The 288358-nt window shown below is 41.5% G+C and overlaps 1 protein-coding gene and 1 non-coding gene across 4 annotated transcripts; one reads left to right on the forward strand and one right to left on the reverse strand.

Annotated features, from left to right (window-relative positions):
• Window positions 1–97527: 97527 nt before the first annotated feature.
• On the forward strand, window positions 97528–233214 carry Usp6nl (USP6 N-terminal like). Of its 3 annotated transcripts, XM_027405161.2 has the most exons (15): window positions 97528–97566; window positions 110892–110983; window positions 168471–168538; window positions 172098–172180; window positions 178598–178637; window positions 188640–188720; window positions 195080–195187; window positions 201026–201135; window positions 203285–203333; window positions 204097–204217; window positions 207486–207580; window positions 208132–208197; window positions 208292–208391; window positions 210835–210987; window positions 227146–233214. In XM_027405161.2, the coding sequence occupies exons 2-15, from the start codon at window positions 110980–110982 to the stop codon at window positions 228531–228533; spliced, it is 2466 nt and encodes an 821-aa protein (XP_027260962.1). In that variant the 5' UTR covers window positions 97528–97566; window positions 110892–110979; the 3' UTR covers window positions 228534–233214. The 3 variants fall into 3 exon arrangements, with proteins under 3 accessions (XP_027260962.1, XP_035298723.1, XP_035298724.1); XM_035442832.1 differs by lacking the exons at window positions 97528–97566; window positions 110892–110983 and adding an exon at window positions 153101–153244; XM_035442833.1 differs by lacking the exons at window positions 97528–97566; window positions 110892–110983; window positions 168471–168538; ... (2 more) ...; window positions 188640–188720; window positions 195080–195187 and adding an exon at window positions 196736–197292.
• Window positions 138231–138342, reverse strand: LOC113834651. Its single transcript, XR_003483358.1, has one exon. It is a non-coding gene; the product is annotated as a U6 spliceosomal RNA (small nuclear RNA).
• Window positions 233215–288358: the final 55144 nt, after the last annotated feature.

Below are 288358 nucleotides of genomic sequence, written 5' to 3' on the forward strand. Positions count from 1 at the left end.
CCTTGCCAGGTTCTTTGCTTGGGATCCCTGAAAAGGTTTTCTCAGGCCACTATTGTCAGATGAAAGTTTTGGTACCACCCATTCAGCTACTGGAACACAGAGGCCCTGCCATAAGAGTCTTTTCATTTTCTAAAACTAATTGAACTACCCCCACCCTAAATTGGGACTCAGTTTTGAGGGGTTGGGTGGGGGTGTAGCTCAGTGGATAGAGTGTTTGCCCAATGTGCATGAAGCCCTAAATTCAGGCTTCAGGACCCTGTAAACTGGCCTGTTGACACATACCTACAATCTCAGCAAAGGTGAGATGGAGGCCAGAGGGTAAGAACCTCAAAGTCATCCTTGGCTACACAGTGAGAGTAAGGCTAGTGCTGCATGAAAAGGAAAAGAAAGGAAAAACCCCAGTAGGGATTTTTCTGCAACTCAGATCTTAATCCTTTTAAAGATCCACATATCCTTTCTCCGTCACATCCAGTAGCAGCTGTGTAACACATGCCATGACTTTCACCAAAGTTCCTAATGAGTCTCAAAGAAGTTTAGAAAGTTAAGGAGAGCCTTGGAGTTCCCCAGCCTTACTCCACACACACACACCCCTGAGCCTTTCACCTGGATGTGGCTGGAGTTAAGTGGATTCTTGGCAGCACGTGTGTGGAGGCTGGTGTGTGAGTCTCTCTGCACCTGGGTTATGGTGACTATACACGCAGCCTCCTTTCAGCAATATTAGTGTGTTCAATGGGGCCAGAGTTCATTCCCACCATGCAGTGGGGCACAGTTCATTCCCACCATGTACCTCGTGCAAGTTTCAATCCCATCTCCACAAAGGAGTGCTGGGAATATAGATTCAAGCCACCACATCTGGCTTAGAAAAAAAAAAAAAAAGTGTGTTTCAAGGATCAAACTCAAGTCACCAGGCTTGCAAGGCAAATGCTTTTTTTATCTTCTGAGCCAACTCACTGGCCTTTTATTTTCTTTTGAGACATGGGCTCATTCTATAGCGCAGGCTGATCTTGAGCTCAATATGCTCCTGTCTCAACCTTCTGAGTGCTAAGATTGCAGGAACTGGCCATGTTCCCAGCCGTCTTCTGTACAGGATGATTCTACAGCAGAGTGGGTTCTGGAAATGCAGGCATCTCACCGTGAAAGAGTTCTTGGGGGAATTCATACAATCAAGGGAAGAACTCCAGCAACTGGAGGCTTGGGCATGCCCCAAGCAACGGATGTCTCTTCAAGTCAGTGAACAGGATTTGGAGGGCTTATGGAACTTTTGTGTGAGAAACCAAACAAAATATATGATGATGTTAATGGTGAGTCAATGCCAGAGATGCCTCTATGCAAAATGAAAACAAAATCCAAACCCAAGCAAACAAAATGAGCAGCAAATGTGTCTTGTGCATCCTAGGAGCGCTAATGTGGATGAGAAAGTGGGTCACTGAGGGAGACCCAGGTGGAACTGTCTGTCTAGAGATCACCTGTGATATTCCTGAAGGTCTCTCTGGACATACCAACATACCCCCTGCCATCCCACGGCATCCTCTGCCTTCCCTTCTTGAGACCTTGGAACCCCTCTGCCTGTTTCCTTCGCCCTGTAGAAAAGCGGGGAGAAGAGGGACTGGTGGGCACAGGACTTCAAAGGACTCTGCTCAGGTGTCACAGGGCGCTGCCACACTTCCCACATAGTGTCTCACCATCAACAACTTTTCTTTGTTCTGGACATACCTGCATGACCAAGTCCTACCTGCATGTCACCCTAGGCTTTCTGTTGTCCTCTGCTCTCCAGGACAAGACCTCTACCTACTGATCTGCCACTTTTTTCATCTCTGAATAACCAGGATGGGGATGAAGGAGAGTCACTGGATTAGCGAGCATATATCGAGCGCCAACGACGTACCAGCCATTGTTCTGTCTGGGCTATGGCAAGCCCCAAACCTGCTGTGTGTAGAGCACTTCGCTGTTTAGTGGCACTTGGTTTCTTTAGTGGCATTTGGTGGTGAGGTTGGGGGTTCCTCTGTGTAACAGCCCTGACTGTCCTAGAACTGGCTCTGTGGACCAGGCTGGTCTTAAACTCACAGAAATCTGAGTGCCGCTGCCTTCCAAGGGTTGAGATTAAAGGCATGTGCCACCACACCTAGCTCTTTCTCCATTTTTAATGTAAAAAGTAAATATGGGGGCAGAGAAAATGGCTCAGAGGTTATAGACATAATTTTAAAAGCAATAAAAATAAAGCAAAACTTGTGAGCTGTTGAGATGGCTTAGAGGGTAAAGGTACTTGCTGCTAAGACAGAAGACATGAGTTCAAGCTTTGGGACCCACATAGTAGAAGCAGAGAAACACCCTTGCAAGTTGTCCTCTGACCTTTATACTTGTGCTATGGCATGTGTGTTTGTGGACACACACACACACACACACACAAACACACACACACACACACACACACACAGAGAGAGAGAGAGAGAGAGAGAGAGAGAGAGAGAGAGAGAGAGAGAGAGCAAACATAAGAAACAATAGCAAAATCCCAAGGAAACTTGCCAGCGTAGCCAGTATTTGAGAGTACAGTTCAGTGATGTTAAATATATAATATTGTTCTGTAACCAATTGTGCTGGCTAGTTTATGTCAACTTGACACAAGCTAGAGTCATTTGGGAAGAGGGTACTTTAGTTGAGAAAATGTTCCCACTAGATTGGCCTATGACCAGTTATTTTCTTGATTGATTGATGTGGGAAGGCCCAGCTCACTGGGCAATGGCACCCTAGGTTCTATAGGAGAGCTGGCTGAGCAGCCATGAAGAGCGAGGCAGTGAGAGCTCCTCTGTGGCCTCTGCCTCCAATCCAACACTGACTTCCCTAGATGATGAACTGCAAGCTGTAAGCTTAAATAAACCCTTACCTCTCTGAGTTATTTTTGGCTACAGCATTTTAACACAGCAATAGACACTCTAAAAAACTCCAGTCTCGACAAATCTGTCACCTTGCCAAACTGTAACTCTGCACTCACTATACAGCAAATTCCATTCTATCCTCTTCTTCCAGCTGCTGGTGATCCACCATTCTACCTCTGTTTCAATGAATAAGATGGCTTTTGACACCTCAGAGAAGTGGGATCCTTCATGTCGTCTTCTTTGTGACCGGCTTCTTTCAGTATCACATCCTCGAGGTCCATCCATGTGGTGGCCTGTGAGCCTAGTCTCCTGGGCTGCCATGGTGACCTTACAAGTTGGCTTTGAGTCACAGTTTCCAGGTAGGAAAACTGAGGCTTAGAAGGATAAAACGATTGCCCAAGATTATATAATGGGCCGAATTATGCACCCTCAGTTCTCCCCACCCCCATTGCCTATAAATGTGACCTTATTTGAACATAGGGTTTTTGTGTACATAATTAAGTTACGTACCTGGACATGAGGCCACCCTGTGTTAAGAGTGATCTCTAAACACAGAAACTAATGTCTTTCCCTGGGACATCTGGGTAGGATAGTCACAAAAACAAGAACCACGGAGATCTATAGTTACTTTCCTAGAAAGCCTTGGGGTTCCACTCAGTGTTGCATGAACTTGTCCTGTGCCCCTCTGGCTTCTCTATCTTACTTTCTTTCTCTGACACACTCGGATGGACTGGTCAGCATTGATCACGTTTGTCCTTTCCTCATTGTGCCTCCAAACATTACTCCTATCTGTCTCCACACTCAGTGGCAGGTAGCCATTGACCTCCAAAGGTCAAGGAGCTCTTTCTTTGATGAAATGGACTATTCTCTTCTTCTTCTCTTGAAGCTGGTTGTTCTTGCATCTTCCCCTGCCCCTGCCTTCATGAGCATATTTGGATCTGTGTCATTGTCCATTTGGCTACAGAGCCATGTCTGCTTTTCTCCAGCTGCTACTCCTAGTGCAGGCAAAGTCATGTGTGGCAGCAGAGACCGCACAGCTCCACATTGCTGCACGCAGTGCCCTGAGGAGTCTCCTTAATCTTTTAGGGCCCTCAACTCAGATAAAACTAGACCTCGGCCTTGACACAGAAAACTATTTCAGGATGAGCCAGTAATAAGCAGACTTGGTTTATTAAGAATAGAAAGAAAGGTGCCTGGGGAAAGAGTAAGGCACACCCGAGGCCATGGGTATGGACTTCTCAAAGGAGAGTTGCTCTAAGTGTCCTTTCGGTGTCTGTGTATAGGATTTTTGGAAGCTTCTGGAACTTCATTTGTGTAGCAGGTTTCTCCGGGACCCTCTCTTCCTCTGTCTCTAGTCCCCTTTCTAGTAATTGAGATGGCAGGGTGGCCCTGGAGATGTCTTGGGTGGGATCCCAAGGATAAGGAAAAGCCAGGAGTCACTAGTGTTGCTCAGGGTTTTCTGGTGAGATTCCTAGAAAGTTGCAGTTTTATGGCTGGGAAGAAGGAAAGGCCTTAAGCAAATGTTCATTGTGTTGCAATTCTTGATTCTCATCTGGAGAGAGGCCTTAGCAGCTACTATCCTTCTCATGTGTAGATTTTTCTCTTCCTTTCTGTTCTGTCTCAACAGTGACAAGCCATGTACAGGCTAAGTGCAGCTGGAGTGCCTGCCCTTGGCAGCCCTTTAGCTCTGATCTCCCAGGGGACACCTATTGTTTTTGGTTCCATCTGGCCCCTGTGTTGTTCCTCCTAGTGCAGGCTAGCCCAGCACTGGCCCTCTGCTCCATTCTACTCAACTTCTATAGAGGACTCTCCCTGGCAGTGACTAAGTGCCCTTACAGTGTCTCTTCATGAGCTCTTTTATTTCCTCAAGTGGCTGTTGTCATTTGAAATGTCTGCCCTTCTCCCCTGTGCTGATTGAGGGTCAGGCTCTGTGTTGGCCTTGAACAATTCAGGGTTGAGGCTAATTTCACTTGATGTAGGAAAAAAGCTAAGCGAAGCAAACAAAAGGTCGAGAAGCGCTTGACAACCCCTCTTCCTGGCCCTAGGGACCCACTGACGACACTTCTGACTTTGAGTCGGAGATTCTACAGCTCTGAGAGGGATGGCAATGGCTGTGAGCTTTATTTTCTTGGGTGGTTGTGCGAACAGTGCTAGTTCTGACTCCAGAGTTAGTCTCTGAGACGGGGCAGGGAGCACAGCTCTGTTTCTCCAATCCACTTCCCTTGGTTTTTAGCAGTATATGGCTAGGCTGATGCAGCATTTTACAAAGTGAGTCCTTAGGGTACGGGCCAACCTAGTTTCTCAGATTATTATTGTTCCTCAATAAAAGTGTTCCTTGAGTCAAGGAATCTGAGAAGTGTTTTGGGCCTGGTGAGATGACTTGGTGGGTGGAGGCCCTCCCTGTCAAGTTTGAGGACCTGATTTGATCCCTGGGCCCACATGGTAGAAGGAGAGAGCCTCGTCTTGCAGGTTGTTCTCTGACTGCCATATAGGAGCATGTAAACATGCTCATGCATGTGCACGTGCACACTTGCACACACACACACGATGATTAACTAAATTTAATTTTGAAAATTAAAATAAAACAGTGTCCAGCCAGGTATGGTGATGTTTCTAATGTTTGGGAGGTGGAGGCAGAGAATCAAGGTTCAAAATCATGCTCAGCAACATAGGGGGTTCAAGACTAGCCTGGGCCACAGAGACACTACCACAAAACAGAACACCAAGCCCCAAACCCCAAGCCAAAACCAACCATATCAAACCCAAACAACAACAAAATCAAAATAGCATTGATTAGGTTCTTCATTGCATAACTTCTTGGATAACTGAGTCATGAAACTGAGGGCCATGTGTGTGGTCACCTGAGGTGCTGGGGACGGAAGCCTGGGAAAGAGCCTTGCCTGCAAGTAGTTACTAGTCTGTAGCAAACAGACTTCACACAAGGGGCTACCCACTAAGTCTACCTTTCCAGTGCTACAAAGAGGAAAGGTGAACTCCAGGGAGAGTCGGTTTGCCACCAGGCTCTATCTGGTCTGGCACTTCAGCAATGACTTCCTGGGGAAATAATGTCCACATTAAGACTTGAAGGAGAAGCTGTTTTCTGGGGGACAGGGGTGTGAGTGGGAAGCATCTCAGGCAGGACTGAGCACACACAGTAGCTCGGAATGGGAAAGTGTTCCAAGGCTCTGTGGGACTTTGAAAACCAAAGAGAGCAGAGAACCCCTTCCTCACTCCACCCCACACCCCCACCCAGATTCTGGCTGGTTTAGGGACTAGTGTTGGCTGTGGTGGCAGAGAAAATTCTATCAGGGATTCTGGAGACCAGGGCTATAGTGGTAATGCTGTCATTAATTTATGAAGAGCAGGCTCACTCTATTTAGCCTTGCTTTTGTTGTCAATAAAATCTGGAATAAAGAGCAAGACTGTGGAAAGTCTTTCAAGCTATGCTTATTTTATTTCTATTTTATTGACTAGGGCTCGTGTGTCCCAGGTTGGCTTCAAACTCACTGTGTAGCTGAGGATGACTTTACTTTATGCCTCCAACCCCTGAGAGCTAGATTTACAGGTCTCCACCATCTGTGTGTGTGTGTGTGTGTGTGTGTGTGTGTGTGTGTGTGTGTATGTGTGTGTGTATGTGTATGTGTGTGTGTGTGTGTGTGTGTGTACACACACACACACATATTGGGTTGGTTTTCTAGTTCTTGGTATATAGAGGAAGAAAATAACATTAATCATCAGTGAGAATATTTTTAAGCAGGAAGGGATATTAATAAAATAAAAAATGCAATAAATTTATCATTAATTTTAAGTAAATAATAGTGATAACTCAGCTCCATGAAGGATGATGTGGGAAGGTGCAGTATGGTTGCCACCCCAAAGCTTTGGGAGACCTCTGTGGCTTAGGTATGGCTTGAGTGGTCCCACAAAGCCTCATGTGTTGAATTTATTCCCTGTTGTAGAATATTAGGGTAAAAACTTAATCCCAATATAGTGTTCTGAGTTGGAGTTCATGGGTGGTGATCAGGATTAATAAGGCCATCAGGGTGAGGCTCCATGATTAGTGATCGTGGCTTTACAAGGAGACAAGCAAGAAGGAGCATACACTTAGATACTATCAGTCTCTTTATCTAATGCCCTCTTCCATCTTGGGACACTGTCAGCAAGGCTGTCTTAGTCACTGCTCTATCGCTGTGAGGAGACACCATGAGTATGGCAGCTTTTATAACAGAAAGCATTTAACTAGGGGATTGTTTACAGTTTCAGAGGCTTAGTCCATTATCATCATGGCAGGAGCATCCAGACAGGCAAGGTGCTAGAGAAGCAGTTGAAAGCTACATTTTGTTCCACAGGCAGAGAGAGAGAGAGAGAGAGAGAGAGAGAGAGAGAGAGAGAGAGAGAGAGAGACTCTGGGCCTTTGAACTCATGGGCTTTTGAAACCTCAAATCACACCCCCAGTGACACACTTCCTCCAACAAGGCCACACCTCCTATCATTTTCAAATAGTGCCATTCCCTGATGACTAAGCTTTCAAGTATATGAGCCTATGGGGGCCATTCTCATTCAGAATACCACAAAGGATATAATCAGATGTACCTTCAGACTTGAAACAGAATCATGAACTGAAATAAATCACCTTTAAAAAAAATAAGTCAACCAGACTTGCCCAGCATGGTGGCACAAATCTTTAATCCCAGCAAGAGGCAGAGACAGGAGGATCTCTGTGAGTTTGAGGCCAGCCTGGTCCACATAGCGACTTGTAGGCCAGCAAGGCTATATAGCTAGACCCTGTCCCCAATAAACAATAGTTATCTCCCCTCAGATATTTTGCTACAGCAACAGAAAACAAAACTAAACTAAACTAACACATCGACCTATGTAAGAGGCCCTGTGCTCAATAGGACTTTATGTCAACCCATATTTATTGACAGCTCTATTTGAGGGGCTCAGTAAAGAAAACACAGAAATGGCTGCTCCATGATTGGGGGGGTGGCTTATTGGACATAAAAAAGAGAGAGAACATTCAGAGGCATCTGGAAGAGTCTGAAATAGAGAGAAAGAAGTAAACTGGACTTGGCCAGCACTAGGGCATGGAAAAATCAGTAATGTTATGAGGGAGATAAGTAGGGAGGTGCAGCAGGCCTGGGAGTTTAGGGGAGAAGGTAAGATGGGCCAGGATGCTAGTGTAGGGCTTTGAAATGTATCATTGATAATTGTGGCTAGGGACTGTAGGAGTCTGGAGGCCAGTATGGACTTTGATAAGCAATCTCTGGTATAAGTCAATGGAGAGCTATTGGTCCTCAGCCAGAGGCAAGGGAAATAACTCCTTTTGGAGGAGTCTGTTTCACAAGTTCCTGAGAAATGCTGGCTTTTATCTAACTGCCAGAAATCCTTCCATAGTCCATCTTGAGCTAAGCCAAGGCTGTCATTTCTGGACATATGCTCTTCCTTAGACCTAACAACAGCCATTATTTGTTAAGTATTATGGGGAAACAGACCTCTGAATACAGCACCCACACTTCCATCACCATCTCCTCCCTTTCCTCCTCCTCCTCCTCCTTTCTTTTTGAGAGGGTCTGACTGTGTGACACTGGCAGTCCTGGAACTCATTATGTAGACCAGGCTGGCCTCAAACTCACAGAGATCCACTTGCCTCTGCCTCCTGAGTGCTGGGATTAAAGGTGTGCATCACTACTCTTTTCTTTCAGGACAGTGACACAGATGAAGGGTCTCACAGACACTGAGGAGTCCAGGGAGTTGTTGGGAATCAGTTGCATTGCTTCCTCTCAGCCTACTCCTGTCTTGGTAAGAGTGAAACCCAACAGCAGTGGCATGGAGCAGCCTTACATCTCGGGAACCCAGCAGACCTCACTGAAGCACAGGCACCTTGCAGAGGAGCATGTATTGTATAAGGTAACACACTTGCTCAATGCGCCAACAAAGATGCCTGGTTTTAAACTTCTGTCTCAGAAGAAAGATGTCCTGTGGCATCAGCTGGTAAATTAGGATGAATAACAAGCAAAACCGTTGTGTTCTACGATCTTGATTTCTTCTTTTCTCTTTCTCTTTTTTTCTTTTTTGATAGTTAACCTCTCTCCCATTGTGGGATATTTGTGCACCGTGTGAAGATGTATTACTGTGATTGGTATAATAAAAAGCTGAATGACCAATAGTTAGGCAGGAGGTATAGGTGGGATTCTGAGGAAAGAAAGGAAGAGGAGGAGAATCTGGGTACACAGGAGAAGCCAGGAGACACGAGAGGAAACAGGAGATACAAGATGAAAGAAAGGTAAAAAGGCCACATGGCAAAATATAGATTGAAAACAGCAAGTTAATTTAAGTTATAAGAGCTAGTGGGATAAGCCTAAACTAAGGCCAAGCTTTCATAATTAATAAGAACTCTCTGTGATTATTTGTGAGCTGGCGGTCCATAGAAAAAGTCCTACTACACCCTCTCTCTTTTTTCAGGCCCTTGGGCCAGATCCTTTTGTCCCATTTCTCCTTCTCCAACTCACCTTTGTTGAGTTGTTGTTGTTATTCTCAGATTATGTCACTTGAGGATTTTAGCATGGTGATGCATGCCTGCAATCCAGGTATTTTAGAGGCAGAGGCAAAAGGAAGCTATCCTGATTGACATAGTGAGTTGCAACACAGCCAGGATTATATAGTAAGACTCTGCCATAAGCAAACAAAGAAACAAAACAAAACAAAATGCTAAAAAAGAATTTAGGAGGAGGTATTGAGTGCCTGTCTGACCTGGCTCCACCGTAGATGCATACGCAGTGAGAAACCTTCTCTCAGGCTGTTGTGTCCAGTCAGTGTAATGCTGTTGCAAAGCACCACAAATGAAATTCATCACTGCAAATCTGGAGGACAAAAGGTCAAGGTCAAGATTGGCAGGGTTGCCAGGCAGTGGTGGCACAAGCCTTTAATCCCAGTACTTGGGAGGCAGAGGCAGGTAGATCTCTGTGAGTTTGAGACCAGCCTGGTCTACAAGAGCAAGTTCCAGGACAGGCTCCAAAGCTACACAGAGAAACCCTGTCTCAAAAAACCAAAACCAAACAAACAAAAAGATTGTCAGGGCTGAGGGGAAGATTCTGTTCTAAGCCTTTCTCTTCTCCCTGGCTTGTACACACTCATCTTGTCCTCATGTCCCCGTCTTTCTTCCACACCTGATAATCTTAGAAGGGCCTTCTCATGAGACTGCATATCAATTTGAATAACTCTTTGTAAACATGGGTGCATTCTTAGCCAATGGGATAGGACTTTGGCTTGTGGATTTGTACAGACACAACCCAACATGTAATAGTGTAATAAGTGTCTTAGTTAAGGTTCCTATTGCTGTGAAGAGACACTATGACCATGGCAGTTCTTACAAAGGAAAACATTTAATTAGGAATGGCTTACAGTAGAGGATTAATCCATTATGATAATGGCTTGGAGCATGGTAATGTTCAGTCAGACATGATGCTGGCTACATCTTGATCAAAAGGAAACAGAAAGTGGACTAATTGTCACACTGAGGGAAGCTTGGGCTAAGGCACCGCAAAGTGACATACTTTTCCTAAGGAGGCCACACCTACTTCAACAAGGCCATACCTCCTAATAGTGCCACTCCCTTTGGAAATATGGGGGGAAATTACATTTAAACTACCACAGGAAGATTATTTTTTTTTAAATGGAGGTATTTGTGATATTTTGTTAGTTAGATACCTGAGTGTTCTGGGGTAGAGCCAGGACTCTGTCTTTTTTTTTTTTTTTTGGATTTGGTATTCAACCCAAAACCACAAATGTCCTAAGCAAATGACCTAGACCCCATATCCTTTATTTATTTCTTACTTTGTGTGTATATGTACATGTCCAGTCTGTATATGTGGTGGGGCAAGACAGTGCAGAGGTTCCTCCATCTTGTATTCTTGCTGAGGCCATTTGAGGTTTAACTAGAATTTGAGCTCCTTGATGGAGAATATGATGGAAAATTACCCAACTCTATTCTGGGAACCCAAGGTCAAGTACCCTGGTGAACTTAGCTTCTGTTAAGCTGCCTGCTTGTCCAAATTTCCCCCCTGCAGCTGCCAAGCAAGATACCAGGATGTGGTTTTACTCTTCAAAGCCCCTTACTGGCCTGGCATTGGTGGCACATGCCTTTAATCCCAGCACTCGGGAGGCAGGGGCAGGTGAATCTCTGTGAGTTTGAGGCCAGCCTGGTTTACAGAGTGAGTTCCAGGACAGCCGCCAAAGCCACAGAGAAACCTTGTCTCAAACCCCCCCCCCCCAAAAAAAGCCCCTTACCCTAAATACTCCGAGCTACACGTATGTCTTGAGTACCTGAGTGTAATCCCAGAGGGCTGGAATAAAGACGTTCAATTGGCTGTAGACTGTAGATAAAAATGGGAAGGGGAGATGATTTACCTGTCAAGTGCAAGGACCAAAGTTTGGATCCCCAGCACCCATGTAAATGGGTGGATATCGTGGTCTGCCCGTGATCCTGGAGGGTAGAGACAGAGTTTCCTGGGAACAAGCTGGAAACTAGACTAGTTGAACTGAAAAGTGAGAGTCTGCCTCAATATATAAGGTGGAGAACAACTGAGGAGGACTCCTGACGTCCACGTCTGGTTTCTACGTTCACACATACATACATGTGCATTCATACACATCTGAATATACACACCCACCTACCCCCCCACACACATACATACAACACAAATACATATGAAGTTTAAAAAAAGATCAAAAAAGAAAAAAGGAGATTCTGTGCTCAAAGCTCCAGGAGCTGCCTGTCCTAAATTGAAGAGAGTAAGCCTTGCCTTTCAACTCAGCCTCTCAGTACTGGCCCTGGAGGTCTGCTAGGCCTGTTGTGAAAGCCCAGGTCAGAGACCCTTTGATGACTTCCTGCTTCAAAGAAAGCAATCCACCCTGCCTACAAACTAGGAAAACGGTTGTGTAGCCAATCAGTCTACTCCTCCCCAGGGTGTAATAGCCACAGGCACTGTCTGGAGCCAGATTGCCTGGCCTCAGGAACACCCACCATAACCTCTCACTACATCATCTTTGGGGAGTTGTTTAGCTGTACTGTGCCTCAGATTCCTCCTCCCTTCCCCCTTTTCTTCATCCCTCATAGAATTAAATGACTACATCACCTCAAAGCTGTGCCCAACATGGAGCCTCCTGCCTCCACATGTTGGGTCACGCCATCTCAGTTTTATTGTATTTCTCCTTTATTTGTTCTCTCCAGTTCCAATTTTCTTCCTCTCCACACTGCCTCTTCCTGCACTTTTAGTCAGTGTTCCTCCATTTTCAGACATATGTGAGTGCAGATGGTACCCGATTTACACTGGTTCAGCTTCTGATTTTTCAACCTTACGAGATGGGAAAATCCCTTCATGTAAAGTTTTGGGTTTCATTTTCAATATAGTAATCAATATGTTGCTTAAAATAGCCAGGCATAGTGACATATACTCTTAATCCCAGCACTTGGGAAGCAGAAGAAGGTGGATATTTGTGAATTCAAGGCCAGCCTGGTCTATATAGTGAGACTCCATCTAAAAGAAAAAAGAAGATTATTAATATTAATAATAATAAGAAGAAGAGAGAAAGTTGCATGTGATTGTCAACACTTTAGTATGAAATAGGCTTATATAAGATGACTTGCCCTACAGGAAGCTAACATGAGAGTTCTGAGTGCAGTTAATGAGGCCTATGCTATGATGTTCCATAGATATAAATGTTGTGGTAGTTTAAAAGAAAATGTCTCCCAAAGGGAGTGGCATTTTTAGGAGGAATGGCTTTGTTGGAGTAGGTGTGGTCTTGGAGGAAGTGTGTCACTGTGGAGGAGGGCTTTGAGGTCTCTTATATGCTCAAGTCACGCCCAGTGACACACTCCACTTCCTGTTGCCTGCATATCAACACGTAGCCCTTACCATGTCTGCCTTCATGCTGCCATGCTCTCTGCCATGATGATTCAGGGTTTAACTTTTGAAAATGTAAGCTACCACAATGAAATCTTTTCCCTTATAAGAGTTGCCATGGTCATGGTGTCTCTTCACAGCACTAGAAACCCTAACTAAGACAGTTGTACATAGCACATTTTTTCCTTAAGATATTTTTAGTCTGCCATTTGTTTTGTGTATGTGTGTGTGTGTGTGGGGGGGCTGCTAATGGCCTCATAGGCAGAGGAGCATCCAAATATCACTGCCATTGTTTTATGTTTGCTGAAAGTTTATGAAGATATATTATGTTACATGTCTTGTATCTATGTTTGTTATTGGCTTTTGTCATTAAGCCTCTGTAATCAGCCTGGTCCATTCCACTGTGTGTCAATACCACGTCTTAATGACCTATTAATTCCCCTGCTAATGGGTAGTCAGGTGACTCCTAACTCTTAAGTGCCCAGCACTGTGCTGCTCTATAGTGAGCATCCTTTACAGGCTCCCAACACATGTATGAAGTTTTTCTGTGCAGCCAGCTATTGCCTCTCCCACTGTCATCCTACAACATTTTGTAACTTGGCAGTGCTGTCCCAGCAGCTAGCTGTGGAGGTAAGATCTGAAGTCACAATTCAGTCTCGTGTTGTTTCCACAAAACATCACCTTATCACATGCAGCCAATGGAATGGGAGTAGCTCTGTAGAACATGTGCTGTCTCCCTCCATCCATTGATTCCCATTTGGTGCAGGGATCAGGCACATGTGTGTTAAGAGGATCTTTATGGATGCCACCCAAGAGGCATCAACTGCACTGTAGCAAGCGGCCATGTAAGTATGCAATCATTTAATACAAATAAATGTTGTGTAATGACAATAAAATAAGGACGAGGAGCAGATGGTCTGGGCTTCCTGGCAGAGAAGGGTGTGGGAAGCCTCATGGAGGGGTTTAGGTCACCGTGGTGATTCCTGATGCTAAAAATTCAAATACTGAGAACTTCGGAAGACCTCCTGTGGTCCAGAAGAATAGTCTTGAAGGAGGCAGCTGATACAAAACCAAAGCTGGGAACCTGACACAAAACGCTAAGTAGAGTGGTGAGATATTATTTATGATTTATTAAAACTTGCTTGAGGAGTCTGAAAGCAAAGACAGCCTTAAGCTATAGAGATCAGACAGTGGTGACACACACCTTTAATCCCAGCAACCAAAAGCTACGAAGTGGTGGTATACACCTTTAATCTTAGGACCCAGGATTAAGAGATAGACTGATCTCTGTGAGTCCAAGCCCACCCAGATCTACACAAGATTGATCCAATCCTAAAGACAAACAGCTCAGACAAAGATGATCTCAGCGCCTGGGATCTCACTTTAATCCCAGCACTAGGGGGTTATAAAAGATAGGAGCAGAGTCTTCAGTAGTCAGTATCAGGGATTCATTCTCCGGTCACATTGAGGACAGGAAGACATTGAAGTCTCTGGATTCTCCAGCCATGCTGAGGAGAAGTTACAGTCTGAGGTTTGATGGAGCCAGGGGCTCATTTCATTCTGAGGTAGCATAAGAGCTAGTGACCAGCTGCTTTGCTTTTCTGATCTTAAGCTTGAAGCTTGAACACCAACATCAGTCTCTGAGTCTTTTATTTTTTGTGCTATGAAGTAGTGTGCTGTTTACTGATAGTTTAGTGTGGGGTCAGATGGTTTGGTGTTTAAGAAGAACCTGGTTCAAATCAAATGGAGCTTCATTCTTGCAGAAACTAGAAAACGAATACAAGGCAATAGAACAGTCTCACACTGGAGGACAGAAACAGTTTATGAAAGGACCAAGTCTAGGGTAGGGACCAATAGTCTGAAGAGGGGAGAGAATGATGGTGAGGCCTGTGCAAAGGCTTATTTTTGGCTGCATCATTGTGCAACTCTCCAGGGCTAGGGTTGGGCAGTGCCACCCATTCAGAATATATAATACCATCCAGGGACCTTTCCCCAGCTAGCTAAGAGCTGAGAACTGTGGGCCTGCCAGACGCCAGCTTGTTGCATTAGCTCTGGGGTGTGTGAACTTTGGTGCATCAGGCTGTGTCTGCAGTTGATGAAAAAGCAGACAGAAACCCAAGATCCAGGGCCAGTCAGGAGAAGACCCTAGCCTTTCATCTCCTATTGTGATGATGCCAGCAAACAGCTTCCACAAGAATACTAGGGACCAGCCTGGAGCTTTCTGTTTCCTTCAAACTCACCCACCCAGCCTAAGCTTTCTGTTTCTTTCAAATTCACCCACCCAGACTTGGCCTTTCAGATGGGTGGGCCTGATGCCCATGGCTAGAAGGAAGCTCAGGCATCGCCAGTTTGTTCTTACCTATCAGTCAGCTCAATTGTATTGGTTACTTTTCTCTATGTGACCAAATGCCTGACAAGAAGCAAGTGAATGGAGGAAGGGTTAGCTCTGGCTCACACTTTTAAGGAAGGAAAGTCCATCTTGGCAGAAAAGGTTAGTGGCAGGAGCAGAAGGCAGTTGAACACATTGCACTGGCAGTTGGCACACAGTTGAACACTGGTGCTCAGCTTGCTTTCTCCTTCTGGGTCAGTCCAGGACCCCGCCCATGGAATGATGTCACCCACATTTAGGGCAGGTTTTCCTGTCTCCATCAATCATCTAGAAAGTCTTCCACTGACATACCCAAAGGTTTGTCTCTTAGCTGATTACAGATCCTGTCAAGTTGCCAGTCAACATTAATCATCACAGCTGCCATAACAAAGTACCGAAAACAGGCGCCTTAAACAGCAGAAATGCTTCCCAAGACTCTGGAAGCTGCAAGTCCTAGAGCCAGGCACCAGCAGGCTTGTTCTCTGAGGCTGTCCTTGGCTTACAGGTGACCTCCTTTTCACTGTGTCCTTACACATCTTTCCTTTGTGGGCATCCCCTACTCTTATAAAAAAAAAAAACCAAAAACAAAACAAAAACACCATCCTTATTGAATTAGGGTGCATCCTAATGGGCCTCATTTTATCACTTTTTAAAATACACACAGTTTTAATGAATATTTTAAATACTCTGGAAACTTTGTTAACTTCAGTGAGATCCAATTCTGGTCATAGTAGTTTTTCTCTCTTTAGCCCTCTCCCTTCACTCCCACTTTGCATTTTTGTGGCTTCTGGCCATTTTAGAATGCATCTCCTTCTTGCAACTTAGACTTGAAGATGAAGCCCCATCTGCTGCTTTGGCTTGGTGTCTCCTGGGACACAACTGACACTTCTAGGCAAGCAAGGACTTCCAGGAGGTGAGGGATGAAGCCACATGGTTCATGCTGCATCCAGCCCCTCCTCTGGGAGTGTTTGTTTGCGGTACCAGGCTTAACTCCAGGTCACCTAATCCCCTATCAACTCTTTGCCAGAGTTCCTAGGGTCAAGGGCATGTGATTAAAGTACATTTAGCTTTGCAGGTCAGTGGTCCTAGTTATTACATCTGGTCCCCAACTCACATGTGACCTTGGTCAGTTCACCTCCCTGAACTTCTTCTCCACCAGCAAACTGGAACAATTTAGCTATTTGGGAAGTTAATTTAAGGATTAAATTAAGAAATTGCTACATGTGGTGATGCACACAGCCCCTAACAGACACCAACTACTCAGGAACCTGAAGAAGATTGTAAGTCTGAGGCAGAGCCTTCTCAAAAGAGAAAAGAAAGTTTTTTGGTTTTATTTTGTTTAGGTTTTTGATTTTTCAAGACTGGGTTTCTCTGTAGCTTTGGAGCCTGTCCTGGAACTCTGTCTGTAGACCAGGCTGACCTTGAATTCACAGAGATCCATCTGTCCCTGCCTCCTGAGTGCTGGAATTAAAGGCATGAGCCACCACTGCCTGGCAAAACAAAAATTTCTTTTTCAAGACAAGATCTCACTGTGTAGCCCTGGCTGTCCTGGAACTCACTCTGTAGACCAGGCTGGCCTCAAACTAACAGAGATTTACATGCCTCTGTCTCCCAAGTGCTTGGATTAAAGGGTTCAAAAGAAAAATTTTGAAAGGCTGGGAAAAGCCAGACATTGTGGCTCAAGTCTACAGGAGGTTCAGAAGTTCAAGGTCATTCTTGTCTACATAGTGAATTCTAGGTCAATCTGCGCCATGTCTATCTAAAAATGGCTGGAGATATAGCTAAGCAGTGGTGTGCTCTCATAGCATAAGGCCCCACCACAAAAATATATACACCACACACACAGAGACACAGACACAAACACACAGAGACAGACACACATACAAAGATATACACACAGATACAGATACACAACAAACATACTGACACACCTATACAGAAACAGAGACACACAGATGCAGACACACACACCATACACACACAGAGACATACACAGAGATACACAAACACAGTACACACACACACACACAGAGAGAGAGAGAGAGAGAGAGAGAGAGAGAGAGAGAGAGAGACAGACATACATACATACATACATACATACAGACAGACAGACAGACAGACATGCAGAGCCATTTCTCTGCTCAACTTCCTTTCTGGATATTTTATATTTTATTTTATGTCCCTACCACAGTTTCCCTCCCTCCTCTCCTCCTGTTCCCTTCCCTGACCCTCCATCTATCCTTCCCCCCAATTCACTCCTCCACATAGAAATATTAAAATTTTAGAAGAATACCCCATCCTGGCTATATTTAGTATTTGTTTTCGTGGGACATAAGGAGCTCGGTTGATACAGGAGTTGGGAGGAAAGAGCAACATTCCCCTCTCACCCAACAGCAAGGTGTAACAAGAGCTCCCACTCCACCGGGAGAGGCCATATTAGAAATTCTGGGGTGGGCTAGGAAAATGTAACCCTTGCTCCTTGTGTAACTTTTCTGAAGATTAGTGGTTATCTTTGGGGCATGTGTCTGTGCCAAACACTGGTTTTAACCTTCCCTATGTGTTGGGAAAACCTAAGAGACTGGAAAAAAAAAAAAAAAAGACTGTTCTTGGGCTAGTCTTCTTTTGTTTCAGAGAGAGATCTGGAAATCACAGTTTAAGAATGAACCCTGGGGGCTGGAGAGATGACTCAGTATCAACAACACTGACTGTTCCTCTTCCAGAGGACCTGAGTTCAAGTCCTAGCAACCACATGGTGGCTTACGACCATCTATAATGAAATCTGGTGCCCTCTTCCATCATGTGGGCATATGTGCAGACAGAACACTGTATACATAATAAATAAATAAATAAATAAATAAATAAACAAGCATATAAGTAAATAAACCATGGCTGGGCGGTGGTGGTACATGCCTTTAATCCCAGCACTCAGGAGGCAGAGGCAGGCAGATCTCTGTGAGTTCAAGGCCAGCCTGGTCTACAGAGCGAGTGCCAGGACAGGCTCCAAAGCTATACAGAAAAACCCCTCCCCAAAAATAAGTCATCCAGTAAACACTTACTGAGTGCCTGCTTCACGTTAGACATAGTTAGTTCTTGGCTTTTAGATGAGAGCAGATACAGTACCTGTTTTTATAATGCCTCTATAAAGTCTATAGAAAGATACTCAATAAATAAAAACAAGTTGATTATATACCTTGTTAAATGCTTTCCAAATGAGGGCCTGGGAAGAGTTAGATGGGAGAAGTCACAGAGTAGGGTGGGGATGTGGTGTTAGGATTTTACATAGGGTAATCAGAGAGGCTGCATCTATAGGAAATTTGAGCAGACTTTAGGCAGTGAGGGTCAAACACGTAGTTATCTAGAGGAATAGTGCTTCAGGGAGAGGGAATGGCCAGTGCAAAGGCCCTGAGGTGAGCACGTAGCTCACAGAGTTGAGCAAGGCAAAGAGACCACTGTGGATCAAGCAGAGTGAGCTGGGAAAGTAATAAAAGGTGAACAAAATCAGATCTATAAAAGGGGTGCCAATTGCATAAGACCTCAAGGTCAGAGACTAAATTTTGTATTTATATTGAGAATTCGTGGGAAGGTATGAGATGTGAGAAGAAGATTCAATCTACATTTTCAGTAGGGGTTTTTGTTGTTGTTGTTGAGTGTGGGAGTATGAGGGCAGAGGCCAAGAGACTGGTCAAGTTACCTTGCACATTATGTCAAGTGACAAAAGCCAGACACAAAGGACAGATACATGCTGGACAGTTCCACCCATACAAGGTTCTCAGGGCAGGTAAATTCATAGGGACAGAATGTAAAGGGGCAGTTACTGGGAACTAGGGGAGAGGAGGATGTGAGGTCATGTTCAGTGGACACAGGTTCTGTCTGGGAAGGTGGGAGAAGCTCTGGGAATCACCATGATTGTATAACACTGTCAATGCCCCTAATGCTCCTGAACGCTCCATTTTTAAAAATGGTTAAAGTGGGGCCAGGGAGGTGGCTTCAGGACCTGAGCTCAGATCATCAGAACCCACACAAAGCCAGATGTGGTAGTATTCCTAGTGCTTCTCCTGTGAGATAAAGGGCAGAGATATGAGAAGAAAGTTCATGAGCAGCCAATCTGACATAGGAAATGGCCAACGAGCCCCTACCTCAAACAAGGTGGAAGGCAGAGACCAGTGCTTGAGGTCATCTATTTCCTGACCTCCACAGCTGCCATGTGGCTTGTATATACCTGCACCCCCCCACAAAGATGTTTTAAAAATAAGATGGTAAATTTTATTATTTATGTTTTCCACAGTTAAATAAAAAAAATAAGCAAGAGGTCAATGAAGTACTCCAGGTAAGGCATTGGAGGCTTGGACCAGAAGCTGCTGGTGGCAGATGTGACAGATGTGGTCAGGTGACATCTAGTTGGAGGTAGGGTATAGAAGTGAGCTGTTCAGTCTGGCCCTGCATCCTTCTCTAAAAGGAGAAGGATGAAGGATCCTTCCTGAGAAAAGTAAGGTAGGAGCAGAGCAGATTTCATGGCAAGAGGTAAGGGGTTTGGTTTGAACATAGTGAGCTGTGACGTCTATCAGACACCAGAATGGACAGGTCAAGTTCAAGTTGGATGACTGAAACTTGCATGCAGACTGACTGGACACGCTAATAAATATCCAAGACACAGACATGGTTTTCCACATGAGAGGAACTCTGAAGACAAAACCCCTGGAACCTCAGAGGAGGGCATCGAAAGGACAGGAGGATGAGCTGGGAGAGAAAGGAGGACCCAGAGAGGATGGTGAATGGAAGTCAGACTTGGAAAGTACTTCTGGTAGACCAGATAGGATGAAGGTTGAGAAGTGACCACTGCTTTGGCAACAGGGGGGCTGGCAGGGAAGAGGTGGGGGCAGAGCCAACAGACTGGGTTGTAAAAACCATCGAGGAACAGTCTCCACGTAAGAGTAGAGGAGTGTGCTGACACCCGCACTGGGCTGTTCTTTCCAGGCAGGATTAGGCACTGGAGTAGGTGAGTCAGCAGAGAATAAACGTGTTTCTTGTCCAACAAAGACTGTACTTTAAACCCATCTTCAACCATTGGTTTTTTTTATATTAAAAATATTTTTCTTCTACTAGAATTTGAACTCTAATTTTTTTACAGTTTCAATTTTTTAAAAACTTACATGTATGTGTGTCGATGTGAGTATATGCCAAGTGTGTGTAGAGGCTAGGAGAGGGTATCAGATCCCCTGAGCCTGGAGTGACAATGGTTATGAGCCACCTGGCGCAGATGCTGAGAACTGACCTTGAATCCTCTGGAAGAGCAGGAGGTGGTCTGTACTGCTGAGTCATCTAATAATCTCTCCAGCCCCCTTCCCCACACCCCCACCTGTTTCTTTTGACTTTGTTGTTCCTGTTGGTGTGAAATATGACCTAACTGAAGCACAGGGTGGCCTGAAGTCTACATCCTCCCGCTTCAGCCTCCCAGGTTCTGCAACTGTCACCATACTCATTGTTACACTATGAATTGTGTCCCCTCCAAATCTGTTTGTGGAAGTATTATCTCCCGGTCCTTCAGACTCTGACTGTGTTTGGAGACAGGACCTTTAAAAGGGGGTGGTTAATGAAAAAGGAGGTGGGATTATAACGCACCACACTTCCTTCCGGCCACGCCCTGTGGGATGTGCATTTTGATCTCATCTGGGAGCATCCTTACTCTGACCAGCTCTCAAAGACTGCAGTGCTCTGAGTAAAAGTCCCTATTATTTACAGCAGAGTTGAGGTGATAGGGTAGAGAGGCGTGTGGCGTGGAGTGTGTCTCTGCCTCTCTTGCCCTTGGGAAGTGGGGGATCCAGGTTGTACTTCCCCCTCTGCAATGTCCCCCAACAACCCCCCTCCCCCTTCCCAGGATCACACAAGGAGAGCAAAAGCTCCCCGATGCTGACAGGTGGAGGAGGAGTTCCAGCTTGTTATAGCAACGTCAGCAGCTGTGAATCAGGGGAGGAGTCTTCCCATGGTGTATGGGGGGAGTGGAGGGGGGAGGTGTGCCAAATTGCCACCTTCCACCATTCCGCCAGTCTCCTGCTCCAGATGACAAAGTTCTTGGCTGTGATCCAGATACTTCCTTGGCTTTTCATGTTCATCCCAGTAAGGAATGCTTCAAAGCCAGGGAGCCCTGTGACCTTAGCTTTAAATCACCCAGAGGCATCTGGTGTGGCAGGGGCCTTCCCTGGAAAGTGTGAGGCATGCATCCCAGAGGAGGGGACGGGCTCACTGCATGGACTCCAGAATCTTAGAGCATGGAGAATTTAAGGTAATGATGTTTTAAAGATAGTGTAAAATTGTAACCTGGGAACTTCTGAAGACCTTGCAGGAGGCTCCCTCCCTCCCTTAAGATATGAGAAGTTAGCAGTCTGGGGGTGGGGGAAGGAGGGAGCTGTTTTCAGTGGGGTAGCTGTTTGTAAGTTGTTCACACCCATGCTCATGAAAGTCATCCGATTAAACTCGATAGTTTACCAAGCTAGACTTGGGTACAATTTTTTTTGGTCTATCATTGGTGCCCTTTCTGGAATAAATAGGCATTTATTCACCTCTCCCTAGGAAAAGTGACACCATGCTAGATATATGTGTCCATAGACTCTGGGGATAATTTTCAGAGTCTTAGTCCTAAATGTTCAAGTTGGTAGCTACTATGATGAGAAAATATCCTCTTCCTGGAACAGGAGCAAAAGAGAGCGGTCACCATCCATTATGAAGGAAGATCTGGAAGGAGTTCAAGGCAGGAACCTGGAGGCAGGCATGGAAGCAGAAGCCATGGAGGAATGCGGCTTGTTTTTCATGATTCCTTCAGCTTGCTTTTTCACACAACCTGAGACCAACAGTGTAGGGGTGGTGCCACCCACTGTGGGCTGGGCCCTCCCACAACAAACAAGAAAGTGCCCTACAGGTTTGCCTACAGGCTAATCTGATGGAGGCATTTTTTAAATTGAGGCCCTCTCTTCCCAAATTACCCTAGTTTGTGTTTCAAGTTGACAGAAAACTAACCTGTAAAGCCGGCCCCCTGAGCTGGAATCTAGTATGCTCCAAGTGAAGGCAGTGGGCAGGCAAAACTGGTTCTTCCAGCAAGGATGGAGATGAAGTCACTAGCGAGCCATCCCTCATATGTCTTAATACTATATGAGTCCAGAATGCTTGCAAGATAATGAGGAAGAGGGTTACATGGTCCAGCCTGACTTCCACAGAGGACTGCCCAGATGCTTGTTTCTCTCAGACCTGTTTTTAGATCTTCTATTGAGCAAGGCCTTCTTTCTACTGGGCGCCAGAGTCCCCCCATCACCCAATCTAGAACACCACTGAGGCTACATTAGAGGGACTAGCCATCCCTGGGTTAAAGCCAGGCCAAAGAGCTGAAAGGGAGGCTTGCAGCTGCAACAATGAGCAATGGTTTATCTTGAACAACTGGTCTGTCCCAAAGCACATGGTCTGTTCTTGTGTGTGGCTCGGGTTGGTGACACCCCCTCTCCTTTGTCTAGTAACCTCCTTTTCCTCCCAATATCTAAGATTCTATCTGGAGCCCATTCCTTTTCCTGAAGTTTTGCCATCATACAGGAACATTTGGCGAGGAGCCAGCACACTCAGCCGTAGTCTAGTCCTACATCTCAGCAAATGGTGACCACACACTTCCTCGGGTCAAAGCTTCAGGAGCTCACAGGCTGGCCTAGGGCCAGTGGAGGAAGGACAGGGTAAGCTAGGACCCAGAGAGAGGACCCCAGAGAGGCTGAAGTCACTTGGTCTATGGTACAGTGCTGGAGAGGGCCAACATTTACCAGGCATGGAAAAGAAGGTGACCAGAAACAAGGACCCATAAAGACTCTATGTTCTGCCTCCTGGATCTATGCTAAACTCAGACTTTTCCTTAAATATAAGATTGCAAAAAAGGTTTTATTTACGTGTAGAATCACAGATATTCCAATCCACAGAAGGAGAGAGTAGAATGGTGGTCACTGGATAAACGGCATAAAGTTTCTGCTGTATAACAAAAGTAGTTCTAGAAACATCTCACAGCCCGGTGTTGGAGCTAACTGTACAGTGGTCTCCCTATATTTGCAGGAGATACCTTCTAAGCACACCCCCCCCCCACAGTGAATACATGGAAACACAGTATCAGATCCTATGTAGGCATTCTCATATGCACACAAACCTCTGATAAAGTTTCATTTATAAACTAGCCACAGTAAGATTTAATAACAATACAATAAAACAGTTATGACAGAACACTATAAAATGGTTATTGAAATATTACGAATTATTTATTTCTAAAATTTTCCATTTAATATTCTCAGACAACAGTTGGACACAGGCATCTGAAACCTGGGAAAGAAATAAAAGTGGCAGGTGGGGCAAAGCAGTGTGTACTGTGTTATATATTTACATTTTTCTTTTTTGTTTGTTTGTTTGTTTGTTTTGAGATAGGGTTTCTCTGTGTAGACTTAGCTGTCCTGGAACTAGCTCTTGTAGACCAGGCTGGCCTTGAACTCACAGAGACCCGCCTGCCTCTGCCTCCCGAGTTAAAGGCATGTGCCACCACCACCTGGCTATATATTTACATTTTTCTAAGATGCAGAGATACTAAGGACCTTTCACGCGCACGCTTCTGTAAGCACACACACACACTTCTGTAAGCACATCAATAAATCATAAGAAAGGGTTGAGAAGAAATTTTGGAAAGTGACAGATATGCTTGTAAACTTGGTGGTGGTGATGTCATAGTGCATATTATCTCCACATGTGTTGTGATATAATGATCTAAACATTAAGTAATGCAGGTTTTTTTAAAGGATATATTTATTCTCATTTCCTGTATATATGTGAGTGCTTGTATATATATTGTACACCAAAATGCATGCCTGGTACCTACAGAGGTCAGAAGAGGGTGACTGATCTGAAATTGGAGTTACTGGGAGCTGAGCCTAGGTCCTCTGCAAGAGCAGCAAGTGCTCTTAACTGTTGAGCCTTCTCTCCAGGCCCAAATATGTAGTAGTAAAAGTACCAATCATTGCCACTTGTGGTGATGCACACTGGTAGGATTTGCCTTAGGAGGCAGAAGTAGGAGGATCACAAGTTCGAGGGCAGCCTGAGCTGCACATTTTAAAGCTGGGTGGTGGTGGCTCACTCCTTTAATCCCTGCATGAGGCAAGTGGATCTCTGTGAGTTCGAGGCCAGCCTGATCTACTGAGTTCCAGGACAGGCTCCAAAGCTATAGAGAAACCCTGCTCGAAAAAACAAACAAAACAAAACAAAAAAGTGCCAATCATTCCTCAATAACATGGGTTAAACCAGATGGGAAGCCATGGTGACCCCCAACCCCTGCTTTTCAACTTTTCTGTGCCCAAAGAGGAAGGCACCAGGAACACACACACACACACACACACACACACACACACACACACACACACACACACTTTGTGCCCTGTAGAGGCTGTATGTTGACCAGACAGAGTTAGGTTTGCTCTCATGTTGTTTCCGGGACTGTATTGTTTTCTTTATTTTTAAGATGTTTGAAGTCCTTTAATGAGTTGGTATTTATATTTCGTGCCAAATAAGCACTCATTATTATCTACAGCTACAAAAGCATGTGGTGTTTTCTGTGTTTAAGCAGCTAGTTTCAGAATCCCATAATAGCCTGTTTTACACTAGACAAGAGCCGAAAAAGTTGTATGGAAATCAGGTTTCTGACAACTTAGTCCTGTTTCAATCACTGGAAGAGAGACCAAAAGGAAGGAAACTTCTGATGAATTTTTTTTCACTTTGTTTTTGGCGAAACGAAACCATTCATGTACCACAATGAATAGACTTGCCTCCCTTTTAGACCGTTCAAATTTTATAAATTGAGATTTTGTGTTGGCATCTTTTTAGAATCAGGATGCTTAACTGCTTGCTTGCCTGCCTGGCATCCTTACATTGCTTTCTGGTCTCTCTTCCTTTCATTCTTTTCCTTGGCCACTTTTAAGTGGACCGTGACTCACATAACTCATCAAATGCATCAGAAGCAGACCGGACTTTCAGGGATGGTCCCAAGAAACCTGGGCCTGGCTGTCATCCCAGCTGTGGGGGAAGCCACCTGTTTCCTCAACCAGCTCAACTGGCAGAGGTAATTACAGTGGGAGCAGAGGGCCCTGCTCTGAGCAGCAGGTGGGGGCAGTGAGAACAGGTCCAGCCGCCTTTTGTTTCAGCCCAGGACACATGAAATGACTTCTGTTCACAAGAGTGCTTACAAACCACTTCCCTAGGGGGGTCTTTAAAAATAGCAACTGTAAACACATAGTCACTGCCCCGGAGTAGAAGAAGTAGTACAGAAGGAAAGGACTTCCCCCATGCCTGGCCCACACCCTGGAACTTCCCAGAGAGATTCTGAGGATTCGAGGATAGCAAGGGCCTGGAAGTCCAGAGCCAGACTGAGATTTAGTTAGGATTTCGAGGAGTGAAGCACAAGCCAGATGGAATGTGACCTTCTCCTGTCCCCTCCCAGAAGAACAGTCAGAACTTGGGTTTGACATGGGCCTCCAGTGCCCAGAAGAACAAAGGGCTGTTGACCTGGAGGCTCCATATGTAAGACCTCCTTGAGGTCTCCCAGCCCAGTCCTCCTGTGGACCAAGACGGCCCCAGGAGCGTATTTGACACCACAATGAAGTCATGATGAAGCAGGCCTGCAATGAAATGGTAGATTCTTTCCTTTCTTGCTCTAAGCATGCCGTGGGATGAAAAAGGTGTTCTCTTTTCTTAGCCTTGTGCAGAGAGGGTGTCCTTCATGGGGGAGTTCTAGAAGATGAGGAAGTTTCTAGATTTTCACACAAAGGGTAATGTGAAGGAGGAAATACCCTCCCATTGTGGAGGAGAGGACATTCAGGGTCCTGAAATCTCACATTGCCTATCTTTAGTCCCCGCCCCGCAACCCACTCCATTTTAGACACTGTCCTCCTATCTTCCAAGTTCTTGCCTCCATGTTTCCAGGGTCCAATGAGAAAACCAGGGACCCATCAGGCAGCAGAGAATTCACAGTTGGAGCACTGAGGCTCCCATCGTTCTGGAGGCGGATGCCATTTCTGCTTCCCTGTACATTGCCATCTGCTTATTCATTTACCAAACAGACACCTACTGAAATGACGACTTCGTACAACACAGACTGTGCCTGGGAGGGGTGACAGCCATATCCTTGCCTGTGTGTGTGTGTGTGTGTGTGTGTATGTGTGTGTGTGTGTGTGTGTGTGTGTGTGAGAGAGAGAGAGAGAGAGAGAGAGAGAGAGAGAGAGAGAGAGAGAGAGAGAATGTACCATTATAACATTGTTTTAGAAGCAGGGTCCTATGGCATGATCTCAGATAATCACCCCACCACACATATGCACACACACACACACACACACACACACACAGCCTCCGTCCCTCTATTAGACAGTTAGGTAAAATGGTAGGTCATCATCAATATAAAGTACCTGCTGAAAGGCAGCCGCTGCTAAAGGACACTGGGTAATTAGAGTGGCATGTGGAGCATTGTGGGCCAATGGTTCTTTGAGGATTTGTTTTCAACTACACCATCATAGAGCTATATCTGCACCTTGACATCTAGGCCCAGCACTCTAGACCTCTTTGGGATTTCTCAGTAGCAGAGATTGGGGACACTTACCAGATTAGTCCAGTTTCCTTACAGTGGGGAGGGGCGCACAGCCTTGCTGTGGTTGGCTCTATCCTGGGGACAACACTGTTTTCATCTGGGCTGTGACTTACATATTAATAACGCTGTTTCCTGCTGTCCTCAATCAGGGTAGGTTAGACATCCCCTGCGGCTGCCTGTCCTACATGTAAGCGCTTTCTTTCTCATTCTCTACAGCATTTCAAGCTTAAACATCACCCTCTGTGAAGAATCTAAATGGTTTGAGACTGTGCAGAGCTAGACAGAGGATGGTAAGTAGCAGTTACATTACTTTCTCAGAAAAACCTGCATAAGGATTTGCCCCGAATATATATATATATATATATCAGTCTCTTTGGAAGACTGACCCTTTAAATGAGGCTGTACTGGTTTTAAAACAAGATCAAATTTAACGTTCAAGTGCCCATTCTGTCACCCAGGAGGCAAAGTCACAGAGCCATGAATTAAGCTATTTAACCTTGAAGTCATGGAGAGCCTGTGTCTGAGAGATGGCTTTTTGTCTTTAAAATGTTCAAAAAAGAAAAGTCACCCCCAGCTTCGTGACTTTCCTGTGAGGACAGATTTTCCCTTGGTTTCATAGGCTAGAGTTGAGGATGAAGAAGGGCAGAACTCTTTAGAACTGGGTCTCCCGTGTGTGGCATCTTTATCCAGGCCCTTTGCTTTGGTTTTCCTGATGTTGAAATTCCCACTGTAGCTAGTAAATCATGTTCAGTGTGTGCCATCCTTAACCAGTGGGATGTGGTAACAAAATGTCTCAAAGTCATACACAGTGACTGCTCTCGCGTTTCTTCTCTTCATTCTTTACTCTCCCTGCTGTCTATCTTTAGGGAGTGTGGACTCATGAGGATAACAGGCCCATAAATAGGCAAATATAGAGCAATGGAACCAGAGAACACAGGGAGACCAAGGTTCTACATGAAACCTTAGACCCCTCACATGGGCCATTGCCTCAACATAGCATTGTCTGTGGCTGGGCATAAGTATCACCGAATCTAGACTTAGTATTAAGAAAATGCTTGTTTTCAAGAAATGTATATGACATACCCTGATATTGATTTTGTCAGTAATAAAGGTGATACCCAGTTAGTTTTCTCTGGACTTAGGATTTTGATAGAGAAGGGTGCTATTTGGGGACCATGCTGGATTCCAATGTGGACAGTTAATTTAGCCCTCAACCCTGAAAATGAAAAGAAAATGGATGGTAGGAATGTGCTATGTATCAAAAATGATGGGCTATGAGGCTGGAGTGTGTCAGGTGAGCTTTGCTGGCACAGGGAGCTGAGTAGAGTAGTGGGAAGGAATGAGAGTGTTTGAAGACTTAGTTAGGGTTCCTATTACTGTGATGAAACACCATGGCCAAAAGCAAGTTGGGGAGGAAAGGGTTTCTTTGGCTTACACTGCCATATCACTGCTCATTATCAAAGGAAGCCAAGTCAGGTACTCAAACAGGGCAGGAATCGGGAGGCAGAAGCTGATGCAGAGGCCATGGAGGGGTGCTGCTTACTGGCTTGTCTCCCCCATTGGCTTGCCCAGTCAGCTTTCTTGTATAACCCAGGACGATTAGCCCAGGGATGATACCACCCACCCAGGGCTGGGCCCTTCTCCATCAATCACTAACTAGTTAAGAAAATACCCTGCAGCTGGATTTTATGGAAGTATTTTCTCAACTGAACTTCACTCCTTGTAGGTAATTCTAGCTTGTGTCAAGTTGACATAAAACTATTCAGCACAAATACTGTTGGACATAGATCCTTCTAGAACACTGAATAAGGGAAGCTAGACCGAGAAGAAGCTAGATAAGTGGCCAGATTAGTTGATGCAGGGTTTGTATGTTGTGGCAAAGAACTTGGCACCGATGGTAAAGGCTGTGGGCCGTCAAGAAGATCTTAAGCAGAACAGCAATGACCTTACTCTTTTAGGAGGCATTATTACGAATACAAGAGAGATGCCTCTAGAAATGGACCATAAGAACAGATAAAGCTCACATAGGAGACTCTTGGCCTTAGTCCAGATGGGAGATCAGGGCCCCTGTGCTGGGATATAACAATGATTATACAGAGAAATAGTCTGATAGGCAGTATCACCTGGAGATCCAGTCCTCGGAATTTACTGGTAAATGGATGCAAGGGTTGGGAGAAAGGGTAGAACTGAAAAGGACTCCCAAGTTCTTGTTCAGTGATTAGACGGTGAAGGTACCATTTGCAGAGATGGCAGAGTGGGAGCAGGAAGTAAAGAAAATTCAGATGTCCTGAGACTTCTCTACAGCAGCGTCAGGTAAGCAGCTGGATACCAGGCCTGGTACTCAGAGGGTATTGAACAATGCACGTGATCAAATCCACTTGTCTGTCTCATCTACCTGGACAAGTCATTAGCTAGTGTAAGTAGTTACTTTTGGGTCTGCACCACCAGATGTAAACGAGGGGAGAAAGTTTATTTTGGCTCATGCTTTCAGTTAATGATGGAAGAAGAAGCCCTGGAATGTACCAGAGCCTCACGACGTGATGGCAAACCAGGAAGCACTGCAGCCAGGGTAAAACCAGAGGCAGGTATAACTTTCGGAGACCTGCATCTGGTGACCTCCTTCTGCCAGGTATGCCTCTTGTCCCAAAAGTTCCACAATGGCCTCAGACAGCACCACTTGCTGGAGACCAGGAGTTCAATGAAAATTGTAAAAACTAGAGGCCACTAGTGAGACTTCCTTATTATTGCTATTGTTGCTGTTATTTCTCAGGGTTTAGGATTAAATGATCCAGACCCCCTTTGGAAAATTCTACATAGATGGGTTAGAGGGATGGCCCAGGAATTGAGAACACTTAATGCTCTTTGTTGAAGACCTGAGTCCAGTTCCTAGCACCCATATCAAGTGGCTCACAATGCCCTGTCACTTCAACTCAAGGAGCTCTAATGCCCTCTCCTGGCCTCCATGGGCACCTGCCCTCATAGCCACCTACCATGCACACACAAGCCTACCCCTAATTAAAAATAAAATAATATAAAAATTCTGCCTAGAAAAAAATTATGAAGAATTATTTCATGACTTCATTTTGAAGAGATTCTCATCATTTCAGGGTAATTTTTCCTCTTCATACAGTAGCTGGTTGTCAATCATTTTCTTGGGGCGAAGAATGCAGAAGACTTTTTATTCACTTCAATGGATGTCTTTTAGAAAGGAAAAAAGACTCTTTAATTAATGTGTTTATGGGACACAATAGCTTTTTAAAGACTCCAGTCCCTTCCTAACATCCACAGCTGTGCTTCAGAGCCCAATTCCTCACCCAGCCAAAGGGCCCCCCAGGGATCCACTATTCATCCAACCTCTGCCTCTCAGACTCTGCACAATGGAGCCACTTCCCTGCAATGCTCCTGCCTGCAGAATCTCATTCATCGGCCTGAAAGGGGCTGAGATATTTCAAGCTCATTTCAGGAATGTTTCATAATAAGAACTGGGGGAAAGAACATAATCTCATTTTAAAAGATTTCCTTCCTCTGCGCTGCTGATAGAATCAAACAATTGGGCATCCCATCTGTCCCGTAACCCGTCCAGATTGTGTGATGTGGTTTTGAAGTTATTTGAGTTCCTTTGTTCCAAGACACCTCTGGGGGGACTCTTTCCCTCCGTGGTATACACACACTCTGCCATTTGATGCTTGGATTTGCAATTCCAGGAACAAAATAATGAGCCAGCACTGCAGGAAAATGTCACTCTGTTTCAGCAATCGGGGCCTACGACTGGAGAGTGAAGGTGATTGTTAAATGGCAAAATGGATTTAAAGGAATATTTTTTAAGGTAATAGGAAAAGAGGACTGGCAAGATGCCTCAGTCAGTGAAGTGTTTGCCATACAAACATGAGGATCTAAGTTTAGTTCCCAGAGCTTACAAAAAAAAAAAAAAAAAAAAAAAAAAAAAAAAAAAAAACTAGGTACAGTGGTGTGTGCTTGTATTCCCAACGCTGGGCAGGAGGAGACAGGAAGATCCTGTTTGTGGAGGTGTACATCTTTAATCTCAGCACTCAGGAGGCAAAAGCAGACAGATTTCTGGAGTCCAAGGCCAGCCAGGGCTACATAATACAACCTTGTCTAAAGAAAACAACAATAAAAAAGGATGAATAAACACCCCTTAACAAACAAACAAAAAACCAAATGTACCCTGCATATACACACTTACACCCTGCATATACACGTGTACCCTGCACATACATTCACACACACTGTTTAATAGGAGAATACACACATATTAAGAAATTTAAAATATTAATAAAAATCTACATAAGGCTGTCTGTCCGTGTAATGTGCTAACACACCTGTCATGTCCCCTCCGGGCCATGTGTCTGCTCCAGTCTGCTTATGAGACTGATTTCCTGGTGTCATCTCAGTCCCAGATGGAGGGGACAGCAAGCTATCACAGATCACCTGGATGGTCTTTCCTGGTTTCTATTGTGCCCAGAACTTCTCTCCACAGTGCAGTTCAAGGGTTAGCAAAACTTTTAGAAATGGTCAAAGAGTAAATAAATTCTAGAACTTCGTGGAGCTCAGTAGTAGAGCCTTGTATGTGTGAGAAAAGCTCTGATTTGAACCCCAGCACCTTAAAAAATAAGTAAATATAAAATATGTTTTTTAATTTAGATTCTTTTTTTCTTCCTTTGGGTTCTGGAATTAAACCCAGAGCCTCGGGCATGCTAGGCATTTGTTGCCATCGAGCCCTAGAGTTTGTTGATGTCTTTTAATAACAACTAGATTCTGTCATATAGCATAAAAGCTCCTACCCATAACATGCTAGCAAGTGGGATGATTGTAACCCAGCCAAAGTGTTTATAGACATTGAAATCTGAATTGCAAATAATACTCACATATCACCAATTTTTTATTTTTAGAAAAATCATTAAAAAATTAAGTAACATCCTTATGCCATGTGTTGTAGAAGACTAGACAATAGGCAGGTCAGGTGTGGCTCATGGACTGTTGTTTGCCAACTCTTTTCTAGTTTGCGGGTTTTGTATGAATCTTACTCCTGGTGACTAGGGCTAGGGTCATGTGGCTTTCTCTCTGTTATCCTGGTCAAAATCCCTTGTCAACTAGCCACCATCACTGACACAGCATTTCAGAGAGGGCCGTGAGAGGGTGGGTTCCTCTATTTGTGGCTTGTTATGCTAAAGTATGACCTGCAGAAGATGGCAATATTTTCAGGATGAAACACAGAAATAAACCAACCACATGCCTGTCAAGAAAGCCAAACCCTGAACAAAAAGCTGGGGTTCCCTACTTCAGTTATAAAAATCACAATTTCACCTCACATAGCTAAGATAACATTTGCTCTAATTAAGGTGGCAAGGTGATTATGGTTGGAAAATTCTGCCTGTCATGGTCTTTAAAAGTCTGTGCACAGCTGGGTGATAACGACTGACTAAGAACTGGGCCAGACAACATCGTGGTTTGGATCTTCTTACTTTTACCCATCTTCCACCTTCTGAGCATCTTCCTTATGGTGAAAATGAAGGCATACAGCTCTGTCTGTAAGTTAAAGTGTGCTAATGTCAGCCCTTTGGTATGTCTGATTATCTTTCACTTGGCAGATTTTGTATTAAGATTGTCCTTGAACATTGAGGTCTCCCTGAACCCCAAGAAGAATGAAGCTGGATTCTGCCCCCAGGGGCACATCCTGGCTCTGTGTCTGCAGGCTTTTCAGAAGCCTCCCTCCTCTTTCCTGTCTGCATCGCTCTGTCTTTCTCCCACTCAAAGACTTAGCCAGTTTCCATCAGAGGTCTGAATGGATATTTCTGGCCTTTCTCTGTGGCATACTCATTTCTCTTTACAAGAATCTTGATTGTTAGCTGTCATTGCCAGCTTAATGTATCTGGAGTCACCTAGGACACACCTCTGGGTGTGTCAGTGAAGGCATTTCCAGAGAACTTAACTGAAGACTCACACTGGATGTGGGTGACACCACCCCGGGGGGCTGAGGTCCCAGACTGAATAAAAGACAAAAAAGGAGAAGGCCAACTGAGCACCAGCATCCATCTCTCTCTGATTCCTGATCTTTGACAAAATGTGACCAGTTACCTCATGCACCTGCCACTAATGACTTTCTACCAGGTTGGATTGCATCCTCAGAACCAGGGGCCAAAAGAAACCTTTCCCTCTTGAGGATGAAACTTGTCAAGTATTTGTTCACAGCAGTGGATACTGATGTGTGAAATCAACTGGAGAAAAAGGTTCCAACATGGAACTAAAGACTTTGGTCACACAAGCCATCAATTAGTTAGCAAATGCCTCCAGTACAGGGGATGGAATCCAGGGTCTTGTACATGGTAAACATTTGCTTTACTACTGAGCTATATACCCAACCCCCAACGAGGTATCTGAAGAGTCTCCCTGGAAACCTGCCCTATAGCAGGTGCTGGAGAAGTATACTGCTTCCTGTCTGTTTCCTGTCTTCTTCCTGTCTGTTTCCTGTCTTCTTCCTGTCTATTTCCTATCTTCTTCCTTTCTGTTTCCTGTCTATTTCCTGTCTGCTTCCTGGCTACCTGTCATTTGCACTTCACGATACAATGTTGTAGCTGACATGAGGAGTATCAGGAAGAAAAGGAAGAAACCACCTGGGAACCTTGGTGTTTGCTGTTCTTTGCTGAGGCATGAAAGGAATGAAGGGTCCACACTGAGGTTACAAAAGAGTACAACACCCACAGGACTTGTCTCTGTATAAGTTCTCTCTCTATAGCTGCCTGGAATGCTGTTCCCCCAGATACCATGGACAACTCCCTTACCTCCAATCACCTCCTCTGCCATGAAGCCTCCCTGACCTGGCTCTTTAAAATTGCAGGCCCCACCCCACCTGGAGCACTCCCTGCTTTGCTCCCATCCTTCCTTGTTCTTTGGCAAATAGACTTGCCATCTTCCAATAAATACAGTATAAATATATTGACTTACTTTGCATATGCATTTCTTGCTCTAGCCCTGCCAAAGCACTAGAATGTAAATTCTGTGAAGGTTATGTCTTCATTCATTGATGTATCCTAAGTGCCTGAAGTTCTCTAGATGCATGTTCTGTGACTGTGTGACTTGCTCACATGTTTTTGGTGAATTGACCTTTGTTCACTTTTGTGGTTTGAATGTGAGATGTCCCTCACATTTACAAGTGTTTGAGTCCTTGGTTTCCCAGTGTTGCTGTGCTGTTTGGGGAAGTTTTGGAACCTTGGGAGCACTGTGCTGGCTGTCAGGTGTAGACCCCTGGGGATGAACCTCTGAGGATTCTAACATAGGCCTGCTTCCAGTCCCCTTCTCTGTTTCCAAGCCTCCAGCCATGCTCTGCCACTGTGAACTCCACCATGACAAACTCAAATCCCCTGAAACTGTGAGCTAACATCCTTTCTCTCTTCAGTTGCCTCTGTCCGGTCTCGGCAGTGAGAAAAGTGACCAGTGCACACACATTCGCCAGCATCCTCCTACCCATAGATGGTCTTTACCAGCTTAAAGCAGGCAATTCTTGTTTTTCCCTGTGATTCCTGGTTCGTAAGGAGCTGGCCTGGAATCACTGAGGGGGGGTCTTTCGTCACACACTCTCTACCACCCCTGCATCTGCAGGAATTTGGATGAGTGTGTTTCTTCTGACTACAGCTGCTAAAGATAGGGAATGGATGGATGGAAGTGAGATTTTGGATGGGACTTGAATAGGTGAAGTTAGGCAAATGAAAGTGACACTGACAAATGTCCCTCAAAGAATGCCCCATAGGTAGAGGAAACAAGATGTTAGGGACTAGGCTAGCCCATGGGACAAGGGAACAAAGGTGAAACAGGCAGGAGGGGCAGGATCCTGAAAACCAGGAAAGCCTGGCAGAGGAGTGTTGGTTTTTTTGTGGTAAGACACAGCAGGGGAGTGGCCTGATAGAAGGTGTGTTTTAGAAGAGTTTCCTGATTGCTCTAAACAGACCTCACTGCGCAGTGGGGCCTTCTAGGGATTTGAGCATCAGCTGGTGAGGTCTGGATGGGTTAGCAAAGGAACACGTCAAATCTTGAAAGAATCAACACAAGTTTTCCCAATGTTTCATTAGGAAAAACTCCAAATAGAGAGAAATATGTGACAGTATATTGTTATCTCTGTGTATGACCCAGAATCAGCAACAGAAACAATAAAATTTTACTTGGGATTGTTTTACTTCCAAGAACCTCAGTGATTGATCATAATAGATAAAACACATACACATACACACATGCACACACACATGCACTTGTACACATACACATGCACACAGTAACACACCTGTACACACCCTGTACACACACACACACACACACACACACACACACACACACACACTTTCAATTGTTACAATGATATCTGGGATTAAGTATTTGATCACCTTTTTCTTAACATAATTTCATAGGACCAAGACTGTAATCCCATGTGACCCTCTGCAGAAGTCACCATTCATTAAATTAATGACAAAAAGGAAGGTGCTGCCTGGCTCAGGACATCTGTGATTGTAATCACTGACAGCAAGTTATTTTAAACATTCGTGTTGGTTGGGTTGAGATGAAAAAAAATGTTGTTTTATCTCTCTCCAAAGAAAATAAAAGCTTAACATGTGGTTAATATTTGATGCTGACCGTTGTTTGCAGATGAAGGGCTTGTCTAGCCTTCCCTTGTTAGCCTCTCAGCTGGAAAAACAAAAAGGCAGAAGATGTAGTGTGAAAGAAGCGCTCCCGAGGAAACGACACCCCCTGACACCCAGTCCTTTCGGATTTCCACATTGCTTCCTGTCCCCAGACATCAGCTTTGCTTTTGTTTGTTTGTTCTTCAGTCTGACCTGGTGTTACTTTCTGTGTCTGTCACTTCTCAGGTCCAGGGTGATGGCAGTTTCTCACCATCCTTGTCACTCACAGAGTCTCTCACAAGGGACTTGTTAAAATTCCAGTTCAGTAAATTCAAACCATTCCAAAGCCTCTGTTTTAAAATCCTGGATGCCAACAACTCATCGCAGTTAAACCATGAAGAAATGAAGTGTCTTGTATTTGCTGTATAATGAACGCCACCTCCACACTGGACCGGGGCCAAGACAGACCTGACATTGAGTCACTACTCTAGTATAGATGATCACATGCCAGCAAGATTCCATTCACTCCAAGAAATGTGTCATTTTCCAAATGAACTTACATAAATAATACAGTAGTTCCAGAATAGCTTGTGTGTTCTTCATCCAGAGGCTGTGGGTATAAGGTGGAGGGATGCTGTAGTTGGACTTTTTGGTCGGGCCCATCAGCTCCCCAGTAATGACATGGAGGTTTACTATTAAGCACGAAAGCTAATAGCTTAGACTTGTTTCTACCTAGCTCTTATAACTTAACCCATATCTTTTCCTCTATGTTCTTTTACATGACTCGGTTACCTTCACTCTCTACTGCCCATGCTGCCTCCTCTGGCATCCGACCTTTCTTATTTACAGCATCCTCTGTGCCTGGAAATCCTACCTAGCTATTGGCCGTTCAGCTTTTCATTACACCAACCTGAGTGACACATCTTCACAGTGTACAAAAAGATTATTTTACAGAGATGGGACCCATGTGACAGGAGTTCATTCTGGACGTGGAGACCAGGAGGGAGAGCACTTTCATCCAGTTCCTTGGGGGAAGGTTTTATCCCTCCCAACACACAATTCTTCAGTCAGTCCCAAGTGTAGTATTTGTCTGATGTCATGTTTCTTTTTTTCTTCATTCTCTTCAGATTCATTTTTAATTGCACAAGTGAGACATGAATGTGTTCTTGTCATGAAAGTAATTAATTCTATGGATGAAGGAAAAAAGCATATTAATTCTAGCTGTAGTATTAAGAGGTGGGCCTGTAGGAGGTTAAGTCACAAGGGTGGGTTCATTTAGAGACCTTATAAAAGCACAAAGTGGCTTAATTTCCTTTTCTTCTACTGTGTGAGGACCTGGGCTTTGTCCCTTTTGGAAGGTGCCGCCTTGGAAGCAGAGACTGGGCTTCTTACTAGACATCATACCTGGCATCTCCATCTTGAACTTCCCAGCCTAAGAGAAACGGGCTGTGAGAAGTACAGCCCATTGTTTATGAATTCTTAGCCTGTGAGGTTTTGGGAGTAGATGGGAGGAAAGCAATCCTGCAATCACTAACCCATTACCTTCCCCTTCAGGTAACCCTGTGATTACACCGCAGCAGCTCTAAATCTGTCCAGGTTTTCTCAAATGCATTTGCATGATCACATTTACACAGTCTTCTAGCCATGCATTTACATCAACAGCAATGCTTTCCCGGCAGCTTCCAATTAACTGTGTCTTAGCAGCCTCCCCATAAAGCTGTCCGTGTGTTCTTTCCTACACAAATCTTTATGGACCCGCCCTTGCTACATTGTTTTTCAGATATGCCAGAATCTCATCATTATTCTTTTAAAAAAATTTAAGTTTATAAGTATTTGTCTGCATGCATGTCTGTGTACTGCATGCATGTCTGGTGCTCACAGGCCAGAGAGGGCTTCGGGTCCCCTGGAACCGGAGTTACTGAGGATGGTTAGTCACCATGTGAGTGCTAGGGATCAAACCTGGGTCATTTTCAAAAGCAGCAAGTGCTCTTAACTGCTGTCCTCCCTTAGTAATGTATAGAACAGTTGACTATTTGAGGTGGCTGAAAGGGAATTGCTTAGATTTAGGACTAACCCCCTTCCACTATGAGCAAGACTCACTGAAAGAGACCCCTCTCCCATGACCTACTGCCTCCAACTAGGCCCTACCTCCAACCGTCTCCTACTAAGGCTGTTAAATTCTGACTTTATCAGTGGCTGGATCCATTGCTGAAATCGCAGCCTTCATCTCTGATCACTTTCAGGAAGCCTGTTGGCCGAAACCAAGCCCCTGGCACAGCAGCCTTTGGAGGAAAACACTTTCAAGCCAGTCTAGAATAGAGTCCTCTGTGCATGTATCACAATTTAAAATTTCTGATTAGATAATCCCCACATTCCTGCCATGTCTGACAGGCTCTGAGGAAACCCAGGTAGGTTAGACAGTGGTTAAGTACTTTCTCCGATTTGTGGCCGTGACTTTCTCTGTGCTATGTCTTTTCCATATGGAAGAGGGTTGTCACTTTTGTGATTCTTTGTAATGAAAGAATGTTCTTTGCTTGGAAGACTAGATGACTCTGGGTTAGGTTTAATGACTGGTAAATCCCTAATGAGGTGTGATTCTAAATGTAAGCCAGAAGACAGCAAAGACTCCAGAGCCCCTGTTTACATAGCTTCCTGGGTGTTTTTTCTTTAATTGTGTGTATCATGTCATATATTATATTACATTACATTATATTATATATGAGTGCTCTGCCAGAGTGTATGCCTGCATGCCAGAAAAGAACATCAGATCCCATTATAAATGGTTGTGAGTCACAATGTGCTTGCTGTGAATTGAACTCAGGACCTCTGGAAGAGTAGTCAGTGCTCTTAACCACTGAGCCATCTCTCCTGCCCCTTCCTGGATGTTTTTATTTACCGCTGGCCCTACCAAGGCCTCCACCACAATGTGGATTTAAACATATGTTAGTTCTTCTTGTGCCCCATGATCCCATGATGCTCTCCTCCACTGAGCACACATTTCTTCTTTTCTTGTGTATGTGTTACATGTGCACATATATTGCTCTTGGCCTTATTCCCTTGAGATAAAGTCTCTCACTAAACAAGAAGCTCGGTGTTTTGACTAGACTACCTGGCCAGTGAGTTCTTAGGATGTGCTTGACTCTACCCCCCAGGCCAGGGTTGCAGGTCTGTATAACTACATCCAGCCTTCTTTATGTGGGTACTAGGGATTTGAACTCACGTCCTCATGTTTGCACAGCAAGTGTTCTGATCCACTGAGCATCAACCCCTGAATGCATTTCTTTTTAGCCTTTCTCGAATCCTTTGCTTCCCTGCTCTCACCAACCTCAATCCTGCCAGGTCATCTAGTACTCTGAGCACTGCAGAAGACTACAGAAATCCCTCGAAGCTGGAGGCAGAGATGGGGGTGGCAATCACAGCTGCTCTCTGTCTCCTTCCAGAAAGGCTACCTCTGTTTCACTGTACTCTGTGGGACACACCCTAGCCATTGCTCAGCTTCCTCCCACTCCAACCTCCCTGTTTATCTCCCATAACCTCGCCTCTGCCTATCTTCTAAGCTGCACGTGCCAGCTCTGCCTACCAGGAGATTGAGCCCATGTTTTCAAGGAGGCTTCTGGTGGTGAGAGGGCCGTTTCTGCAATGCAGCCTGAGTGAGCATCCCTAGAAAAGGCAATGGCCACTTATGCCAGATGTGCTCTCGAGGCTCCCACCCCTGGGATGTCCTGAATAATCCTGGCTGAATAATCCACTGTGTACTCACACTCACTGGGATGTTTATGTTCCCACAGCTGGTTTTGGTTCTGAACCTGTTTGGCCGGGCAATTGCCATCTACCTTACATGGTAAGGTCTTTAATGCCAGAGAAAGGGGCGAGGGGAAGAGACGCCACCATCGTTCTGTGGGGCTCTCATTGTATAGTGATTAGCCTAGAGCCATAAGCAATTAGATACCTAGTAGATGCACCTGGCAGTGAAATTCGACAGGAAATTATTCTAATTATGCATTTCTTGGGCTTCCTTGCATTTGTTCCTTGAATTTGGTGGAATTGGTACTGGGGTGTGATTGGTACTTACTTTAAATTTCCTTCAGCAATTCAATTTCTAATTTTCACCTACCCAGTTCCTTCGGGTCTGATCTCTAGTGCATCTCTGAAATGAGAATCAGAACCAAGTGAATTCCCACGCCTATCGCAGAGCAAACGTGAGTGAGGTCACCTTGTACTTGGCACTGAGACATTACAGGACTACCTGGGAGCCTTGTCGTCTACACCAGGAAGAACATTAGGGTCAGGGACTCATTCCCCAGCCTAGGCATTGCCAGCCTCTTTATATAATGAAGGCACATTGCTTGATGTTAGGCCATCCCTCCCTGCCACAATCTTTCCCTTTCTTTCCTCCCCCCTCTTCCTCTTCCTTTTATTCTCATTCTTTTCCTTCCCCCTCTCCTCTCTTTGATGTGTGTGGCTTTGTGTATATGTGTGGTATGTGTGTTATATGTGTACATATATGACCCAGTCATTTTGGTTGCCTTCCCTTTTTGTACCTTTGCCCTCTTGGCTGCTCCACCTTCTACCCTCTCTCCCCTCTTTTCCTGTCCCCATCTCCCAACATGGCCCAACTCAGTCTGGTCATGTGCACTCTGGACTCTTCAAGGTGTCCCTGCCTCTGGCTGTGCTCTCCCACATATCTATAATAAACTTTCTTCTCCACCTTACCTAGGAGCAGTCATGTCCTTTCCTTTCCTTTTTATTTATTTTGTCATTCAGTCTTCACCCCACAGTGTTGGGGTATCAGGAATACACAGCCATGCCTGGCTTCTACAAGGGTGCTGGGGATTTGAACTTGGGTCCTTTTGTTTTCACAGAAAACACCTTTATTCACTAAGACATTTCCCTAGCCCCAGGCTTTTCTTTTAGACAGTTATATGGTTTATAGTTCCTTTTGTTGTTGTTGAACTTCTTTTTAAAAAAATGTTCAAAGCTGAGAAGTAATTTCTGGTAGCCTTGTGCTCTTTCCCATAGCTCTTAAAAGACACGATCAGAAAGTGTCACCTGATAATTGCTTTGGGAGTATTTGAAAAGAATTGAGTTAGGGACAGAGACATAGGCTGGAATCCTGGCCAGAGCCAGTGCCTCATTTTGCGACTCTCAGACACTAGAGAAGGTCAGACAGCGGTTTTTCCCTGTTCAAGATTAAGAATTCTAAGACAGGACTCACAATGATGGTGGTGACCCTAGGCGACCTGGAAGAAAAACAATGTAAAATGGGGAAGTAAGTTTAAAGGATTTGCCCCAGGACACATAGCTGAGCCTTAAAAAGATTTTGTCTCACTGGCTGCAGCCCTAGCAGAGAGGAAGTTGAGGGAGCCAGCTCCAACACAATGCTCTTGCAAGCTGCCTAAAGTCTCTCAGAAGGAGCATTCTTTCCCCCTTGTGCTGGGAGATTCCAGTTTCTTCCTGGTTCTGTCCATCCATAGCAGCATTAGTGTGAGCTTCCACCAGTGCCTCAGACAGGCAGAGCCCGGCTGTTGATGGCAGCCCAGCCTCCTGTGTGTTCCTGTGGCTGTGAGCATCAAATCACAATGGTGGACTGAAGGATCCTGCTTGAGCTCTGGGAACAATGCTGACCAGGAACTCTGAGGAAGGGTGAGAGAGAATAGTATAGGGTAAGGAATAGGTAGAGACATGAGGGGGTGTGTGTGGGTGGAGTGGGGGGGGGTGTTAAGGAAATGAAGAGGCCAGGAGAAAGGTGGGCTCCTTGTCCCATTTTACTTTTATTTTAGAACAATTTTCCTGTGGCTTTATCTGTCTCTGCCACCCCCACCCCAAGGCTTCCACCATGTTTTCTAGTGTTCCAACTTTTTCTTCCGGTGTGTTCAAGTTCCTGGATGGCTTTGCCTTTTGTCTGTTTTCCATCTTAGCGGCCCCCCTCCCTCACTGGTTCCTACCATTTCTAGAACATACTTTAGTCTCAGTACGCTTCTTAGGACTTGAGTAAAAAGCTTTGTTTTTACAAGAACATTTCTTCTGCTTCTCTCAGAAGTCCTTGTGTCCAATTTTGTTGTACCTTTTCACCTACTACTTATTTCTTTCTACATGTTCCCATTTACACAGAGTTGGTCTATGTGTGGCAGTTTTACTGAGATATAATTTACTGTGCAAAAAACTCATCCATTTAAAGTGTACATTTCCGTGGGCTTTACTATCTTCCCCAGGTTGTATAACTATCACACAGTCAAAGTTGGAACATTTCACATCCTTCCAGAACATCCTGTGCCTATTAGCAGCCATCTCCGTCCACTTCCAACTCCTGGCAACTGCCAAAGCATTTTTTCTGTGTGTACCAGATCTAGGGATATGTTTTGAATAAACGGAGTCTGATAACATGCAGTCTTTGCCTCTGGCTTCTTTATAACTCAGTCTGTTTTTACTGTTCCTTGGTGTGGTAGCAACCTGTGATGAAAAGAAAGCTAAAATCATATTGAAGATCTCCAGACACACCTTGGAAAAGACAAGTTAAACACCAGCATTCAGCAGGAGTCCAGCTTAGAAAGTTTTTTCCTTGAAAATCTTAGTGCTCCCAACACCCTCTCTCTTCCTGTCCTCACTCCTGCCCACCCCCACCCTCACCTCCGCCCCATGTAGTGCCCTGCTTGGCCACTGTGCCCGTTAGGTTGTTTCTATGCTTGGATATTTCAGTTCTATTCTTGGTGGAGAAGGGAAGACAGAGGAAAATGATTTAGTTATTGCAATTTAAATGAGCTCAAATGAAAAATCAAGAGGCAAGAGCTAGACTGAATTGGGTTTTTCAAGTAGAAAAGACGTTATCAAGTCAGAAGATGAAAAAGGCCCAAGACATTGATAGGAGAGAGTTTGAAGCTAATTGACATTGAAGCCGGATGACCTAACAAGATTAAAGATGAGCCTGCATGCTCAGGAGCTGAGAGTCAATTTTGGTAGAGATTGCATGGTAGACGAATCAAAGGAATTTTGGATTGCCTTCATTGTCCCGGCAGCAATCAGAAACCTCTGGAATGCCTATGGTACAATGCTCTACTGTAACCCAGATTATGATGTAGCAACAGAAACAGCTGGCTGGGTTGAAAGTCAAGGATTATATGCCCCTGGCAATAATACAAAGCATGAGCCAAGAAGTGGGAAACTTTGTCCATTGTAAAATTAGCTCTAGAAGTATATTAATAGTTATAAATCCATTAAAGTTAAATATGAATCCTGTGATTAATGTAAGTCATTAACACAGAACCAAAAAGAAAGGCCACCTTAAAGCCCCAGGGTAGCTGACATTAGGCCAAGCTATGTTGAAGTTGACTGGAAAGACAGAAAAAAAGGCTATACAGACAGGCTGGTTGCTGCTGTGAATTCTGAGCTCTCCAGATGCAAAAGTTCACGCCAGACAGTTCTCATCTGCCCCAACCTCTGTCAAGGAGTAGGGTTGGCTGTGCCCCTGGGGATCTCCATATCAACTGCTTTTCTTTACCATCTTTGTAACTCCTAAGATCTGAACCTCCTTTCCGTGTGGTTGTCTAGAAACATACGAAGCAGTTAACCAGAATGTTCTACTTAGAAGTAATCTATTTATTCAAATATTGAATGCTCCAGGGGATTGAGCTGGGTCACAGTGATGACTATAATTGTCATGGCCCTGCTCTTGGGAACAGACATGGTGGGTATTTTTTTCTAATTGAGGAAGTATTTGTGGCACCTTCAAAGGTATTTGGGAGTCTTCATTTCTTCTCTCCTTGCTATGGGGGAAAAAGATACAGCTGTCACAAGCTGGGGGCGGGGGAGTGTAACGATAAATATTTCTGCCAAAAGCCGCTGAGCCCCACCGCCACGTGTGAGCTTTTCGCCAGCCGCCCGCCTGAGTTAGGGCCCAAATGAATACACAAAAACTTGTATTAGGTACAATGCTGCTTGGCCAATGAGTAGGATTCCTCATCTGCTAGCTCAGTCTTAATTATCATAAATCTATATATGTTATAAGACTTATCTTATCAGACGCCTTATTGGCGTGCCTCCTTGCCAGTGGATCACATCCTGCCACTGGAGGAGGAAGGGGAAAAAAGGACCCTTTCTGTTTCTCCTTCGCTTAAATATGAGTCTCCTTGCTATGTCATTTCCTGTCTGGATCATCACTTCTCTACTACATTTCCCAGAATCCTCTTTGACTCCTAGTCGTGCCTAACTTGCCATTTCATTGGCCAAACAGTATTTTATTTAACAGTCAATAAGATAAACATACATAGTACATTCCCCATCGGGGGGATGTCCTTATGTATGCTGTGAATATATGTTTCTTTCATTGGTTGAAGAATAAAGCTATTTTGGCCAATGGATAGGCAGGATGTAGCCAGACAGGAAGTATAGGTGGGGCTACCAAACTAGGAGAATTCTGGGAAGAGGAACAGAGAGAGTGAGTCACCAGAGAGATGCCATGTAGCTGTTGAGGAAGCAACAGACCTGTGCATCACCAGTAAGCCAACACCATGTGGAGATACACAGATTAATAGAAATGGGTTAATAATTAAGAGAGAGCTAGCCAATAAAAAACCTGAGCCATCAGTAAGTTTATAATTAATATAAGCCTCCATGTGTTTATTTGGGAATACATAGCTTTGGGACCAGGTGGGACAGAAAGTTCCTTCCACAGCAAGAACCTTAAGGAAAGATTTATCTTGGCTCATGGTTTCAGGGGATCATAGTTCATTATGGGGGGGGGGGAACTCAAGGGAAAGCAGAGTAGCTCTGTCCATAGCTGGGGGCATGAGGCAGCAGCTTGTCTTGGTGGCTGCAGACCAGAAGCAGAAGTAACACACTGGACCCAGGGACAGGTGTAATATTCAAGGCCTGCTTCTAGCAACTTCCAAATCCTACCTCTTAAAGACTCCAGGGCCTTTAAAATAGTGTGGCAAGCTGAGGACCAAGTGTAGAAAACCCAAGTGGAGTCTGTGTGGGCTATTTCAGGTTCAAACCCTAGTACCCTGCTGAATTGGCAACCGATGAGTGAGACTATCCTTTTTTTATGATTTTTTAAAAAGGAATTCTCAATCCCCCCCTCTTTTTTTTTTTTTTTTAATTGCAAAGTGCTTCCAGCCACTTTGCCATTTTTCTGGATCAGGCTGAAATGTCTCATCAAACTGAGATGGTGTGACAGCTCTTTAAAAGGGTTTTTCTTTTCTTAATTTTATTCTGGCAAAATAGACATAATGTAAAATTACTATTATAACCACCTTTAAGTTTACAGTTCAGTGTAAACAATAATATACTTATAATTGGGCAACCATAGCCACCATCTATTTCCAGAAGAGTTTCCTCCTCAAACTGAAACCATGTGCCCATCAAACTAAACTCCTGCTTTTTTGCAGCCCCTCACCATCTCTGACAATTACATTCTGTCTGTACTGGTAGATTTATTCTGAGTAGCTCATATAAGTGGGATCATATTCTATTTGTCTTTTGTGGCTAACTTCTAAGACTTAGCATAGTATCTTTTTTGTTGTCTTGGAAACAAACTCTTACTACATAGCCTAGTTGGCTTCAAGCTGGCAGCAGTACCCCTGCGTCTGCCTCGTCAGTTATGGCTGGGCACCACCACCGTTCCCAGCTCACTTTAGCATAGTACCTTCAAGGTTAATCCAGGTTGAACCATGTGTTAGGAAGTTATGTTTATGCTCCTCTATGTTTTTTTTTTCCTTTGAAAATTTCATATGTATAAAGTGTATCTTAGTTGAATCCATATCACATTCTCCTCACCAGCATTCTCTGGACCTCCTAACACATCTCCCTTCCAACTTCACATCTTTTAATTTTTTTAAAAAAACTTGATACGTGTATTCACAGGGATGTGGGACTATCCACTGGACATACGGAACCAACCAGTAGCCACCACCCCAAAGTGGTTTTCTTTCCCCCAGCAGCCACCAAGTGCCATAGCTCCTCAGGTAGGAGTGTGGCCTTGGGAGCCCTCCTCCTTGTTTTTTTTTTAGATGAAATTTTAACTATCTTTATCTTCTGCAGATCTTGCTCAGGTAGCCATAGCTACTGTGAGTTCATGTGAGCAACAGTCATGCCATGGCCATAAGACAGCACTTCACAACCTTCTCCTTATGCTCTCCTCACACATTCTTTTTCATGATGTTCCCTGAGCCTTTTGGGGTGTGGGGATTAATATGGATGTCCCATCTATTGATGAGCACTCACAGTCACTATTTTTAGCATATTGAATTGCTATGAGTTTCTCTTTGAACCACTGCCCGCTGCCAAAAGCTGCTTCTCTAACCAAGACAGAGAGCAGCAAAAATCTGGTGCCCCACACCCTGATGGTTGGGTTTCTGAGGTGTGGTTTTCATGGCTGTGTGGACTGTTTTGTTTTCTAATTTAAGTACACCCAAGGTCTGTTCCCCACTCTGTTGTCATGGTCCCTTGCAGAAAAATGCATGGTACACTCACCATGGGCATTGGGCATAACTTAATGGAGAGACTATTTGCAAAGATATGGACAAGGAAGGAAGAAAAGGAAGGAAGGAAGGAAGGAAGGAAGGAAGAAAGGAAGGAAGGGAAACCAGAGAGGAGAACCCAGAGGATTACAACACCCTTGTTCAGTCTTAGGTTGAAAATGTGTGGTGAACCACAAGTAGGACTTAGGCTGGAATCTGGACTTCATGTTAGATGAAGTCATTCTGTCGATGTTGGGTTCCTCGGGTACCGTGCAGGTATTGGTTATGGTTTGGGCTATGAATGGAGGAGAACTTGTTCTTAGACATTCTCACACGTAGTTTGAAACCTTGTTTTGAATGGAGGTGGGAACGGTAGGTGAGAGGGAGACCCAGGTTGAGCTAGAATAGCTCATGTAGCAGAATGTTAGCCCCTGGAATGGAACAGGGAGTCCAGCTCTTTCTGTGGTCTTGTTAGGGGAGCTTTTAATGAAAAGTTAGAGGAAGGAAGTGTTCCTGGATAGTGTCTTCTTACATCAAGGAGGAACACCAGGCTGATAGTCCCTCTGGCTGATTGGCAGCCTCCTTAAAGCAGTGAGAGTGGCACCTGGCACTTCAGCCGTGCCAGGTTAGCCGTGTGTCCTGGCTATCATGGAAAACCTAGCATACAGTGCCATAACAGATTGAAGCCTGTTCCTGGTTGGCTTAATAAGATCTGTGACTAGGACTTAGGATTCACCTAGCCCTGAAAAGGCAGGTCAAGCCTGGATGACATCTTTAGGTCTTCTTTGAAAAAAAAGAATGGAGAAAATACAACCCTTTCTGTGATGCAGTAGGCAGGAGTCAAGGCATTGTATTAGAGCTGCATCCCACTATTTCATGGGCTATCTCTATTCTGTTTCCTAGGTCAATTTGAAAACACGATCTTTTTTCATATGTGGGCTGTTACAAATGTATCTGGTGTTTGTAGTTCTGTTACAGTGTATTATGTGAACTTTGTGGATTTGTTTGTTTTCATAACAATAATGTATCTCTTGGCTGTAGGAGGGAGGGAGAGAGGAAGGGAGGAAAGAGGAGTGTGTGGGAGTGGAGGTGGGAGACGGTCTCTGCCGTGCTGAGTTCTGATAGGAGAGAGTTTCTTTTTGGATAGTTGCAGTGAGACATGATTGCATATCTTAAACTCGTTCCAATTGTATCTCTTAGGTTTGGGTGCAGGAGGACACACTGATGTCATAATGTGCTTTGGAGCACTGCACATTAATGGCATAAAGTCAAGAACATCAGCCTAATGGATAACAGGAAAATTCCTGGAAGTCATTCCTATTCTAGGACATCTAGGAACAGCCATGTGCAGGGGGATTGTAAACAACAGGATGCATCCCACTCAACCCATGAAGGCCTCCCTAACTCAATAGACTCTTAGTTAAAACCCAGTGTGCCACAGCCACTCCAGTGTTTCATGTGTGTGGTCAAGAAGGATGGAGAGAAAACGAGAGCAGAAAGGGAGGTCGGAGTCAACTTCAATGGAAACATCTAACGCTAACAAGTCCAAGAGTCAGTAGTGGTGGGTCAGGCTGTGATCTGTGAACTCAGCGAGCAGAGAGGGAAGGACTTCTGTAAATTTGAGGCTATCCTAGTCTACACAGCAAGATGTGTGCCAACCAGAGCTACACAGTGAAAAGACCCTGCCTCAAAAAGCTAGGGAAAGGAGGGGGGCAGGATGAAAGAGGAGGAAAAAGCAAGAAGAAATAGAGGAAGGAAAGGCTGTGACCCATGAACACGAAGTTGAGATGACCCTTACGGCTTTGTTTCTAGTCAGCTCAGGTAGGGAAGGGGCAGGGTTTGGATTCTTTATGCTCCAGGGAACTCTGCCCCTGGGCTATGTCAGATGGGGTGACCATTGGACAGTTGGAAACATGGTTGTCAATAGATGATGATGTACAGGTGTTGGAGCCATTCAACACAGGAGCATTTAAATTGCCTTTGCTAAGGTAACCCAGTCACAAAAAGACAAACATGGTATGCACTCACTCACATATGGATTTTAGACATAGAGTAAAGGATTACCAGCCTATAGTCCACACCACCAGGGAAGCTAGGCAACAAGGAGGACTCTAACAGAGACATACATGGTCCCCTGGAGAAGGGGAAAGGGACAAGCTCTTCTGTGCAAATTGGGAGCATGGGGGGAGGGGAGAGGGAGCTAGGAGAATGGCAAGGGGAGAAGAGGAGAGGTGAGGAGAATAAGGATAAGGGAGCAGGAAGGTTGTGTAGGGGGATGAATAGAGGAGAGCAAAAAATAAGAGATATCATCAAAGAGGGAGCCAGTATAGGTTTAAAGCAAAATCAGGCAGTAGGGAAATGTCCAGAGATCTACAAGCATGACACCAATTAACCATCTAAGCAACAGTGGAGATGCTACCTTAAAAGCCCTCCCCTGATAACGTGATTGATGACTAACTTATATACCATCCTAGAGCCTTCATCCAGTAGCTGATGGAAGTAGAAGCAGACACTGAACTGAATTGTAATCCAGTTGCAGAGAAGGAGGAGTGATGAGCAAGACCACCAGTGGGGTCAAGACCAGGCTGGTGAAACCCACAGAAACAGCTGACCTGAACAAAGGAGAGCTCTTGGTCCCCAGACTGATCACTAGGAAACCATCATGGAACTGATCTAGACCCCATAAATGTGGGTGTCAGTGAGGAGGCCTTGTAAATCTATGGGGCCTCTTGTAGTAGATCAATATTTATCCCTAGCATAGGAATGGACTTTGGGAGCCCATTTCACATAGAGGAATACTCCCTCAGCCTAGACACACAGGGGAGGGTCTAGGCCCTATCCCAAAGAATATGACAGACTCTAAAGACCTCCCCCCCATGGAAGGCCTCGCTCTCCCTGGGGAGCAGAAATGGTATTGGATAGGTAGGATGTTAGTGGGGAGCAGGGGAGGAGGCGAGGGAGAGGGACTGGGGATTGACATGTAAAACAATCTTGCTTCTAATTCAAATAAAAAAAATTAAAAAAAAGAAATTGCCTTTGCTAAAACACATTGACTCCTGTCTTGGGCTCATAGGTAACTAAAAACAGGATGGAAGCCTAGCATCGCTGTCTTTGTATGTGTCTGTCCCCTTTCCTGTGGCTGAAGGCACAGAGATACGTGATCTCCCTATACCTGCTGTCACTTTGGATTCCAGAAATGGTAAGCCCCCTTTGGAAGGCCCTCTTCATCTAGATGAGTACAGTTACCCATGAAAGTGAGACTACAGGGTGGAACAGACGTAGCTATCCTGTGGGAATTAGATCTGTCCCCTCGAGCCATGACAAGGACTTCTTAGAGCACCTTGCAGAACCGGAACCCAGATAGAGGACAAGGACCACACATTGACCAGGCAGGACTTGTCCATTTAAAACTAAAGCTCATGTTAGTATCCTGAAACAGACTTAGGGTCACTAGACCCCTTTACTTATTCCTTTCATAAATGTGGCCACACTGAATAACTCTCACCTATCTACTTTTCACCATTACGTCTCTCTTAATCGGTGTATTGAGGATGGATGGCTGAGCCTTGCTTTTAGAGGCTACCAGAGCTCCAGCTTCCTGAAAAACTCAGTTGTAATTTCACAATAACCAAAGCTAAGTGGATAGATGAATCCCTGTAAATGAAAGTGCCCAAAGGAAGAAAAAGGCCTGAGGTCAGAACGCTGGGCAGTGCGTGTATTTAGTTGTGATGAGATGCCTTCCAAGCTTTGGCTCAAGGAGTCCATTAGAGTTAGAAAATGAAGGCTGTGAGTGAAGAATGAGTCTAGATTGCCAGGGGTCCTTGCCATTTAAAACAGAAATATTTCTATTTATTCCGAGTGTGTGAAAGAGCACCTGTGAGTGCGTGCCATGGTGCCCTTGAGGGATCAGGGGACAGTCTTGTCTGTTATTCCATACCTTCTTCCTTATTTGTTGTCAGGTGTGGCATACCTCAGGCTAGCTGCCCTGTGAAATCATTGGATTCCTCTGTCCCCACCTCCTATTTGGTCATAAGAGTACGGGGACTACAGATACACTTGACCATGCCCAGTTTTATGTGCATTCTGGGGAACAAGGTTAGTTCCTCATGCCTTCACCGCAAGCCCTATCCCCACCAAGCCACCTACCCAGCCCACAACAGGGAGTTTCTGATAATGCATGTGTTTAAATATTTAAAACCAGACACACAGTTATTGCCACTTTATACAATTAAAAAATGAAAACGTCTTCAGTACTGGCAGAGACCTCAACACTCATAACATTAAAATTAGCATTCAGTGCAACAGATGGTATTGTTTTGCTGGAATGAAATCATTACTGTGGGAGTTAACGGTAGAGAAACCCATTTATACGGAGCAGCTCTCACATCTTGGTTTGGTTATGTTGATTTCACGCATAATGTCCATCTTAATCTCTGTTGATATTTTTCTTTTTTGGCAGAGTTGATTTTTTTATGTTTCCCGTCTGTCGTTTAACAAGAGGGAGTCTAATATGCATCCCAAATATGGTGGCAAGACATTTAAAAATATCCTCTAAAAAAGGTTCATTCACTGATGTTTTGCTGTGCTACCATTAACAACCCGTGGGAGGCTGGTGTGTGTCCGCGTCCGCACCCCAGGAGTCTTACATTACATCCACTTGCTGTATAAAATGGAACCAAATGCTGACACATGCTCTTTTGAGATTCCAATGCTATACCACCAGGTGTATTTTCATGGCTCACTTCTCTCACCATTGTTTCCGAGGCTTTGCAAGATCTTCATTTTGTAAAATTTCAAATGGCCCATAAATTTGTAAGAATACAAAGCAAATGACTAAAAATCTATAATGAATAAAACTGTGTGCCAGAGGAGAGAGGAGGTAAAGGAGAGCTAGACCAGCTTACCTTTCCTTTGTTCAAAGTAAGGTGTCAGAACTATGTAAAGAAGTTCTCCCCATGCTGGGAAGATGGCTCAGTGGGTAAGAGTGGTTGCTATGCAAGCATGAAGACCTGAGTTCAAATCTCCAGCACACAAGTAAGAAGGTAGGTGTGGCCATGAATTCCTCTAACCCCAACATTGTAGGGGATAAAGAGAGAAGAGTATAGTGGCTTACTGGCTGCCAGCTTAGCTCCAGATTCAGTGAGAGACCCCGTCTCAAGGGAATAAGGTGGAGAGTGATAGAGCAGGTCACTTGATGTCCTCATCTGGCCTCCACATGCAGACATGGGCACACAGATACTCTCGTGTACATGCACATCACACCCAAATACTACATCTCACACACACACACACACACACACACACACACACACACACACACATACATGCAGGCATGCACGCACCTTCCTGTTTACACCAAACTCCTTACCTGAGGAAGGGTGGGCCATAGGGAAGAAAGAGCACAGGCTAGAATCACACAGCTCTGAGTTTGACTGATGCTTTTATCAGCCTTGACATTGGAAATTTACTTCATCAGTTAGTTTTCTCATCTGTCTCACAAAGACATATGTGACAGTGATGAAATGAGGTCATGTAGCAAAAATGCCCATTGCACCGGGCGTTGGTGGCGCACACCTTTAATCCCAGCACTCAGGAGGAAGAGGCAGGCGGATCTCCGTGAGTTTGAGGCTAGCCTGGTCTCCAGAGTGAGTGCCAGGATAGGCTCCAAAGCTACACAGAGAAACCCTGTCTTGAAAAAAAAGAAAAAAGAAAAATGCCCATTGCTGTGCCTGGTACACAGTTGGTGACAGTAAGAGCAGTTGTGCTCAGTTGTAGAAGTTTAGCAGGACTGGAAATAAATAATGCAGCTAGAACCCTTAGGAGAATAGGACAGTAGGGCTGAGAGCAGGGTGAGAGGAAGGATGGGCTGAACTGGACAGGGCTGCCTGTCAGACAACATGCAGCATGTTACTTACTGTTGATAAATAGTTGGCATACAGTTTGACCCTAAACAGTATTTGTGTTAAGTTCACTTGCCTGTCCTCAGGTGGTCAAAGCAAACGGACCCCCCCCCCACTGTTACTCATCATCGCATCTCTTTTTGTAAGTTTGTGATCAGTTTGGAGTCTTTGGTCCACTGTCAACATAGCTCTTTCCTTCTTTTCTCCTCCTCTAGAAGACTCTGGACATCTTGTTCCTATTTCAATATTTTTTGTTTTTTTCCTTTAGTAAAAGAACTGTTATCTGTTCTTTCCATTTGTTTGTTGTTAGCTGCAGAATTCAGTCTTAACCATGTAGGACTTAATCAACTAAGCACACACAAGAAAGTATAGATAATTAATTAAATCATTCTAATTTAATCTTTGGAGAAATAGGAAAAACAGTAGTACTAGACTGAGTCCTAACAACATTGGAAAAATAGTTGACCATGTGTTTTTAAGCTACAAGCTTGTTTGATTCAGCATGAGAAAATGCTGAAATTCTGAGGTATAGGTCAAAAAAAAAAAAAATCAACCGTTAAATAGACAGTTGCTGTTAGCATATCATTTCCTTTTCCCCAGGGAGCTCAGATAAAGCTCTCTGAAGTTGTTCTCTGGAGATTATCTATGAATGCATTCACTGTGGTCATATGACTGCAAAGGGGGCGTCTGACCAAAGCCCCTTCCCTCACTTTAATATAGCATAGTTCTTTCTCAAGAAAAATAGCTGAAGGTATCTGTGGGCTATTGCTGCCATCACAGTGGTTGTGGGGTCTAATAGGTGGCTTCCAAGATGGCCATCAATGAGTCTTGCTTGCTGGTGTTTAATCTCAAGCAATCCCTCCCATGGTATGCCAGGGTTGTGGCCAATAAGATACAGAAGGGGCCAAGGCATGCCATCCTGCGATAAGGTTCTGAATGGCATCACAGTTTCTATTCCTCTCAGTCCACCTACTTCTCTGTGGAAAACCTTATCAAGAGCAGATATGAGGCCCATGTGGTGAAGACCTGTACCTTCTTGCCTACTGATCATGCCATCAAGTGAGCTTGGAAGCACTTCCTCTCAGTCCAGCCAAACTTCAGATACCTGCAGGCACCTATAATTCTTGTTTATTTCTTTTGGCTTATTGAGGGTCTCACTATGTAATCTTGGCTAGCCTAGAACTCACCATGTAGTGAGTTGGCTGGCCTCCAAGTCAGAGGGATCCACCTGCCTCTGCCTCCTGAGTGCTGTTATTAAAGGCCTCTGTCACCATGCCTAGCTCATCTCTAATTCTTAACAATGGATTCATTATTTTCGTTAAATTTTAGTGTGTGTGTGTGTGTGTGTGTGTGTGTGTGTGTGTGTGTGTGTGTCTTTGTGTGTCTGTGTTGGCTCCTGAGTGTCAACATGACAATGTGGAGGTGAATGTGGAAGTTGTCCAGTTTTGGGGAGCTGGTTCTTACCTTCCACCAAGTTTTTGTGTTGGTCTCTTTTGTTTCCGCCACACGGTGTACTCTCCATAGCATCTGGCATTTGAGTATCTAGGCCACTGTGTCCTATGTTGCTGAAGGAGTACTGAGATTACAGTCACTCTGCATCTAACTTTTTATCTTTTTAACATGAGTTCCAGGGCTTGGACTCAGGCCATCAGGCTTATGCCACAAGTGTTTTTACCCTCTGACCTATGTCACCAGCCCAACATGGGATCCCTATGGGTAATAGCTATGTTAATAGAAATGTGACTTTTTTCCCCTCTATATCACTGTATTGGTTGAATTTTTACTAATAAGCATTGTTTATAGTATTCTGAATTATTACATTCAGCAACATTAATAATACCTATATTCTCTTGGTGACGATGAAGTTGCCCTGATCTTACCTAACTTACAAAGGCGGGATTAATTGACACTTGGCTCCTGTCACTGGTTTGAGAAGAATAAAGAAAGGTTAAGAAGTGAGGTTTGGATACTGTGTGAGCTGGCAACAGCAAGACAGAAGCGGAGAAGTGGGCATGGAGTCTGATTTATGCTTGGACCCCAGTCTCTCATTCTGGTGAGCTCTGCACTCCAGAAACAAAGCCCCAGAGGCTGACCTGGGAACTTGAGAATCAGCTCAAGATGCACAAGACCTCAAATTACATCAACATGTCTTTGCTTTGAGTTTTTTATAAACAATACTCGCTTAAGCTTGGTAGAGCCTAAGAGACTCATATTTCACCATATCCCATACACGTCTCACTCAGGGCAGGAAATGGACATTCAGTGAACGGCTGTAAGGTCACAGTCCAACCAAGGACGGGGAAACCTTCCTGCTTTTTTTCTTTTGTGTGGAATTAAATTGCTGGAAAGAAGCCGAGGAAATTACGTGTCTAACCTCCTGTTTCTGACTGAATAATCCTTACATCATTGATCGTGATTAATCAAATTGTTTTGGATCTTAGATACCATGGATTTATCTATTTATTTCTCAGCCAACTAATTTTAATGTTTTTCACATTTCCACTAGAAGTGGAAAATTCATGCCTTTACGTGAATTACAAATGTATTATAGGTTTTATTAAAATGAGTGAAGAAATGCCCTCTGTGTCATTTAGCTGACAGTTACTTTGGCTTGTGTTATATGAATGCTTCTATTAAGCATTATTTTATTTTAACACATTTATCACTTTATAGCACTGAAAAGAACAAATCCAAGGGCTTGTGTATGCTAGGTAAGCCCTGTACTGCTTAGCTATATCCCTGGATCCTTGTGTTAATTTTTTATTAAGAAATTTGTAATCAACCAAAGCAAGGCACAGACTAAATCTTTTGTTTTCCTTTTGTCTGGGGGACAAACCTCGCTAAGTCTTAGTTCCCATCTGAAGGTTGTATATTTACACCTTATACTTTTTCTATCTATATCACTGGTGGCCAGATGAAGCTGACCTTGGTGGAACCCAAGCTAATCCTAGCTATTGAAAACAGAGGCCTATAAAGTAGGGTAAAGGACCTAGTGGTGCTTCAGATTCTCCAGGGAATATGTGAGCCAGGTATTTTAGCCAAACCCTTTTCTAGGTCCTCAACTTCCATTTCCTTCTTTCATTTATTTTTGTCTTTTTCAAGACAGGGTTTCTCTGTATATCTCTGCTGTTCTGGAACTCACTCTGTAGACCATGCTGGCCCCAAACTCAGAGAGTCACTTGCCTCTGCCTCCCAAGTGTTGGGATTAAGGATGTGTGTCACCACCACCTGCCCTTTCTTTCCTTTCCTTCGTAAAAATCTTAGTTTTTTCAGTCAAGGTCTTAAGTAGCTAAGGCTAACCTTGAATTCAGTATACAGCAGCCAAGAATGACCTTGAACTTCTAATCCACTTGCTTCTACCTTCCAAGTGCTTGGATGTAGTCGGATTTTTCTGGTCAGAAAAAAAGTTATTGGGCTTCCCAATAATGACATAGAAACTTATTATTAATTTTGAAATCTTGGTCTATAGCTTAGGTTTGTTTCTAATTAGCTCTTATAACTTAAATTAACACATTTCTATTAATTTACTTTCTGCCTCATGACTTTGATACCTCATCTCCATATTGCCCGTCCTGCTTGCTCTGCATCTCTGCCTTCTTCTTCCCAGCATCCTCTCTGCCCAGAAAACCCTGCTTACCTATTGGCTATTTGGCTTTTTATTAAACCAATCATTGTGGCATATCTTCACAGTGTACATAAAGATTATTCCACAATACTAGGATTATTGGTGTGTGCCACTGTGCACTATTTACGTGATGCTGAGGATGAAACCCAAGGCTATTCTTCCAGGAAACGCTCTACCAAGTGAGCTACACCCCCCAACCCTCAGTTTCCATTTCTCATCGTGTGCTAATTGCCTTTCTTTCCAAAAGAAAGATATACCTCACAGCACTCAGTTGCATTATTCTGAAGCATGAAAACCCTTCGAGGCTTCGAAGGGGCAGTTGATAATATTCAAATTGATTCTGAGAAATAACCTTCCCCACTGACCAAATAGCAGCCCTCTGCCAGCCAAATGGTTTTCAGCTCTTTGTGCCCAACAAAACCAAAGTAGAGCCTTCCTGGGCTGTCAGCTGTTAAAATCTTCAAATAATGTATGAGTCTAAATCACTACATGACTTTTGGCATGAGTCACAAAGAGGCTAAAAAAATTAGAGCCATTTCCATAAAATAAGCAAACAAAAAATCCCGTATTTACCATCCATTTGTTTATATGAATAAAGCTTCTCAGAACTCCCGTGCGTGTGTAAATGTGAAAATAGGATCAAAACTGATTAGGAGTCCTGTTTCATTCAGCAACAAGAACATATTTATCAATAGTTAACTAAAACCACAGGAGGGAGAATGAGAATCTATCCATTGTCTGTCTGCTATGTACATTTATATAGCTCTATCAATTAGAAGTACATTTCCCATAAAAATTTGATTTTAAACTCTTTAAAAATTTATTTTATTTTATTATGTGTATGTGTGTGCCTCTGTGTGGGTATGTACACACACATGCAGGTACCCGTGGAGGCCAGAAGAGGGCATGACATTCCTTGAAGCTGGAGATGAGTTGCCTGATGTAGAATCTGGTAACCAAACTTGGGTCCTCTAAACGAGCAGCATTCACTCTTAACCCTTGAGCCATCTCTCTAGTCTCCAAATTTTATTTTTAATGTCAAAACTATAGTGACAGAAAACACATTTGTGCCTGCCTTGGATAAGGGACCAGGCTTGGGAATTTCCTGGAGAGATATGTGGATTTTTTTTTAATATTTTGATCTTGTTTATGGTGTTGTATAAATGGATATAAATGGTGACTCAACAATACACAACCAGATAGGGTTAGGGTATATTTATTAGGGAATATGCCTTACTCACAGAACAACCTAGCTAGCTGGCTGGGAACAAAGTAAATAGGACAAGCCTATAAGGCAGGGAAAAGAGAGCATACCATGTGTGTTCTCTAACCTTTAAACCTCTCCTACGTCACCCTGACATCACTTTGACCACACCTAATGAGTGTGGCTGGGCACAACTGTAGCCAGCCCCTCGGAGGTGTGGTTACTGTGTCCCCCTACAGTGTTGGTTCCATAATTGAGTATAATTACCAAATTCACTAACATGTATAATTAAAATGGGAAGATTTTCTTGGATATAAATTACACTCAATAAGACTGAGGGGGAGCTATGTTTAACAATGATGCATCTGATTTATAATATTTGCAAATATAATATTCAGTCCATTGTATATTAATGATTATTTTAACATAACACAATCCCAAAGAAGTCTTTAATACTTAGAGGCTAATAGCTTTGAATGAGAACAATTTTTTTATGTGTGTTCATGTTTATCTGTATGTGTGTGCTCAAATGTGTACAGATACCTATGTATGTATGCACATGAATGAGGCTATAGGACAACTTCAGGTGTTGTCTTTCAGGCACCATGCGTTCTTTTTTTTTTAATTTTGAGGCTGGGTCTCTCACTGTCCTGGAGCTGGCCACAAGGCTAGGCTGGTTGGTTAGCAACCCAGAGGGAATCCACCAGTCTTAGCCTCCCCAAGAGCTGATATTATAAGCACACACTACCATGCCTGGATTTTTCCCATGGGTTCTGGGGATCGAACATCAAGGCAAGCACTGCAGTGATATCTTGTTTGTACAGATAAAGCATGCCTGAAGATCAGAGGGTGGAGCTTGCCACTAGCTAACAGACAGACAGGAAGTGAGATGACTGGGTGGAGAAAGGATTATAGGCGGGAGGAAACAGGAACTTGCTCTCTTTTTTCAACTGGGAGTTGGTGAGGTAAGGTGTGACTGTGGCTTGCTTCTTCATCTCTCTGATCTTTGGACATGCTTTATTTGTTCAAACAAGATATCACCACAAAGCACTTTGCTAATTGAATTTATTTCCTCAGCTCTGGAAAGAGAAAATTTTAATTAGTACCCCCCCCACCAGAGAAGGTAATGATCAATAAAAGTCTGTAAAGTATAATATATGGGTAGTATGGCTAAATTCTATCTGAAAGGAAATAAGATATGAGAGAGGGAAAGAAGCCATATGCAATCCCAGCTGTCAAACAAGAGCTGCTGAAGTATTTTTAAACATAGAAGGGAGTAGGCTATAACAAATCACTTTTTAAAAGAAGTTTCCTATCGCTTTAAAAGAATGATATTATCGTGGTTGTATTTTAAGACATTCATGCTTATAATAGCCTGAACATTGCCTTCTCTGAAACTGTTTGGACTTGCGAGAAGGTTTTAAGGTTTCCATTTAAACATGTCAAATATGTCTCAAAATTATTTTAGAACAAAACTGATGGCTGGAGAGAGGATGCAGTTGGAAATGACTGCTCCCCATGAATCCAAGGCCCTGAAACCGATGTAAATATTTGGTTGGCAGCACCTGTAATCCCAGCCCTGGAGAGGTGGCAGCAGGAGGATCTTCAGGCCTTATTGGTCAGACAGTCTCCTCAATCAATGAGCTCTAGGTTTATCGACAGACGTTGTCTCAAAAAGTAAGATATAGAGTGATTGAAGGAGACACTCATCATTGACCGCTGTCTTCCACGTGCACACATGATCACATGTACACATATTCACACACATGTACACACATGGGGGGGGAGGGGACAAGTTAGGCATCTGAAGATCCCAAAGGGTGAGAAAGAATGACCAAGAGCACGTAACAAAGCTGAGAAAGGGCATGAAACTCAGAGGAGAGCCTTGCACGGAGGAGAACTTGTATGGCACAGAGAGTTCCAGAAAGGCAAGGAAGAGCCACAAACTTTTACTCATGAGTGAATGCCTTGGTGGGAGAAGTTGGCATCTTTCCCTAGCCCAAACAGAATTTCCTTGGAGAACAAGAATTCCCTTGCTTCCTGGGAGCTTAAAAAAGACTAAGTTGTTTGGAGCAGAGGAGAACCTCCTGTGAGTTTGTTTAAAACTGGGTGCACACTAGGTAGGGAGGGTGTCCTCCAGGACGGGGAACATGATCTGAGGCTGGTGGCAGGGGCAGTGTCTATTTAAGGAAGCAGTATTTTTCCTAGTTCAGGTAGTGCCAGGCTTACTGCATGGTAGTAAATGAACCTACCTGCAAGGCAGTGGACCTACCTGCTTCTAAGTGAAGACTGTGACTTGACAAGAACCAAGTTACTCCAGACCTAATGAGCCTGAGACTCTACCTACAGTGTTCTGTGCAGTCTAAAATCATCTTGACCCTTGCACAATCCAGAATCTGAAAGAGAAAACCCCCAAATGGCCGAGATTGGATTTTTCTCTACTCAGCAAAGCCTAGGTCCCCCATCTCAGCAGATGATGAATTTTTCGGGAAACATAAAAATGTACCATTTCTTTAAACGTGTGCCACTGCAGGATAAAAGGCACCCTGTGAGAATGACAATTGTTGGGTTGAACATGCCAGGTGGGAAGTCATCGATGGTTGTGGTAGGGTGTGGAGCATGATGTAGATTATATGGAATGAGGAACGAGTGGGAGATGAGGAAGTGGAGGAGGAAATACATGTAGATTGCTGCTCCAAGAAGCCAGGCTGCAAACAATGTGTAGACGAAAGGTGTATAAAGAGGAGAGCCTTCAGCCGGGGCAGCATGCATCATTGATAACTGTTGGCCTGGCTTCTCTGAGCAGCATTTGACATTGTTTTTGTATGTATGTGTACATCTATGTATACATTTACTGTTTGTGTGCACTTATATGAATGTTTGTATTTGTGTACTTACAGGTGTGCGGAGGCCAGAGGTCATCCTTGGGTATCATTCCCCAGGTGCCGTCCAGCTTGTGTTTTGAGGCAGCATCTCTCATAGGCCCAGGGCTCACTGATTAGGCTAGGCTAGCTGACCAGCAAGCTCCAGCAATCTGCCAGTATCTTCCTAACAAGTGCAGGGATCACTAGCACTGGATTCTGGGGGGGTCAACTCAGGTCCCTGTGCCTGCATGTCATATACTTTTGTGACTGAACTATCTTCCTAGCCCCTTTTCTTCATATTTATCAAAGTAATCTTGAAGTAAGACAAGCTTCTACCACAAACCCCTAAATCTCTGGCTTAGCACCACAGGAAAAAGCTATATTTTTCAATAGTCATGTTCTCAAGTTCATTCCACCCCTGTGTTCTACACTAAGCCTCCAACGTTGCTTTAGACAGACAAAGAACATTTAGGACTTCCTGTGGGAGGTTTGTCTGGGCTGGGACTAGACATTGCATGTATCTCTTCTGCCCACTGTGAGGGGAGAAGTACTCCACATAAATGCAAGGGACTGGAAATGTGTCTCAGCCATGTGCTGAAGGTGGGCAGGAGATGGGTGTGATGAGTGTATCCCAGCCTCTGCCACCTTATTCTACCTGTCCATTACTGTGACTCTGTTACCCGGTACCTTTGCCTCCTGGGGTCGCACCATCAATTTAGACTGGGCAGTATTTCTGTTCAACTTCCTGCTCTAATTTACTTCCTTCCTGAAATGTTCACATCTCAGTTCCTGTAGAAACAGCAGGGAATTGTTCCTGCTTGTAAAACAAGTCCAACAGCCATCTGCTACCTCCCTCCCCCATCCTACATGCACAATTTGAGAAATATCAGGAAGGAGGGCTGAGGGATTGGTGGCATTCCAGATGGCAGAGGGTCAGTCTCCCATGACACAATTTTCTTCTTGACGCTACCTTTGGGTGCTCCACTGTGATGACACCACCCCTGGTCTGTGGGACTTTCCCACTTGTAACACACACCCAGTGTAAACAAAACACGTTTCACACAGCAAGATAAAAGGTAGTCTTTATTGCATTCAAAAGGAGAACAAATGGAAATTAACAGCGGCATTATGTCAAAGCCAGAGGCCACAGGATGTTGGGTTTGGCCTGGCTTAAGACACTTCTCAAGTCTGAGATCTGACTCTTGGTCTCAGTGTTAGATTAGCTGTGCTTGCTGTTGAATCATTGCACAGACTTGGGTGCTGGAGTTTTGAGAGTGTGCGTATGGCTCTAGGCCTGGTATGCCCCTCTAGGAGTATGTCTGATCATAATGGCTTCAAGACTAACCATCTTTCTTGTTTTGGCCAGCACCACCATTGGACTCAGTGTGTGCTTTAGTCCTCCTCAGCCCATTTCCGGTCACTATTTTTTTGTTTGGTTAGTTTCATTTTTGAGACAAGGGTTCCTGTAGTCCAGGCTAGCCTTGAACTTGCTATGTAGCTAACGATGGATGACTTGATTCTTTAATCATCCTGCCTCCACCTCCAGGCTTACATTACCACATTTTGGTTTATGTAGTGCTAGGAATCGAGCCTTTGTGAATGCTAGACAAGCACTGGGGAGCCAGGTTATATCGTGGGGACATGATTCGTCAAAGTTGGCCCAATGAATAGGACCCAGAGAGAAGATGATAGGTACTGGGCTGTATATAGTTCAGAGGTGAAAGAGCATGCAGGAGGGGTGGAAAGTTTGAGAGAGGGCTGGTATTTGTGCAATTTTGTGTGATGCAGTATGCTGAAATATAGGTTGCACATGTACTCGTATATGTATGTGCACACATGCACATTTTTACATACTTGTCCTTTTAAAGAATAAGGTAAAAAAAGTGTTATGCTAGAAGCCTTTTTCTCAGCATTACTGAAGCCAAAACAGAGTTATGGAATCTCATTGAGAGACTTGATCTTAGTTTAAGCAAGACAACAATACTAACATTAATTTGAATTAGAAAATGATCAAGATGTGAAGTTTTCCTCAAATAAAAATACCTTTCAATTATATGAAAAAAGTAATAACTGGTCTAAACATACATAGGCCTTAATCTGTGAATATAATCATAAAGTACATCCCCACTGAAGAGTCCCCCAAGCAATATGGGAAAATCAAGGAAGTGCCATGTGAACTTTGTTTTGTTTTTCACAACAGGGTTTCTGTGTGTAGCTTTGTAGACCAGGCTAACCTCGAAATCACAGAGTGCCTCCTGAGTGATAGGACTAAATGCGTGCTCCACCACCACCCGTTGCCATGTGAACTTTGAAGGCATTAGTTTGTATGTAAGAGTTGACAATGGAAAACAAACTGGTCCATCTCTCCCCTCCATGCGTTTGCTCTTGGGCTGGGAAAGGGCATCAGCCATCTTTGTAGATTTCTTTCTGTTTAATTTTTTCCCTCCTCCCCTATAACTCTGATTAAGCTATAAGCTATGGACACCATGTATTGGCTTTTTTCCGTAATGGCTAAGTATCCTGAGTCTCCCTTCTAAAATCGTTACAGAAAATTCTCAGTTCTGCCCTTCATTGCCATCTCCAACTGGAAATAAGAAAGCCTCCGAAACCGCTATTTATGAAGAATAGAGAGAATCTCCCAGTTTGTTGCTGCCATATGGGCTCATTCTTTTTTCTTTACTACCCATTTTCTTTTCTTCCAGCCTCTCTTCACTGTATTCTTCTGTTTCCATCATGAATGTTACCATTTAAGTTCCATTCAAGTTCACAAGAGTTAAATTTTCTATAGTATTTATATGTTGATCATAACAGTTGAAAGCCGTCATGCAGTATTATTATTCTCCTCCTTCTATTCCAGCTCCCTTGTAGATGTTGAGTAAGCATCTAACCTGGGCACTGCAAATCTCATTATGACGCTTTAAATTGGAAACAACTAAAGTAAAGAACTAGAGATGCTGAGGGTTTCTGAGTGGTGGTGACATCCAGTTTGGGGATAACAGTGGCACCAGTAGCAGCCATCAGAAGCTGTGATTAGATATTATAAACAAGATCATGTGTGCTGTGGTACACTCATTCACTGAAAAATATATGGATTTTGGTGGTATTTTTTTTTAAATTTGCATTTCCATTGTACTTATTGGCCATTTGTCGATAGTCTCAGAGAAACATCCATTTTAGTCCTTTTTTCTTTCTTTCTTTTTTTTTTTTTTTTTTTTTTTTTGGTTTTTCGAGACAGGGTTTCTCTGTATTGCTTTGGAGCCTGTCCTGGAACTCGCTCTTTAGACCAGGCTGGCCTCGAACTCACAGAGATCCACCTGCCTCTGCCTCCTGAGTGCTGGGATTAAAGGCATGTGCCGCCAACACCCAGGTCCTTTGCTCACTTTTAATAATATTTTTTATAATAGTGAATTGTAAGAATTACGTTGTTAATTTCTGTTTTCTGAGACACAGCAGATGGAAACCATGGTGTCCTCCCAGGAGAGCCCCACATTCCTGAGGCCCACATTGGGCCACTTCTTAGAACTTCATTATTTCTTAAGGATTTGTCTTCTATTATAGTGTAACTTGGTTTAAATTATAGTTACTCAAGTTGAGATTTGGGATATACACCAATTACCCCACCCCCACCCCCGAAATAATTTGGGTAAGTCAATGTGTTCAGGTCACTATTTCATTTTGTACCTTTCCTTTTAATATATTTCTTGGGTAACTCACGAAATAGAAAACCCACTCTTTTAAACAAACAGGCCAGTGGTTGTCAGCATATTCACAAATGTACAACTACCATCACTATTCATGCCTGCATATTTCATTACTTTGAAAAGAAGCCTCTTATAGATAGAACACATTTTCTTCCCCCCTTTCCCTCACTCCCTTCAGTCACTTTTATTTTCTGTCCCCATGGATTTGTGTACTCTGGATATTTCACATAGATAAAGCCATATAGTTTGAGGTCTTTGGGTTTGGCTGTTTTTAGATAGTATAGCTCCTTGAGTTCATCCACATCATAACAAGAACCAGAACGTCACATCCTCTTATGACTGAACAACATTCCTTTGTATGAACATACCAATTTTTTTTCTTGGTCTATTGGTTGATATTTATTTGCGTTCTTTTCAGCCATTGGACATAGAGGACCCTGCTGCTATGAATATTAATGGTATAAGATTTTGTACGACGATGTCTTCTTGTTTCTCTTGTGTGTATGTCCTGGTCTGGAACAGCTGGGTGAGATGGCAGCTCTGTGATGAACTTTTTGAAAATATGCCAGACTGTTTTCCAAGGCAACAGGTGCTATTTTACATCCCCTTCAATAACACACAAAGGCTCCAGCCCCTCTACATTCTTGCTAACATTGATTATTTTCTGTGTTTAAAAACTTATTTTGGGTCTGGTGAGATAGATCACTAGGTAAAGGCACTTTCTGCCAAGCCCAACTACTTGAGTCCAAATCCTGAGGCACAAAGTGGAAGGAGAGACCTGATTCCCACAGGTGGTCTTCTGATCTCTACATGTGTACTGTGGGGTGTGTGTGTGTGTGTGTGTGTGTGTGTGTGTGTGTGTGTGTGTGTGTGTGTAAAACACTTAAATTTTTTTTAATTTTATTTCCTTTGTGTCTACTGGCCATTTTCTATTTTCTTGGAGAAATGTCCATTTTAGATCTTGGGTCACTTTTAATGGTATTTAATTTTTTATCCTAATGAATTAAAAAATTCTTTTTGTTAATTTTTATTTTTTGAGACACAGTCTTAGGTAGCTCAGACTGCCCTCGAGTTCACTATGTGCCCAAGGATGAACTTGAATTCTCAGTCCTCCTGCTCCTACCTCCCAAGTGCAGGGATGGTAGGCATGTGTGACCTCACATGGCCATATCTGCTTATAATGTTGTTCTGTCTTTGTTTGTTTTGAGACTGCTTCTCTGTGTAGCTTTAGAGCCTACACTGGAACTAGTTCTTGTAGACCAGGCTGGTCTCAAACTCACAGAGATCTGCCTGCCTCTACCTCCAAAGTGCTGGGATTAAAGGCCTGTTCCACCACCACTGGCCTGTCTTGTTTTTACTTGCTGGTCTTCTCTCTATTGAAAATAGTATAGTGACACTACCAACTATTGCTGAATTAATCTTTTTTCTCGAATGAATTTTGGGATTCTGTTCTTTTGTTCAAATTACATTTATTATTACTGTATTTTCTTAAAATGTAAAAGAAACAATACTTTTATTATTCTCATTACAAAATATCTTTCTTTGTTCCTCCTAATGATTTTGTGTGAAAGTTCATTTTTGTCAGCTGTTAGTATAGTCGTTCAAGGTCTCACGTGATTAACTCTTCCCTTTACCTTCAATCTGGTGGTATGTTTTAATCTCAAGAGTCTGTCTTACAGACCATAAATGGCTGGATTGTGTTTTTTTCCCCCATCTTATTAATTGTTGTTGCCTTTTAATTGGAATACTAATTCATTTACATCTAGTATACTTACTGGTTATGTAAAGTTTATACCTTTTGATTTTTGTAAAGTTTTGTAACTTTACAAAACTTTTTGTAAAGTTTTGATTTTTATTTCTATTGCTTACTGAATTCCTGGTCATGTCTCTGTCATTGCCTTCTATTGTGTTAAGTAACTATTTTCCACAGCGCACTTTTATTTTCCTTGCTATTTATTTTTTAATATAGTTTTGTTTTTACTGAAAAAATTGCATACAATATATTCTGATCACAGTTTCCCCTCCCACCCCTCCCTCCATACCCTCCACAACTCCCTACCTATCAATATTCATGGCTTCTTTCTCTCTCTCTAGAAAATAAACTGGCAAAAACAAAAATAGACTAAACAAAGAAAAGAAGCACAAGAAACACACACACACACCATAAAAATACAAAATTGGAAATCATAATATACAAACAAAAGACCAGTAAGTTTTTTAAAATGCCCAAACAAAGCAATATTCCACCCCCAAAATCTTCCCAAACAACATTGAGTTCATTTGTGTTGGCCATCCACAGCTGGGCATGGGGTCTGCCCTTACGTGTGGTTTGTGTAATCAGTAAGACTCCATTAGAGAAAACTATTTTTGCCTTTGTAAGAAGTTGTCATTTAGAGACAGCTTCTTGATTAGGGATGAGAGCTCGTGTCTACTTGCCCTTTCAGTACTGGGATCCCATCTGGCTTGGATCTGCCATAGTCTCTCTGAGTTTATATGTTCATCAGTCCTGTCGTGTCTAGAGGACCCCATTTCCTTGGTGCCTTCCATCCTTCTAGCTCTTCCCATCTTTCCACTTCCCTTTCCACATAGCTCCCTGAGCTCTGAGGGGAAGGGTTTAATGGAGACATCCCATTTAGGACAGAGTGTTCAAGATCTTCCACACTGCACATTGTCCAGACATGGGTCTCTATATTTGTTCCCATCTGTTGCAGGAGAAAGCTTTTTTTTGGTGATGGCTGAGCAAGTCCATCTATGAGTATAGCAGGATGTCATTAGGAGTCATTCTATTGCTATGTTCCTTTAGCAGAACAATAGTATTTGGTTTTCCCCCAGTTCCCTGGCCTAGCTAATCTTAGGTTCTGGACCACCTGAATTGTCTCAGGCATGGTTCCATCTTATGGAGTGCTCTATTCTTAATTGTCTCTATCATTGCTTTCTATTGTGTTAAGTTGATATTTTCTGTGCATGATTTTCTTTTCCTTGCTATTGCTTAAACAAAATTTTTAATTATTTTCTTACTGCTTGCCTTGAAGATTAAAATTGCATTTTAATTTATAACAATGTAGTTCAGATTAATAACAAATTAATTCTAATAGTATACAAAATCTTTTCTTTTTTGTATGTATAGCCTTTCTCCTTCCTTTGTGTTACTATAATCAGATAAAGTACATTTTAATTTATTGCATTCATGTATCAACACAGACTCAAATTGTTGTTTATGCAGTGGAACTTAAAACCAGCAAGAAGAAACAAGAACTAGAAACAAAAATACATTTGTATCACCTACATATTTACCCATATAATTTTTTTGTAAGCTATGCTTCATGTGGATTTAAATGACTAGTATCCTTTTTTTCAGCTTTTTTTTTTTTTGGTTGTGTGTGATATGTATATTTCATGTTGTACATATATGCACTTAAAAGTGGAGGCTGGAGACAGATTGAAGTATCTTCCTCAATTGTCACCCACTTAATTTACAGAGGCAAAATTTTTCACTGAACCTGGAGCTTGGAGATTTAATTAACCTAACTGGCTAACGTGCCCCAGGGATAGCCTGTTTCCACGTCAGACCACCATGTCTGTAAGGTTTTTATGTGAGTGCTGGGAATCTAAAAAATTCAGGCCTCATGTTTGTGCAGCAAACATTCTAGCCACTGAGCCGTCTCCTCAGCCCCACCTCAGTTTTTCTTTAGTGTTTTTAGAGCAGGTCAATTACAGACAAACTCACTTCTTGCTTATGTAGAAATGTCTTGATTTCTGTTGGATTTTGAAGTATGGTTTTCTGGATATAGTATGCTTTGTGTATACTCTTCTGGTTGATACCTTATTGCTTTCTGGGCTCATGATTCTGGATGAGAAGGCAGGTGATGATCAGTTGAGGATCTTTAGATGTGGAACTGGAGTTCATCCTAACTAAGGTTTTGGGTGAATAACTTCTTCAATCAGTAAATGAGTGGCTTCTATCATATTTGAACAGTTTGGGCCATTATTTCTTTAAATGCCTTTTGTCTTCCATGTTTTGTGTATTATTAAAGTTTTTTCAAATTTTGTGAATTGTTTGGTAGAGTGGCACCAGCAAATGACAATACTGTCTAAGAGAAGGTCAACGTCGTGCCAGTTCCTGCCTCTGGATTCTGATTGAGAGAAGGAACCCTTTTGGGGATAATTATATTGCTATTCTTCATGGAATGGATTTTCTGAATGAATAGACATGGCTGATCCCTTCGGTGCAGTGAGAAATGTCCTGGAAACCAGCCCCACCTCTGGATGGTTTCGGGCAAACCCATGGTGCGTTTTCTTGATTGATGATTGATGTAGGAAGGCCAGTTCACTGTGGGCAGTGCCACCCCTGGGCTTGTGGTCCTGGGTGCTATAAGAAACCAGCTAAGATGCCGGGCGTTGGTGGCACATGCCTTTAATCCTAGCACTTGGGAGGCAGAGTCCGGCAGATCTCTGTGAGTTCAAGGCCAGCCTGGTCTCCAGAGCGAGTGCCAGGATAGGCTCCAAAGCTACACAGAGAAATCCTGTCTCGAAAAACCAAAAAAAGAAAAGAAACCAGCTAAGAAAGCCATGAGGAGCAAGCCAGTAAGTAGCGTTCCTCTGTGGCCTCTGCATCACTTCTTGACTCCAGGCTTCTGCCCTGTTTGAATTCTTGACCTGACTACCCTCAGTATTAGAATGATGTGGAACTGGAAGCTTAAATAAATCCTTTCCTCCAAAGTTGCTTTTGGTCACAGTGTTTTATCACAACAATAGAAAACCTAAGACAGCATACAAGTGAAATATTTACTGATAACGAAAGATATTTATTTAAAAATAATTCTTAGCCAGACTGTGGTGGCACACACCTTTAGTCCCAGCACTCTGGAAACAGAGGCAGGTGGATCTATGTGAGTTCGAGACCAGCCTGGTCTACAAGAGATAGTTCCAGAAACCCTGTCTCAAAAAGCCAAAATAAATAAATAGTTCTTTTGTATACATGTTTTAAATGTATTAAAAATGAACACAATAAATATTGCATGCTAGTGAGATCGATGTGTTTGTTTACATTTATATGAAGAATTAAATCTTTTTGGGCATGGGAGAACATGTCTCTAATCCAAGCACTTTGAGGTGGAGGCAGGTGGATCTCTGTGAGTTTGAGGTCAGCCTGGTCTACATGGTGAGTTCTAGGCTAGCAGAGAGCTACAAAAAGAGAAAGGAAGGGAAGAAAGAAGGCAGGAAGAAAAAAGTAAGCAGGTATCAAATTTTGACTGAATATTTGGTACTATGAGTGTGCTTGATAGCTTTATGTCAACTTGACACTAACTTTTAATTATAGTCATCTGAAAAAGGGAACCTCAGTTAAGAAAATGCCTCCATTAGATCATGCTGTAAGGCAAACAAACCTTAGAGCATTTTCTTACTTAGTGATTGATAGGGGAAAGCCCAGTCCATTGTGGGTGATCCATTCTTGGTCTGGTGATCCTGGGTTCTATAAGAAAGCAGACTGAGCAAGCTGTGGTGAGCAAGTCAGTAAGCAGCTCCCCTCAATGGCCTCTGCATAGCCTTCTTCCGGGTTCCTGCCCAGTTTGAGTTTCTGTCTTGACTTCCTTTAATTATACACAGTGATAAGGAGGTGTAAGCCAAGTAACTCTTTCCTCCCCAACTTGCTTTGGTCATGGTGTTCATCTCAGCAATAGTAACCTCAACTAAGACAGAGGTCATAGAGCATCTTCAGCACTTGCAGAGTTGATCGAGATTGCTATTTTTATAATCATCAATTCTGAGAATGCTGCTTTACATAAATACAGCAATCATTGGAAATTCTGTTCTAATTCCATGTCAAAATTCATGCAATGATTTTTTTTAATGAAACTCAAGTCAGCAACTGAGACAACTTTTAAAATCAGTTTTGCACAATATGATCCAAAGATACTATTTGATACTTATAGACTTTGTATGGTAAAAACACTGCAATTTATAACTAAGATCATAACTGAATTAGAGCTAAGACATTTCAGGAAGCATTGTTAGTGGAATGTGGGCACAGTACAAAGTGTGCCTGTGATGTGTTCAGAACCCAGGCAACACTGAACTCAGAGGATGCAATACAGGCAAGAGCTGTCACAAATGCCTCACAATCATTTTGTGTTTTTATCTTGAATTAAATTTTGGTCATCTCACATTCAAAAGCCTCTTACTGTTGCCAAATTTTTACAACCTCCACATTCAGGTACGCAGTGCCTTATGGGTCACAGTTTATGAAGAACTCGGGAGTACTTAGTTCCTAAATCAGCCATTCTTGGAATCTAGGACAAGCCTGAGAAACATAGCATTTAACATATGGGCTGGGATTAATTGTTAAGTTTCAACCATTAAACCATTAAAATAAATTTTAATTTATTTTAATTAAATAATTAAATTAAATAATTAAACAATTTAATTATTTAATTTAAAAAAAAGAAAAAGGAAAAGAAAGGAAAACATGACTGTTCCTAGGTTTGGGTGGAGGAGAAGGTTTATTGTAGATACATGGGAGAGTATAGGTAGAGGCAGGGACATCTGGAAGAGTCCAGAGTGGACATGACCCTGAGCCAAGCCTTGTGGGAAGAGAGGGAGGGGAAGAGAGGGGAAGTCAGATGCAGTAGCCAGAAGGCCCTAAGATACAATGAGAATAGGCAACCAAAATGGTTGGATTGTATAGGAAAGGGCAGCCCAACACTCTGGGCTGGAGAGTTCAGGGTAGGGGACAGGGTATGCCAGCCATACCCTATAACAGGTAGAGGCTGAGGGATGCTGGGAGAACCTGGTGGCCAGGTCCACTTTGGTATGTTAAATAGGCACCTCAAATCTCCCAGGTTTGAGACTTAACATCTCAGCCTTTTTGATGATAATAAATGAATGATAAGGAGTGATGTAATCATCTATGACTACTTCCTATTAACATTGTCATTGTTGGGGCCCCCAAAAGCTAGAATGTTGGCCAAGTCTGGGAAGAGCAAGCTGTTTCATTTGCTGTCCAGGCTCTTCAAGACTATTTGGAGCTAGGGATGTGCAGGCAGCAGTTGGAGCAGTTTGCAGTCTTTAATTGATTAGAAATCTACTGGAAGAAGCGCATGTGCGCGAGCATACACACACACACACACACACACACACAGACACACACACAGACACACACACACACACACACACACTAGGTGCAGAAGATAAAAGCTCAGGGGTTCAGGGGGGAATTTTTCTCTTAGGTGTACATTTGAAACTTTCAGGCCCGTGGGCCTGGTAGTTGGGGGAGGGGAGTCCCAAGACTAGAGAAAAGGGCAGAGATCCCACCCTCGGGAATAAGCAGGCAGGTGGGGAAACAGGATGTTGCTTGTCAGTACTTATCTGGAGTTCCTTTGACCTGTGCGAGGTGGATCCCAGTGGATTTCCTAAAGCTTACAAGAATTACTTTTACGTTTATATAAAAAAGAGTTGGGTTTTAGCTATGTTAGCATTACCACTGTTTATAATCAGTACTGAAATCTGCATTGTAGAAAGAGCAGTAGGCTCACACCTTTGAGTCATAGTAGAAGCTTGGGAACCCAAAAATGGTTCTGGTTAAAAGTGTTAACACTCTTTCCTCCATCCAGAAGCCTGGGTATATATAGATTAGCCAGGTGTTTTTAGCACAGTGAGAAGCCCTTTTGAGTCTATACTTAGAAAAATAACCAAAGGGAATTTAAAATCTTGAGCTTGTGATTATGATAATAGTATTCAGTGTTTACCAGAGCTAGATTAATAGCTTATCAGAACTCCATTGATTAATGTTAAAAATTCTGAACTTTTGAAGTCTAAGTATAACAATAGCATAGTGAGGGAAAGAAATCTGAAGCTTTTTAAATTTTTTATATACCCTAGATCACCTCTCACCCCCATTATTTACCAGGAGACACAGGTCAGGTGGTTGATTACAGACAGCAGTCATTGTAAAGCAAGTTACTTTATATAAAGGAATAGTAAAAAGTTACTTTGAAACCTGTTTTGTGAGTTTATCTCTTTTTGGGGGAGTCTGGTAGTAAGGTAAATTGTGTCTAGACCTAGTAGTAGCTCCAGGAAAGGGAGGCCTGTGGCCTGATTTTTACATATGAAGAGAACAGAGAAGGCAGCTGAAGCCTTGGTTGCTGCTGTTGACAAAGTTATCACAAACCTAGTCATTAACACCATCAGAGACCTGAGAAGCATGAATTTTACCTGCCTAAACCAAGCAGCTTCCAAATCTATTAGAAATGACAGTGACTTAACAGCTATACCTGGACAATCACCTGAGTTTCTTCCTGGTTGTTGGGGGAAGAGGTGCCAGGGCAGCATCAGTCTTTGGCTGCCAGGCCCAGGAGATCTGACAGATTTTCTGTGGAGTAGGAACTTGGAGGTGGGTAGGACTGGCCTACCTTGTCTACGCAAAACTGGGCAATTAACTCAGTAGTATCCTGCCTGTCCACAGTAGGAACAGGGTCCTGGCAGTAGGAGATGTGAAAGGCACTTTTTCCCCCCCAGTGGCTAGCTTTGTCACATTTAGAGCAAGTACCAAGTAGAGTTCTTCTGTGCCCTATCATCTTTTTCAGATGAGATCCCAGGGGTGCGGCAAGGGGTGCAAGCATGCCTCTCTATCACAAAAAGCCTCTTTTATTAAACATTTTAAATGCCATATTCAACAAATCTCTGAAGAGTTTGAGTTTGAGAACCATCTATCTATTAAGTATACCTTATTTAGTTACTTGCTTTAGGCTTAACTTTGAAACATATACATGAGGCTAAATATATACTGTTCTTGTAATTAATTACATTAGTACTTAGCATGACTTCAAGGATAGTTCTGAGCACATTAAAGAATTTGATCATTTATAAGGTGACTGACTATTAACTTGTATTTCTTAATTATCCTTAATAGTTTACAGTAAGCTAGTAGCTTTCATAAGACTAGGACTTTACATTCCATTTTCCATCCTTGTTAAGTTTAGCCTTAAAAATAACAATTTTTGAATGAAGCTCTTCTAGTTGTTGTGCCCGAGTCACAAGGATCCCCAAAGAGACCAAGGAGACAGACCACCAATGCAAATGCAAAAGGTTTATTAATACTTTTTATCCTACTGAGGGAAGGACCCCATCTAGCAAGCTGACGGCAGCAGCCTCCAGAGGGTATGAAGTTCCCTAGGTTTTAAAAACAAAAGTTACAGGATTACATCAGTAGATACGGGCTGTTTTCTGATTGGTTGACATTTGGGAACAATCAAGAAAATGTCTCAAAGTCATATTTTGGCAAGAAATACCTGTGTACCAGGTATTCTCATTGGTCAGTGCTGAGAGGGAACATTCTGTGGTTTCTATGGCTTTGTCTTGTTACTTGCAGGTGGCCTGTTGTACATAGATACCAATAGTTTTTAGAAAGGTATCCCAGAGACTATAGGGGAGGTTTTGGTCTCCCTGGAGTTTCTTTTGTGGCCAAACAGTTCCCAGGAACCAAGTATCTAGGAGGCTGTGGGGAGGGAGAGGGGTCTGGAGTTTCTTTATGTTTAGTTTTGGCCTTAGGCTCTGGGAGGCCAGAGGATCTGGAGTTTCCTTGTGTCAGAGGCCTATATGTCTTTTCTGTAGCCTGTCATGGCTGCTAAAGCAGAGGGCTGAGTGAGGGTCTGGTCCCTTTATTCCTAGCAGTGAAGCCTTTGAGTTTAGTTTACCTCTTTCACTAGTATCAAAATAAAACTTTTTAATCATAGGTACAGTCCATAGAAAGACTGACAACTTTACTGATCCTTTTATAGTGCATCATTATGGAATATTGCAGAGTTTTGTATGGCTTAGTTTATCCAAGTAGCTAAAACAAAGTGAGCAAAGACAAAGAAGCTAGTCAAATATTACTCTGAGCCTGAGTAGACCTTAGGAATTTGTAAATCTTGATGAAAGACAAAGAACATAGACAAATATTGCTGTGAACCTTCTTAGACCTTAGGAGTTTATAAATCTTGATTAATCAAAAATACTTTACTTATCAAGCATATGTTGTTACTTATCTAAATTTTCTAGCACTGGTGTTAACAATTAGCAAAGACATACATAGTTAGACATACATCTTAAATCAGCTTTTGTTAATCTGAGTAGACCTTTATAACCTTAAATTTTTTATCACCATAGAGTATATTGCAAGCCAGAGTTGAATCACATATATAGTATGTTGTAGCAAATATAACCTTAAATTTTAATCATCAAATGAAAATCCATTCCAATCCAAAATATTTGAGACTTGTTGTTTCCTTATTCTAAAAGGAGATACAATGATAAACAGAGAGTTCATTAGGACTAATAAAACTAAAGTTTTATAATTGTTGCACCATGCTATATGGTCATCTGAAGATGGTGAAGTCGAATGGCATGTGCCTTTTAAGCTTAGTAAAGAAGGCTGTCAGTCATGTGGCTGCTTATGTCTTAAAGATAATCAGCTAAGACAGAAGAGAGTCACCTTGTTGCTATTTAAAACATGTTTTTCTAAGCAAGAGTTGAATCAAAGTTACATATGCAGTATATTCTAGATAAGAGCTGAATTACATATATAGAATATTTTAGCACCTATTTCTATGTATAGGTTTTAATTACAAGCCTTTTATAATAAATTTAAAGCCAATTTTATAGGATTTTCCAGATCCTTTAACCATACACAATGGATTTACAAATCAATTCTGAGGTAATGACTGTTTACACAATAGTCTTAAAAGATTTCTTGAGAGCAAAGCACAGAGAAGTCATACAGATAAAAGATTTAAAAGTGGAAAGTTATAAAACCTTAGCGATAGATTTTTGGGATCATTTGCTTGTGGTAGCAGAAGTTGTTAACTATCTTCGAGAATTGGGAACTTAAGTGTGCTAGCTTTGGCCATTGAGCTATACTGAGGCCAAACCTTTTTCAGTAAGACAGCAAGACTTTATGAAAACCTCTGAGTCTGAGAAAGGAATTAAGTCCATGGAGAAAAAGAGGAAAGGTCACAAAATTAAAAAAACAAAACAAAACACAACAGAAAACCTCACAGCGAGGGTTAGGCAGCTAAGAGACAGAGAACGGTGTAGCCATAGGGACAATGAGGAACCAGCAAGAACTCCACTCAAGGGAGGATTCCAATATCACAGAGTCTCAGGGCACAGAGATGCTGTGGGATGTTGCAGGCAGCTAAGTGACTGGGGTATTGCTGTGATAGGCTTGACCTTGCTTTTGTCTGAAGGAATATGGACCTTAGGACTGTGGATTAGAAAAGCAGTTGAACTCTCTATGTGCTGCTTAATGGGCCATCTAGTAGGAACATGGAAGACAGTGGTGCTAAGAGTTATTTGAATTGTGGGGGACTGGATCAGGAGGGTTTAGAGGAGAAGAATGTTAGTATGTGGCCTAGAGACTGGTCTTGTGATATTTTGGCGAAGAATGTGGCTGCATTTTGTCTTTGTCCTAAGAGTCTGCCTGCTGGAGGCTAAAGTGAAGAGTTTTGGGTTAATTCTATTGACAGGAAATGTTAAAACAGCCTAGTATAGACCTGTCATGTGGTTACTAGTGTTAACTCTTACGAAGATTTATAATGAAAAGGAGCAAGCTGAACAAATAAAAATACAAGATGTACAGATTAAGAAAAGGAACACCAGGAAGTAGACTAGAGCTAAATCCTGTGTTCAAGGAGATAAACAGATTAAGAAATCAAATAAAGGGAGTGGTAACTTCAGGGCAGGATCCCACCCAATTAAGTTTCCAACTTGTGAAAAGGAGTTAAAGAAAAGCTTAGAGCCAGGTGTGATGGTGCACACCTTTAATCCCCACATTCAGAGGCTGAGGCTAAAGGATTTCTAAATTTGAGGCCAGTCTGGTCTATAGAGCAAGTTCAAGGACAGGCAAGCTTAGGCAGTAAGTAACAACCAAAACCAGAAACCTGGTGAAAATGTAATTGAATTGAGGAAGCCATGTTCCAGCCCCAGCAAGCAGTAGAACTTGGCAGCTTTGGCCACGTGGTTCTGGCTTTAGAGTTAAGGGAAGAAATGGGTTATGGAATTTGCCTCTATGCCTAAGGAGAGCTACTCGGCCTAGGCATGTGTCAGAGGTGTCACTGAATGGATGCCTAGAGAAGCTATTTCATGAAGCTGTGAAGTTGAAGCCTGGATTGCCTTGGAGAACCCAAGATGATAGAGATACCAAAGTCATGGGATACCTGTCAAGAAAAGCTGCTAACAGGGAATGGAACCAGCCCAAGAGAAACATGTGTGCTGCAGTAAACAAAGCTGAAAGGAACTGAAGATCTGAAGAGCGTTTTGACATCAGACATGGAGATGCAGAGTTAGGAGTTCACCCAGCTAGTTTTGGTCTTGCTTTGGTGCAATATTTATTCACTAAGCTCCCTTCCCTGAATTTGGAATGGTAATGTATATCTTGTGCCATTATATGTTGGAAGTATGTGATCTGCTTTTGGATTTTGATTTTTACAGGTGATTACAGTTAAATTGCATGAATCTCAGAAGAGACTTTTAAACATTGTTGAGAATGTGATAGAATATGGGGACTTCTGAATTTGGACTAAATGAATTTGTTTTTGCAGTGTTTTGTTTTGTTTTGTTTTGTTTTGTTGAGATAGGGTTTCTCTGTATAACAGCTCTGGCTATCCTAGAACTCATTTTATAGACCAGGCTAGCCTCAAACTCACAGAGATCTGCCTGCCTCTGCTTCCTGAACACTGGGACTAAAGGTATGCACTACCATTGCCCAGCAGACTAAATGCATTTTTGCATTATGATATAGCTATAAGCCTTTGGGGGCCAGGGAGTAGAATGTGGTGGTTTGAAAGAAAATATTCCCCAAAGTGAGTGACAGTATTGGGAGGTGTGGCTTTATTGGAGTAGTATGGCCTTGTTGGAGGAAGTTTGTCACTGTGGAGGCAGGTTTGAAGTCTTATATATGCTCAAGCTTCATTCAGTGTGATACTTAGTCCACTTCCTGTTGCTTTCTAATCAAGATGTAGCCAGCACCATGCCTGCTGACATGCCACCATGCTCCCTGTGGTGGTCATAGGGTCTCTTCACAGCAAAAGAAACCCTAACTAAGGCAGATGGTAAGATAAGGTGGAGGGAAGAAGTGGCTGAAGAGGCAGACTCTCGAAAAAATTTGGGTGGTGGCAAAAGCCAGCAGAAACAAACGATCTATATGTACCTTAGGAGAGTCATATCAGCAGCTTGGCTCAGAGTGGCTGAGTCCCTTGGAAGGGAACTCATTTAATCCACTCTTGAGTTTCAACATCAGATGAATAAAAAGAAGAAACAAAAAGGAAAAGGAAAGGAAAACATGACTGCCCCTAGGTATAGTGGAGCAGAAGGTTTATTGTAGATACATGGGAGAGTATAGGTAGAGGCAGGGACATATGGGAGAGTCCAGAGTGGACATGACCCTTTGTCAGGCCATGTGGGGAGAGGGGAAGGAGGAAAGAGGGAGGGGGGATCACATGCAGCAGCTAGGAGGACCAAAGATACAAAGAGAATGGGCAACCCAAATGGTTGGATTATATAGGGAAAGGTAGCCTAGCCCCCTGGGCTGGAGAGTTCAAGGTAGGGACAGGATATGCCAGCTATACCTGTTAGAGGCCAACTCCCCCATTTTTGCCTTCACTATTGATTTTAATATGAGTTAAATAATTTACTTCATCTGCTAAAAAATAACAACAAAAACAAGAGCCCCCATTCCTCTTATTATTCAGCCCCTGTACCTGTTCCAGAATCTTGATGCTTGTACTTGTATTTCTTAGGTGTAATAAGATTGATGTTCCTATTGTATAGACTAGTTTTTTTTTGTTTTTGTTTTTGTTTTTTCAAACCAACAGACCACAAAGACAGGTTGACTTGATAAGGTTTTCCAAAACTGGCCAGTACCAATGCCGTCAAAAACTTTGACAATGTATTTATGCTAAATACTAACAGCAAAAACTTTTGGTTTTTGTTTAAGCTTTGCTTGCTTGCAAAAGTATTAAAGACCTATATAAGATTCTCTCTGCTGCAGCTGCAGGACGCTCACATTCACCTACTCCTGAGGAGGGCACTGTAAGTTAAGACTGGTTGTGACTAAATTTTACCCTGCAATATCTGTTGTTTAGCACCTCATCGCAATACCCTGTAACAGGTAGGGACTGAGGGATGCAGGGAGAACCTAGATCCCAGGTCTACTTATATATGTTAAATTGTCACTGCAGTCTTTTGTCCAGGGTTTGAAACTTAACATTAATAATCTGCCATGGAGATGGAGATAGAGAAAAGTGAGAAAAATCAGAAGAGTTAGTGTATTTGCCTTAATACATTAATTTAAAAAATCTTAGGTCTACCTTACCCATTTGTAAGCATACAGCTAACAGTGTTAAATGCAATCATATTGTTATGATTGTTATGTAACAATAATTGTTATTGTAAACAATCTTCACAACTTTTCCATCTTGCCAACTAAAAGTCTATACCTGTTAAACCATAAGCCTACCTTTAAACAATAGCTCTACCTCTGAATAATAACCCCACCTCTAAACAATACCCCCTGTCTCTATATAATAGTCCCTCACCTCTGAACATTAACCCCACTTCTGAACAATAATAACCCCTGCCTCTAAATAATAGCCTCACCTCTGAACAATAGCCCCACCTCTGAACTCTAATCCCACCTCTAAATTATAACCCCACCTCTGAGCTAAAATCCTACCTGTAGTCCCCAGTACTCTATAACTTCTGTTTCTATCAATCTGGCAACTACAGATACCTCATCTAACAGGATTATGAAGTGTTTGTCCTGTGATTGGCTTTTTTTCACTGAGTACATATGCTCAAAGATCATCCATGATGTAGCACAATCAAGCAACAAATACTTTTAGGAATGAAACTTTTTTTTTTTATGTGGAGCTGGGAGTATTGCTTGATGATGGAATTGGCATTGCAAAAGTAAATAAAGAAATGAATAGATATCTATGTGAAAGTTAGAATCATTGAGAAAACTTGCATAGAGGCATCTTGGTGATTCATTAATAAAACATAAATCAAACAATGAGTATTGCTGTAATACCTTTGATTGCCTTAGTTTCTCCTACTCATTTATTAAGTTTCAAAAGGCAATATCCCCCGGTGTCACAGATACAGCACAGACATTCAGATTTATGAGAAAGGCACATCAAAATTATATATAAGCATCAATTCTATAAGTTAGGATTTGGTTTAAAAATCCAACAGTCATAAGAAACAAGATAAAATGGTATTTTTTTCCTCAGGTGTTACTGAAACCAAGGCAAAGCCATCTGGTACAGTGTGGTGCCACTGCTGTAAATGTCCTGCCTTGCTTGTGTTTCTGCTTTCATAAGCTGAGAGCTCCTGGAGAGGTGGCATGCTTGCACCAGGGCTCCCTGGGGTGTCTGTTTTTCTGGTTCAGAGGGAGAAAGGCCAGAGTAAACAAGAAGCTTGAATCTATGCTTCATTTGTATTCCATTGGTTATTCCTCTGTAACGATGGTTGGAAACTGTATTCTTTTGTCTGGACATGATGCTGATGTCACTATAATGTCCCAGGAAGGAAAAAAAAGGATGATGAATGCAGGCAACTAGCAGCCTTTGACTCAGACCAATGAGTTCTTGACTAATATCCAATGAGAGTTTGCTTTTACCTGTGGATATAGTTTACCTATGGATATTTCTCTAATCGATGTGAAAAGAGTGGAAGTCCCTACATTTTGAACTTCCTACTTGTGAGTATCCTAGCCCTAAAGAACGTCATTATAGTTATTTATTTTTTTCATTTTTGAGAATCTCATACATTTATCCAATGAAAGATAATGGTATTTGTCCTCTGTTTTCCTCTCCAGCTCACTAGAATGTCCCCACCCAGCTTCATATCTACCCATTAAGTCCAGTTATGTGCACAGAGATGGGGCCATCCATTAGAACATGGGACTCTACCAGTGGACACACTCTCTGTAGAATGATTTTTTTTCCTTCTTCAGAATCTATCTGCTGCCAACAGCTCCTCAGTAAGAATGGGGCCTGGAGGTCTTCTACTCCACCCGTGCCACAACGTTGGCTGGCTTGATTTTGTGTAGGTTTCATAACACTGCTATATGCTCATGATTGCAATAGCATGTCATGTCTGGAAGACAGCGTTTCACAGCACTCCTCCCCATCTTTCAGCTCTTCCATTTCCTTCCTGCCTTCCCTTCTGCAGTGTTCCCTGAGCCTCACTGGTGATGGTGTTAATTTAGGTGTTCTGTGTAGGGCTAGACATCCAATGGCTTAGTCTTAGCATTTTGCCCGGCTGTGCATCTCTGGCTTGACTGCTGTCCATGGCAGAGAGAAGCTGCTGAGAGCAGCCAGGCCTTCTTTTGAATAACAGGAAACTCTGATTAGTGATTCATAAGGATCTCTTTGTCTTTTGGAATTAGAAGTCGTCTCTGGTCTCTCTCACTGAATGGACCATGCCACGTTGATTGTGCAGTCACATGGTGACAGTGAAGGACAGTCCAAGGCAAAGACTCACTATGTGTGATAACTTCTGGGTCTCCCCTGAAACAGGAAACTGTTTTCCAGTTTAGCATTAAGAGCTAGGTTTCAGAAGCCATAAGAGTGGGACTTCTTTCTCAATTTGCCATACAGGTATGAAGCTGTAGTTGGGCAGTGGTGGGGCACACTTTTATTCCCAACACTTGGAAGCAGAAGCAGGTGGATCTCTGTGAGTTCAAGGCTGGCCTGGTCTACAAAATGAGTTCCAGGACAGCTGGGGCTGTTACACAGAGAAACCCTGTCTCATAAAAACCAAAAATAAATGAGTAAATAAAAATAAACAAGTATGAAGTTGTCTTGGGATGAGCTCCTAGGCAACAGAGAAAAATAAACACGGCATTTTTCGTGGAGCTGGGGTGAAAGTGGGAAGGAAGCAGCATGGGTGCTGCCAGGAATCCCTCGGCATGAGAGTTTTGGCATTATAAGTGAGGGAATAGAAAGGGCCTGTGGGTGCTGAGAGAAAGTACTTAGCAAAATGAAAACCATGATTGCTGGTAATCTGTTCATGAATTCTTTATCTTATGATTCTGGTAATGATAAATTATCAGACAAATCTAAGAGGATGGACCTTAAAACAATAAACTTGCCTTTTCCAAAAAATCAATGCCATAAGAGAAAGGCTAAGGAAACATCCCAGGCTTAAGAATGCTGAAGAAACAACCACTAAATTCATTGCATTGTTATGGATTGATTCTTGGAAGGATATTTTGTTTATCAGGCCTTATTAAAAGCCAAGCATGCCGGGTGTTGGTGGCACATGCCTTTAATCCCAGCACTTGGGAGGCAGAGGCAGGTGGATTTCAGTTAGTTCGAGGCCAGCCTGGCACAGAGCAAGTGCCAGGATAGGCTCCAAAATTACACAGAGAAACCCTGTCTGGAAAAACCGAAAAAAAAAAAATCTGGGCTGGAGAGATGGCTCAGAGGTTAAGAACACCGGTTGCTATTCCAGAGGTCCTGAGTTCAATTCCCAGCAACCACATGGTGGCTCACAACCATCCGTTATGAGACCTGGTGCCCTCTTCTGGTGTGCAGACATACATGGAAGCAGAATGTTGTATACATAATAAATAAATAAAATCTTAAAAAAAAAAAAAGCCAAGCACAGTGATACATGCCTGTAATCCCAGCAGCTGGGAAGTTGAGACAGGAGGATTATGAGTTGGAGGTCATCTGGAGCTTCATAGTAAGACCTGGTCTCAAAACAAAACAATACACCTTACTGGGACAGAGGATTTGAATATGAGCTGCTTATTCAACTGAATATTAAGTTTCTTGATTTTGTTATTTTGGTAATAGGCCCGTGGCTATGTCCAAGCATGTGTAACTATTTGTGTGTTAGTAAAGGGATATAAAGTTCCTCACAAATGGTTCAGGACATCCTAGGCACATAAATTATTGCTAGATCAAATGTCTGGTATACATAAAGCCCAGGATTCTATCCCCAACATCACAAGAAAAAGAAAGAGTTCATGAGCTAAGGATGTATGTCATTTAGTAGAGTGCTTGCCTAGCATGCACAAAGCCCTGAGCTTGGTCCCAGCACCACATAAACTGGGCATGATGGTTCACTCCTATAATCCTAGCATTTAGAAGGTGGAGACAGTAAGATAAGACATTTAAGGCCACCCTCAGTTACACTGCAAGTTCAAGGCTAGCCTGGGATAACATGAGATCCTGTTTAAAACCTTCAATGCCTCCCACCAGAATCCCAGAAAACAAAGCAGAGAGAGAGAGAAAGGGGGGAGGTAATGTGTTAAAATGTTAACACTGCTGAATTTGGGTAAAAAAAGAAATCTATAGGAATTCTTTGTAGTTTTTCCCCTGTAAATTTTCTGTGTTTGAAGTTATATCAAAATAAAATGTTTGTGGGGAGAAAAGAAAAGAAAATGATGACGGGGCATAGTTGTGAGCAAAGTACAATAGTATACATGTATAGAAACATCATGATGAACCCCATTGTGTTGTACACTAAATTTAAAAAGTTTAAGGAAATATTATTTTTCATTTTTTTTTTCAGGACAGAGTTTCTCTGTGTAGCTTTGTAGTCTGTCTTGGAACTCAATCTGTAGACCAGGCTGGCCTCGAACTCACAGAGACCTACCTGGCTCTGCCTCTCAACTGCTGGGATTAAAGACATACGCCACCACCTGGCCAAAGAAATATCTTTAGAGGAGGTTTACTGCATGCCAGATATTGCTCTGAGTCAGACAACAAAGATTTTTCAATGTTAACAAAATTTCTCATCTTTGTGGGGTTTTCTTCTAGTAGTGGGAACGACAACAATAACAACAATGACAACAAAAAACTAAGGAAGTAAAATAAATTGGAAGGTGAGAAGAGAAAATGGGTGGGGGCAGAGGGGGGTGACACACAGAGGTTGAAGGGAAATTCTAGAATGAGTCCTTGGTGGTTTTAAACAGGTGATAGGCTAGGCATGTCTCCTCAGCCTCTCCTGTCCAGACATGGTGAAGAGCTGTGTGTGGATTCTAACCAACTCCACGCTGGGGACCACCCCATTTTACCTTCCACGTTTTCATCTCAGACAGACCTCTCTGAATGGCAAGGCAGAGGCCCCTCAGTGCCTAGACTTGTATAGGTCAATGGTGCAGTTAATTACCTGCCCCTCTAAGGTTAACCTTTGACCAGTGAGAGGGTCCAGAGCTGATAGATGCATGCTTTCTCCTTTTACCTTCCACCTGCCTGTGTCTGGAGGAGGGGCTTGAACATCTCAGCTGCTGTGGTGACAGTCATGCTTCTCTGTGATGGCTTCCCAACATCCCTGCTCATCTCTTCTGTCCTGTCTATTCTGAGTCCCAGTAATGTTCTCATAATGACAGATCCTGCTTTCTGGGTAAACTTAAGCTGAGAGAATGGGCAGTCCGAGGCTCACTGAGATCTCTGAGTGGAAACTTATTTGGTGAGTTAAGTTCTGTTATTACCACCTCTTTTGTTGTTGTTGAAGAAACACATTCTTGGAGGAGATGATGGAACTTGTCCAGGATGGTCCATCACTCAAGGAACTGGTTGGTCTGACTCCTGCTTATTCTTTGCACCTTTGAATTTCCTGTCTGCTCTTGCCTACTTCATTTATTGATGCTATTTTAATTAGTTAGTTGATTAATCATGTGTATGTGTGGACATACATACATGCAGGTGTGCTGCATTGTGTATGTGTGTCAAGGTTGGAGGACAACCTGTGGGAGTTAGTTTCCTCCTTCCATCATATGGGTCTCTGGGGTTGCCCAGGATGCCAGACTTGACCTTTACTCACTAAGTCACTGTCATTTCAAGACAAGATCTTGCTCTGTAGCAGCCTGGCCTCAAACCCAAAATCCTCTTCCTTCCTCTGAGCGCTGGGATATAGGCAGGTACCACATGCTTGACTGTTAATGTCATTAGGTTTTCTTTTCAGGTTACTTATTTTATTTTAAGTGTGTGAGTGTCTTGCCTGCCTGGTGTACCATGTGTGTGCCTGTTGTCCACAGAAGTCAGAAGAGGGTGTCAGATCCCCTGGTACTGGAATTGTGGATAGTTGTGAGCTACCATGTGGGTGCTGGGAACCCAATCCAGGTCCTCTACAAAAGCAGCAAGTTCTCTTAATCACTGAACCATCTCTCCAGCCTCCTTAATGTCATTTTAAAAGTTTCAAGTATGTCAACAGGAACTTAGGAATGGTGTGTGTGTGTTTGGGAAAATTAATAATGATACCATGATACTAATGACTATAAGAATCCTGTTATAGCCGGGTGTTGGTGGCTCACGCCTTTAATCCCAGCACTCAGGAGGCAGAGGCAGGCGGATCTCTGTGAGTTCAAGGCCAGCCTGGTCTCCAAAGCAAGTGCCAGGATAGGCTCCAAAGCTACACAGAGAAACCCTGTCTCGAAAAACCAAAAAAAAAAAAAAAAAAAAAAAAAAAAAAAAAAAGAATCCTGTTATAGTTAGGTTCTGCTATGCTAACAATCAATCCCCCATTTTTAAAAAAAAAAATATTTATTTATTTATTTATTTATTTATTTATTTATTAGTTCAAATTAGGAACAAGCTTGTTTCACATGTCAATCCCTTCTCCCTCTCCCTCACCTCAACCTCCTCCCCTTCCCCCACCTACCCCCCACTCCATCCACCCTCCACTCTCCAGGAAGGGTAGGGCACTCAACGGGGGCTCCCCAAAGTCCACCACATCATCCTGGGCTGGGCCTAGGCCCTTCCCCATGTGTCCAGGGCAAGAGTGCATCCCTTCACGTGGGATGTGCTCTCAAAGTCCCTTCTTATACCAGGGAAAAATACCAATCCACTACCAGGGGCCCCCTGAAGTGCAGAGGCCTCCTCATTGACATCCATGTTCAGGGGTCTGGATCAGTCCTGTACTGGCCTCCCAGACAGCATCTGGGGTCGATGTGCTCCCCCTTGTTCAGGCCAGCTGTTTCTGTGGGTTTCACCAGGCTGGTACCGACCCCTTCGATCTTCATTCCTCCTTCTCTGCAATAAGTTCTAGAGTTCAGTTCAGTGTATATCTGTACAATCCCCAAATTTTAACAGCAGAAGAGGATTCGACTTTCTTTATGTTATACTTTAGAATAGTCATTGCAAAATGACATGAGAGACATGTCACCGTTTGAAGCATGGCTGACTGTTGTGACAGAGAGAATACTCTGGATAGTTTCACACCACCATTCCGTGTTTGTTCTGCATAAGAATTCACAACAGAGCAGACAAGATAACACCCCAACCCAAGGTGGCTAGCAAGCAGTCCCACCATCTGTGAACAAGGCAGAAAATCAGAAGTATTTGTAGAGCAGTACTGCCAACCACAGAAAAGTCCAAGGGGAAATGAAACTCAGATGACAGATGTGAGTTCTCCATGCCCAGCACCTTGTCCTCCACCAGATTCTTCTCTTAGACATGAGGAGGACAGGAACTCTTAGGTTTGGGTGTGTATAAGCACACACTTTTAATTTGAATCTTCTGTTTATTTAAAAATAGATGGGACTGGAGAGATGGCTCAGAGGTTAAGAGCACTGGCTGCTCTTCCAGAGGTCCCGAGTCAATTCCCAGCAACCACAAGGTGACCCACAAACATCTCTAATGAGATCTAATGCCCTCTTCTGGTGTTCAGGCAAAACATGCAGACAGAAGACTATATACACAATAAATAAATCTTCAAAAACCAAAACCACCACCTCCAACAACAACAAACAAAAACAAAACAAATGTGGTTCAGTTGATTGATCACCATATAAACTAGGCAGGTGACACATGCCTGGAATCCTAGCACTTAGGAAGTGGATGAAAAGAGATAAGAAATTAAAGGTAATCCTTGGCTACATGGTGAGTTTAAGGCCAGGCTGGGTTATACAAAGAACCCTATTATACAAAATAAAAATAAAACTATAGAACACATATTTTGCTAAAGATGACTTCTCAGATTACATTCTTTTTTAAAGGATAACAATAATGCCAAGACAAAAACACAGGCTTCAACACTGCTAGAATAATTGTTATTTTCAATCTTCAGCACAGTTGTGTTTCTAATACATCCTCGTTACTCTGAAGACACCATGCATTATCTATATAGAATCAAGACATGAGGGGTTGCCAATAGTCTTAGCTATATTAGTCACTATTTTAAGTTGGTCTACCAGGGCAAATTTCATTATAGTCCTTATCTTGATACAATAGAAGTAAAAAGAGAGGTTTATAGCAATTAGTTCCTTTGCTCTAGATTCTGAAAAGGCTGATCTTGAACTCTTCTTTGGAAAGGGTATTTATGCTATTCCTTGGGAAATGGCTTGATGTGGGTGTCACACATATATCTGAAATTAGCCAGCCTTCATGGCATCTTTTCAGCTTATTGGCAGTAATGTCATATTGGAATTTACTGAAGCGAGCTGATGACACCGATTTCTCCTTCCTTGCCAGCATAGCCTGCCACCACACAAATCAAATGGCTCAGATCTTCGTTATTGCCCCTCAGTGCCCCTCCTTTTCTCCTCCTTTGAAATGGATGATTTCAAAGATTGTCTTGGTATTTCCCAGGTAGCAGAGTTAAACAGGTGATATCTAATTACCATGGCTACCTTTTATTTTTCTACCTTGAAATGCTCCTACTTCATCTTGGACACTATGAGTCTCCCATAAATTCCACAGAATAATATAAGTGACACATAATACACACCAGTGATTCTCTGCAGTGTCTTCTTGCCAGATGGCAAATACATGAACTTGTGTCACGAAACCTGGGAAGAATGCACAAGAAAAGAGGCAGTTGTCTACGTGTTTCTTGGAGATCAGTAGACTAGCTGATAATAAAAGATAACCAGCCAAAGTCTTCCTAGACTTTCTCTGAATTTAATTGTTACTTACTCAGCCCACCGGTAATTTATTGACAGCTTTCCGTGGGCTTTATTTTGAACCTCCAACTGGGCAGGTAAAAGATAGATTTAAATAATAGGAAATGCCTGCTGTTGACAGGGAGAAACACAGCTTTGAACTTTTTGTATTGTTAATTTTGTTATGGTAAGAATCTTGTACATTAAAATTATCCTCAATAGATTTTGTTTATTGTTGTTGCTGTCTTTTTGTTTGTTTTGAGATGGGATGTCACTATGTACCCAGCTAGCCTTGAACTTGAGCACCTTCTGCTTCAGTCTCCCAAGAGCCCCAGCTCCTGAGCCCTGGCTTTCAGATAGGCTAAGTCCTGGCTCATGTGTACTGAGTAGTAGGCCTGGTTGAAAGTCAAAATGGAAGGTAGGGGAGGGAAAGATTGTAAGTTACATTTATCTACTCTGTGTGTGTGGAAGGATAGCTTGCAAGAGTCGGTTCTTTCCTTCTATTGAATGTCTCAAGGATCAAAATCAATTCTTCAGGCTTGGCAGCAAGAAAATTTACCCACTGAGGTATCTGGCTAGACCAACTCTCTCTCTCCCTCCCTTCCTCCTGCTCCCCCCTCCCCCATGATGATAGCCCCAGAAAATTAGGCACATCAGGATTGGCAGCAAGTACTTTTACTTTTGGAGCTATCTTGCCAGCCTCTGCTTTAAATTTTTTTTTTTTTTTTTTTTTTTTTTTTTTTTTTTTTTTTTGAGACAGGGTTTCTCTGTGGCTTTGGAGGCTGTCCTGGAACTAGCTCTTGTAGACCAGGCTGGTCTTGAACTCACAGAGATCTGCTTGCCTCTGCCTCCCGAGTGCTGGGTCTAGGACAAGGTCAGACAAGCACGTGTTCGGCCGTTATGGCTGCCGAAAGGGGAGCTGGTTCCTTCAATTTAAGTTATAAAAGCTAATGGGACAAGCCCAAGCTAAAGCCAAGCTTTCATGATTAATAATAAGTCTCCGTGTCATTATTTGTGAGCTAGTGGCCAAATGGAAAGTCCCACTACACAGCCCAGAATTTGACAATTTCCAAAGCAGATAAGACATCAGACTCTGATTGTATGTCATAGTTCTCCATCACCCTAAAAGTTCCACAATAGTGACAGTTTTACTGTTTTATTCATGTTGAATAAACAGCTTCCACCCATACAGTATGACACAGATGAACACTCATGAAGTATTCAATAAACATGTGTTGATTAAATGAGCGATGAATATAGCTTATTAAATATCAAGATTCAGCATTTAGTGTATTAAAAATAATACCTCACCACTTTTAGAGCAATTTTATTTTTCCCAGAGAGTAAGTCATATTCTTTTTCTATCTATTGCCTAGTGAACTAAATCTAAACTCCTTACTCAGGCGTTTGAAGTGTTCCATGACATGCTCTCAAGTTACCCTCATAGGATCCCTAATTTCATCTGACACCAGTGGTCAGTTAAAATGGATTTTAATCTCTATTTTTATAAAAATGGACCTTGACACTCTTCTGCCATGTGACCGGGTAATCCCATCTCTTTTATTAAGACCTTGTCAATGACCTTGAGGAACATTATGCTGGCTCCTTAATACCCTTCTCTCTCTCTCTCTCTCTCTCTCTCTCTCTCTCTCTCTCTCTCTCATTTGCCCAGTTTACCTTTTGAGAACCAAATGTCTCCCATGTGGAAGAAGCCCAACTCCAACTGTCAGGACATGAAGAAGAGATCCATTAACATAAACTTCCATTGTTCCCATTGCTAGCCATGCAGGGATGGAGTTCATTTCAGACCAGAGCCCAGACAGGCAACCCTCTGCTAGGAGTTGACTCTGGAAATGGTCAGCAGCCATCCTGGGTGGGTGGAGAGGACAAATGCAGAGAAAGAAGCTGCTGCAGAATCAGAACCCATAAAGCACTCTGGGGTTGCGCACCATCCGTCTTTCTTACTTAGATGCATTTGTGTGCTTTTGTTATTGCTTACAATTCTATTGCCTTGCACCTCCGTGTCTGGCCTCAGCACTTTCTCCCAGTACTTCCTGTATACTTCCTGCTTGTCCATAGGAATAATGTATGATGTGAATAAATATGCATATAGATTGCGGTAGGATCCACTATAGTGATTCATTCGTATTCTTGGCTAACCAAATTCATTTATTAAAGAAACAGTGTCAAGAGTGGGCAAATTCTTGTACTTATAAAGTCAATCTTGGTCATTGGATTTACCTTATTTTTATAGAAATTATATAGTTTAAAATTTATACTAATACAAGGGCCCAAACCACAAAACTTTAAAGAGAAAACACAGAAATATTCATTGTTTTGGATCTGGCAATAGACAAATAAAAGAGATGGTAAAAATACAAAAAAAGAAAAAATTAGCCTGGTGGTGGTGGCACATGCCTTTAATCCTAGCAGAGGCAGGGGGAATCTCTGAGTTTGAGACCAGCCTGGTCTACAAGAGCTAGTTCCAGGATGGCCTCCAAAGCCACAGAGAAACCTGTCTTGGAAAAAAACAAAATCAGATAAATTGGATATCAGAAAAAAATTTTAAAATGTTCATCAAAGGATATTATCAATAAAATGAAATAGTAAACTGTTGAATAGGATAAAACATTTGCAAATCATATATGTGATAAGATGATCTATAAAGAGTGTTTATAACTCAATAAAAATTTAAATGACCCAATTAAAAAAAATGATCAAATGACCTGAATAGACAGTTTTCCAAAGAAATTATGCAGAGCACTAATATGCACATGAAAGATAATCACATTATTTGTTATTAGAGAAATGCAAATCAAACCACAAGATACCACTTCGTGCTCACAGGGATGGCTATAATCATGAAAACAGAAAATAACAAGTGTTTATGGAGAATGTGGAGAAATTGGAACCCTTGTGCACAGTTGGTGGGAACGTAAGCCATTGTAAAAACAGTTTGGTGCCTCCTTAAAAAGTACCTCCTTAAACATAGAATTACAATAGGACCAGCAATTCACTCCTAAGCACATTCCTGAAATAATGAAAAATAATTACTCAAGCAAATACATACAGCAATTTTCATTATAGCCCAAAGGTGGAAAAACCCAAATGGTCAGCCATACTAACCAATTGTGATATGTATAATTATCCACCTAAAGGAAATATCAATGCACACAATAAACAAAGTGGTATTAACTCCAAAGACATGTTAGTGAAAGAAATGATAGACACAAGGTCCCATATGATAAGACTGCATTTATATAGAATATTTCAGGATCTGTCTATAGAAATAAAGTAGATTAGTGGGTGCCAGGGCCTACGTTTGAGTGGGAAATGAGAATACAGGTTTAAGGAACATAGAGTACAGGGTTTCTTTTGGGGTAATGAAAGCATTTGGGAATTGGAGGAAGTAGCTATACAATATCATGGGTGCACTAAACACTACTGTGAAGTTCATTTGAAATAGTTGATTTTGTGTCACGTGAATTTCAGCTCAGTGACAGTAACAATATTGTTTGTGACCGAGTTAGCATGAGGAAAGCATAGTGACATAACTCAACACTCGGCTTCTGAGCGGTTTCCAAAACTGCATTACTAAATATCCTGACCCTTTGCTAAAGTAGTACATTGGCAGTGGCAGAAAGGGTGTTACATGGAACATAGGGTATGGCCTACTGAGGTAGGGAAGATGGGCAAGGCTTTAAACACCATTACCCCTCATAGTGACAAGTTCAGTTTTTCATAGATTGTGGTGGTTTGAATAGGTATGGGCCCCATAGACTCCTGTGTTTGAACACTTGGCCCATAGGGAGTGACATTATTAGGAGGTGTGGCCTTGTTGGAGGAAGTGTGAGGTCTCATATGCTCATGCTATGCCCAGTCTCCTGCTACCTTTGGATCAAGATGTAGAACTCCAGCTCCTTCTCTAGCACCATGTCTGCCTGCATGCCGATATTTCTCACCATAATGGTATGGACTAAACCTCTAAAATTGTAAGCCACACCAATGCTTCCTTTATAAGAGTTGCTGTGGTCATGGTGTCCCTTCGCAGCAAGAGGAACTCTAAGACATGGATCATGATTTCACTTTAGTCCTGCTGAACGCATCAGCTATGGAGTCTTGATTAGTGATAGGATATTTGCTGTTAGTTCAATCAGCATTTCTTTTTCTTTCTTTCTTTCTTTCTTTCTTTCTTTCTTTCTTTCTTTCTTTCTTTCTTTCTCTTTTTTTGGTTTTTTGAGACAGGGTTTTTCTGTGTAGCTTTGGAGCCTATCCTGGCACTTGCTCTGGAGACCAGGCTGGCTTCAAACTCACAGAGATCCGTCTGCCTCTGCCTCCTGAGTGCTGGGATTAAAGGTGTGTGCCACCAATGCCTGGCTTCAACCAGCATTTCTAACACATAGTAATCTCCCTTTTCAGCAAAGGGGATAGGCATCAGACTCAAAGCCTTTCTTACTAACTAGTTTTAATATTATTTTATTTTCAGTGTGTTCATTTTTATTTTTATCCTCTACTTATGTGACATAACATTTGTGTCTTACTGTTTTGATTTGCATTTTACTTTAGATATTTGTTCAAATTTTTCTCTGTGAATTTATTTACATAGGAATGAGTCAACTTAAAGGAAAACAATTAGAAAGTGGTAAAACAAAAAGAATGAGAATTATTTTTTGAGAGGGAGTTATTTGATCTTGGAATATTAGATGGAATATGTAATAGCAAAACATTTTTTCATTCGACACACACACTCATCGACTGGCATCTGAACTTCCCTTTAGCCATCCACTCTCGGTGTGGAATCTAGAGCCCTGAGTCTCTATCCATGCAGCTGCAGACACGTCAAGAAGCACCTCCCTCCAGACCTTTTACAGAAAATTCTATAGTGGGGCTGAAGATTGGGTATGTGCTTGCTTAGCATATGAGGGCCCAGGTTTGCACCCTAGCACTATAAGAAACAAACCAACTACTGTATCGATAGAAACTGTTTCACTCAGTGACTATGATGGCTGTTGGGTGAATCAGAAAGTCTGGGCTCCCAGGAGCTGTGATACCCTGTGTTCCTCAGCAGTACAGTTCTGATGGTATAGGGCCCCTCTGGAATCCGAGGGCTTTGTTTCTACAACAGCTGGCACGAGGGGTTTGGTAGATGTACATTTTTTGAAATGAAACTAGCTAGACCCCAGCACACATGCACACATGCACACATCCCTGACAGTAATGAGCTGCTGAATTGCAGGGCAGACATGGCATGGGCAGTGGTAACATGGGCAGCGATGGTCTGCCATTTGCTTCCATTTCTGATCTGTTGCAGTAGCTTCCTAAGAGGATCCACAGCTTATGTGGAATTTCAGGAAAGTTTTGGCCTTTCTTATCCTTCATCCTTCTACATTCCAAAGACTTCAGATGCTTCTTTTTTCTCTATATCGAGTGTCATTCTGCTGTTAATAACCTTGAGGAATTTCATTTTTTCCTGACTAAATCCTCATTGAAATATTATTTCCCTTAAATTTAGAGAAAAAAAAAAACCCTTGTATTTGAATAGTCTTATGATAATTGCGTTCACTACTATTTACTAGGCTAAGCATTTTGCATGCATGATCTTATTTAGCTCTGTAAAGGTCCTATGAACAGCTTCTATCACTATCCTCATTTTTCCAGAGGAGCTAGATGAAGCCCAGGGTCACACAGCCATGCCGTGTCTCAGAGCTGGCAAGCATCCGAGCTTCAGGATTTGATTCCAGGATTCTGACTCCAAAGACTGTGGTTAAACACACTAACATTTTGCAGCAAGATGAAAACCCACATTAAGATAAAAATATGTATAAATAGCCAGGCATAGTATGGTTAGAATCCCAGCATTGAGGAACCCAAGGCAGAAGAATAGCTTTGGAGTCTGAGGACATCTTGGGCTACAGAAGGAGTTCAAGGCCAACCTGGACTACATAGCTAGCTTCTGCCTTGAAACCAAAACCAAAGCTCCAACCAACACCATCCCCAAAGAAAAACCATGAACAGTTTAAGGAAAGTTCAGTTGTCACCATTTAGCTGCCAAACATATATAAAAAATATTGTGATTTGTGGATCTCAAAATTACAGGTTAAGAATTATGAACCTGTAATTTTCATAGTGTACTAGCAAACAGAAAAAAAAGCAAGGCAGATAAAAAAGTCATTTTTTTTCATCTCTAGCTTCATTTTCAAGAGTCTTGAGTCTGGCTGCTTGAGACCCTTATGTCTTTTCCTTTTTAGTCAGAGCAGGTTGTCAAGGACTTATTTCATGTCTGAGTCAAATGTAATTGAAAGCACTGTGTATTTACTTTGATCAAGGTCATTTTGTTGCTTTACAGAGTCCAATAATGTATCATCCCACCTCAAAGCAGAGAACCAGACAAAATTAGAAACTTTTCAATAAAAGAAGGTGCCCTTGAATTCCCCAGAATCCACAGTTGTTTACCCCATTTTCATAGCCTGACCTATGTCCATGGCACTTCTGCTAACTTTGATGATACCATTTTGTTATTAACACTGCAGGTGAAATATGGCTAAATAGGATACATATATGTATATGTATATATATTGTGTATGTGTGTGTGTGTGTACACTTACAGGTACATGTGTGTGTGGGTCTCCTTCACGGTGTGGGAGTGTGTGTGCTTATGGGTGCATGTATGGGGGAACTCCTGCACAGTGAGTGTGTGTGCTTATGGGTACATGTGCGTGGGGACTCATGCACAGTATGTAAATGTGCTTGTAGGTGCTTGTGGCAGCTAGGGGGTGGGATGGGGGGTATTCCTGCACAGTGTGTGAGTGTGTGGAGGCCAGAGGTTAACCTGGGATGTCGTTCCTCAGGAGCTGTTCACCTTGCTTTTGTTGGAGACCGGGTCTCAAGTTGTCCTCGAGCTCCCCGATCCGGCTAAGCTGGCTGATCAGAAAGCCCCAGGGATCTGCCAGTCCTCACCTCCCCAGTACTAAGAGTGTGCCACTATGCCTGACTTTTTCACATAGATTCTGGGCATTGAACTTGGGTTTTCACACTTGTGTAGAAAGCACTTTTCTGACTGAGCCATTCATTCTTAATTAATTTATTGGGATTTTCCTGCAGGTTTGAGACAAATGACATTAAACTCCATTGCTAAAGATAGCAATTTATTACTGTTCTACGGTTCTTCATGCTGCCTGGGCTCACAAGGTAGGTCACCACTTATGGTTTCTCAGGGTGTTGTTCAGCTGGGACTCCAGATGTGCAATGGCCAGATGTCTCTCTCATGAGGTCAGCAGTTGAGGTTGGCTGCTTTTGGCAGCGGGCTCAGGTGAGGCTGACTATCTAGTATACCCTGTGCAAGCTGCCTGGGTTTCTTACCTGTATTTGAATTTCTCAGTATTTGAATTCTGAGAGAAAGTACACTAAGTTTTTCACAGACCCAGGTAAAAAACCTCAAGGTTTCCTCTGTTCTTACCTTAGAAATTGCTCTGCTTCTTTTCCATCAAAACTCTTTTTGGGAGACAGAAGTGAGTCACAGGGCCATTGCAGATATAAAAGGAGTGTCACTAACAGTGTGTGAGTATTGGTAGGCATGGTTCATTGGGAGGTTTCCTGGGAAAACCTGGGTGTTAGTGGGGGGCAGGGGAGGAGGGGAGGGAGAGGGAACAGGGATTGACATGTAAAACAATCTTGTTTCTAATTTAAATAAAAAAATATGCAATAAAAATAATGGCGTAGCAAGCCAGGTGTGGTAGCACACACCTTTAGTCCCACCACTTGGGAGGCAGAGGCAGGCAGAGCTCTGTGAGTTCCAGGACAGCCAGAGCTTCACAGGGAAACCCTGACTCAAAAACTAAAACCAAAACCAAAACCAAAACATAATAATGATAAGGTGATGGAAGAGAATGAGAGGTGATGGAAGGGAAGCTGAACCATGGTAGATGGAAGGTCAGCAGACACAAAGTTTTCCAGAGCTATGACATAATGACACATCTGAAAAATGATCCAGACTCATTACAGATTTCTGGCAGACCATGTTAACTGTCTTACTGATTGGGAACAGGATGGCTGTAAGCACAGAGAAGAGGAGATAGTGACAGACAACTTCAGCAGTTGAAAACAGTCATTCCTAAACTTTTTTTGAGTCACAGATCTGTTTGAGCTTGTGAAGACATTAGAAAAGTCTCTATACATAAAATTGGGTATTGATACACCTTTGCGCCCTTTCCTTCTAACATTCTTTCCTTACTCCCCCTTTCTTCCCTCTTCATTCTTTCTAGTTTTATTCAGAGGGAACTGACTCTGACCAGAGAGCAAACTAGACCAAAGAACAGCATAGGATGGAAGACTGGGAGACAAGACAAGTCCCCCAATCTCATGGCAGTATGTTCTTAAGATAGGAGGTCTCCCAAATCTCTTAGAACACCAGCAGTAAGACCATCCCAGATCACTGTAACAAACTATGTGCAACTTCTTACATACAATTTTATTATTCATAATCCATTCAAGGAATCTTCAGTTTGGCTCTGCCATCAATACTTTCTCTTTGAAACTGAAGGACCCCTCCCCCCTTTTTAAAAGGAAAATAATATGAACCATTTGGATGTGGCTTTTTCATTGGCATTTGGTCCATGGACATTGACTGATCTGCTTTATTTATTATTTATTTATTTTCACCACGATGAATCACATATACTGGTATTAGAACTGACTTTTCTAGTCAACAGAACATTTCTAGGAAATTTCAGAAATTACTGTAGGTGTACTGAGATGAATCATGCTAGGCTTCCTAGAGCCTTCACCTCACCTCTTGCTTAGTGAGCTGTTTATTCTCATTCCAAAAGGTAAGTGGAGCATATAGCCATGGATTCACATTGCATAGTGTCAGTTTACAGGAGACGCTAGGAACAGCTCCCTTTCATCCATATTTTTGAAGATGAAAGTAAAGGTTGGATATTTTTTTTGAAAATTTCCCCATGTTGTATATTTTCACCAAAAATTGTACTCTTTTTTGGGGGGTAGGGGGGCTGGAGACAGGATTTCTCTGTGGCTTTGGTGGCTGTCCCGGAGATAACTCTTGTAGACCAGGCTGGTCTCGTACTCACAGAGACACCTGCCTCTGCCTCCTGAGTGCTGGGACTAAAGGCATGCGCCACCACCACCCGGCTACAAATTGTACTCTTGACCCTAGTTATTATGGTATCTTGTGGGGAAATTTAAACATATACTTTTACCTTGGCAGTATTGTTAAGTATTGTCATTAGTATAACATAACTTGCAAAAATGAAATGCAAATGTCATTCTCCATTCTTCTCCCATTATGTGATAAGGAAGATAGTTTTAAATGTTTGGCATTTGTGAAATATTTTCATTGGAGATACAAACTATTCCTCTTTTTACTTTACTTTTTTTGGTGTTTTATTGACAGCAAACTTTTATCCTTCCCCAGTTGAAGGACATCTTGGTATCTATCTTGTCAGAGTGACAATAATCATGGAGTGAATATAATCTAAATATACGTTTTTAGAGCAGGAGGTGGTAAACTACTACCCCAAGGCTCACATACTCCTATATATTATGTAGGTTTTTCAGTGAAATGCAGCCACCCTTGTTATTGAATATATTTCTAAATACTTATAATAGTACAGAGTCAGAGTGCTAAGTCTGAAGTTGGGCCAATAGTGCTGACAATTAAGTCCAGAATACAGTATTATTATACTATACACACAAAACAATGTGAAATTTCTACTTCAGCTTGTGAAATAAGCTTGTCTACAGGGGTGTTACTCCAACTCATTGGTGTTTTTGTATTTGCTGTGATATTTCTGAATAAGTTCTCTTGGTCCTCTATGGGGTTCCCAAGGTATCTTAAAGAGAAGGTCCTTTAATTCACTAAGCATCTTTTGGAGGACCTCAGCAATCTGCAGGGTACAATGGAAGTGGTAGGTCTTGTCACAAATGGAGAGGCTTTAGAGATTTGCTAATGTGAGAATTCTATACCTCTTGGAGAAATATTGGGGTGCTGAAAAAATTTCCATGTCTTTCCCACTTCTGACCTGATTTTCATCAAACCAGTTGTTCCATTTTGTACATACCAGAATAAACAAAACAAAACAACCAAAAGTAGTAGCTGGGAGCCTGGTTTAAATGAAGACCCAAATGAAAGAGTACATTTTTATTATCTTATTGTCTTTAAAATGGGATGCAACTCAAAGTTCGAGCGTGTACTCCCAGGTTTCACTCACAGCCCCGCCTCCCCAGCACTTTAAGGTGGTTAAAAGGACAACATTTGAGAGACAGGAGGGCCTTAGAGGCCATCCAAGATCCAGTGTCTTCACAGGTGTTCAAGTCTGCATGCCGAGGAAGGGACTGCCACTCAGCTTCCCCCTTCCTTCCCTTCTTGTCCTTAATTGCACACAGCTTGCAGTCATGAGTGTCAGGTTTCACCAGCTAGGGAAAGAGAGAGTACAACAGTGCAGAGTTGCCAGCTTTAGTAATTCTAGTTCCTGGAAACCAGCACAGAAGCCTTTTAGTTATTCGCACACCCAAACTTTTGTAGCTTCCATTGAATAAATCATTTAACTGTCAGCAAATTATAGTGTTGGGAATAGTTTGCATCATCTCTTTTTCACAGCAGCTTTTAATGGAAGACTCTGGAGATTAAAACGCCTGACAATTTCCAGGACACAAAAAAGAAAGCTGACCTAGAGAAAGATGGGACAGAGATGAAGACTGAACACGTCTTAGGCAGCAAAAGGCTCACACACGTTGGCCTATTAAAGTTGTGCTGATCTGAACACTTGGCATAAATGCCTGAAAATTGACTGTGTGACCTTGTGTCAGTAACAACGCCTCTCTATTGACAGATCATCATTGTGCACACAAGCATTCGCTTGTGCAGAGAAGGAACTCCGTGAAGCAGGTACGGTTACTACCCGACTTCACGGATGAAGATGCGAGTTGAAGAGAAAACCCAGTGCAGTGGGCAGGGGTGGGAAGCAGTTGGGCCCCAGATGCAAAATGCGCCCCCGGCTCTGTTGCCTGCTCCCAGGTGTCAGACACCGCATTGGTCCAAGGCCATCTGGACCAACGTAGTGTTCTGTAGCAATCCCGGGGCGGTGTCCGGTCCACGGACCTCGCTTCCTGCAGAGGGGCTGGGGGGCTCGCCCTTGCCTGCAGCCCGGCGGGAGCGCGCCCGGCGGGAGCGCGGGAGCAGCGCACGTGCCGCCGGGAAGGCAGGGGCAGCTTGCCCGCGCCAAGATGGCGGCGGCCGCCGCGGCCGCAGCGGCGACTGTTGGCGGCCGGTGAAGCGGGCGGGGCCGGCGGCGCGGAGGCGGGGTCCCGGGCGAGCCGCCCTGGGGAAGGCGGGGGCCGTTTCCATAGCGGCGGCGGCAGGAGGTGTCGCGCCGGGGAACTTCCTGGTTCCCGGGCTCGGCTTTGCCGGGAGCCTCCTGGAAGGGAAACAATGGGGCGGAGGGCACTGCGGTAGCCGCCGCCACCGCGCCAGACCCGCTCGTCCTCCCGCGACTGGCCGCCGCCGGGACCGCCCTGAGGTAACTTCCTTTTCTCCTGTGTCGCTGCTAGAGGGGCTGGAGGGGTCTAAGGCGAGGGGACCGGGATGGAATTGGCCCCGGGCAGCCGGACGCCGCCATTCCCGGCCCCGGGCAGAGGGCACGCGGCGGCGGTGCGGCCTGGACCGAGCCGGCTCACCGAGAGCCCGCGCGCCCCGCCGCGCGCGTCCGGGGTGGGGGGTCTGCCGTGTGATTGGCAGGCGGGCGAGCGCGGGCCCGGGGCCGGCAAGGGTTCCAGCGCTGCGTGCAGCCCCCCCCCCCGGGGGGGGAGGCCGAACCCTTTGGCCGCCATCCTCCTCCCCCCTGGTGCAAGTTTCGGTCCCTAGGGAGACGTGTCTCCCTCGCAAGTTTCAGTTGCGTCCTTCGGGAGCGCGAGTGGGCAGGACCCAGGCAAACTTCGTTCTCTGAAACGACTGCCTGGATGCCGCAAGAACTTTGTTAGGAGCAGCCTCTGGGAGGATGGGCTTGAGGGAGGGATCTGGAAAGCCTGGAAATCTGTGCACCCCTGCAAAGTTTTACAGGATAGTTGGGAGCTCCGGGAGCACGGTAGTTCGCAGGTGTTTTTTTAGTGCCCGCAAATGAGAGAAGTCTGACTCTATGGTGGGACGTTCATAAAAGTTGAACTTTGGATATCTCTGGGCTCTATCTAGCTTCCCTCTGTTTAATCAACAGATGCTTTATTTTTAAAGTTAGCTGACATCACATTTTCGAATAAAGTGTGCGTTAGTAAATTCTCCTCATTCATCTTCCCTACCCCATATGAATTTTTTTTACAAGACTCTAATATGCTTTGTGCCTTATGGATTGGAAAGGCTCGGTGAATCGGGCCAATACCTAGTCTTCAGGAATAATGTGACATGAATGTAAGTAGTAAGGACACTGCCTAAGTATGCTTATTGGAAGAATTCAGTCGTGGATCAGCTTGCCTGCCTTCCTTCCTTCGTTCCTTCGTTCCTTCCTTCGTTCCATCCATCCATCCATCCATCCATCCATCCATCCATCCATCCATGAGACAGTTAATGTTTCACAGCTTAGAAAAGTTTTGCAGGACTTTTGAGATCACCTCTGGCTAATTCTCTTCCCATCTTGAATCTCTGGAAAGTTTTTGTTAGGGTGTTGGAGTGGGCACTAGGGTAGAGTTTAAATTCTTTCCCCCATTCTTTAAGTTATCTTGGTAATCAATAAACGGGCACAGGATAAACAGTGTCTCATTGCTTCGATCCCTAAGACCCCACAGTTAACAAAGTATTTTCTTGTTTGTAGTAATTTTATAAGAGAAATTGTAAGCACTCCTAAAGGTGGATGGTTGGTCCAAGTTTGTACTCTCCACAGTCCATTAAGCTGTAAGTCAAAAGGGAAAAGGAAATTATATTGGTAACAGTGTAAATTAACTTCTGAGGGAAATACACAGCCCTAATTGCAAAGGTCTTTAGTTAAAGAATCAGTGAGTTTTCACAGAACTGTTTAAGAAGCATCATCCTTTGCCAGACTTTCAGAGTTTGGGTCCTGAGCCTTGGTGCTGGCTGCTACTTAACCTTTTAACTAGACTGTATGGCTCTGGGTTGTGCTTGGTTCTGCTGAGTATAATCCATTACACCCTTCCCTTTAAAATATTAAGATTTATTATTTTATGTGTATGAGTGTTTTTCCTGCATTTATGTGTGTGCATCACATGTGTGTCTGTTGCTGTTGGGGGTCAGAAGAGGGTGTGAGAGCCCCTGGACCTGGAGTTATGGATGGTTGTGAGCCATCCTGGGTGCTGAGAGTCAAACCTGGATCCTCTGGAAAATCAGCAAGTGTTCCTAACCACTGAGCAATCTCTCCTGCCCTCCATCCCTCCCTTACCAGTGTTTTGTTATGCAGGTAACCCTCAGTGAGGACAGCTGGTCTGGTTAAACAAGTCAGTAAGGAGAAGTGTCAGGCTGAGTGTTGGGTGTAAATTGACTGATCATCTTGAAGCATTGTACAGGAACCAGCAGATCCAGTCTGGGTCTCCAGTGCCAGGCAGTTTGCACTGGCCTATCTTTGCCATCATGTCAAATTATTGTGACTGTAGCCAGTAAAGATGGGTGAATTAGAATGCCAGGGAGTTCAACCTTGTAGTAAATTGAGAACAAAATTGGTGAAAAGTTAAGGAATGTTAAGGAAGTTCAGAAGTCAGCCAAAGAATTTAGAATACTAAAACCGAGAATTACTACTTCAGGTAGAGAGAATGAGACATTTTCTGGATTTTGAGTTTAATTCTACCTTAACCATCCATGTTTTGTAACTAGTACAATTCAGACTAATTACCACAGACTCACAGTTTGTCACTTCAGTGTAATTTGTGAAAAGCATTTTTCCATTTACAGATGTGATCTAATTATATATTAGAGAATCATTTTCCCCTCTAAAAGGTTTCTGCCTTATTTACAGTCAACGTAAGAATCGCAATTTGAAGAGCGTCTGACCTGTAGCACACTTCCATGTAGCATACAGGGATTAGAGGGTGTGGGCATTAGAGTCACAGAGAGGATTCTCCACTAGCTAGTGTCATTTACAGGCTCTACCACCTCATGATTTAGTTTTAAAAAACATTTCTCTGTAACATTAGGATGCTTTGAGGGTGAGGAAAGAGAGTGTATGAGTCAGGGGGATGGATGGGGTGGTTACACGAGAATGTTTGCTGCCTATCAGCTAGTTCCCTGCATGGCCTGTGTGTTGTTGTTGGTGGCTTGGTTTTGTTTCATAGTCATCACAGAAAGTGAGTCATGATCCTCATGGTCACACAAGACCTGGAAAAGACTGTCCATTGAAGTGTCTGCTTTTAGGACACTTGGGCTACATGTTAGTTTCTTTTTTGGGGGGGTGGGGGTGGGAGGCGGGTTTCGAGGCAGGGTTTCTCTGTGGTTTTGGAGGCTGTCCTGGAGTAGCTCTTGTAGACCAGGCAGGTCTCAAATTCACAGAGATCCGCCTGCCTCTGTCTCTGGGACTAAAAGCGTGTGCTACCCCCCCCCCCCCCCCCCCCCGCTGTTAGTTTCTATAGCTGTAAAATTTGAATTAAATGCTAAAGTAACTTTCAATTTCCTCATAGACATGATTGTAAGGATCCTAATTCTGTTTTCATCATCTTAGATTACATTATTAAAAATGCCCTACTCACCACAAAAGTTTAGGATCTACACTATAATAAAATGTCTAGTAAGTATTCAGGTTGTTTCGTTTGCTTGTAGTAAGATCAAGATAGACTCTGGAGTTTTGTGTTTCCTTATGTGGTTTGGCCCTAAAGAGATGATTTAGTTATCTTAAAACAGAGGTCCAGATTGCACCTGTGTCTTCCCGACATTGATAGGAGTATAGCAGAAGTTACACCCCCCCCAAGTTTTCCTCCCACTGTATCAACAAATGAATAATAATAATAATAAATGCTAGAGTATTGTGTAGACTGTCATTTTAAAATGGTTCAGTATATAGTTTTACAGTTAGCCATATTACCTGGGGTGACATATTCATGTTTTATTATGGCATGCAGTATTTATACAGCCATTTGCTCTAGACACTCCTTGCCTTGGTTTTACTTTGGTTTTCAGGCAGTTTAATTTATTAGTATATGTGTAGAAAGATGAGACAAGGTGAAATAAAAAACTTGAAACTAAGTCACAAAAGAAAAAAAGTTAAGTAGGTGTGGAGATTCGTTTTAGAAGTTTGTCTTACCTGGGTAATTTATTTTTATAACTTTTTTCTAGGTTTTTTTTTTTTTAAATGGCATCTCCATTTTTCTTTTTTGTTTCAGTTTGGGATTATAAATTTTACTAGTCTCAGTGTTTACTTAATTTTGACATTTTTTATTATTTTGTATGTGGGTGTTAGCACACATGCAGGAGATGGAGGGGCACATGATTGAATGTGGAGGTGTGTCCATGCCAGAGGTCAACCTTCTGCATTGTTCATTAGGAACCACTTACCTTGTTTTTTTTTTTGAGAGTGACTCTGACCCGGCCTTGATAGTTAGGCTGGGTTGGCTGGCCAGTGAGCCCAGGCATCCTCCTGTCTCCCTACTCCCTAGTTTATGCTTGGGTTTAGTTTACTTCCAAGTTGTTCTTAATTTTTAGGATTTGGTTTTTTGAGTTTTTAGTTGAAATCAAGGGGATGGTTTACTTGATATTTTTCATACTATGACATTTTGCCTTCTTAGTGTTCAGGGCTGCCTAAGTGCAATGTAAAATCTCAGGCACCTGTTTTGATCAGGCAACAATTTCCTAGAAAAAAGAAGCCTGAGGGTGCTATGCTCTCCATTTTGGATCCTTAATCTCTTCTGCACTGTGATTGCTCTCTCCTTAGTATCTTGTCAGTTCTTAGATATATCCTTTTAAAAAGTTATATAGTGTACATACTACAATGTGCACTAGTCTTAAATTCGTGTCATGAAGATTTTTATAATATAATTAACTGTGTAATTAACTCAGTTCAATCTATAGAGTATTTATGGTGCCCCAGAGGTTTATTACAATTGTTTCCAATCAGTACCCTCTTCCTGTCTTGTATCTAGCTAGGTCTTAATTTTCTATCACCCATAGGTTAGTTTTGCATCTTTTAGTTTTTCATAGAAATAATGTCATGTAACAGATAGTGTTTGGTGTTTAGTTTCTTTTTTTTTTTTTTTGCGGTGGGGCAGGGTTTCTCTGTGTAGCTTTGGAGCCTATCCTGGCACTCACTCTGTAGATCAGGCCGGCCTTGAATTCACAGAGATCCGCCTGCCTCTGCCTCCCAAGTGCTGGGATTAAAGGCATTTGCCACCAATGCCCGGTTTAAAGTTGTTCTTTTTTATTTTTGTTTTTTTGTCTTTGTTTTTCGAGACAGGGTTTCTCTGTATTGTTTTGGAGCCTGTCCTGGAGTGTTTGGTTTCTTTCATTCAGCATTGTATTGTGTAAGTGAGTTTCATTTATGCTGTTGTGTGTAGCTGTTTCTTTTTATTGTCCGGTATTTGTTTTAGTTACTCTGGCTACCTAAAAAATTGTTCAGGAGTGTAGATTAAAACAGTGGGGTTATTTGGTTTCTTCACAGATCTGCAATTTGGGCAATGCTTATGTCTGCTTTACTCAGTTTTAGGTCGGGCTGCTTGAAGGCCAGGCCTAGTGTTGTGTGAAGGATTGCTTCTCTGAGAGTTGGTGATAGGACACTTAGATGCAGCCTTGCAGTATGGCTTGAGGTTGCTCACATGAGCTGTTTGGCAGAATTCCAAGAAAAAGAGCGAATTAGAGAGGTTGGGGGTTGAGCCACACAGAAGCTATATTGTCCTTGTCACTTAGACTTGGCACTTCTGTACTTTTAATGCCCATTGTGCATTAATTACTACTTGAGGCAGTTGTAAAATGCCCGTCTTGTAAAGGGCTCGTTTCTTGACTCGGAGAGACAAGATTCTAAAAAATCCTGCAGGATCATACTGCAGTAACTATTATCAGAAAATACAGATTGCCACATTGGTGGTTTAACCCATGACTACTTCTTAGTTTATCCATTCTACTTTTAATAGGCATTTGGGTTGTCCTCAGTTACTGGCTGCTATAATACAGCTGCTGTGAACATTCTTACTTGTGTAGTTTGTTGGATAGATGAACTCCTTCCTTTTGTCTTTCCCTAGGAATGGAACTGTTGACCAATAGGTAGACATATAGTTAGCTTTAGTAGTTACTTAGCAAACATTTGTCTATATTCTTGGTATTCTTAATGTCTTAAAACTACACAGAGTGTATATTGTTTGGTCAGTTCTTTGTCTTCTAGTGAGACAGATGGTCTGGATCAACCATTGTGGAAATGCAGTTCCTTCTTTCTTCTTTCCTTTTTGTGCATGTGTTTGTGTGTATAGTGTGCATGCCTGAATGTATGTAGAGTGTCATGTGTATAGGCACACCTGTGTAGGTACACACGTGAAGACCCAAGCCCGATATCAGGAGTCTTCTATCACTCTTTACCTTACTCCCTGAGGCAGCGTCTCAACTGAAGCAGGTAGAGTTTGCTATTTCTGCTAGTGTCAAGCTCACCACCATGCTTCAGGGATGCCTTGCCATGCCTACTTAGCAGTTACATGGGTTCTGAAGACCCTGAATTCATCTCTCTTGCCTGACAAAAGCACTATTTTTCTTTTTAGCACCGAGTGATCTCCCCAGCCCATGAAGCTTTCATATGTAATACCCAGCTAGATGCTTAGCTATTGGAAAATTAGGAATTATATAGAAGGGTGTGATTGGGGAGTACTAGGGCAGTTTTCAACACAGCATTTTGTTATGTATTCAAAGATTATGTACATTAATTGCTGAAGAGAGTGTTTTAGACTTATTTTTAGAAATTTCTTTTTTTTTTTTTTTTTTTTTTTTTTTTTTTGGTTTTTCGAGACAGGGTTCCTCTGTGGCTTTGGAGGCTGTCCTGGAACTAGCTCTTGTAGACCAGGCTGGTCTCGAACGCAGAGATTGCTGCCTCTGCCTCCCGAGTGCTGGGATTAAAGGCGTGCGTCACCAACGCCCGGCTTTAGAAATTTCTTTTTAAAGACATTGAAAATGGTCCCCTTAACAATGTATATCACGTTTTGTTGGTGGTCAGTGCTTTAGTATCGGTTTGAATCCTAAGCTCATTTCCCAGGCTTACTTGGGGTTTATTTTTCTGACTAGTAACAAAAACCCTTCTTTCCAAGGTTAATTGTCATCGTTGAGGATTGCCAGAAGAACACCATCTAGACTCTCAAACTTATGGTTACATTTGACTACATTGCCATTTTAACAGTCACTTTGACATTTTTCCCCCCAGGGGTCAATTGAATCTGTGCCTACCCCCCTTTAATGGAACATTTTAGACTACTTTGTATTAGTTCATACCTCATTTACTGTGATAGTTGATTTGTTGATTCTGCTTATGCTGAAGAAATTAGAATCTTTTGAAGCTTCTCATTTAATTAGAATTAGTTTAAAATTCATAAATAACACGTTACAAATAGAACTTCAATATTGTGTTTCAACTTCCTTATTTTATGAGACCAAAAATGAATCAGGACTATTAATGCACACATCAACTTTATATTTAGTTTACCAGGACATCTTTCATACTGGATCCCATGATATTCCTGGGTGCCAGTCAGCCTGGAAAACTTAGCTCTGGCTTTGCACACACAGGCCCAGGGAGGCCAAGTGGACTTCTTGTTGCAGTAGTTTCCTTGAGTGGCCTTACAGACCATCATCATCTTGCTGATTTCTAGTCTCATCCACACTGCCCTACAGATCTGTGTGTTTGCATCCGTTGCCTTGTAAGTTTACTTATTTTTACTTAATACAGTGTCTGGAATAAACTGACGCCCTTGACTTCCAGTTTCTGTTGGTACTTTTCTTCTGAATTTATTCTGTTTTAGGATGGCTGGAGTCAAATTTGTCTTTTTGTTTTCTAAACTAGTTGGGCAGTTTTCTATATTGTAGAGTTGAGTTAATATTTATTGAAAGAACAGATAAGTGTATTATGGTGGTTAGAATCTAACTGATCACAAATTCCTTGGATATAGGTCTTAGAATTATGTCTGCTTTTAAATCTCTTCCATCATGGTGTCTGCGTTAGTGCTCATTATATGGCAACCTGGAATTTTAATGGACATTTCAAATGTTATCAGGCTTCTGAAAAGAAAAGATAACTGTGTTCTTCATTTTGGCTTTTATTTGTGGAGCTTAGCCACTATGTACAGTTCTGATACAATGACATATCAAGTGTATATGGCAAATATAACATTATAAGCTGCCCTTGAAAGCCCCTGCCTCTCTGTACCTGTTAGAAATAAGGAAGATTTAGAAATGGCACTTACTTTCTGAAATGCCTGTTGACCTTGTAAACAAAGCCACTAGAATTTGATAAGCCCACCTGGAAACCTAACTTAAATTCTAAACGAGGAAAGGAAATTTGACCTTATCCTTATCTTATGCATCATTAACATACACGTGTAAACAAACTGCTGAAACCAACTGGTTCATTCTTCGGCTCCTCTCATTCTTTGATCTCATTAGTGGGAAACAGTTTGTTGATTTAGTGAGCAGAATAAACAGTCCTCTTTTCACTGTGGCAGTGACAGATTCGCTGGACTTTTCTCCTGCTGGAAAAGATTATAGGCTGTGGGAATTCACCATTGTGTTTTATAGGTATACATTGCTCTAGAGTATTGCTTATGGAAAGTCCAAGAATTATGTAATCACAAGGGTGAGATATGTCTCAATGAATAATGACTGTAGTATTAATTGGAGTTATTTCTTCATCTAGAATAAGAAGATATTACCTGGGAATCTTCCCTGGCATACATAGTAGAACTAATGAACTGTGCCTGAATTAAGAAAGGAAGGTACTAGAATTATTATAATATTAGCTTTGCAAGGGGTAGCATTTTGCTCATAGCTTTGTTGGCTAGGCCAAGAATACTGCCTGGCTCCTGGGAGTTGCTTAGGAAGGGTTTATTGAATGCCTAATAAGTTTATATGTTGTTTGTTTTTAAATTAAAAAAAAATCTCACCATCCATCCATCCATCCATCCATCCATCCATCCATCCATCTATTGAGACAGTGTCTTATGTAACCTTGCTTGCCCTGGAACTTGCTCTGTGGAACAGGCTGGTCTCAGTTAGAGATCTTCCTGTCTCTGTCTCCTGAGTGCTAGGTTAAAGGTATATGCCACCATGCCGGCTTATGTCATGTATTTTACATTTCAAAACTGAACAGTAGTCACAAGTCTTGGCTTGTGAACTTAGAAGAAGTACATTTGAATTGGATGAAGCTTAATTTCTGATATTCCTGTCTTGATTCTTTGAAGAAGATGTGTAAAGGCCATTACAGTGTTCATTCATTTCTTGTCCTTAAATTGCCAGATGAGAGACTATAAATGATGAACAAACCAGTTAGTTATTTATTATTGGACATTTAAGTTTAAAATTTTGTGATAATTAATGCTTCAATGAAGGAATTTTTCTTAAGCATTTTGTGTGTGTGTGGGGGGGGAAGAGAGATGACTTTTCAACAAATAGTAATTTAGAAAAACGAGCTACTAGCAAAGGACTATGCAGGGTTACACAGCTGTGAAAGTGACCGAGGCGCTCCAGGGGTTGGACAGCAGAACTGATGCAGCTCTTTGGGTAGCCAGCTGTTCTTCTGTACATGGCTAATATCTAATCAGATCTTTCCACATAAATAAAACACCCCACAAACACCCACCTTGCAGTTTGTAGTAGAGCTGCCCTTCACTTGGATTTTTGTCTTTTACTCCTAAGGAATGAGTGAGTCACTACAACTGTTTCTGTCTCTTAATTACTGTTTAGAAATTGTAACTGCATTTAACACCTTATACATGTAGCTAGCTACATGTTTATGTGTTTAAAGTTCCTGTGCTTTTGGGAAGTTTTTGTTTTTTATATTAGAATACTGTAAAATGCTAGATTCATAAAAGACATTACCTATTGCATAAAGACTAACACAGTGACATCTGTTCAGTTCCCTCTCTCAGTTTAAGTGACATTACCAGTCTGCTCCTGAATGACTATGTCCTATCCCAGCCCACTGCTGGCTTGAAGAACCATCAACCTCATTACCCTTACTTCTCTTTATAGTATATTAGGTATGCAAATATATCTAAATAATATATTGTTAATTATGTATTATATAACATTATACAAATGATTTCATGGATCCTTGATATCACTTTTACAATATAGTAGACATGGCTGTGTATCAGTAATACTTTTGAGATTCTTCTTTTGATTGATATGTATGCTTTTATTTCACTGTTTTGTAATGCTAAGTGATAAACATGATGTAATTAATTCTTCTGTAGGAATTTTGTATTTTGTTTCTTTTGCTATTACAAGCAGTATTGTAATAGCAATAGAAGTTCCCCTTCTCCTTCTCTCTCTCTTATAGTCAGACCAAATTGTTAGGAAATTTCTCTTTTTTTCCTTTTTCTGGTATGAGGCTGGGAATTATATGTGCCAGGCAAGAGCTCCACTATCTTTTCTGATTACATCCTAACACAAACATGGCATAGATATTATAGCCACATCTCTCTATTTTAGTCAGTACTTGCCAACTCTACATTTTTTATGTCTTAATTTCCAGCTTCTATGTGCTTTATTTATTTAGATTTGTTTCCTATGATAAGTATGTGCCTAGGTTTTTGAATACAGTATTTTTAACTTGAGACTTCAGTGGGTTTTTTTGTTTTTGTTTTTGTCATCCCCTGTGCTTCCCGTCCATCAAAGTTTCTCTGTGTAGTCCTGGCTGTCCTGGAACTGGCTCTGTAGACCAGGCTGGCCTTGAACTCAGAGATCTACCTGCCTCTGCCTCCTGAGTGCTGGGATTAAAGGCATACATCACCACCACCTCCCAGTTTAGTTAATTTGTTTTTAAAGTTAATGTCTTAAGATTTATTTTATTTTTACTGTGCATCTGTGTATGTGCATATATGTGTACATGTGAATGTCAGCATCCACAGAAGATCTGGACTTACAGGAATTTGTGAACTACCTGGCTTAGGTTCTGGGAATCACACCTGGGTCTTCTGCAGAAGCAGTATTTGCTCTATGGTGCTTAGCTATCTCTCTTACCCCTAAACTCAGTGTCTTTATTCTCTGACTTAGTCATCTTTGGCTATAGTAATGTAATTACTACGAAATTTCAGTGGCTGACAGCAGGGAGCCATAGGTCTGCAACTTTGGCTGAGTTTAGCTGGGTTTGGTCATAAGTTGTGAGCTGTCAATAGTTATGTGTCATTTTGGAGCCAGCAGCCTCCTTGGGTGTACATTTCTCATGCTGCTGTGCGGTCCAAGAGAATGTAGGCAAACTTGGTGCTGTACAGCTTCCAGGTAGGTATAGTCAGTTCTGCCCCTTTCCAGGAAGGCATATTGCTACACCTCCAAAGCCAATACATGAAAAGTAAAATAAATGCTGGATTTTTCAGAAATACTGCAAAATACTTAGTGTGTGAAATTGTGTATTTTGAGACATTACTCTTCTCTAGGGAAAGGTAATTAGTTGAGGTGAAAGGACCCTGAATGTTTTATCTTGCATGCTTATGAGCCACTTAGTTGCTCAAAGAAAAAAAAAAAAAAAAAAAGACTACTTACCTAATTTGGAAGTAGGTGGGGGTTGGGGCTGGGGAGCAGATCTCTGTTTTGAAGCTGTGATTAGCATAAAGAACCTTGATGAGGTGACCTCACTGTGTCATTCATAAGCTTTGGAGCCTGTCCTGGAACGCGCTCTGTAGACCACATTTCTAAGAGTTGCTCCGTGGGTCTGTCCATTAAATTCTTGTCTAATACACGCTTTGTATGTTTGTAAACTAAAACTTGTGTGCGTTTGTTACCTCATACGGTTGTACATCCAATGTTTGTAAGTTTTATTATCCTGACTTAAAAATATTATTATTTTTTATTATGTGTAGGCGTATATGTTTGCATGTAGGTATGTGCAGGTGGCTGAGAAGGCCAGGTAGAGGCATTGTGGCATTGCGTTATCACTTGGAGCTGGAGTTACAGACAGCTATGAGCCATCTGATGTGGGTCATGGTAACCGAACTGTGTTCCTCAGGAAGAGCAGTAGTTTTTCTTAACTGCAGAGCCCCTATCCTAATGTTTTAAAGATAGTATTTATAGTGCTGAGAAAATTCTTTGTTTCTTAAATACTAGATTTTTATTCAGCTTCTTATGGTATGGCAGGAAGAGGCCATTACATCCTATAGGATACTTTGAAATTACCATTTAGAAAACTTAACATTAAAAATGTCTGTAAACATAAGCCCCTGGGCCAAGAGTAGTTGCTCCAAGTATGAATGCATATGGACTCTCGGTGCACTGGAGGATGTTTTATCTACTTGGTGTTTTTGTGACATTTGGCTGCCTTTCCCTGTTGTCATTCAGCATGTTCTACCTTAGTTTCCAAGGAGGGAAATCAAATCCAATAAATGTCATGCAGTACCATCAAGAAGTGTATTTATTGTGAGAAACTTTGAAAGTGTACCTGAAGCTAAAGTGGGATTATATGTGATTGTAGATTTGCACGCTACTCATTTCCTTGGGATAACTGGGTTATCTGGAAATGCTAATCACTGGCTCATGCACAGATGAAGGAGAAAGCCTGTGGGCTGGGGTCAGATGACAGGATGGCAGAGCTATGATTATATACCGCTGCTAACTACAGCATGTGGTTCGTGCACATGCTGATGCAATTTCTACATTGTGTAAATGTGTGCAGTACAGTATATGGGTATAGCAAACTGAATCTATAAAAGTGTAACCCTAACTCTGATTCAAAGCCGAGGGGTTACAGCTTTGTTGTTTTCTTGAGTGATTTAGAAAATCAAGTGTCACTTTCATGATTGCAGGAAGTAGTTTACTGGTTTATGAAGGAAGTTATGCAAGTATGCATTTTGTATTGAATTGCAGAGCTGTAAAATTATGTATTAGATTTAGGAGGGTATTAATGCATCCATGTTTTTGTTTAAATATACCACTAGTACTATGCATCATCTAAAAATGTGCTAATAAATTGAGGAAGATTTTATAATGCAAATCTTAGTCAAGGGTCAAGTGTGTTTTAGTATTGATACCCACACAAATGCAAAACAATGCTTTATATTACACTTAAGTGAAGAGAACCAAAGTCTTAAAAATTTCAATTTATTTACCAGATATATTTTAAAAAACTCATAAAGAATGCCTTGAAAAAGATATGTGCTGTGCATATTTAAATAAATGTGAACTCATATTATGTTTATACTGAGTAAATGGAAATCAATAGAGAAAGTTTATAGCACTAACTTTTGTGGTCATTATTTGAGGCTTACATAAATACTTTGTATGCAACAAAATAGACTTAGCAGGCATGATATGGTTTATTTACCTTAGGAAGAACCCTCTTCTTCTTGACTTCATTTGTTCAGAATGGAGAAGGAATAACTTTAGTTCTGAAGATAAAGACTAAAGATAACAAGTTTTATTTTTTTATGGCAGTTGTCTTCTATATACTAAAATTCCCTTCTACATACTAAGCTCCTGTATGACTGTTGTCTTTTACATACTAGGCTTCTGCATGGTACTTGCCTTCTTCAAGGTACTTGTTTGAGAGAATCTTGTAGGTACTTGTTTTAGAAAGAGGAACCTGTGAATTGGATGGTGATTAGTAGTAATGTTTTATATTTAAAAGAGAATGACTGGGTTCCATAGATAGTAGAAAAAGCTGAATTAAAGTTATTCTCATTTCCCTTTTGAAAACTTTAACCATTGACCTTTAGAAAATCTGATTTCTTTCTTTTTTGTTTCCAGAACAGGATATGTATTCCTCTGAGAAACACTGGACAGTAGATTTTGCTTTAATACTGGATTGGGACAACACACAGAGACTTTTCCAGTCATGAGTAAGTGCCCTGCTTGGTTTAATTTCTGCTGCCTTGGGAGCATTTGTAGTATTTACCCCCAAAAGAAGAAACTATTACTATTATGTCACTTCCTGAGAGAATAATTTGATTCTCTCCAGTGCTGTGGCCTTTCTGTCTGAAAGGCACAAGAGACACCTTTTGATGTTTGGTTTATGCTAAGAGGTTAGATGTGATGAAGGAATCTAGCCCTAGCTTATTAGCTGACCGATTCTACCACTTCAGAGCTATTGACTTTCTATTTTCTACTGGGAAGTGATTCTAGAAGTATGATAGAGAATATTGGAGCTGACCATAACTAGGAGAGGTTTTATTGTATAAAATTTCATCCTTGGTCAACATGGTAAAACCACAGTGCTTTTAATGGAGCAAAAAAACAAGGATATCTTAGAAGATTTGAAAAAAAAAATATCTTCTCAGTTTTAAGGGGACAGTATATGTCATGTTTTCTGTTCACTTCTGCCTGTGAGCAGAACTGGGTTTTATTGTCGTTAACTGCTTACTTTTAGAGTGGGAAGAAAGAATTGGGGTTTTATTATAAATAGGGTCTTAAATCGCTGTTGGAAGTATAGACTTTCTGATTATGGAAACTCTGGATATTATGGATAGTATGAGCATTTCCTTATTGGAATGTTAATTTACACTTCTTTGTGTGTTATTTACATTGGTTGTGTTTACCTTAATATGGATTAAGGCAGTTTTTCTCTCTCTTTTTTGTTTGTTTGTTTGTTTGTTTTTTCGAGACAAGGTTTCTCTGGGCTTTGGAGGCTGTTCTGGAACTAGCTTTTGTAGACCAGGTGGTCTCAAACTCACAGAAATCCACCTGCCTCTACCTCCCGAGTGCTAGGACTAAAGGCATGTGCCACCACTGCCTGGCCCTCTCATTTTTTTTTAAAGTTTATTTTTATAGTGAAATATTTAAATCTTTCTAATAAAGATAATTTCGGAAAGTCACCTTTGATTTTTAAAACATGTGCTGTGTCTTCTTTTGGTTGGGGTACTTTGAATAAACAGGATCAGTTGCTAGAGGTATTCTGGTCCATATGAGGAAGAAGCTACCTGTGGTAATTCAGTTCCATTCATGAACTTTTGTATGAAGTTGTCTCATAGAAACCCTAGCTCCAGTGAAGATGGTCACGAGTTCATGAAAATTAGGATGGAAAATTGAACTCTTTGTAGTTTTAGAGTTCTGTTAGCATCACTGTTGTTACATGAGTTTCTGAGGACAGGTAACTTGTATTTTCATTTTCTAATCTCACTGTTTTGTACGTGTAGAAGTCAGATCTTTGTAAGCTTGAAGGTAGAGGTGGAATGGGGGCCTGATAGGTGGCAGGTGGTATTGTAACATGTTTTGTTTTAACATTTCGATGGTTAATATTTTATTTAAAATTGGTTCTCTTTTTAAATGTCTATTAGCTTTTCTCTTTTGCTTATTCTACAGTGGTTTTTTGTTTCTGTTTTTAAACATGCACCAATGTCTCTAAAGATCTCTTAGAGGTTAATTTGGAGTCCTTTTCAGATCATTCAATACTTTTTCAGTGAGCAGTGAGCTTTTGATTATTGATATTGCTGCTTTGTTCATCATTCTCTGTAACTTAGCAGAAACACTCTAATGGACTTTATGTTTTCTTTTGATGTCCCTGCAGTCTAGTAGATATGTCGTTGTCTCTGCCCAGCTTTAGAATTCACAGATCAGAACTGGGTCTGTGTTAGTGGACCAGAGCCTCAGACTCGTGGTGACAGTAGAAATGTCAGTTTCAGTGCTGGTATTAGGTCAGCATTCTCCTTGAGACTATGGCTTCAGCACAGTTGGCAGAAGCCTTTCTGCATTTTGCCGTGAGGAAAAGCTCCACGCAGGTCCAGATTTGAATTTGAAGAGCCTGGATGTTGACCCTGCTCATATTTACAGCTTCCCTAAGATACAGCTTCCTGCCACCTTTCCTGCCCTGGGGCAGTGTAGCTTCACTTGTCAGTCTCATAGATGTGCTAACATGATTTGGAGCACAGCTGTGTCATTTTAGTGCTTTGTCTTATTTCATTTGTTAAAAATATTTGTTTCTGTGTGTCTTTTGTGAGAAGCAGAGGCCCAAAGAATGAAGAATGTCACTGGGGTTTCACTGCCAGTGTTAGCATAAAGTCAGACTCTATATTTCACATTTGAGGTTATTTTAAAAGTCAGCCTTTGGTTACCAACCTAGTTCCTACTGTCCCTCTTTCATTCCCTGTACCCCTTCACTTGCCAGGCGAGCCTGTTGCACTTGTAGCGTGTTCAGTGAACTTTAAGGTTCATCTGCTTGTTGCTTTCTTTCTCTGATCTGTATGCTCTTTGAGGGCAAACACTTTTTTTGGCATTTAAGTACTAAATAAATATTACAGATATTTGTGTCTTTAGTGTGTGGTAGCTCTTCTGTGTGTTATTTTTTAGATGAAATTTGAGGAGTTCTTCCAAGAGGACTGACCGAAGATGGTGGTAGATGGAACGGTATGAAAAAGTAAGGTTGAGGGGCTGGAGAGATGGCTCAGTGGTTAAGAGCAGTGGCTGTTCTTCATGAGGACCCGGGTTCTACTCCCATCACCCACATGGCGGCTCACAACTGTCTGTAACTCCAGTTCCAGGGGATCTGGTATCTTTACACCATTGCACATAAAATAAAGTTAAAGTATTTAAAAAAAAAAAAAAGAAAAGAAAAAGTAAGGTTGACCCCACAGAGGTGCACTGAGTGGCCGAATAGTCTAGCATAGAGATAGATGGGAATGGACATTGGGAAAGAAATGTCTGGAGGTGAGAAGTCAGACTCCTAGTCCTTCATATAGGACTTATGGTGTTAAAGATTTTAGTTATGGGAGTGACTAAAGATTTCATTCTGAGCTGGGCATTGGTGGCGAACGCCTTTAATCCCAGCCTAGTCTACAGAGCAAGTGCCAGGATAGACTCTAAAGCTACACAGAGAAACCCTGTCTCGAAAAACAAAAACAAAAACAAACAAAAAAAAGATTTCATTCTGGAGAAATTACTCAGAAACATACATGCTTTTATTGTAAATTTAAAAAGTTGGTTACCTAGTATTTGTTTTTGCTAACTTGTTCTTAGACTTTGGTTCATCTCAAACTTTCTTTGGATCAGACTGGGTTACATTTCCTTTTCTTGACAATTTGATGATATTATGTAGAAAAAGAAGTTGTTCTTGAATAGACCACCACAGTAAAGATAGTGTAAGGAGTGTTACAGTGGTCATGTGCTGTGTTTTTAGAGAACTCTAAATCTCAGAAAGTAGAACTCAAATGTAACAGAAATTCTTGTTTTGAAGGAAAAAATCCACGTGGTTTGTAGTTAAAGTGATTTAACTTATCTGTCATTAAATCTATATGGAGTTTCTAAACCTAGATGTGGGTGAGGATCATTGATTATTCTTTATTAATGATTTTTAATATTTATGTAGCTACCAGAGGAAAGATTGGATATTTAGATGTTTGAGTAGCTTTACCTGACAGGTTCTCCAGCTCATGTCATGGAACACTTAGAACATAGTACTTTTGAACAACACATGGGATAAGTGGATGAAGGTTGGAGTCAACTGACCTCGATATTGCAGGTCTGGGCATCATGTGTTTCCAGCAAGGGATGGATTTATCTACCTTCCTTGGCTTAGTCCTGAAATAGCAGTTGGGATGCCCAAGCCCTTAGGACTTAAGAATTTGTTGACTGCTTTGTTTTTCAGCTCTCTTTCTTGCCAATATGTATTCTAGCAAATTCTGAGATAAATGCTTGTGCTGCTATTATGATATTGTGAATTTCATTGTGGGTTGTTGACTTGATTAGTCAACAAAAAGGTCTTGATTTTTAGCACTTAAATTGTTACTGCTTTTTGTATTTGCATTTTGTAGTTTGCATTTGTTCAGTTTGTTTATTTTATCATGTAAAGCCAAAAATGAAATAAGAGAAGTGGGTATGTTAGATTATTAATAGCTATTATAGCAAAGAAAGTTCCTGTACATGGAAGTGTTTAGTGATTATATTGATGGGTATGTTTAAAACAAAACAGAGCAAAAAGTAAAAGAAATTAAGTTATACTTAATTTTCTTTTTCAAAGCTTCATGTTGAAACCCTGTTTTCTCTATTTTTAGATTTTTAATCTCTACTGTATTTTATTTCACTTTTGTCAGGAAAGTTTTCTTTGAAATTAATGACATGTGTTTTGTAAGTTGTATGACTGTCAATTCTCTTCTGACTGGGTCAATCAGGAGTGTGTGTGTTGCATATGATTGATCCTGCCCTTTGGCCTATATAATGGCATGCATTTTTTGTGGGGGAAGGTGGGTGGTGGTGGTGGTGGTGGTGTTTCAAGACAGGGTTTCTCTGTGTAACTTTGGAGTCTGTCCTGGTACTCTCTCTGTAGACCAGGCTGACCTCCCAAGTTCTGGAATTAAAGGCGTACGCCACTACTGCCTGACCTGATGCGTTCTTTTTTCCTAAGGTCATTTTTGCATAGGAAACATCTCTCATTCAGTTGAGGAAAAGAAATGGGCCTGATATTTGGTGTAGTGTAATGTGTGTTCTAGTAGATAATGTTATAAATGGAGTAGGTCGATGAGTCCCTCAGTGATAACTTAGGGATCTGTACTCTTGGTTATGGAAAAATTGGCAGTAATAGATAATTCCCTAAATATTGGTTAACAATTCTGCCTAGAACAATAGTCTATCTAGAAATAGGATAATTACATACTTCAGAAATAGTCTGGGAAGCTAGAAGAAAATTTAAGTTGAATTGTATTTTTTTACTGGTGCATCTGTCTTATCACTGAGCCAACATCTTAATTGTTGTTGCAGCGATTCTTAATATAAGAGATGAATCTGTAGATGTTTGGGGCTTTGCACATGGCAGTGAACAGGGGGAGTCCTGGCATTTTGTGGCAGGGGAAAGTAGGGTGTGCTACAGCTCCTGTGGAGAACAATGTCTCCTACCCAAACTGACTGCAGTAAACCAAGGTAGTGGCAGTGATGAGGAAGGAAGTGTGTGCTGCTGGCTTCTGAATTAAATGCACTTCGTTGTGTGACTCCACCCACTGATTATGGAATGCACTTGGTTTTTAGCTAATTTATCTTCTGGCTGTAGGAAAGTGAATATCTCTTAATTTGATACTGTCATGGAATAAATAGAGCCAAATGCAGTTTCATACAGTATATTCAGCTGTGATATTTTAAAGTTTTTAGGAGATAGTTTAATTTTTTGTTCTACTTTTGATACTTTTACCTAACTTAAAAGAAAAATTATAAAAATAGTGTCCCAAATTCCCATAGACTTGGCTAGGGTTTACTAGTAGTTTATATTCTCCTCCTCCCGATTTTCCTGTTCTTCTCTTTCCCTCTTCTCTCCTAAGTCAAAGAGGATTCTGGGAAATGTAGTAGAGAAGTGGTGTTCCAGGCAGGAAGTGACATAGCAAGGAGACTCATATTTAAGAAGAGGAAAAAGTGTCACTCTCTTTTCCCGTTCCTGCTCCAGCAGCGGGATGTGATTCACCAGTAAGGAGGGACGCCAATAAGGCGTCCGATAAGATAAGTCTTATAAAATATATAGGTTTATGATAATTAAGACTGAGCTAACAGATGAGAATCCTAGTCATTGGCCAAGCAGCATTGTACCTAATATAAGTTTCTGTGTATTCATTTGGGCCCTAACTCAGGCGGGCAGCTGGCGTAAAGCTCACACGTGGCCGTGGGGCTCAGGCGACTTTTGATTTATCGTAACACACACGCACTTGATTTTTACCAAATATTTCCTGCTTTTGTATTTACTAGACCATAACACAGGTAACCAGAGAAGACTTCAAACAAGACATTACGTACACTTGTCAACCTTTACTAATATATAACATCAATTCCATTTCCCTTCCATCCTTTCGTATTCTGAAGCATGGCTATTTTTAAAAGACATTATGGCTCCAAATGTTCCATAATTTGATATAAATCTTAGTAAGTATTAAATATCTGACCATAATCTTTTACATTCTCTTAACATTTAATACCTAAATACCTGGTACAACTGCAAAGTTCATGAATGAATGGTAACCCATTAGAGCAGTGGTTCTCAACCTTCTTAATGCTGTGATCCTTTAATAGTTTCTCATGTTGTAGTGACCCCCAACAATGAAATTATTTTTGTTGCTACTTCATAACTATAATTTTCCTACTGTTATAAATTATAATGTAAATATATGATATGCAGGATATCTGATATGTGACCCCTGTGAAAGGGCCATATGACCCCCAAAGAGGCTGTGGCTCACAGGTTGAAATCTGCTGCACTAGAGGTTTGGTTTCCCTTGACTTCCTAATTTCTGAGCCATAGTCATTATACAAGGACACACACACACTAAACAGACAGATGATATATACTCAAAGAACAAACCCCACTAATTTGCATTTCAATGCTTGAAGTGAGAGTGGAACCCTGGAATACGAACTAGGAGATCTGCTCATTCTATTTCTGACCTGTTCTAACCTCCAGCTTACACACAGGCTACAAAAAATTTCCCTCAAAGGAATTTATTCTCTCCCTGACTCTCAAAAATATATATATGTGTGTGTGTGTGTGTGTGTGTGTGTGTGTGTGTGTGTGTGTGTGTGTGTGAAAATACAAAATACCATTTTATATCAATTTGGAAAAGATGGACAGAGGCTAGAGGCTAGGAAACAATCAATAAGATAAACATACACAGAAGTATTTCCCCATCATCTCTTTTCTGCCTAAATAAAAAGAAGGGTAGCTTATCTTTTATAATAACTGAAGAAAATTATAGCCATAACTATCTGTCTTTAACTCTATCAAAGACCATAGAAGGATAATATATAAACTTTAGAATTGACAGAGGCATCTCGCTACCTGGACAGTCACCCAGAGTTCCTCTGTAACGTTGGGACATCCATCTTCAGCCCATAGGCCACAGTGTGTCTGGCACACTTCTCCATTTCAACAGGAACCCTTCAGTACTGTCTTGTTTTGTAAGTTCAGCAGTCACTTTCTTGTGGGTCCTGTATGTCCGTCCAGTTTATACAGCAACAAACAGTCCAGGCAAGAGCAGTTTCTTACCCAAATGGCTAGTCTTGCCATTTTGAAAGCAAACTCCATAACGAGTTTCTTCGATGCTCATCCTCCTTTCTGACGTAATTGGTGTGCCAGGAGCAGTTGTTTCTCACTGCCAAGAAAAACCCTAAACCATTTAAATGCCATATTTCTGTAGGTCTTTGAAAGGTTTGAAGAATACCTAACCATCTCAAATACATCTCTGTAAATCTAGAAAACCTAACTAACCTAATTATAAATTCTGACTATTAAAGGTAAAAGATCTGTATAAACACAATACCTAAACAAGAGGAGACATATACATGTCACAAAATTGACCTTAAAGTTGTATCAGTAAATGAAAATCTATACCAATGTATTCATTCCTATATCCTATTCGCCTTTTCTTTCTTTAAAAATGACTATGCTCATTATCATTTATAACTAACCCCATTTAAATGAAAACAAACATTTATAAACAATATTTGGTAATATGGGTAATTTTTTAAACTGCTTCCTGCTGATTGGGGGCGATGTTCATACCATGGGGACATGATAAAACATAGAAACCTGACCAAATCCTTGTTTTTGTAGTCTGTAAGGCTGTATCGTCTTAGCTTCAGGGGGTCTTGCTTGATCAAACCATATTAGTCTGGAAGGAATCAACAGCTTTTGATTTTCTGTGGAAATATAAGTAAAACCTTGATTTCTAAGTAGCCTGTCCTTAGACTTAAATTTTAAAGTCAAAGCATTTTTAAAATGTATAAGTTGGATTAATTTAGCAGCATTTATAATCAAATTTATTTTAGCAGCAGTAATTCTTTCCTCGGCAATCAAACAATTTAAAGACAACAATATGGCATAGAGTATCCAGATTCTCTGTGTATTTTTTTATCTTTATGTGGCTTTTTTATTACTTTATTTTTACTTTCTTTTGTATCTTTTTCCCCAAGACAGGGTTTCTCTGTGGAAATCCGCTGCCTCTGCCTCCTTTAGCAAATCCTACCGGTGTGCCCCATCACAACCGGCTAATCTATTTTTTTCTGTTATTTTTTCTCTCACAAGCCTACATATTTTTTTTAATATAGTGTAAACCTTTAGAGGTTTTTCTTTATCTGGAATTGTCTTTATCATCTTGGGAGTGTCGAGTCTAAACCCCAGAAGCACCGGGATGGCTCGAGCATATGGAAGCTGCTCTGATGCCTCTTAGCGGCCCGACAGGGCAGGCTGTGGCGGCAGGTTTACCTCTTTCTCTGGAAACCTTGGAGCATGGGGTCATCCTGCTCCTGACACCAAACGGATGTGGATGACGTTTCAGTGTAAACTTAGAATAGCAGACCCTGTGTGTTATCTTCAGTGCTAGCTTTACGTTGTCTTTCTGTGATATGTGTGAGGTCTTCTGGGTCAGGTCTGGATGTTTCTCTAAAGGGATTATCCTGTCTGAGTTGGGGGTGGGGGCACTCTGTCAGGAAGCTGAGAAGGGAGCTGCTTCATGGTCTCTAGATTTCCATCTTGTTAAACTCTGTTGTTTTTTAACTGACTAAACAAGACTCAAATGTCTTGCATAAAGAATTTATTGCTCTGCTTTACTGAGTGTCTCATTTGCTTTTATTACAAAGATAGGGAAAAAGTAACAAATATTTCTAGAACATGAGGTGACCTTGTAAAGAGACAATATTTGCCTTATATTTAGATCCTACTAGGTTTTATTCACTAGAATTGCTATTTTGAATTATGTTAACGATAATCTCAGGATACTATTGGATAAGTTCTCTCTTCTATGATATAGTTATGTTAATATAATTTCCTTATAACAATAAAACAGTTATATAGATTAATCTGTAAATTAAGGTTGCATCACTACTCTCTCATAACCTAGTAGTATCTCTTTGTCCCTTTGAATTGTCTTTAGTTGAAAATAGAGTGAATAAACATGAAGACTAATTCCCAAGTAAGATTTAGAAAGTTATTTTACTATAAAGTTTCAGGTACTTAATCAGGTATAGGTACACCTGTAAAAGTTTAATAATTATAAGGCATAGCAAAACCTAGAAAATTCTTTTGGGTATTAAAAAAATAAGCAATTCAAGTGTATGAAGTTGATAACATTGAGATACATTATACTATAACTTTGCTTAAAATATTTTGAGTCATGATGTTTGAATTTTTAGCATAAACTTTAAGGATGAGAATTAGGATTTTATGTAAGTAAAGATTATATTTTTATTTTAGTGTCTGTAATGAGTGAGGGTCTACATTATATTGCTGCTGTGTTGGTCTTTAGACTACAGCTGAGAACAGGAGATGTAAACTTGGATTTTTAGTGCACAGAACTAGGAGGGAAGACAGATATTACACTTGAAGTTGGGATTGTTAATAGAAAGAAGGAAACAAAAGTGTCTGTAAGAGCAAGGGTCCTGTGCTCAGGGAGGCCAGGAGGACCACGTGGGAATCTTACTCATCTTCAGACCTGATGAAAGCAAGAAGAGGGAGCAGTGTGTGAAGCTCTTCTGTTAGAGACAGGATAAGATTAGGAAATGTCGGAAAGTTCAGCTTTGGTAGAAATAGGTTGATTAGAAGAGATGGGGTGCAAATTTCTTCTAGGTAAATGCTCCACTTGAGTCTCACTTTGCACTTTTTGTTTGTTTGAGAGAGTCTTGGTGCATAACTGGGCAGCCTAGAGTTTACTGTGTAGATCAGCCTAACCTCTAGCCTGTTGAGATCCTCCTGTCTCTGCCCCCTGACTGACAAAATTACAGTTGTGGACCATCATGCTCTCAGTCCATTCATACTTTTTGTTTTTAAGATGTATTTTATGATTTCCTTATCTTTATATGTGTGTTTGTGTCTGTGTATCTGTATGTGCTCATATGTATGGTGGGTGTTGGTGGTACTGGGAGAGAATGTCATGCCTGGACACTGGTCTTCTGGAAAAGCAGTGTTATAGTTAGCATTCTATTGCTGTGAAGAGCAATAGACCATGACCACAGACAGCACCTTTTATAAAGGAAAGCATTTAAATGGAACTTGCTTATAGTTTCAGAGGTTTAGTCCATTGTTATGACAACAGGGAACATGTCAGCATGCAGGCAGACATGGTGCTGGAGAAGTAGCTGAGTGTTCTACATCCTGATCTGCAGGTAGCAGGGAGAGAGAGACTCTGGGTTTGGAATGGGCTTTTTGACCTCCTAATCCTTTCAAATAGAGCTACTCTCTGGGGACCATTATCATTCAAACCACCACAAGTAGTAAGCAAGTGCTCTTACCTTGGAACCATCTCTCCAGTCCCTGCCCTTCATTTTTATTTATTTATTTTTTTTGAAACTCATCAGAAGTAGTCTATTTTCTCTATCTTCTTCAACCTACTTCTACATCATTTAAGAGTATGACAGTAATACTAAAATAAATATTGGGAGTGGGAAATGTCATTTGTAAGCCCATTGTGTTAAAGAAACCACTTCTCATTTTCAAATAATCTGATACTGTTGGAAGTAGTATATATTTTGTGTTACCTCATTCATAGTGTTACCTGTTAAGAATGCTGTGGGTTGTTTCCTTTCTCTGTTGTATTAATATGCCATGGTGATTATAGATTTTATGTTAGGGAAATGATTGCTAGAGACAATTGTAGTGAGATATCTACCCTGCCCACACCTGTTGCACTGACCACAACTAAATGGTGGTCACAGGTGGGGATGTGGAGGGATGGAGAGGCTAGGTTTGGGGTGCCAGACCACAGCTCTCTCTCTCTTGGTCTCAGAGAGCAGCCTGGGTGTGGATCCTCCGAGCAGGAACTTGTGGGTCATCGGTTTCTGATGTAAGTGACTTCTCCCCGAATAAATTTAACCTATTTTTTAACAAAGTCCCATGTATCTTTATCTGTGCTGCTACAGACACTTCTATGTATACTGTGTATACACACACATCATGGAGGTTATGGAAGTAGTTGTTAGAGTAACATAGTTTATATATATGTGTGTGTATGTGAATATTTGATCTGAACTGTGATGTTATGTTGAATTATTTATTTTAAGGTTATAAACATACCTAAATGCTTTCTAATAAAAAGGAATTTTCCACATGCAACCATTTCCAGATATTTTACCTTCATATATTCTTGTTTTCTTTTATTTGATTTTTTTTTCTTGGAATGGAAACCTATGAAAATTGTTGGCAAATTTTTGATAATATTTTGTATATGTGTATGTTTTTTAATTTCCGAGATAAGCTAGGGTCTTTTGAATGCTAGGCAAGCACTCCACCACTAAGCAGCAATGTCCTCCGTGTCACAGCATCGGTTTTTATTTTTAAAAGATTCATTCTATTTTTATTTGTGTGAGTCTGTGTGTGTGAATGTGTGTATGAAGGCATGGGATCCCCTGGAGGTAGAGTTCTAGGTGCTTGTGAGCCACTGGGAACTGAACTCCTGCCCTCTGCAAGACTAGTGTGCACACTTACCCACAGAGCCATCACTTCAACCCCCAGTGTTCATTTTTAAGTGAATTAATTATTTGAGCATACAGTGCTACGGATTTAAGATGCAGAAAAAGATGTAGAGAAATATAATAACTACCATGTTGTATTTCATATGTCAAGTTTATATAGATTGGTTTTTGAAATTTTAGGACAGAATAACCTGTCTTTCCTCTAAAAATTCAATGGAATGATAAAGAAACAAAGTATATAAACTAATTTGCTAGTTCAAAAGAGGGTGTTACCTAGAAATGGGTTTATAATTTGATTTTCAAAAGTCTTTTTCTATTTGTGGATCATTTGTCATCCTGAGTATTTATAGATTATTTTTGTCACAAGAAATTTAGCCTCTCACATTCTTTTCCTTGGGGGGGAGGGTAAAATGACAGTAGCTTAATTCTAAAGTGCATTTCCAGGAAAGTAAAAAATATTTTGAAAATGGGTTAAAAAAACAACATCTGAACTCTTGCCAAGAATAAAAGATGCTGGGTTGTTATTCATAAGATCAAAAGAGTTTATATGTGGAGCACAGTGCCAGCGTCCTTGTCTGTGATTTCTGCATAGAGATGATATTTAGAAAGAATGTGTATCACACTACCACATTTTTGTAAAATCAATAGCAAGGAGTACCTGGAGTTGTTAAATGATGCTTATCTCTATATGGTGGACATGAGAAGTTGTTTCTTTTATTGGTCCTTGTTTCATTCTTGTTTTTCTGCACTGGAACATGACATTATTTTTACTAATAACAAAACTCCTAGAGGTACATATTGACACAAAGAAGATTAGTGAGACCTGTGAAGTTAGTGTATAATTACTTAAGATTCTGCGCTATTATTTACAGCATTGTTTGCTGTGCATACAGAATTACAATTTCTCTTCTGTAGTACACTGATTTTCTTGAACATCTTCATACTTAGGGTCAAGCAAGATGCCCCAGTGAAAATTTGTTAATGATTTTAGTAAATGAACGAAAGAAACAATTCATAAGAGACCAGATCCAGTCTTGTTCTTTTTCTGTTTTGTTTTTCTTTTGATGAGTGAGAAGCTAGAGAAAGACTTCTTTCCTATGTCTAGCTAATTTTCATTCTACCTTTCACCATTAATCAGTTCCTGATTTTGATCTTTCACCTGAAATGTTTTGGCCCAGTATTTTCACCTGGAAAAAGTAGGTGGATAAAGTCGGGCTGTCTGCTGGGGGCAGAGTAGATAGTGACTTTGTTTCTAGTCATTGCATCTCTCTCTTCTTGTCTCATTCTTGGGATTTGGATATGGTGGTGAGAAGAAGGAAGTCAACATTTTGGAGGTTACCAAAAGTTATTGTTTTGGGGGACGGTAATGTGTAACAACAGTACAAATGTAGGAAGCAGGATCAGAATTTCTGAGTTAACAGCTAAGAGTGCCTCTGTTGCAGAAAGCAGCATCTCACAGTTTCTGCAGGTAGCAAGGGTAACTATAGCATCTTTTCTGTCTTCCAAGCCCTAATAGATCTTTAGCATATAGAGACAATTATTATTATTATTATTATGTTACTACTGCCCATTTCCTCTCCTGGCTCCTACCATGTCTTCCCCAACACATCTCCCAATTTCATGTCTTTTTCTTTTAATCATTATGATGCAGTTAGTGCTGCCCTTATATGCATGGGCCTGAGACCATTTACTGAAGCATGATATACCTGTCAATGACCACATCCTCAAAGAAGAATGATCTCTCTCCCCCAGCAGCTATCAACTTCCAGTAGCTTTTCAGTAAGGCACAATGCCTAGAGATTATCTAGCCATCTGTGCTGGGATTTTGGCTGGCTTGATGGTATACAAGTCTTGTGCAGATAAACCATAGCTACTGTGATAGTGTGTGATAGTTAATGACATGTCCAGAAGACAGCATTTTATAGTACTCCTCCTTGTCCTCCACCTTTTAACTTCTTTCTGCTTCCTCTTCTATGATGTTACCTGGGCTTTGGGTGAGTAGGTGGGGCATAACACAAATGCTTCATTTAGTGCTGAGCACTTACTCTTGTGTTCTTAGCACTTTGACCAGTTATGTATCTCTCCACTGATAGCTGTCCACTACAGAATGAAGCTTCTCTGGCCAAGGTTCAGTGAAGCCTACATCTGTGGATATAAACCAGTATTTAGAAGGCAATTTGACAGCATGGCCATTTAGCAAAATAACAATAGCAAGTTTTACTCAGGGCCTATGGCCTCCCAGTCATGAGCTTTTGACCAGGATTAAAGTACCAGGCATGAAATTTATTTCTGTGCAGCAGACCTCAAGTCCGGTTCCCACCCCCAGAAAGAAAGAAAGAAAGAAAGAAAGAAAGAAAGAAAGAAAGAAAGAAAGAAAGAAAGAAAAAGAAGCTGTAAGTTACTCTGTGACAGAAGTGCCACCATTAGACCAGTGGATACATCTTACCTTCGAGGTGAGTATTGCATCAGCATGTAGGGTCTAGTGATGGCTAAGACTATGTATATATATTTCTTAAGAAGATGGTGAATTTTTTTTTAAAAGAAAACAAATGTGTTTCCCTCTTTTAAAAGAAATAATAGTGAAATAATAAATTATATTTACTATAAAAATATAGCAAAAAGAATGTAAACATTTCTATATAATGCTATTATTTAGGAACCCTCTTCTCATGTTAAGGTGGTCTCTTAGTTAGGGTTTCTATTGCTGTGAAGAGACAACATGACCATGACAACTTTTTTAGAGGAAAACATTTAATTGGAGCTGGTTACAATTCAGAGCTTTAGTCCATTACTGTTATGGTAGGAAGCACGGTGACATGCCGGCAGACATGGTGTTGGAGAGGTAGTTGAAAGTTCTACATCTGGATTGGCAGGTAGCAGAAAGAGAAAGTGACACTGGGTCTGGCTTGAGCATCTGAAACATCGAGGCCCACTCCCAGTGACATACTTCCTTCAACAAGGCCACACCTTCTAAACTATACCACTCCCTGTGGGGCTTTGGAGGCCATTTTTATTCAAACCGAGGTTTTGTTGTAGCATTGCAAAGTTAACACAACCCATATCCTTCAGCCATGCCAAACTATACTGAGGTAATAAGAACTCTAACAAGGAGGGTCACCAGTTCAAGGCCAACCTAGGCTATGTAGTGAAACCCTACCTCAAACAAACAAAAACAACAAAACACACTCAGTGGTTCAAACAACAGAGACCCATTTTCCACAAGTGCAGTGTCTTGAAGATCAGCTGAAGGTTTTGGGTCACATCAGCATTGTCCTCAAGTAGGATGTTGCTGGGAAGTTGCTAGACCCGGTGGCTAAAGGAGAACAGAGAGAAAGTGACTTTTTTTTTTTTTTTTTTTTTTTCAAGACAGGGTTTCTTTGTGTAGCCTTGGCTGTCCTGGAACTCCCTCTGTAGACCAGATAGCCTCGAACCCACAGAGATGGCCTGCCTGCCTCCTGAATGCTGGGATTAAAGGCTTGCTGGGCCACCACTGCCCAGCTGAGAAAGTGAACTTTTAATATTGAGGTTTTCAACCTTTCTAATGCTGTGATCCTGTAATACAGTTCCTCTTGTTATGGTGACCCCCCCAACCATAAAATTATTTCTGTTCTGACTTTATAACTGTAATTATGCTACTGCTATGAATTGTAAATACCTATGTTTTCAGATGGTCTTTGGTGGTGACCCCTGTTGAAAGGTCATTTGACTCCCAAAAGGGTCATGACCCACAGGTTGAGAACCACTGACTCAGTAAAAATTATGGGTACCATTTTGATGGTTTTCTTTTTTTACTCTCTCTGTAGTGGAATCCTTGTGTTTTGTACCTTCTGTGCTTACTTATCCCGGTATAGTTAGCATTTCCCATGACATTCTTCTAGGATAGAGACCCTTAGTTTTTCAAATGCCTTGGTAGTATGTTTTGATGGTGATTTTCATTTTCAAATCAAAACTAATCCAGTAAGATGGCATAATGCAACTGAAATTTATGGAAAATGAATTCTATATTCCTTTCATCAAACATAATGTTTATTGAGAGAATAGTGTACCATCTCTCTCTTCATTACTGTGGAAGGAAGAATGTTGGAAGAGAGCAAACTTTTCAGGGCTAGCATGTTGCTTAGTGGTAAAGTACTTGCTTCTTGGCCCTGGTTTGATCTCTGAGAGGGAGGGAGGGAAAGTTAGTTACTATTCAGCTTTTCTAGAAGAGACGTGTGCTAGGTATTTAATGCCTATTACCTGTTCAAAACTGCCCTAGGAAATGGGGCAAGGATAGAAGGAATGGAGTTTGATTTGTTTCTATTCAGTCTTCAAAGAGATTTACTAAAAAGGCCACAGTTTTGGTTTGAGATGTTTTAACCTGTCTGAGTGTGTCAACCTCCCACTCACTCCCATTTCCTACTCACCTCCCTGCTGGGGACCCAGCCTAGGGCCTTGTGCTAGGCAACAGTCTACCACTGAGGTATATCTGCAACCCCTGAAATTTCATTTACTAACACAAACGCGCACACTAAAGCTAGCAAGTAGTTGAGCTAGTTACTGTGCTCTGCCCTTTCTTTACAAGTATTGCCTGCTGTCATAGGTTTGTAGTGTACTATTCTCTCTGTGTTATGAGTGATACATATGCACATGCTGAAGCTTTTTTTCCTAGCAGAGCTGATAATTTTGCCCTGAACCCTAAAGCTATACATTTTTACAGAGAAGTCACATTGGCCGAGAAAGCAAGATTTTACTTTTCTGTTAACCATGTGGATTCATCATGTACCTCAGTTGAAAACTGGGAAAACAAATAAGTCATTAACTGTCTATTTGAAGGCAAAGGGACTACTTCTGATTCTCTCCGGGATCTATTATTTTACGATGTTAAAAATATCAGCATAATGAATAGGAAAGAAAGAAAAATAGGAATGTTGGTGATTCAACAAAAGGGAATAGATTTCTGTGGGGATCACTGTAATAAATATAACGCTTAGCAAGGTCAGTCCAAATGCCTCTCCTTTAGTTACTGTAGGTTCACTTTCAGAAGGGCTGCTGTGAGATAAATGGAATGTCAAACACAGGTATTAAGTATTCATTGAGCATTGCTGCAGTTATGCTGTTGAAGCCATTACATGGCAGAAGCAACAATTTTGCTTGTTTTGAATTCTCTGGCCCATGTCTCTGTGTTGAGACCAATGAATTTGTGGACTCCTTGGGGGAATTTCGTGTGTATGTGAACTTAGACTTATATTCTTGTACTGAGAAGTCAGGTGTGTGTGAGGAGGAAGGGAGGAGAGGAGGAAAGAGAGGAAGGAGGGGAGAGGAATTTACAGGCTATTTTTGAGGCACTATATCTTTTATGCAAATCTGGGAGGTTGGAGTTAACAAGATAGATTTTTATTTTTATCACATTTTCTGATTCAAATATAAGGTTTTTGAGAAATTGGAAGACGGTATTAAAGCTTTCGGCAGTACAGGGTATTTTGGTTTTACTTAAAAATTTGCACATAGCATCTGTGATATCATTTGAGATGGGTTTTCTTGTGGTGGCTTTTGTGCGGAGTGTTTTTTGCTGTGCTTAGTGATTTATAGATTACTCAGTTTGGTGCATAAGTAGTGTGTGCTTTGCACGGTAACACAGTTTGGACTGTGAGGATGGCCTTTTCACATGGGCTGGAGTCCTCCTCAGGAAGATAGAGCTGGCTCTGTCATTGTTTTCTGTTAACTGCTCCCGAGCGTCATTGTATCTAGGCAAATCATTTATTTCTCTGAAGTTGAACTGTGTTCGTGCTTGAGCATTCAGAGAGCAGAAATGCTTTAAGCTCTTGATGATGAAACCTGTTAGATCTCTAGTGGAAGCAGCTGGAGCCTTTGGCTTGTTAACTAGCGATGATTCAAGTCTTGCAGATTGTAAAGGAGCTGGTGACACCATCAAGGCAGAAGGCAGCCACCTCGAAGGAAGGTAGGAGCATCTGCAGAGTGAACCTCGGGAGCACTTGAAGGCACTTAGAGGCTTTGATAAGTATTGATCTAAAGAACAGCTATAAGCATTCTGTTTTCATGTGTGCATTTACCTTCCTGCATTATTACAGTGTCTGAAAAGGACCAGGTAGTACAGCATGGTTGTTAACATGCTGGTTATTCCTATTTTAAGCCCCAAATGAGAAGCATCTTATTTTATTAAAAGGTACAGAAACCAAGAGGGAGTTATTGTACTCTGTTTTCACATTGCAATGATCCTCTTGCAGTAGGGATTTTGGTGGTAGGCAAATAATTGCTATAATCCTCTTAATCTTAAAATATAATCACTGCAGAATTAGAAGTAAGTAAGCTAGAAGTCTGCTTGTAATAGGGCAGAAGGTGTTTCTTATTTCTGTGAATAGCTGATAAATAATGGCAATAAGTAAGAACTTGACCAGTGAGTTTGTCTTTCTTAGTGAACAGTCACTTTTTCCTGTTTAAAATTGTATGTTTCATTAGCATTGTTTATATTGAAACTAGTCATGAATTTGGAGTATATGTCTGAGTAATATTGAAATACAGTAAACATACTTAAATTTCCAAATCTGACTTACCTGTCTTAAAATGAGGGAATGCAAATATGTTTAGAAGACATACATGCATTTTTTTTTTCTTTTTGAATGTTTGAAATAGTAAACCTCTAACGTGATAACTAGGGATGGATTTTCAGCATCCACAGGCCATCAGCTAAGGTGATGACTGGTGCTTTCACTCCTTAGTCTCTGGGTAAAATGTGGCAGCTAATAAATGTATGTGCCAGCCTACGAACATGTGAGCTTGCAGTGCTTCACTTGTATGTGTTGTGTAGTATAGCATTCTAGTTTTACAGACTCGGGTAATGCCGGTGTACCTCAGATGATGCTAAATGCAGATTTAAAAATATTTGTTTTAGCATGGTATGGTAACATTTGAACATAAAACATGAGATTCCAAATATCCTGAGTAAACAGATTTGAATCGGTGGTGTAAAGTGATACTGTGACAGGCAGCTTAATCATATACAAAACAGTAGGACTGAAAAAATAACATGGAAATTGTCTTTTTACTTATTTTATGGTAGAACATGGTATTTAAATGATCAAACAAAGTTGCATCTCAGACAGCAGAGGAGCAGTCATCATTTGCCTTTGGACAGTGATGTGTTATTTGTTTAGGGTAATTTGTAATTATTTACCTCATTTTCTGCTTTCTTTTCTCTTCTTCCCCTTCTGAAGTATACTACATTCCCCTCTAAGTGGTAGGATTTTAATAAGTAAGCACTAAAAAATTCTTACTACATTTACTATTTCAGAAGAACATAATTAATGTACTTTCAATCTGTTTGAAAATGTCAGATTCATAATTTGACCTTTACAGTCAGAATTTTTTATTGAGATGCTTTTCCTAGTTTTTATATTTTTAATTATAGTTACTTGGGATGTACCTATGGCAGAAGATAATACAGGTTTTCTTTTTAAAAATTTTTATAATTTTTGTTTTATTATTTTTTGTGTGTAAGTATTTTGCCTGCATGTATCTCTGTGTACCATATGTGTACCTGGTGCCTGAGGAGATGGTGAGGCTCCATGTGGTTACTGGAAATCAAACCCAAGTCCTTTGCTAGAACAAGTGCTTTTAACCATGGAGCCAGCTCTCCACCCCAATACTGTTTTCCTTGCCTTTGAAAGTATGTCTTTGTAGCTTTTAAGTGCCAGCTTTTATATGAGTGTAGAAAGGATATTGCTGGGGGTTGGAGAGATGGTTCAGAGGTTAAGAGCACCGGCTACTCTTCCAAAGGACCTGAGTTCAATTCCCAGCAATCACATGGTGGCTCACGACTATCTATAATGACATCTGGTGCCCTTTTGTGTGTTCTCTCTTCTGGTGTGGAGGCAGAATATTATATACATAATAAATAAATAAATCTTAAAAAAGGAAAGAACATTGCCAAAAGATATGGCATATTAGGGTGATGGTATGTCTTTTGCTCTCAGATTTTAAATTTGTTTCAGGTACGATTTTCTAACTGGGAAAATGAAAGAAGTTTATGAAAACATTTTCTTCTGAGAAGAAGACCTTTTCTAACTGTGTTAATTGTGTCATTAACATTCATAATATTGTTACTTTGCAAAATACAGTTGTATTGTCATTTTGAAGGAAATGGTTATTTTTAAAGACTTATTTCGATTATTTTTAAGTGTGTGTGTGTGTGGCTGTGGCTGTGGCTGTGGCTGTGCATGGGTTTGTGCACATGAGTGGTTGTAAGGTGCGGTGGAGGCAAGAAAAGGGTATCAGATCACCTAGAACTGGAGTTACAAGACAGATGTGAGCTGCTGGATGTGGGTGCTGGGATGTGAATTTGGGTCCTCTATAAGAGCAGTATACATATTTAACCAGCTCTCTAGCCAACCAGTTTCTAAATAATGGCAATCCCCTTAAGAAAAGCATCGTCATGTAGAGAAATGGTCTTCAACCTTCCTAATGCTGCGACCCTTTAATGCAGTTCCTCATGTTGTGCTGACCACCGCCAACCATAAAATTATTTTCATTGCCTCTTCTTAGTTGTAATTTTGCTACTGTTATAAATTATAAGTATCTGATATGCAACCCCGTGAAAGGCTTGTTGGAACCCCAAAGGGGTTGCAACCCCATAGGTTGTGAATCAGTGGTGTGGCTAACTGTATAAAACACCAGTAATAAGAATTTAAAGCACAGTAGAGAGATGACTGTGTGCTTGTGTGTTTAAAAAAAAGTTTAAAGTAACACTTCTTTTAATGTCATATAAACGTGGGTGATATGGAGCAAATGTAGCATTTTAAAATTGTGTTTACATTAACATTAGCAAATAAGATAGAAAAATGGATTTGTAATGATGTTGTACTAGAATATCAAAGTTGAAGATGAAATAATTATGGTAAATGGCTTATGAAGTTTTCAGAGTTAGTTTTCTTTGGTACAGGATTGTAAACAAACTTGTAGGATCCTAGGGAGTGGCTTAGATTACTTTAGGCAAAGAGGAGAGTTTTGCAATTCATTGTCTAGTGAGCTTGCCATTGTTAGGATGGTCTTGTCTGAGAGATCTTTAAGTCAGAGTAACCTAATGGGCAGTGTGTTCTGACACACAGCCTTCAGGGATAGAGGTAAAACAGTATACAGCCTTGTGAAATGGAGATGGAAGGGCTGAGCAATATTTTGTTCAACAGTAAATAAAGCATCACAGTTTCCTCTGAAGTTGCCTTAGCCTATGTCTGTGTCTAGGGCTACGCTCATGAAAACTAGTACTTGCTGTTAAGCAGACTGAATAGTCAAACCCACAGTCTCTTCGTGTGCATTAAACATAAAGGTGACTGACTGCTGGGACTGTGGTTGTCCAGGCGGCTGCTTTCTCTTTAAAAAACCTTATGATTATTTGGTTAAACATTTTTGAGAATAGTACATTAAACAGAGGTATGCTAAATGTGATTGAATCTGAATGATTCAGACTCTTCATTTTCTTCCCAAAGAACATGTATATGAAATTTTAACGTAATAATTTGCAGAACTTTTATAAGGAAGCAAGGCAGAATGTAGTAGTTACTCTATGATCTCTGCTTCAGTTCCTGCCTTGAGTTCCTGAACTGAGTTCCTACTTTGGCTTCTTTTAATGATGGACTCTAAGCCAAATAAACCTTTTCCCCCAAGTTGCATTTGGTTAGTGTTTTATCACAGCAACAGAAAACAAAATAGGACATGGGCTAAATATATTTATCTATGCAAACATCAGTTCTTTGTGATGAAAACTTTGTTGATGCAAAAACCCCACAGCTTTCACCTTAAAGAGAATAGGAGATAGTTTATTCTGAAGCCGTATTGAGTAACCATGGGAGAACACACTTACCACACATTCCATGTTTTAAGGTGGACATAGTTTCATGAAGTTTTATAGTTTTACAGAACAAAGAAAGTCATAAATCAAGGCAGTTAAAAATACTTGGTGGGTATATCAAAGAGGTGGGGCAAGTTTTTCTGTAAGTCCCCAATGCTATCTGATGACATCCTTAGCTTTTGTAAGCCAGTTTCTGCCAGAATTTCCGGGAAAATGTGCCTTTTGAGATGTGTTGTACTGCTTTGCCATAGCTTTCTTTTACCTGGAATGTGAATGTAAGTCCTCTAGTAGCAATAGCCATAATGTAACCACAAGGACAAAAATAGTACAATACAAGGGAAATACAGAAGTTGGAACTTCTGTGGCACCAGTGACATTGAGACACATGTATCAACCCTGACTTTTATTGTCAGATAAATCCTAAGTGGTAAATCCACTGTGATAAAGATTTAAAACGAAGTAAAAAAGTATCACTTAGATATATAGTCTTTTAATGTACAGCTTTATTTTTGTGACACTGACATTTTTAGTAAGGGAAAACACAAATAGGACCATTGCATTGTAGGGGTGGGGTTATTAGTAACCTGTGACCTTGTTTTCCTGTCATGACTTTATGCAAGTATGTGAATGTCTGTTTCCCAAGACTTCATACAGCTCTTAATATTTTTTTGTTTGTTTTTATAGTAACCTTTTGGGCAATGGTGGCAATTCCTAATGCTCTTTTGACTGTTTAATTTTTTTGCATACACACAGATGCATATGCAGTGAAATAAATATTTCCTAGTAGTCTTAGAAAGTCTGGTGTATCTATGAATCACTTTTGGGGATTTTCACAGTTTACTGCTAAGTTGATACATAGTTATGTGAGAGATTGCTAATCAGGAAAGGCAATATTGGAGGTTTATTTAAGAGCACAAACTCCAGACAGACAAATGGGGACTCTCAATCTTGGGTTTGTTCACACACTGGCTATATGCATTGAATTCAGAACAGTAGGGGTGACACTGGTGACTACTTGATAAGAATGTTGTGAGCTCTGAATGGGATACAATACATGGGCTTGATACCTGGTAAGGATGATGTGTGAATTGCTGTTAGCATTTTGCTGAGCTTGGTATTACTGTTTCACTGTTGTGTATATTGTGCCCTCAATCTCTTAGGTGTCGGATTGGTGTTTATGTCATGGACAATATGCACAGCCTTGCGGTCAGTGGTTAGATGCAGTACAGTGATCTTTATGAATTTCTGTGACAGCACCTGTGGTGGTTTGGATAGGAATGACTCCCATAGACTCATATTTCAATGGTTAGGGAGTGACATTAAGTGTGGCCTGTTGGAGGAAGTGTGTCACTGGGGTGTGCTCTGGTGTTTCAAATGCCTAAGCCAGGACCAGGGGCTCTCTTCTTCCTACTGCCTGCGGATCCAGATGTAGAACTCTTAGCTACCTCTCCAGCACATTGTCTGCCTATGTGCCACCATACTTCCTGCAGTGACAATAATGGACTAAACCTGTAAGCCGGCACCAGTTAAATGCTTTCCTTTATAAGAGTTGCCGTGGTCATGGTGTCTCTTCACAGCAATAGAACACTGCCTAAGAAAGTGCCCATTCACTTGTATTTTGAAAACTCAAGGCAAAATGATTTGTCTTTAAATTTAGAAATGTAACATTTGAAGTAAGAGTTATGTGTATTTTCAGGCAAAGTTAATTGATAAATTTTTTTTTTATCAAGACTGTATTCAGAAAATATATTTAGTTCAGATTATATGACCTTTTCTTTTCCTAAAAAAAAAAAAGTTATCTCTGGGTAAAAGAGCCCTTTTATTAGCTCTTTGGTTCATGTGTCATATTGTCGACATGGTAGAGAGAGCTTTTGAAGGAGGACAGCATTTGAAATAAAGGAGTAAGTTTTCAGTCAGTCACAGCTTGAAACTCTTAACTTATTGAAAGGTTACCTTTGAATTGATTACATGCTTAAAACTTGAGAGTGCTGGACTGACTACCTGAAAGACTTCCCCTCTCTCTAGAGGTCAATAGCAGCAGTGCTGAGTAGTGATGAGAATTTTCCATGTGGCAGTTACTAGCCACACGTGGTTATTTGAATAATTAAAATTAAATAAAACAAACTATGTCAACTCCTCAGTTATATTTGCATGAAGTAAGTGTTCAGTAGCCACAGTGAAGTTAGATGGCAGTGCATGGATTCTATTTCCAGCTGCTTGCCTGGGTTTGCCTTTGAGTTTAGTATTTACTAGATCACGTGCTCTTGGGCAGGTTACTCAGTTTTTTGGTATGCCTTAATTTCTTCATAGTGTAAGGGGGCAGATGTTCTTTTCTTTCTTTGTTTGCTTGCTTATTTATTTATTTATTTATTTATTTATTTATTTGAGGTGGGGTTTCACTGTGTAGCCCTTGGCTGTCCTGGAACTCACTCTGTAGACCAGGCTGGACTGTAACTCACAGAGATCTGCCTGCTCTGCCTCCTGATTGCTAGGATTAAAGGTGTGGACTACCGCTGCCACCACCCAGCAGGACACATGTTCTTATAAGGTAGTTAATTGTGGGGAGACTGAGTCAATATTTGTAAAGTACTTAGACCAGCTCCTGGCAAGTGGTGAAAACATGTTTGTTAAATAAACAAGTGTTTATTAAGTAATCAACATTCAGATTTTTTTGTATTTTATATATTGTTTGGTAATCTTTCCATTCTTTCTCTATTTTCTGTTGACTTTTAATTTATTAATTTATTTCTCATATTCCAATCCCAGGTCCCCCTCCCTCCTCTTTTCTCCCTCCCCCCACTTTCCCCTGCTCCTCAGAGAGGGTAACATCTTCCCTAGGAAGTCCACTAAGTCTGTCCCAGCATCTCATTGAGGCAGGACCAAGGCACCTCTCCACCCCTCACACCCCTGTGTCTAGGTTGAGCAAGGTATCTCTCCATATAGAATGGGCTCCACTAAGTCAGTTTGTGCATTAGTGTTAGGTCTTGGACCCACTGCCAGTGGCCTCATATATTGCCCCAGCCACACCATTGTCACCTGTATTCAGGGAGTCTTGTTCCATCTTATTCTGGTTCCCCGTTTGTCAGACTGGAGTAAGTGATTTCTTACTAGCTTGGGTCAGCTGATTCTGTGGGTTCCCCCATTATGGTCTTGACTTCTTTGTTCATACTGATAAGTGTATTTTTTATTTTGACATTTTTTCTGCCCACCCTATAAGCAGTTATTGTGCACATCCAGGCTTCTGGACAGAGCAGTGCCTGTGTCAGCCTGCACCTTGCAGTTGCTGACTTTCTACCATCCTCATCTAGTCTGTTACTCCTGTTTCAGCTCACACTGCCTTTGTTTAAAACTATTTAATGCTGATGACTTCCCTCTTTAGACAGTGTGTAAACTCCCTTAGAATGTGCATCTCACTTATGCATGTAGTAATGTTCAAGGTGTGTTTGTTGAATAGAAGAACCATTTGGTTTTGAAAACTAGCTAGTATTTCTATTAATATCAAAACTCTATTTGTTTAAGTACTCTCTGAAGTGACAGGAACCCCAAACCCATTCCACCATCTGTGAGGCAGTCTGAAATGTGCTCCGAGAGTGTCTGCTTCTGTCCACGTGTCTCTGTGGAGAGGACCAAGATCATTTTCTGTTTACCACCCTTCACTAGTCTGCAATACTGTGACATGAAAATCACTGCTGTCAGCACCTCTGGATGACACTTTAAAACAGGATTCTGGGCCTGGTGTCTCAATTCTTTAAATTATCTCCTGTGTTTGTCCTGATTGTACTCAAACACTTATCACACAGGAAAACATAGTCTATATCAAAAAAGAAAGAATGCCATGTAATGTGGCAAGCAAGGTTTGATTTAGGGTTGTTGAATCCACGTGGGGAAAGAAAACCCCATACAACTAACTTGTAGGCTGATGTTTGCTTGTGGTGTGTGATACCACACATCCACTTATTAGTATGACAGTACACAACAGTGTTGATAGTTGCATTGAGATAACTTGTATGATTGTGTGTGCTACCTTACATTATGCTGGTAAAGAATGGATTGTTACAAAACTGCAGATACACATCAGTGTATGGCTTTTCATATGAAGACACTGAGACACTGAAGGTATCTGTGCTCTTTTGGGTTTTGTCAGGGTGGATGGAGTAGGAAATAACTGGGCATGGAAGAGCAGAGATACCCATATCAATTTGGGATAATTTAGAGTAGCTTTTTGAACATATGTCTATACACTACCTTATAGCATGTATATATTATATATATATATATATATATATATATATATATATATTTTGAGTACTGTTTTTTACTTAGCCATGACCTTGAGTTTTGGAGAAAGTTAATCTGAAGAATGCAGTGGTTCATACCGGATCTTGCCTGGTGTTCACTTTCCTATAGTTTACCATTTGTGGTGAATGCACATACAAATAACAGATAATTGGTAGATGTAATCAGTTGCCTAAGTACTGAGAGCATTCAATTCTTGGTATTACTTTATTACTGAAACAGACTGCCCAGTAGATATTATGGACATTCTCCAGAGAGTAATTTGGGTTGCAGTGAATTATTTTATTTAGATTGGTGCTTGGAATTAAATGTTTGTTTGTACCACTATCATAATATAATTTAAATGTCATTTAAACGTGCTGAAGCGTCTTCATTCAAGTAACTTGTGACTCTTTGAAAATGGGCTGCTTGAGTATTGTTTTTCTCCTGTTTGGCAGACACCAGATGCAGTGATTAATAAAGGTCATTATGCTACTTAGTCATAGAGAGCTTTAATGATGATTACCTGAACATCTGCTGGCTTCACTGACTTTACCAGAAACATTAACAAATTATACATGCTGGATCTCAAAAGTATGGCTCAGACTAATGAAAGTATTCCTTTAGAATGTTTGAATATTCCTTGAAGTTTTAAATAATTTTGTGAAGGCCCTTATCTTTCTGTAAAGTGCACAATCCAAAATGTCAATGAAGCAGTGTTTTGGAGTGGTGGTTCTGATAGCCCCCATTTCCTGCTTCTGGTTTCTCTCTTGTTGACTGGGTGTGTCTGAGTACATACTCGGTGTGCAGCTATGTTCTTCTGTATGTCGATTACCACGAGAAACCTGAATTTGGAAATGGGAGGTTTGGGATATGACTGAAGAAAGAAAAGGAAGTGTAACCGGGTCCCTTGCACAGCAGTTCTGTTTGTGGACTGAGACAACCAAGTGCACATTGGACAGATGCAGCAACTGGGCTAGAGAAGAAGTGAACATGGCTGCTAACTCCTGGGAAGATGCTTGCTTGGTGTCAGAAGTATGAGAATGATGTGTAGTGTTAAAATTACATATAGATGGTGAATGGCTCAGACTGTATAGGTAGTTGGACTCAGTAGGACACTTATAGTGGCTTTGAGGAACCAATTCTTTTTACATTCAGTCTTTGCCCTCTTGAGTGTGGGCTAGCTGCTGTGTTTGTGTCCTTAGGTCCAAAAGTCATCAGAAGGAAAAAGAAAAACAAAAAAAAATCTAGAGTGGATGATACGTGCGTAAGGAAAGCCACTGCTTTCTCCTAAACCACCAACCATCACCACGTGACCCCTATTGCAAGCTGTTAGGGAAACTGCTTTTTTAAAAAAACCTTGTAGCATTTTTATTATAACGATTTGGGTTCTTATTAGCAGAAAAATTATGCGAATATTTGATAGGAACCTGAAATGTTTAACAGTTCAGATACATACTAATGAAATGTCATTTGCCTGACACTGGCCCACCATGTGGATTCTGGGGACTGAGTTCAGGTCTTCAGGCTTGGTTGCAAGCCTGATGAGCCATTTAACTGGCTCCAATGTGATTTCTTTATTTTATTTTTATTTTTATTTTCTTCTTTTCAATGTGGAACACTTTATGAGTTTACATGTCATCCTTGGGCAGGAGCTATGCTAATTTAAATTTTCTCTGTATCATCCCAATTTTAGTAATGTGATGCCAAAGTGATCACCAATATGACTTTAAAAATATTATTTTTATTATTTTTAATTATGTAGGTGTGTGTCTTCATGTAGGTATGTACATAGGAGTTGAGTGCACGTGCCTGAAAAGGCTGGAGGCGTCAGGTACCCAAAGCTGCTGTAGTTACAGCTGGTTATAAGCTGCCTGATGTGGTGCTGGGATCCAAACTTGGTCATTTGGAAGAACAGCAAGTACTCCTAACTGCTGAGCATGCTCTCCAGTCCCGTGATTATTATTATTTTTTTAATGCATGAAGCACAGCTTTTTAAAAAAGTATTTTTTTGTCTTATATGTATGAGTGTTTTATGTATGTCTGTGCATTACATGTGTGCTTATTGCCTAAAGAGGTCAGAAGAGGCCTTTGGATCCCTGGAACTGGAGTTGCTGATGATTGTGGGCTCCCATGTAGGTACTAGGACTTGGACTTAGGTTCTCTGAAAGAGCAGCCAGTGCTCTTACCCACGGAGCCATCTCCAGCCCCTATTTTAAGAATTCTTGATGAAATTACTTGAAATTTTATTTTAGCTTCTTATCATATAGAGTATAATATTTTTCCTAGACTATAATCAAAGTAGATTTAGTTTAAGTGGTTTTTATTTTTTCTTGTTTTTTTGAGACAGGGTTTCGCTGTGTAACAGTCCTGGCTGTCCTGGAACTAGCTCTGTAGACCAGGCTGGCCTCGAACTCACTAAGATTCACCTGTCTCTGCCTCCCAAGTGCTGGAAGTAAAGGTGTGCACCAACACTGCCTGGCAGTTTTTATTTCTTTTTATACTTAATTTTTTCTGACTTTTAAAGAATTTATTGTTTTTAATTATGTGTATGTCTCTGTGTGGGTATATATACTTAAGTGCAGTTGCCCAAGGAGGTCAGAGGTATCAGATCCCAGTAGAGCTGGAGTTACAGGTGACTGTGAGCTGGCCATTGTAACGTGGTTGCTGGGAACTGAACTCGGGTTCATTGGAAGAACAACAGCAAAGGCTGAGCCATCTCTCCAGCCACTGTTTTCTGACTATTTAGGCAAGTAGTTATTTTCCCTACCTTATTTTAGTATGTGTGTGCCCCATCTTTAATTTTCTGTGTCTAGTCTTTAACTTGGAATGAAAGCAACCATCAACTTGCTCTTGCTTGTAAAAGTCATTTTGAATGAAAATAAATAAATTTGTTTTGAGAGACTTGTTTTTGAATAATGACCTTTATTACTATTTGGAAACATGCTTTTTACTTTTTAGAAACCTTTCCCCCTTCCTTCTTTGTTGGTTTCCAGGTCTCTGCTTTGTTGTTATTTGAGACAGAGGCAGAGGCAGAGGCAGAGGCAGGCGGATCTCTGTGAGTTCCAGGCCAGCCTGGTCTCCAGAGCGAGTGCCAGGATAGGCTCCAAAGCTATACAGAAACCCTGTCTCAAAAAACCAAAAGAAAACAACAACAACAACAACAACAAAAAACCCCCAGATTTCTTCTTTGCCCTTTAAGTTGAAAGTTTTCCTTCAAAGTGCCTGGAGTTCTTAATTAATATTAACAGTAGTTGATATTTGTTTTGTCCTTTGAGTTTTTTATTACTTCTTCAAAAACTGCATCTCCATTGTCTTCCATTTCTGGAGTTCTACTAGTAAGTATATGAAACTATTTCCTTGAGTTTTAAATGTCACCCATGCCCTTGTATTCCTTTCCTTTTTCTCTTCTAATCTATATTGGAAGATTTGTCTAAAGAGTTGATGTTCTCTTCAGTTGTATCTAATTTGGTGTCAAATTGAGTTTTTAATTTCAGTGATTGTATTGAATCTGATTCTTGAAAAAAAAATAACTCACCGGTTGTTGCCCCCCTCCCATTTCCTTTCTCCCTTTTTTCTCATTCCCTTCCTCCTCCCTTGATTGACAGATATCATGGATTTGTGTTATTCTGTGAGCAATCTAATACTAATTTCTAGAGTTGAGTAATGAGTGGATGAAGGTGTAGTCTCTTGATATGGGTTTTATGAGTGAATAATCTGTTATTTCTGGTATTCGTGTCCAAATCACATTTCCTTTAGTTTCATACAAGGAGAAATTCAAGTTAGTTAGAGAAATGTTATTCTAAAGTCTTGGATTCAAGTGTTGGTTGTTATTGGCAAGCTATGTATGACAACACAACATGATCTCGGCAGGTTATACTTGGCAATTGTTGTACCTTTATTTTGAATTCAACAAATGTTTGAATTCCATGGTCAGAATATGGTTGTGGGCTTACATAATAGTGAGACAAAAAAAAAAAATGCAAGGGATGATTGAAAGGAATACAAAGAAATTAGTGAGAAATTTTGTGTACAGGTGTGAAGGGGAAAATTGTTAAAATGATGCTAAACTTTTGAGTTTAAATCTTGGGATGCTAATGCTACTGGTGGAATAGGTAAATGAGGAGGGTGTTTGGCATTTATGAATTTTCTGCATGTAAATTGTGCTACCCCAAATATAAAAAGAGTTTGCTCAATCTTATTCTCATCCAAAAAAGTATTAGTTGACTTCACCAAGCCTGTGGTACAGCCAGTTATATGAGATGTAAAATTTCATAGCACCCCATCCACAGGTGGTATTGTAAGGATTAGTCTTTAAATCATATAGTTGTGATACATGTGCCAAAACTTTGACCATGCTAAGGAAGGAATTCAGCTCACAGCCTCATTGCTGCCTTGTTTGAAGAGGGTTAGGACTGACATCACAGGATTTATGGTAGTGTCTCTTTACAGTATTGAGTCATACATTTGTGGCTGACTCATTCTGACTCACTCATTTAAATTAACTGTCATTCAAAAACTCTTTCATTCTGTTTTTTTTTTTTTTGCTAGGTTCTAGGTTTTATTTCTCCCCAGTGAATAGAATCATTGTAGCAAGTTGCACATTGCTGAACATAGTCTTTGTTTTTTTTTTTTTAATTGATGTATATATGCCATGCTTCTAAGTACATTAAAAGCCTTTACACATAGTGTCTTGCATTTTGCTCTTTAGTCATGGCAGGAAGTGTCTAGTGAGAGCTAGTAGTGTGTGAGAATAGTGCGACAACAGACTCCTGTTAGTCTCAAGTGAGACAAGAGACTCATTAATTGAATGAACAAGTAAGCAATGCATTATTTAGTAAAAATGTACATCCCTTACATAAGGAATGTACTAAGTTTAATTGCAGCTAAATTAGTGTCTATTCTAGGAAGTACAGTCAGGCTGAGTATCTCAGTTTAGTAAAATAATCATGCTGGAACAGCTATTTCAAAGAAAATTTGATTCCATACAATTTCAGGAAAGGAATGTGATGGGATCTAAGTTAAGATCCTGGGTCCATAAACCTAACATAGTCTGTTGTAGAGAGCAGTGACTTTGTTAGGCTACTGATTGACACTTAACATGAAGTTAATTGGCTAGGACTTGGCATCAGAGGGTCCAGGATCTGACCCCTTAGGAGCTATGTACTGTTGGACCATTAACTTTCAAATCTGTTTTTGCATGCTTGCTGTGGTATCTGTGTCACAGGTTGTGATTAGTGATTCTGTAGCTTTATAGAGCACCAATTAGGTGTCAGGGTACTGTTCCAGGCACTGGTTAGACTAGCAAATAAAATGTTGCACACCAAGCAGTGAGTGTAGAAGAGGAGGCTGAAAACAAGCAGCATACAAACCAAGTGATGGTGACGTCAGACATTTCCTCAAGGAAGTGGCTGTTAGGTTGAAAAGTGGTATGAGTCAGCCATAGTGAATTTCATAAGGAACAGAAGGCAACTGGCTCCTAGGCATGAAGTGAAATCCCCTTATGGACTGTCACTTAAGTAACATCTTGAGGAAGCAAATGGCCTCCAAAGTCCATGCCACAAGCCGTGCAGTGGAAAACAGGTCCTGGTTAGAAGGATGTGGGCTGCACACAGCTGGCCAGTGAGTACTTTCTGTACTTATTGCTCATCCTTATTTAGTTCTTTGCATTTATACCAATCTAGAAGTGGTAGATTAGAAGATAAATTCTTGAAAATATGAAGTTTGGGCATAATAAAGCAAAATTTAAAATGCTCAGTGATTGTCAGAGGGTTTTTTTTTTTTCAGGTTGATTGCTGTATAATTTATATAAAATAAGATCCATCCATTTGAAGTACAGCTTGATGAATTTTGGTAATTTTACATAGTTGCATAATCACTGTCACTTCCTGATTCAGAAAAATTCTATCAAGAAGCCTAAACATTCTTTATTTCTTGTGCAGTGTGCTTTGACAGCCTCAGGCAACCACTGCTGAACTTTCTGACATCGTAATTCTGTGTTCTCTAGAATTTCCTATAAATGGGGTTACACAGTATGAGGTCTTCCGGTTTGAAATTGGTGTCAATCTATGCTATCAGTAGTTCTCTCTTTTTTTTTTTTTTTTTGTTAAGCAGCATTCCAAAGTATGAACTGACCACCATTTGCTGACCTGTTCACCAGCTGACATTTAGATTGTTCCTGGTTTTGGACTGTGTGAATGGTCACACAATCTTTATAAATAAGTGTTTTCATTTCTTTGGAATAAGTACTTGGCAGTGAAATGCTGGGTAGTGTGGCATAGTTTATCTTTAACATTTACAATTCCTCTCTTTAATGTGTCTGCATCATTTTGTCTTCTCAACACTATTGTCTGAGAGTTCTAGATGCTCCTCATTGTTTTTGCCACCTGGTCCTGTCATTCCTTTGACTTCATTTATAGTAGTATCTCATTGTAGTTTGATTTGCCTCCCTCTGATGATGAGTGATACAGTCTTTGAATATTTCTTGGCTGTTCAAGTATCTTCTTTTGTGATGTGTCCATTCAAATACATTTTTGCCTATCAAAAAAACCAACCTGTTATCTTTTTATATATGGAGTAGAATTTTTCTTACATATTCTGAGTAGAAATAAGCTCTTTATCAGATGGCATATGTCTTACAAATGTCTTCTAGTGTTTGGTTTGACTTTCATTTTTAAATAGTATTTCTAACAGAATAGGAGTTTTAATATTTTAGAAAGATTTATTTATATCTCCTGTCTAGCTGGGAACAAAACCTAGGTCCTCTGCAAGAGCAGTAAGCACTCACAGAGCCACCTCTTTTTGAAGTTTTTAATTTTGATGTTATCTGTCTTTGCTAATTTTCTGTTATAGTTTGTGCTTATTTTAGTTAAAAAAAAATTGCCTATCCCAGTGCTATGAAGATACAAGTTTGGTAATTTTTGTTCTTATATATAGATCTGTTATTTATTGCAAGTTAATCCTTGTGTACTGTGAAAAGTAATGGCCAAGTTATTTTTCCCTAATAGAATAACCTGTTTATTCCAGAACCATTTGTTTAAATGATTGTCATTTCCCTGTTGAATTACTCATGAAACCTTTGGGCCTATGAAATCTTGTTACCATTTATAGCCATTTTTTTTTTCAATAAGAATTTGAGCCTGACAACAGAGCTTAATTATACATGTATAAATAAATCCATTTTGTTTTCTCACTTTAAGTATGTATGTTAGGAGATTATGGGGACAATGAAAGGAACTGCTTTTCAAGGACAATTCCAGCTACCAAGTTATTTGTTAGTAAGGTAAAAATGATGGCAATGGTAACATCCTATAGTTATATTTACAAGGGAAGAAGAGTTTTTGTGCCAATGGTGGTATATGATTATCTTTAGGAAAGTGCATTAGAGTTATAGTAGAGTAAATTGGGGCTGGATTATACATACTCATAGGCTAGAAGAATCAGAAGAGAATCTACAACCAGTACTTTTTCTGTGAGAAGAAAAAGATCAAGGAATATACACAAAATAAAGTGGTTTTGGGAGCTCTTCCAGTTTGCATTTTAAAAGGTGTTATTGAAAGGTGGAAGAGAAAGATTATAACCAGTAAGAAGTGAGAAAATAAAAAGAGCTAGGGAGATAGCTCAGGACTGGAGTTTAGTTCCCAGAACCCACATAAAAAGCTATATGTGATGATATTCATGATCCCAGCACTAGGGAGGTGGAGAGAAGCTGATCTCTGGGGCTTGCTAGCTTTGTGAGCCCAAGACCTAAGTGAGAAACCCCCCCCCTCTCTTTCTCTCTCTTTCTCTCCCCTCCCCCTCCCCACACACAAAACAAAAACAAACAAACAAACAAACAAACAAAAAACCAAGCCCAAGACTGCTAGGCTGCAAAGTAACTCAGTGTGGGTAAGACATTGCCAAGCCAAAAACCCAGGTTTGGTCCCCAAAACTTGCATGGTAGGAGAGAGCCAATACACAGGCTATGGTACATGTGCAACCTCCCCACAGACTTGAATACCACAAATAAATGATTAATATCTCGGAAAAATTTAAACATATTTTTAGAAAGTTTTATCATTCCTTTATTAAAAGAAAATAACCTTATGAAATTTTTCAGGTATAATAAACATGCACTAACTAAAATAGCCATTTGTAACAATAAGTCTTTCTGCCAAAGCCACCCGAGTTCCTCCCGACACTTTAGGGCCCCAAATAACACACAGTTTATAACACCAGACTATATTAGTTTCAAATGCTGCTTGGCCAGTCTCAATTCTGACACCATTCTGTAACAATAAGTCTTTACTCTATCCGCTGCCTGTGCCCAGCCACCTGTTACAACCTCCAAAAGAACACACAGAGTCTTATAAGGTACAATGCTGCTGGCCAATGATCAGGATTTCTTATCTGCTAGCTCAGTATTATTATCAACCATAATCATAAGACTTATCTTATGGAAGATGCTAGTGGCGAGTGTCCTGTCTTCCTGGGCTCACATGGCAGCTCCAGAGCAGAGAACCGGAGGAAGAGGAAGAGCAAGAGCAAGAGAAAAGAGACGACTTCCTGTTTGTCCCTGCTTATCTGAGTCTGCCTGCTATGCCACTTCCTGCTTGTATCACAAGACTTCTTTTTACTACATTTTCCAGAATCCTCGACTCCTAGTCCCGCCTAACTTGCTGCCTCATTGGCCAAACAGTACTTTATTCAACAATCAATAAGATAAACATACACAGAAGGACATTCCCCATCAGCCATTTTTCTGTTTTTTTTTTTCAAATACATACGTACCTACATATATACATAGAATAGGCAGCCTAAGAACTGTTGATGATATTTGGAGTGTTAGGGTATTTAATAAAGTACTTTATGTACCTGCTATAATCTAGAAGAAGAAATGGTGGTGGAGAAAATGTCATGTAAGGACTTATAATTAATTGATAGACCATGTTTAATTTATTGTTTTCAGTCAGAGTCAAGGTATTAGATAGTGTGTCTTAGGGTTTTAGATTATTCAACATTTTTTTGGTGACTAGGATGAAAATGTAATTGCATTTATGAAGCGAATGGAAAAAGTATAGTTGATAAAATATGCATATGAAATTTAGATTTACACAGATCTTTGTAGGCTAGAATCATGGACCACGATGAAAACAAAAAAGTATTTAATTAACATACGACTTTAATCTCAGCACTCAAGAGGCAGGCAGATCTCTGTGAGTTCGAGACCAGCCAGGTTTACAGAGCAAGTTCTAGGACAGGCTCCAAAGCTACAGAGAAACCCTGTCTCGAAAAACAACAACAACAACAACAACAACAACAACAACAACAACAACAAAACAAACAAAAAAGGGGGATACCATATCAAGTTCTGAGATGGAGAAAATTGTTAAGAGACCTGAGAAATTTTAATTAAGTCAGTGCTGATATGTACACAATTACCTTGCCAGCCAAGAACTGGAAGGCATGGTGATGCTTGAAGATTGAGGAAAGTCTTGGTGCTGATCTCACTTGAGCCTCTTTTTGGGTATCACACTGAATTTGGAGAGTTAAGTACTAAATGTCATGTGTTGAGTGGTGTGAGAACATGTCAGTGGTTTGTATTTATAGGACTGTCATGTGAAAAAGCCTAATTTTGTTTTGAACAAAAAGGGAGACATTTCTAAACTGGAATGGGCTGACCTGTAAGCTTGTGAGATTTTTATCTCTGGAATCATGAGAGGAGAAACTGAGTGATCTTGTGAGAGATCTTCTAGGGATATCATTCATGTGAGGTTGAGTTTTAAAGTCCAGTCCTTTAAACATTAAAGAATAAAATAAAAACAAAAAGTTTACTTTTTGCTTACTTAGGTAACTCCATAGTTAATTTTATCAGTCAATCATGACTTTGGTAATAAGTACCTTATATTTACACAGCACTTAAAAACTTTCAGATGCTTCCATGAGTCTGACTGAATGTGAGCTTCACAGGAATTTTATGAGCTGGGCAAGATTATTATTTTATAATTAATAGGCAGCTGTAGCTTAATGAGTGTGGATTCTGGATTCCAACTGTCTGTTCAGATCCTGCTCTGCCACCTGCTGTGTGAAACAGGTGGAAACTTGAGAGTGTGTCCTTTCCCTCATGTGCAACTTAATAATAATTGTGACTACAGTGTAGGATTGTTGAGTTAACATGTGACAGAATGCTTGAAAATGTGTTCAGAGTAGTATAACATGCTTTAAGTGGTACCTGGCACACACTCCACAGTAAATTTTCGTTTGTCTGACATCTTTTTGCTTACAATTGAAGAGACTCAAGCTCTGGCACGCTATGACTTGCCCAGGCTGACATCAGTGAGCCGCTGAGAAGTTACTTAGAGTGCTGTTGAACTGGACAAAAGCAAATTAAAAATGAAGTAAAATTTTTGGTAGCTGGATTAATTTTCTGGAACAGAATTGGTTTGATAAATGAAACAGACTGTTGTGAAACTCTTGACTTTAGACTTTAGGAGAGCTGAAGTTTTCAAATGTTTCCTGATATCCATGCATTCCATACATAATTCCACAGGAAAGCCCTTTCTGCAGCATGTTGTAATAGAAGATAACCACACTTCCCAGAAGATTATAGTGCTTGATAGCTTTAAAAGGAAGCAATTTCAGTTTCTGTTGGCATTCCTGTACACTCTAAGTATGAGAGCAGCCTGAGCTGCTGGTTTCTGGAGCAAATTGGCCAGACGGCAGGCATGGCCTGTTAGAAAAGTCAATGACTACTTAATAGTTCTCAAGTAAGAATTGGTTGGTATTATGTAGTGACCTAGCTGTCCCCCATAGATTGTATTGTGTGTTTTGAGAATAGCCCCTGTTCGTTGCCTGTTGTTGCTGATAAAGTCTTGTGGCAAATTCTTTTCATAGGGAAAGGCACATTTGTTGCTTGTAAGCATCTTGAGGCCTGGCATCTTGCCTTCTACATGGGGAGTTTGTGAAATTATCAACTATGGATCATTATTTTATAAACTGAAGAACCCCACTAGATTGACTCTATTAAAATAGTAATATAGAGGCTATGGAGACGGTGCAAGTGATGAAATGCTTGCTGTGCAACCACGAGGACTTGAGTTCAGATCCCCAAGGAACAGAATTAGGAAGACAGACAGCAAGACACTACTTTGACAGCCATTCTAGTCAAACTGGTGAGCTCCAGGTTCAGCTGGAGACCTTATTTCAAAAAAAAAAAAAAAAATAAAAAAAAATAAAGTAATAGGTGACTGAAGAAGACAACAAATGTTGATTTCTGGCCTCCACAGACATGTAATCACATGGTTATGAATACACACACACACACACACACACACACACACACACACACACACACTAAAAAATTAAAAATAGTTAAAGTAATACACTATTAACAAGGATGCTAACAATTTGTTTGTAAGCAAGTTTGTTAAAGCCTTTTCTGTGTACTAATCCCTCATTCTTGAAAAGCAGTGTTTTTGGCAGGACTATGGTTGGTCGGCAAGATCAATACCTTGTGCAAAGCCGTTTAAAGGAAGAATCTTTGCAAAGCTCTAAAGGCACTTACAAAAACAAAGGTAAAATTCCTGAAGACATCTATTTTAGAACAATTCAGATGTGTTTCAGGTAGGTAGATTGACCAGAGTCTTTACCGTGTGATCCATTTCTTGGCTTATATTTAGGTTTGAAATATTAGTGCCAGCCCTTGATTGCATAGTGTATGGTTTTGTCAGCATTTGTGTGACCTTTAAATCCTTCCATTTTGTTCATCACTGAGGTGATCAAGTTTGTTTCTCTGGGCCTTCTCTTCTGTTCACATATTGAGAAGATGTGACGTAGACACTTAACCTCATTTCCCTGCTCTGTTGTTCATTGCATGCACACTCCTTCCTGGATGGCCTGGTGGAAGAAGTATTGCTTGGTTTTCTTTTGATCACAGGAGAAAAGTAGTAGCCATGGCCTTGGTCATTGTGTCTATCTCTTCATTTGCATCATTGCTTCTTTTAGAGCAGCAAAGAAAACGAGAAGGTGGAAGGAGGCATGTATGTGTCAGAAAGCTGACCCACCCTTGTACCCAAGTCTCTTCCCACACAGTCCAGTTCATTGTGTGGACAAGCTGTGTTAAATCTTCAGCATTTTTCCCAAGAAGTTTTCTTTCAATTAAAAAGTGTTTTGTGTCTTGCTTAGGTGGTAAATACAGATGATTAAACAATTAGAGGTGCACCAAAGGCGACTGAGTGAAATGTAGGTGCTCCTCCATTCAGCTACCTGGCAGCAGTTCTTGGGACAACCCCTGTGTCTTTATGCAAATCTCTAACCCCTGGCATTTCTGGCCATTTTTTCAGAACTCGGCTTTGTGGGCTTCCCCCCTCAACTACATACTTAAAATATTTCTTGGAGATGAATCCAAATAAGTATATGTAATTATATTTTATTTTTCGTTTAAAGACAAGGTCTCATTCTGTAGACCAAGCTGGTCTTGAACTCACAGTAATCAGCCTGCCTCTCTTTTCTGAGTGCTGGCATTAAAGGCATGTACCTAGCTGGTATGTGTGATTTTTGCTTCAAGATTTAAAAATATTTTTATTCTATCCATCTGTCTGTCCATCCATCAGTGTGTATGTAAGTGTGTATGCATGCCCTGGGCAACTTGTGTAAGTTCTTTCTACCATGTATAATCATTGAGCTATTTTACCAGCCCCTGCATCATGGTGTTGTCTGCCCGCCCCCCAGACAGGGTTTCTCTGTGTAGCTTTGGAGCCTATCCTGGCACTTGCTCTGGAGACCAGGCTGGCCTCAAACTCACAGAGATCCACCTGCCTCTGCCTCCTGAGTGCGGGGATTAAGGCGTGCGCCACCAATGCCCGGCTGTGTTTTTGTTTTTTAAGATTTATTTATTTATTATGTATACAGTGTTCTGACAGCATGTGTCCCTGAAGGCCAGAAGAGGGCGCCAGATCTCACTATGGATGGTTGTGAGCCACCATGTGGTTGCTGGGAATTAAACTCAGGACCTCTGAAAGAGTGATCGGTGCTCTTAACTGCTGAGCCATCCTTCATGTTTTTTAGTAGCTGGATTGATAGTTATTTATATCATTCCTAGTTTTTATTGCTGTATTGTCAAGTTGGTTATGTTCATTAAAAAATAATTTAGATGGCTGTTACACATGGATTGTTACTTTGGGTAGTTTCCTCAATGAGTTGGAGACACTATTGCCTGAGTCCCCAACTCCTTTTCTTTATTTGTGGCACTGCTGACTAAACCTAGGGCTTCTTGCAGGCTAGAGAAGTGCTCTACCATGGAGCTACATACATACTCATTTGGGTTTTTTTTTTTTTTTTAATTTTTGATTTTGCAATAGGGCCTTACTACATTGTTCAGACAGGTCTTGAACTTGTGGCCTTCCTGCCTCAGCCCCCATATAGTTTTAAAATTAATCGTGTTTCTATGTATGCAAGGATGAGCAACAGATAATGTAGGCATACTATGAAGTCTGGCTTTTTCATGGGTTCTGGGGATCCAAACTCAGATCTTTATGCTTGTTTAGCAAATGATTTTCCACTGAGTCACCTCTCCAGATTGAGTAGTTTTTTTTTTTTTAATTTTTATTATTTATCTTTTGAGTCACCCAGGCTGGTCTCCAACTCTCAGCTCTCCTGCCTTAGCTTTTCCAGTGCTTGGGTTATAGGCCTTTGTCTCAGTTGGGCTGTCTATTACTGTGATAAACTCCATGACCAAAACTCATTTCAGCTCACAGCCTGTAGTCCATCATGTGGGAGGTGAGAGCAGGAGCTATAGGCAGTAACTGATAATGCTGTTTATTGTCTTGCTCCTCATTCTTGCTCAGCCCGCTTTCTTATAACACCAAGGGCTACCAGCCCAGAGGTGGCATAACCCATAGTGAGCTGGGCCCTCTCTCATCATTCATCAATCCAGAAGGTACACCACAGTTTTGTCTACAAGCCCATCTGGTAGGGACATTTTCTCAACTAATATTCCCTCTTCCCCAATGTCTCTAGATGTGTCAACTAGACATAAAAACTAGCCAGCACAGATTGACATTATACCTTGTTTGATAGTATGTGCTTGTATGTGCACAAACATTTTTGGGTGCACAGGCTGTGAGGTTTATGTACAGGTGCATGCATATGGAAGCCAACAGTCAATGTCAGATACCTTACTTAATTGCTGTCGACCTGTCCACCTTATTTTCTTGAGGCAGGGCCTTTTGTGAACCTAGAGCCCATTGGTATAGAGCAGTGGCCAGCAAACTCCAAAAGATCCTCCTGTTTTCCCTTCCTAGCACTGTCGTTATACACATTCTCCCTAAGTCTTCACAGTGGTTTCTTTCTTTTTTCTTATTTTTTTCTTGTTTCTTTTTCTTTCATTTTGGTTCTGTTTGACCCAGGGCCTGGCATATGCTAGTCAAGCACTATATCTTTAAGCTGTATCCCCATCCCTCTTATTTTCTTGTGTATACTTAAATTCTGTTCCAAGGGATGATTAGCCAGTTGTGGTGGAATGTTGTGATAAAAGAGGGTGAAGGAAAATGCACAGAGTATGAGTAACTAACTTGTCTTTCTGGGCCAGCATTAAGGTGGCCATAAGTGAAACAGCTGGGTTAGTTGCAAAGGACTCTGCATTTTCGTTGTTGACTCTCTTGTTCAAGTGATGAGTTCCTGCTATTATTATAACTTTTGTCACATGTTGTAGTGAGGTGACTTTGCTGTTAACATATTAGGGGGGCAATATTTGCAGTCTTAGTTTCTTCAGGAGACCTATCTTTTGGAGAAACTGTTTTTAGTCCATATTTATATTGTGGTAGTTAGATGAAGTAGCAATTAATGGTGCTCGTAATTTTTGAACTAATAAGTAATGTATTGGGAGTTTAATCCCGCTTATTTTTCCAAGAGAAGGGTATTCTTCATCTGCTTTTCATTTGCTTATGTGACTGGCTACTAGTTATTGTCAGTGGAAATTTTAGGTATCCATAGGGATAGGGTAGAATTATTTTGATTACTGTAGCTGTTTTTTTTTTTTTAAGTTGTTTTATAGCTATCTGGCTCAAGTCTCATAAGAACATTTAGAAAGTTTAGCTTTCTATTTAGCACAGTTGTTAAAAAGCTTGAAATGTGTTTGTAAAATTTTTAAGAATTAATTACAATGTTAATGTGATTTTTTAAAATATTTCACTTTTTCGTGTGTGTATGCTTGTGTGCATGTATGTATGCATACAGGAGAGAGGGAGGGAGGGAGACAGAGAGAGAGAGGGAGAGGGAGGGAGGGAGGGAGAGAAAGAGAAGAGGGCAGATGTTAGTGTCCCGTATCTTCTTCTGTCACTCTCGCTGTTTTTTTGGTTTGGTTTGGTTTGTTTTTTTTTGAGACAGTGAGACAAATCTCTCTCACTAAACTTGGGATTGCTGATTTGGCTAGAATGGTCGACCAACGAGCTCTAGGGGTTCTCCTGTCTCTGTTCCTGGCCCCAAGCACTGGGTTCAGATGTAATCTATTCTGCCCAACTTTTACATGCATAGCAAGCCAAGCACTTCACCTCCTGAGTCATCTCTCCAGCCCTGTATTTCTAAATTCTTTGTATTTCTAAAAACATGCTTTGTAATGTCTCTTAGAAATTCAGGAAAGTGAAGTGCCATAGAAACTAGAACTGCACACTTTTGCTTTTCTCAGAAGTTTTGTTAGTTTACATTAGCATTCTTGTATATTTTGCTACAGTCTGTACTGTTCATGTTGTCATTTTGTTTCATTTTACATAGTGTGTTGATGATTTATTGTTAGCTGCTAGAGAAACCAGGTTCCCTACAAAAAATTTCAAACAGAAATCTGGGGAGATACATGGCTTATGACCTCTGAGACACATCTGGAGAGGTTAGGCAGTGTTGCCTTAGTAAATCCCTCAAGTCAAACTTCCTTCAGTGGACTGAGAGATAGGAGTACTTGCTCTTTCTGTACATCCTGCCTTTAGGAATCACTGCACAGTTGGAACTGATAAAATGTAAGATCTTCAAATACCAAGTGAGCCTCAAAGACCTTGTGTCTGAATAGTTAGCCACCGAAGAAAAGGAATGACCTGAATTGAGAAAAACACTGCAAAGGGAGTAAAAGAATGAAGAGAAGCTACACAACTGAGGCAGTAAGTTTTAAGGCACATGTCACACAGAGTTAAGATGTCAAGTAACAGATTGTCTGCTCCCAGATCTTCTCACCTCCCAGCCCAAGCCAGTTCTTCCTCTGCTCCTGGAGCAGCATAGCCCATTCTCTCCAAGCATCTGCCACAGGTGTCTAGAGCTTTGTCCTTCCCTGCTGCTGTGGATCTTCTCAGGCTTTGTCCTTCCCTGTTGGTGTGGACCTCCTCTGGGTGTCTGGGCAGACTTCGTCCCACTATATGGCCCAAACATGGGTGGCATAAGTTCCTTGAGTAAGCTTACAACTAGATAAATTGTGGCTCTTTTAATAATTATTTTTCAAAATTTGTCTCAGGATAAAGCACTGGCAACTTTACTTCCCACCCTGCTGGTAACCAACAAAAATGCCAAGAATAGGGCCTGTGAGATGATGCCTCAGTTGGGGAAGGTGCTTGCTACCAAGCCTGATGGTCCACGTTCAATCCCAGGACTTTCATGGTAGAAGGTGAGAACTGGTTCCCACAAGTTATTCTCTGATGTCCTTGCTGGCATACTGATGAGCGGGCACACACACACACCAGATTTGTTACTTATTGAAGATTCAGTATTATGTATACTGTACAACATAATACAGTTGTATGGGTTTTCACCAGACAGTTAGAAAGTAATTATATTTTAGTAGTCATTAAGAGTTTGCCTATGTCAACTCTGGCTTTATTTATGTGTTTATGTGTGTGGGTACACAAGTATGAGAGTGTAGTTCATGTCTGTACCTGTGTGTATGGAAGCCGTAGGTATTCTTGAGTGCGTTCTTCAGGAGTCATCCACCTTGGTGCTTAGATAATCCCTCACTGGGACCTGGGATTTAGTGATTCTGATAACCTGGCTGGCCAGCAAACTCCAGGATCTGCCTGTCACCATAACTCCAGTGCTGAGATGATTACAAGCACACACCACACACTGGCAATTTCATGTGGGTGCTAAGGATCAAACTCGGGTTTTCACACTTGCTTAGGGTAGGTACTTTACCAACTGAGCCATTCCCCCAGACCCCTGCTCTAAATTATTCAGATTGATATTCAAAATGATATCCAAGTTGAGTTTGTATAAGTTTTAGTAAGCGGGTGTTATCTAGCTTACTAATGAAGCAGCTGTGCCTTCATTGAATCAGGAAAACAATAAATTCTTGCTCTATCCCTTAAACTTCTTAGATGGTATTGAGTTTGCTTCATGAAACTGTGTTTGTTGGGAAATTCTAAAATCTTTGTACAATATTTATATATCATAAATCGCCAGTGGTAGGTTTGTTAAAAATTCTTTGCTTAAAAGAATATATGTGTGTATAAATTTGCAAATGGGCTATTGAAAGGGGTTTGAACAAAATAAGTGTGGGACTGAATTCTATTAGCTGGAGTATAAATTAGAGAAAGAATATTGGGTATAAAGGCCCTTTATGGGGAACTACTTTTTCCTGCCCAGCAACTTGCAATTGGTAACTAGTAAAATATTTTAAAAATAAAGCTTTATTGTACTTAGTGGTATCTGAAATAATACCAGACTGCTTCAGTTTAACTTTGGAAAAACTTGCATACTTGTTTATAATAAGCAGATTCTACAAAAGTTCATTTTGTATCTTTAAAACGCTATGGCACTTTATAATAATAGTGAAGCAAAACTTCAGAAACTTAGACCTCAGTGTATTGGAATCAGCAGTGTTGAGGAATCATTACAACTTTCCCTCTTATTGGAGGAGGAGGGTAGTTGGTGGTAGAAACATAACCATGTTGATTTGAGGCCACGGAAACCAGCCAGCCCACTTCCTGATTACTGTGTGTTCTTTTCTTGGTAGCATATCATTTATTAATTGGGAAGTAGACAAACATGTTCTCATTTTTAATTTTGTGGTGCTGTGCTTTTGGTGCCTTCTAGATGTGTGTTGAACTTGAGGCTCCCAGGCTAACATAGCTTAAGACAGTAGCTTTACTTCCAAGTTTCACTTTTCTTGTGTGAAATGTACACATGTTCAATGTAACTGGCAGTGGGGCTGTCTGAGTGTTGAGCATGGTGGAGCTGTGTGAAGCTCTGCCCATGTGTGAGCTGATCCTAGGAACTGTTCTGCCCTTCAGGCCTTGCTTTTCTGTGCAGCCTTATTTTGTTTCCCCTCATTGTCTCATTGACTCCAGGGTATTTCCTTGCCTCTTGCCCTTATTTAATGCTATGTTGAGCTTATGCTGACAAGTTTTCTTGTCATTTTGTTTATAGATCACGTGACAGGTTTAGAAAACCTTGAAGCCTTATTGTTTGGTCTGAATGTCACTCCAGAACTTAAAAGCTGTATGATCTTTGCAGGCTGATTAACCTAATAATGTTCCTGTCTGTTTAATGACCAGCAATGATACCTATTTCATGGTTTTGATATGAACAGATTAAGTGAGATAACACAGAGTTTAGACTATAGAGTAAATGCTGTCTATTATTTGAGGCCAGGCCTTTCATTGCTAACTTAATTCATCTGGTCCCCTGATGAGTGCCTAGTTCATTTGTATATCATGATTGGTACTTGTTATGTAAAGTACACCTTATTTAGTATACCAGCCACCAAACACAGCAACAGTATTAGCATAATAGTAGTAATTGAATGGAAGGAATACCATTTCATATTAAACACACATATACATATTGAAATGTTTATATGTAAGGTTGCTTAGTATTATTGAGTTGTGTTTAAAATAGCTATCTGTGTGTTATGAGAATTTTGAGATACCATGTTGAGTTTAGGGCACTTTAAATTTTATTTTGTTTGTATGGGTGTTTTAATTGCAAATATGTGAGTGCAAACATGTATGTGCTGTGCCCCCGGAAGGCCAGAAGAAGTCATTGGACTCCCTAGAACTGGAATAACGGGCAGTTGTGATCTGCTGTGTGGATGCTGGAAGTAAAATCCTGGTCCTCTGCTTGAACAGACAGTGCTCTTGACTGCTGAGCCATCACTCCAGTCCCTAGGGCACTTTAAAAAAAAGTAATTGGGTGACATTTTCTTGAGACAAGAATACTTTGTTCATTCTGTGCCATTGATTGGGTCGTTCTTATCAGACTTTTGGCTTTGATGGCATTCTGCGCCATCACTTAGACACTTCAAAGCATGGCAATGCAGTTCTTTCTTCATACTTAGTTGTAGTAGGCAATTTGTATCCATTTTGGTACAGTTTGGTTTTTATATACCATTTTTAAAAAAATAGAAGAGAGAGTATTTGGTTGAAAATAAACAAGTTGTCCAAACTGACTTGAATTGTGTGATATTGGAGTAAGCCGTCTATGACTCACCTTTCATTCCTTTTGTCTTTTATCTAGGTGGTGGTACATGCCTTTAATCCCAGAGAGGCGGAGACAGAAAGAGCTTGAGTTCAAGGACAGCCTGGGCTATAGCAATGACTTAGGTCAGCTAGGCCATGTTGTGAGAGTTGGCTCAAACAACATCAGCAACATCTTGCAAACAAAATCTGCTTCAATTACATTATTTATTAATACATACAGGGTCAAATTCAGTGCGTGCATTTATTGTAGTGGCTATAACTGTACATGCTTTCTTTCTTAATGGCCTGGGAAGAGCTGTAAAAAGAGAGTAAATGAAATAGATTCAATGGCATCTTCTCATAATTGTGAAAGTGGTTGATTCAGTGTCAAACAAAAGCATAGTGTTTTAGGAGTGTTTGCTTTATACATTAGGTGATTATTTGTCAAGTTTTGTAACTTTTTGTTATTTTCTGTGTTTATCCTAAAACCCATAACTTGAAAATAATAGAACGGCATAATCACTATCACAAGGAATAGTATGTGTAAGTTCTTGCATTCTTTAGACACTGTTAGTCTCCATTTTGCATAAATGACTGACAGTTTGGTGAGATTTGAATCCAGAATACACCTGTAAGGACTGATAGACAAAAAAAGCATGGTAGCACATTCCTTTTCCCGGACTGCTGTCTTTGGGACTGTGAACAGAGCCAGCAGTACAGTCCTGGGTCCAATTCTGAAGTGGGGTATGTGGACCTGAGGAAGCTAACTACCCAGCGGCACTAAGGATGAGACAGGGAACACCAGATCATCTCAGGAGGGCTTCCAGCAGATACCGAAAAGCCACAGTTTATTGAAGAGTCCACTTAAATAGTTCTCCAAGGGCAAGGGCAATAATACCAGAAGGCATCTATTATCATGTATAGAGCTGATATCAAGTAATTCTTTTAATTCAAGAGTCACCTAAACAGTCTCTAGGCACAGGTGCAGCACATTCAGGGCCTAGGTCTGTTTTAATGCAAACTAGGAGACATTCTCCACTGAGGCCATGCCATCTGGCTCAGTTTAGCCCGCATCTGCAAGACAGAGGGGATTCAGGCTCCTGGGAAATGGAGCCGATGTTTGGACCCCAAGAAACTTTATTATCAATAATTTTGGTCCCTAACAGTTCCTATAATCCTAGCATTCAGGAGACTGAGGCAAGACAATCAAGTTTAAGATTGGTTTCTAAGGAAAGTGTTGTAAGGACCGGTGACAGGAGGAGGAGCTGTAATAAGATTGCCATGGCATACTTGGGCAAAGTTGCAAGGTGGTTAGAACATGACATTGAAGTAGACAGTCTGGATTTCAGTCCTGCTCTGTAGCTTAATACCTGTATAACTTGAATTGCTTAACCTCTCCATTCCAGTTTCCCCATGTGAAAATAGACTTAGTCATAACCTAACGTAGTAGGTTGTTGTTATAGGGAGTGAGGTTATGCATGTTAATGACTAGCACAGTATCTGTCAGGTTGTTATATCTCAGTAAACAGCTTCTGGAACATCCACAAATAAGGAGTTGTTGCAAACTACTGTTGTGCCATCTATTAAGACAATCATCTTGTTGGAAAAACAGTTAAGGTATAATCTTGAGTTTGTTAGCAGCAGTAGGCGAGGCAAAGTGAGCGAAGTGACTCACATCTTGTCTTGGTTGGAAGTATCATAAACATCTTCTGCTGGCAATGTGTCATTTAACCCTGCCCCCAGTTAGCAATTATATTTCTCATCAGTAGTAATGATGTTTAAATATTATTACATCATTTTGTTTCCCTTTTCTCTGTGAATCATTGTACAAAGTGGAGGAGTTCCTATTCTGATTTTTGTCAGTTGTGATTCAGTTTTGTCTTCAGAAGTAAGCCACAGAATATCCTCCACTGGCTGACTGAAAGACATGGCATTGGGTTTGCAAAAGGCTCCTTCACTCTGCTTCACTTGGATGAACTTATTCACTGGGTGATGAACACGGCCAGGCAAGTCCCAAGCCTTCCTATGGGGGTGGTACCTTCCTGAATTAGGGAGGAGAGCAGAGCAGAGACAGCAGATGCCTGGAGACAGAGGTCAAGATACAAAGTAGGAGCAGGCCAGCCTTGCTCTGATGCTTCTTTTGGATGCTTGACTTTAAACATCCTTTTGTTTCCTGGAAGGTGGAGAGGGGAGTGCAGGAGAAGTTTCTAGGTGTTGTCATGGCTGAAGGCTTTCCATTGGACCTAAAGGTTTATGGGCGCCCTGGAAAACATGGAGCCTTGTAGTAGAAAGAGTGAGATTGAGAAGTCCTGTGTGGGAGCAAGACAGAGGGGAGGAGGCACGGAGGAAGCAGGTGGAGTCTAAATGCAACCGCAGGCACCCATCATTCCCAGGTGCCCTGCTTTGTGAAGGACTTGTAAATAATCAGAAGTGCCAATTTAAAGAAACAGATGTGTTCTGTTTGTGTCTAAACATTAGAGTCCATAAAAATGTAAATGCCAGCTACAAACAGAATTTTAAAATAGAGTAAAATGTAAGAGAAAGCAGAAATACATTTTTTGTAGTGGAAAATATGTACGAGACATTTATAGATTCCAAAGTGACCAACAAACAGGATAATACTGTATTTTCTTCATGGGGATTATAGTTGTAGTAGAAGAGACACGTAAACTAATGTCAGTAAAATTCTGTCATTATATGGAAATCTGGAGACCAAAAGCACTAGCCAGTTATCTTTAGGAAAACGGGCAGGGTAAAGCAGTTGCCTACAGGGAGGTTTTGATGTAGTTCAAGTGGGAAAGAAAGATTTTCTCTTATAATGAGTCCTTGTCAGCAATTGCTTTTTAGGACTTTAAGAATTTACTTTGTTTCTTTCTAGATATTGGGAAGCAAGTATAGAAGCATTTTCAGGAATTGTTAAAACTGTAACTTATTTTATAGAAGTGTTGAATATCTACCTGACACTAGGTGCTTTTTGTTTAAGGTCATGGGCATTTACCCTGTTCTCACTCATCTTAAGCATGTGTGCTTACAAACAACTCGTTTGTTATAGACTGTTGATCTTTTTATTCCTACCACTTAGAGCTTTGTGGGGACTGGGTAAGGCTGTCTAAGGTGGCAGATGAGGGCCAATTGGAAGGAAATTGAGCAATAATGTGACAATATCAAAGAAGCTGAAGCTGCAGCCCAGTTGCTGCCCTTAGAGCCCCTGCTGTGCTGTGCTGGGCTGGGCTGTGCTGGGCTGGGCTGTGCTGTGCTGTGCTGGGCTGGGCTGGGCTGGGCTGGGCTGCTGGGTTGCTATTGGGGAAGGAGGGAAAACAGTGGCCCCCAAGCCTCCACCATCTGCTTGCCTTTAGTATTTGAACTCCTAATAGAAGTTGGTTTGAAGATACGTATTTTGTGAATTTAATGAAAAACGTTTTAAACAATTTAAAGCATGACATAATGGGAATGTTGGTAATAATTCTGACAGTAATGTAAGGAATATTTTGAATGCAATGGTAAGGCATTCGCTGATAATTGAAATATAATATTAAAGCATTTAGGCATATTTCTTTGGTATGTTTTTATTATGAGATATTGCATGTATAATGCAGAGGGACATGAAATGAATTCGGAAACATGTAACTGTTGGGGAGGATGTCTGGTTGTTTCTGAGGACTTTAGGTTTTACTAGTCCTTTCATATATCATCATTCCCTGGCTTTTTTGCCCCTCCCATGGTTACTTGTACTATTTTTATAATTGCAACTTTGATTAGAATCTTTTGTTGTTGTTCCAAAGTGAACATGAGAGAGAAGGTGGAAAGCCAAGTGATTTTTTTTTTCTAAGATTAATGTATGAGTTGAGGAAGAAAGGAGGAGATAAGAGTTTTCTTGAAGTTGCACATTTTTGGAGGACATTTGTATAATGTGTAGTTAACAATTCAGATGCATGGAAGTGGGAACTGCATTGATGTGGGTGATCTGGTAATGAAAGGGAGTAAAGGGCAGGACGACACACACTGAGCCTGTGCTTCTTGGAGGGTTCCCTGCTGGTGCCCTTGCTGGGGAGAGACCTGAATGTTGTTTCAGAGGAAGCCATCTCCAGAGTGCAGCCATGGGTGCCCACACTCAATTCATTTTGCACTGAACCACCAGTCAAAGTTGGTGATCCCTCAGGGTCTTTTGTCTTGATTTGTTTGCAGTTGTACATCAAATGTAATCTATTTAGTTCTGCTTGAGCATTCTAGCTTTGGATTTAGAGCACAGCCAACTAAATGCTGAAGTTTTGAGCACTGGGTGACTGTATTAAGGTCTTAGCATTTAAACATTAAAAAAAAAACAGTTTTTAAGGTTTGTTCACTTTTATTTTATGTGTGTGTGTGTATGTGTTTCTGTGTGTCTGTGTGTGTCTGTCTTTCTGTCTCTCTGTCTCTCTCTGTATGTGCCCCATGTGTGTACCTGTTGCCTGCCAAGATCAGTAGATGGTACTTAATCCCCTGGAACTGGAGTTACGTTTGATTGTGATCTCCCATGTGGGTGGCTGGGAACTGAACTCAAGTCCACTGCAAGAGTCCCCAATCTATTTTTGGTACAGCATGGTTCATGATCCAATCAGAAAATGATCACAAGTAGTTAAAACCATTACTTACAAAAACTGTTGATTTTGGTAGAAAGATGGAGGAGCTCTCAGAATTAAAAAAAAAAAAAGCCCTTATTTACATTATTTTAGGGGGAAAAAAAGAGAACATCATATTGAATTGAAAAATCAAAGTTCTCAGGCAGTGAAGCACAAAGCAGCTCCAGGCCAGGCCATTCTATTTCTCTTAGGTTTAGGGTCCTGATGGTGACTCTGTGCACCTTTGGATTTAATAAGATAACACACACTGTTTCCCTTCCCGTGGCAGCCACTGTAGTCTGCTTACTAGTAGTTTTTCCTCCTCAATTTTCAACTTGCCTTTTGTCATCATTGCTCATTGATTCATTCTTTCAGCTACTCGTAGTTCAGATTCCCAAGGGAGGACTAGTTAACTAAATTACGTGAACACATTAAGATTCTTCACAGCTGTGAAAACGTTGAACTAGAGTTACTGGTGTACTGGAGTCAGCCTGAACTCATTGTTCAGTGTTACCATGTTGATAGCTTGGCCACCATAGTGGTACTGTTTGCAACAGGGAAATTAGCAGACGGCCCTGTTACTTCTCTTCCCCTTATTGGTTATTAAACCCTGTTGGTACACTACCTGGTAGGTTTATAGATTATAGATAGGCACTACCACCAGTGTGTACTAGTAGTTGGGAAGAGACAAGTGTAACCTTTTTAGAGAATGCTTCTGGTTTATTTTAGCAGAAAAGGGAACATACAATATATGGGGGTGAGTTGGTGATTCAGCAGTGAAAACTTCTTGTTGCTCTTCCGTGTTCAGCTCCTAGCACTCACATTGGGCAGCTCACAACCATAACTTTAGGTCCAGGGGATCTGACATTATCTTTGGCTTCTTTGAGTATGTGTTCACATAAATTAAAAGAAAATTATGTTTACAAAACATGCACATTTATATATATATATTAGAGAAAATTTTGGTGTCAGTAGTTGTGTGTAGCAGTTGTATGTAGGAAAGGGGCTTCAGTTTGGAGTAGATTGTGTATGTGTACACATCAAGGTGTATTTTGGATGCCTACAATGTATTTCAAATATTAATAGGCAATTCAGTTTTATGTAGTCACAATAATGGCAGGATCTTTAACTTCTCAGATGTGGTGAATTATGTAAAGGAAATATCCTAATATTGCAGGTGTCAAGGTCATATGAGTTAACTTTCTCATGTGCCATCAAGGTCAATGCCATGGCCCTTTATATTTTATTTCATATATGGACTTTTTGTACTATTTGCCTGTTTGGAGGGTTCTAGTAGTCTGCCACTCTCTTTTTGGTGCTCTGATGCAAATTTTACAGTATCACACTTGAGGTTATTTGGATGGGATGCACTTCATGAAAGCATCCTGTATTCCATATTTTAATGTAGCTTGCTCTCTGGGCAGCTAGGTATTTGGCATAGGGAAATTTCTGATGCCTCTTGTGATTTTTTTGGATTCTGTGTTTTCTTCTGTTTTTGATTCTGTAGAAAGAAAATTGTAAAGGTAAGGAGTGTTTTGTTTAGGATTATTAAAACTAGTGCCAAGATTATCACTACAGATTAGAGAATCTAGATCAAACTCAGTTCCAAATATAGTAAGGATTTATATTGACTAATGAGTGATGGAGGCGGGGCAGTGTCGGTGGCTAGAAAATGACTAAGTTGAAAATATAACAGGATTCTTCCTGAAGGTAGGCCAGGATGGTCAGCTGTGTAGGTGAGGGGAATCTGTGCCAAACTGAGTTTGCAAACATTCTTTTTACAGTTAGGCTGGGGAGGCTGAGACCAGGATGAAGACCAGGGCCAAGGGTCAAGGCTTCATGGAAGAGGAAGTTCAAAGTCTTGACCTCAGTTTTACAGAAAGCATGCCAGTGGCTTTTGTTATTTTGCTTTGTTCTGTTTTGTATTGTTTTTCTGTATTCTCGATTTTTTTTTTTTTTTTTTTTCGAGACAGGGTTTCTCTGTGTAGCTTTGGAGCCTATCCTGGCACTCACTCTGGAAACCAGGCTGGCCTCGAACTCACAGAGATCCACCTGCCTCTGCCTCCGGAGTGCTGGAATTAAAGGCATGCGCCACCAACGCCTGGCTCAAATTTCTTTAGAAAAAAATATTATAGAGGTAGCAAACTTTGAATCCTTGTATATTTATGTTGCTAAAACAAATTGCCACATGGCTCAAACAGTGCAGATTTATTCTAGAGTTCTAGAAGCCAGAAGCCTGAAAGCCATTTACTGGTCAGTATGGTTAATTCCTTCTGGAACCTCCAGGGGAGACTAGGGTTCCCTTCATCTTCATCTTCATCTTCATCTTCATCTTCTGGGGCTGTTCTCTTCAACCACGACTTCCACTATTGGCCATCTTTCTTCCTGTTATTCTGGATTCTTGTGACCAAGTTGGACCTCCCTGCACAGTTAGAGTTAGTCTCCTCAAGATCTCTAGTTCATCCGTGTGCAGACCCTTTCTCCACAGTGCTTTCATTGGCTCTAGGGATTAAGCTGTGAACCTCAGTTGTTTGATGGGAAAACATTCTTCAACTTATCTCAGCTTGTTGCTTTGTAATATCTAGAAGCATATTTATTTTTCCCATTTGTGTTATAAAATTCCAAGGTAATGATAGTTTTTCTCAGAACTTTGACAATTGTGCCTCATTACCTTCTAGCTGATTAAGTTGCTTGATGCCAGTCTGATTCTCATTCCATAGTGTGTGACTTAACTTCTTCCTTTTTTCTGTCCTTTTTAGATCTTTTGTTGTGGAATAGTATCACTGCCCTAAATGGAGCATAAACTTAATTCATGTCTATCTAGTTCAGGGTACAGTTCCTGGGCACACAAAAAAAGTAACAGTACTGTTAATTTATGCAAAATGGTTTTCAAATTACAGGTCTCTGCCCATTTAAAGAAACAACGACAGCAAGGAAAAAGTAGATAAAAGAGAATAAAAGTTTTATTACAAATATGTGGTTTATTAAAAATGTTTGGAACAGGGGCTCTCAAGATGACTCAGTGGATAAAGGTACTTGCCCTCATCCAGGTTCAACTGGATGACCTAAATTCAATCCCTGGAATCCACATGATGGAAGAAGAGCCCTAATTCTTACAAGTTATTCTCTGGCCCCCACACTGGTGCTGCTGTGATGTATATATCCTCCCCCCCCCAAAAAAAGTATAATACACTTTAATTCCTTTTTAGACGTTCTGTTCCCAGGAGCACTGTCATAATATGTATTTATAGTATGAATCAGGGCCTGGGATTTTCACATTAAAATATGCCAAGATATAGAGTGGACTTGAGAAGTATTTCTTCATAGGTTTATGTTTAAATAATTTGGTCTATGACAACTTTTGTTGAAAGTACTAAGAATGTGGCTAATCTGAAGTGTGAGAGTGGCATGAGAAGTTGCTTGTGTAAAGCCCCTGTTTGCTGGGAGATGGAATGCTGGGTGTAGGCTGCCGTGGCTTCTAGTTGGGATTCAGCCTGAAAGACATGTTTTTCCTCCCAACAAATCTCATCTTTGTTTGAGTATCCGTAGTCCATGTAACCACAGAGAGGCCTTTTCCCATTTGGAAAAAGAAAGAATGCATTTTAAGCGTCCTTTCTTGTGCTTGTTTCACAGTTAAGTAGAGCCCCACCCCCTCCTGTTTCTGTCAGTTGCAGAATGTCTGAGGTAGCACCTGCTACTCTCACATACAATGAAACCTTGGAGTAGATCAGTTTTCTATGAGGACTGAAAAAGCTGTCCCCTTCCAAGGCCAGCCTGATTATCTCAGCAAGGGTAAAGTACTTTTAAAGTTGATACTGTTTTCTATACTTCTTACCTCTCCAGGCATTCACAAGGAAAAGGTAGTCTGCTGTCAGTGTTGTTTTATGGGATTGAATTTGAAATTTAGTAATGTTGTAATGTGTGTTTTTAAAGAATGTAGTTCAAATGGATACTTATTCTTTAAAAGTTTGGGGGGATTTGAGACATAAAATGTCAATTTTTAAAATGCTTCTGAAGATACCATAGTTGTCATTTTTTTTCATAAATTTGTACCAAGAGATATTTCCCCATATACTAGAGTAATAAAAGTTTTACATACTTATACAGGCACAGGGTGTTTTTGTGATCAAAGCTTTGGTCCAAACTCTTTATTCACAATGGAAGTTTTAAATAAGCAATCGAGTGTATGCCATGAGCTCATCAATGGAGACAGAGCAGGAAACACAATTTCAACAGAGTGATCCTTGTGCTACAGGTGGCTACCTCTCAGTGTGAATTAGTAATGTCTGAAAATTCAGCAGTAGAAAAACTAGTATTTCATTTTAGTCTCTCTCTCTCTCTCCCTCTCCCTCTCTCCCTCTCCCTCTCTCTCTCTCTCTCTCTCTCTCTCTCTCTCTCTCTCTCTCTCTCTCTCAAGACAGGGTTTCTCTGTGTAGCTTTGGAGCCTATCCTGGACTTGCTCTGGAGACCAGGCTGACCTCGAACTCACAGAGATCCACCTGCCTCTGCCTCTGGAGTTCTGGGATTAAAGGCGTGCGCCATCAACACCCAGCTTGGAAGGAAATGTTTAGCATCTCTGATAGCACTCCTGGGGCTCAGAGGACTTGACTTTAATTTCTGTGCCCTCACTTTCTTCCCTTCAGTAGAGGTCTGAGTTTATTGTGTCAAAGCTGAGTGTCAGAGTCAGAGGAGAAATGGGATGATATGTGTGTGCCTATATCAGACTTCTCTTCGTGTTAGTTTGTTGTAACATATGTGTTTGATTACTATATAGCATCATTCTATTTACTTACTATTTGCACTTGCACTGAAGGAGAGCTTATTAACATTTTGTATTCTGAGAAATGTGAAAATGTTTTTTGGTTTTTTTCCCAGAGAACTTTAACCAAATGTACACTTCCCATTATTATAATAACTTGTGCTTATTTACTGACCTAAATAAATTCCCAGAGGTAGAATGTGTCTCTTAGTAAGATTTCTGACACATACTATCCAATTACTTTTCAGAATTTATACATTTATATGTTTAGTCTTAGTGTCCTGAACTGCAAATGACTTCTGGCTTTTGTCAGTATTATCAGCACTTTTGCTGTTGTTGAATCTAAGTGGATGCAAAGTGATATTTTAAAACTCTATTTCTGTAATAATTGAGGCTGATCCCCCCCATATTTTAGTTTTTGTTGTAAATTGAGATTGTGTGTCTTTAGATTTATTTTATGTGTCTGAGTGTTTTGCATGCATGTATGTATGTGTGCCATGTGCATGCCTGATGCCCAAGGTGGTCAGAAGAGGGGGTTGGATCTCCTGGAACTGGAGTTACAGATGGTTTTGTGTGCAGCATGAGTGCAGCATGTGTGTTCTGGGAACCAAACCTAGGTCCTTTGCAAGAGCAACATGCTTCTGGGCCATCTCTCTAACCACATAAGTTTAGATTTTATTTTTGTTAGAGCTGTGCACCAATGTAACAGTGTACCAGTGTATAATATTCCCTTTGGAAACAATTGACTTGCCTTCTCAGTTGGAATGACCACTCTGCATCACCTAGACTGATTTCATTCTCTGTTTACTTCCCTGTGCTAAGTGATATGCCATAATACTGCTGCTTCCCACTTCTTCAGTTTCCAGTGTTAGCTTTGTTTTCCTACTCTGGTGAGTGCCCTGGACTCACCTCTGCCACACACGGCCCTTCATTCTTCCCTATCTTTAACTTCACTCCCACCTATGTCTCCCCATGAATTCCTGTTTCCAAGGTGCATTAGTCAGTTGTCCTATCACTGAGAAAATGCCGCTGATAAACAACTTCAAAGGGACATTTATTTTGGCTTACCGTTTTTTAAATCTCAGTTTGTGATTGGTTCGATGGCTACACTGTTGTTGACTTATGGCAACATCATGGTTGAAGGATATGTTAGAGCAAAGAGAGAAAGAGCAAGAAGAAGGGTCCTGGGACAAGATAGACAATTTAAAAGCATGTGCAGTGGCCTATGAGTAGGCCCCACCTCCTAAAAACAATGAGTTCACATTGAGCTGTGAACTCATCAGAACTAATCTTTGGGTGAGGTTAATGTCCTCCTGATCCATTCACTTCTTAGTGGTTCACTCAACCAGGAACCAAGCTTTCACACGTGTTTGAAGTACAATTCATATTAAAACCATAGTGATTGACCTTTAGGGGAGGGGTTTCAAGAGTCCTTAAGTTGTCATAGCAATAGGATTTTAGGGGAAAATGGATATGTATGTTCTATCTGTCATCTTTTTTGTGTGTGTGCTTTGAATTGTTTTTGTGAAATAGTGGTTAAAGTTGAGGATTATACAATTAGGATTGTCTGGTTTTGATTTTGAGCTTTTAATTTTTACTGGCTTCGTGGCATTGGGCAATCTGTTTGATATTGCTAAGCCTCATGTATGATTGCTTATGATTGGCACAGGGTTAATAATGATACTTGTCTTATAGTGCTGTGAGAATTTGTAGCAAGGCCTGTTAAAGAGCTCCACGCAGTGTCTTGCTATCTGCTAGCACTCAAAGCACAGCTATAGCTGCTGTCTTACTGTTGCTCTTGTGAATTTCTTGTTCTTGATGCTTGCCCAGGCTCTTTATTTAAACAATGTTGTCTTTTATCCTTGATTGTCAAACCTTTTACACAATCTATCTATCTGTCTATCATGTATCCACCTATCTGTTCCTGTGATGAAACAGATCAAAACCAGTTTGTGGATGACAGTGTTTATTTCCATGTCACTGTTTGTGTCACTGAGGGAAGTAAGGGCAGGAACTGAAGTAGAGACCACAGGAGAAGTGCTGCTTACTGGCTTGCTCTCTGGCTAGTTCAGCTTGCTCTTTTATACAACCCAGGCCCAGAGGTAAAATTTCCTACAATGGCTGGCCCCTCCCATACCAATCATTAATTAAGAAAATGCCCACAGATAGCAAACTGATCAGCTGGAGACTATTTCTCAATTGAGAGCCCCTCTTCAGGGTATCTCTAATTTATGTCAAATTAACAAAACAAAATACCAAGTCAGCATAGTCCTCTAGTTGTTTTTGGGTCAGAATGTTTTATCACAGCAATAGATAACTTACACATTTTATTTTTAAGCAAACATAAAATAATGTTCTCTATGGCTCTTCGTAACCGTAGTGCTACTGGTCCTTTCTCTCCCTCTCCCCCTGCCTTGCCTTGGCTCGATGCTTACTTCCCAGTGAAATCCTTCCCCCCTTTTATCTGAAAACTTAAGAGCTTTCCATTTCAGTTTCTATTCCTATTTCTATGAAATTTTAAATTTAGAGTTGATTTTTAAGTGCTGTATTAGTTACTTTTCCTTGTCACTGTGGGCAAATACACCTAACACAAACAGTGTGAGGAGAGACATGTTTATTTTGGCTTTTGGGTTCTAGGGAATGGCTAGGAAGGCAGGGTGGCAGGAACATGTCGCAGGGCCTACACAAATGGTGCTAAACCAGCAAGCAGAGAGAGGGGCTATGCTGGGCTCTGTTGTCATCTGCCAGTCAAGGTTTTGTATCCTAAAGGGTCTAGTTTCCCAAAACAGTACCACCACCTCAAGACCAGATACTGAAACATGGAGGGGGTGGGGTGGGGGGCATCTCATTGAAATTAAGACCACAGCAGGGTCGTAGATTTGTGATCTTGTGACGTGTTTGCTTTGAGTTTATACATAGTATTTAAGTGATAGAATGGTTAGTATTCTAAAACTGCACCTAACTCATTTTGATTTTATTACTTTTTCATTGTAGGCAATATTGCTTTTATGTTTTATTAGTCTTATGACTAACTTTATTATTCTCAGGATAACAGCCCATCTAAATTTGATCTCTCCACAGATACGGACCAGGATGTAGCACTCAAACTTGCTCAGGAACGAGCTGAAATAGTTGCTAAATATGACAGAGTAAGTATCTATATTTATTCTTTGAGTAGGTTTTTATTAAAAAATCCATATAAATAGAAAAGGGCTTGCTTTTTGGACAGCTGAAATAACAAGGAGTTTGTTTCCTTTGTGAGAACATTGAGTTCAACTCCTTTTTCCTCTGTTTCTGTGAATTCTCTCTCTCCTTTTTGCCTTCCTTCCCTTTAGCTGTTTTCCCAGACTTGTCTGGCCAGCTGGCCGGCCACTATACTTATACACTGGCTGTTTCCTCATGCAGTTCTTGTCTCCTGTCCTCTGGAGACCCCACTGCCCACTCCTTTCACATCTCAGACCCGTCCTTCTTGAATGCCTGTCACCCGCTGGCACTCTCTGTTTCATCCTAACACTACTTACATCAGTGTGAGATATATTTTGCTTGTTGTCTGCTCTTCCTTTTATACTCTGTGGGGTCAGGGTTTATTTTGTTTGATTTATTCCTGTAAGCTAAATACCTGGAACAATTTTTTACTTATGGCAGCTATTAAATACTTGAGAGAGTGGATATGTACAATTAAATTTTCTTATAGAATAGTTTTTATATGTACTCTATGAATTTGTTGTGAATCTCAGATTCTTGTATTTATGTTTCCTATAAATTTAAACTAGCACTTGACCTGATTGTCAGAATGAAATCTATTTTTTCATTTTCTGATATATTTTAATTCTTTGAGAATTTCATACATGTATACAATGTGTTTTTATCATATTCATTCCTATTCCTCTAACTTCTCCCACTCAGCACCTCTTATTCCTATGCCCAACTTCCTTCCTTCCTTCCTTCCTTCCTTCCTTCCTTCCTTCCTTCCTTCCTTCCTTCCTTCCCTCCCTCCCTCCCTCACCGAATCCAATTTGTGTTGCCCATATACACATGGCTGTGCACCCATCTAGTGGAACATGCTCAGCCTACCAGGGACCACACCTCTTAGGAAACTGGCTCTTTCTTTCCTGGCATCTGTCACCTGTCAGTAGCTCCTTAGCTCAGGATGGAGGCTTGTGATCCACTCCCTCTCCATGCTGGAATGTTGATTGGCTGAATGTTATGCAGACAGCCACAACTGCTGTGGACTCTTGAGTACACTTTTTTATCCTGTTCCTCCTTGACCTCTGGCTCTAACAGCCTTTTGGCCCCTTCTTCCGCAATGTTCATGTACCTTGGAGGAGAACAGGTGTGATATAGATAGCTGATTGACGCTTGAGCATCCCTCAAACACTTACCGGCTGCATTTTGACCAATAATGAGTTTGTGCATTGGTAGCTGAACAGAAGGAAGCTTCTCTGATGAGAACTGAAGCTGCACTCATCTGTGGGTATAGAGAGATATGGATGTAGAAGGCAGTTTGATACTGTGTCTTTTAGTAAAGTAATGGTATTAGGTTTACCCCTGGGGCACATGAACTGCCCCAGCTGTGGGTCTTAGTCAGATTTGCTTTATCAGACATGTGTTTCTTTCTGTGAAGTGGGCCTGAAATACAATTAGAAAGTAGTTGATCACCCTTGTCTTGATTATCTTAATTGGCCAACTTGACACAGTCCAGAATTACCGGCGAGAAGCCTTAATTGAGGAATGGTATAATCAGGTTCAGGTTGGTCTGTGAGGGATTATTCAATTGTTAATTGATATAGGAGTGTCCATCCCATTGTGGGTGGTACCATTCCTCAGGTGGTGGTCCTAGGCCATATAAAAATAGTTAAACCAGAAATCGAGTCAGTAGCCAGCTTTCTTTCATAATTCATGCCTTGAGTTCCTACCCTCACCCACCTTCAGTGATGCTTGTGTCCTGCAGATGTAAGCTAGGACTTCCCATAACACTCCTGCCACTATTGCATTCATGGGCACATATTGCCAGGCTGGTCGTCATTGTAGCTTTCAGAGTTACAGCTGGATCGGACTGCTGATCTCATTTCCTTCTCTAGCCTACATAGCACTTCCTGTTTCTAAGAAAGCTAGCCAACAGGGAGATGTTTATAAAACAGCAGATTTCTTTATGGCCCTTATAGACATCCTGAGTGTTGGTTGTCCCCTCCTCTCTGTTTTACCCTCCTATCCCCTTTCCCACTTAAACCTTCCTCCTCCCCTTTCTCCTTTTGTATCACCTTATCATGAATCTTTCTTGGTTTCGATGTAAAAGATTATCAACAATTTGTTATCAATAATTTCTCCTTATTTGTCTCTTTTAATGGATCATAACATTTATTTGTAGGTGCCATGTTCTACATCTGCATCACTTGAACTTGTGTATCTTCTTTTTAATATATATTTTGTGAGGTTAATAGGAACATGAAATTATAAATAACTGCCTGGCCTGTGCCCTTCCTTCAGGGAAGCACTCAGGCCGTATTCAGTCTTGTTCCCAGAGTTCCCAATGCATTGGCTAGTTGTCATTATCATCCATGAAAAACCTAGATAACTAGTTAACTTTGTAGCTAATGTAGAATAAGCAAGTAGTACTGTTTATTCATACCTGCAGTCACCTCTCCCCACTACCCATCTGCTCACCCATATGTAGTTATCCCAAGGTAGAACCTGGGAACACTTTTCATAATCTAGGAGCAGACATTTTAAAATACACCTAAAGGGAAGTGTCTACAAGTCTAAAATTTGAATACATTGTATTTGGGGGTCCTAAAATCATCACTATGAGTAAGTGATACCAAGAGTATTTAGAATGGTGAACTGAGGAAAGAATTGTGGGAACACCAGCAGTTAAGAGTTACCTATGAAAGCAATCATCAGAGAGTTGGGGTGCATGAAGAGAACTGCAAGGGATCAGCAGGGGACAGTGCTATGCAAGTGGGGAGGATAGAGAGCACAAGAGCCATTGCCAAGTAGTCCTTAAATGTTCAGTACTGCAGACAAGTCGGCCTCTCTCTCTCTCTCTCTCTCTCTCTCTCTCTCTCTCTCTCTCTTCCCTCCTTCCCTCCTCCTCCTCTTCCTCCTCCCCCTCCTCCTTCTTCTTCCTCCTCCTCCTCCTCTTCCCCCCTCCTCCTCCTTCTTCCTTCCTTTCTTGTTGTTTGGAGAGAGGGTCTTGCTATGAGGTTCTACCCAGCCTGACTGGAACTCACTGTGTAGAGCAGGCTGGCCTTGAACTCATAGAGACCCACTTGCCTATACCTACTGTGTGCTGGGATTAAATGCATGTCCTACCACACCCATTTGGGAGTCATTTTTTATTTTAGCAATAAGTGGGTTCAGGGCCGGTGTAATTGGGAACAAAGCAGTGAAAAAACACAATGTACATTGCCTTCTGTGAGAGGGTTGTTGAAAGGTCTGTTCTAGATAATTCACTTTAAAACTTAAGGTTTGTCAGTTTCTCTTGCAGTAGCTTTTGTGTCCTCAATGACTCCTCTCAGGATATATTTTGATGAAAAAGCAGCTATGTTAGCTCTTGCTGACACAGTACCTTCCATAGCTAATAACTAAGGAACAGTGATTACATGGCCAAAAATAGTTTAGTTAAAGAATACTCATGTTTGATATGTCTCAGTAACATACTTGGTATTATAAATTCCAAATAACTCCTCTTGTCATCTTTTGTTTTAGGGACGAGAAGGTGCAGAAATTGAGCCTTGGGAAGACGCTGATTATCTTGTTTACAAAGTCACTGATAGATTTGGCTTTTTACAGTAAGTCACACAGGTTGAAAGCTGTTGTTTTTCAGTTACAATCTTTTCTATGGTTATCTGTTATTAAATTTAGAATTTTTCTAAGACTCCAGGAGTGCTCTAGTATACCTTTTGGTTCCTATCATTTTTTACTACTGTGGCTAAAATTGAGCTATAGTTAAGAATATAACCTTTATATCTTTTGTGTTTTGTAAAGAGCACAGTAAATGTGTAAAATGAGTTGTATTAATAATTTAGCAGAGTTAATACACATGGATAACATTTTATATTCTTAAAATAATTATAAAACATTTAATTCTATAAAGATGAATTTTTAAAACAAGTAGCAATTAGAAAATGAGTATTGCCTAAAAATGAACAGTGAAAAAAATGTCATTGATCTTCCTTATAGTTGTAAATGTAATCATGATATTGCTTCTCAAAATTAACTCTATTTATCCTGACTATGGTCTATAAAGACGAGAGAGAGGACTAGACTACTATAAAGTAATTCAGTTACAGGATTTTGACTGCTAAAAATATCCTGCAAACTGATGTCAATCTGCTTGTTTAGGTCCTAGTGTTAGGTAAATTGGTGTGTCTGTTAGCAGTGTGTATTCTTTTTGTCTGTCAGCTGGCTTCTCATCAGTGAATGATTTTATATTTCATCTAGAGAAAAGAATAAAAATTACCTTATATATTATATGTTGAGGCTTTGAAGAAATCAAGTGTAGGAATATTTCATAAAGCTCTTATTATGCTTAGAGATGGTACCTATCCAAATTTTTCTCCTGGGTAGTTATAATCTGAAGACTTTGAGCTTCAATAGGCAAGAGAGTAGTGCTTACAATGGAATTTCTCTCCTCAACCCCCTGCCACATTGTTTTTATCTCTCCCCCTTTTTTTCTTCCACTTCCCTTTTCTCCTACCTTTCCTCATCACTATCAAACATAGCCACAACTCTGATGGGAAGCCATTGTACATTTATGTGAGTCAAGTGCAGAACTGGGATGTGATCAAATTTTGAAGTACAATTTGTTCATGAAGACTCTTAAGCTCAGTGGGTCACAGATTTGTCTGCATATTAGAATCAATTGAAAAAAGATTTCTGGATTCTGTACTAGATTTTGATTCAGAAGATGGGATGTAATCAGTTCATTTTGACCATTCCATCCATATGGTAATGTGTTTTTTAGAATTATAGTATAGTTCAGATAGCATCTGAAAAATCCATGTATTCCAAGAGGGTCTGTTAATTACCTAAATTTTCTTTCTTGCCAGTTGAAACAAATTTAAGTGTTATAAACAAATATGTTCTTGCCCAACAGCCTAACTTACATTTGTCAGTTGGAAAGTTGTAGTCGGATTATTTATTTATTTATTTTTGTTTTTTCCCTGTTTGTTTTTATTTTATTTTTTTAACTTTGGGCTGAGGTGGAGTCATTTGTGGTGGGGAAAATGTCAACTGATAAGTTACCTTATAGTATTAGTTACTGCTCATTGAGCACTTTGTGTGTCTAGCAGGGTTCTAAATATTTATTCCTTCAAAACATCTTTGGGGTGAGTTCTTTTTCTCTAGTTTTTAGATGGTTCAAAGAGCTCAAATAAATTGCCTCAGGTTTATTGACAGTGTCAGCTCCTAGGATGGGGGTCTAGGATAGGTTTCACTCCAGAGCCATGTTCTGAATTGCTGCAGAGTACTGCCTTGTTTTGATTTAGTGAGAGAAATACAGGGTAAGTGCTTTGAGATACCTACAGAGGAGACCAAAATGGCTACTTCCATAGACATACCTACTAAGATAACAAAGGTCACCATATTTTTTTAAAATGAGACTGATTGGTATTGGTACTCATGATGTTGCTCGTTAAAAACATAAACAAAAACAAACAAACAAACCCCAGCCTGCTTTATGCTGTAGTCTCCAAACAGAAGCCCAAATGAAAACGATGAGGCAGAAGAGTGGATTCCAGTGTGACATTAGGCTTTATCAGTTGACTTTTGTGACAGGGCCTATTGTCAGCAAAGCACTTCCCCCAGCGTTTGCTGTGGGTGGCTTTTATTGCTTGCCCCACAGTAAGATGGGACTTTATCTATCGGACTGTTGGATAATGTTTTTGCTGTAAGCATCCAGATATTACTTTGTCTCACACCTGATTAAAAGAGCACCTCTCCTGTCTTAAGCTATGTGTAAATCTTGATTGCTGCTGCAATTGAAATTAGATTTTAAATTCATTGTCAATACAATAGAAAGAACAACCTCCGAGCCTTCTCTGGATATTGTTGAGTTCATATCTAGATATAGCTTTAGAAACTTAAAGTCTTTGTTATGACATATAAAGGAGTAACAATAATTAACACAGTATAGATTGACTTGGTTTGATAATAGCATTCACAGTACGTACAAATGTAATTGGCAAGCCAGCCTGTGGTGGAGTTAGAGCTGCAGAGTGGACAAGTTGACCTTGCTTAAGTGGTTGTAGAACTTTAAATGTTTTCATCAGAACTAGCTACCACAGCTCTGCTGGACAAAGAATGCTTGGTATTTGGATAATGATAAATAATGCTTTTAGGTCACAAGTTTTTAATAGGAGAAAGAATTAAAAGGAAGCTGAACCAAAAATAGAGGAGATCAAATTAACACTGAGCATCAGATGCTCAACTACTTACTCAAATTTGTATATTTATAAAATGTAGTGGACTGTCCATAATTTCCCATGCTTTTATAGATCCGCAGGAGCTTACTACTCTGTAGTAAAGATGCTCTTGTTATCAAGATTATCCATTTTGATTAGAAAGGTTTGAGAACTCTTTTATCAGTCTTACATATAGTCAATATATTCCACCTGATTTTAACTATTTTAACAAATTAGGTTTCCAAGTGAATGTTTATTCACATTTACAGAAATATTCCTGTGAATTGTTGAGAAACGACACACACTTACTTAATAATACATTTAAAACCTAATCCAGATGAAAAACATGCCAGCTCAAGTGTTTGTCTTTCTTCTGATGACTGCTGTATTTACTTACTGTTTATATGGAAGGGCTGAGTGTTGTCTCTGGGCAGTCAGTCCTCAGGTGTCTGCAGGGCCTAGTCTCTAAAGCAGTGGTTTTTAACTAGTAGGTTGTGACTACTACAGGGGTGTGAATATTAGGAATCCTATATTTGCATTACAATTAATAATAGTAGCAAAATTACAGTTATGAAGTAGTAATGATGTAATTTTATGATTGGGGGCTCACCTCAATAAGAGAAACTGTTTTAAAGGGTTGCAGCATTAGGAAGGTTGAGATCCTAATCCTACCTGTCCCTTGCTCTAACGCAAGGGACAGGTAGTAGTTATGTGTTACCAAGAGCCAGGTACTAAGTGCTTTTGGATTTGTAGACCATGTGACCTTGTCATGACTCAGTTCTGCTGCTGTAGTGTGAAAATGACCCCAGACAGTGTCTAAATGAGTAAGAATGACAGTGCCCCCATAAAAACAAAAACAAACAAACAAACAAAAAAACTTTATTTACAAAAATAGACAGCAAGATTTGACCTGTGTGGACTGTGGTTTGCTGACCTGAAGGAATACTCATCTGTATATTCCAGACTGTGCTCTTTCATCTTTTCTACTTGAAGGTGACTTAGGTAGCAAGATACAGATTATTGGAGCCTGTGTGGTGGTGCATGCATTTAATCCCAGAACTTGAGAGACAGAGGCAGGCCAACCTGATCTACAGAGTGAGCTTGAGGTCAGCCAGGATTAAACAGAGAAACTTGTCTTGAAAAGGAAGGAAGGAAGGAAGGAAGGAAGGAAGGAAGGAAGGAAGGAAGGAAGGAAGGAAGGAAGGAAGGAAGAGGCGAGGGAAGGAGGGGGAGAGGGTTGGAGAGAGGAGGGAAGGGAGAAAAGAAGAAGATACAGATTTTTGGTTTAAGCAAACATGACTTATGGTACACATCTGTTTAGCACATTCACTGACTACCTTGACCCCCCCAGTGAATGTTCTGGAAACACATGGGGCTCTTAGTGAGGCACGTCTTCTATTCACAGGTGGCTGTGAGCCTCAGCATATGCCAGCCCATAGACTTGAGGAGGGCAAGGTCTGTGAACACAACAGGTTCCACATGGAAAGTTTTATGTGTAAGATATGAGGACCCAAACTTGCTGTCTCCATATTAGAGCTGAAGACTATATTCAGTCTTTAGAATTTCTGTTTTTCTGAGAGCTATTTCCTTAGCCCATGCCCTGCTTTGTACATTCTGGCAATAGCTGAAGGTTATTTAAGTGCTCTGAATTATGCTGAATCAAATATTTCTGTGTTAGGCTAAATGACTTATTGAAAATGGTTATTTTCTTATCTATGAAAAGAGGGATTTGGGTTTTCTCTTTAAATTCTCTTTTGGCTTTTATACCATTTTTGTCTGTTTCATTGCTATGGCTAAATGGTTCATCTAAGGACTTTTCAGAGAAGCAAAGAATGACATAGAAAATGCTAGCTCTTGAATAATAATCTGTCATGTTCTTAAAAGTCATGCCACTTGATCTCAAGAGGAAACAGAAGGAAGAATATGCATGTGTTGTTGCCAAAACATCCATGCTATTGAGAAAGTTGCTGAAATTAGCTTTGTTTATATGAAAAACTTTATTACTGACAGTTAATATAAGACTCTCAGGATATTTTAGCATTAGAGGTGATAGCATACATGAACCAGAGAAATGTTTTTTTTCTTTTTTTTTTTTTTAAAGATTTATTTGTTATGTATACAATGTTCTGCCTGCATGTATGCCTGCATGACAGAAGAGGGCACCAGATCTCATTATAGATAGTTGTGAGCCACCATGTGGTTGCTGGGAATTGAACTCATGACCTCTGGAAGAATAGCCAGTGCTTTTAAACTACTGAGCCATATCTTCAGCCTGGTTTTGTTCTTTTGTATATTAAAAATGTTCTGTTGAAGCTGGGCAGTGGTGGCAAATACCTTTATCCCAGGATTCAGAAGGCAGAGGCAGGCTGATCTCCATGAGTTTGAGGCCAGCTTGGTCTACAAAGCTACAGAGAGAAACCCTGTCTCAGGGAAAAAAAAAAAAAAAGAAAAAAAAAGTTCTGTTGAAGTTTTGACAGTAAAGCTTAATTTTACAGACTAAAAGTGGAAGTTTTCTTTTAATTTACAAGTCCATTTGAATTGAAGCCAGTTGTTCTTTTTCTTGTCCTTTTTTTTTTTTTTTAATATTGGTAATTAAACCTAGGATCCCACTCTTGCCAGGCACATACCAGACCCTACCCCTGAATTACATCTTCAGCCTTCATGTGTATTTGTATGGTGTGCATGAGTGTGTGCACACACACTCAGGACATGTATGGGTTCATGTGTATAGATGTTTTTGTATGTAGAGGCCAGAGGTCAACCTTGGGTGTTTCTCAGAAGCCATCAAACTGAATTTTTTGGGGGGGGTATAGGTTTCTCATTGTACCTTAGGGCTTGCCAACTAGACTAGGCCGGCTGGCCACCACACCTCAGAAATCTGCCTCTGCCTCCCTAGTGAATGCCACCATGCTGCGCATGGTGCTCACCTGATCGTTTGTGTGTTTATAAGGATTGAGCTCAGGTACTCGTGCTTGCATAGCAAGCACTTTACAAACTGAACCATCTTTTCTGGTCCCACAATCCTCATTTTACTATTTTATTTTGAGATGGGCACTAAGTTGCCCAGGCAGGCTTTGAACTCACCAAAACCCAGGAAGGTGTTGAATTTGATATTTTTCTTCTACTTGGCCTCTTGATTAGCTAGTGTTTCAGTCCTTTTCCTCCAGGCCTGGCTCCATTTTTTTCTTCATGCAAAAATTTAAACAGTGGTTTATTTTAGGTAGTAGTTGGATCCAAGAGTGAAAGTGACAGTCTAGGGCACAGGCTGGCAGACTGACCTATGTATCAAGGCCAAAGCTAGTTTACCACTTGGTTCTGTAGCAGCTCTGTAGAGCTTAGTTTCCCATCGTCTGTGAGTGCTATATACATACATACTACTACACTAGAGTCCAAGTAGTTGTGAGAAAGAGTAAATCTTTTTAGGCTTTGTGAATCACATACTATTTACTGTGACTGGAGTTGCTGACCCCTGGTCTAGGGCAGTGTTCACCAGCAGAATTTTTTTTTACCATGATAGAGATGTTCAGCGTGGCGGCCACTAGATAGCTACATGACTTTTATGTAGTCAGATTGTGGCTAGTGAGACTTACTTCAAATTGCTCACTGTAGGATAGTCATTACTGTGTTTAAAGATGAGGGATGTTGTTATTATAGACCAGTCATTTTCTTTTGAATTTGGTGGAATGGAAACATGAAACGCATCTCTTATAGTGACATATTACATATGATACATGCCTGTAGGATATACTTAGTAAAAATCTGCTCTGATTTCAACCATTTCATTTATGTTGTTATTCTCTACAGTGAGGAAGAGCTCCCATATCACAATGCAACTGCTGACCGGGTAAGTGTGGTTCTTTGTTTATTTGTAGTCATTGATGAATTGCCTCTAGAGGAACAGAATCTTTTTGTGATTTTTGAGTGCTGTATTGTATGTAGCTGGCATTGTTAGAATTTGTATTGCTCTTAAGAAAGGAATTAAAATTGCTCATCCCCAGCTTGACCATTCTACCTGTAGGAAACACTTCTCTGTGTCAGGAATTCCCATCCACCCATCCATCCACCCAACCACTCACCAACCCAACCATCCATCTTGTGTGTGTGTGTGTGTGTGTGTGTGTGTGTGTGTGTGTGTGTGTGTGTGCGCGCGCGCGTGCGCGCGTGCACGGGAGAGGGGCAGTTGTTTGCGTTTTCTCTGTCTCATTTTTGTTAGTTCTTTGAAAAGTACACACAGTGTATTTTTGTCTCCTCCTTCCATACCCATTCAACTTTGTGTCCTTTGTTTTTAAACCCATCAAGTACAATTTGTGCTGCCCAGATACTCTTGAATGGGTGGCCTTCACTGAAGAGGGGTCAACCCTTAAAGAAAATTGACTCTTCCTCTCCCAACCACTACCAGCTGCCAATAGCTTCTTAACTAGGGATGTGGCTTCTGCTTACCTCCCTTCTCCATTCTGAAAATTTGTCAGGCTTGAGTCTGTGCAGATCTTATGCATGCTGTCACAGCTGTTGTGAGCTCATATATACGACAATTGCTCTGCAGTGCCCAGAAAACAGTTTCCTTGTAATATCTACTGGCTCTGTCTCTGAGCCTAGGAGGAGAGGATGTGGTGTAGATGTCCCCTTGTGGACTGAGCATTTCACAGTCCCTTATTCTCCACACCTGAACAGTTGTGAGTCTGTGTTAATCACCATCCTCTGTTAAAAGAAGCTTCTCTGATGAGATTTGGCAGTTAGACTCATTTATGGATGTGACAGTAAGTTGTTAGGAGTAAGGCATCCCAAGTGATCATTTTGTACCCTCTGGATAGTAAAGTAAAGCACCATTCTAGACCAGTAGGTCCATAGAAAGTAACTGTCCATGAGTTTTTAATCCAACTTCCCACAAGTAATGACTAGAACATTTCTTATTGTCAGTTAACTAAAGCCGAACGAAATGTGGGATCAGAACTAGATTGATAACAGATAGTTTATTAAGAAAGTACTCTCGAAATGGAGCCAGTGACCAGGTTTACACTGGATGCCTGCTCGTTCACCCAGCCAGCCGGGAGAGTGAAAAAGAGAGGGCTGAATGTATGCCTCTCTGATAGTTAAACCCCTGTTATATCACTGTGATCACGCCCGAGTGGTCAGCGGCACCTATGTCAGCCCCAAGCAGCTTGGCATTTCTCCCTACAATTCCTCTTTTAGTCTAAAGAGGATTTAAACTTGACTGTAAATTATCCATAATTCACAATCATAAAAATGAATTATAAGAAGTTATAATAATCTACTAATATCACATCTTAACTATGTCTATTCCAACTAAACCTTAAAATCATCTGAAAGAGATGTTCAAGCTTGAACACCTCCTTCCAAACCCAACCTTAAATAATAGGAAACTAGCCCTAACTAGGTGTCAACAGTAGGGAAAGGGGGCGTAGTATTCTCCAAGTTACTTCCTGCTTTAACTTCTGACATTTTAAGGATTAGACAAGTAACATACATAGTAAGTCTGTCAGCTCTTCTTAAAACATTTCTCCACTCTACTTAGCAAGGAGCTGTTTCTGCACCTTGGTATACATTGGAAGTAGTAGGGATCAGAAGTTTTAATTGCTCAGAATCTCCTTATGCCTCCATTTCTCTTCCAAAATGAATTGTAGAATGAAAGTGAGGTGTTTTGTTTGTGTGTATTCTACTGGGGAAGGGGGCTGAGCTTCAGACAATGCAGGTAAAATTACAATTATAATTTGAAAAATATTTTAGGAAAATATTCTAAGATCAAATTTTTCTGAAAAGTAAAACTGTAGAAAAGCCATAAATTTAAACAGAATTGTTATTTTGCGTATATAAAGAACACTTGTGACCACCTCCTGCAGGTGAAAGATTGCCAGATTCTCTGGCAGCATCATAGCCTAGACGCTTTGACAGGGAACTTTCAACAGCTACATCACCAAGTAATGTGTGTCTTGCCCTGGACTGACTACCACTTAGAGTCCCAGGCCTGAGGAAAGCTTCACCACCCTCACCACCGTCGCCTGTGAGAAGCCCTCTGTCCAGTGACTAGAGCTGTCATTGGAGACAGGAGATGGGAGGCGATTGGTGAGACTCAGGTCTTTAGTACAGCAGAAATAATGTGTAGGCTGGTGGTCAAGAAAGCAGTCTGTAGATCAAGAGTACATGAGAGGCTGAGGCAGTGATGGTGAAGTCTGCCCTAGGGGGAACTTTGTATCAGACTGTTTGAAGTGGTAACCTATGGATTTGCCTCTGCCTCCTGACAGTCCCTTTGTGTGTAGTGCCCTGCTTTCCTAATCATCTGACTCACTGATACCACCACAGAACCTCCTCTGCTCTCCTCCATGTTCCTCAGCTCAAATTTTATTGTAGCCATTACAGATTGTCTCTAACTAAACAATAGTTTCCCTCCTCCCTCCTCCTCCCTCCCTCCTCCTCCCTCCCTCCCTCCGCCTCACGAAAGCCATATTTTTAGGTTTTGAATATTTTCCTTGGCCTAGCAGTATTGGTCCTCAGATCTGCCTTGTAGACAAATGTGCCCATCACAGTATGCAGGTGCTGCTTCTTCCAAACTCCTTGTTGTCTGTCCTTGACTTCTCTCAGACGCCTGTCTCATCTCTAAACCAATGCTGTGAGCTCTGCCATCTAGGTCTGTCAGAATTTGTTGACTTCATCTCTGCTTCTGCTACTCAGGTCCACTATAACTTTTCTTTTGGAGCTTCTTGTCTTCCTACTTCAGTCCTTGCCCCTTTCTCTCATAGTCTTATCTCTTCACACAATTGGAACGATCCTGTTAAGATGAGTTAAAAGCTTGTTACTTTCTGATCAGAACCTCATCGTACCTTCCCTGTACATCTATAATCGAGCACAGTGCTAAGAATGATCCTTAAGGTGTTACAGGACCTCACTCTTTGCCCTTGTGCTACCTTCTTTCATTCAGCTGCTGGCTCCCTAGTGTCTTGAATGTGTGGGTGGGGGGTGCTTTCTCACCGGCTTCTTCCTCTTGTGGGCTGTTTCACTGTCCTCATAGTAGCTTCAAGGCTCGGCCTTTTAAGTGCCTTCAAGAATTTACTCTAATGTCATTTACAAAATATGACTGTTCATGGTCATCTAATCTAAAACTGGGAACTTCTTTCTCCCCCTGATGTTAATTATCTTCTTTGTTTTTTCTGTATGGTACATGACACAATTTATGTGTTAGATATTTTGAAAATTTACTTTGTTTCTCATACTGGGTTGTAATCTATATGAGTCACACACCACCTTTATAACATTAACTATATTGACTTAAAAGCTGCCGGTGAGTCTTCAGATGTTGCAGTGTCTTGAACTTGAAAGATTAGGGCGAAAAGAATTGAAGTCATTGTTTTTAAACAAAGGCTAGGTAGATTTGGCAAAATAACAATACATTAATCCAGTATAGACTTCTCTTTCCAACTCCTCCTTCACTATTTGTAATTTTTGGTCAAGAAATCTTAAGAGTTCAAGCCAGTAATTAGATAAGTCAAGAAATGTGCCAATAAAGAAGAAATGTAAGGAAAATTAGTGGAGGGTACATACTTAAAATTAAGTTTGTTTAATTTTTTATAAGACTGAGCTGTATAATAAGACTCTTACCCAATACAAGTATGTATCTAACTAATTAACTTCCCATTTAAAGTCTTAATAGGGAATCACTAAAAAGCAATATGTGTATGGCTTAATAATTTATTTAAAATTTCAAGCATGGTGGCGCACGCCTTTAATCTCAGCACGCAGGAGGCTGAGACAGGTAGAGCTCTTTAGTTTGAGACTAGCCTGGTTTTCATAGAGAGTTCCAGGCCACCAGGGGTACACTGTGAAATCCTCCCTACTATTTTTTCAAAAACTATTAAAATATCTATACATTTACTTGTCAGCCCTGTCCTGGGGTAAGAGGGTTCTGAGGTAGTTTGTTGAGGTAGTTTCTGCCTTAGAGCCCTTTTACACAGTGCACTTGTTTATCTTATGAACTTCTTTGATGTTTTCTGCATTTATTTGTTGTGAATACACCCGTGCCTGTATGCATGCTTATATATGTGTGCATACACATTTGTGTGTGTAGTCACAGCACACATGTGGAAGTTGGTTCTTTCCTTCCACCAGGTGGATACTGGGAATACAACTCAGGTTGTCAGGCTTGGCAGCAGGTGGCTCTGACTCTTCCTGTTATTTCACCAGGCCCATGGCCTACTATATATGTATATATATATTATAACATAACATATAATATAGTAATCAATATATGGTATATTAGTAATATATTAACAATTATATATAATTATATGGACTCAAGCTTGAACACATGCAAACTAGTCTAAGGTTAGAAGGAGCATTCTGTAGTGTCTGCCTATATGTAGTGTCCAAACTCTGCCATTGTAGACAGGTAATAAAAATTTATCTGTATTTTTTTCATTTCAATGATTGGCTTGCTGAAGTCTACACTCTATAAAGCTTGCAGCTGAAGCTGTGCTTCTTGGTGCTTAGAACTTACTGTATTACTGTCTGTTTGGTCAAGTAATCATGGCTTCAGTTCTAGCTCTGCCATGCGTTATTTTATAGGAGGCCATTCTCCATTTAAAAGAGGGACAGTAATCCTCCCTCATAAGAGGATTAATGTGGTGTTTGCAAAATGATTTGGGTTCCACCAAACAGGCACTTAAACAAATACACTCATTATACTTACCCTGTAGAGAACAATATTAATAATGGATTATATTATTTCCTTGAGTTTATTGATATTTTTAATAAGGAGGAAAGGTTTTATAAAACTATGAATTTTCATAGATAAAGCCCCGAAATGCAGTGTAGTATTCTGTATAATATATAAAATATGAGAGCCTTTTATTTTTAAGTTTTTTATTTTATTTATTGTATATGTGCACATATATGCATATATGCACCTGTACCAATGTAGGCATGTATAGGTCAGAGGACAACTTTTGGCTGTTGATTCTCTGCATCCACCACGTGAAGTCTGAAGATCGAGCTCAAGTTCTCAGCTTAGTGGTAGGCAAGTGTTTTACCCCTGAACCATCTTGCCAGCCTCCCCCTTTATTTCTTCTAAAATGTATACCTTCATTTTACATAGCATCAAGTCTTAATAAGTGACTGTGCTTTCCAATGGCAAGGTGTCCTATACTTCCTATCCTCTCCTGACCTCTGCTGGTGAGATCTAGGCATGGGTGACTCTCGGCAACTTTACTCACATGTATGACACCGCAAAAACCAAACTTTGTACTAGTCTCATCATTTACATTATATAGAGCACCTCATATGTTTTGAGTTTCTCCCCATATGTAAGCAGCTTCTCCAGTGGAGAGTTGTTACAGACCTGTAGCTCAGTTCTCACCAGATTGCTCCCTTGTTAATGCAGATTGAGAGCTCAGATGATTTTAACCTATGGTGTACAAATCAGAGAGGTTCACATGACCTGCTGCTTGGGTTGGCTAGAACAGCTCATGGAACGTTAAGTGCTGTGCTTACTAGACCCATTTACTAAAAGACAGTCCTCTCAGGAATGGCTGGATGGAATATGTATGGAGTAAGGAACAGAGGTTCTATGCCTCTGCAAGTATGAGATCCTACTGAGAATGTCAGGTGATCACCAACCTGGAAGCCGGTGAAGCCCCATAGCTGAGGGATGGTAATGGAGGCGTTATGACAGAGCTATAGTCAGTTTGTGAAGCCTGGGTTCAATCCCAGCTTACACACACACACACACACCACCACCACCACCACCACCATTTGAGAGACCAATAGAAAATTTAGTGTATAAGCTATGAGATAATAATCATTGAATTTGAAATTTCTTGGATATAAGAATGGTGCAATAATTAGGATTTGTTTGGCCAGGCAGTGGTGGCACACACCTTTAATCCCAGTACTTGGGAGGCAGAGCCAGGTGGCTCTCTGAGAATTTGAGGCCAGTCTGGTCTAAAGAGCCAGCTCCAGGACAGCCAGGGCTGTTTTACAGAGAAACCCTGTCTCTGGGGAAAAAAAAACATTAAAAATTTTTTTTTGTTCTTAAATGACTGCATCCTTGGAAATATTTACATATGAAATATTTAGATATGATGTGCTCATGTCTGTGATTTTTCTAGTGGATTTGTCACAATACCAACCCCCCCCCCAAAAAAAATAAAAATCTGGCAAAAGATTAATACTTGTTAGATTTCCATGAAGAAACATATGATGTGGTTTTTCTTTTAGTTCATATAGGTTTAAAATATTTCCAAAAGAAAATTAAGAAAAGTAAGCCAACAGAATTCATGCTGTGTGAGCTTCTCACACACACACACCAGCAGTTCTGTTTTTTGTCACACTTTGGAAACTATCTGTCAACCATAGTGTTACATGGGGTTAATGTTATAATTTCTTGTGGTTCTTTCTGTATTACATGGTGAAGCTCCTATCTGAGGCAACAGTTCATATTCATACTCTTTCCACTCTACTTTGGTAGCCACAGGACATTACTAATTATTTCACATTGCTGCCTGTGCCCTGCCTGTTGTAAACTGTTTACAACTGTTGTTTTAGGTAACAAAATTAAAAGATAGACATATGCTTTGGTCTCCGTGGTCAAGCAGTTAAGACTTTAATAACAATAATGTGATTTGAACACTTAGGCAGCTGGAGTACATGTGTTAAGTGTAGTAGTTTCCATTCTATAGAATGGAGAACCAAGGGAAACAGACAGGAAGAGTACTGATAGACTGATAGACTCTATCAATAAACAGATAGAATAGTACTCTGGCTAAGCTGGGCCTTGGTCCATGCCATGAAATCTGAGAGAATAGTTGAATTAGCTTGAACATGGAGGCATTTCGGAGAGGCTTTAGACCTTGGGCATTTGACCTGCCAGATGAATGCTGTATAGTTACTTTTCTCATTGCTTTGACAAAAACAGCTAAGGAAAGGCTTGGTTTAGCAGTTTGAGGTGCAGTCCATCATGGCAGGGAAGTCATGGTGGCAGAAGTGTGAACATCTTGCCACAAGGCTGTAGGGAGTCACCCTAGCCCTGCCCAATAGTCCTGGGGCAGGTACCAGGTGGACCCGGGGACTCGCCCATAAGGGCGGGGTGAAGGAAAGCCGAAATGAAGTAAGGGGGCTTCTTAAGGGGCTGCAGGTGGGGACGCGGCCCTCTCTTTGTTCTGGCCGCGCTGGCTGGGTTCTTAACCTAGCTCTGGCCTGTGTTTCACCCGGCTGTGCTTTGAAATAAAGAGACCTTAATCCAATACAAGGCAGTCACAGGAAAACAAATGAGTCCTAGGGCTCAGATCACTTTCTCCTCTTATTCAGGTTCAGACCCCAGCCAGCCTCAGTTAACTCAGTTTAGAAACTCCTTCCCAGTTGTACCCAGAGTATTGTCGCCCATCCTGTCAAGTTGGCAGTAAGCATGAGCCATCACAGGTGGTGAGGAAAAAGTACCACTAGCAGACAAGTGGCAGACCTTGGTCAGAGAGGCATGGCAGTAGTTGGGAATAGCCAGCAGTTCAGGACAACAGATTTGAGTTGAAAGTGTCTGTTAAAATCTCAGGTAGAAATCCTGACATACTGTTGTGATCTACTTTTATTTTGGTGTATATGAATCTGTGACTTATTGGTGCTCTAGCCTGTTTTCTAGGGCTCTTAAGTTCACAGTTGTCATGTGTGGTTTCAGTTACTTCTTCAAAATAATTGTTAGAACAATCAGCTTCAGTATACTTGGTAAGAAAATGGTTTTAGCCGTGAATTACTGACTGGACTGGAGAGGGAGACTGTATGCATGAAAGTCTGGGGTCGTGAAATGATAGTATTTCGGAGCCAGCACTTAAGCTTAATCTAAGTCTAAATTCTTATACTAGGAGATTATCCAAGGTTCAGTTTTTTATATGTGTAGAAGAAAGAAAAACATGTTTAATGTTGTGTGTATGTATGTTTTGTCCTTGCAGGATGCGGAGCATTTAAACTACTCTAATATATGACAAACATTAATATATGAAAGTGTATCTTTGAAAAAAAGAATGACATTCCCTGAAGTGATTTATTGGTAATTCATAGAAATAAAAGTGAAAGCTATCAAGAGACATCTGTGTGTGGGCTGTGTGTGTCATGCTCTTGTCCTGACTTGGATTATTTGGGTGTTTTCATGTTGATGGAGAAGGCGATTGTGGTTTAAGAAGTCAAAGGAGGGAATGTGGAATAACAACACAGCAAATGGCAGCTTAGATCAGTCTCTCCTCATTTTGGCCTTCTCTAAAGTCACATTTAGCGGAACATTAATTAGATTTCAGTGCCCCACTGAGTTTTAAAATTAAACATATTTCTGGAACCATCTGCATCATTTTATCTCTAATAATATAATAAAGACTGTGTTTAGCCTTTTGAAAAATGGGAATTAACGTTCTTTTGCTCACAAGTGATCATCTTTTTTTTTTTTATAAAAACTCATAGAAAACTTTAAAGAGTTAGAAAGTAATTACGGAGTTTTACGAATATACCTGAAGGTAAATTCTATTAAAAAAAATTTTATTGGTGAGGATCTCTTCTTAAATTCAGGATTTTCTTTGGGGATTTATGCTTTTAGATCTAAAATTATTGGTGGTGGGTGTGTGCCATCTGCCCCCATACTGCCTGTTTGAGGCTGGAGTAAAGCCAGTCAGTAAGGAGCCATAATTTTCATTCAGGAAGTATGATTGCCTGTGTTAGAAGGAAGACAGGATGGCAGCTGAAAACAGAAGAAGGTGACTACAGGGCCCAAAGAAAGCCCACCTGCCTGCTCTGAATACCTCTGCCCTTGCTAGACTTGTCCCTTAAGCTCTTTGTATCTGCTTCCTCAGTGACAGACATGCCTCAGGAGGCTAAGGGAAGCATACATCCTTGGAGTACAAGATGAACCTGCAGAACTGTTGCCTTTCTTGGGTAGTTTTCTCTTTTCATTGCTTGTTATCACACAATTATTATGCACTCAGGCCTAAATACTTGGAAAAAAAGTATTTCTTCTCCTAGAAACCCTAAAAGAGAGGAGCAAAGCCTTTTCTGTGTTAACTTGCTTCAGTGCTCAGCTCTGCTGCAGATCTCAGGCTTGACACACAAGACTCAGTTCACTATGGTGGCCTGTTTCCTTCCTAAAACTTTGGAACTTCTGTCAGCTCTGTAGGGTTCAGAATGGTATCAGAAACACACATATCCCACATCACACCAGATAAATCCCATAATAATCTTTCAGCTCCTTGTGTAGGGTCTTTGACAGCCTTTTCCATGTGACATTGCCACTAACTAGCCTTCTATCATGTCAGAACCCCTGCCACAGTGTTGTGTCTCCTTTGTCAGCACATGAGGAGTCTCTGGTGACTCATTGTTGTTTATTATTTCTCTAGCATAGAGCTAGTTATATATTAATCACATAGTAACTAAATTGAGTTTTTTAAAACAATGGACTTAGTCATCAAAAACATGATTGTGCTAGAATTGAGTAAAATTAGATAAAATAGAATTGAAATTTGTAGTTGTTTTTTGTTGGTTTGCAAAATACTTCAAATTTTCCTTTAAAAAAAACTTCTATAGTATACGTAGGAGTTTCTGTGATTGTCTTTAAAGCATTAGAAATGACAAACAAGCCCTTTGCTGTCTTCTCACTCACATCAAGTATTATGTTCGATTCCTAACTTCAGCTTTTGGCTGCTGTTGATGCTAGTGTCACATTAACCCACTTAGAAGCAAGTTAGGTAGGGCATTTGCTCTCTGGAATAGTGTAATTTCAAAAAGCATTTTTTTTGCTTTTTTTTATATTGTGATTTATAAGTAAAGAGTGTCAAACAAACACTAACATTGTATTTGAATTTTATTTTAGCAAAAGCAACTGGAAATTGAAAGAACTACCAAATGGCTGAAAATGCTGAAAGGATGGGAAAAATACAAGAACACTGAGAAGGTAATTTAAAATAATATTATTTCCATATGAAGCTATTTAAATCCATTGTGGATTTTCATGATAACCCTTTTCCTTCACTTGGCCCAATGTTTACATTCATATTCATTTTTGTAATTTTAGTTTAAAGAAACAGGATGCTTTATCTTAGAAGTCTTCACATTGGAAATAATCGAGTCCTCAAGTCATAGTGGTTCCAGTAGTCAGAGCTATGCTGGGTGTCCAGAGCTTGAGTGTAATTGGGTTTAACTGCTCTGATGCTGTCTCAGTTTCTTCTGCCTCCACTCTGGCTTCCCTTTGGGATCAGAATCACTGTCGTAATTCCAGGGTTCACATCCATATCACATTGCTCAGGAAAAGAGGGAGCTGGTCTTTGAACACTTTCTTGGAAGCAGGAGCAATCTCCTTCCCAAAAGCTAGAAACCCTCATGCTGTCCTGTCTTGAGTCCATGCTAAGTTTTAAACTCATGTCCCTTAAGATCACTCAAAGTCTTTGGCTGTCAAGACGGCTCAGCAGGTAAAGGTGCTTGTGCAAGCCTGATGACTAGAGTTTGATCCCCAAGCCCCATAGAAGTAAAGTTCTCCTCAGATGGCCATAGGAGTACTATAACATGCTTTTCAAAGTTTAAGGTTTGCTTGAAAGGCCGAATGTTATCAGTACAACACAGACAGTGTCAACAGTTTTCCTTCAAGTCAGAGCCTTAGTATATTTGTTGTGAGAGAATGCCTGCCAAGTATGGCCTCAAATCTGAACAACCATAGAACTGAGTTCAGTTAGTTGTTCTTTCAAGTATAATGGCATTCTGTGACAACAAGCAGTTGGTGCAGATTGTCATTCAAACATCTTCAGAAGTACTTTTTCTGAGGTAACCATCCTATTTTAGTGGTACAAGCTCCAGAAAGACCTCCAATTTCATTGGTCAGCATATCACTGCAATCTGTGCCCAAGAATTTAAGAGTTAATGTAATTAGTGCTTTCCAGGATACCTGGAACTTCCTATATGAAACTGACCTTACAATATTCCAGATTGTACTGTTGTTATCTTGGTTTGTGCCCAGTGGTAGTAGCTTTATTGCTATCACTTTCTCCCATCAGTGCAAAAGTCTTAGTGAAAGTGGAAAGAGACATTGTGTTCATTTTTTGAAAATGGTTTTGGTCTGGTGCTTGCAAACCCCTGATATCTCACCACAGTTCCTCTACAGTGTAATAGTGCTCATTTTAAAGGGATGGGAGTCTGATGGGCTAACACAGGGAAACTACCGTCAGCCTGGCCTACAGACAGCACCCAGTAAATGCTAGGTACCTGTGCACAGTTTTTAAAGGGGAGAACATCTTATAGCAAAACATCTAAGCTAATTTAGAGTCTTTTTTTCCCCTTCTATTTCCGTACTCTTTAAATTTGTAAAATTACATGTATTTAGTGTAGGGTGCATGTGTGTCACAATGTGCATTTTGAGGTCAGAGAACAAATTTCAAAAGTCAATTTTCTTCTGCCATATGTGGGCTCTGGATTTTGAATGTAGGTTTTTTCAGGCTTGGCTGCCGCACCTTCACCTGCTGAGCCATCTAACTGGCCTGTATTTCTTTACACTTTCCCATAGGCATACTTATATAAATACAAATTATTGTACATCAACATAAGAAGAATTCTGTTGAGCATCAGTTCCCTGGGTTTTAATAGGTCTGAGGTAGAAGCAGCTAGAGATTAAGGTAAAGCTAGATGGAATAGTCTTGATTTAAACTCCAGCTTGTCACTTGTAGTGCCTGCTTTTAGAGCTGCTATGAGGATTAAATAAGCTACCTTAGTATAGCATAGGAAGCGCTGCTCGTTAGCCCAGGAGAGGCTGTTTCATGGTATTGGGAAAAAGCTAAGCAAAGTCAAGTAAGGTTTTTGTACGATAGGATTCTACAGTTGTTAATGTGGACTGTCACCTGCTATTATAGGAGACTTATTCACTGTGGAGATCTCTTGATTATGGGTTATCTCACAGAGGTGATGTCATTGTTTTTTCTTTGTGACCATCCCCAAAATCCTTATTTTAAAGTTAAATTCTTACTATTTTATTTTGCACCAAAGTGGGTTCATTTTGTGTTGTTGAGTCTTTGTTTTAGCACTGGGTTTAGAACTCAAGATATCTTTAAAAGGAATCACTTCAAAGTGGGAAATTTAGGTGCAGCTCTGTGCTCTTTTTAATAGCACAGCACCCTCAGATCGGCTTGCAGCTGACAGCTCCTTTTCCTCTGTGGATTGTTCAAGCGATGATGACAGGATGAATTTCGAAGCATCACGCCTGCACTTTAGTTTCACATTCAGCCTAATAAAGTATCTGTAGAATTATATGGCTTTATTCTTCTCTGGTATACATGTATCTGTTGAAGTAAGGAAGTCTCTGTAAAGATGAGTACTTCTGCGAGGCTATTACTATGACAGCAGCTCCCGCTAATGCAGCTCCCATTAAGAGGGGTTTTAGCAGAACTATTTCTTTGATGTATAATTTTAAAGCACTCTCCCCTAACTATAGTGTAGAATCATTTGATGATATATATGGTCCAATTTGGTGTGAAACAGAGTGTACCTTCTAAAAGAATTACCACCTTCAATTCATACCTTGTTTTAAAATTACACTGATGTAAAAAGGTAACATTGTATTTTTGTTTCTTCCAAAGGGAGAGAGGGTTGTTTTCTTTTCAGAGTTCCTACTTACATAGTAATAATGCAGAGAGACTCAATGTCTTGAAATACAAACATGGCTCTAGTGGGGAATATTTGGAGTTTTAGAGCTGAGTTTTCATGAAAGCTTCTGTGAGGGTCGTGTTGCCTATGTTCGCAAGTGGCAGCCTACCTTCTGGGATGGGGCTTTGTTTGCTTCCTGTAGGTGTGAGATGTATGCTTACATCACAGGCATCACAGGGTTGTCATGGAAATATCAACAGAAGGAAACTGCACTATGGGCTGGTCAATAAACTGTACTTTTATGTAATGCCTAGTGTTTTACAAAATTTCTAAAACTTCTATGATAATCTACAAGATGAAAGGAAAAATGTGTAGCCATTGCAAGTCAGTTATATAAGTGGTCAAGCATGGTTACCCCTCAGCATCTGAGGGGTTGTTCCAGGACTCTTGTGGTCCCAGAGTCCACAAATGCGCTAGTCTTTCATATCAAATGGCAACAGTGCCCAGCTTCTTTCCTCTCCAGGCCAAGTGTACATGTGGTGTAAATATTTACTAGACAGCACTGACAAGAAAGCAGTTTGAGGCATTTGTAAAACAGTTTTTTCCTGAATAATTTTGACTTGTGATTAAGTCTAGAGATATAGAACCATGAATCTGGAGGGCCAAAGTGTATATGAAAATCAATAAGTATAATTAAAAATCCTTACTTTAGAACATCTTTATTATTTTTCTATTATATGTTTAGTTTGCATATTTTGTTAGATGCCAAAGATAATCAATTTTATATTCCTTTTAAGTTCAGTTACATAATCAATGTTTTAATGTTATTTACTCTTGAATTTTAGAACATTTTTCTGTCACTTTTCCAACTATTTTAATAACTAGCTGACAAAACAGTGTGTGTGGTCACAGAAGGATGACCTTTGTTCTTATGAAATGTAAAATCCATAATATTTATTTATGTATGTCTGCTTACACACGTGTGTGGGTATGCTTGTGGGAAAGGGCAGAGAATTGACATCAGGTGTCTTCCTCAGTCTCCTCTACCTTTGTGCATGTGTGTAATGGGGGTGTTGTACATAAGTATGTGCATGTTTGTGCTGGGGAGTCAGATCAGGACTCTGGTGTCTTGCTCTGTCACTCTTTGTCTTATTCTCTTAAGCATGATCTCTCCCTGAACCTGGAATTTACCATTTCAGCTAGGCTGGCTAATAGTGGGAATCCTGTTACCATAACAGCCAGCCTGTTACCATACCCTTACCACAGTGCTGGCATTGCAGGTATGCACCACCATGCCCAGATTTCTTTTTACACGGGTGGTAGAGATTTAAACCTTGGTCCTCATGTTTGCACATCAAGTGCTCTTTCCTACAGAGCCAACTTTCCATTGTCAAGATAGCCTCAAGCCAAAGGTTTTCATTTTTTGTTACTATCATTTGTTTTGCTTGTACCAGGAATTTAACCTAGGCAAGCACTCTACCACTGAACTACAGCCCTAGCCCTCATCTTATTTTTGTCACAGGCTCACCACCAGTGGCCTTTAGCTTATCAATTTAGCTAGAGTGGTTTGCTAACAATCTCTAGGGATTCTCCTGTCTACTTGCCCAGCACTGGGATTATAGACACATATTGCTGCACTGAGCTTTTACATAGGGACTGAGAATCTGAACTCACCCTTGTGATTTATGCTGTGAGCCCTTTACTTACTGGATTCTCCTTCTTTTAAATAATTAGTAACTTTTTAGGCTTGCCATTGGGCAAGTTATTATCTTCTTTATGATTTACTTTCCATGTACAGTTAAGTTGTTGGTATAATTAAATGGCATAAATATATAACAGCAAGTTTAAAATAGTTTCCTATATATAGTAAATGCTTAGTGAAAGGTAGGGTTAGTTGGTACTGTGGATGAGGATAGTGACAACATGTCAGTATTTCTTTTTCACTCATTTTAACATTTAGCTCTGGGGTAGCCTGGTAACCATTGAATTTTTATTTCTTCTTGGAGTTTTCCTACTTTTTTTCTCTTAGTTTAATCATGACAACTTGATTTTCCTCCTTTAGAATATAAAGTTAAAATATTGATTGAGCATTCTTCATATGAAATTTTGAAATAGGAAGGGCTCTAGAATCCAAAACCTTGTTGTACTTACAAGTCTACTTGGTGTTACAAGTAGACAGTTCCACACTTGGTCTTATGTGACATCACAGTCAAAACACTGAAGATACTGAATAAAATGATCTTAAGGTACCGAGTATGGTAGCACATGTTCACAACCATAGTTTGGGGGCGGGTACAGCTAGATAGGTGGATCCCTCGGGCTTGCTGGTCCATTAGCCTAGCCCAGTTGGCAGGTACTCAATCAGTAGAGGCCATTTCAAGCAATGAAGGTGAACAGTACCTATGTTATCATTTGATCTGTGCATGCACATTCATAATGTGTTTCTGCACACATGTACCCATGCCCCCCCAACAAAACAGGCACATACATGTGAGTGTGTATGTGTGCACACGCGCGCGCGCGCACACACACACACACACACACACACACACACACACACACACACACATACAGCTTTCCAGCTTATGTGTATAAATTGTGGATAAAACAAAAGAATTTAATGCTTAGACTTGGGTTTCATCTCCTAGATACATCATCATGTATATGCAAGTGTTGTGAAATTTAAAGAAGTAAGTAAAATCCCAAACCTTCCTTAAGGGCTCCTGCCATAATTTATCAATCATTTTTTTTTGTTTGGACATTAATTTTTAAACTTCAAAATGTTATTACAGTATCATATTGTAATGACCTTAATGTATTTGTATATTATTTTGAAATGAACTTGAAATACTAATTATGAGATAGGGAACTCTGTTGAGTCTTAAGATCCTTAGGATAATTGCAATGCATATTTTAAGAACTTAAGTTGGTAATGATTACTTAGATATCTAATTTTTCTGAAAAGCAAATTGTGGGCTGGGGAAGAAGCCTAGTGGTTGAGAGTACTTGGGTACCATGTACAAGGTGCTGGCCTTGATTCCCTACACAGCTAGGAAAGAAGTAAGGAGGGGTCTTTTTCTTTGACAGAGATTTGCCAATTGTTTTGTGTGATCAGATAGGTTTAGTGCCATTTAAGAAACAGGACAAAGGGTGAGGTGCACAGCTGAGCTAACTGAGGTCTGAGACAGAGCTCCATGTATTCTACAGGGAGATGGTATTAGGAAAGAGATTAGACAGTGCTTTCTGCACTCATGAGGGTACTTTCAGTACAAGGTCCCTTTCTCCTATTTGGGTCACCTTCTAGCTGTGTGGGAGAAGGCTGGCATATAGTAAGGAAGTGTGTAACTAAGATGTTCACAGTTTACCTCAGTGCATCGGCTCTGTGCACAGAACTCTAAGGGACCCTTCTGTAACAGTCAAGTGTACCAATTTACCAAGTGTTCTGATAATTCTGTTTTTCCTATTTTCTTTTGGTAGTTTTTATTTTTTCCTTCTGTGATTATGTTTCCCTTTTAGGATCTAAAAAAAAAAATACAGATGACAGAACCTAATTGTATTGACTAATTAAAGTATATAAATTAATGGTTCTGTATATCTGGGGGGAAAAAAAAAACCTGACAGATGGAAGGGACTATCTAAATTTTTGTCAGATTGTAACCTTTTCTGGTTTCCTTCTCTTTTACTCAGTTTCATAGACGAATTTACAAAGGAATTCCACTCCAGCTCCGAGGTGAAGTCTGGGCTCTTCTTCTTGAGATCCCTAAAATGAAAGAAGAAACAAGAGATCTTTATAGTGTGAGTACCTAAACTAATTGACTTTGAAGTTAAAGTGCAAAATAACTTCTTTTTGTTTTTAAGGTGATAGGATATTCTCCTATCACTTGAAATTGTATTGAGATTTTAATGCTTACTGTTTTTGTTTTGTTAGTGCCAGTCTACTCAGATTTTAGATCAAGTGTTGTCTATATCAGCCAGTATTGTTAGACACTGACAGTGATCCATTAGTGCTGAGGCGTATTTACTCATAAGGAGATTTACATAATGTTTAGAGTTTACAGGGAAGGTAAATACAGAATCTGTGTATCCAATACCTGCCTACATATGATTGCTCAGCAAGGCTGAGGGAAAGTTTGTTCCCAAGATAATTTTCTGTCTTCATTTTATTATGTATGAGTTAAAAAGTTAAACTTGACTGAGTGATGAATTTTTTCCTTAACTTGCATAATGATTAAATATACCTCCTTTATCATTCAGCCATACTCTTTCTAAACCTAAGTTTATGTTAACCTTTGAAAAGGATAAGAACTTTACATCTAAGATTCTTAGATCCATGGGTTTTAAAGTAAAATATACATTGTAAAGTTAAAAAATACATAGAAAATGTATTTAAATAGAATGAATTACAATAGAACAAATGGGGGAAAAAGAAAAATCAATTTCAACCCAGCCAGTTGTAAAAGGCACTTTAGTATCTTTTGATATTTTTCTTTTCTATGTATGAACTCAGATGAAAGCTTGCCAAATGAAAGATAATAAGCAGTAGTTAAAGAGTTAATAGTTTTATGAGAATACAGGACTTCACACAGGTAGTGAATTTGTGTTTCGGGGTATTAGAGATTGAGATTATTTTAGACTATTAATGAGATACTTGTTATTAGCATGGAGGTTTAGAGCCCCTGTTCAAAGCAATATGTGCCTGAGAGAACACACATACAACTTAACTCTAGCACTTAGAACAGTGTACCCAGCAAACAGTTCATGCTCAGTAAATATATGGCTAATGAATGAACATAGAAAATAACAAGAACATACAGTACTTTTATCTGCACACTATATTCATTTCTAGGACTGCTAGGGCCAAGAGGTATAGTGTGGGTGACTAAAACCACAGCAATCTATTCTGTCACACTTCTGGAGGATAGAGTTCAGAAGTTAGTGCTGCTGCAGTACCTGGCTGCTTTTCAAAGCTGGGGGGAAGACTCTTTCCTGGCCTTCTGCCAGCCTCTGGTGGCTGCCTGCAATTGTGGGTTTTCCTTGGCTTGTAGCTCTTTAGCTCCTCTGCCTCCTGTGTCATGTGCCACGTGTCTGTGTGTCTCTTCCCTGAAAAGGTTGCCAGCCATTGGATTTCAGTTTCTTTGTAATGCACATGGGCTCATCTGAGCTTAATGGTGTCTTCAAAATCTCTGTTTCCAAAAAAGGCAACATGCACTGGTTCTGGATGGACATGAACTTTGGGTGGCACTCTTCAACCGTCCTTGAGCGCGCGTGCATGCGTGTGTGTGTGTGTGTGTGTGTGTGTGTGTGTGTGTGTGTGTGTGTGTGTATTTCCCTATATAAAGTCATCCTATGACTAGTTAATATAAGAGAGTGGTTTAATAACCCAATAACAACAAATCAAATGAGTATTAGAACTCCTAGGCTCAGAAATTCATTTTGATACCTTCAAACATAACAATTATCATTTAATCCCCCTCAAGACATCATTTAATAATGTCTTCTTTTCCTGACCTCTCTTTTCTTGTCCCTCTACAAAAGTGGCATATGTTTCTGTCTGCACAGCTCTGTGAACTGGTCCTTCCTTGTTTAATCTAGCAGGGTGTTTAATCTAGCAGGAGCCTGCCATGTGGTGCCCATTCAAGCCTTTAGCTTCACCTGAGGACTTCTGTGTCCCTTCTTGGAGCAGAGTTCTGCTAGGTGTTACACAGCACACAACGACAAACAACTGCAGAGTGCAGAACTGTTGCTTCTGGGAGGACACAAGACTGTACAGAGATGTTTGCATTCTGGATAGCGCATGGCATTTAGACAGCAAAACAGAAGCCTTGACTAAGTTGAAATCATGAAGTCTCCGTGGACTGGAAGGTGTGAGGGGGGAAGAAAAAGAGGATTGAGTTTTCAAGGTACTTTGGAATGCCCTTTCAGTTTCCCTCTCCCCAGCTGGGATTTGGTTGGTTTTAGTCTGAAACATCATATTTCTGTATTTTAGAAACATCTTCTCTACTTCACCTTGAGGAACGTAGACCTTGTTAGGATAATTTATGGACATTGAGTACTCTACAGGGATTATCTTACTTAATTCTTTCCATTATAGAACCAGGCGGGTTTTACTACCGTTTTCTGTACCATTGTCATTTCATTGAACAGACCGGGAACCCAAGCTTAAGTAAGGTTTGGTAACTTCTCACCCAGGGTGAGCAAAGAAGAAATAGATTTTAAAATCCAGTCATCTTTGGCTCTGAGCTAGTGTTTTCCCTTTTAATTTAATTATATCACATTTGTGTTTGTCTTGAATTTAACAGCATACCTTAAAATGGCAGAAGGTCCCATCTACCATGGTTACAAAACCTCCACAGCATGAGCCTGGCGTGTGGGGTTCCTCCCAGAACCCCAAAGAGACACTGCTGACCTTTCAGCTCACTGCTTTCCTCTCTGCACTGTCTTGGCTTATAGGCTCATTAGGTCTCTTTCTTTTAATGAAAACATTGCTTCACGCATCACTGTGATACTTGTGACTGTAGATCACCCAGTCTCAGGTAGCTGTAGAGTCTGCTCACCTGGGGGTGTGGGGGATGTGGGGGGAGCTGTGTTTGTTTCAGTGCATCTTTTGCATTAGCTTGTAAACCCTTGAAAACATGAATAACATTTTTGTCCTGTACATTTTAACCTACTCCCTGGTCTTTGTTTGCTTCTGTCATAATGTCTTTGCTGTGATTTTCATGTCTTTGAGAAAAGCCAGTATTATAGATATGTTTGGGTCTTTTTTTCTATACCTAAATTTTATTTTAAGACATTTTTTTTGTCATGTCTGAAACATTTTCTTCCTGTTTTGACATCTCAGCTTTTGTACCAGGAGGCCTTTAGAATAAGTGAAGCCTATGTATTTAACCATTTCCTTAACAATAAAAGATATTTAAAAACCATATATATATATAACATATATATATATATATATATATAATATATATATATATGTTACTGTTTGTATTCTTCAAAATTCTGGAACATACTGTGGTTATTCATGTTTTCTCTTGGGTATTTTGTAGTGCTGAGGATGAAGCTTAGGGTCTCTCATAGACTGGAAGTGTTATCTCACTGGGTCATACTCCCCACCCACTCTTGTGTTTTAAAAAGCTGCAGAAAGTCACACCTCAAAACAGACTAAAAATACTTAACATGTACACACATACATGTCAGGCCCATGCTTATTCTAGACATAACCACATGGCCTTTACTCCTTGTTTTTCCTTCTTAACCTAGGGGTTAAAGCTATATTTTCTGTGTATTTATTGGAGTTTGTCTGTATTCCCAATATATGATAAATGAATCTGTATGATTGTGTGTCTATGGATGATTATTTATACTTAAACATAGCTAAGTACAAATTGTTACAAATTTTAATCATCTTTCTGATTAGACACAGGTGATGAAAACAGTCATAATTTAACTCCCTTTCCCTGGAAATGCCACCAAATCAATAGCAGAGTTTTTAAAAAGGCAAGCCTATAAGGAATAAGGAAATGGAAGAAGTCATGTCTGCCACAGTTTGGACCACAGAGTGCAGACAGGCAGAGTAAACAAAGCAACTCTAAGGAAGCTAAGTCCTGTGCTAGCAGTGGGAAACTGGAGGAGCCACATGATTTATATCATAAATCTCCAGAGGACTTGGCAATTTGCACCTGCAGGTTCCTCTGGAAGTAAAGGTGAAGCTAAAGTGGTTAAAAGTCTGTGGGAGAAGCAGTTGGAGCAAGTTCCAAGTCTCCTCTAGCACAGGTCTAGAACTGTACGTTTCTTATTGGGAAAAGGTGAAACAGCAGCTGTCCTAGCTATGCAGGGGAATATCATACTCCAAATTTTGGACAGTTAGCTTTTCCCTAAGAACACCAGCAATCAGATGCCTGTGGTGCTCTCTGGGATATGTGACCAGTGCATAGGCAGTGACCAGTGACCAAAGGCCTAGGGTTCTAGTGACTGCACTGCAACTGCCCTGCTACATCCCCGCTCTACAGTGACATCACTGCCCACTGTTGTGAAGCCCCATTTGGGCACACAGCTTTGTTTAATGCCTTACTTTCAAGCAAAAGCAGATTATTATTAGTAGTCATTTGAGGAAAGGGACTTAAATTGGAGACAAAAGAAGTAGAAAAATACACTTGTAAGAAACAGACCATAGAATAAGAAGAAAACCTAAAAGATTGTTGTTAATATGTTCAGAGAAATGAAATCGATATTGCATCCATAAAACAAGTATAGGAAACTATAAAAAGGAGCATTCTGTAACAACAAAGACCTTACATAAAAAATAGAAATGAAAAACTTAATTGAAAATAACAATTGAAAATTTTCAGAAAATAAAATTTAAAGGCATAGATGTAAGCACTAATAAAGGAAAAAGAAAATGAGCTGATCCCTTAGTAGATCCCACACTGTAATAACCAAGCTCCAGAAAGAAAATGGATCATGGCAGGGGAGAAAGAGGAAATTGACAGGGGAATCTGGAATTATTAAAAACAGTTGTGCAGAGATGAGAGATGTATGAGTTTGTAAGTTTGAAAGTGTCTGAGTCTGTGGTTGAAAATAGATCCAAAACAAGGAAGAAATGGACAACTTTCAAACAGAGTGCTCCATCAACTTCTAGAGAAGACCTTACATAAAGAATAAGAATTCCAGTGGCAGAACAAGAGGCCAGAAAATGGTAAAACAGTGCCTTTTGAGCAAAAGTACTTCTAATTTAGAATTCTCAAGCAGCTTCCACAGTCATTTGAAAGAGTACGTCACCAGATATTAAAGGTTTCCAAAACTTTACCTTCTATGGTGCCCATTCACAGAAATGGAGAATGCAGTGCATAAACCAAGAGCCAGGAATCTGGGATGCAAGCTTAGAGCAAAGTTAAGGAAGCCCCAAGACCAGAGGCAGTAGTTCTGAGGACAAGCCACGCAAGCAGAAATGTGGCTGGCTGCTTTGGGAGAAAGTTTAAGAAGTTGGCCACTAGGCCTGGCTCTGTAGTGATGTCTTTAATCCCAGATCTTGGGAGCCAGCCTTGTCTATGTAGTGAGTTCCAGGCCAGCTATGGCTACATAGTGAGACCGTGTCTCAAAAAATCCAAAAGAAAAGAAACTGGTCAGTGTTTGCTAGGATATCCTGGGAATTCTACAATGTGCTTCAGATTTGGTGTTAAATTTCTTTCCTACAAGGATATAGAAAATGAAGCAAATCAAGAAGCAGCCACTCATTCCAAGGAAAGAAAAAAAAAATTGAGACACAAAGAAAAATTCCTCATAAAGTGCATCACTGAGTAGTCTTAATCCTACAAATCTCAGACATTTCCTGACCTAAATCTCACTGCTGATACCATGGAAGAGAAAGGAAGGGAGGGAAAGGGCCATGAGCAGAGTAGATGGGGGCATGGAGGGATGGATGGAAAGTTTTCTTGGTGTATCTTTTTATATTGCCTAGATCTTCTTTAAACCATGGGAATAATTTTCCTAGCCCTCTGCTGATACATACAGACACACATACATAAAGTTGTTCCTTTTTTTTTTTTTTAAAGGGGGATCATTTTGGTATTTATCATTAACTTCCAGCAAGTGGTTTTCATAAAAAATGTGTTTTCTTTTCCTCTTTTTCTTCTTCAGAAATTAAAACACAGAGCACGGGCTTGTTCACCTGATATCAGACAAATAGACCTTGACGTGAACCGCACATTTAGGAACCATATTATGTTTAGAGACAGATACGGTGTTAAGTAAGTAAATTTTAATAGTATAAAATGTGAATAGCATGTATAAATGGTCTCTACTGGAGTCTTTAAGGTAAACTATAGTTTTAGAATGTTTTGTTTGAACTATAATCTTAATTTAGATCCTAAAGGTTTTTGCAGATCATTTGTGTCCATGTTGACTGAAACAGGGGTCTAACTTAATTTAACGTTTTAAAATATTGACATAGGATAGGCTGTAAAATTGGTAAGGGATTATTTTATGATTTTAAAATTCTTAAAAATATTTTGTGGACACTAGGGAGGCCAAGGCAGGAGGATGGTAGGTTTGAGGCCATTTATAGACATGAAATCTTTTGTGTGTTTGAAAACTATAATAAGTTTATCTCTCTAACTATGACCTCATGAATAAATGGAACTTAAAAGAAAGAAAATGAATTAAATGAGAAGCTAATATATGGAGTACTACAAAGCATTTGTCCTTACTGCAGGTGGCCATCACTATGTCAGTGTGTGAATGAAAAGAAAGGCCAACCTCTGTATCATTTAGAATCCAACCAGCAAAACTGAGCTGTAGGAGAGCTGTATTAAGATTGGTTTGACTGGGGACGGCAGGCTAGAAGCACATGGTTCTGGTCTGTTTGGATTGCCTCTAATAATTTTCCTAACTCAAATTCAACAGACAATGAATTTAATCACATCTGTAAAACACTTGACAGCACCCAGGTCAGTACTTGAATAATGAGGGAATTGTAACCTCACTGCTGTTATAGCTGGCCATCGCAGCTTGTCCTTGTCAACTTGGTGCTCACACACATTTCTTTAAACCATTCTGATTTCCATGCGAGGCCATAACAAATCATACATCTCTGTAGCATGATGCAACTATTTTGCTTGCAGCTGAAGACACATTAATCCTTTGTCTACAAGTGGATTCCAAGTCCTTTGCTGGTAGTCATGCTTAAATACTGTAGTATAGAGGTACCTATTAGTACTTCTAATGTAAGATACTAAGAGAAAGAAATTATTAATATATAGACATTCATACCAAAATATAAGGAAAAGTCCTAGTAATTACTATAGTCATCCCTATGGCTGGCCACGTGTCATGGTATTTATAAGTACATTTTCCATTGCCAGGCGCTCAGCAAGTACCTCAGTTTTGTTGCAAGGCTTAGGGCTTTAATCCTGAAAAATCGGGACCATTAGCAGTCTTCCTAAATTATGTTGCCATAGTTTTCTTTACACATATACTCTTCGTATGTACTTAGTACATACTAAGAAGTTCCCCAAATGATCTCCTTTATTTCAGATGTGGTTTCTTTGTGTTCATTAGGTAGTAACATCAGCTTCTGTCATAGTAATCAGGATCAAGTCACCCTGACCAATGTAGTCACCTTTCTGCCTGGTGAGCCCAAAAGTGACACACGGATCCCAAAGCATTGGGGTAGCATTTTCACTTGCAGCTTGATGGAATCATTGTTGTCTCCCTACGGGCTCATTCCTCTTTTCTGTTTTGTTCTGCTTTGTTTTTTGGGGGTAGGGTCTCACTATATAGCAGGATGGCTTAGAAATCGTAACCCTCCTGCCTTAGCCCCTGGGTGCTGGGATTACAGAGGTACACCACCAGGCCAGTTCTGTTAAAAGTGAGATGTCTGAGTCAGCAAAGACTGAAGTGGCACAGCCTGCAGTGGTGAGTTAGGAATGTGGAGAGGCCAGCGCCCCTTTCTCCTCTCATCTACTCTTAGGATGGATGGATGGGGCTCTTCAGCTTCCTGGGGGAAGACATCCTGGGATGTCACTTCCTGCACTTAGCTGCTACTATAAGAGTCTTCAAGAGGCCATCACATGCTGTTTCCCGAGTGGCTTCAGAGTAAGATAGTTGAATGAAAAGAAGGAAATGGATTTGAGAAACTCAGTGAAGCCATAGTACTTTTCATATGAAGTCTTTCTATCTAAATGTATGATAAGGTAGCCTTAAATTTAAACTGTTGAGAATTCTGGTTCAATTTGAGCTTAGGGTGCTTTAAAACAACAACAACAACAAACCTACAATAGTAATTTCATTTGGATTGCCTTTGTTTTTAGTCATACTGCTTTTTAAGTTTGTGATTTTAAAATTAAATTCTTTTAAAACTACCTTAATTATGTTTAATACAAATTTTCAATTCTCTAGGCAACAATCCTTATTCCATGTTCTTGCGGCATATTCTGTCTATAATACGGTAAGTTGGAGCATGCCTGTCTAGTCCTTTGAACTGCATTCTGAGGAACATGGCTCTTATAAGCCATTTCTCCATGGTCTACACAGTCCCCATTAGCTCTGGTGTTTTTGAAGCTCCCATGTTGACCCAAGGGCCTTAGAGCTGATTTGGAAGTAGGAAAACCTAGATATGACTATATGATACCCATGTGCCTCACTTTTCCTCTCCCTCCAGGTTGTTTTGTTCCATTACATCTTTGTTATCTTTGGTTTTCTTTTTTAAGCATGTAAGAATAGGCATGGCAGGGTAGGAAAGGGAGCGGTGGCCTGCTGACTGTACATTACTCCTGGCAGATTCTGTTGCAATATCTTAGTTTATCACCTGTGGGAGGTCTATGAGATGTAGACTAAAACTAAACCTTATTGCTTCAGAAACACAGAGGTGACAAGACATGAAACTGAGATTTGGGGAACAATTTGCCAGTATCTGAGAACCATATACTCAATAAAATGAGTATTAGCACTCTTTAGAGACTGTGCTGCAGTTTCACATATAAAACAATCTTTTAAATGTAGCTTGAGGCTTTCCCCACACCTGTTTACTCTTGAGCTCTGTTTTATTCTTGTATGTGCCCTGATGCTGTAGATATTGCAACAGTTATCTATAGAATTGCCCTGAAATATATCTAGGCATTTCCTGGAATTTTTATAAATTAACCTTTCTCTTGTATGTGTTCATGGAATTTGATTTTAAAGCCCGAGTCTCTGTTTTCATTTCTCATTAGGAAGTCGGGTACTGTCAAGGGATGAGCCAGATAACAGCCCTACTCCTCATGTACATGAACGAGGAAGACGCCTTCTGGGCCTTGGTCAAACTCTTCTCAGGCCCCAAACATGCTATGCATGGTAAGAAAGCCTCATATATATATGTGTGTGTGTGTATGTGTGTGTGTGTATGTATGTATGTATGTATGTATGTATGTATGTATGTATGTGGATATATGTGTACTATATGTATATATGTATAAACAAGCAAGGGGGAAAGCAAACTGAAGCAAAATCAATGATTCCTGGTGAATTAAGTACAGCAGATGTTAATCTCAGACCTTATTTAGTAAATCAGTTACTTAATTTGGTTATTACTAATTTCTTGTTTTTTTTAATTATTCCTTTTCTTCTTTGATTTTTATTAACCATTTCTATTCACATTGAAAGTTTTTTGTCTTTTCCCCAAAGTGTATTGCTGGTATTTTAAAATTCTTTTCTTGTTTGCCCTTAGTCAAAAAAATTAATTTAGGTATGGAGAACTTATATTAGGAAAAATAAAAGATAACCTGTTGGCCAAAATACTTGCTGTTCTAATGAAATGCTGTTTTTCATCAGGTGCTCTGATGTATAGCTTTGTTGCAGAATATTAATCAAGAAAGGACATTTAAGTATTTAAAGAAAGAGTACGTAGTAATTAAGTAGCTTCATATTTCAGATGTGGCTTTTAGTTCTTTGAGCCTTACATTTTATTCCATTTTAAGGAAAAGGCTAATAACATGTTTTGACCTCTTGATTATTAGTATTTCACAAAACCTGTACCTTTTTTGTTTTCAAATTAACAGATTGAGTTTAATGCCTTCTCCTTATATTTGCCAAGAAAATGCACTAAACTTTATTTCAGAGTTTGCATTTTGCAACTTGTCTTAGGAGTGAAAGTGATATTTGTCCCATAATGCAGGATTATGTGCTGTTTTGTTTCTAGTGTCTTCTCTGTGGTAATAGCAGATTTAAGACAAACTGAATCGCTGAGGTTATCACTTAGTGATAGAGCACCTGTCTAGCATACGCAAGGCACTGACTTCAATGCCCAGCATCAGCTACACAAAGACTTAGGTTCATTGTGTGAGTATTTATGTTTATAAGGAGAATGCTCATTTAAATATTTCAAAATTAGGGTCCTCCATAACCTTTTTATATAGTAAATCTGACAGGCTAACTTTTTATTTGCTTGTTTGTTTGTTTTTCGAGACAGGGTTTCTCTTTGTAGCTTTGTAGACCAGACTGGCCTGGACCTCACAGAGATCCACCTGCCTCTGCCTCTGCCTCCCGAGTGCTGGGATTAAAGGCGTGCGCCACCTTCACCCTGCCCAGGCTAACTTTTTAAAGAAGGGTGTGTATATGTATGTGCTTTTGTCTTACTTCCCATGTTCCTGGATAGTTATTTTAACAGATACCTGTATAGTAACTGATTCTGAGTACTTAGAGTGCCTTAAATGGACTCCAGAAGTGAAATATACTACTGTATCAAGTTACTATCTAGTAAACTGTAGAATTAAAAAGACATCTTGACAAAAAGAGCCCATCATTATCATCGGTCTTTCTCTGGGCTCCCTGTGTGATGGTGTTGCCAAACTGTCCTGTAATATAGTGGAGTGTTTCCTGCTTAGTGATAGGTTAATTGTGTGGTGTTATTTTCATCTGATTTTAGAAAATGGTATTTTCTTTTAAACCTCTTGTGACTTAACTTCAACTATCACTGTCTAATCTTTAAACAGTGTTAATTTTACAGCCCTATTATTTGTTCCTACAGTATAGTTTAGGATGTTTTTATAGGTGACTTTGTATTTGAGGGATAATTTGTCTCTAGACCTATGAAGTTTTGTGACTGGAGGTTACCTCTGCTCTTTGTATTTTCTGTGTAAAAGTTTATCACTTGTAAGTGTATGGGATCAACCTGGAACTGGACAGAGACCAATTTAAAATACTGAGCTCATATTGTCACTCAAGAGTGAAGAAATGTTAGACAATCATGGCATGTTTAAGCTGGTTCTTACTGAAGTATATTGGCTTTAAAAAAAAAGAAATTAGATTTTTTTTTCTTTTTCAATCTCACATTCCTATGTAATTGACCATGAAAGTGGCTCCAATGGAGAGATAAAGATTTTCAGATAAAATCATTTTACTGTAAACAAAACAACACTATTACTAAGTGAAGAACATAATCTTTGGAAATTTTTACACACATCTTCAAAACTGAACACAAACTATAAGTGCAGTGTTTTGTTGCTGTGTCCCTGAGTTCTTGAAGCACACTGGGTCCATTGCTTTTTGCTTTGGCTTTACTTCCATGAAAATCACAAGTGTGAATTTTGTGTAGTTTTATTAACCAGTGCCAAGTTACATTTACAAAACTGTATGTATATTTTGTTAAGGGTTTTTGTTAGAAAATTTACTAATTCAGTATATTAGGATCTTTCATTATACTTGCTGATATGTTTAGAAAACCATTGCTTTTTAAATTACATGTTATATGGAGGAATATCAAACAAATATGTGAAACTAAATTAAAGCAAAATAGGTTTCATTAAATCTGAAAGACAATTTAATGTTTATAAGCTATTGTCAATAATGAATACCCAAGGAGAATGTATATGACATACCTTTCCCTGGCTTTTTAGAAAACCCAAAAGATGTCAATTAAAATCTCCAAGATGTGCTTGGAAACTAGGTTTGAAAATACTAATTGCAGAAATAAAATCCATTGAGTATATGTTCCGAAATGGATTGTATAAATGTCTGAAAGAAACTTACAAATAAAAATAGTTGTAAATTCAGTGAGCTAAGTATGCAAATTAGCACTAATTTACCATTTACAATTATTACAATGTATTATGTATAGGTTTTGGTATAACTTAAAGTACCTGCATGTTTTAGCTGATGTTATAGCTTATGAAAAGAATTTAAAGTGATTTTAAAAAATGTAGAGACACACTAATGAAATTGTTAGTGTATACTTGAAAAAATGTAGTAAGATGTGAAAGGCATTAACAGTAGAACAGAGTGGTTGTCAAGAGTGAACAGCTTTTACAGTCACAGCCAGCACTGGAGAGGGAGGCTGATGAATTAATTCAGTTTCTATTGTCTTTTGCTGTTAAAGTTTTCCTCCTAATTTAGAAATATGTTTTCCTCTTTATCAGTTCTACAAAGTAAAGGTGGTAGTTAGCAAACAAGTACTACCTAAAAGTTTTTACTATCCAAAGTTCTTCCATGATGGGGAAGAAAAACACCCTGGTCACTAGGGAGGTTCTTTTTATTTTGACAGCTATAAATGCAATGTGTTACGTTTTAAGTTAGGGGTTTTGTTGGTACTGTCGCTGAAATACTATTTTTTTTGTTTGTGTTCTAGGCTTTTTTGTCCAAGGTTTTCCTAAACTCTTGAGATTTCAAGAACATCATGAAAAAATTCTGAATAAATTTCTGTCCAAACTTAAGCAACACTTGGTAGGTAGATGTGTCACTCATTTATAGCCACCTACTCTGAGAGTGAGGATGCAGTAATTAGTTAAATTCAGCCTGGGTTTCCTGTTCCTGGTTAGCTCACTGTGTAGTCATAATCCTCAATTGTTTGAAGACTACCACAGTCCTAATTCATAGGTTCAGATTACTTCTATGAAGCTGATAAATACTACTAATAAAGATTTTACAAATGTGTGATTTTTACATTATTTTTAGGCTTTAAATTGTATGCATTATAAGAAGCATAAAAATGCTTCCTTGTGAAACACATGCATGCTTTACTATAAAATATAATGGTGCAGTGAAGCAGTTCACTGCAGAATATCCTAATGATTGTGTTAAAGTCCTATTGTGGTGACACAATTCTTGTGATAATTCTTATTAGTTGAATTTGGAGACTCAAAAAAGGAATTGGAAAACAGAGAAAGTATGAAAAAAACTTGAAATGAGATGTTTATGTGCTTACCTTGACAGCTGCCTTACTATTGCTCTTTTGTTTGCTACAACTCAGAAATTATGAGATCTTTGTTTTTTAGGATTCTCACGAAATCTACACAAGTTTTTATACAATGAAATGGTTTTTTCAGTGTTTTCTTGATCGAGTAAGTACATTTTTGTAAACCTCAATTAGGAAAGTACATGCCAGGGTAAGGGAAGCACTAATGGTACATTACATTGCTTTGTTCTTTCTTGTAGACTCCCTTCACACTGACCCTCAGGATATGGGACATCTATATCTTTGAAGGAGAACGAGTTCTTACAGCTATGTCTTACACGATCTTGAAATTACACAGAAGTAAGGAAACATTTGACTGCAGAGACTTTATAATAATAAGGCTTATTTTAACTCCTACTAGCTTGGGCTCCCTCTACCTCATGCTGTTTTTTAATGGTTTTGAGAACTACTGCTAGCTTCTAAATTTTTCTTGATGATCATCAGAGAATTCCTGATTCTTGGGACTAGACACATTATATCAGGAGGTCTTGGATCCTTTCTCCTCTGTCAGTTTCATTTTCACACTTAAACAGTAGGATGCAGTTTTTCATGTCACTAATATTATTTTCTCATTGGCTTCCACTGGGACCCTTGTTCTCCCAGTTGGCCTGAGTCTCAGGTTTGTAATAAGGCAGAGAGAGCAAGAAACCAGGCCTCCTAGGTGAGTGGGCTTGGGGGAAAAAAAAAAATTGTCTGTTACTGTTTCTTTCTCTAAAAGAAAGTGCATCCACTTTCAAGCTCTGGATGGGGCTTGAGTGTCATGGCCTCTGGGGCAAGTGCATTAAGTGTCTGTCACTGCATAAATGCAGCAAGATTTTTCAAAATAAAAACAAAAGGCCTCTTAGTTTTCAGTTGCAGTGTCTCGGGGGCTCTGTGGATATGATGTGTTGGGCCTTAAAGGTCAGGAAATGAGAGTTTTTCTACTTTTTTCATTTCAACCTTAAGCCTTGTGACTCCATAGAGATGTAAGTCATGGGCATCCTAGAATTTCATGTTATGTACATGCACATTTGTGTGTACCCCACTCTCATATATCATTCTTGAATGATGTTTGGCCTTCTGACTAAGTCATAAACCACTTGAGAGCATGGGGTCAAGTGTATGGGTTGTGTCCCTGCTGTTCCTGGCCATACTCAATGCTTTCATTGAGATTGCTTGGTCACTGACTTGAACACTGAACACATCAGTGCCACATTAACCACACTTGACCTATGATGAGACCTTGCTCTCTGTGCTCTTCTAGGAAGGCTGTCAGAAATGCTGTAGTTATGGCCCAGCATATGAGCCAACACCAAAACAAGCATTAGCAACATACTTCCTTCCCAGAGTAGGGTTGTGTCATTGCAGGATGAAAGCCCTTTCTCTTTCTTCTCTTCTCCTTCTCCCTTCTTTATATCTTACTATACGTTATAAATAGATCAAAGTATACTTAAGAAGTGTATCTTAATTAAACAATAGTTTAATTGTCCCTAAACAGTGAAAAAATAGAAGTATAATGTTTCTTTATAGCTCTCATTTCCCTCTTAAATTATTTTACTTGGTATGACTATCATTTGTAAATAAACTCTGAGCATAGCAATCACTCTATTTGCCAGTTTATCATTAGACTGTTTAGGAAGCAAAGCTGTTACATCCTCAGTGAGTTTCCTGTACCGCCTTATAAAGAAATAAATGTTGAGGAACAGAGGACACAGAGATGTTGCTCTTGGGCTACAAAGTTTCGCTAGATGGCAGGACACATTTTGGAGATGTACTATGTGGATTAGTGAGCACAGTCAGTAGTTATGTATAACATACTGAAAGTTACTAAGATAGATTTTAAATGATTTCCTCACAAAAGTAAGTATGGTGGAGGATTTAATAACCACATTGGTTTAGTCATTTCACAGTAGTGACACTGTAATAAAACACTGTGTACTGTGCCAGAAGGTTTTACAGTATGTCACTTGCTAGTTTAAAAAAAATAGATAACAAAATGGAAAAAAAAAAATCTGTCTGGATATCCTAACTGCTGACCCTAATCAGGGACATTCTCCTTGCTTTACTTTTTCCTGATTGCTTTAGAACTAGTATTTCACTCAAATAAGTTAATATCCCTGCTAATAATAATTGAGAGAGAGCATTTGCATGCTTTTGAATAGAGCAAGAAATGCAAGCTCAGACAGTGTATCTTGTATTGTGAGTTGATGCCCATGCACATAACACATCTACTTGTAAGGTATGGGTAGAGACATCTTAGTGGTGTCTATTTCTACTTTACGTCTCTAGTTTGATTTTTTTTTTCTCCTAATAAAGCTCATTTCCTCAGTAGAACCAATACAAATACGGTTAGTAATCTTTTGTTTTGTTTTTTGAGGGGAATTTTCTAACCTTGTGTTTGTTAAAGAAGACTTATCAGTCTGAGTTAAAGTTCCAGCCGAGAAATGAAATAAATAAACATTTATTGAATCATAGGAACTCTTGTTGTAGGTTAGTGTTAATGCCCAGACACTTTTAAACCAATGAGAAAATATTTGATCATGTACAACTTTCTGTCTTTCCTCCTAATAAGATCAGCCTGCTTTTTCTAATGTCAAAATACCATCCTACTGGGTTTTAATGATGTTCACAATGCTAAATGTAAGTTGTGTATATATCCTTTTAATACTCTTTTAAAACTCACTGTACTCAAATAGAGTATATCTTCTTTTCAACCTAAATAGAACTGTTGACTGGCATTTGCATTTCTCTCATCCTTTCCTAGAACATCTAATGAAATTGTCTATGGAAGAACTTGTAGAATTTCTTCAGGAGACTCTGGCCAAGGACTTTTTCTTCGAGGATGATTTTGTAATAGAGCAACTTCAGGTTTCTATGTCAGAACTAAAACGGGCAAAATTAGATCTCCCAGAACCTGGTAAGAAATGTCCTGGCATCCTATTCTAGGATCAGAGGCATGACACAGTTAACACTGACTTTTTGTTATTAAGATATAAGCATTATACTTGGTGAGAGCATATATCAATTAGTGTCTTACCAGCTGCTTGTGGCTTTTCTTTCTTTTTTTTAAAAAAAATGCATGTTTTGATCATATCCATCCATCATTACCTCTTTCCAGCTCCTTCAAGTGCCCCCACTCTTTCCTCCTTTCCAACTCTGTGTCTTTTAAAAGTAGTTGTCATTAATTATCTCCTGAGTCCAATTAGTGTTGCCTAGTTTTACAAGTGTGTAAGGTCATCCCTCTGGGGGTATGGGGTGGGAGGGGTGGCTAACTATCAGCAGCCATACCCCCAAAGGAGAGCAGCTCCTCTCCTTCAGTAGCCATCAACTGCCAGTAACTCCTTTGCCAAGGGTGCGTCTATATTGGAATTTTGATTACAAAAGTTATCTTCTCTGACCAAAGTTAAGAACAGCACAGATCTGTTGTATAAACACAAATATTTAAAAGGCAATTAGGCAGCATGAGTATTTAAATAATAAGTTTGCCCTTAGGGCTTATAACCTTGGTAGTCATGGGCTTTTGACCAGATTTCTAGAACCAGGCATGAAATCCACCCTCTGGAGGTGGCCTCATACCCAATCAGAAAGTGGTTGGTTACTCCTGTAACTGTCAGGACATTATTGCAACATCGAGCACATTTTGCCCAGCAGGCCAGTATTGTAGCATGCAGGGTCTAACAATGGATAAGTACATATTTGTCTTTTCTCTTCCCATAGGCAGCATAGCATATTCTGGTATTTTGTAAGCTATCTAAAAGGGGGATAATTTCCTGTTTATCAAGGTTGATTTCTCTGTGTCCTGAAACTGAAGTATCTTCAGCAATAAGGTCTTACCATCTAGTTATGGTGTTCAACCAAGAGGAATGGTGATAGCCTGTGTTGCTATGGGTGGTTCTAGGACTTTGCTGACCAGTAACTCACAGGGAGGTATTTCGTGCCTGTCACTGAGATTTTCATTTAATAACCATGTCTTCTGGCTTTTCTTTCTCATTTTAGGAAAAATCATGTAAACATATTGATTAAATATACCTCTGTTGAAATTGAAATTTAGAAATTTGATTGACAGATTATAGCCCGTTTGGAGAGCCATAACCACAAATGCTTTTTACAATAATGGTCTTGTTTGGGAAACTGAGTACAGAGGTAGAAGAACAAGTAACACCCTTTTGTAAATGATGAAACTGATGCTTACCTATGAAGCCCTAGAACCACCAAATATATCACCAACACTGAATCCAGCTATTTCTGGCTGTAATGTAGGCCTCTATGTAGAGTGTCACAGTGTAGATAATGCATTTATATACTTACTGGAAAACATTTTATAGTACCTACCAGTAGCTTTTCTGCTGGGAACTTTGCTGTTGATTTGAATGAAAACTGAAAAGAAAGGTGTTTTTCTTACTTTGGGAGAACAGATAGGAGATCTAGGATATATACAAATTGTAGTGAATGTAAAAGGGACACTTATAGAGGTAGGTATGAGATCCACAGGGCACATCAAAAAGCTAGTGAAGAGTGAGAGGGAAAATAAAGAAAACCTAGAAAGGTGAGAGTGGCAATATTTGTCTGAAGTTTTTACTACATATTACTTGACAAGGTTGATTTCTCTTTTCTGAAAGGAGTTATTTTGACATTTTCCTTTTTCAGTGTTGTTATAGTAGATAGTGTGGTAAGGGGCTAGGAAAGTGGAAAATGTAGATGATAGATGAAAAGTGGAATCAGTTATTCATGTTAACTAGGTTTGGCATTTCTTGATCATGTACCCTGTTTGATGTTCTTGTAAGAAAGGAAGCAGACTCATATTCAGGAAGAGTTGTTTCCCCTCAGGAAGACCAAACTACTATGCTTTGACTTAACTGAGGGGTTTAATCAACACTTGAGTGCTGAGGTCATTAGAATTGACGAGAGAACACCTCCTCACAGTGGTGATTGAGTTGAGCATAGGCCTTGGGAAACTGTGGCCTTTGCTAAGTGAGGTCAGCCCTCCCTGCTCAGAATAATGATGCCTATTTTCCACTAATTTTCCCCTGTAGCAGGAAATGCACTTAGAGCAGCAATTACTATACTCTCCCTATTGTACCATTTGTTTTAAATGGTCTTGCCTACATTAAAGAGTTTAAGGCACTTTTTAATAAAAGATACATGTAAAGAAAAACATACACTATAGAACTATTTAAGATCCGCACAAGTACATGGTGAGGTAAAGTTTGAAACCCCTGTAGTAGATCATGGTGATAATTGTTTAGCACCCAATTAACAACTGATGTTTTTCAAAAGGTTACCTTGTGTCACATATGTGGTACTTTCTCATTTACTCCCTATAAAAGTAACTGTAGAGTTGTGCTCTTAATTTTATAGGAATAGCAATTATAAAATATTTTTATAACTAGTATATAAAATAGTTTCACTAGGAAGATGAGGGGTATGTGCCTGGGAGATAAAAGGAAAGGGGTGGGGAACTAGAACCAGAAACATTGTAACAGTATTCATTTTCAGAGTGTTTCTGTCCTATAACCTCCAATTGTTTTCCTCTCTCAGTAGACTACATATGGAGCAGATGTGATGTGAAATGAAATTGTATCAAGATGCTTCCATGTCATACCCATCCTTTAAACTTTTTATGTATATAGGTATTTTACTTCATGTATACTTGTGTGCCTGGTGCTCAGAGGGGCCAGGAGTGCACTGGGTCCTCTGGAACTGGAGTTGCAGACACTTGTGAGCTGCCAAGTGGACACTAGTAATCAAACATTGGTGCTCTGCCAGAGTATCCAGTGTTTTTACCTGTTGAGCCATCTTTCCATCCCCATAGCCATCCTTTTAAAAGTATAATGAATGACATTCCTTTTGGCTAATTCCATAGTACACCGAGTTGGATGCTTGCCAAGAATATAAGGCAGAATCTCACAAAACATGCTGATGTTGAAGTTTTTAATATTTTTAGTGTTGGGGTAGAGGATCCTATTCTTGTTTTGGTTAACCTCCTTGAGTTCTAAGTCTAGTATCCTTTTTACATATTTATCTCCTTGTCTGTGAGCTTTTCTGTTGACCCGTGTACACTGTCGATAGGTATGCACATACGGCTTCCCTATCTGCCCTCTGTGAGCCCTCTGTAAGGATACAGGCCCCTGACAGTTAAGGAAGACATTGGCATACTGTGTATTATAAATTCTTTACACATATATTTTTTATGGCTTATTTGTACAAATAAAGACAATATGTGAAGGTCTTCTCTCCTTCCAATATTTCTCTTGTTTGTTTGGTTGGTTGGTTGATTTTGTTGTTGTTGTTTTTGAGACAGGATTTCTCTGTATTGCTTTGGAGGTTGTCTCAAACTCACAGAGATCTGCCTGCCTCTTCGTCATGAGTGCTGGGATTAAAGGCGTGTATCACCAACACCCGGCTATTTTCATAATTTTTACATTTTTTTTTTTGATGCTTAAACCTTTTCAGTGGGTACTGATTTTTCTGATTAAGTTTTTTAAATATTTTATTTAAGTAACATTTTTTCATTTATTTTATATACTGACTGGTGTGTGTCCCCCCCATCCCCCACTCCTTCTACTCCTTCTCAGTCTCCATTCTGAAAGGAGTAGGCCTCCCATGGGCTTGAGCAGAGCATAGCACAGTCTGATTAAGTCTTAGCTCATCTAGGAATTACTTTGGTTTATTGGATAAAATACTTCCTTTTGATTATTTTCCAAACAGCCACATGGATTAACACCATTTAATACATTGTATCTTGCTGTTTTGTTCTATTGGTCTCCACTTTTACAGTCTCTACTATTACAGTGTCTCTTAGTATCAATTTTCCTTCATTGTTATCTTATTAAATTGCCAAAAATGAATCACCTAATGTTTTTAGATTTGCACTTATTTTAAAGATTGATTGTTTTGTGGAGGGAAAAAATCGTATTTTAAAAATTAGATTCTGCCGGGTGTTGATGGTGCATGTCTTTAATCCCAGCACTCGGGAGGCAGAGGCAGGCGGATCTCTGCGAGTTCGAGACCAGCCTGGTCTACAAGAGCTAGTTCCAGGACAGCCTCCAAAGCCACAGAGAAACCCTGTCTCGAAAAACCAAAAAAAAAAAAATTAGATTCTACTACAGAAAAGCTTTTTACCTTTGGTTGTACTACTATAATGAACTTTAGTTGTACCTTTTAATGAACCGTGGAAGAGTTGGTTTCCTTTTTAAGGCTGTTGCACACTTCTAGTGTACATTCTCAAGCCTCCCCATCTCCTCTTGCCCCAAAAGACAGCTGACCACCAGTGCCAAGGTATGTTGCAGACTTGACAACTCACTTGACAGCTGTGGTTGTCATCAAGTCGTGAGAGGAAAACATAGACAGAGGTAGGCTATGTTCCCCATTCTCTTGGGAGCAATGCTAGCTTTTCAATTTCTATTTTTAAAAATTTAGATTATATTTACTTATTTTATGTGGTATGGTGGGATGGCACACAGGTACAATTAAGAGAATAAATTTTGGAAGTTGGTTCTCAATTTCTACCGTGTCTGACCTGGGCTCAGCCTCAGGCCATGCAGCTTTACCCACTGAGCCGTCTCCCCAGCCCCTTTCCATTGTTGTTATAAGTTGAATCTGTTTTGTAGCTAGCAGCAGTCCTCCTGCTTCAGCCTCTCTAATAGTGGGAATGAACTGCCATGCCCAGCTTGTTTGGGTTTTAGTGCTGTTTCTGTATTCACTATGTTTGAGTGACTCTTAGAGGTTTCTAAGACTTTAGATATATTATTATATCTTCAACAAGTAATCCTTCCTTGTTCCTCTTCCTTTTTGAAGCTCAAACTAACTTTTCCAAGTTAAGAAAATATCTAGCTGGACTGGAGAGATGGCTCACCGGTTAAAGGATAGGCTTACAACCAAAAATAGAAGAAAATATCCAGCTGTTTTTAGACTGACCACTGTTAATGTTTTTGTACATTCACCTTATCTATATGCTTTAGTTACTCTTGAACAGTTTTGGAAACAGTTTGACTTTTCAAACATAAACTCAAGTAGGGAAATTTATAGTGACCATCTCACCACATGCATGCCCATTACACAGTTTATTAAATTTATGAACAATTTTAAAATGAAAGTAAAGACATCAAGATACATCACCTAAAAGCTGCAGTTATTATGTCCATGAAGCCAGGGTATTCTTTTAGCTTAACCATGGCACCATGTCCATATCCACAAGAGTAACAATGTGATCCCCCAGTGTCTCTCCATGTCTAGTCCATGCTGAGTATTTCCAGTTGTGTCTGGACTGCCTTTTATATTGTTGTTTGTTTGATTGATTGGTTGATTGACTAAGGTATGCAGATTTGGGGGCTATGTAGAGTTTTTGTTTGTTTTGTTTTTTGATACAAGGGTTCACCATTTGGCTTAAGTGGGGCAAGAATTTACTGTGTTCTTGAATAAGTCAGATATTTTACTAGAGACCACAAATTCGTGGTTTTCGAGTTCATTGCTTTTACAGTGTTTTGATAGACTTTACTGTAATAAAGAGCTTTCCCTGTCTTATCTGCAGGGGCTCTTAGATCGATCACCTTTAAATCTAATTCTTACTGAAAAGACAGAATAAATGTTGAATTTTTCTGTCTTCACCAGTTTTCTCCTTCACTGACTTCTGTTCAAATGAAGTCATTGATAAACATGCTGTTAGGAACCATGTGTTGGTCTGTTGTGAATGACATTTTGGGCAGATGTTATAGCTTATTACCTTTACACAGAAATCAATACATTTTCTTAAATAACATTTAATTTTCAGAAATAGGAAATAGAATTTTTTTAGAAAGGAAGCGCTGTTTCCTGCTGTTCCCCTGGGGCAGACATGACTTTTCCTGTCTCCCTCTTCTCTTCTGTCCTCTCTCTGTCTCTGCGTCTCTTTACCTCTTTTCTCTCTCCTTCCCCCCTTCCCTTTCTAATAAAATTTCTCACAAAAAAAAAAAAAAAGGAAGGAAGCATTTTGTTGCCATTGGTTCTGATATATGTGCTTGCCTCACATGTGCCCCCTCGAAAAATTTTGGACTTCTGGTTAGCTTATAAAAAATGAACTTCCAATTTGCATTTTCCCCTTTACATGGTCTTTTGTACTGGTGATAACGGCTGTTGACTGGAGCAGGGGAAAAAAGCATGCATTTGTGTGTGTTCAGAGCAGTTTGGAATCATTTCATGCGGGGTTCCAGATGTGTCCTAAGTCTTGTTCCCAACTCTTCTAACCACTCCATTCCTTGATTTCTGCACTTGTTTTTCTTGAACGTATCTCAAATACACTGTTGAAAATTGTTTATTCTGTTCTTTATACCTGAGCAGCCCATAATCATAGCAGACTCTTTGAAGGACTTTCTACTCTCTCCTTCCATCCCAGATCTTAGTCTTGGGAACCTATGGTTCCAACCTATTTTGTCAGTGGGCATCTTACTTGCCTGCGCCTCACACTGCAAACTGCAACTGGGTCAGTTATCTCCCTCCACTCAACCCCCGACCTCCTGTTTTTCTGTATTTCCTGTTACGGCAAAATGGTCAACACTCACTACTCCTTAGTCATTTAAAATCTCCTATTCCATGCAACTCCCAACTTTCTGGAACTCAGTAAGCTACAGTGCACTTTATCAGTTTCTGTGTTTCTGAGGCTTTGTAATGTCTCCTGAAGATTTCCCTCAGAACAGTGTCTGTTAAACTGGGGCCACTGACTCTGTGTTGTTTCCTTCTTACTAAGCTGGGAAACTGATGAAGAGAGGCCAGACTCTTGTAGGGAAGACCAGTGCTTCAGGAGAAAGCCAAAGCCTTTAGTCGATATAGAATAGTCTTTCCTTGCTACTTGTTTTCCACATCATCTTCCTTCACCTTCCAGTATTTGGGGCAACACCACTGTAAAGTTTGAGTCTCCTGTGAGTGTCTTTGCCCAGTGTTCACATTTGCATTATCAGCCCAGCTTTTCCCAACAGCCTTTTGGAATGGGGTATTTATTGATAAATTTGATTTTGTGTTTATTTTATTTTGGGTCTTTAAAAACATTTTTTTCCTGTGCATGGTCTATATTTAGACTTTTACAATTAGCATTTCCTTTATTAAAATCCAGGGTTTTGGGGGTTGTTGTTTCATTAAAAGAAGTTAGCATAATATTTTAAAATCTAGTATTTTGTTTGTGGGTTTGTTTGTTTGTTTTTCAAGGCAGGATATCACTGTGTAGCCCTGGCTGTCCTGGAACTTACTCTGTAGATCAGGCTGGCCTTGAACTCAGAGATCTGCCTGCCTCTCCCTCTGAAGTGCTGGGATTAAAGGTGACACAACCTCCTGGCTAAGTCTAGTAATTTTAATATTTTTTTCTAAAGGAATTTTAGCTAATGTTTGGTTCTATTTATAAATAACTACAAATGTTTTAGATTATATATATAAATTTATTGTATCCAATTTCCTTTCAGTATGTCAATGTCTCACTTTATGACAAACCTCATGTAGCTATAAAATATTTCGTAATTGCTATGCAGGAGCTCTGTGGCAGAGCACCTGCCCAGCACCTGCAATGCTCTTTGTTCAAGCCCTTAACACTATCTAACAGAACAAACCAATGCAATAACAGTCCTCCCCAAGACTGTGTGACATCTTAAGTTTCCTGAGTGTACAGTGCTCAGTGTCTTCATTTAAAGTCAAAAGTTCAAATCCCATAACTCATTTACATATGTTAAATTAGTACAAAAAGACCAACTATAGTCAAATACTCTTATATATTTTTAAAATAAAAATAATGCTAGATTCTTTAAATAAAAATGCAGAATTGATCAGGTGCTTGATTCTTTTTACTTTTCTATGCTTAAGTTTGGATCTTCAAGAGCTGAAAGATGTTAACAAATTTGGATTGGGTCATAATTGCCATACATGCTAGGATTCTTGAGCTCTTAGCAGTGACCCTAACTGAGCCTGCTTGTTGGTTTGCTATGTCCAGGCTGGTGTCCTTTTCATGGTTTTGCAAGCAGTCTAGATAGATGCCTTGCCTTCTAGCTGCATACCACCCCAGTCTTCTCAGGAAAGCCTGCTTCTTCTCACCAGGGTTTGCGTTTCATTGTTGTTTACTTCTGGCCTTTCCTTCTTGGGGTCTTTCAACCTGATAGAAATTTTTCTTGTTTTATTTATTTCTTATTTGGAAGAACTATAAACAATTTTCATTGTCATTATGCATCATTATTACTAATCTATAGCTTTTGGACCAGGAAACTTGGAATCAAGGTTAAATAACTGTCCAAGATCATCCCACTGCTAACGATAGGCATTTTGGTAGTTCAGAGTGATTCTAGAGCAGTGCCATTTATTGTTAAAGCAGCTTCTACTGATAGAGTATAGCAGGAGGTGCATTAACATCAGTTTGTATATATGCTTCTTCAACATTTAATTCCTGAATATCACCCACCAATTGTCTCTAAATACATTTGACTAAACTGTCAGCTTTCACATGTGACTTAGGCATTATTAGCCACCTAAAGCCTTCTCCGCATGCCCAGAGGATCCCAAAACTCTGGAATTGATCACCTGTACTTAGTGCCTGAACCAAATGCTTATACATGCACCTGTCTGTCTTCCTGCTTTTGGTGTTTGAGAACTCACGTTAGTATGTGTGTCCCTTGGATGCAGTGACCACATCTCAGCATCATTAGTGCTGACAGTGGGCCTGGCATGAAGCAGACAGCCTTTTGAAGTTCTAGTCCTTTTTGACAGTAGAATCTGTATACCAAAGGTTAGCACAGAACAAATGGGGGTGGGGGCGAGAGGGAATGAGCCATTCTGTATCATGTTTGTACATGCCAGTCAGTTTAAAGTAGGATCACCAGGAAGAGCTCAAGAGCACTCTGTAGCCACATCTCTCACTGGGTTCTAAGATCTGCTAACCCTCTGAGGCAGTTCACTGCCTCTCTGTAGTAGTGTGAGGTGTCCACTGGGTGGTGACAGAGCCCTAAGTAAGACCAGAAATGGACGGGCCTGAGAAGACAGAAAAAAGACCCTTTTATCTTCTTAGAGAAGTTAGAGTAGAAAAGACAAAAATGCTAAACAAACAAAGGAAAACAAAAAGGGAAATAAACTTGTGGTTTTGTCCTAAATCATATTAAGTTACATTTCTTGTGGATGGGGAGAGAGGACTGTTAGCATTTAGTCTACTGAAACGTGGGTGAAGTGCCATTAATATGATGACCTCACACAAACCTCTGCTAGGACGTGGCCAGAACTCACCTTCTGTGTTTTCAGGAAGAAGGAGAAAGTAAATTTTTGCCATGAAGCTGAGCGGAAACATCAGTAGAGGGAGCTAAGCCATTAGTCTGTTTATGGAGAAGAGTCCTAGCTTGAAAGCCTGAGACTGACTTAAAATGCCCTACATAAGGCATCTATCTGTTTTTATATCTGTTGTGCTTGAGTCTTCTGCTCACAGTTGCTTGGGAGTAATGGGTATGTGGACATCAGTTAAACCAAAGACCATATCTGTGTCTCTGTCTGTCTGTCTGTCTGTCTGTCTGTCTGTCTGTCTGTCTGTCTGTCTAGGTGGCTGCTCACAAATTTGCTTAAATCTACTTTTCTGATAGAGGACACTTATTAGAACGTAAAAACATAACCGATAGTGACATTTGCTGCTTTTATGGGTTCCACACAGTATTTCCTTGGCTCAGTAAAAGTTGAGTACTTAATCTGCACCAAAAAACAAAACAAAACAAAACAACAACAACAAAAAAAAAAAAAACCCAAAAGACAAAAAAACAACTTTGTAGAAATCATGTAGGTTTTTCCTCTTAATTTCATAGTAGAGAGGTCAAGTTGCTTGACAAAGAGGCTAGGTTTGGTCTGGCTATTGGAATTGAGAGGCCTTTGAGACATTGTTTAGAACCTGCTTTTATTTGGGGAGCCCCACTCATAGGTTCCCCGGGGCCACCTCCATCTCTTGCTTCATGTAGCTTTTGTTCCTTCCTCTCTGGTTCTTCCCATTTTACCAACATACACTCACTCCCTTCCTTTCCCTTCCCTTCCCTTCCCTTCCCTTCCCTTCCCTTCCCTTCCCTTCCCTTCCCTTCCCTTCCCTTCCCTTGTTCTGTTTTTTTTTTTTTCTGGACCCTGTCTGGTCCCTCTCTCTTTGATCTTTCCACACTTTATTTCTCTTTCTCTACAGGTGCTTTTGTGCAGACTATCACTGGGATGTAAAGAACACAATACATTGATTGTAGTGACACTGAACCACAATGGCTCTCTAGGCTCATATATTTGAGTGCTTGGTCACCAATTAATGGAACTGTTTGGTAAGGGTTAGGAGCTGTGGCTTTGTTGGAGGAAATCTATCACTTGGAGCTGGCTTTCAGGTTTCAAAAGCTCATGCCAGACCCAGTCACTGTCTTCTCTGCCTGCTGCCTGTGGATCAGAATGTAAAGCTCTCAGCTTCTGCTCCAGCGCCATGCCTGTCTGCTTTATGCCATGTTGATCATGGACTAACCCTCGAAAACTGTCATCAAGCCCCCAATTAAATGTCCTCTTTTATAAGAGTTGCCTTGGCCATGTGTGTCTTCACAGCAATAGAACAGTACCAGACATGCGCTGTGCTGTAAGTATCCATTAGTCTCTTCCCCATGCACCGAAGAAAGTGGGAGTGAGTGCACAGTTTGCAGCTAAGCACCCGAGGCATTGCCTCCCAGCCCTGACACCTGGGAAGCCCCTCCCTCAATATAAAGCACTCCGCCTCGCTTGCTTCACTGCTTTTAACATTTAGAGGAATTGATTTTTAAGCACTTACATGTTAGGAGGCACTTTTCTTATATTCCTGTCTAAGGCCTCCTTATTGAAAAGTTTTACGGGAACAAAGAGACCATTTCCTCTAAATGCTTTTGCGCATTTACTATATTGGCCATTGGCTTTACACACAGGTACCTTATGAGGGCTTGTCACTTGAGGGTTAATTAGATATTGTATAAGACTCTACTTTCTTAACTATGTGAACTGTGGATGTTGTAATTAGAGTTTGCAGCCTGTCAGCCATTGCTCTGATTCACACTCTTGTACTGATGTAGATATTCTGAAGGGTTACAAAAAGAAAAGCCATTGGGGTGCTGAAAATGTGCTATGGGTTGGTGTGAGGAGCTTTTCTTGAATATTTTAAAACACAGACATCGTGTTCCAGTGTTCATTTTGGTCTCTTATCCATTCAATGAATGAAATATATGAAAAAGATTGAAAATTTCCTTTTATTCTTAAATTGTTTTTAGATTTTATTAACTTATTATTTTATGATTATAGTTGTTTTGCCTGCATGTGTGTCTGTGTACCGCACATATGCAATGCCCACAGAGACCACAAGAGGACACTAGATTCTCTGAAACTGCAGTTGCAAAGGTTGTGAGCTGTCTTGTGGGTGCTGGAAATTGAAACTGGGTCCTCTAGAAAAACATCCAGTGCTCTTAACTGCTGAGCCATTTCTCCAGCTCTCCTTCAATTCTTATACAATCTGTAGATTTATATATTGGGCTGAGAGATGGCTCAGCTGCTGAAGGCTAGACTCACACCAACTGTCAGATGCATATAGTATTAGTCAGTTTTCCTAAGACATATTTCTGTACTTACTTAAATAAAATATGAGCTAAAAATATTTCTTGTTCTTTACACTGAAAAAGTAAACTTTCCTATGCCTGTATGAAGTTCCCATCTCAGTCTATCTTTTACTCTCTAGTTTAAAAATTCCTTGTTCTAAGAAATACAGACCTTTTACTTACAGCTCCATATTTCACTGTGCATCCGTTTTTTTACTTTACTCAAAGGCTTTCAAAATAAACATGGATGTCTGTGCCTAAATGTGTTTTCTTTTATCTGTTCTCATCTTCATTCAGTTTCTTCCCCACCACCTTCCTTCACTTCTGGTTTGTCAAAGCTCTTCTTCTTTGGGTCTTTCTTATACACCCTAGCTGTCTCTTTGCCTTTCTTTGGTATCTTGCAATGGAAACTCAGCCAGTGATTCTGTGTTGAGTGAGAAAAGCCAAGGAGCACTGGACACTTAACATCTGACTGGTGTAGGCAATATTCCATTTAGATTTTGCTTCTGTGTTTTAAGAAAAAAATAAAATTGGCATGAGAAAATTAAGTGGTCACCTTCTTAGATGTAATGGATGGAGCGAGGGTTCTGGAACTCAGCATTTGATGAGGTCAACTAAGGTCAACTGTGCCTGTCAGTCACCTTTGTAGAATTGTAAAAGTATGGATATGAGAAAACTCTAGTTTTCAACATTTTGAAAGTAATAAAGCCAGATGATTTAGTCCCAGAGCAGTAAACATAACATCTCCATAAGGAAAGAAGCAATGAGTGGATGAGTTGGAAGTGGATGCTTGAGCGTGTAGAAAGCAAAGTACATGGTTGCTAGTACCAGCTTTATGGAGATTGCCTTATCTCGTAGTCAGAAAAATACTGTTAACATAATCTATAGAGTAAAACATTTGACAGGGTCTTCAGGATACTTAGGATTATGCTAAAAATGTGGCCTGCAAGTCTTACACAAAACTATGTTTCCTTATTTAATGGCCTATTGAAAAACATTGTGCAATTACTACATGTTCATAGCAGATGTTTATGGCAGCTAAGGAATATTAATAACCCTTTGTCTGAGAGCACTTCTGTTATATTAACCAGCACTAACTAGTGCTTATTCCTTGCCTTTGTGCCTCAGATGCAGACTTAGAACTACATAGAATTTTTAATAAGTAATAAGTAGCATAGTTGGGGCTGGAGAGATGGCTCAGCGGTTAAGAGCACTGACTGTTCTTCCAGAGGTCCTGAGTTCAATTCCCAGCAACCACATGGTGACTCACAACCACCTTGAATGAGACCTGGTGCCCTCCGCTGGCATGCAGGCAGAAGACTGTATACGTAATAAATAAATAAATAAATAAATAAATAAATAAATAAATAAATAAAATCTTTAAAAAAATAGTAGCATAGCAGTAGACTTATAGATTTATTTTATGTTACATACCTTATTCCATCAGATCTTATTTCGTAATTTAAAAAACCCTCCAATTAAGCATGTAGGTACTTTTTCTATCACATTGCAGTTGTGAGCATTCTTCTACCAATTGGTACCACAGTCTCCCTGCTTCTTAGCAGCTGTGTGCACATCAGGGTCCCACTCAGTCTGCATCTGAGAAGGGGTTTGGCTGACTGGCCGATGCTTCATCTGATAGGGTATTAACTAGCATGGAATCCTACTCTTCTGGAATTGCCAGCGTTGGGACTAGAGCAAAGTTGTAAACTAGGGCTTTGTGTTGCAGGTCTTTGTGTCATTTTGATTATCAGTGTGGGTTCTAGTCACTGTCTTTGGCAGAGAAGATGACAGTCATGTAGTTTTCTGGGACTGACTAAACTAATTTAAAAATAAAAACACTTTTTTGGGGTGCTACATGGATTTTGTTTTATTATTTGGTCTTTAAGCTAAGAATGATCTGCCCTCGGCTGGCATTTAACCCACTTCCCATATTCATAAGCAAAAACTCTCAAATGCCAGCCTTTTCAAGTTTGTGTTAACACTTGAAAGGATTTTGTAAATATTATAAAGTAGCTTGGTCATAGAAGAGACACGTGGGAACCCTGTTTATGTCACAGTTGCCGAGTGGTGTGCTCTGCTGTGTTTAAAGCAGCAGATACCCTTCACTCTGCTAATTGCCTCCCAGCTCACATCTTACCAACTCAGTAAGCACATTCAAGTGTCCAAAGCAACTGGTCTCACTGCTTGCACTGCAGCAGAGTATAAGGGGAGAGTGAAGATGCTGAGTCAGATTTGGGTTTGGATCTGGATCTGCTACTTGCTAGCCATGAACCCTTGAGCAAGTTCATCTCTGCTTCAGTTTTCTCACATAGTGAGATAATGAAATTACACGCCTGTTGTTAATGCTGTATGCACAGCATTTTGAATGGTGACTGACACGTGGTAATTACTTAATGAACGTTAGCAATTGTGACTATCGTTGTTGTTTGTCATTTACTAGTCTAATAACTTATGTGATATACCTCAGATTATAGAACTGATCTGCTGAAAAGTCTCTAGAATTCTTCAGTTAACTCAGAACAAAACCCCAAGTCCTCGTGTTGTGACCTATTCAGTTTCCTGGCCTCTTCCTGGGACGGCTGACCTTCTTGGGCCCTTGTTCAGAGAGAAGGTCTTGCTCTTTCTGGCACTGTTCTCTGCTTTGCACCATCCCACTCCCAGATTTTAAATTGTTTTTACCACTTTAATTTTCCTGTTTCTTTTCTTTTGTTTGAATCAAATAGGGTTGGATCAGGTTGGAATGCTGTTGATGGGATCCAGGGCCTTATAGGGTTGGAATGCTGCTGATGGGATCCAGGGCTTTATACATGCTAAGCAGTGCTCTGCCACATCTGTTTATTGTCTGTGTCATGTGGGTTCCAAGGCTGGAACTTGAGTCCTTTGGCTTGGCAGCCTTTACCCTCCAAGTCTTTCCCCAGGCCCTGCACAGTTCTGATGCTGGCAGTGTATTTAAAGGTTTATGATACCCATTCTCTCCCTCCAAGCACGGCATTGGATTTTTCTTAAAATATCCTAAAGAAGTGGATCTATAACTGTTTGGTATCAATTAAAACTTTCTATAAAGAACCACATGGTATGAGAATTCTAAGAGTAATAAACATGGTATCCCTCCCTCCACCCCCTAACAAAACAAAACGAAATAATAAGACTGTGGTGGCTAGGGCCATGTGAAAATATCACATCTCCATGTTCACAGCAACCCCATGCAGATCATAGTATCAGTCAGATAGGTCATTAAAGTGAATATTTGAAGAAAACAAAGCAGTCTTTTCTTTTCTTCTCTTTTTTTTGGGGGGGGTGGGGGAGACAGAATTTCTCTGTGAAACAGTCCTGGTTGTCCTGGAACTCACTCTGTAGACCAGGTTGGCTTCAAACTCACAGAGATCCATCTGCCTATGCCTCCCAAGTACTGGGATTAAAGATGTATGTCACCTCTGCCTGGCAAAGCCTTATTTTCAAGTTTTACAAAACTGTTTCATAATAATAGATAAAATATTTTATAGTTCTTGCAAATGAAATCTTTTTTCATGCTAATTTATATCAGTTTCATGGTAATCTGGCAATGTTGTAATAGAGCATTTAAAGAGACTCCTTGCTAACTAACCATTTTATTGCATCTTCCTTCGGTTCCTTACAATTCTGTGTTAATTATTTAAGATATAAAACTAAAATGGGCTAGAGAAATGGCTCTGTGGTTAAGTACACTGTTTAAGAAGACCCAACGTCAATCTCAGTGCTCATAACCATTTGTAACTCTACTTCTAGGGCATATGGTATTCTCTTCAGGATTCCAGGCACCAGGCATGCAAGTGGTACACATACATACATTCAGGCAAAACACACACAATTTTTTTTTTATTAAATAAATTACCTAATGTGGTTTTCATTCTTTCTAAATTTCTTTTCTTGCCTTTACATTTTTAAGTAGGATATTTTAGTTTTTCTTCTATTCAAGAGTATGTTTCTTTTAAACAATAGTTATACTGTGGAAAAACACCCAAGATATTAATAAATTGGGGAGAACTTTGGGACCTCAGTAAGTTATCAAGTGACTTTCAGCTTTCAACTTTGGTAGATCTGCTTGAAGCTGAAAGAGAAGACTTTACTGACTTCAAAACCATTTTAGTTGAGATGGATTAAAATGAAAGTAACATAATGTTAAGACTCAACCACTGACCAGTTCTGTTAGGAATGAGAGCGTTAGCTTTGCAAAGAAAGTGTGTGTCAGTGTCTTAAGCAAAAAGATTTAGATGTTAGATAGTCGCATGAACCTTGCCTATGAGGCAACAGGCTGTCTCCACTTGCACAGTGCCTACCTAGATTTTGAAGTTAGCTATATCTTAGTGTCATTTGCTCTAAGAATTGCTTCCTGTTAATCACCAACATTTTGCAGTATGAAAGTACATGTTTCCACATACACAAGGCAATCTGCAGTTGTTAATGTTAATAATGTGTCTCTTAGACTAGATACTTATCATTCCTATTTGTTTTACTTACACATTTATCTTTCCTTTTAGGTAAGGAGGATGAATATCCAAAGAAACCCTTGGGGCAGCTTCCTCCTGAGTCTAATTCTGCTTGTATTAATCAGTTGAGTAATGGACAAAGAAGTGTTGGCAGGCCCAGTCCCCAAAGCAACAGAAGAGAAAGTGGATCACCTCACAAGAAACATGAGCATTCCCCTGCCCATCACAGCAGAACTGGTACCCCAGAAAGAGTCAGGCAACCAAGACGGAAGTCAGGGGATGAGGATAGTAAAAATCTGAAGCACGAGGCAGATTTTCAGAGAAAACCTACATCGGGTCCACAGGACAGTTCCAGGCACTACAACCATGCAGCTGCTAACCAAAATAGCAATGCAATTTCAAACATCAGAAAGGAATTTATGCCCAAATGGAAAAAACCGTCAGATGCCTCAGCATTTGAAAGAACTGCTAAATATGCCTTTGAAGGCAAAAGTCACTCAGTGTATCCCACTCCTACAGTTGCCATCCCAAGTTCTGCTGAGACCCGAATGTCAAACTCAAGGCAAAAGATGAAGGTTTTTGATGGCAGTGATGGGAAGCGGGGCTCTAATGCTTCACAGTATGACAATGTGCCTGGAAGTGAAAATGAAAACGGAGTGTCTGTGGAAGAGGCACCAGAGCGGACTCACCCTCACAGTCCAAGAAAGCATGCTGAGCCAAGTTCCAGTCCATCAAAAGTACCCAGCAAGTTCACTTTTAAAGGGCAGCCTCCCAGCCATGTAAGATACCCATCCCAGTTAGAAGGAGAGGATCACAGGGCTGCGTATCCACCCTCCTACAGCAACCCCCCTGTTTACCATGGAAATTCTCCAAAACACCTCCCTGTTGCCCACAGTGGCTTTGTGTCCCCACAGATCAGCCCTGGGACTCAAATTAATCTTTCCAGGAGACCATATGGTTCTTCTCTTTCAGTTGATATTTCTCCAGAGAAATCTTATAGCCGCCCAACTCCTGTTGTTCTGCCATCTAGTCGAATTGAAGTTCTTCCCATTGACATTGGTGCTGGGGGATATGCAGGCAGTTCAGGGTCACCAAAGAATGGAAAGTTCATCCTTCCTCCAGTGGATTATTTACCAGAGAGCAGAAAATGGTCAGAAGTTAGTTATTCATACAGACCTGAGATGCACGGACAATCATGGACTCGAGATGCTAGCCGGAGCCACTTCAGCAATTTACCAAAATACGCAGCCTTTCAACACCTACCTTTTCAGGACCATGGTCTTCCAGAAGTGTCTGTAGACAGTCCAGTGAGGTATAAAACTTCACCAGCTGTGGAAGATGCCAGTCCTCCTGGGTATCAATATACAGGTCCCTCACCTCCAGCACATCACTACAGAAACAGAGAGGGACTTTCTATTCAAGAATCAGTGTTGCTGTGAGAGTTTGGCTGTATTCACTGCAGACAAAAGAATAGAAACCATACGATAACCACATTGCTATGTTTATAATTGCCAAAGCAGTATTTTATACTATTGTAAAACAACTCGTGCAGTTCCAGTGTGTGTCCGTAAAAGAATGTGTGGAAATGCTTCATCCCCATGTAGATGCTGCTAAAGATGAGTGTTCCAGTTGCATCGTCGCCGAAACTTGAGTAGGAGAATAACCTGGAGACCTAGCAATAGCATTTAGGGATGCACACACAGTGAGGTTCTTTATGTTGTTTCATTTGTATCTTTCCTTCAGACTTGGATGTTTTCACTCTGAGATACATTCTGTTCTGGCTTCTGTTAGAAAGCACCAAGACACCATAGAGACAGATGTTCTGAAGGCTGTCCCTCATTTTTTAATAGACATGACAAGCACCCGTGCATACAGATTTTGATCACAGAATTTAGAAATGCTTTTGAAAACTACCTTTAATCTAGATCATGAAATAACTATGTTTTCCCCACCTTATCTTTCTGCCCTCTCTGCCCTTGTTATACTTTAGGGTTCTAAACTGAAAGTGACTTAAAAAATTTGTCCTGACTTTATGAATCCTACATCTCACAGAATGTCATTCTCCTTCAGTTACTGCTATTTTATTTCTACCTTAAAATTAAAGACACTGGGGAGAAAGGCTAACCACTTAATGGTGCTTAAAATATGGATCAGTTAGCTTGAGTGTGTGGCTGTGACACTGTACTTACTGTGTCCTCTTAACCTTCAGCTGTCTCAGTGCCCTGTTCCCTTGGCTCTGGTCTGGCCCTTGCACCAGGTGCAAGGGACTGGCCATAGAAGGAGTCGGAAGTCACAGACCTTGTAGTACTCTGGGCAGTGGAAGGTTGCTTTTCAAGTTCATTTTAAAGCAGCATTAACCATAATGCTACTCCGCTCTCAGCTTCAGTTTCACAGGGCCCCAGGGGAACCATTCCCATGGCCTTTTTCTGGCACTCAGCCTTTACTGAGTATTGTGGATGGATATTGATTGCTATACTTACTGGGCCATTACATTATCCTCGTCAAAATTGTGAAAAATACCCTAATTATTAATAAGCATCTAGAATTTTGATCTTTATAAAAAATACATAATGTTTCATAGTTTTTGAGAAATTTTTCAATGAAAAAATAATTGAGGTTCATGGTTAAAAAAAATTAAAATATGCTATCATACACTACTGTTACCAAGACACTAATGAAATGCTGGGTTCTCCAAGAGAGGGTGCCTCTGTCTATGTGGATGCCCATCGCATCGTTATCTTCTTGTATCTGAATATCAGAAAGTAGAAAGTCCAACAGTGATGGTCCCCCTCCTGCACGTTGGGGATTTAAGCATTTAAGGTACAAGAATATATCTTAAGATTAAAGTAACATTTGTTTAGTTAGCGAACGTGACAATATTTTTTATGTATATAATGATTCTAATGTAATTTAATCAACGTGGTAATGATGTTATTAAGTGTGGAAACAAATGCAGTATATTAAAGGTGAACACCACACTGAAACGCCAACTCCTGAAAACATAACCAGGCTCTTGATTTAGATCATGTTGAAGGTGAGAAATAAATGTATGTAGAAATGTAGTTGAGGATATTAATTACAGTTCTTAAAGTATGACTCTGTGACTTATAAGGACCAAGCTGTACAATTTAGTTTGTGATGGCAGTATCTGTGCCTCTCCAGAAAGTATATATCATAGTGGTATAAATAATGTAGATTATATATATATATATGCAATATATATATACACACACTATTTTCTTATGTCATTTATGGCATTTTTATCTGTATACTTTTTGATGTGATTGTTTTTAACATGCTAAAAGTAACACACATATTTTGTTCTGTGTCTTCTATGTGCAGTTTTCACGTGGCAGGGGCTTTGTCCTGGTGCTTACAGGGACAAGCAGATGTCTTCTGTTGCGTTTCACATTTGCTGCAGTTCTCTGCTCTCTGCGCCAGTGAGACCAATGTTTAGAACCACAGCACCTCTCCTTGGTTTAAGTATTACTAATGGCAATAAGATCTTCCCCACTAGAAAATGTGTCTCTGTTGTCTTTTAAGTAGGAAATTTTAATTTAAAATTATTTTGCCATTATAAATTTTATTTTAAATTTATTTCTAAATAAAAGAAATGATAAGAGAAATAATATTGGCAAAGTGATTCAAAATGTATGTATAGAATACACTTGCTGAGGACATTCCAGGCAGAGCAGCCACTTCTGTAACTGTGTGCCAGTAAGGTATGTGCCACGGTGAAGTCTTCCTTCATGTTTTCCTTGCCCAGCAAGATGAGCGAGCATTGGTTCCCCAAGAATGAGTTCTGCTGATCTTTAGACTTAACTAGTGAGCTTCAGGTTTTGCTTTTACTTCTGTTTTTTTCCTGCTCCTCTCACCCCAGACCACTTAATTCCTATCTTGGATAGAACCCAGGTATCAGATAACTGTATTTCCCTGTGTCTTAATGCCTTTATCTTGAAACTCTCTTTAAGAAAAATGTCCACCAACCATGTTGTCTTATGTTCCCATTGTGGGATATTATGGTTCGTTGTTATTTTTGTCTTTGAAGACGGTCTTGCTATGCATTCTGCTTGACCTGAAACTTCTTTGTATACCAGGCTAACCCTGAAATGGAGGTCGTCTTCCTGCATTAGCCTCCAAAGTGATGAGGTCACAGGCCATGTGCCTCCATCTTATTCAGCACAGGGCTTTGGCTGTGTGGGTGTTGTTGGAGTGGTGGGGATTGAATACGTGGTCTCAAATGCAAACCCTGCTGGTGAACCTGCTTTGAAATGCTGTGAGGTCAGGAGTTTCAGTTTAAAAAGTGATGCTAGGAAAAAGTCCCCTGGCAACAACAGCATTATCCGTAGTCTGTGAATTTTGTGAACTTTTCTAGTCACAGCTGAATAGCTTCAAGGAAAGAGGTGGGACCCTCTCCCTTCCTTCCTGACTGCTTACCCCACTCCTTCACAGTAGAGCCTGAAGACTGCCATTTTCCTTCAGGGTCCTACTTTTCAAAGCCTCTGCTATTTAAAGATCTAAGCCACGAGAAAACCCTGCTCTAGCTTCATTTGACCAGTCAACACTGGAGCAGTTAGAACTCAGGGACTGTGTTTTCAAACTTGAGAACATGAAAGGATTCTTTTCAGTGCACACATTATCCTGAATACTTGCCACCTTTACAGTCTTACTAAATCTTCTAATGTGTGAGCATGCATTGTCTGTCTGTTTTCAGCTGTAATTTCAGTGTTTTCTGGGTTTGATGTGGTGTTTTTTGTTTTTTTTTTTTTTTCTAGAACTTCTTTTCTAGAACTGTTGCTGTTTTATTCTGTGTCATCGAGTTATTTTCTTCAGACCCTGTTCCCTGAAACCTGCTCTACCACTGAAGGAGAGGAAGGGTCAGGGCTAGGGTGTTGGGGGAGTTGGAGATTTGGGGCCCTCATCCCATCAAAAGAATTATTGAGTCCATTTCAGTTTAGTGACAGCAACTTGTGTTGTGACATGTGGGATTTGAGGATGGGGGTTGATATTTGCCATCATCTGGTAGACATGAGGTTATTCCAGAGAGAATTGGAACTTTGCCAGCATGAGAGAACAAAAGTCACCAGAGAGTGCATGCCCTGGAGAAGATGGTAGAGCAAAGCAGTCACCCACTTAGCAGAGTTACCTGTAAGAAATGGCCACAGTGTTCTGTGCATCTGTCAGTCGGGCTGTGTGGGCTGGAGGCTGTTAGATCTGCATGGTAGGCTGAGTTTCCTCTTCAGTGGTTGTGTGACATTGGGAAAGTCCCATTCCCTTTCCTGTCCTCACTGTCTTCAGCTGTACCATATGGATATTTGAGAGGTATGGGTGGAAGAGAAAAGAGCCATGATTTGATTATTTGTGTGTGACTGGAGTTAATAGTGATAGTGGTTTGAGTTTCCTGTCTGTGCCAGCTGCTATGCTAAGTCCTGGTAGAAACTGTGATGGTGCAGTCAGTCCCTTTATGGGGCTTCCATTCTAACCTACTTCTTCACCCATAAACTGAAAGGGTTTTGTTTTCCTATTTCCTAGCATTGAGTCGATTGGTCTAAAGTGCTTGGTGCAGTGTCACAAACGAATACCATGTTGTTATCTGTGATTACATGCCAACATACCACTAAACTTTAGTGGTCAGGAGGGATTTGACCTTGCTTCCATGGGGTTGAGAATCTAGTGAGAACCCCAGAGGTAAAGGCTGTCAACTTGCATGTGCTATAAGAGGAAAAACATGGTTGACACTTGAGATGGTGTCAGCCTCTCACCAATGGTGGTGGTATAAAATGCATCAGATATGTATGCCCTTTGATGCTGGGCTGAAAAGTCTGTTTGAATTTGACCAGGAGGAGTGCTTGCTGGCCTGCTGTCTTCCTAGAGCCACCATCAGATCACAGCATTGGCAAGCACAAACAGGAGGTGGCAAGCCTCTTAAAAGGTTTGGATGAGATGGGATGGACAGTTACTGAAATGAAGGATGAGGTAAGCCAGGAACAGAGGAGGAATGTGGTGGAAGACAATGGAGAGATTGCCTGCAGCATGCTCAAGGATCTTTCTCTATGGGTTGCCCCTTGCTTCTGGTCCAGTTCCTTCTTGTACTCAGAAGTATTAAACACTGATAATTAAGCCTTCTGTAATGCAGACTTGACTTTATTTAGAGGAAATCACCATCAGAATACAAAGCAGGCACCATGGAGCAGATTACATGCGAGCATCAACTTGGTAGAGCAGCTGCTTAAATGCTGCCACCGTGAGTGGCACACAAGGCGAATGTGACAAGGAAAGGGCACATGTGTGTGAGTGGGAGAGAGGAACTCTTCCACACGCTAAATATAAGGCAGCAGCAAGCAGTGGCTTGCCAACAGCTGGGGCCGTCTTAAGGGAGTTAATGAGCTCTGCCACTGATCTGTGGCTGCACTATTGGCAGGTGACTGAGCCCGTCTGGGACTCAGTTTTCAGATGTATGCACAGTGGCAAACAGAAAATTGGGAGTCTGAACATAGTTCTTTCTGCTCCACAGTGTGAGGGGAGGGTGCCCCCACTCTAGGCTGCTTGCCTCCTCTGCAGGGACCTTGAGTGTCAAGGTGAGTGGGAAGACCCTCTTTGGGGAGCAGATAGTAGTGGGGAAGACATGTGTTTACCTACTTCTGTGGCAAGGACCCTGAAGGAGTGGTGCCCAGAGCCACGAGTGCCATAAAGTAATCACCTTGGCCCAAAGGTGACTCTCAAGAGGAAAGATGGGACTTGAAGTGGCTGTATGTTGGGAGTAGCTATGAGAACAGGCAGAGGGAACATTTACAGCCACGAGAGGCCAGACAGCTATCGAGTGCTGATGTGGGTGAAAACGGCTGATGCTGAGAATGTGAAGACAGATTTACCGTAGCAACATGAATAATGGTGCCCAAGAATAGCACCATTAGTGTAGTCATTTTTGAGGAGGAGTCTCGGGGGTCCTCTGCATTTGTCAGTTTGGTACAGTGGCGTAGAGGCCATTAAGTCTGGACAGTAGCTTGAATCTGGCACTTAGTAGCATGCCTCTGGGCAAACTACATTTCCTTTCATGGCCTCATTTCCCTCTGCTGCCAAATGTATGATAGGACAAATCAGGGGAGACCATGGGCCTCAGCCTTAGCTGGAAACAGTCTTGAAGGGCTTCCATTGTCCGTGCCCAGCCCAGTGAAGTCAACCTCTGGGAGGAGGGCCCAAGAATTGACTTTTGTTGGTTGGTTTGTTTTTAAGTTAATCAGTGATACCACACAACATTTTGTGATTTAATAATCTAATCCATAAAACCTAAATTGTTCTTGTAATACAATTGTATGAGAATATTCTGCAGGAAACTGGAGAGACCCTTGGGCTTTGAACCCTTGGTGAGAAACCACAAATGGTATGCCAGAGTTGACAAGAAAGCAATTTGGCCCTTGGAGAAAGAAAGATGTCCCTCCCTTAGTTTTCTTTCCAAATTCTTCTGCTCCCATATCTTGCTTCTGTTAGTACCAGGGAGCCACCTTATAATCCTTTAAGAGAATTTTTATGTGGCTATTTGGAGTGATGATACTGAGAACTGGAGCGTGGAAACAAACATGCGAGTTTCTGCTTTCCCACAGCCTTGCTGGACTTGGGCTCAGGAGTAGAACGGGGAAGTGAGACCTGTCTCATGTCAGAAGTCAAAGAATGAGAAAGGATGGATGCTCCATTAGGAAAGGGGCTAGGTCACTGACGGTTAAAGGCAGTTTTTCCCACTTAGACTAGCACAATACTCCATGGAAAATGTGCCAATAGTAGCAAAGGAAGACGGACCTACAAGGAATCATGTTACTAAACCTGCCCCAAATTCCCATTTAACAGAAAACTGAAATCTCAGTGATGGCAACAGTGGCATTCCAAAAATGTGAACATTTCTAGCACCAGAATTTACACAGTGCACTATTAGGTCAAGCAATACATTTTTCTTAAAGGATGTTTTGCACTGTTCTTTGCAATAAAACAAAACAATAAAAATAGCCTGGATGTGGATAGATTGTTATGTTACTCTCCTACAAAGGAATAACTCCTGTTTTTAAATGTACTGATAGAAAAACATAATTATTGTTGACTAATGCCGCAAAAAAGTCTTCGTTGGCCCCTTGTTGTTCTGCTAGGACAGTTTTGCCTCAGAAACACAGTGTCAGAGGTAAAAATGGGTTGGAGATGAGAGTGGCTTGGAGACTGAACTGAGCCATCATAAATTTTGAGTAGTTCTGTTTGCAAAAACTTTGGGAGCGAACAGTGAAAAACTGTTAGAATGAATGGACAGGACTTGAGAGGTAGTGAGGGGCAAAAGCTGAAGCTGGGGGGCACAGAGTGGTGTCTGGAGAGATGGTTAAGAGCACTTGCTGCTCTTCCAGAAGACCTGAGTTCAGTTCCCAGCACCCCTATTGGTTGGTTCACAACCACCTGTAACTCCAGTTTCACCTTTTAGCTTCTGAGTGTGCATGCACGTGTGCACACTCACGCATAATACATCTTACGGGGAAAAAACCTTTAAGCTTGATTTGCTTTTAGCATGTTAGAAAGTGATGGCCCATGACCAATATGTTGAAAAGCACAATAGTGATTGTAATGATTTAAAGGCAGATATCTCAAAAATATGAAGACCTTAAAACATGAGTGTCTCAGACCATATGCTTCTCTTCATGCTAAATAAGTCAATGTTGGGCTCCTAAATGAGTGTGTGTCTTGCTTGGTACTGGACAATATGATGGAAACATGTGGTTATAGGAAATTAAATTCTTTAGACAAACCAGATGCTAAGCTTCTGCCCAGAATCAATATGCTGCCTGAAGTCCTAGAGACTAATAAACATACCATAGCTACTAATTTATGGATAGGTTTTTGGAAGTAACTTCAGAAAAGGAATCCAGGTTTGAAGCTACTTTTGAAACGTCAGATGAATTGTGTGAATTTAATCAGAGGCCTGAAAAGGGAAGTGTGACAGCCTAGTGTGATCTATATGAATTACGTCTAAAATAAGCTAACAAGTTGAGGCAGTGAGAACATGGAAGAGATTGTTACCACTGGTTAAAAAAAAAAAAAATCTGGAAGTTTTTTTAAGATAAAAGTTAGATGATGGGCATCAGGGTTAGTCACCTAGATATTTCACATGAGGACAAAGAATCCATAAAGAACCTGGCCCAACCCAGAAAATGTCTCACAGCTTAAAAACTGCTAGAGATCCCTCAAGACACCTCAGGTCACACCCAATGCCACAGGCTCACTTCTGTCTCACTGGTTTCAAGCTAAATGGTCCTTAAAATGTGATCATTACTGATGTGTGTGTATGCACTCACACACCTGTGGGAGTGGGGTACGGGCATGCTTGTGGAAGTCAGGACAGCCTATCCCTTCACTGGGTAAGCCAGACTAATTGGCCCATGTGCTCTGGAGATTGTCCTGCCTCAGCCAATTGGCGAGAGCCATCTCTCGCCAATGGCTTGCTGGGATTTCAGGCGCTTGTGCTGTTGCCTTCAGCTCTTGTGTGGGTTGTGGGGATAGGAACACAGGTCATCAGGATTGTACAGCCAGTGCATTTTACCCACTAGGCTATTTCTGCAGCCCAGCTCCAGGACTGTTCAGGAGCCATGTTTCACCTTTCTCAACTGACCAGACAGAATTCTCTGAGGAACAAAGGATTTATTAGGGCTTGTAGTTTTCGAGGGTGTGGCCATCGTAGTGGGGAAGGAATAGCAGAGGTCATGGCTGTGGAAGCATGTGGCAGGGATTGCTGGACTTCAGTGGACCAGGAAACAGATCTCTGGGTTGTATGCCTGCCTCCCATTTCCTCCCATTAGACCTTGCCTCCTGAAGGTTCCATAACCTATGACAGCACTGCCAGCTGAGAACCAAGTGTTCAAACATCAGCCTACAGGTGGCATTTCACATTCAGACTACAGCACCAGCTCCTGCTTCATCTCTAGGCAGATTTAAAACAGTGACTATTTAACATGCCCCTGCCCCAAGCCTAAGACCAGAAGCCAGATAATGTAAAACCAGTCAGGAATATTCTAGAAGTGGTATTTTTTTCTAGTTATTAAGACTGGAAAATGCTCAACTAAACTCAGGGCTCAATGGCATGGCTGTAGATTGGCTTGTGACCAAGCCTTTCCCCAGGCTCAGGGCCTCCTGAGGACAAAGCATCTCTTTAGAAGGCAGTTAGGAAAGTTCTTGAGGGAACAGTGTAAATCATTGCCTTTGGGGGATTCTTGGGGCGGCTTCCAGGAAGTGCAGGTAGTGTGTGCTGACATTTTCTCAATGCACCATTTTCCTTCCTAACTTGCATCTGGATAGGGTAAATTATTAAAGCAAGAGTTCCTGGGTGGACAGCACCCACGCTATGTTTACTTCTCTGTGTATTTCCACAGGAAAGGGAGATAATGAAATTTAGCTTAACCAAGCTGTGGGCTGGAAGTTATAACCTACCTAATTCCTTAATTAAGCTATCAATTAAGCCTGTGTCTATGCCACCTGCTATGCCTGGGCCTCGTGCCATGTAGAAGTGCCAACACTGACAAGCTTGTCCCCACAGAACCCCAGGGCTCCAGTCAATCTTCAGTCTTTCTCTCCTGACTTTCTCTTAAGGGATATTTTAGATAGGTCACCTAATTCATTCATAATGCATGTGAGGTTACAGAATGTTCAAAACAACCAGCAGACTTGAGGACTCCCAGCTTCCCCAAAGAGAGCATTTTGTGTTGACTGTACAGCAGCCAGCCACTTTTTTTGCCCCAAGTGTCCCAAGTTTCAATTCCGAAGGGCAGCTCTAGGTCAAGAGCTTGAGAAGAAAGAAATGAAGTCAAAGATGGGGGAGGGCATTGCAAATTGATTTTTGACACCTAGATGAGTGTTCAGTAGCATTTGTTGAATGAATGAATGAATGAATGCATGAATGAATGAAAACAAAAGAAAAAGCTATTATGTGTTAAGCATGGGTGTCACTAAATACTTCAGTTTTATAGGACTCATTTCAATATACAGGAAACCTGCTAATGTACATGTCATGGTCCTTCCTAAGAGGGAAAAGGGACACTCCTTTTGTGGGATCAGAGCTAGTCTCAGGTTGCAGAGCTCATAGCTATGGTTGACTCCGGAACCTGGGATGAAGCGCTCTTAGCCTGTGACCTGCAGCGGTGCTGCATCTAACTCTTGGTGCATCCAGGGCATACACTTCCCTTGATTATTCCACCAGGAGTGATCCTCATGAACTAAGTAGAAGCCTGGTCACTGGCTGAACCAAAAAAATCTAAAGAGGTGACATTTCAGAAAGGAGACTTCAACCCAACTTTGTTCTACTCTCTACTGTGGACAGGCATTTTTTTTTTTTTTTTTTTTGTCTTGAGAGGTACTATATTTCCTTTACCAATGAGGGCAATGTCTAGGGTCGTAGGAAGTGTGTACCGCAGTCTGGTGGTGACTCTGAGGTATATATTACATAACAGATGAAGATGAAGCCACCACACCTCCTTCCATGCTAAGGAAAGACCAATGTGACTGTGTTTCATATAGAATATGAAGGATCAATACACAATGAGCTTGGTGTTTTCCTAGGTCATTTGAAACAAGGAATCAGTGTCCTGGGACCTTTCCTCCTCACTCCAGTCAACATAAGAAGCAGCTAAGACCCCCACATTCTCCAGGCACTTCTGTCCCAGGAAGCTATCGAGTAAGATCAATGTGCCAGACATGTGTTCACCAGGGACAGAAACAGCCTGAGCAGAGATGGAGAGCCACTGCTGTGGAGCCCTCTCTGAGAAGCTGGCTGGGGGGACTAGATTGGAAGGCCCTGAGGAGCAGACCTCTATATGTCCGCACCTCTCAGGTAGAAGCAATAGCTGCAGCTGTCCTGAGGCAGGAGCATGTGGGAAGGAGAACGGGAAGTCAAGAGGGCTGGGTTAGACTTCTTTCAGCTTTTTGTTTGCCTCAGTCTCAAGGTCTCAGCCCATGGCTATTGGGTTCTGCTGCTCTTGGGTCTGTGGCAAGGTAACTATGTAGGCAGGGAGCATGTGGCAGAAAGGAAGCAGAGTAGGGGACAAGACACATCTCAACGCATGCTTCCAATGATGTATTTTCTCCAAGTAGTATCTACTTTCCAACTTTTCCATAACCTCCCAGTCACCATCAAATTAGGAACCTATCAGTGGATTAATCCATTCATGAAGGATAAACCCTGTGCTTCAATCATTTCCCCAGAGCCCGTCAGCTGACAACACATGAGCCTGAGATGAACATTCATATTCAAAACATAGCAAGGGCTAATGGACAGTGAGAAGGTGTCAGGATAGAGGGAAGGTGTGATGGCTAATCTTGATTGTCAACTGGACACACTTGGGGAAAAGTAACCTCAACTGAGGAATCGCCTCCGTCCGATTGACAAGTGGGCATGTCTGTGGGGGCATTTTCTTTTTCTTTCTTTTTTTTAATTCATCTACTTATTTTACATCCTGGCTGCAACCTCCCCACATCCTCCCCTCCCAGTCCCTCTCCCCCACCCCCCAAACCCTTCCTCTTCCATCCAGGAATGGGCATGTCTCCTATGCATATTAATAAAACATGGAATATCAAAGTTGCAGTAAGACAGCACCTCTGTGGGGCATTGTCTTGATTTATGTAGGAGGGCCCAGCCCACTGTGAGTGGTGCCATTCCTAGGCAGGTGGGCTTTGACTTGTATAAGAAAGGTAGCTGAGTAAGCCAGCAAGCTAGGTTCCTTCATTGCCTTGGTTTCCATCCATTGTGGCTAGTAACCTGTAAGCCAAATAAACTATTTCCTCCTCCCAAGTTGGTTTTGGTCAGTGTTTTATCATAACAACAGAACACAAACTAGGATGAAATTCAAAGTGGGACCTTACTACTAGGCTGTGAGGTCAATAGGAGGATTTGATCAAGATAAGAAGACTGACTTTTTTTTTTTTTCTTTCGAGACAGTGTTTCTCTGAGACAGTGTTTCTCTGTGTAGCCCTGGAGGTCCTGGAACTTGCTCTGTAGTCCAGGCTGGCCTTGAACTCGGAGATCCACCTGCCTCTGCTTCCCAAGTGTTAGGATTAAAAGCATGTGTCACCACCACCCAGCTAAAATGGGAGGACTTTCACAAAACATGGTGTGTTTTCTATCACAAGTCCCCTGACTGCAGTTGACAGGATAAAGGTGGGAGCAAATTTCAACTGTTATATGAGTTGGTGGTAGTGTGGGGAGGGTTAGAACAGTGAGAGAGGAAGTCAAATCAGTATTTGAATACGGTTCTGAATACAGAACCAAAAAACTTTGCTATAGTTGGATGTAGAGTGTAAATCTAGGGTGTGTCTGTGTGTGTGTTCGAGCACCAGCACTCGTGAGCTGGTGTTCGTGCTCAGGGAGGGGAAGGAGGGGGGTGGGTGGACAGTTTCTCAGCTAACATGCTATTACCTGGAATGGGGCAGACAGGAAGTACAAAGGGCATGACAGTACCAGAGAACAAGTCAAGCCTATGTGCTGCACTGTGGGACATACAAATCTGCCAGGCAGGGCTAGTGTCGACTCTATTTCACAGATAAGCACCTTGGCACCTGTGCTCCTTCGTAGCCTCAGCAGACCTTGTGCAACAGCAAGCATAGATCCTGCCTGCTTGATTCCTCTGCCCTCCCCTTGCGGTGACCAGGTTGGTGTTAGTCCTTACACTGTTAGCAGATATGAGTTCTCTCCTTTCTCTTCTGGAGCAGTGGGAAACTGTTGACTTTGCTCTCAGAGCCTGCTGCTAAGGCACTTTGAGTCTGAGTAACAAATCTCTTCAAAGTACAGTGCCTTAAACTGGGATCATCTCACTTGCCACACTGCCTCAGTGCCTTAGGTCAGGAGTACCATTGTAGTCAGACTTTCTTGGCCTGCCATCCCCCAAATAATGACACAGAGATTTATTAGTTATGAAAGCTTGGCCTTCAGTTTAGACTTGTACCCAACTAGCTCTTATAACTTAAATTAGCCTGCTTCTATTAATCTATGTTCTGCCACATGGCTCATTACCTCTCCTCCATAATGTATGTCTGCCATAATGTATTCTATTAAAACATCTTATAAAACATGATGTATCTTGCTGGCATCTCTCACCTCTCTTCCCAGAAGTCCTGCCTGTTTTCTCCTGTCTAGCTATTGACCATTCAACTCTTTATTAAGCCAATCAGCAGTCTTAGGCAGGCAAGGTAAAACAAGGTAATGTACATCTTTACATAGTTTGTTCAAATATCCTGCAACATCTCCCCCCTTTTTCCCAAATAAAAAGGAAAGGTTTTAACTTTAACAACAGTAAAACTGTAGACAAAAAGAACAATTACCAAGTACAAATAGTACAAATTACATTCACAAAATCCAGACCATTTGTATTTGGCAAATTTGGAGAAAGTACTCTATTATCAATCCTATTTTGGAGAGCCCAAAATTTTGCACCTAATTCACAATTCATAACTTGTATTGCCAACCTAGAAATATCTTTTTAGACCTTAAAACATTTTCCTAAATAAACAACCTAATCTTTTATGTCTCTCGGCTTTATACACTTTATATCTCCTTTGTGAGTTTCTTTTCTGAATTTTGTAACAAGGAAAACTAACTATAACTCTAGTCTTCAATACCATTAGAGACCTGAGAAACCATAAGTGCAGAGCAAACAACTTCCAAAACTATAGAAACTACAGAGATATCTGCTGCCTGGGAAAGTCGGTAGGAGCAGACATCTCAATGTCATGAAAAGCCTTATGTTATTAAAACATCTTAAATGCCAAATTGTGTAGGTCTTTGAAGTGTTTGAAAACCATCTATCTTATTTATTTATTTATTTATTTATTTATTTATTTATTTATTTATTTTTCAAGACAGGGTTTCTTTGTATAACATCCCTGGCTGTCCTGGAATTCACTCTGTAGACCAGGCTGGCCTTGAATTCACAGAGATCCAAGATCCACCTGCCTCTGCTGCCCCAACGCCTGGCTTGGTATGGATTTTTATATATTGATACAAATTTAAGTTTATTTTTGATATACTATATATACATACAAGGAAAACTGTAACTATAACTCTAGTCTTCAATACCATCAGAGACCTGAGAAACCGTTTAAGTACAGAGCAAACAACTTCTAAAACTGTAGAAACTACAGAGACATCTGCTGCCTGGGAAAGTCAGTCAAGGTTCCTCTACAACATTGGTGCATGTGTCCAAATGGACAGGTTCCAAAACAAACAGAGAAACCCTGTCTCAAAAAAAAAAAAAAAAAAAAAAGAAAGAAAAAAAAACAACAACCAAAAAACCAAACAAAATAAAAATCCACACCATTGTAAAATATTTGAGACTAGTAGTTGCTTATTTATTTTAGTTTAAAAGTAGATTCAATAGTCTATCCTTTTTTCCTATCATTTCTATATCCCCCTTTTTTTCAGAATAAGATCCCTTAATCTAATCTCCTTTGCTTAGTTTCCTCCCTGACCATGACCAATAACAACTTGCAACCAACCAGCCCCCCACCCCCCCACCCCGAGCAAATGATGATAAACATCTATAACCCACCAAACCAAAAACCACCCACCCACCCCACCTCCTGGAAATGTGGGTATTGCCTTCTTAAAATTAGTTCCTGTTGTCTGGGGTCAATGACATCTTCGGGGGAGGTTGTAGAAATTACTTTAGCTATGTAAAGATGTTTTACATTTGCTTATGCTGCAGAACATGACTTTAACTATGTAAAGGTGCATTACATCTGTTTGTGCTGCATTTGTTTAATGGTATAAGGATGTGTGTTTAATTATGAAGAGATGTGTTGCATTTGTTTCACCTTGCCTGCCTAAGGTACCTGACTGGTCTAATAAAAAGCTCAATGGCCAGTCCAGTACCCGGGCAAGAGAGGGATAAGCAAGGCTGGAAGGCAGAGAGAATAAATAGGAGGAGGAATCAAGAGGAAAGGAGAGGGAGAAAGGGAGGGGGAGGGGCAGGGAGAAGGACAGGGACAGGCCTGGGTCCAGAAGCTAGACAGCCGCCAGCCAGACTTGAGAAGCAGTGAAAGTAAGGTGTGCAGAAGAGAGAAATGTAAAAAGCCCCAAGGCAAAGGGTAGATAAAAAGAAACAGGTCAATTTAAGTTAAAGAAAAAGAGCTATCAAGAAACAAGTCTAAGTTAGGTTGAGCTTTCAAAACTAATAGTAAGTCTCTGTGTCATGATTTGGGAGCTGGTTGGTGGCCTAAAAGAAAAAGCCTGGTATAAGGGAACCCTAAGAAAATTGGGATAATGATCAAGTCCTGGGAAAGGATTTATCATTTGTTGTGCTAGATGTATCATTTATTTTCCAGTCTCTGTGTGGTGGGAAAGTGCAGGACTTACCTCAAGTCCTGGCTGGGAGTAGTCTGTGAGGCTGGACCATCTCAGATAGCCACTTTGAAGTTATTCTGGATGTAGAATTTTGAGGAAACTGTAACAGAGGTATTCTGAGAGGCTGGATCACCTGAGCTACTTATCTTCATTGGTGTCTGGTCCTTTTGTTTTTCTGAAAACACACAAACTTTTAAAGGTAGCGCACCTATCTGCATTAACAAAAGTATGGGATATGTGGTGTGCACAGATCAGTTAAAGATGATTCTCTGTTCTATGTTTGAGCAGGTAAAAGGCATCTGCCAACATTATAAATGTGTTTGGACTGTATAACCAAGCTGTAATATAAATCTTCATCCATGCCACATGAAAGATGACATGTAATAATAAGTCATGAGGACTCTATAGCCAAGAAGATTTATCATGTCTCATCCAGTCTCAGCTGTTCCTATGTTGAAGGATCAGCTTATACACCTGTGTTGTAGGGTTTTTTTTTGGGGGGGGGGGAGATGGTTCTTCCTTCATGTCTGCAGCCGAGATTTTCAGGAGGTCCCCCCTCCCCAGATCAAAGTTGATCTAAATCAATTTTGAAGGAATCCATAGCTTTTTGTTTCCTGTGGCATAACCTCTCCACCAATACAACACATTTCCTGACTTCCACTCTGACATTAAGACATCCTTAAAATATATGAGTTAGTTTAATTTAGCTGTTTTTTCCTACAGCATTTGCCCTTCACTCATCAGCATTTAAAAAATTCAAAGTCAGCCGGGCATTGATGGTGGTGCACGCCTTAATCCCAGCACTCGGGAGGCAGAGGCAGGCGGATCTCTGTGAGTTCGAGACCAGTCTGGTCTACAAGAGCTAGTTCCAGGACAGCCTCTAAAGCCACAGAGAAACCCTGTCTCAAAAAACAAAAAACAAAAAACAAAAAATTCAAAGTCAAAAAAGCACCATACAGGATCCAGATGCCCTGTGTATGTCCCATCCTATGTAGCTTATTCTTTTTATATTACTTTACTCTTTCTTAAGACTTTATTATTTTTAAACTCTTTTTGTGACTGTTTATATTTATTTCCTCCTTTCTTACCAGCTAAGTACATTTTCAAACATATTGTACTTGTTCAGAAGTTTTTTTTTATTTATTTATTTTTATTTTTTGGTTTGGACCTGACTTTTTGTGTCTGCAGCCTTTTCTAACTGTGAGCATGGCATGGCTCTGCTTAGCACGTGACACTGGTGGCTGGCTCTGCCTACTTCAGGTCCACAGACAGCAACAGGAGTCACATCTAACCATTCCCGTCACATCTAACTGTCCCAGGCACATCTAACCATCCCAGCTGTGCCTAACTGTCCCAGCCACATCTAAGGGTCTCAGCTCTGAGAAGTTGCTGAGCCTGCTTTTCGGAGTCCCTGTGAGCTTCAGCAACTGTTGTGCACGCTCACAGAGAGGCCCAGGTAGCAACTGCAGTACTGCACTGGCAGGCATGACTCCTCTATCCATGTGGTTGGGACACACATTGGAGCGCCAAATGTAGTCAAACTTTCTTGGCCTGCCAGCCCCCAAATAATGACATGTAGACTTACTGTTAATTATGAAAGCTTGGCCGTTAGCTAGCCCAACTAGCTCTTAACGTAAACTAACTGGCTTCTTTTAATCTATGTTCTGCCATGTGGCTCATTACCTTTCCTCCATAGTTTATGTCTGCCTCCCTCAATATCTTGCTGGTGTCTCTTGCCTCCCTTCTTCCCAGAGTTCCTCTCTCTCCCTGGATGTCCCACCTATTCTCTCCTGCCTACCTATTGAACATTCAGCTTTTCATTAAACCAATCAGGTGTCTTAGGCAGGCAAGGTAAAACAACAATACCTCTTTACACCATTTGCTCAAATATCCCACAGCATACCTTACCTGCATAAGTCCGTGAGTGGAGACTTCTCCAGGCTCTACACTCTGAGCCTGGCCTGGGACCTGTGTGCTTTCTTAACCTTGGTTTTTTCTCAAACTTGTACATTTGTGTGTTCTGTTGTAGTCTTCCTAGCATGATGTCTTCAGGAATATGATATTTCTTACCTGCTAACTCTAGGTTCTAAGCTGTGTATTCCCAGAGATAGACTACCAAGTAATCTGCATCCCCTTTTCTAACCTACTCAATGAAGATGGGTGGCCATCTTTTCTGCTATCATGTTCTCGCCAGAAACAAGGGCCTACAATTGGCCCCTCCTCCAAGGGCCGAGGGAACCAGACCCCATCCTTCTCCTGGGAGGGGTATCAAAGACTGACAGACTTGACTGACACATTTTCTATCCCCCAGAAGCCTAAGGCATAGTCTGAGGTCATCCTCTTTATGCCCTGTGTCTGTGGCAAATCTCTTAAGGCCGGCCAGGACCAGCAACCAATTTTTGAGCTGTGTAAGGATAATATATCGTCATGCAAACAGGTATGTTTTCTGAGGCTAAATGATCAATCCATCTCTTTAGGATGGAAACTCCCATTTTTAAATTACATCAAAGTAGATTTTAAATTAAGAAACTAATAGTTATAAAACTTCCAAAGGTCAGTGGATAAGAAAGCGGCTTTGACTTTGGTTGGCATAATAGTCACAGAAATGTAAGTCTGTGAAAGGTGACAGCATTCAAGCTTCACTTGTCACCAGTTGCCTCCGTGTGTTCAGGGACATCCATGCTGCTGGTTGCTGGTTCTAGATACTTCAGTGTGAGTGGCGCTTAAAGTTCCTTGTCAGACACTGAACTATGTAGCTAATTATGCTCCTCGAGGGGACTCAGTCAGATACACTTCAAAGCAGAATTTAAAGCCCCCAGTGAAGAACCTGGCTGCATGTTAGCATGTGTGATGCCAGGTACTTGGGAAAGCCCACTCTGGGAACTAGCTTGAAGGAGCTAGTGAAGGACAAGTGTCCCTTGAGCCAGCAGGTCAGAGCTCCCTCATGCAGCCTGGTCTCTTAGCATTGAGTTTATCCTAAGCAGCCTTTCACTAATGTTTATGCTAGTACAAAGTTCTAGGCAAGTTCCAAAAAAGTGTAAGCAGCGGAAGTGCCTAAGCACAGTAGAAGTGGGCCCTGCATTTCCTGTGTGGTCCACACACTGATCCACAACGCCATCTCAGTACTGACCCAGGTAGGGGAATGGTTCACTTTTGAGTTCCAGTGTTGTGGATAGATTCCCATGAGAGGCCAGGTCCTGAGCAGGCATTTCTTCCAGACTGGGAGCATATTCTCTGGCAAACAGAGCACAAGTATAAGAATCAGCAAGGGCTGGGGTTGTAGCTCAGTTGTAGACCACTTGCCTCGCATGTGTGAAACCCAGGGTTTGATCTCTTGCACCACAAAAACAAATTTAAAGGGAGAGAAAATGGAAGTGGTAATAATTGTTTGGAAAACTAATCTCGATGAAAGGTAAACAGAATGTTTCCTTCCTTCTTCCCTCCCTCCCCCCCCTCCCTCCCTCCCTCCCTCCCTTCCTTCTTTTCTTTTTAAAACCAGGGTTTCTCAGCACCTATATTACATTACCATGTGTCTTAGGGTTTCTGTTGCTGTGAAGAGATGTCATGACCACAGAAACTCTTACAAAAAGTAAAACATTTCATTTCAGTGGCTTACATTTTCAAAGGTTTAGTCCATTATCATGGTGCGACATGGCTGTGTGCAGACAGACATGGTGCTAGAGAAGTAGCCGAATATCCTCCATGTTGCAGACAACAGGAAGTGAACTGAGACACTGGGTGGTATCTTGAGCATATATGAAACCTCAAAGCCTGCCTCCACAGTGACCCATTTCCTCCAACATGACCACACCTATGCCAACAAGGCCACATCTCCTAATAGTGCCATCCCTTTGGGGGCCATTTTCTCCAAACCACCACAGTAGGCAATACTCGTTCCCCAACCCCAGTATGTAACTAGGGTTTCTCAGAATCCATATTACATCATTGCTCATTCCCAACCCCAGTATGTAGCACTTTCCACACCGTATTTGACAGTCAGACCATTTCTAGTATTCCCCAGCCTGGGTCAGTGCTGAAATGGTGATGCAGGACCAGTATATATTGATGCAGGATCAATACACACACACACACACAAACACACACACACACACACACACACACACACACACACACACACACACAGGATCAGTGTGATGATCACATAGGAAATGTAGCAACTCACACTTTGGGGAGTAGGTATTAAAGTGACTACTTTGGGACATGCTGTCCTAGACCAGAGTGGCTCAAATGTGACTCTAGAAATAGACAATTCAGAGACAAACTTGTTGACCATTGGTAATGAGGTGAGGATTGAAATTAGTAGTAAACTTCTAGAAACTTTTGTGGCAACTGGACAGTGTTTATTTTTTGAACCCAATAATAAGTAATGAGGTTTGTGTTTGTTTCACTAATTTCATTGTCCTAAAAATTAGCTGTGAGAGGGGTTTTTGTTTGTTTTTTTTAATCTGTGTATAGAATCCTGAAAAAATTTTAAAGTTGGTCCTGTCCTTTACAAGTTAACAGTCTTCACTGGGGCTGGAGAGATGGCTCAGAAGTCAGCAACACTTGCTGCTCTTGTAGAAGACTCGGGAACCATTCCCAGTACCTACACAGTGGCTCACAATCTTCTGTAACTCCAGTTCCATCTGATGCTCTTTCCTGGTTTCTGCTAGCACCAGACTTACACAGGGTGCACATGCCCCCCCCCCCCACAGTGTTGCTGGAGATTGATCCCAAGGCTCTGGGAATGTTAGGTAAAGCGCTATACCCTGTGGTATACTGTGGAGCTATACCCTCATTATGTAGACCAGGCTGACCTTGAACTCATAGAGATCCACTTGCCTCTGATTCCAGAGTGATTAGGACTAAAGGTGTGCTTTACCACGCCCAGCTAAATCTTACATTTTTAACAACAACACATCACCTTTCAGTTAGTACTCTGAAAAAAGAATAGACAAGTTTAAAAAGAGGGGGTGGAGGAGATGAGAAAAGGGGTGAAAATCTTGTTTTAGTTGGAATAGACAGGGGAAGTCTGAACATGGTCCTTGTGGAGGCACCCATGTTCCCCTTTCTCTCTTTGACCCGTGCTGGGAATCCAAACATCAGGAACTTGCATATGAAGAGAGGCCTTCAAGAAGTAGGAAGGTGACAGCCATATGTCTCCACTGTGAGTGGCTGTACCCATGTGTCCCTCCCGCCTTGGGCTCACGGCTGACAGCTATTTGAGATTTTCAGAAAGTTCGGCATCCTGTCAGGAATGGTGGTGGCCCAAACCCTGACATATTTAAACAGGTGGTATTCCACAGTGCTTGGCTTTTTTTTTCCTCCCTAATGGTCATGTGGCCTCACCTCCCCCTTTCCTAAGTGATCTCCGATAAGGACTTCAGTCTTAAAAACAGTAATTTCAGTGACAATAGTAATTACTTTGGCGTTCTTTAAAGGTAGATCTTTCTCACCCACCCCCTCTTGAGACTGAATCAGCTCTGATGGACTACATCCCTCCAAATCAGTATTTTCTTCTTATAGTTGTTAATGGGCAGTGTAGGAGTAAGAAAATACTTCCCAACTTCACTATTTTTTCCAACTAGAATAATTGCAAGTAATTTTTCTTTGTTTCTAGGTGATAGTAGCTAATCAGCTTTATGTATAGAAAGAAACCCAGGTTGCAAATAGGGATTGTTTCCGATAGAGTGCTTCACACGGGATTAGAACTCATCCAGGCCCACAGAACTCCCTTCCAGCACAAAAGCCTCTCCTGCCCCTGGAAGCATCTGCTTGGTGCTCACTCTTCTAGGGAACTGGTCCTATTAATAAGGGAAGTAGTTGGCACAACATAAACTCCTTTATTCCCCCCAAATAGACACATCCTTTAGAATATTATTTGAACTCCTTGGAAAATATGACCACTGATCTAGGCACATTGGAGCCTCTTACTGGGTCTGTCCTGAGTGACCCCATACAGGACCCCAGCTGGCCTCCAAAGGCCACCTCCTCCCTCTGCATGTCACTGATTTGGATCCAGCAGTGATCCAGTCTGTGATGTGTGGCTTTTCTGGTCTGAGGTGTGATTTTTACCTCCCATTTCTTTTCCCAGATAGAGACCCCGATATAACACACATGGTGAAGTGGGGGTACGGGCACATTTGGGTCAGTGGTGTATCATACTGACATCCCAAGGCTCTTCATGTCACCTGTTACTCAAGGTGGCATTCCATCGCGTTCCTCCTGAACTTTCCACTGTAAATACACTGATGACAAGTGGCAAGATCACATAGTTCCCTCAAGGTTCCAAGTTCATGGGCCGAGCCAAGATCTGAAAATAACTGTGATATTCCTGCCACACTAATTGTCAGGATGAAGACGGTGCCTCAGTGTTTGATGAATAGGTGAGCAATTTTTCTGCATTAGCCCTTCCGCATTTCCAGGAGTGCTGGTAGAACACAAGGAGATTCTGTCAAATGACAGCAAATGTACCTGCTGACCTTTCCTACAGAGCCAACTCTCCGCCGCCGTGTATTGCTGCTTTTTAAAGAGCTGTTTCCTGTGTTGACATTACCCCAGAAGGGAGGGAGACAGACTCCTAGTGGAGCATGCCGAGAGGAACTGTATGGAATGCCCGGCATGCCTAGGGCCCCTCACCTTCCTTCCTTTGCCCCTGATTCATGTGTCTTCCTCACCCAGCATCATCCTGGCATAGTCAGAGGGGGTCAAACCAAGGGCCTTGCACATATTAAGCAAGTGCTTGACCACTGAGCTACACCCCCAGGTCTTGTGATAGGCCCAATCCCTACCCTGTTTTTATTATCTCTGTTACCTCTCTCCCCCAAACACCTGCTGCTGCAGTTAAAGCAGGTTTCCCACTTGCCAGGCTCTGCCCCCATCAAGCGCTTCCCACGGGCGGTGCCTCTGTCTACCCAACCTCCTCTGACTTCAGATATGCAGCCATATTTTCAAGCCTGGTAGACATTTTTTTTTTTTTTTTTTTTTTTTTTTTGGTTGAGCTGGCGATAGAGTGCAGGGTCTTGAACACATTAGGCAAATTCTGTCACCAAGTTAGATCCCCAGCAGAGCCCTGATAGATTATCCTGGGCACTTGGTTGTAGAGAGGTGTACTTCCAGGTGGAAGGAGGTTTAAGAAAAGTAAAATGCCTTCCAAGATGATGCAAGCTCAGTTCAAGACAAGAAACTAACTTTCTGTATGGTTCCTTAGGAGCCATGTATCTTGTTTTTTGAGACAGGGTCTCATGATGAGACTTGGAGGTTCATTAGTTCAGCTACTATGACTGGCTAGTTTGCCCTAAAGATCTTCCTGTCTCTACATCCCAGTCATGGGATTACGAGTGCATGCCATCATGCCTGGCTTTTTATGTGGCTGCTAGGGATCGAACTCAGGTCCTTATGGTTGTGTGATGAGTGCATCACCAGATGAACCATCTCCCCAGTCCCTCAATTCTAATTCTACAGCAAATTATCCCTGAAGCTTCCCAGAGCTTGCAGCCTGAATTTACAGCCCAAGGAGAGATTGGGTGGAGACCAGCTGTGTTCCCATTAGCACAGCGGCACAGGGGAGTGAGGCTTATTCATTCTGCCTCCCATCAAGGGTCTCACTGCAAGTCTTTACATAATCTCTCCCTAGAGTTCCACGGGGGAAAAGAATGTTTTTAAACTGAGGACAAAACTTCCACCTAGATGAGCAGGCTGCAAGGCTTGTGGGCTCTTTGTAGGCAGCTCTCAATAGAGAAATCAGCCAAGCCTCTAGATGCTTGCAGTGTGAAGCATTGCTCACAAACATTACTGAGCACAGAGCCCCCAGGAGCACTGCTGTCTGCCTGGAGCAGTTTGTTCAGCCACTGAAGGTGGAATGTGGGTAGTCCCGGAAGCGGATGCGTACCTTCACCTTCCTTAGAAGAAGGTCTGCACTCCTGGGTGCTCTTCAGCGAGACTGCTTGCTCTTTATCAGGAAATGGCTTTGACATTGACGTGCAGCCTGCCCATCTAGGTCCAACCAGGCCAGGGGCTGCCGACTCGGCTCAGGGTGTCTAGAAACTGATATCCTGCAGGCAGTTTCCCAGAGGTCCTGTGAAATGCTATTGGGCCCAGTGGGCTGTTTCTTCTAAGAATCTGTTGCTCTGTATCCTTGAGGGCGCACAATGTCTCGGCAGCAGCTTTTGGGTTTTATTTATTCATGTGTGTTCTCTAAGCTTGGTGTTGTTGCCAAAGGGTTTATGGCCTCTTAAAGTTTCAGAGCCTCTGATTTTATGGCCACTGTTTGTGGAGGAGAAGTGCCACTTGGGGAAATGACTGGATTCATTCTGACTGGAAGATGAATGAAGGATTAGATTTTTCTGTCTTCATTTAGAACCCTCATATGACCTAGACACGTGCATCCCTGCACCACCAGCACTCCTGGAATGTAGAGTACATGACTCTGCTGTCCATGGAGCCTTGCCCTGTTCTCCTAGGGCTGGACTTATGCAAGGCTTCCAGAAGTTTATCATCCCCAGTCCAGTGGCTCAAAAACTACTCTCAGGACAGTGTGGCAATGACACTATCTGATGCAGACAAATGTGGCCTAAAGTTGCAACACAAGCCCTTTCTGACTTGGCCTTGTCAGGGGTCAGGCTTGTAAACAGTTGGGTGCACTGCCAGGAGACCTGCTGACTCCTCAGGTTAGGACTAAAAATGTCTTAGACAGTGTGAGCAGCTGTGACAAAGAGTCTGTTTCCATGGGTCTTGAGGCTGGCAGTCTGAGATCAGAGGCCAGCACAGTAGGTTCTAGGACATTATATTTATATATATATCGACTTCCCCATTGTCTTCATTCAGTGAAAGGGGAGAAAAAAAAACAAGCTGGGATTTTAGTATCTTAGTCAGTGTTCTATTGCTGTGAAGAGACATCATGACCATGGCACCTTTTATAAAGGAAAACATTTAATTGGGGGCTTGCTTACGGTTTCAGAGGTTTCGTCCATTATCAGCATGGCAGGGCATATGGTGGCGTGCAGGCAGACATGGTGCTGGAGAAGGAGCTGAGAATTCTACGTCTGGATCCACTGGCAGTAGGAAGAGAGAGACATTGAGCCTGGCCTGGACTTTTGAAACCCCGAAGCCTACCCCGAGTGACACACTTCCTCCAACAAGGCAGCACCTACTCCAACAACGCCACACCCTCTAATCCTTCTCAAGCAGTGCCACTCCCTGATAACCAAGCATTCAAATATATGAACCTAGGGAGGCCATTCTTATTCAAATCACCACACTGTCGGTGATGATTAATATTGGTTATCTGTTTGACTAGATCCAAAATCAACAAAGAGGTATAACAGCAGGTAGATCTGTAAGGGCATTTCCTGGAAAGATTGATTGATAGGGGAAGACCCTCCCCCCGGAGGTTGTTGGCATCTTCTGGCAGGTCTAAGGAGGTCTAAGGGAAAACATTTTGCTTTTGTCTGCCTGCCTTCACTCCATGCTGGAAGTGTATCTACTCCATCGCTGCTGCCACCGTTGTTCAGTTGTATCCAAACCCACCTTCTTCAGTCCTCCATGTACTGATGACTCATGTCTTTCTAGAAATCCTCAAGCCTTCATCATCAAATTGGGACTACTGAGACATCCTTCCTCATTCATTCTATTGGTCCTGTTCTTCTGGAGAGCCCTAGTGCACCTCCTTCAGCTGCTTCCCTCATGGATAAAGCCATCACAGGATGGCTTTTAAGAACAGGACCCGCTGTTAGGCAGTGACTGAGTCATTGCTTTGTGTCACAGTCCTTGTGAATAGTGGGATAATGAGCCCACATGTGTCTAAGATACATAAAGTCCTTAGCACAGTGTGGCAAGTAGGCGTCCTACCTTCCCCTAAGACACCTACCCCTAATACCTGGAACTTGGGAGGGTATTGTGTTTCATGGCAAGAAGAACTTTGCAAATATGATTAATATTACAGGCCTTAAAATGGATCATTCTAAGCCCAATGTTACCATATGAACATGGCTATGCCTGGCTTATGCTGCCCCCAATTCATGTGTTGAAGTCCTAAGTTCTAGTACTTCAGGGTGAAGCATCTTTGAAGGTGAGGTCTCTGTGACCTTTAACATTAAAGGATGTCCTAGGAGGTTAGTGGAGCATACCTGTGTGTCTGTGGGGTGCCTCCAAAAGGATCAGCTCATAAAGGGGCTCTGATGCCAGGAGTGGACTGACTCCTAGATGGGCCCAGAACATGACAGCATTGTTGGAAGGTGGGAAGGAAGATGTGGCTGCAGGAAGTAGGTCACTGAGGCACACCCTCAGGACCTTATTTTGCCATATGTCTTCCTGTTTCCTTTCCCTGCTTCCTGGCTGCCGTGCTTTGAGCTGCCTCACTTTCTCTACCAGATGGACTGACACCTCGGAAATGTGAGCAAAGCAAATCCTTCCCTTAGGCAGTCATGTCAGGTATTTTGGTTACAGTGATTAAAAAGTAACTAAAGAGGTCTTTTTAGAGGTGTTTAAAGAAGTATTTTTCAAGACTGACAACTTCAGGTGGGCTGTAGGCTGACATGACAGCTAACCTTCTAAAGAGAAACGGTTAGAAAACACACACTCACAGGGTGAAGAGAACACTAGGATGGAGGATTAAGCCAGCCATCTTCACTACAATCTCTCTCTCTCTCTCTCTCTCTCTCTCTCTCTCTCTCTCTCTCTCTCACCGATGATTTCTATCGGGAATCTGTTCACATGGTGACAGAAGGAGGCTGAGAGATCAGCCCGAGTCTGGAGAACCCGAGACTGATGTAAGTCCATTCCGAGAGAAGGATTGGGGGAGATGAGATGTCCCAGCTTGTGCAGACAAACGGAAAGGAGAAGGGACAAGCCTTCCTTTCTCACCTCTTGTTCTATTCAGGTGCCAGTGGGTGGAATGACGGTCACTTACCTGGGGAAAGCCATCTGCCATACTCGGTCCCCCAATTCAAAAGCTAATCTTACAACCAAAACCTCCTCACTGACACACCTGGAAGAATGTTTAGCCAGGTGACTGGACTTTAGTTGGTCAGGCAATTTGACAAATACAATTAACCACCACCCCTGTCCCCTGCTCAACACACTTCATCTTATATCATCCAGCTGAGGACATGGAAGTGACTGGAGTGCTCACAGCAGTATGTAAGGAGAGAAGAGAAGGGGACTGATTAGCTCCTGGGTGTTCTGGGCTCATCTGACCCCCTGGGGCATTGTGGCAGAGGAAAGAGTGTCTTGCATTCTAAAGCAGCAATGCAGCTCACTGCCTGGTCAGTGACTTTGGACGTGCATGCAGGCATGGCCTGCTCCAGCATGGAAGAGCCTAATGGCTATCCTGGGGTAAAGGAGACCTGCCAGTGCCCACCGGGCCAAAGACACAATCAGCCTTGATGCAAACCAAGTCATCTTAGTAGGGTTTACAGCAACCCCAAACTATCCCCACCTGAAGTTATCATGGAATCCCATGCTATCTATGCATGATGGTATCATGTAAGTTACATGTTTTTCAAGCTCCAAAGTTAGTGCCAGATAATCTACCAGGAACAGACAATATTGAGGGTGACTATGTACAATAGCATGTTTGTGTCTCCCCCAAATAAATACATCAAGACCCACTTACCCCCAATTAGATAGTGATAGGGAGTGGGGCTTTTGAAAGGATGTTGGGTCATGGGCTGCAACCCTTAGGAATTCCTGAGATTAGTGCCCTCATGAGAAAGACTTCAGAGAGCCCCCTCTCCCCTCCCACAGCTAGAATATAGCTGTCTACAAAGCAGGAAGTGGGTCCTAGTTGGATACCAAATCTGCTGACACCCAGCCCACAGAACTACAAGAAATAACTTCCTGCCATTTATAGCCCATCAATCTGTTTGCTTAGCATCAAAGTGGACTGAGGCCTTCCAAGGCTTTCTTTATCTCATGTTTCCAAAACAGCTGTCACAGCTCCATACAGTATGTCTGAATTCAAGGAGAAAGAAAATGGAGAGTTTACGTAACAGTGTCTGTTATCCCTTTAGTAAGAAAAGCAACACTTTGCACAGGAGCCTCCTTTGGGTCTCATTGACTAGAAATGAATCACACAGACACCCTTATTGGGAGAGTTCTCGGGAAAGTGAGGAGAGGGCTTGTCATGACTCGGGAGGCCAGAGAATAAAAATCCTTGGAGTGTAAAGCCAGAGGAGGAATGTCATGTAGGCACAGACAGGTGGCTTGTCTGGGCTTATTTTTGAGCATTGTCTCTCTCTATAAAATCCTTGTGATTGAGATTTGTTTATGATGTCATCTTTGGAGTATGCAGGAGTTTTTCAGTGGCTGTCATATATAAACCAAATAGCTTCTACAAATGACATCATTAGCATCCCGGCTGAGCAGCCCTGTGGTCTGACCTTGGCTTACCACCTTGGAGGACACTGCTGAGCACTGCATGTTTTACCAGCTGTTCTGCACCAAATGTGTCTGGAAAGAACAGAAAGCAGGTGGTCCAGAGCTTTTGGATGAAGTTGGAGGTATGAGGAGGGGCAACCCCCTTCCACAGAAAACATTCTCAATAGCAGTGATGCTGGTTCTGGAGAAGGCCTTGAGAGCAGAGGGGCAACTGCTGGTTGCCCGTGATAACAAGGTGAACTTCATCCCTGATTGGATAGCTCTGTGAAGGAAATAGAAATAGTAGTCTTGGTGTTCAGCTTTAAGTAAGATCCTATTTACTTATTTTTTAATTATACAAAAGATGAGAAAATGAAAACATGGGGTCTGTGCATGGAATTTTACCCCTTGCTCATTTTTACTTAAGAATTCTTTCAGAGTGGGGAGTGGGCCTGAAATGGGGTGGATGTTAATCTAGATAGGTCTGATACAGCAGAGGAATCGTTTCTCACCCCAGGGTAAGGTGAAGTGATTGGAAGAGGCGAGTGTTTGGTGAGTTGGTGCCTTCTGGCCAGGAGGATGTGTGATAGGTTGAAAACAATGGACACCTTTGTATTAGATGTCTTCTGGCTTGACAAAATTCCTGAAGAAGCAACTTAGTGGAGAAGAGGTTGCTTTCAGCTCACAGTTTTGTGATGAGGAAGGCACGGAGCCCAAGACAGCTGGTCACATCATAGAGGCAGACAAGGAGCACTCCACCAGAAGCCCAGGCAGCCTTGAATGCTCAGCCCCCAATGGCTCCAAGGCAGCCAACCGGACCCCTAGTGCCAGAGTTTCAACAGCTTCCCTAAACAGCACCATCAACTGAAGGAAGGGCTCAAATGCATGAGCCTGTGGAGACATGTCACACCCAACCCGAAAGAAACAATCTTTAGATTAAGGTGGGGAAGACAAGAGTTGCTTGGCTTGTAGCTTCTCCCCATCTCTCGGGATCTCTGGCTGGACAAGTGACATTTCCTTGTACCAGGTCACCAAGTAGCCACTGCTCCTAATCGTGTCCCAGGGCCTGGGTTTTCTCTCCTCTGGAAACCGGTGGCAATGCAGCTCTTTTTCAGAGTCAGGTGAGAGACACTATCTGGGGCTCGGCCTTGCTCTCTCATGGCAATGTCCACCTCCTCTCTGGACGCAGCCTCTGATTTTCCCTCCTCATTCTGTGGGAAGAGCCTGTGCCTCACTCTCAGGCAGCCGAGTACATGTTGCATCTGTGGAGACCGGTGATCTGGAGTACCCTCAAGCACCACTCTGGCTCTGATAAGGGCTGATGGGAAATGCAGCTGCAAAGGTAACGTACATTCCCCAAGTGAGGGGCGTGGGCCTCTAACAGTGTGTTCAGTCGAGTGTGAAGATGCCACTTTGAACAAATGGCTCCAGGTGACTGAGTCATGTCTCCCCTATCGTATGACACGCCTCCCTTTCCAGGGATATAAGCACTTTAGTTGCTGCAAAGGACAAAAATGCAGTCCTTTCAAGGGTCTCACATCAAGGTTCTAGAATATGCTTTTTACAGCTTGATTTAGGTGTGTTTTTCTTACGGGAACTTTGCCATATTATGGTGCATCTAGGAGACTATGTGAACACAGATTGGCTTCTTTTGGCAGAGTCACCTCAAATCAATAGGAAACTGCTTCCCTGTTGTTTGCTTTCTACCAGTTGGATGGTTGTGGCTGCTGGCTCAATTTCACCCTTCTGCCCTTGTGGGTTCTTTGATAATATGTCTTTCACACCCCCCACCCCATTTCCTGTGACACATCAAGTCTACACTCTGTGTATGTATGTGTGCTATGTGTGTGTGTGTGTTTGCTTGTATTTATAAAGTGGAGTGATATCTCAAAAGCTCCTGGGGTACAGGGGACAGAATGGCAGGAGCTCCATCTCCCTGCGAGAGCCACCTGTAAGAACAAGCTGTTCATACCTGTCCCCAACACCATCTTTCCCTGTGGGATGCAGAATCTGCCCAGCCACGGGACATGGAGTGAACCTTTCCTTCCTACACGATGGGACTGTGGACTTCTCTGCCAAATGGTTCCAAGTCAAATCCTATGGCCCTTTTTCTTGAGGGATAAGGGCCCCATAGGTATGCCCAACTTGGGCCTCCGTGTTTGTGTGCGAGGCTACCTGTGACGAGAGAGACATGAGAATGAGAAAAGCTGTTTCTAGGATGCCATTGTGGAACTCCAAGAAACCAAGAATTTGACATCAGAAATCGGCTTCAGTATCAAAGTGAAGTACAAATAGAAGAATGGGACACGTTCTATTTAAGACTTTCTTGCGTCCGTTTGTAGCTTTTCTGGTTTATTGTGTTTGTCCATGCTTGTGAGTAGGGCGCATGTGTGTGGTGGGGGCGTGATGCTGCACTCTGTGCATGTGGAGGCCTGTGCCAGGCTTTTTCTTTTGAGCCACCAACCAGCTCCCCAATCATGACGTGCAAACTTATCATTAGTTTTGAAGGCTCCGCCTTAGCTGGATTCTTATTTTAATCTGTTTCTCTTTATCTACATTTTGCCTGGGGGCTTTTTATCTTTTTCCTTTCTCTGTATCTTACTTTCTTACTGTATACATGTCTGGCTGGCAGCTGCCTGGCTTCTGGACCCTGGCATGCCCCTCTCTTTCTCCTACTTTTCCTTCTTCTGGCTGGAACTTCAACTTCTCCTCCTCCTAATTTTCTCTGCCCGCCAGTCCCTCCTCTGCCTAGCTATTCAACTTTTTATTAGACCAATCAGGTGCTTTTGCAGGTAAACAGCAGCCCATCTTTACCTAAACAAATGCAGCATAAACAAAAGTAACAAATCTTTGCCTAGTTAAAATATTTCACAACAGGAGCCAGAGGTCAACCTTATTTAGGATAGGTCCCCCTTGTTTTTTCAGATTGGGTCTTGCTACATAACCCTATTTGGCCTGGAACTCAAAGAGATCTATCTGCCTGCCTCTGCCTCTCAAGTGGAATTAAAGGTGTGTTCCACAATACCTATCTTCCACTTTGTTTTTTGACACAGGGTCTCTCTCCCTGGCACCTGGGGATCACAACTGGGATGGGCTGGCCGGCCATCCTTCTGTTTCTGCCTCCCCCCTCATTGGGATTACAAGCACAGGCCATTACGCCTGCATTTTCATGTGGGTGCTGGGTCCAAACTCATGCAAAGCCCTCATGGTTGTGTGCCAAGCACTTCCTTATGAGCTACCCACCCCGCATCTGTAACTTTAAAATATGTAGAGAATACAGGCCTCTGTTGTCTCATCATGAATTAAATTGTTTTGAGGTATGATGATGGCACTGTTACATTTTTAAAAAGAGTATAATTTAGTTAGGTTAAAGCAGATGAAACAAATACATATCAAGACAAGGGCAAGAAGATAGCATAGACAGACATTTAAATCAGGTACAGGGACTGCTGTGCCGAATGTGTTTCAGCTCTTCCGTATTTCAAAAGGAGCACCCTCTAGGGACTGGGGACATGGCTCAGTTGGTAATGTGTTGAGTTCAGACCCCAGGACCATGTAAAAATCAGGTATGCCAGGGCATGTTTGTAACCCTAGATGTGGGATGGCGGTGGGCACAGGAGTGGGGGTGGGATGGGGGCAGGGGAAGGGCTACTGTGAGAGTGGGGGTGGGGGCAGGGGTGAGAGTAGAGACAGGTGGATTCATATAGCTTATTGGCCAGCCGTACTACCTGAATTGCTGAGCTCCAGGTTGAGTTAGAGGGCCGATCTGAAAAACTAAGGTGGAAAGCATTGCAGAAGAGGCCTACCTTCACTCCCATTCACCAAGAACCTACCTGTATTCACACATGACCACCACTCGGGAGTCCAGAGCTACAGTACAGTTCACTTTGAGTGCTGTGCATCCCACGGGCTTAGACAAGATTATGGTGATGTCTACTGTTCATGCAAATTTTGATGTTAAGGTTCCATTTTCATGTAGTTCAAAGTCTGTTTTAATTTTCTTGAGCTCTTTTTTTTTTTTTCCTCTTGGCCCTTTGGGGTAACTAGAAAACATCTTGCTTGATCTTCAAGTATTTTAGAATTGTTCAGCTATCTTTCTGGTTTTGACTTTCAGTATAATTCCACTGTGGTCTGATGAGAGCATATTGCATGATTTCTACTCTCTCTCTCTCTCTCTCTGTGTGTGTGTGTGTGTGTGTGTGCGCGCGTGCGCGTGCGCGTGGTACATTCATGTATGTCCATCTGCACACAGGTACATGCCCTGCATACACACGTGAAAATAACATCAGGCTCCTTGTTCTATAGTTCACCTTATTCCTGTGAGTTCGGGTCTCTCCTTGAACCTAGAGCTCACTATTTTTCTGCTAAGCTGGCTGACCAGAAAGCCCCAGGGACTCTCCTGTATCCCTTATTTCTCCCATCCCAGAGCTGGGGTTGTGTGGCCATGCCTGGCTTTTTATGTGGGTGCTAGAGAGCTAAAATCCTTCATGCTTGCACAGTCAGTGCTTTTACTCACCGATCTATCTCCCCATCCCCTGATTTCTATTCCTTTATTTATTTATAGGTGTACCGTCGTATGACTGGAATATGATCTGTCTTGGAGGATTCGCCGTGTCAGTGTGAGAAGAGGCTGCACCCTGCCTGTGTTGGATGAGGTAATTCAGGTGTCACTCGGGTACAGTTTACAATGTAGTTGCATTCAGTTGCATCTTCCGTATTTTTTTTTTAAAACTTTGCCTCCTCCTCCACTCTTCCCCCTAGTTCAACCAAATCCTTACTGGTTTTTTATGCTAACTGATGAGTCCATTTCTTGAGTCCATTTTTGAGAGAGGTGTGGCGGTCTTTGACAGTGGCGGTGGATTTGTGTATTTTTCCTTGCACTCTCATATATATTGTGGTTCTGTTGTTAGGTGCTAATGCCTTAGGGTTGTTACATCTTGGAGAACCGACCCCCTCCATCACTATGGAGCGCCCCTGCTTATCCCTGACAGCTTCTGTTCCTTGCTTTGAAGTCAGAGCTGTCTGAAAGCTGCTCTAGCTTTTTAAAATTAGTACCAACTTGGCAACTCCCATCCATTTATTATTCACAATGTGTATTTTTGTATTTAAATTGGGATTCTTTTAGATAGCTTAGACCTGATCTACTTTTTTGATTCATTCTGACATCTTTGTTAAGATGTTTTCTGTGTGCCCATCTTGATCTTTGTGCCCGTTTTCTCTTCCATTTGTCTGTTTCTTATGATTTTTAAGTGACCTCATTTCCCTTCTCTTCAGTTCCTCCCTCTCTCCCTCCTTCCTTCCCTCTCTCCCTCCTTCCCTGCTGGGAATGGAACCAGGACCTTATGCATACTTACCCCCCCACACACACACATCAGCTTCAGTTGGTCCCCAACACCGACTGATTCCATTTTCTCTACTCTTTTGACCTATTTTTTTCCTTCTTTTTTAAGTGCTTATCCAAGATTTCACACATTTATAACTAATCCATAGCCACTTTCAAACAACACTACACTGTCTTGTGGGCTATTGTGAATACAGCAGAAGAAAAACATTAATTCTCTCTCTCATGCTTTGTGTCATTCATGCCTTGATGCTATTCCCCTTATATAGTAAGTGTGTGTTATATAACTGTGTGTATTATTGTTCTTATGTTGAACAAATTTTAAAAATTTAATACTAAATCAATTAACTAAAAAATGAAGGTTATCATCCCCACTCACTTTCTCTCCACTGTTCTTCCTCCCTCCATGGAAATCTCACTTTCCGACATATATAACCTTTCTTTCTTTCATATCTATATTAGAAACAAGCTTGTTGTACATGTCAATCCCAGTTCCCTCTCCCTCCCCTCCTCCCCTGTCATCCACTAACTCCCTATCCTATCCCCTTTCTGCTCCCCAGGGAGGGCAAGGTCTCCCATGGGGGATCTTCAAAGTCTGTTATGTCATTTGGAGCAGGGCCTAGACCCTCCCCCTTGTGTCTAGGCTGAGAGAGCATCCCTCTATGGGGAATGAGCTCCCAAAGTCCATTTGTATACAAGGGATAAATACTGATTCACTACCAGAGGCCCCATAGATTGCTCAGGCCTCCTAACAGACACCCACATTCAGGGGGTCTGGGTCAGTCCTATGCTGGTTTCCCAGCTATCGGTCTGGTGTCCATGAGCTCCCCCTTGTTCAGGTCAGCTGTTTCTGTGGGTTTCTCCAGCCTGGTCTTGACATCACACCTCCCTCTCTGCAATTGGATTCCAGGATTTCATCTCAGTGTTTATCTGTGGGTGTCTGCTTCTGCTTCCATCAGCTACTGGAAGAAAGCTCTAGGATGGCATATAAGGTAGTCATCAATCTCATTATCAGAGAAGATCATTTAAGGTAGCCTCACCACTATTGCTTAGATTGTTAGTGTCATCCTTATAGATCTCTAGACATTTGCCTAGTGCCAGAATTCTCTTTAAACCTATAATGGCTCCCTCTATTATGATATTTCTTATCTTGCTCTCCTCTATTCTTCCCCCAACTCAATCTTCCTGCTCCCTCATGTCCTCCTCTTCCCTCTTCTTCTCCCCTTTTCTTTCTCCAAACTCCCTCTCCCCTCTCCCCATGCTCCCAGTTTGCTCAGGAGATCTTGTCCCTTTCCCCTTCTATGGGGGACCATGTAGGTCTCTCTTGGGGTCCTCCTTGTTTCCTAGCTTCTCTGGTGGTGTGAATTGTAGGCTGGTAATCATTTGCTCTATGTCTAAAATCCATATACGAGTGAGTACATACCATGTTTGATCCATTTGGACTTAAGTTTTGTGCATGGCAATAGTTATGGAACTGTCTGCTGTCTTCTACAGGCCAGCATCCAGTTATGCCAGCACCAATTGTTGAAGATGCTTTCTTTTTTCCATTGTATAATTTTAGCTTCTTTGTCAAAAATCAGGTATTCGTAGGTGTGTGGGTCCATATCAGGGTTTTCAATTTGATTCCATTTGTCTACCTGTCTATTTTTTTTTTGTGCAAATACCAAGCTGTTTTGTAAGGATAAATCTTTCCGCCAAGCTGCCTGAGCCCTGCCGCCATGTGGGTGCCCGAAATAATACACAGAGATTAATATTAGGTACAATGCTACTGGCCAATGACTAGGATTTCTTATCTTCTCTCTCTGTCTTAAGTATCAACCATAATTATTAATCTATATATTTTATTAAGACTTATCTGATTGAGGACGCCAGTGGCATGTATGTAGGGAGCCGTCCCTGCATTCTCCATTACAAGATGGCGCCTGCATCCGGCAGGCACCGAATGTAAACAAGATTATTGCGCAGGCGCTGGGTAATTTTCCATTCCTTGATCTCTGCCTATTCCGTGGCGTCAAATGGCCCGGTGAGCTGCAGCCAATCATGGGGTGACACGTCCGAGGCGGCGGTTGCCAGCCTTTATTAGGGGACGGGATTCTTGACACGTCCGAGGCGGCGGTTGCCAGCCTTTATTAGGGGACGGGATTCTTGGCTCGGGGTCTCCGCTCTGGTAAGCTTATGCTCTCCTCTCAAGACGCATTAAAGCTTTCCTGCAGAAGGATCTGAATGTCCTGTGTGGTTCTTGCCGGCGAGACTATCGCACGGGACACATGTATCCTCTCTTGTGGGGCTCACATGGCAGCTCCCAGAGAAGAGAGAAGGAAGAGAGTGATTTCCTGCTTGTCCCCTGCTTATATTTTGAGTCTGCCTGCTATGTTACTTCCTGCCTGGATCACAAGACTTCTCTATACTACATTTCCCAGAATCCTCCTGACTCCTAGTCCCACCTAACTTGCTTCCATATTGGCCAACAGTACTTTATTTATCAACCAATAAGATAAACATATACACAGAAGGACCTCCCCCATCATTTGTAGGTGTGTGGGTCCATATCAGGGTTTTCAATTTGATTCCATTTGTCTACCTGTCTATTTTTGTGCCAATACCAAGCTGTTTTCAGGACTATAGCTCTATAATAGAGCTTGAAGTCAGGGATGGTAATGCCTCAGGAAGTTCCTTTATTGTACAGGGTTGTTTTGGTCTTTTGTTTTTCCATGTAAAGTTGAGGATTATTCTTCCAAGGTCTGTGAAGAATTATGCCGGTACTTTGATGGTGATTGCGTTGAATCTGTAGATTGCTTTTGGCAAGATTGCCATTTTTACTATGTTGAACCTACTTATCCAAGAGCATGGTAGATCTTTCCATTTTCTGGTATCTTAATTTGTTTCTTTAAAGACTCAAAGTTCTTACTATACAAGTCTTTCACTTGTTTGGTTAGCATTACCTGAAGATATTTTATGTTGTTTGTGGCTATTGTAAAGGGTGATGTTTCTCTGATTTCTTTCTCAGCCCATTTATCATCTGTATATAGTAGGGCTACTGATTTTTTGAGTTAATCTTATATCCTATCACTTTGCAGAAGGTGTTTATCAGCTGTAGGAGTTCCCTGGTAGAGTTTTTCTGGTCACTTATGTAAACTATCATATCATCTGCAAATAGTGAGAGTTTGACTTCTTCCTTTCCGATTTGTATTCCCTTAATCTCCTTTTGTTGTCTTATTGCTCTAGGCAAACTTCAAGGACAATATTGAAGAGATATGTAGAGAGCGGACAGCCTTGTCTTGTTCCTGATTTTAGAGGAATCGAGTTGAGTTTCTCTCCATTTAGTTTGATGTTGGCTGTTGGTTTACTGTATATTGCTTTTATTGTGTTTAGGTATATTCCTGTTTTTCTTTTCTCCAAATTGCTTCCTTCAGAGTTCTTTGAAGAGCCTGTCAACAAATTCCTCCCCACCTTTGTCTTCAGTTGTAGTCCTCTTCCATTTTGAAGGCTGGTTTCACAGTGTCAGTTCCAGATGGTCCTCTTAGACTTTCCCCTCTCTGCTCACACGGCCCTTTAGTGCTTGTGTGCTGTCCACTCTATCCATTAGAGCACTCTACATCATAATTATAGTTATTTCACATTTCATGTCTGGTACTTCCACCATTCATGCAGTACCTAAGTTCCAAAAAAACAAAAACAAAAACAAAAAAAACTGCTGCATGTGTGTTGTTTGTCTGGTAGATGTATTTTAATTGTCTTATATTGTTTTCTTTACCACCAGACATAATGTTCTGGATACAATACTGAGCTCTGGATAAGCAAGACTGTGGTCACTTGATGGTAATTAGGGTGGTGGTTCTTGTACAGGGACTGCAGACATCAGTAGTGCTTCTCAAGTGGTGGGTGGGCTGGCTCAGTTGTTTGCATTGGCATTCTCCTCCCCTGGGCAGTGATGCCCTAAAGACCTGCAGGTGAGCTCTGAGAGAGCTAGGCTCACAGTACTTGAGGGTAGTTCCTTCCCTCCTGGTGGAGACAGAACAAAGAGAGATTTTCTTTACGACTCTCCAAGCAAACCTAGTTGAACTCTGAAGATAAGAAGTGGTGGTGGTGGGGGGGTGCTCTTCTAAGACTGAGTTGTGACTAAGGCTTTTCTTCCCCAGACTGGTCTACACCAAGCCTTCAATGGTGGAGCCTGAGTTGAGTTCTGGCTTCCCTGTAGGGACTGTGTTCAATGCACAGTGCAGTTTTCTGACCTGGCAGTGTGATGTCTGCATCTATAGCTCCTCGGGTGTTGGGGTGTACCACAAGGGGCCATCTTTCACAGTATAGAAAATTAAGGCTCACTGAGGATCCAGAATCTTCCTGGAACCCAGTGCCGGAAGGGGGAGGGGGTTGAACCCAAGGAAGCAACAGTGACTCTTGTGTCTGTCTCTGCATGGTTCCACCTCCAAGTGACCGGGCAGCTTCCTGAGCAGCAGTGCCTCAGGTGGAGTAGCCAGTGCACTGTCACTCAGGAGCTCTGCAGTTCTCTGGCCTATGGTGTTTGGAGCCCAATAGGGGCTCACAGCTCACCCACCATGTGACTCAGCAGGTTTACCTCTAAAAAGGTACTGAGGAATAGATAGCAGGAGACTCGCCAACTGGCTAACATGGCCTGCAGCGGGTTTTGTTTTGTTTTGTTTTGTTTTGTTGTTTTGTTTGGGCTTGTTGTTTTCCTGAATCCTTTCCCATTGGCTCAAAATTTGGAACATGTCACTCTAGGGCAAAGAACTCTCAGAAACTTACCCAGTGATTGTTAAGAGTGTCTCCGACACTGTTTATCCCTCCCCCACCCCCATCCCACCCCCGAGTAACAACCTGCAGATGGACAGAAACACAGCGTCTCTGGTGGTTCTGTATCCTTTAGGCTGGAGCACAGCTTCTCTCTCTTGCTCTGCATCCTTTAAGCTGTGTCCACTGTTTAGCCAGAAGCTGCGTTGATCATTCATGCTGCTGTCCACAGGAAAGGAGAAAGGAAGGACAGGGCAAGCAATGTCCATTGAAAATGGACAGAACCCATTCTGGTGGCAAGTGTCTTTTCTGCTGGCACCCCTCAGGCCAGTGCTACTTGTGCAGTGCATGTGCAGTCAGGGAGCCTAGAATGAGCCCAGGTGAAAGGTGGTTGAGAGGGGAACTTACTTCAAAGAAGAAGAGATCTCATGTGATGGTGCAGCCTCTGGTGCATTTGGTCCCCCCTTGTCCCCCTCCCCTCCCGTCCCACCAACCTCTCCCCATGGCCTAGTTCCTGATTCCTGGCTCCATCCAGTTCATTCAGCCCAGTTCCCTGGATTTCCCAATGCTGTGCAATCTTTCCCATCCAGCCCACATAGGCTCCCTTGGTCCAGTGTCCCCTACACTGAGAGGCCAACTAGTCTCCTTCTTCCTTTCTCATCTGAGTCTCAGTGATAAGTCAAGCACTCGGAGGGATAGTCCAAAGGAAGTTTAGGCACAAAGTTGCTCTGCCCACCTAAGGTCACCAGGGACCCAAGGTCCTTGTCCATATTGCCTCCTGTCCCCAAGTGTCTTTTTCTGCCTGCAGGGTTGAGTTCGAGTCATATCTGCACTCCAGTCTACACAATGACAATAAGAAGTATAGAGTAGATCTGGTAGCAGTGGTGGAAGCCATGGCGGTGCACGCCTTTAATCCCAGCACTTGAGAGGCAGAGGCAGTTGGATCTCTGTGAGTTCTAGAACAGCTGGTCTCCAAGAGCTAGTTCCAGGACAAGCTCCAAAGCTACACAGGGAAGCCCTGTCTCGAAAAACAAACAAACAAACAAAAACAAAAAAGAAGTATAGAGTAAGAAATTTCTTCACGAAAATGATCTGTAACTTACACAAATCACTTTTTACCATTTATGGGTCAGAATCTAGCCAGTCATCCTTAATGCAGTGGGGTAGGGGGAGTGCACTTCCTAATCCATATGCCATGTACCCAGCTGTCCTTAGTAAAGGGACATTGCTCAAAGGAAGAATGGAAGTCAGTGCCACCTCTAGCCCAGAATGTAACCCCAGTCCACATTTCCTGAAACCTTTACTGTTCCAGAAAATGGGCATTTTCTCTACCTTAGAATCCTGCTACTCACCTCAGATGACATGAGGACAGTCATTGGCATGCTGTCCCTTCTTAGGTTGGGCATTCTAAATGAGAGGCCCGGCTGCGCTAGTCCAGATCACTGACAGCTCTAACAGACCGCCCCTACTATATCCAGCTTTCATTTTGTGCTAGTTACTCCTGTAAGGGATTTCTGTTGTCATGACCCTCACAGATCCCATGGGGCAGGTGCTAAGACAGCTCTCCTCTGTGTTAGGAGAGGCTCCTAAAGGCTGTAATTTAGGGACCTTTCCCTCCAAGCGTCTAGTTCCCCAGGTATGTGTCCAATATAGTTACCTAGAAGGTAAGAAGTTGGCCTTTTGAAAGCACAAGGACACCACAAGCATGCTAAGCAGCTTAATTAACTCAGTTTGCTGTAGGATCAGTACGTCTTGGAAATTAGAAGTCTTCGAAGTGGAGAGCAAGTGCCTCTGGGAGAACAGGATAGCTTCCCAGAATGAGAGAAGCCAGTATTCGACCTTTTGCCCATATTTATCTCCGTCTCCTACACTAAACATTACTATTGAGCATGTGCCTTATTGAGTGTGCTCTATCACTGGCACAGTAGTAAATACATTTAATTTAAAATCAAATATACACACGCGGAAGTACTTATTAGACAGCTTCACATAATGGAATACGTTTATCCCCAAAGCTTGGAAGCAGACTTCTGCTTGCCACGGCTGCTTCCTGCCCCGTCACCAGCCCCATGCCTGTAGCGGAGAGATGGAGGTGTGATTATTCTGTGGCAATAGCATTTTGCACCAGGCCAGGGTGTGTAATTCTGCAGCAGTTGGGAAGGTGCACTGGCTTGACCCATGACGGGCAGCAGAAACATTCTGGCAGCCAATTACAAATCCACACAGAGCTGGGAGAAGGTGCAAACACTTCTCTAGGCTCCCCCCGAATCTCTTTTCCACTGTGCAAAATGTGCCTCTCCGGGGCATTTTCTCTCTCCTCACCCTTCCCCGAGTCCTCAGTCTATGCCTTGTGAATAAATTGTCAAGTCCTCTTCCTTCCCCAGAGATCCTCTTCCAGCGAGAGTGCTGGCGAATCCAGCAGCGCCTTTCTTGGGAATACTGGTCTCTTCTGTCTAAGTCTGTTCAGGCCTCTATAGCCAAGGGCTGTAGTCTGGGAGGGTTGAGCATCAAGCACTTACTTCTCATGATTGCAGAGGAAACCTAAGATTGAGGCACTGGCTGATTCTCTTCTTGCAAGGCCACCGTCTGATTAGGAGTCCTTGCCATGACCTTATTTATCATAATTCCCTAACAGGCCTGTCTCCAAACACAGTGTTAGGATTGAATGGGAGCAAGCACTGTATGTGTCCCATAGTGCCCCCATGGCATAACTCTCTGTGTCTGTGAGCAGGGATGGATGGGGGGGCCACTGCTGCCTCCCTATTTAGTGGGTTGGCTTGGGTTATCCCCAATTCTTACACTGGTTTCTTAACCCAGTACCTTGGCATGTGGCTGTTTGGAGAAAGGTTCTTTCCAGATGTAATAAGTTAAAATGAAGCTGTTAACAGTGGAGGGGAGGGGAGGGTGTTATATAACTGATGTCCTTTAAAAAAGGGGAACACACACACACACACACACACACACACACACACAGAGAGAGAGAGAGAGAGAGAGAGAGAGAGAGAGGCCAAGAGAGAGAGAGAGAGAGAGAGAGGCCAAGAGAGAGAGAGGCCATGTGAGCATATGCATGCCAAGCAATTCCAGAGACAAGGGGAAAGACACAAAACAGGCCCTTACTCCTGTCATTAGAAGGAACAGACCCTGACTGTTATACTGGGCTTCCAGCCTCAGAGCACCCCACACCCCATTCTGTGTTGGTTAGGGGACAAGAACTTCCACTATGTCCATGAACAGAGAACATCAGAAATCTCCAACTTCACACTGGGGGACCTGCGGGCATCTGAGACAGTGGATGGCCTTGGATGATGGATTGGGAGGCCATGTCCTCTGGTCTCTGGCCCGCGACCATTCATTCTTCTGTGTAATTGCCAGCATTTGTTTCTTTCTCCAGCATCACACTCTAGTCAGGAAGCCCCTGGCAGGACGCCACAGTAGATGGAGTCTCCCAAGTCTAGATACAACTTTGTTGGCCCTGATTTATGAAGGTAAGACACAGAGTCACACAGAAGCCTGAGAACAGTCATACTAGGTTATTCATTTTATAATCTATATCGGAAAGAGTTGAATACTATCACTGTCCCTTGGTAATAGGACAAAGGATGTCTGGCCTTTACAGGAGTGGGGTGACCTGTCTGTCTTTTTCCATTGTTTTTGGAAGGTCCACTTTCTCTCAGTAGAATCAATGAAGGTGTCACACAGAGCCTTCCACATTCAATATTGTAAACTACATTAACTGTCCATCTGAGTTCTCTCTCTAAGTTCTCAGACCTTCATCTCCAGTTCTCTGAATCTTTGCTATTGATTTGTTCCAACATGGGATTTCAGTTGTCTCCAATGAGGAGAAGTCTCAGCCCTCATGTATAGGAGGAAAAGGAATGTTTCCAACTGACCTTAGCGAGGGGTCAGGAGTGATGCACAGTGCAGGTCTGACTTTCACCAGGAATTCTTGTCTCCTGTCATCTTGAGCCCTCAGCTGCCCTCTCTCATTCCTCAGCCTGTCAGACAGTGACTATAGTGGTGCCTGCCACGGGGCTCATAGCTGTTTGTAAAGCGCCCGGAGTCCCTTCTTAGAGCTGCTTCGTAAGGAACAGCCACTCGAATATGCTTTGTTCTACTCTTTCTTCTGTCCCAACATTGAATTCACTTTATGGACAATGCCTGGAACACAGTCCTTGCTGCAGTGTCCATGTGGGTCCAGTCAGGAGGCAGAATGATTTGAACAAGGGGAAGAATTATTGAGCAGCAAGAGAGGTAACTGTAAATACGGAAAGAGGAACCTAGTGGGCACCCTAGGGCCACTCGAGTGTGCAGGGAAGGGCAAACTTAGAGGGGATGTGCATTAGTTAGATTTGCATGCATGTCACAGACTATCAACATAAACAGTATGGGTGCGGAATATTTCCACTCGTGGCTTCAGAAGTGCAGGTCTACCATGATGAGGAGGGTATGTGAAGCCAAACAGATCACACCAAGAAGGCCAAATGCAAATGGGATCATGAGGTAGAATCCCAAGCATCCCAGGGGACCTACTTGCTCCAACTAGACCCCCACCCCATAAAGTTTCTATCTTCTGCCAATGTAGTGCCGCAAGGTGGACAGCAAGTGCTCAACACATGAGACTATAGAACACATTCTATATTCAAACCACAGCGAAGGGATCCTTCATCCAGGAAAGCATGATTGTAGGACACTAGGCAACACAAACTCTTCATGTGACCTTGGCCCGAACTGACCCAGGTCACTGGGCAGCAGCAACAGTCTTCCAGTACAAGGTTGAGCAAGGTGACCAGAGAGGTCAAGGCTGCTGGCCTGAGGCTTGGAGCATACCGGTGTCTGTGCAGGGGGACCTTTGGCGAGGTAGTCTTTAGGAAGGGGCCTGAAGCCACTTGAGTGCTAGGGCAGAGTGCCACAGATGTTCTCTAGATGACCCCAACCATGCACAGGTACCAGCAACCAGCAGGATAGCAGAAGCATCGTAGAACGTAGCCCACACAGTAAAATGTGCAGTGTCCTGTCCCTCTCCTGCCCTCCACTGGCATATCTGAGCATTGTGCTTATGGTAAAGGGTACTGGCCCATGAGAAGCTAACCTCCCTCCCAGCTGCCACAGAGCAGGTCTTAGAAGGGTGAATTTGGAGCAGTTAGATGATAAATTGATAACTGAAACCCCAGGTGAAAAACTGTGGAATTCTCCCACAAGGCAGAAAAACATGAAATCATTAAGTATTATGTGTTAGAAAACTGTTTGATTGGCGTTTCCTTGGGTTTAATGGTGTTGAACACCTTGTCTTTTGCCCCTACGTAATTTACATGCCTTCTGTGGAGAGGTCCTGAGCCCACCTTTGAGTTGGGTTATTTGGTGTTTTATCTAATGTTTGTTGCCGGTGTTTGCAGTTGTGTTGAAGGAGTGTTTGTGTATTTCAGATAGCCTAAGTGGTCCGAAAATATCTCCTCCCACTCCGTAGGCTGTTTTCGCTGCTAGCTGTTTTTTGTGCTGTGTAGAACATTCGACCTCACACAGCCCTGCTTCCTCTGTGGTCATGTTTAGAAAATCATTGCAAAGAAAACTGTCAACACGTTTCTCCCCTGTAATTTCAGGAACTTTTATAGTTTGGATCTTTAATCCATTGTTGATATTTTTGGAAGAATGGCATAAAGTTGGGGTTCAGTTTCACGCTTCTTCATTTTGCAGTCTAGTTTTCTCAAGACCACATGTTCAAGAAAGAGACTGCTTTTTCCCCAGTGACTATTCTTGGTACTGTCAGAGACCAGTTGACAAGTTTTGTGGGTTTATTTCATACCTCACTATACTATTCCATTATTTCTTGTGGATTATCTTTCAAAATTTTCATTTGTTTATTTACAATGTATGTTCATGTGTATGTGTCTGTGCATATGTGGGTATCGGTGGGCTGCTTGTAGGAGTTGGTTCTGTCTTTCACCATGTAGTTCCATGGACAAACTTGGTTGTCAGGCTTGGTGGAAAGAGCCTTAACCATCTCACCAGCTCCTGCATATGTTTTTATTTGGGGCTCACGCTGGCTGGTAATGGTTTGAAACAGAGCTTCATTGTGTAGCCCAGGGTGGCCCTCAACTAGGTCCTTCTGCCTCAGCTCCCTAAATTCTGGAATTATTGGCAGGTACTGGGAAACTGATGTTGTCTTGATTACTATAGATTTTAATATGTTCTGAATTCAGGAAGTGATTGATGTCTCTAGCTTTGTTATTCTTTCTCTAGATTTTGCTGGCTCTCTTGGGCCCCCTATGACATTTAGGATTATTTGTTCTGTCTCTGTGATCAATGACATTGGGCTTTTGATGGAGATTGTAGGGAGTTTGTAGATAGTTTGTAGATAAGAATTTAAAGACAGTAGCTTACATATTGTATTCTTTTTGATGCTGTTACACACTTGATTGCTCATTTCCTTTCGGGACGGTTTGTTGCTGATGTATACGATGCCATTTGTTCTTGTATGTTGATGATGTAGCCTTAAAATTTTCTGGATTTATTTATATCATTACTTGTTATAGTTGTTTTGATGAAGTCTTTAGGACTTTCTAGATGTTAGACCACAGCATCTACTCACAGAAGCAGCATTATTTCTTCCACTATGATGTGGATGACTTTGATTTTTTTTCCTTTTCTTTTCGAGATAGAGTTTCTCTGAATAGCTTTGGAGCCTGTCCTGGAACTCACTTTGTAGACCATGCTGGCCTCGACCTCACAGAGATCCACCTGCCTCTACTTCCTGAGTGCTGGGATCAAAGGCGTGCACCACCACACCTGATTTAAAATCGCTTTCTTGAAGAGATGTCTGTCCCCCCATGGTCACTGCAGTGCTATTCAAAATAGCCCAGAGATGGCACCAACCCAAATGTGGATGAGAGATGAGGAACTAATAGCAGTGTAGAATACAAATAAAACGGAGTACTAGTTAGCCCTTGAAAAGACAGAAGTCTGGCTGTTTTGTCAGCGTGGAAGAACTTGGAAGTCATGGTACCAAGTGAAATAAGCTAGTCACTGAGGGGCAGATTTTGCATGGCTATCCTAAGTATTTAAATATCTCACAGAAGTGCAGAATACAATGGTAATTGCCTGGGGCTGAGATCGAGAGACAGAGTTACTCCTCCGTTGGCATGAGTTTCAGTTATGTAGCTGAAGAACATCTAGTTTCCCTGTGTAACAAAATGTAAATATAGTTAATAGTATGGTAGTTAAGAGGAAGCCCTATGTGGTGTTGTACATCTGTAATCCTAGCACTTGGGAGGTTGAGGCAAGATTTGGGCTTCCAAGGCAGCCTGAACTATGTTGTGGGATACAGAAGATTTCTTCTCAAAAGAAACAAAAATGAAGAGGGTAGATCTTACAGTAAGAGTTGCCAACACCATAAAAACAAAAATAACAACAGCAAATTAGCAAAAACACAAATGAAACAATAAACCCACAAAGGACACACAGAGAGTTTAGAGGTGATGAAGGTGGGGTCTGTTGCCTTGGATTTGGTAAGAATGCCACTGACAAACACTTATCTCCACAGTCATCCAATTGTATACATTAAACACCTGCGTTTTGAAAGCCACCAGTTAGCTGGACGTAGACTTATGTGGCTCTAATCCCAGCCCTGGGGAATCAGAGATGAGTAAACCTCCAGAGTTTGCTTGACCAGCTAGCCTAGCTGAGTCCAGAGCCTCCCACCCAGCGAGAGAGCCTGCACTGAGGCAGAAAGGGTGAGGGTGATAGGAAAAGACACATGTTGTCTTCCTGCTCTGGCCAGCATGTGTGTATTTTTATGGGTACATGCACATTCAAACACACAAACATAAGACATTGATTATACCTCAATACAGCTGTGTTTCTTTAATAAAGAGGTCTGTTTAAGATTTGAAAAATATCTTTGTGATCTGTTTCTTAGTGGGCCTGGCATGTGAGAATCCTTTCCTTCTAGCACAGGGTCTGCATATGCGAGGCAAGTGTTCCTCCACTGAGGCCTGCACCCCCACGCCTTTCTTCGTGATGTAGTCGGTGAAAAAAAGCAAATTCCTCAGGGAGTCAGCACTCTGCAGTACTAATTTTATAAAAGTGAGCAAATTCCTGCCTTTCAAAAGATGACTCCTGAATGTATTCCTCCTTCGCACTGCCTGTCAGTCCCACCCCACGGCCTTTTCTTGATGTGATGCGAAGGAGGGTTCCAGTTCGTCTCCTCTCATCTGCCTCAGCCACACCCAGGAGGAGCTGGGGAGAAGGTGTTTAATTGTCTAGAATTACAACCAGCAAGCATAACCCACCCCTCTGCTGTCTCAATCTCCAGAGTGATCTGGGGTTAGCCTCTCTCGGGCCTAGGGAGCTGGAAAGGGCTCAGCAAAGGCTGCACAGAGACATGACTCCCTGACCAATACGGTTCAATGCCCATCAGTGTCATGCAAAGACGTAGTTGCTGGTGCCTGGCCCAGGATTCCCTGTGCTGGGTAAACAGTGCTTACTTGTCTCTGTTGCTGGATTTCATATTGAGAATCCCTGCAGGGTCTGCCGAGTTTCCCCGTTTTTTTTTACAACAAATTCCACAGTATGTTTTGGGGAACAGGGAAAAGGTACTACTGAAAATGTGGAAGCTACCCGACTATCTTTGAAGATGTGTATTCTCATAGCATCTTTTTCTTATACTGACGGCTGACTTCTGTTCTAGGTCCGAGTGCTTGCTCATCAAGACATCATCGCAGATATACACACTTGCTTGAATACTTCATGCACACGTGCGTAAGTGCTGACACCCGAGGGTTCTGCACCCTCACGGCAAGAGCTCTCATGGAGAAATCTGTGTGATTCACTTCATGTGTGAATGTTTCCAGTACCTGTAAGTTGCCTTCTATTATTTACGATAATTATTGTGGTATTTAGACTCATCTGCAAAGCAGCCTTCAACAGGGAGGGTGGGCATATCTCCAGCCCCTTTCCCTGTCACTGAACGCAGAGGGGTGTCACCCATGACAGCTCTCTTGATGAGGCAGAAAGGACGCAAATGCTAGCAGGGCGAGTTCCCTGACCTGCTAATGGACAGGCCCCAGTTTCCTCTAAAGGGGCGCTCTTGTGTTTTCCCAGCTGGTGAAGCCCTGACCCTCTTCTGACAATTATTACTTCGTGTCAAAGGCTGAGCTGTCCAAATATGACAGTGGGAGACAGAGCAGACCCCATCATACTTTCAGACTATGAGGCTCCACTCCGGGGTTAAACGTTCTTGGGTTTTTTTTTTTTTTTTTTTTTTTTTTTTTTTTTTTGTGGAAAGGTTTAACAGCTTCCTTCCTTCCTGTGTTCCCTCCCAGCACCCCTGGTGGCTTGCAATAGCTGCCAATGCCTCTATGCTGGAGCAGAGGGTGCATCTGGTACCAGGGCCATCTTGGGGCCTGGCTTTTTGCCATGAACATGTGACAAGGAGGATGGGGCGCGGGGGTGGATGTGTGCAGGGAGGCTAGAACACAGGCTCAGTTGGAAAAGTGCCTATTGCATAAGCATAGGGACTGGAGTCGGATCCCTGGAACTCATGTAACAAAGCTTGGTGCAGAGGTGCACACTCATAATTCCAGTGCTGGGGAGGCAACCAGGAGGAGTCTAGTGCTCACTGTCCAGTCTGCCCCGCCAAACTGGTGACAAGCCCTGAGCAAGTGAGACTGTGTCTCAAGCAACAAGGTGGACAGCTCATGAGACACAACATCTGAAATTGTCCTCAGGTCTCCACATGCACAGAGCGACACACATGTGCACAAATATAATACATATATCTGCACACACAGCAACATGCAGACACACACACACACACATCAACATAAACAAAAAAGAAGGAAGGAAGAAGAGGCGGGTAGGGAGGAAGAGAGCTGGCTGCCCATATTTAGGACACCAGATCTTTATCTCCTGTAACATGTTCAAAGAGAAACTGGAAGAGGCTTCTTGTTTCTGGAATGACAAATGGCCCACTTAAAGCCCTGGGCTTTCTGCAGGTGTGGTGTGGGAGTGTGAGGGTCATGGGTCAGTGGCTTGTCAGTCGTCTTCACTTTATGTCACGCTGATGGATGCCTCTGCTGCCTTTTGTCTTCTTAGTGTTGACTCTGTTCTGGGAAAGCAGGGGATTCCCAAAGGAAGTAAGGCTGGGGTACCAAGAGCTGCAAACAACCCAGGAGTTCCCAGCATGGCTTATCTCCGGAAAGCCACAGGGGGAGACTCCTGTGATAAACACTGAATGATCCAGCCACACAATAGGCTACAGTTCAGCCTGGTAAAAGGAGGAAATCCCAATACTTGGCACAATGTGGGTGGACATTTGAAGACATGATGTGAAATAAACCAGTTACAAAAAGACAAACACCACGGGATTCCACTTACAGAAGATCCCTGGAGTCTGCAGGGACAGAACATAGCAGAGTGGCAGCCAGGGTCTGGGGAGGAGGACACATACGGTCATTGATTAATGGAAGCAGAAGTTACTTTTGGCAAGAGTCCTTGGGCAGACTGCTGCTGGTGGCTGCACAGAAACATGAATGTGTTTGCTGCCCTGCACACACTTACAGGTGGTCAGGATGGAACAGTGTGTATTCTAGCATCATTTAAAAAGAGAGGGGTGGCCTGTCAACATCTGGTCATGAGGCAAGGAGGGGTTCATGAGAGCCCACCTCTTCCTGAGGATTTCTGCACAGTTAAGGGCTGATGGAGAAGAAGGAGTCATGAGCTCCATCCCAGCCCTTAGATTTTTATTTTGTTTTCCCATGTGTGTGTATGCAGTGCCCACGGAGGCCAGAAGAGGGTGTCAGGTCCCCTGGTACTAGAGTAACAGATGATTGTGAGCCACCATGTGGGTGCTGGGAATTGTGTCTGGGTCCTCTAGAAGAATGGCCAAAGCTCTTCACAGCTGAGCCATTTCTTCAGCCCTAAAAACATCATCATTAGTATTTGTTTTGTTTTATGTCTAAAGCTTCTCAGGTAATTGGACAGCTGGAGTGAGAACTGCAGATTCTCAACTTTGATAGCATGGACCAACTAGACAGCTGTGGACTACTAACATCTGGATCATGTCCCTTGAAGAGACAGGGTTTCTGAAAGCTCCCAGTGAAGGGACACTAGCCCACTCGAGCATGTGGCTCTAGCAGGTCTTGCCCTTTTCCCTCATTCCTCTGCCTTGCTAAAAATGGTTAGATTACACTCCTAAAGCTAGCCACCAAGGTCTATTCTCTTATTTGGCCACCTGCTCCTCCTGAGACTGACTACCAAGGTCCAGCTATCAAAGTATTGAAGTCCAGAATCAAAAGCCCCCATTGGCTTGCCTAATTGACATGCCCAATTAAAATTAAACACCCCATCCTAACATTTTACCTTTATAAACTGCCGTTTGCTTAAGGGCCATGTCTGTCTCCTTTCTAGCCAGAGGCAGTTCTTTGTCCCTCCAAGACAAATATCCCTGCCCCCTTTCCCTTGTCCCCTTCCCCCTCTCTCTCATCTCCTTTACTGCTGCATCCTAGCCCATTCTAACACAGACCTCCGCTCTTCTTCTCCTCTTAAAAATGACATCTGCAAGGTCATTTGATGCTGTTTGTCTGCCCGAGTTGGAAAGCAGCCACTTAACTTTTCTTCCCTGCTTAATAAAGGATCTCTCTGTGAAAACAGGTGTTTGGGTATGGTTTGTGCCTGGTCCAGAAGTGTCTGAGTTAAGGTTTCTATGTTGTGAAGAGATGCTATAATTATGGTAACTCTTTTTTTGTTATAAATGAAAATATTTAATTGAGGGGGCTTGCTTACAGTTCTAGAGGCTCACAGTCCATTATCAGGGCTGGGTGTGTGGCGGTGTCAGGCAGATGTGGTGCTAAAGCTGGGAGCCCTACATCTTGACTCAGAGGCAACAGGAAGTTGATTCTACATCAACTCTTATAAGGGAACACATTTAATTAGGAGGCTTACAGTTTCAGAGGCTGAGTCCATTGTCATGGTGGGACATGGCAGCACGCAGGCAGACATGGTGCTGGAGAGGTAGCTGAGAGTTCTACATCTTGCACAGGCAACAGGAAGTAGTCTGAGATACTGGGCATGGCTTGAGCATATATGAGACCTTAAAACCTGCTTCCACAGTGACACACTTCCTCCAACAAGGCCATACCTACCCAACAAAGCCACACCACCTAATAGTGCCACTCCCTATGGAGGCCATTTTCTTTCAAACCACCACAGGGAGGAAGAAGCCCCTGCTCTGCAGGAGGGAATCCCCTTCACTCAGCACAACCAGGGCTGAGCTCATGATAGCCACTCTGAAACAGACTGCCAGCTCAGCGAGGTCAGCCACTGTCTTCCAGTGCCACACTTCAAAATGGAACAGAGCCATGACACTGTGATGGGCTCTTGGGAGTGTTTTCATGTTCATGTCTTTTAAAATCAAAATGAAGAAAAAAAACCAACAAAAAACCTTCAACTTTCAGTTTGAAGAGAATGTTGGTGTCGGTAATATGTATTTGTCTATATATACGATAGTCATACAATATAATTTTACATATTTCGGGAGCAAGAAGACAACCCATGGAGGTCACTGGGTGGCTGCTCACTGCCAGCCCTACCTGCTTCCCTATCCAGACCCCCACATGCCGTCATCACGGAATGAATGCTAGAATGAGAGAAGGACTCACAGCATTAAGTAGGTCAAGAGAAAAGGAGAAGTCTGAGCACAGAGAAGCCTCGTGGAGCTAAAGCCATGAAGGGAGCTTGGGAGATTTGGAGAGGTCAGGCTGAGGAGGAAAAAGGAAAGTGAGATGGAGGGGTGAAGCCGCCTAGGAATAATATCCGTTGCCAGTCTCTGTGAGAGCTTCCTGTTTACTGTTATGTTCCTGTCTCTGCTCTCTTTTGTTCTGCCCTCCAACCCCACCTTCTTTCCCCTTCTCTTTATTCTCCCCTTCATTCCTCCCCTTTCCATTCCCCGTCCCCACAAGAGATTCTTTTAAAAGAATTTTTAGTGTGTGTGTGTGTGTGTGTGTGTGTGTGTGTGTGTGTGTGTGTATGTGTGTGTGTGTGAGAGGGAGAAAGAGAGAGAGAGAGAGAGATGTCATGCATGCAGATGAAGATGTTGGATCTCTTGCAACAGGAATTACAGGTGGTTGTTCTCTGTCATGTGTGTGAGGAGGATGAACCCAGGTCACCTGGAAGAGCAGCAAGCCTTCCATAGAGCTGGTAGCATTCTCACCTTTCAGAATTTAGGGTGGATAAGAAGGGAAACTTCTAGAGCCAACAAATTATCCAACACAAGAGAGAGTTAGCCCTGGTCACAGGTAGCTTTGAATGGGTCCGGTGAGGGGCTGGGGAGTGGAGAGTGGGGAGACACTAAGCCGTATCAAGAGGGAGTAGCAGAGACGTCATAGTGCCTGAGCAGATTTGCTGCCCTGGTTCTGCAACTCTGGGTGGCTCTCCTGGGCCTGTGGTATTGGAGATGGCAGGTGGCCATGCTACTGCCATTCTCCCAGCCTGCCCTGGTGTGGAAGCAGAGAATGGATGTGTTAACTTGGTGAAATCCTTTCTCGTGGATGCAGCAATCTTCCAGAGAAAGCCGAGAGGATCCCTGCCTCGGCTCGTTTAAAAATAGTTGAAACACAAAACAAGCTGTCTAAAGTCTCCTGGGATCCCAGAGGGGACAACCTCAAATGGGGGGAAGATGTGTTCTAAGATTCCATGGTCAGCGCTTTCCAGGAGGCCCGGCCCAGCTGGCACCTGCCTCTTTCCAGTGGCCTGGTTAAGAAATCCATATAGGGTGATTGGTGGAAAGACAGCCTGTGTATGTGACTTATTTCTCAAAGTGCAGAGGCATTCCTTTGTGTGTCAGAGTGTCTTCATGCTGGTGTTTAAGGCATGGAAAGCAGCATGTGTCATGGTCAAGTCTGCTCCCAGGAGGACTGGATAAAAGACCCTAACAGTAGTACACAGAGCCCTAGGACCACTTAGAACGCAGGCTGGGTCTCTGTGGGTGGCAGAGCTGGCAGCTGAGGAAGCCTGACACTTTCACAGCCCTACACCCTCTTCCACCCTCTTCCTGTAGCAAGACTGCGATGGAGGCGGGGCTGGCATTTTCAAGCCACTGTTAGAGTGCAAGCCAGGCTTTGGTGCTCTGTTATTTAGGGCTGTTACGTGACCACACAGAGCACTCTGTACTGGAAACCTCCTCTTCTCAGCCCCCACCGTGCTCCGGAAGTGGTTCACTCAGGATTTGAGACCATGAAAAGCCACAGGACTTCTTCAGTGGCACTTCTTTCCATCAGTAAACACTCGTGGAAGCATTCTGGAGTGCCCAGGAATGTCCACTAGTGTTCAACTCACTTTGGGAACTGGGCAACACTATTCATGTAGCAATGTTTACAGCAACTTGAGCCCCCATTTGTCTGCACAGTAGGGTGTATATCTATCCACCTGCTCCAAGGCTCACTTCCGTCTAGAACAATCAGAGGTATCCTCAGTGCAGCCTGTCTTCTGAGCCCCTGGTGTGGACCTGCCCTTTATCTTCATTCTCGGCTCCTGAGGTATCAGAGCCTGTGCTGTGGCCCACTTACTTCCTCCACCCCCTGAAGCCTGTAGCCCAGGCTGCTCCCTGGTAGTGTAACAGAGGATGGGCAGCCACTTAAAATGTAGCAGTTCTGTCTATGACAGCTCCACCCTCTGACCTTCACCACTGTCCATCTTTGTGGAATGTTGTAGACACCTTCGTTTCCAGCACTTTCTTCCAGTCTCTAACATTTCAGGCAGAAATCAAGGTTTTGTTTGGACTTGAATTGCTGTCCTCCTTTGGTATTTGTGTGTAAAACATAATATACATGAATGTGTGTATAAGTGTACAGGCACGCATGTATGTGTGTACATGGAAGTCCAATATTGGCTTGGGTGTCTTCCTTGATCACTCATTACCACATACATATATATTAAGATAGGTTTTCTCAATTGAGTTCAGGAATCACTGATTGACCTAATTAGCCAGCTTGGCTCTAGGGATCCCCTCTCTGCTTCTTGCATGCTAGGATTACATGTGGGCTGCCACACCGGTCCTGCATTTACATGGCTGCTGGGTCTTTGTGCTCCCACGCAGGTACTTTATCTGCTGAATCATCTCCCCAGCCCCAAATTGCTATTCTTCACAGTGCTAATGGTTTAACCCTGCTTGGCCTAAGCCGCTGTTAACTAGGTGATGTCTTTGTGGGCAGGAGCAGCGTGTGATTCACACCCAGAAGACCCACGAAAGGTTGTTTTTGTGCCTCTTCAAACCCAAACCACCCGGTGTCTATAATTACCTCCCCCCACCCCATGCTCACTTGCTCACTTGGGTTTTGGAAACTCTTGCTGATGTGCTAAGTAGGTTGAGTGGAGTGTTGTTTACAATAGCAGTTCCTGTGACAGTCCTCGAGACCTGGCTGTGCCCTTGACCCTGAAATAGACTAGACCCTGACTTTGGGAAAGCTGCAGGTGGCTATCTAGCACCTTGGTTGCCATTCTGGGGGTGTCCCTGAATGGGGCTGTACTCTCTTGGGGACCAGAGGCCATGGCCACCCCTTCTTCAGAGTCCTTCCCAAGAGTTACCTTTGCTTTCATGTCTGCCGCCACATCCAGATGGGGCATGGGCTGCTTTCTCTCACCTTTGTGCCGCCTCTTGTTCTGGGTGGGTGTGGGGGTCACATCAGAGAACTAAGACCCTGAGAAGATTAGTACTGAATGTCTATAAAGATCAAGGTCCAGCTCTCCCCACTTGTAGTTACAATCTTACAGAGGGGCAGGGCCTCAGGGACTCTGAGTGGTTCTGGGTCAGATGGCATAGGCTTTGGGACTGGCTTCCTTAAGGGATTTGGTCACTTACATGCATGCACATGTATACATATACATGTGTGATCATGTATGCATAAGGACACATGTATGTTCACACATATGGGGAAAATATACACTCACCCCATCTATGTGTACACATAGGCAAACACTCACACATACATATGTTCATATGCATTTATATACACACATACACGTGGTCACACTCATGTTCCTGTATAACTACATACACCTTGATAAACCTAAGCTGGAGCTGCCGCAGTCACTGAGGGTCTGTGAACTGATAGCAGCTTTGGAAAGAATGCCTGAAGTGTGTCTTGTGGGTTGGTGGTTAGTAGACACGGCTCTGTCAGTGTGGGCACTTTAACCAGCTTCTATGGGGGGAAACAGACAGCTGAGCTTGTTTCTTGGCAGGCAGCTGGAATTAGCATAGGCAGAAGAGATGTGGGACCCTTTTCAAAGGAGGATGGCTAAGGGTTGGGCTGGGCCTCAGTTTTAATTTGCATTTTTTGATGACTAAGAATGTTGAACGTTTTTCTCATGTTTATTGGCCATTTGTACTTCATTTGTTTTTTTTTGAGAGCTGTCTGTTCATTTCTTCATTTCATGTATCATTCTCCAGTTAGAAACAGTAAGTAAAATGTAACAACCGGTGCTGGCAAGGATGCAGGAAAAGGAAACCTTGACACACTGCAGGTGAGATTGGAAAGGAGTCCAACCACCGTGGAAATCAGCATGGAGGTTTCTCAGAAAACCGAAAATAGCCTTATTGTATGAACCAGCTATACCATGCCTGAGTGGATACCAAAGGACTCCTAAGACAGCACACCGCACATCCATTTCTTCTGCAGCATTGGTCACAATTTCCAAGTTTCAGAATCAGACTAGATGTAGGTCAACAGGGGAATGGGTAAAGGAGACGTACATAATGGTGTTTCATTCAGCTGTGGAGTTACATTGTTTATAGGAAAGTGGATCAACCGGAGATCATTGTATTCACAGAAACGTCAGATTCTGATAAACATCACGTTTTCTTTCATCTGGGAACATTAGATTTAATATGGCTGCATAAAGTCACTTACATGTACATGCATTTGAAGCAAAACCAGGAAAATGAAGAGGCCTGTCTGTCTGGGGTGGGGAGAGTGGGAGGGAGCAGTGTAGGGGGTGGGCATGATCAAGGAAAGCAATATACTTGTGTGAGGATGTCTTTATGAAACCCATTTCTAAGTACAATGAATTTGAGTCAATTGACACAGAGTAGTTGCTGGGGGGAGGGGAGTGGAGCCCAGTGGTAGAGCCCCTGCCTAGATACTGGGGGCCTCATGTTCAATTCCCATGGCCAAAGCCAAATAAATAAACAAAGGGGGCAGTGTAAGTAAAGGGCAGTGAAGCAATGAGAGTAGGAGAGTAGACTGGTAGGGGTGGCAGGTACTTGGGAGAATAGTCTAGAAACAAGATTCAGTGGGGCCAGATCAAAATGGGCTAACAGTTGAGACAATGGAGTGGATGTTAGAATCTACAAGTGTTCCCAGAAGAAACAGAAGGGAAGCCACACACATTGACATGCTTTTACACTTTGCAGGCGTACACTAGCTATTTTTCACTTTTTCCTCCTCACCTCAGTTCTTTGGGGTAAAATCCCATTATGTCTATGTGTTAACAAGTATGTTAACATAGTTATGTCTATGTTAAAAAGTGTGCAAACATAGCCTCAGAGAAGTGATATGAGTGACCTAGAGTAATCCTAGAATGTTTTATGGATCCAACGAGCCTCAAACTCAGCTCACCCCAGTTCCAAGCTCCTCACTACCCTCCGTCCTGTTCCCTTCTCAGAAGATAACAGAGCTAAAGTCAGTTTAAGGAAATACTAATCTAACTGCATTAAAGACAGAGGCAGATTGGAGGCTGGGGCTGAGGACTCCAAAGGAAACACACAGGAAGAAGACTGATGTGCAGAGCATGGCAAATCTCATCACAGCAGAAGGCAAGGGAAATCTCCAAGTGGGTGTGAGTGTTCAAGAATTCCTGGTGCCCATGGGCAGGGCATGTCAGACATCTGGTAGGACAGTAATGGCAAGGGGTGAAGATATATTAATTGTGGAGAAATCCAGGCCTCAATAACATGATTGCTGGGGGAAGATATGATGTAAGAGAAGAAAGGTCACCAGGCGGTGGTGGCACATGCCTTTCATCCTGGTACTTGGGAGTCAGAAGCAGGTGGATCTATGTGAGTTTGAGGCCAGCCTGGTTTACAGAGTGAGTATCAGGACAGGCTCCACTCCAAAGCTACACAAAGAAACGCTGACTCAAAAAAAAAAAAAAAAAAAAAAGAAAAGAAAAGAAAAAAGGAAAGGAAAGAAAAGAAAGATCTGGGGAGATAGCTCAGGTGGCACTTGGCACACAAGCATGAAGAGATAAATTTGGACCCCAGCATCCATATAAAAGGTTGGCATGGTGGCCAACATCTGTAGCCCTAATGCTGGTAAAAGATAGGTGGATCCCTGGAGCTCACTGTCTAGTCAAAACTAGTGTGTTCTGGGTGCAGTAAAGAGAGAGTGATAGCAGCGTACCTATCAATCTCTGGCCTCCACATGCATGCATGTACACCTGCAGACACACACACACACACACACACACACACACACACACACACACACACACACACACACGAATACCCTACACACACAGGGGAATTTAAAAAATAACGACAAATTCAGATTCACTCTACTTTGCCACATAATGCCCCTCATTTGGGAAGTGATCCAGCAGTTCACCAAAGAAAGAATTATAGAGTGAGGTCATCACCTTTTGCAACCTCTAATGAGTGAATGGATCTGAATAACATTCCAGAATCATTTGTCTAGAAACATCCCCCAAAGAGGGACCAAGATCTGGTGTGCAGGGATGTGGTGAGGTAGCTGAGCATAGCTCAGTGATAGAGCACAGTACAGGACTCACAAATAACACTGTGCACCTTCTGATGGAAGGAACTAGAGCCTTCTTGCCCAGACAGCCATCTTCAAATCAGATTCTTTAAATTTGTATATCTATTTCCAGGAAATTCAAGGAATAGGAACATGTTAGGTGACACCTTGGGGATATAATCGGCAAATCCAGACTTCAGGGTCATTGACTGGGTGTTTGATAATGTTCAGGAGTGATGATTATGGAAGGAATGATGTTGGTACCAGGGATACAATCTAAAAACCCAATCTTTTGGTAACAGAAAATTCATGGATGAAATGATACAATGTTTGGGGCACAAGCTGGGGAAACCAGGGTTGGAGGGGAATGTAGACAAAACAAGACCAACCATGGGTTCAAATTTGTGGAATTTAAGTGATAGAGGTTTATTAAATTATTATTACTATTATTTTGACTCTTGTTGCATATCCCAGGCTGGCCTCAAAATGACATTTCTCCTGCCTCAACCTCCCTTGTAGGGGATGTTTTAAAATGTGCAACTAATTGGGTATGGTTAGTTCAGGCTTGTAACCTTAGTTACTGTGGCAGGAGAATGACCAGTTCATGTCTTGTGTGGGCTACAGAGTGAATCTGAGGCCAACTTATTAAGCAACTTATTGAGAATGAGTGTGCCACTCGGTGGTGAAGTGTTTGCCTGACATTCGTGAAGGCCTAGAGGTTCCATCTCCAGTCATGAAAAACCAAACCAAACCCAAAACAAACTAAAAGCCAATGCACTCACCAAGTTCCCTGAAGTGGAGGAAGAGGGGGCAGTGTGTTCAGGAGGCATTTTTAGGAGGCACAGCCCTAATGAGTCAGCTTCAGTCAGGTGGAGGGAAGAAGATGGCACACAATGGAGCCTGAGCTCTACTACCAGTGAGCTACCAGCAAAGTGGCCTGGTGTGACCCAGGTTCCTGCAGAGCCGGGTCCTGACTGCAGGGGAGCTGCCCTAGGGAGATGTTCTCAGCCCAGCTGGGAAGACTGCCGATTTTTAATGATCTGCTCAGTGTTCCAATGTCACCTACTCTGTGATTCTTTCTGGATCCCCCTAGGCAGAAGCAGTCATTTCTCCTCTGGGCTCTCCAAGGCCAGCACTGGCCTCCTTCCCTGACTGTGGACTGATATACCCGGGTTGTGCTCAGCCTTCCTCTACTGTCTCTTGTGTCCCTGGGGCAGGCTCCACATGGAAGCTCCAGTCCCTCTTTTCATTATGTAACTTGTTTCCCTCACAAGGCTTGGCCATAAGTTAAAGCAAAGTGTGCACAGATGAACATGCTGTTGGGTAGCCTTGGACAACATGGGGTATGATGCGTGTATCTTTACCCATGACCACCCACGGCTCCATCAGAATAGGGGCCTGTTTCCATGGTCACCTGAGCTGCTGGCTTCCAAATCAAGAATCAAGGACATCAGGACTCAGGGCAGAGAAGGATCTTGAGAGTCCCTCCTATCGGGGCATTTTTCTGGGTCCCTTGTACCCTGGCCTGGAAGTAAACATCCCTCTTGTAGGTACCTGGCTAGAACCAGGCTCCCACCAGGAACTGAGAGCTGAACTCACCCTGCCTTGGTAGCCTGTGGGACAGGAGCTGCAAAGGCACAAGCTCAGGGAAGCCTAAATTGTCTGGTGGGGAACAGTAGACCAGAGGTCCAGGCCCCTTTCGGAATCCCCTTTGCTAAGGTTTGGGGAAGCTGGGCTGCTTCCCATGCTGTCACATTGTTGCTACTGAGACCAAGTAGACACCTGGGAGTGGGTTGGTCACATTCCAGCCAGTGCAATCATCCCCCACCTGCTTGCTCAGCTCCCTCTGTGGGCTCACCTGGACACTGTATTGCATTTGCTTTGGAAATCAGCTCTCAGTGGGGCATGTGCAGACAGAATGCTGCTTGAAGCTGGCTCATGAAATGGAGACACAGAGCCAAAATGGGCTTTACAGACAAGGATGTCAGGAGGTCCTGACCACATCCCCCTCTTCAGGGGGCCAAGGTCCATCACAGACTGCTGTGGGCTGATAGGACCAGGAGGTGCAGGGGAGGAGAGGGCTCTGTGCTTTGTCCTCCTGCTTAGGGCAGAACAACGAATGAAATCATTAGGACAAATGAGTTGTTCTGAGTCAGGGGAGCATGGTAGGAACCAGGGCCCATCTGCCTCTGCCCAGGCTACCTGTGCGACATCGGGCAGGGCACACTATCCAAAATAGATTCTGCTAACTGTGTCACTTCTAACTGTGCACATTCATCGTGTGCTTGTTGGTATGTATGCATGTGCTTGTGTGTGTATGTGCATATGTAAGCATGTATGTGTGAGTTTGTGTATGTGCTTGTGTATGCATGTGAGTGTGTGTGTTTGCATGTGGAGGCCAGAGGTTGACATTGAGTGTCCTCTTCAATTGTTCTCCACCTTAATTTTTGATACAGGGCGTCTCAATGGACCAGAAAGTCACCCAGTGCTGGTCAGACCATCCAGAGCCACACACCTTCTTGGAACTCTGCACTAGAGAGAGAAGTGGAGTTGCTTGGCTAAGCTCCTCCTACTCGAAGTCACATGGCACTGAGTCACGGGCCCCACATAGTCTGTCGGCACAGTCTTTGGGGTCTTGGGCACCTAGGATTCATCTTACACTACTGGGATTCCTGAGAGTACTGCCTGATTCCATTTAGCTCAGTTCCCCTCTCTCTCCTAACTGGAGATGGAGGTTTAGGCCATGTGGCTCATCAGGGCACAGTGCAGGAGCATAGCCCTGTTCTTAACAGCCTGTTCCGAGTTGTACACACAGCGCAGCCAGCCTTGCCTGTGTCCTCCAGCAATTCAGAACTCTCGGGAGGGCACATTGAGGGATTTATCTCCAATGCCTGTTGGTCACAGGTGTCCATGCAGCAGCGTCTGAGAGAACTGAAGCTGACACATGGGACAGTGAATTGCTTGAGGTCCTGGATGTTAGGAGGGGATCAGGTGTCCCATCCATGTCAGGAAGTTGCATGCCCACTGAGGAAAAATGATATCTGGATCTAGATGCTTCGGTAACTAAAACAAGGAACCTAACTCTTCCAGGGTTCTGAATGTGCCCAGGCTATAAACAGCTGAGGACAGCTGTTGAGCTAGCCGAGGAATGGGCTGGAGGCCTGTGTAACTGTTATTAGAGAAGGCAGCCTGACAGTCCACCCCCTGTAGGTATGTCCCTAGCTAGCTTTTTCTCTAAAAATCATAGTGGCAGTTAGTTCACAGCGCATTTTTTTGAGTGATCTTTCATGTACCTGCATGTGGGTGCCAAAATCGTTCTTGGTTAAGAAGTACTCATTCCATAAAAAATAATATTTTGTGTGCATGGGTATTTACCTACATGTATGTCTGTGCATAATGTGAGTGCCCTCCCAGGCTGGGAAAGGGTGCCCAGGTATCCCCCAGAACTAGAGTTACAGATAGTTGTAAGCTTCCTTATGGGCACTGGGAAATGAACCCAGGTCCTCTGGAAGAACATCCAGTGCCCTTGACTGTGGAGCCATCACTTCAGCCCCAGTACCCACCTCTTAAGTGCTCAGCTTACCTCTCAAGTGCTGTTAAAGTTGTCATGAAAATAGAGCATGAAAGGTGGAGAGGCCAGAGTCCCTGTTTTATAAACCCTGGCTCCACCCCATACGGATACTGATGTCGAGCAGCTGCTAGCCTCTTCTCCTCACTTTCCTC

Source organism: Cricetulus griseus, chromosome 3 (assembly GCF_003668045.3).
Source record: "Cricetulus griseus strain 17A/GY chromosome 3, alternate assembly CriGri-PICRH-1.0, whole genome shotgun sequence".
In the NCBI taxonomy this organism is placed as follows: Eukaryota; Metazoa; Chordata; class Mammalia; order Rodentia; family Cricetidae; genus Cricetulus; species Cricetulus griseus.

Coding starts and splice junctions, on each gene's coding strand:
- Usp6nl (XM_035442832.1), top strand. Junction 168,539..172,097: donor TAGTTGCTAAATATGACAGA/GTAAGTATCTAT, acceptor CTTTTGTTTTAG/GGACGAGAAGGTGCAGAAAT. Junction 188,721..195,079: donor AATACAAGAACACTGAGAAG/GTAATTTAAAAT, acceptor TCTTTTACTCAG/TTTCATAGACGAATTTACAA.